This window comes from Cervus elaphus, chromosome 33 (genome assembly GCF_910594005.1).
Source record: "Cervus elaphus chromosome 33, mCerEla1.1, whole genome shotgun sequence".
Lineage (NCBI taxonomy): Eukaryota > Metazoa > Chordata > Mammalia > Artiodactyla > Cervidae > Cervus > Cervus elaphus.
Genome location: NC_057847.1, coordinates 21,359,375 through 21,603,167, shown reverse-complemented (window position 1 = coordinate 21,603,167; position 243,793 = coordinate 21,359,375). Strand labels below are relative to the sequence as shown.

Sequence of the window (243,793 nt, the reverse complement as noted above, 5' to 3'; positions counted from 1 at the left end):
TGGGATGGGAGATCCCACTAAATTAACAAGATAGAGATAGAGTAAGATAAGAATTTATTACCTGGGTCTGCCAGCCCTCTTTGGACATAAGTAGGTTTTACTCTTTAGCTTCAAATGAGAATAGCAATTTGGCAAGATAGTCACAATACTTGAAACTGGACAAAAAGGATAGGTGAATTAAGAGACTATGAATTCCCTGGGATACTGCATACATAAGTTTTTAATAGGTTTCTGTCAAAATTTTTAAGAAAATTAAGAGATTAAATTTTTTAATTAAACTGAATACACAGCACAAGAAAATATATGCCACATGTATATTTTTACTTAGCCACACATTTCACATCTTCAGATAACCTCTAGTAACTTTTTAATATCAACTTGAATATATTAAATTTAAACATTTTTATTTGCAGACAGTCTTTACAGCAACATAATTAATTCCTTCTATCTAAAATCTACAATGAATATTCTTTCAACTATAGATTTTACCCTAACATGGTGAGACTACATTTAAAATCTAAAAACAAATGCTTCTATACATGCTAATTTTTTTTAATGAACTCACATGATGATCCTCTTTTCTGAATAACATGTTTCAGAAAGGCACAGAACATTCTTCAATATTACAGGGATAATTATAAGAAGAGGATAGACTTCATCTTATGTCATCCTATTATATACTTTTTCTCTCTGAGATCATACTAAATATATCCCCCTGAGTTTAATTTCAAATCTTTGAAAAAGAGATAGTCTTAAGAAATTGGAAAGTATTTAAGTTTCAATTCAGAAAACATCATTTTCCTACATGGAAACAGTTCAAAATCACATACTAACTCCACTCTTTTAATTTTTAATATTCTAAAGAAACAATACCTGAAGGAGAAATAGTGGGCAGGAGGCAGTGTGATGACAAAGTACCTTAAAGAATATAATTACTCTTAACCTTCATAGAGTATTTTTCATTTTCCAGATCTTTACAAGACATGAAATGAAGACCATCAATTGCCCAAGAGGTAGATTATGAACCCATTTCCAAATGGGAAAATGAGCACTGAGATGCCTTACCACTATAATGGCTGTAAAAATGGTTAGCAGCAGGACAAGACTAGAAGCAAGAGGAGTTGGTTACAACTATATACACATGGCTGACCAAAATATGTCAGTGGAAGGACAGGAGTACTGTAGATCCACCTCTGCAGCTATGCTCCACCTTGCTCTGTGACACACACAGCTGATGGAAATTTCAATCTCCATTTAAAGCCGATGGCACATTTATTCTCCAATGTCAAACCCATGAGATCAACAGGAGGAATGACTATTTGCAGTGCCATCCTCAGACTCAGGTAGGCTACATTGAAACTACATAGAACATATTTTGATAAAAGGGATCAAGACAGGAAAAGCAAAATTGAAAGACATCTTGCACAATAATGAAAGTTACAATTTTAGCTCAACATTTCTATTCTTACTCTACAAAGAGATGTTTATGAGTACAATTAAAAACAGATTATCAAACAGCTGGCTTTGAAATAAAACTCACATCTGCATGTCTATGTAAGCGTTGGTTTGCATGCTCTTAAATTAGGAGGGAATAAACATGGTATAATTTGACTAGGTTTTATACAGAACACATCTCTTTCTAGAATTCAAAGATGTATCCTGATTCACTGCTAATGATTTACCAAGCTCTTCAAATACATTAGAGCACTAAAGAAAATTAGATTATTTCACAGAGCTGAGGGAATAAACATGGTATAATTTGACTAGGTTTTATACGGAACACATCTCTTTCTAGAATTCAAAGATGTATCCTGATTCACTGCTAATGATTTACCAAGCTCTTCAAATACATTAGAGCACTAAAGAAAATTAGATTATTTCACAGAGCTGTGGCATTAGCCAAAAAAAGCAATATGGCTAGACTGGCAGTACACTTGGTGGGGGAAGCTAAATGGGAGATGCAGGAAAATAAACAGCTGTATTGTTGTCCTTTAGGCTCATGAGAACGACATCCATGGGTGCCAACCCTGTACTTACTGTGTGAACAGCCAGTACATTAGGGACACGGTAACATAGATGACACACAGCATGATCCAGTTTATCCTCGTGATGGGCGGCTTGTGGTTACCTGTCACGTGGAGGTTGACACTGGAGGAGAGAATGCCACTAGGGTTTTGGGCCTGCGCCACATAGAGGCCTGCATCTGCCTCGCATACCTTCGGAATGAACACCAAGTGTCTTGTCTCCTTGTGTAAAACCTGCAAGTGCCCATCTGCAGACAATTTCTGGCCCTTCTTGTACCTGAAGCAGAGAGTCGATTTTTACAGTCAGGATCATGGTTTATTCACATCATTTCCAAGTTCTAATAAGCACTGCAATTGGGCCCATTGCTACTGCAATATGTTCTAGCGTTAGCAGAAACTCAGTAGCAACCACAAACCCAGGGGAGCTGTTTATCTTTCAAGCAGTGGTTGGCAACTGGTGGCCAAGGAAGTATTTGATGGACTCAGACTGTTTTTTAAACACTGAATTTTTTGACATTTAACAATTAGACTATTGCATATGAAAATTCAGATATCCAACTCCTCTTAACAAAACCAGGCCATCTGGTCACACTGGGCCACCATATTCTCATGGCAACAATTACCCCGAGTGGGAAATGGCACCTTCTATCTGACCTGTGTCATTCTTTCAGCTGCTATGAAACAGCAGCTTGTGACTTCTTAAGAGTCTACTGAAGCAAGACTCTTCCCCATCAGACTCATCCTGAAAGATCCCTGGAGAATACCAATGTGCCCTTTAGAAGGAGGTACAGATATAGCACTTGCTGGCAAGATGAGCTCATTTAATTTTTGTGAATTAATTTCATTAGAAGAAAATGATTTCTAATTATAAAGAGCATCCATGCAATTGGATTGTTACTGTAATGACACATTTCTAAAAGTTTCTTATGAATATGAGCACTTAGCTGCAGCATTGTATAAAGCAAATAATGTTTATTTTGCACACTCTAGATTCTTGCTTATTTATTTCTCCTCATGTTGTTCCACCCAAGAAGTGGTGACAAACCTGAATCACTTTCTATTCCCAGTGCCTGAGTGATGATTTTGCATTTTTCTGAGTGTCCTAAGACTGATTCCCTGACAGCTTGCCAGTTGTTAACTGAGAAAAATTGTTGTAAATTCAAGGGCAAGATATTTTTTTCCACAATATCACAATAGTTCTTCAACAATAAATGCTAACCAAGCCATTTTTGTGTGTGGACAAAAACAAGAAATACTTCAGACAACATTTTTATTTGGAGTGAACTAATATTTAATAATGAATTAAATAATGATATTAAATAATGAATTTACTGATATTTAAATTCATAAATATGAAATTCCTGATCTGTAAAAAAAACATGCAATTGTAAAGACAACAAAATAAGACAAAAAGCATAAATGGCTGCACTGTAATCCAAGTGCAATTTCATTTAATAATCTGAGAGACCAATGTTTTTTCATAAATTATTTAGATAACTGATCCACACTTCAAGTACCATCAAAGGGAAAACACAGTAATTGAAATTGTTATTGTCTACTGAAACATTATGATAAACAAATGCTATTTTACTTGGTTTATAAGTATAAACTTGTGCTCACATTTTAGTAACTTTGTCCTCAAAGAAATACATTTAAGGTTGAAAAGTTTCTAAATGTTTAAAAGTAACCCACATGTTAAGGAAGTTAGAACTGCTTTTATAACAAAAATGATTTAAAACCTGTATTCTGTGTTTTACTTTTACTAAAATAAATAGGCTAAAAATAATGATGTCTCTAGAGTAAAACCACATTGTTCACAGCTCAGTTATTATGCCACCTTTCAAAAAGGGGCTTATTGCCTATCATAGAAGCAACTATGAAGGCAATATTTTTATTCCATCTTCAACATTGAAGAAATTTATAAAAAGAAATCTTAGTGAAATAAACAATATTAGAAAAGTGGCGTGTGTGACTATATTGCGAGAGGGAAAAGATGAAACAGGTAAATGACAGAAAAGGGAAATAGCCAAATGCTTTTTTTTTTTTTTTTACTGAATTCAGGTTATTAAACCAAGAAAATTTCATGCTTGTGTAGAAATAAACAGTAGGAAAGAAGTTCAAGCCACAATCTTTAGAAATGTGGAATGTCAAACTGATACTAAAAAATGGTGCAACTAAGTTGTAGTGCTTTTGGACTTGGTTAAATTACTATTTTATATGGTTATTTTTTAAGAGTATTAGCCATGTGGTTACTAAAAATGAGAGCTGGGGGTTTGATGTGAGATTGAAACATGCACAGCTGCCGTGATGTAGAACATTAACCGGCTTCCCCTAAACTTTAAAGTTAGTGCACACAGAATGATTTGCTTAGAGAAGAGATTCAATTTGTTTCTGTTTAGGGCTTGTCGTTATAGGCTACCCACCATGTCAGTGTAGGCTCTGGAAATCCTGTTACTTCAACTTCCAAAGTCACTGGAGAACCTTCCATGACAGTTACGTTAGACAGGAGCCTGGAAAAATTAGGGGCCTGGCCAGCTAGGCTGACCATACTGTTCTTAGCTGGCGTACTTATAATCTCTTCTCGGGGAACCATTTGCCTCTGACAGGCCTGGCTGGGGCCTGGATGAAACCCGAGGCCCGAGAATGCATCCTGGGAAGCATGCAGCCTATTTCGGGTTTTAGTGACGTTATTATCAGCATGCATTTTCTCTGGTCTTTCTAGCAAATGTCCCTGAGCCTGGGGGTGCTGTTGTGAAGCTCTGTCATGCACTTCACTGCGCATGCTCTCTGGAAGTTGAGCCCTGATTTTGTGGAAGGCAGTACTCTTCTCCAGAAATCCTTGGGATGTTAATGGGGGCTCGGCTTGGACCTGGGGGGAAGGCTTCTCAAAATGACTTGAAAACGTTTCTCTCTTATCATTGCAAGCATCAGCAAAAGCAGCAGGTGGAGGAAAGCCAGATTCAGGGGCCTCTCCTGGACCGCTGGCCCCCGTCTGCATCCCGTGGCCGCTGAGGTGATGGCGGGGGAACGGGCTGCCACGCGCCTCCAGCTCCATGTCGGACGGAGCGAGGAGAGAATCGGGGCTTCCTGGGACTGGAGGCAGGGAGATGTCGTCGGGTGAAGCACACTCATATTCTTCTCCTGAAAGCACGTCTCCAGGCAGAAGCAGGCCTTGGACAGCACTCTCTTTGCCGGGGACCAGCTGCTTCACGCCCTGTGGAAGCTGACCCTTTCGTGCTCCGTTGACGGCCAAGATGGCTGCTGGCTGGGCCTGCTCCTTCAAAATGGAAAAGCCAAAGTTTCAAGTTAATGTTGACAAAGCCAACTGGAGAAACAACTTGAGAACAACCGCAGTGAGTGACAGCTGGGGGCCCTGGCCCCAGCCTCACAGAACTTGAAACCATTCGTCCACTGAACCTGAGCATAGACAGTCCCATGACTAAGGAATGGGTAAACTGACCTTCGGCCGCTAAGTGAGAGGTGACAGATCTTGTGAAATAGAGGAGAGAAAGCCCTGGTTCTCGTCTCTCATGATGGGGTTGGACTGGATCCATGTTTTTCAAATCATGGTCTGAGGAGTCTTCTTCCACTAGCAAATTCTGCTTTGGTTTACTTATCTGTCTGCACGTCATAGAATGTGGTTCCTAAACATCAGAAGCTTCTTTTTAGGTGATTCTCACATCCTCCAAGAATAATCCTGCTTTTTTCTCAGGAAAGCCATTCCTTTTTTTAAATTATTGTGGCAAAATATACACACAATCTAACATTTACCATTTTAACCATTTTTAAGTGTACAGTTCAGTGGCATTAGGGACATTCATGTTGTCATGCAACCATCTCCATTATCCATCTCCAGAACCTTTTCCTGTTTACAAATTCAAAGTCTGTACCAATAAAACACTAACCTCCTATTCTCCCCTTCTCAGCCCCTTCTATTTTCTGTCTCTATGAATTTGAAAACTGTAGATAACTCATATAGATAAAGCCATTTTTTAATGACTGGTTTTATTTTCTAAAAGACCCTTAGTTTTATTCTTACAATGAAAAATATCTACTGAGTACCTATTATGTACTGGCTGCTATGCTAGACACAGGAGAGATAAATGGTGAGTAAAACTAGGTAGAATCCTTCCCTCCTGGAGATGCCAGCCTAGTGGGGAAGTAGATACAAAGGGAACAATCATACATTGTGGCCTTTTGCTGGAGAACGCACCAAGACACAGTGGAGGAACACTTGCCACTTGTCTTTCTGCCCCATGTGGAACATATGTCATGCTAGGAGACTGAGGAAACCAGTGATCCATTTCACTTACTCTTTTCTAGGATTTCTCTCCACTTGTCCACATCCATCTCTGGTTTGATAAGAGGTTCAAATATCCTTTCTGGCATGGACTCAAAACAATATTGAAGCTGAAAGAGATCTCATCTATCCCAACCTGCTTGTTCTATATCCACTTCTTTCTTTGCCTTTCCACAGCATTTGGGGTGCATTTTTACTTAATTTAACAGTTACTGGTTTTTGTCCTGTTACTACCACTTGCACATAAAAAAGTTGTGTTCTGTTTTGAGTTTGAGTTCTTCATTTTAGCCCATAGTTCTATTCCTTACATATACAAGTGATTTTTGAGAAATAAATATGTTTTCAGGTTGAAGATTAAAAGCAAAACAATATGCCTTCTACTATTCTACATACATGACTTATCTTCAGAGAAAGCATAAACCCAGTTGAGAAAAAGTGGTTTCCTTCAGCCATTTAGTAGAAATTTAAATCCTGAGTCTAAAGCCAGAAGTTCTTAAAAGCTTTTCTCATTAAAAAAAATTCCTAGTGGGATAAAATATTTGTAAAGAATATGACAAACCAGATCTCATACAACTAAGCAACAATTAAAATATGGGCAAAGGATAAATAGATATTTCTCCAAAGAAGACATACAGATGGCCAATAGGCACAGGAAAAGATGCTTAACATCACTAATTATTAGAGAAATGCAAATGAAAACTACAAAGAGTTATCACTTCCCACCAGTCAGAATGGCCATTGTTAAGAAATCTACAAAAAATAAACGCTGGAGAGGATGTGGAGAAAAGGGAGTTCTCCTACACTGTTGGTGGGAATGTAAGTTGGTGCAGCTATTGTGGAGAACAGGATGGAGGTACCTCAGAAAACTAAAGATAGAATTACCATATCATCCAGCAATCCCATTCCTCAGCATATATCCAGACAAAACTCTAATTTAAAAAGGTACACACCCCCTATGTACACAGAGCACTATTCACAATAGCAAAGACACGGAAATAGCAAAGACACAGCAACAACCTAAGTGTCCATCAACAGAGGAGTGGATAAAGATGTGGTTCATATATATACACAACAGAATAGTATTCAGCTATTTAAAAAAAGAATGAAATAATGCCATCTGCAACAACATGGATGGACTTAGAAATTTTGCCATACTAAGTGAAATAAATCAGAAAGAGAAAGACAGATACAATACAGTATCACTTGTATGTGGAATCTAAAATATGACACAAATGAACTTATCTTTGAAACAGAAAGAGACTCATAGACATGGCAACTTGTGGTTGCCATGGTAGGGGGAAGTTAGGGGAGAGATGGATTGGGAGGTTGGGTTTATCAGATGTAAGCTATTATATAGAGAACAAATAAACAATAAGGTACTACTGTATATAGGAAACTATATTCCCTATCCTATGATAAACCATAATGAAAATGATACATGTATATATATGTATAACCGAATCACTTTGTTGTGCAGCAGAAATTAACACAGCATTGTAAATCAACTATACTTCAATTAAAAAGTCACTAAATAAACACATATTGCATAGGGCATGCCCCTCCTTCTTTTGGTTTTCCTACCACAGCTTAGCTCTGTCTTTCTTTCCACCTCTTCCTGAAAGTGGAGTGCTTATTTTCCTTTTCACAGTGACTTTGATCCAAAAATAGTCTAAGAATCTCCTCTACACCATTCTGAGAGCCCCTGTTTGAATACTTTTTCCTGAAAGAGTACTTTCTTGGAAAATAATTTGATACTTTATTCATGTTAAGAATAACTTCATAGGATAGCAAGCACATTTGTTAATCTTAGGATCATGCAGAGGCAGGCAACTTCTCAATGACTTCTTTGGGCAGCCTATGCAACAGGCTGAGGAGAAAAATTTGGGTAAAACTCCAGACTAATCCCCCCACTTCATACTCCCCCTAGGAAGGAACTGACTTATGAAGCTGTGGGTTTGGAAGAAGAAAGTGAGCATGGTCAGCTCTGTCTCTCTGAGGCTCTCTCTTTTGGATCTGCCTTCCACCAAGTGGGTGCATCCACATTAGTTCTAAGGCATGAACACCTCTGTATGGGAAGCCTGTGTTGTTCAGCTGTGCACCCAAGTGACTGGGAAGCCAAGTCTGTCTCATCAGAGATGAAATTTTGGGAAACCCACTAGAAACGTCCCACCCCTGACTTCCAATCCAGCTTAACTGGTTACTAATTCCTGACTCAAGTGTCTCACTTTCAGATGCTGATAGACTCATGAAGGGAATCCAAGGAAATATACATATATATATTTATATTTATATATAAATATATTTATTTATTATATTATATATAATTATTTATATATTTATGAGTATATATATAATTATATTATATATAATTATTTATATATGTATATATATATATTTACTCCCTATAATTCCTGAAGTAGAAAAATACTTTCCATTAAAAATAACAATACCAGATAATTTCTACTGACAATAAGAGAGAGTTCTCTCAAATCTTTTTCTAGAAACCTTTCAAATTATTAATGTTATCCCCCAAATGTGCTTATTTCTTGGACTTATTTACTTTCCAGGTGGAAAGTAATGGGTAGAATCATCATCTCTTTGATCTATATGCTACATTTTTATGAAAGTGATTTTATTAGTTCTTCTTTTGTTTTTATAAGAATCACACAGGACTACTGATTTGCAATTTTGATTCTCAAAATTCTCCAAGCTAGGCTTCAACAGTACGTGAATTGAGAACTTCTTGTTCAAGTGGGATTTAGAAAAGGCAGAGAAACCAGAGATCAAGTTAACATCCACTGGATCACAGAAGATGCAAGAGAATTCCAGAAAAAAACATCTACTTCTGCTTCATTGACTATATGAAAGCTTTTGACTGTGTAGATCACAACAAACTGAGGAAAATTCTTAAAGAGATGGGACTACCAGACTACCTTACTTGTCTTCTGAAAAACCTGCATGCAGGTCAAGAAGCAACACTTAGAACTGGACATGGAACAGCGGACTGGTTCCAAACTGGGAAAGGAGTACATCAAGGCTGTATATTGTCACCCAGTTTATTTAACTTATATGTAGAGTACATCATGCAAAATGCCAGGCTGGATGAATCACAAGCTGGAATCAAGACTGCAGGGAGAAATATCAGTAACCTCAGATATGCAGATGACACCACCTTTATGGCAGAAAGTGAAGAGGAACTAAAGCACCTCTTGATGAAAGTGAAAGAGGAGAGTGAAAAACCTGGCTTAAAACTCAACATTAAAAAAACTAAGATCATGGCATCTGGTCACATCACTTCATGACAAATAGATGGGGAAACAATGACAACAGTGGGAGAGTTTATTTTCTGGGGCTCCAAAATCACTGCAGATGGTGACTGCAGCCATGAAATTAAAAGATGCTTGCTCCTTGGGAGAAAAGCTGTGACAAGCCTAGACAGCATATTAAAAAGCAGAGACATTACTTTGCCAACAATGGTCTGCATAGACAAAGCTATGGTTTTTCCAATAGTCATGTATGGATGTGGCAATTGGACCATAAAGATGGCTGAACACCAAAGAATTGATGCTTTTGAACTGTGGTGTTGGAGAAGACTTCTTGAGAGTTCCTTGGATTGCAAGGAGATCAAACCAGTCAATTCTAAAGGAAATCAGTCCTGAATATTCATTGGAAGGACTGATGTTGAAGCTTAAGCTCCAATACTTTGGCCACCTGATGCAAAGAACTAACTCACTGGATAAGACCCTGATACTGGGAAAGATTGAAGGCAGGAGGAGATCAGTTCTGGGTGTTCATTGGAGAGACTGATGTTGGAGCTGAAACTCCAATACTTTGGCCACCTGATGCAAAGAGCTGACTCATTTGAAAAGACTCTGATGCTGGGAAAGATTGAGGGCAGGAGGAGAAGGGGACGACAGAGGATGAGATGGTTGGATGGCATCACCAACACAATGGACATGGGTTTGGGTGGACTCCGGGAGTTGGTGATAGACAGGGAGGCCTGGTGTACTGCGGTTCATGGGGTCACAAAGAGTCAGACACGACTGAGCGACTGAACTGAACTGAAGGCAGGAGGAGAAGGGGACAACAGAGGATGAGATGGTTGGATGGCATCACCGATGCAATGGATGTGAGTTTGAGCAAGATCTGGGGGTTGGTGATAGACAGGGAAGCCTGGTATGCTGCAGTCCATGGGGTTACAAAGAGTTGGACATGACTGAGTGACTGAACTTAACTGAACTATTGATAAAAGTGTTGAACACTGCAAAGTTTAGTACAAAGCCAGCTGTCTCCCCAGGGCAAGGCAAACTGTCTTCCAGGTTGATACTGATAAAATACTTAACACTCTTGGACACAGCTGTAACCTGACTGAATGGCTGTTCAGTTCATATTTCTCCACTTACCTTAAGAGAGTTATTGTGAATGTGTTAATCAAATGACTTCCTGAAATCCCAATAAATTTTATCTGTGGCACAAACCTAGAATTTTCTGTTAAATAATCATCTCAGAAAGCAAAATAAAGTGAGTTTAACACAAGTTTTTTTTGCATAAATCATGTTAGCTTTTGGCACTTCTGTCTTTATTCTCAAATGGAAATAAGCTTTCAGTTTTTAAGTCATTATGCAATTTTATAAAAATCCATTTTAGAATTCAATAAGCTATTGTTTCCTGCATCTACTAGTTTTCCTTTATAAGAATGGTTTTCAAACATTCACATATACCAACTATTTTTAACATTTCTCAATCATAAAGCCATGTTTTGCCATTAGTAGTAAAGAAAAGTGAAAGTGTAGTCACTCAGTTGTGTCCAACTCTTCGCAATTCCATGGACTCTAGCACACCAGGCTCCTCTGTCAATGGAGTTCTCCAGGCAAGAATACTGAAGTGGGTTGCCATTCCCTTTTTGCAGGGGATCTTCCCAACCCAGGGATCAAACCTGAGTTTCTGGCATTGTGGGCAAATTCTTTACTAGCTAAGCCACCAGGGACCCACTGCCATTAGTAGAAAGAGGTAGATAAATCCATGTATCTCAGCACAGACAGGGTATATTTGCATTAATCTGATGAGCTCTGGCAAAGTGGCTGGGAAACTGATTTACTGCATCAAAACATAGCTCATTCTCAATTTTGTCTTTGTTGATTCCTTTTTTTCTCATCTTCTAAATATATGAATGATTGTGATCTTGACTTTAAGTTCTCTAATTTTCTCTCTATACTCTTCCCTTCAAAGATCTCACCACACTTTCATACATAATGATCAATGAACTTTTACTTAATCCTCAATCTATAGCCTCATATATTATCTCTGTCAGGATTTCTGAACTTCTTTAATTTTCACTGATGGATATTATCACTTGACTTTATAATCACTACCATGTGGCAACCCACTCCAGTACTCTTGCCTGGAAAATCCCATGGACAGGGGAGCCTGGTAGGCTATAGTCCATGGGGTCGCAAAGAGTTGGACACGACTGAACAACTTCACTTCACTTCTTCACTTCACCATGTGGGCAAACAAAGTGAGCATCTTGGAAGAGAGAATATAGGGATATACTATATCCATTTAACTACATGTATAGCACCAATTGTCCAAGTCCGTAGGGTGGGGAGCCTTCTAGGTGGGAAATTTAAGCGATCACCACAAGACTTTATCTTCCCAAATATCTCCACAATAGATAACCTTCTCTTGGGACAAATCAGATTTAAGGTAAGTAGGAAGTGGATAAAGAAAGATTTTGAACACAGGGCTTGGGCTATGAAAGGCATTTCTGGGAAAGGCCTTTGGAAGGGGATTTGGGCAGTCAGGGGGCAACTTGATACCTTTGAGAATTTGGGGAGGACAGATAAGAGAGAACAGAAAGGCGGTGAAGAACACTTTAGTCCTTTCCATTTTTTTGCCAAAGCAAATGTCTGAAGAACATCTTACTCCTCCAACCAGGTGATCAGGATCAGTGGAGGAAGGCCCAGGGGCTGTCCTCAGTCACTTTGATAAAAGCATTCCCCTGAATTTTGTGCTGTGAAAGTACTTCCATGCTACTCCTTCATTAATCATTGTGTAACAGATGAATGGCAAGAGGGAAAAAATTTGGCATGCGAATCTACAGTATCATTACATAATAACTTAGTTATATTTGTATGCAGCAGTTTCTTAGAACTCCCTTTCCGTCTTATGAAAAAAAGCTACATGGCTGAAATTCAGGAGAACTGGGCTGCCAGCCAACCCAGTTCTGATACTACTTTCTGTGATTTCTGGAGGGCAAAATACTTCATCTCTTCTGGCCTCAGTTTCCTCAACTGTAAAATGAGATTCGATCAGATAATTGTTAAATTCCTTCTAGTACTAGAATTCTGTAACTGTAAATGCAAGTCTTAAATAGCTCTGTGATTTTAGGCAAGGCTCTTATACTCTGTGCCTCTGCCTAACCTTAGGGGTTTTCAGATATTCCTGTGGATTTAGCTTCAGTGCTCACCTTAGGGAATAAAACACCACCACTGATCTGTTAGCAGTACAACGGGCACTGTATTTACTGAATGGCCCAATTTCACCAGCTGCATTGTTGGAGTCAGAAAAATGAGAAGCGCTTTACTATCTCCAGGAAAAAAAATCCTGTGATGAATACATTCTTGCAATAGTTTGGTGGAATTGTTCTTTCTGACTCAAATAATGTTTTGGAGAAAAATAACATTGTGTAAGGGTATTAGAATTGAATCCAGTGACTTCCAGATATGTTTTTTATTTGGTGCTTCTGGTTATCTTCCCACATGGCATTTTAGGAACTCATTACATTGGACTTATAATGCAAATGATAGAGACAATAAGAGGGTAAATATGACTGAACTGTTTAACAGAGAAATTTACTGCCACCCTTTCACTTTGCCAGTTGTGCCAGAAGGCATATGTGAAATAAGGTCAATGAGATCTTGACAGTTGTAATCATGGATTTTCACTTTTATCCTAAATGCTGATGATCTATCATGTCTTTTAATTTATATTAAAGTAAAAGTGATTTCTCAATGAAAATAAATCTTGCTTTATTTAAAAGGAACCTGTTCCTTTGATTTCTTACTAAGAAAAGCAAGAAAAGGCATTTTTACTAAGTATAAATGAGTGTGTTTCGGTAGCAATAGCTTTTGTTTCTAATTTTAGTAGATATATGTTGTTGACCATGTAGAATCTAAAAAAAAAATCATATGATGTTGAATTTAGTATCTCTTGAAACTTAGTTAAGAAAATGTGATGCATTTAATGTTATTCTTTATTATTTCGACTAGTTGGTCTCAATCAAAGTTGATTTCCCCCCCGTGGGGACCTTGATAACTTCTATAGACAATTTTTGGCTGTCACAAGTGGTTGGAGAGTGGGTACTGCTGGCTTCTAGTCCACAGGGGCCAGAGGTGCTCCTAAACACCCTACAATGCACCTGGACAGCTCCCACAACAAAGGATTCTTAGGGTCAAAGTGTCAATAGTACTGAGGTTGAGAAAACCTGATTTAGACAATCAGAGTAACCAAAGATCATTTGATACAAGACTGAGGTCCAGCTAAGGTTTGGCAGCTGTCCTTTGCCTCAGAGATGAGCCAGGGTTTAAATGCTACAAGGCCATCCCACACAAAAACATGTTAATTTACTTAATATGGTACTTGCTGCCTGGTGGTTGTATAATTGCATGAGACCTTGACATAGATTTAACCTGCATAAAAGGACCTATAAGGAAGTTCTAAATACCATATTTAATTTAAGAAAAGATGTCTTTCTCCATGAGATGATGGCAATAAGTGGGGAGATTTTTTAGACTCTCGTGCCACAAAAGGTATATTTTATTTTATTTGGGAGCAGTTGAGAATAACGTTGACTCTGCTTGTCCCATCAGTTCCTTGGGAGAGAGACAAACACTGGCAGCAAACTTGGCAATGCATAAAATCAAGAGCTAATTATAGTCCAGGAGCTATGAATAGATAGTGAACAACTTATACTGAAAATCCATAATGATGCAATTTAAATAATGCTTCTGAAATGTATTTGCATTTTGTGAGTATTTGCAGTTTTTGCTACATGCTTAATTTATATGCCTGCATAGATTTTAAAATAATTTAACATTTCTATAAATACTTTAGTGTTTATCTTTCAGTTGCATTCTATGTTTTAGTACATATTCCTAGAAATATCATGTTAGATGTAGATTCTATGGGAACCAGATACAATCTAATTTCATGTATTAAGGTTTTCCAATGGGTAGTGTAAAACAACAAAATCATAGCTTGGTGGTATGATAAAGAGGGAGAAGTAAAATTTGAAGTTGGGATTGAAAGGTCAACAAGAAAGGCAGTTAAACATGGGAGAAACAAAAGTTTGGGGCAATAGTGTGGTGTCTGACTGACTGTCCCAATGCCACTGTGAATTGCTATGGTTCCAGTATTCAATGGGAGAGACTCTGAGGTCAAAGCACCCGTGATAGAAGAAAGACTAAGTAATGAGTAGAAAAGAAGGGAAAAGGACATTCACTGCATCCACACTGGACGATTCAGAAAGATAATAAGGCTTCAATTCATTTTTTTTCCAATGCACAATGATGCTAACCTCAAAACTAAAGCAATAAGTATCTGAGGATACATGGATTTCTTTACCTTATTCCTTCCATCATTGAATATTGTCTGCTTATTTCTTGCTGGTTCTTTTAGTAGGTCAACGCAATCATCATGGAAGTCTTCCAAATTCAGATTCAACTTTAAAACATCTCCCTGCTGTACAAAGTGAAGATTAGTGAGAGCCTGGGCCAGTAAAGTTGGCAGTCATTCAGCAAATGTATCCAACAAAAGGCTGGCGTACTCCCATGAAATGATTTATACAGTTATTTCCAGGTCTCATTCCTCTTTGATAAAAGTTCACTGCCAATAAAAATTGGCTGTTCAAAGGTCCAGCAGGAAGAAAGTTCTTGCTATAATAGGGGAATACCAGATATCTTACCTGCCTCCTGAGAAACCTGTATGCAGGTCAAGAAGCAACAGTTAGAACTGGACATGGAACAATAGACTGGTTCCAAATTGGGAAAGGAGTATGTCAAGGCTGTATATTGTCACCCTGTTTATTTAACTTATATGCAGAGTACATCATGAGGAATATCTGGCTGGATGAATCACAGCTGGAATCAAGATGGCCAGGAGAAATATCAACAACCTCAGATATGCAGATGATACCACCTTTATGGCAGAAAGTGAAGAGGAACTAAAGAGCCTCTTGATGAAAGTGAAAGGGGAGAGTGAAAAAGTTGGCTTAAAACTCAACATTCATAAAACTACGATCATGGCATCCGCTCCCATCACTTCATGGCAAATAGATGGGGAAACAATGGAAACAGTGACAGACATTATTTTCTTGGACTTCAGAATCACGGTGGACAGTGACTACAGCCATGATATTAAAAGACACTTGCTCCTTGGAAGAAAAGCTATTACCAACCTAGACAGCATATTAAAAAGCAGAGACATCATTTTGCCGACAAAGGTCCATATAGTCAAAGCTACGATTTTTCCAGTAGTCATGTATGGATGTAAGAGTTGGACTATAAAGAAGGCTGAGCACCAAAAAATTGATGCTTTTGAACTGTGGTGCTGGAGAAGACCCCTGATGGTCCCTTGAACTACAAGGAGATGAAACCAGTAAATCTTAAAAGAAATCAACCCTGAACATTCATTGGAAGGACTGATGCTGAAGCTGAAGCACCAATACTTTGGCCACCTGATGTGAAGAGCCGATTCACTGGAAAAGACCCTGATGCTGGGAGAGATTGAGGGCAAGAGGAGAAGGGGTGGCAGAGGATGAGATGGTTGGATGGCATCACTGACTCAATGGACATGAGTCTGAGCAAACTCCAGGAGATAGTGAAGGACAGGGAATCCTGGTGTGCTGTAGTTCACAGAGTTAAAAAGAGAGGGATGTGGCTTAGCTACTGAACAAGAATATGGCAACAGAAGCTACTCTATACCACCTGGAACATGGGCATTAGATAGGCCTTAAAGAAACAGGCATACTTCTCAAAGTGTACATGTTATATCAACTCAAAGGATTTGGGCAGACATTTACTGGGGAGATTCAGCTCTTACCTCCAACTCTAAAACTTACACCGGTTTATGTTATTTGATAAATTACTCTGCTTTAGTATATACTCTATACCTAATTCCAAAGTGGAATGCAAATTAGTACAACCACTATGGAGAGCAGTATGGAGGATTCTTAAAAAACTAAAAATAGAAATATCAATTGATCCAGCAATCCCACTCCTGGGCATATAACCAAAGAAAACCATAATTCAAAAAGATACATGCACCCCAACATTAATTACAGAACTATTTACAGTAGCCAAGACATGGAAGCAACCTAAATGGCCCCTGACAAGTGAATGGATAAATAAGATGTGGTACATATATGCAGTGGAATGTTAGCCACAAAAAGAATGAAATAATGCCATTCGCAGCAACATGGATGGACCTAGAGATTATCGTACTAAGTGAAGTAAACCAGACAAAGACAAATATCATATGATATCATTTATATTGGAATGTGAAAAAAAATTATACAAATGAACTTATTTACAAAACAGAAAGAGGTTTACAAACATGCAAAGCACATGTATGGTTACCGAAGGAGAAAGGGTAGTGGGGGCTATAGATTAGAAGGTTGGGATTAGCATATATACATTACTATACATAAAATCAATAGCTAACAAGGACCTGCCATATAGCACAGGGAACTATACTCAATATTTTGTAACAACCTATAAGGAAAAAGGAATACATATGTGTGTGTGTGTATGTGTGTGTATCTGAATCACTGTGCCACCTGAAAATAACATGATATTGTAAATCAACTATATTTTAATAAAAAATATAATAAAGTGACAGTTGTGGAAGGAGTATTAGATTTTGAATTATAACTAAGGTTCTACTCCAGATCCACCACTAAGTGTGAGTCCTCAAATAAAGCATTTTTACCCTCTCTGATTTTTAAAACAAAGAAAGCAACATCTACCTTATTACCATCACAAGGTTATTTGGAAAACACTGAGGTAATATTTATGAAAATCCTCTGTAAATATCAAAATTCTACACAAAGAGAAAGGATTATTATCACTATTTTAACCTTGACAGGGATTTCCAGGCCTGATTTTTTAATGAACTCCTGCAAAAGAGAGCCATAGAGTCATCCTTAAAAACAAAACCCAGACATTTATGCTCTCATAGAAACATCTGTAAAGTGTTAGCATCCTTTGACAGGGTTTTGTTTAGGCTCTAACTCCTAAGGGCAATGCTGATGCCTGTTTCTCTTGCCATAGAGGCCCTTCCTCATTTCTATATCCACCCAAATCAAACTTTTTTGAGCTACTGATTTTTTTTTTTCTGTACCAATCCTTTGGGTGTTTACTATAAATGCCAAAACCTTTTTGGAAAACCTGTTTTAGGCAAAACATATTGTTAAATGTTGTGTGGGATGCTGAACTGAACAGGGTTTCCTCATGTATAATCTAGGAGAGTGGCTGGATGATCACAGTAGATATATGTGATGATTATGGTAGGAAGGAACACTGGTGCTACAGCGGATCAGAGAGGGAGTGACACAGCTAAGAAAGGAATTGTGGAGGAGGTGATATTTGCGTTTGGCCTTGAGCGAACCATTTAGATAAGAGAGATGGAAGGTCGTGTATGTGTGAAGTACAGTAGTCTGCCTTTATGTGTAGAAGATACATTCCAAGACCCACAGCAGATGCCTGAAACTGCAGAAAATACTATGTATATGTTACTACATTTTTTTCCAGTACATACATATCCATGATAAAGTTTAATTTACAAATCAGGTAGGGTATGTGATTAATAACAATGATAATAAAATATAACAAGTATAGCAATATATTATAATAAAAGTTATGTGAATATGGTCTCTCATAATTTAAAACATAAAAAATATTTACTTTTGGAGTTTTTCATTTAATATTTTCTGATTGAGGTTGACTTCAGGTACCCAAAACTGAGGAAAGCAGAACTGTGGATATGAGGGGCGACTGTAAAATTTAGAAGCAGACCTGGCAGTGTGGGGCAGGAGGTCAGAACCAACCATGAGTGGAGAAGCACAATGGTTTGGAAAGACAATCAATTCCACAACACTGGAAATCCTTGAGTCTGACCTTCATTTGGTAAGCAAAGAAGAGTCTGTAGGGAGGTGTTTTGAATTTAAAAATGACACAAGCAGTATCATCTAGCAGGAGTCAATAAGTAGGAGGCTCCTGACTAGCAAAAGAGAATCCAATGGAAAGTTGGGAATGAGAAAGAGAGGGTACCATTCTGACTCCCGGGGGTGTGGGAGGAAGGGGGAAAGTGGAAGGAGGCAGAGAGTGGAAACAGCTTTCAGGAAGAATAGCATGAAGCAGAAAAGCTGGAAAGGGGTATCTCTTTAAGAGAGCATATTTTTTTTTTAAATTTATTTTTTTTATTTATTTATTTTTTTTGGTCATACATTGATATGAATCAGCCATAGATTTATACGTATTCCCCATCAGTGGAGCTCACTTGGAGATGTGCAACATAAATGGGAGAGATGCTGCAGATGGCAGCAAGAGTGGAAAAGAGCAATGATATTTTGGGCTGCGTTTCAAAAGTCAGGAGAAGGGACACATCCTCAGGGGTTGGGGTAAAGGTGAGGAGGAAATGAAAAATGTTGAAAAAGATAGTATAAAATGTAAGGGGCATTCATACGTTACTGGTGGCATTATAATTGCAAAACATTTATGGAAAGCAAAGAATTTTTGTGTAGGTAATAATACAAAAGAAAGAAAAAAGTTTCATATACGAAGATGTTCACTGTAGTATTTTTTGTTGTTGTTGTTCACAGGATGAATTTCTTTCTTTTTATTATTATTTTTTTTTCATTTATTTTTATTAGTTGGAGGCTAATTACTTCACAACATTGCAGTGGGTTTTGTCATACATTGACATGAATCAGCCATGGAGTATAGTATTATTTAAAATGGTAAAAATGGGAAAATGTAGATTCTCAACCAAAGGGAGAAAAAACAATTTGATTGGATGCCCACTGAATTAAAAGCTTAGCAAACTATTTTGAAGAGAATGTTACTCAAATATCTGACATGGAAATTCATACAGAAAAAATACTTGCTGAAAATAAATATAAGTCTGTTCTAAACTGCAAGAGCACCATTGTGTCTCCATACCAACAGAAATCACAGCAATAATCATGGGTGTCTTCACATTCAGTGCTCAGGGCTATCCTGTGATTAGTTTCCTCTGTTTCCTGCATTTTATGGATCAGGAAATGGAGACTCAGGGTCATTAAGAAATATACCCTTAATACATTAAATCCCCATTCACAAATACAATAATTTGGAGAGTTGGTATTCCTAGGCGGCTGTGTTTTACCCTAGAGTCTGTACTCTTAATTACCTTACCACTGTTTCAATCCTAGATAACTCGTTCTTTCATTCAGTTATGAAAAGAACACTAATGAAATCAGTTTGGAAATGACAAAGACAAAAAATACATATGTGTGTATGTACATACCTATGTACATAGGTATGTACGCATGTATATACATATATTTCTCTATTTTAACTGGATTTTACCTAGACAAATCATAAACATATTTATTTTTACCATCAATTTTATTATTCCATGAAAGATGCTAATGATTAATATTTCCACAAAGCTAAATGTTCAATGACTATAATACCCGAAGATTAGTTTTATTTTCTCTGGGGCCACAATTTGGAAGAGAATAAAATAACTTATGTTCATTATTTATGAATGAAAACATAAGGATACTGACTGAGCAACTGAACCACAATAATATAGACTTTGATTTTAATGGCACACATTTATCCATTAGGATATGATCCATGAAAATGTAAACAAGACACCTTAATTGTGCTTAACCTTCATTCTCAGCAACATTTTTCTCTACAGTGATGGGAAAGAAACAGAATTAACTATTAAAAACAACCAAGTAATTATGTTAGAAAGTTGTGAAACAAATGTGCACATAATGTCTCTTGAGAATTTGCATTAGAACATCTTTGCACTAGAAGACACTTGGTCCACACATTTTAATTTTTATCTTTTAAACATACATATTCTGGTAAGAAGAAATTACCTTCAGCTTTTCTTCAAGCTCTGTGAGAAAGCTACATAATTCAGTGATAGATTCAAGAACTTCTTTGTGTTTGGCCACTATTTTCTCAGCATATTTCTGCCCTTCTTCAAAACCTGGGGATAAGAAGGATTAAAATCATTTTTAAAGGTCAAATACTTAGCAGAAAAAAATTCCAGCCATTAATTTATCCCAGTGTCTGACACTGGGCCTATAGATAGTAAGCACTTACTAAATATTTGTTGAATAGACAAAAGCATCATTGGAAAAACCAAGTATTCTAGAAAAATGGTTACATTTGCTGTACCGTGTCCCTCTTATGTAACCTAAATAGTGTTGTTATATTAATATTCATAAAGCTCCACTCTAACCTCTTTTTTCCTTTTCAAAACATTCAGTTGTTCTTCACTACCTAGAAAGTATACAGTCAAGGCCCTCTGTGATATAGTTTCGACCTGCCTCTCTCAAAAATATATCTCCCTAATTCCCTCACATATTTAATATCTGACCAAACTAAACTAGCAACTTTTCTCTCAAAATCCCCACAACCACTGACTATGGGAATACCCATACCCCTGTTTCTGTTGGGACAAATCCTACTCACTCTTCAAGGTATACCTCCAATGTCAAGATCTTTGTGGAAATATTCTTCATCTTTCCCAACTGGATTTTCCTCTCCCTATTGGAGTAATAATACAAGTATCTATTGTGTAGTGAGTGCATCTTATTTGTCTGTGGCTAGGTACTTTTGGAGAAGGAAATGGCAACCCACTCCAGTATTCTTGCCTGGAGAATCCCACGGACGAAGGAGCCTGGTAGGCTACCGTCCATGGGGTCGCAAAGAGTCGGACACGACTGAGCGACTAACACAACACACACAGGTACTTTATATGCATTAGTTAACAAAATCTTCCTCTAGAAGGTTCTACTGCACTGTCCAAATGAGGAATCCCAGCCTCAGAAGAGACTCTTCAGGTGACCCAGACAATAATTGAAAGAGCAGAGATTTAAACTTAGACTACTGGACTCCACAGCTCAGACTAAAAAATATTATACATTGTTATGGACTGAACTGTGTCCCACCTAAAATTCATATATTGAAAACTCAACCTCCAGTATCTCAGAATGTAAGATTATTTGGAGATGAGGTCTTTAAAGGGAGATTAAGTTTAAAAAGGGGCCACTAGGGTGGGGTGCCAATTCATTATGATTGGTGTCCTTAAGAGAAGATCAGAGAACCTGGGTTGCTTGTGCACAGAGGGATGCCTATATGAAGAGGGAGCAAGAGAAGAGAAGCCTTAGTAAAAGCCAACTCATTGAGCCCCTTGATCTTAGGCTTCCAGCCTCTAGAGAGGAAATTAATTTTTGTGATTTAAGCTACCCAATATATGGTATTCTGTTATGGCAGTTTTAGAAAACACGCATTTTAGACCTTTCTCACTGCATTTACCATATTGTGACTTCTAGGCATAGACTGTAGATTCCTGAATGATGGAAATAGGTTGTATAGGTCTTTATATCAATCACAGCTCCATAATATCACCTAATGGCAGAAAGTGAAGAGAAACTAGAGAACCTCTTGATAAAGGTGAAAGAGGAGAGTGAAAAAGCTGGCTTAAAACTCAACATTCAAAAAACTAAGATCATGGCATCCGGTCACATTGCTTCATGGTAAATTGATGGGGAAAAATGGAAACAGTGGCAAACTTTATTTTCTTGAGCTCCAAAATCACTGCAGACAGTGACTGCAGCCTTGAAATTAAAAGACACTTGCTCCTTAGAAGAAAAGCTGTGACAAACTTAGGCAGCATATCAAAAAGCAGAGACATCACTTTGCTGACAAGGTTTGTATAGTCAAAGCTATGGTTTTTTCAATAGTCGTACGGATATGAGAGTTGGACCATAAAGAAGGCTGAGCATTAAAGAAGTGAAGCTTTTGAACTGTGGTGCTGGAGAAGACTCTTGAGAGCCCATTGGACAGAAAGGAGATAAAACCAGTCAATCCTAAATGAAATCAACCCTGAATATTTATTGGAAGGACTGTTGCTGAAGCTGAAGCTCCAGTACTTTGGCTACCTGATGCGAAGAACCAACTCACTGGAAAAGACCCTGATGCTGAGAAAGACTGAGGGTAGGAGGAGAAGTGGGTGACAGAGGATGAGATGGTTGGATGGCATCACTGACTCAATAGACATGAGTCTGAGGAAACTCAAGGAGATAGTGAATGACAGGGAAGCTTGGTGTGCCACAGTCCACACGGTTGCAAAGAGTCAGACATCGCTTAGCGACTGAACAAAGTACATAATAGGTACTCAAAAAAAATTTTGAGATAAATTTATTTGTATTAAATTCTAGGTTCAATAACAATGCAGGATGATATACTATTCCTAAAGTATCTTACCTGATGCAAATTCTAAAAATGCATAGCTTCCAAACTGAACAGATGAAAACTCAATGCTGTTCATTTATTGATTCAGTGATTCATTTAGTCATCAAATAATTGTTAAGCACTTAGTATGTACCATGAAGCAGTGAATTAACAAGCAAAATCCCTTTTCTCAAGGAGCTTATACTCCAGTAACGAGAGCCAGACAACCATATATAACCATCTAATATGTCAGTTGGTGATAAGGTCAGGAATACAAACAAGGCGGAAAGTGGGATTTTGTAAGACAGGAGGATAATCACAACTTCTATAGGATCTTTGTGCTGAACTTCAATAGGCACTTAAACCTAGTGATAAAATATATTTCTCTTACCCTCAAGGAGCTTATGCTCAGTTGAGAAGACTGACAAATGAAAAGGTAATTATGCTACAGTGTAAAAAATATAATTACTGAAGAAAACATAAACCGCTTCATGGGAGTGGAGTGCCTCCAAAATTTTTTAGTACACTTATACAGCAGGAATGAAACATAACATTAGTTTTCTTTAATTTTTCAATTCATATTTTATTGTTTTTATGTATTTACCATTTCATTTGGAAAATCATTAATAATTCATTCTCATTAATTTAGTATTAGCTAATGCAATAGATGGGTGTTCGAGAAAATTTTTATGGCTATCCATGGAGAGTGAGTGTTTCAGGTAACAAGAGAGACCATCCATCTGGCAGCAGCTCTGGGCGGCCAAATGAAGCACTGTTGCTCCATCTTTTGGGGCCAGGTTTGCCCTGTCACTAGGAATTACTCTTGTTAATTACCTTGTAGTTAACAGTGTCAAGGAATTCATGAAATTATTCTTCTTGCACCCTCAAGGACTGTCACCCTCAAATGGGCATTTTAAATGGGGGCCTTTTTCACATGGAAAGGCTTTTCAGACCAACAGTCATGGAGAAGAGGAAAGCACAATCCGTGAAATGATGATTTGAATTCTCCCATTTATTCCACAAGGCTTCCCAGGTGGCTCAATGGTAAAGAATCTGCCTGCAATGCAGGAGACACCAGAGACATGGGTTTGATCCCTGCATCGGGAAGATACCCTGCAGGAGGAAATGGCGACCCACTCCAGTATTTTCGCCTGGAGAATCCCATGGGCAGAGGAGCCTGGTGGGCTACAGTTCATAGGTTTGCAAAGAGTCAGACACGACTGAGCACACACGTACTATTTATCTTCAAATGAAAGGAAGATGAGGGGAAGACCTTTCAGCTCTTACTTATATCCACAAACCTTAATCCTCATAGAAACATGAGGGCTGTAGACCTCAGTCTTAGCTTTCTACCTATTTCAAGGATATGGGAGTTGTGTATGGTTTTGAGGACTCACTCTAATAGAAATTAGCTTTCATTTTTGCCTACATAAGCTGAGTACTATTCTGGTTTTAATGGGGAAGAAAGGGAAGAGAGAAGGAGGGCTTACAAATGGTCATTAAAAATCCACATGCTTTCATCTCCTGCAGCCAGGAGTTCCTTCCTCTATTCCCTATTATTCACTTTTGCTCTTATCTTGAACCTTTTCCCAGGATAGGCTGGCATAGTGAGAACCCTGAGGGCTTGCCACGCTCTGCTGTCTGCTAGGTTCACTAGAAACATGTTCAGTGGTGAATCAATGGGTATCTTAAAAGAGACGTCACCATATAAGCGCTGAGCGAGGTCACTGATCTCTTGAATCCTTTCTTCTTGCTGAGGCACTGCGGGTGTGATAAACTTTTTGAACTGCTGGTGGAGGATCTCCACTGCTGCCTTGGTCTTGCATTCTGCGGAATACTTTCCCACTCTTACAACTGTGGCACTTGCATCTTCATACCAAAAGTGACACTAAATAAAAATGGGAGAAAGCACAGAGTAAAGAGACACCATCCTCCCAAATTTCTTCATTTTGCCCACTGAAGTAATTAATGTGAACTCTTTTTAAGTCCTAAGAAAGGAAATATCACAACATGATCATATACTTTTGCACTTGGAAATTAGTATATGTGCTGCCGAAGAGAGCACTGCACTTGGAAATTAGTCAGATAAGAAAGTAGAAGTATGGAAATCAATTTGGTTTTTCTGCTTTCTTAGATTTGCCTGAAGTATAATTCCTAAGAGAAAAGTTGCAGACTTACAAGAACAGGCATTCTAAAAAAAGCATTTGGCACTAAAAAGAATGCAAATATCAGCTAAACATAAGAAAAAGCTGAAACACACAAAATCCAGCCTATTTAATTGAAATCATTAACAATATATGGATAAAGTTTTGCCCAAATAACACTCCAACAAATAAATTCTTTTAGGAATAAGATTTAGTCTGTAGATGAAGGAAATATCATTTGAAGAATAGCATTTGACCTTTTCTTGATAGAAAATAGTCATATTTTCAAAGCATAGTGGAGAATTGAGACAGTTTCTCACTAAAAATAAATAACTGTGATGAAAGAAATGTGTCTGACCAAGGCCAGAAACACTTATGCTGAGTGAGAAATAGAAACACATGACTCTGTTAGGAGTTGGCTTTAAATAAGTGCCATAGAAGTACAGCAAACCTATACATCAGATATGGAAGAATGATCATTTCAATCCTCCTAATGTGGTGTTAAATCTAAAGCTCTATTATTGCATTAGTGGGAAAGAGAGAGGTTTTGTAACTTAGAATTATGGGCTACAAAAAATGCTCAGGAACTTCAAGTGTAGAGTTTCTTTACTATGAAGTGTGCAAATAATGACTTTAACTTGCCAATTTCATATAATTTATGTATACTTTGCCATTTATCCTCTTGATAAAAATGAAATAATACCAATAAGAATTTTTATACCTGAAAAATCCAATTATCAACTGTCTTTCTAAACATTCTCAAATTCTGTGAAATAAGTCATTATTGATTATTTTAGCGGATATCCAACAGTGAATATAATTAACTTCATGATGATTAAACATCTTGAGTTGACGAGGTTATGGAGAAATGAGAATTTCTCCCATGTTTCTGGTAAGAAGAGTTAAATTAGTAAAATCTTACCAAAGAGCAATTGGACAATACAATCAAAACCATGTAACATGTATCCCTTTGGTACAGCAGTTCTGCATTAGGAAATTATCCTAAGGATATAATCATGAAAAGGAGCATGATGCATGAATTTAATGACAATAATAGCTAATGCAGTGTTGTTCTAAGCAACAGAGAAGTTAAAAAAAATTACAATACAGATAACATGACAACAAGAAGAGAATACCTCTTCTATCAACTCCTGGAGATGCTCAGTCAGGTCCAAATTCTTCCTGTAATCTGTTACAACTTTGTCAAATTCATCCACATGCTTCTGCAAATCCCTCATGGCTTCCAAAAGGATATTCTCTTTATTATTTGGATAATTTAAGAAAGAAGTTTTATTCTCAACTTTTTCCATTTTCCTTTTCAAAGCCTGGGCAAAAAAAAAACTTTTTTAATGACAATCAGTTTTTATTTACTCAGCTAGTTAGTAATTAAATATTGGGAAAACTTTGAAAAACTTTTATAGCTTCCTTCACTTAATATGTTAAAATAATAATTATTAAAACACATTTTGGAAAGAATAGGTTTCCTTTCAGATAGTTTATTGATTCAGAATTCAGCAATAATAGAGAAAATTTACTCTACAGCAGGATCTATTCAATAGTTTGAGAATGCTATGATTTTTTAAAAAAGACAAAGACCATAAAATCAAATATTTTATTGCACTCAGCTCACTGTCTCCTGAGAAAGCAATCAAATTAGCCAGCATAAGCAATAATCAGGAAAGGTATTAGGGCCTGCAGGAGCAGTGGAAGAAGCTCCTGATATAGGTGAGTGCAAGGAAAGAAAAAGGGGTGTATAAGAGGTGTGTGTGTGTGTGTGTGTGTGTGTGTGTATATAGTGGGGAGAATGGGAGCAATGAGGCTGGATAGGTTTGACAGAGATCATTCTGGAGATGCTTCAAGAGATAAATCAATAAATTATGTATTTTACATGAAGCACCCAATTGTTATAAAAACTAAAAACTATCTTTTCAGTTCTAATGGTATAAAAAAGCCTAAAAGTTAGGCATTTAGAATTGAAATGCAAAATAATTTTGCAATAATCATAGCATAATTATAGCATTATAATCATAGCATATCACACACATACAAGTATATTCTCATTACCTGTAGTTTTTCAGCATACATATCCACTTGTTGAATTTGATATTTGAGAGCTTTTAGATTTCGAGCTTTTTCATTTTTCTTAGTGTAATTAAACTTCAAATTGTTGAATTTCTTTTTTATTTCTTTGAATGATTCTTTGAGCTACAGTTCAATAAAAAGAAACCAGTGATTTCCTTAAAATGAGAACACTGATATTCATTTGCAATAAATCAAGATATCTATACTTCAAAATCTTTATAATCTTTGAAATGTATCCAGAGTGATTTTCAATAGAAAGCAAGTCTGCTAAGTGAATATATAATGTGAATTTAAACATATTCTCCAAGTATGCTGCTGCTGCTGCTAAGTCACTTCATTCGTGTCTGACTCTGTGTGACCCCATAGATGGCAGCCCACCAGGCTCCCCCATCCCTGGGATTCTCCAGGCAAGAACACTGGAGTGGGTTGCCATTTCCTTCTCCAATGCATGAAAGTGAAAAGTGAAAGTGAAGTTGCTTAGTCGTGTTCAACTCTTCCCAATCCCATGGACTGCAGCCTACCAGGCTCCTCTGTCCATGGGATTTTCCAGGCAAGAGTACTGGAGTGGGTTGCCATTGCCTTCTCCGGGTATGGGTAATTATAAATTGTTCTTAGTATTTTTTGACTTGTAATTTATAATTAGGATTACAGTTATAGAACATCCTTTGGCCTTCAAACAAGAACAATTTTGTGATAGATTTTTAACAACTCTAATTTTCTTATTTGTATTTATTTGACATTATTTTACAACTCATTCTATTCTCTCTGTGCTAATATTTGTCTCAGATCCTTCCATATTCCACTGCTCTTACAGTTATCATGATAAACTTATTAAGTCTCCCAGGAGCAGTTCATGTTGCAGAGGTCAATGGCGTGTTAACATTTAGCCCAATGAGGACATTCAGTTCAGTTCAGTTCAGTCACTCAGTCATGTCCGACTCTTTGCGACCCCATGAATCGCATTAATGAGGTAGAAAAGGAGACCCAGTATGAGAGTCAGTAGGAAAAGGGCTGTATTTGTTCAAATCCAATTAAAAATTATTTTTCACAGACAGTTCCCAGAAGGGATTTACTTCTTAGATATAAATGATTTAGATATAAATCATTAACTTCAAGAGGGCCTCAAAAATGGGATGTAGAGTGACAGTTGTTGCCCATGGTGGCTATGCTAACTTGTGCATAAACAGAGTATGTGGCTGTACACTGAAAACAGGGCATAGATGATGACTTTCTTAAAAACAAACAGTTCCGCTTTATCAGTGAAGCAAAATTCTAAGCAGTCCAGTTCAATTAACCACACGGCTTTCTGTGCCCTTCTCCAGATTCAAGAAGGATAAACATATTGACAGGCAGCTCACTCTATGTCAGCAAAGAGAAGTACAGAGAAAATATAAAGCATCTCAGATTATATGGGAGCATTTAACAGCCAAGAATGAACAATGTCATGGTTGATAAATTTGAGCTATGACAAGAAGTCAGGAAAACATTAAAATTCTTTTCAATGACAGCAAGTAAATTATTTGGGAGGGAATAAAGGTTGTGCACATGCTGGATTTTAGGCTTAAAATGCAGAAAAACTATCTGCTCGAGAAAAATGCTCATTTTCTCAATTCTTATTTCAAATTCTGCATATTATACAGACAAAACTCTGATCTTTAACACTTTCTGAAAACAACAATCAATAAAGCCCTAATTGTATACATGGAAATTATTATATTGATTCAATTTTTGCATTTGCTATACCTATACTTCTATACTATACCTATACTACACTGTATACTGTGTTGTTTATATGACAAGTGAAATTGTTGAGCATTAGCTTTAAATTACAAGCACAGAGACCACATAAAATATTCCAGTTGATAAATTAGTAATATTATAGAGAAGTGGAAAGAATTATAACTCCAAAATTTGAAAATTATTCCTCTATTAGAATTCAGAAAAAATATTTAAAAGATAACATTCAGCTGCTATGTTTACAAAATAAACAATTCATATTAAAATTTTTTGACAGTGGATGTGTTAAAATGTGTGTGTTTGATATTAGTGGGAAAGCACAAATGAGGACAATTTTATGAGGTTAAGATATGAAGAGATAGTAGTACAACAATGTGAATGCCCTAAAATCACTTATATGTACTCCTAAAATGGTTAAGATGGTAAACTTTATGTTGTGTCATTCAGTACAGTTAAAAATACAATTTTTATTTTTAATAACAATAAATAAAGTAAAAATGAAAGGAAAAATATGTACAGTCACTAACATGTATACAATACATGTATACACTAACATTTATTGGAAAACAAAGTTTTATATTCTTTTTTACTCCTTACTGTACCATAACATATATTATAGACTTCAGTCTGGACAAAAGAAGAGGGACTCTGTCATCAACCTGATAACCACTGAGTTATGCCCACTTGTTTAAATGGGAAAAAAATCAACATCTATTTGAAAACTACATGATAAATGAAGAAAGGCTGAGCCTTAACCTTTTAATTCTAAGTGATGACATTTAAAGTCTACTTTGGATTAAGAAATTTGAGGCTGATAAATGATAAGTGCAATTTTATTTCTGTTTGCCTCAGAATGTATGCACTTTCACTGAAGATGATTTATAAGGCCAAAGAATGTTCATGGTGCTGTGGGTATGTGAGATGGGATCATTTCAGACATATGACCTCCTTTGACAAACTTATTGGCACTTTTCTCTTTTGGTCCCACTGGAAATCCACTTAAATCCTGAACCTTTCCCAGCTCAAATTCAAGACTATTGCAGATACAAGTTGAAGGCAGCAAGCATGAAATACCTTCAGCAACCAGATTTTCAAAAAAAAATCTAGCCATGTCTAATTTTCTTACCTGTGCATTCTAATATGAAAACTTCCCATCTAATACCCATATAACTTGTTTATATGTATTTTTTTTTAAAAAACTGAGTGCCATGGTTGCTCAGCTATGGTATCATTGTTCATGCATGCAGCTGTTTTAAACTTTAGTTAGCTCATCAACAATTGGGAATGGTGGAGATGGCCAAGACAACTGCTCAACCAGAGCACAGAAAGAAGGAAAAACACCCAAAGTTTGGGGCAAGGAAAAGTTTACCCTATTCAAAATCTTTAAATGTTATTATAATTTGTATTGTTAAAATTTCTGAAAGTCTTAAGAAAATCAGGGGAAGGATACTTTTTAAAATGCACAGTGTGATTTTCCTATCTTTCCACTTGTCCAGCTCCTCCAGAGTTGCTGTGGAACATAGCTGTAATTAGAAAAAAAAATCATTAAGACTTAAAACTGCAGTTCTTTTGAAACTAACATAATGAGCATCTTCACCAAATTTCCCAGGGAGCAGTAAACCGCTCTCAGGGTTAGACATAAACAAAACTTCTTAGGGAAGAAGCAAAAGGGAACAAAATGGACAACAAAGAGGCTGGCTTGCTATTTTAGTCTTCACGAAGCGGCTGAGGCAACTTTGGCACAAGGATGCATTATTTGTGAGTCTGTTGTTGGCAAGGCCAATTTATGTGAGGGACATGGGACATTTTAATACTAAGACAACGTCTTTAAAACAAAATCCTTTCATTAGAACTACGGCACATGATTGGCCAGAAGCAAAAATACAAAACAAGTAGTCCATTTCTCTTAATGTCCATTTCATGAGCTTTATTTCTTGCCCACCATTTTGCCTACTCCAGAAAAAAAAAGTTTTCTGATGATCATTTTCAGTAACAGAAAGAAGGCTACAATGTTATAACTCCCCAGGGATGCTTCATTTGAAATGAAGTGGCCCCAAACTCCTAATTTAACCTGAGTGACTTGCTATAATTATTAATGGTAACTTTAGCTTTAGTTCTGGAGAGATTTCAGGACCAGACTTTCTTGGCCTCCTCCTGTTCAGCAACCACATTACTGTCTTCCTGCACTTACGACAAGTCTTGTAGAAGCAGAAAGTGGGGCAGTTTGGAAGGAGAAGACAATTGCTACATTTTAAATTGCAGGTGGCAGCACATCTTAGTAATAGCTATTCATCCACTCTGCAAGTTTTGTGTGTTCACAATATATTTACATTTTATTTTCTGAACATGATAGCCATGATTTGACAATTTCAGTTTTTTATCTTCTACAGTAAGAAGAGCAATTTTGCAGCTGTTAAACACCAAACTTCCAACAGATTTTAACCCAACGGAATGGACAGTTCAGAACAATTATAGTCTTTTCTATTGTCTTATAAATACCAACTAAATGGACTCACACTGGGGTCTGGTGATGAGCAGTTGTGATTGTGAAGTCCCTTGGGCTTTAAATTGCCCTAAACTATTAGTTTCCTAAGGACTGTGGTGTTCTATGGCTTGGGAGACAGTGGTCACATAATAATATTTGTTGAATGATAATAATTTAGTTTTTCCTTAAAATGATAAATTAATACCATCAATTTTAAAAATAGTAATTAACTGCACTATACCATAGTGCTGCCTCATCTATGCCCTCTTTTTCTGCTTCCTTTCCTGACAATTGGTGACTGTCCATAGTCATTTGTCAAAAGCAAAAACCACACAATGTCAGAGGGTTTCCCTGGTGGCTCAGTGGTAAAGAACCTGCCTGCCAATGCAGGAGATGCGGGTTTGATGCCTGGTTCTGGAAGATCCCCTGGAAAAGGAAACAGCACCCCACTCTAGTATTCTTGCCTGGAAAATCCCATGGACAGAAAACCCTGGTGGGCTACAGTCCATGGGGTCGCACAGAGTCCAACATGACTTAGCGACTAAACAACAATATAAGGAAAGGAGAACATCAAGGCTGTACACTGTCACCCTGCTTATTTAACTTATATGCAGAGTTCAGTTCAGTTCAGTTGCTCAGTCATGTCCGACTCTTTGTGACCACATGAACCACAGCACGCCAGGCCTCCCTGTTAATCACCAACTCTCAGCGTTTACCCAAACTCATATCCATTGAGTTGGTGATGCCATCTAACCATCTTATCCTCTGTCGTCCCCTTCTCCTCCTGCCTTCAATCTTTCCCAACATCAGGGTCTTTTCAAATGAGTCAGTTCTTCGCATCAAGTGGCCAAAGTCTTGGAGTTTCAGCTTCCACATCAGTCCTTCCAATGAATATTCAGAACTGATTTCCTTTAGGATGGACTGGTTGGATCTCCTTGCAGTAGGAGATATGTACTCTGCATATAAGTTAAATAAGCAGGGTGAAAATATACAGCCTTGATGTACTCCTTTTCCTATTTGGAAAAGTCTGCTGTTCCATGTCCAGTTCTAACTGTTGCTTCCTGACCTGCATACAGGTTTCTCAAGAGGCAGGTCAGGCAGGTTAGGTGTATGCAGAGTAAATCATGAGAAAAGCTAGGCTGGATGAAGCACAAGCTGGAATCAAGATTGTTGGAAGAAATGTCAATAACCTCAGATATGCAGATGACAACATTCTATGGCAGAAAGAAAAGAAGAACTAAAGAGCCTCTTGATGAAAGTGAAAGAGGAGAGTGAAAAAGTTAGCTTAAAGCTCAACATTCAGAAAACTAAGATCATGGCATCCGGTCCCATCACTTCATGGCAAATAGATGGGGCAACAGTGGAAACAGTGGCTGACTTTATTTTGTGGGCTCCAAAATCACTGCAGATGGTGACTTCAGTCATGAAATTAAAAGATGCTTACTCCTTGGAAGGAAAGTTATGACCAACCTAGACAACATATTGAAAACCAGAGACATTACTTTGCCAACAAAGGTCCATCTAGTCAAGGCTATGGTTTTACCAGTAGTCATGTACGGATGTGAGAGTTGGACTATAAAGAAAGCTGAGTGTAGAAGAATTGATGCTTTTGAGCTGTGGTATTGGAGAAGACTCTTGAGAGTCCCTTGGACTGCAAGGAGATCCAACCAGTCCATCCTAAAGGAAATCAGTCCTGGGTGTTCATTGGAAGGACTTATGTTGAAGCTGAAACTCCAATACTTTGGCCACCTGATGTGAAGAGCTGACTCATTTGAAAAGACCCTGATCTTGGAAAGATTGAAGGCAGGAAGAGAAGGAGACGACAGTGAATGAGATGGTTGGATGTCATCACTGACTCAATGGACATGAGGTTGGGTAAACTCTAGGAGTTGGTGATGGACAGGGAGGCCTGGCGTGCTGCAGTCCATGGGGTTGCAAAGAGTTGGACACAACTGAGCGACTGAACTGAAGTGAGTGTTATTCCTTGTGTATGTATCTATGGCAGCAGCATTCCTGTATTCTAACTTATTGCTGCTAATCTGCCTTATCTCCTTGGAACTAAATGACAGAAGAATAAAAGAATCTGTGTAACTGGAACAAGAAACTATGACATATGGAATACATAAAAACATACATACATATATATTAATATGTGTGTGTGTGTGTGTATGTATGTATATATATTAAATTTCTTTCCATTTCTTTCCTGATGGGTAAGATGTTGGTACACTGTAGAAATTTCAGGCTGAAGTAACATAATTACATGCAAACTTCTGTTCGCAAAATTTACTTTGAGAAAATGAGTACCAACCCAATTCTGTCATTACTATTCTTCTCTGCAAGGTAATTGTTTGTGACCCATAATGAGACTCCAGTGACAAATTTCCATTAACATAATGTAAACATAAAGGAAATTTTTTGGTCAGGCTGCAAGAAGAAAACATGTTCAATATTAACTTATTAAATTTCTAAAGAAGTGTAAAGAATAAGGAACTGATGATGTTCTGTCATGTAATAAGGCAAAGAACATCTATAATGTTTTGTGTATTAACAACTTATTTATACGGCCAGGCAAGAAAATGTATAGTGAGATTTAACATTCATGCATACAAATATATCTTTGTGTGAAATGAGTGGAAAAAACCTCCACAAAATCTGGCAGTCTGAAGGTTGTGTTCTTTAGTAGACAGTTCAAAGTCAGTGAACCTTCAAGAAGCACTTTAAATGCATTGGAAGCAAAATATTGAGTTTCAAAATCAACTTAAAAAATCAAATGCTCGGTCTACTTCTCTGAAGGGGTACCTGACTATATTTTTCATGTAAAAAATTATTGTAATATATTGATTTTAATTTTATGTAATTTTAAGCACTTGTACCAAATACTACTACTACTACTAATAAAAAATTTTAAGTATCAAATATTATTACCACTCAGAGTCTGGTTCTGACATTCACAATACAAACTAGGCCACACATATCTTTATTTTACTAATTAATATTCCCAATAGGCACCACAAAACCCAGGTTGTGCAGTCTTTGTGGTGCTGCCAACACTATAAAGTGCCTCATTTCAGCAGCTGAGGAAGGTTTCTTGCTACAGGTTACTAATGAAGAAGTGGTCAACCACAGAGTCTTCAAAAAATAAGAAATTCTGCACCATCTGAAAGCAATTCTTGTTGGTGCCTTTATTTTAAAAAACACTCTTTAAGATTAAAGGGCAATAGATGCATTCTTAGAAAAGTATAACCTTCAAAAACTGAACCAGGAAGAAATAGAAAATCTTAACAGACCCATCACAAGCATGGAAATAGAAACTGTAATCAAAAATCTTCCAACAAACAAAAGCCCAGAACCAGATGGCTTCACAGGTGAATTCTACCAAAAATTTAGAGATGAGCTAACACCTATCCTACTCAAACTCTTCCAGAAAATTGCAGAGGAAGGTAAACTCCCAAACTCATTCTATGAGGCCACTATCACCCTAATACAAAAACCAAACAAGGAATTCACAAAAAAAGAAAACTACAGGCCAATATCACTGATGAACATAGATACAAAAATCCTCAACAAAATTTTAGCAAACAGAATCCAACAACATATTAAAATGATCATACATCATGACCAAGTGGACTTTATCCCAGGGATGCAAGGATTCTTCAATATTCAGAAATCACTCTAGGTGATACACCATATTAACATATTGAAAGATAAAATCCAAATGATTATCTCGATAGATGCAGGCCTTTGAAAAATTCAACACCCATTTATAATGAAAACTCTCCAGAAAGCAGGCATAGAAGGAGCATACCTCAACATAATAAAAGCCATATATGATAAACCCACAGCAAGCATTACCCTCAAGTGCAAAAAATTGAAAGCATTTCCCCTAAAGTCAGGAACAAGAGAAGGGTGCCCACTCTCACTACTACTATTCAACATAGTTTTGGAAGTTTTAGCCACAGCAGTCAGAGAAGGAAAATAAAGAAAAGGAATCCAGATTGGAAAAGAAGAAGTAAAACTCTCACTGTTTGCAGATAAATTATCCTCTATATAGAAAACCCTAAAGACACCACCAGAAAACTACTAGAGCTAATCAGTGAATATAGTAAAGTTGCAGGATATAAAATTAATACACAGAAATCCCTTGTATCCCTATACACTAACAATGAGAGAACAAAAAGAGAAATTAAGGAAACAATCCCATTCACCATTGCAACAAAAATAATAAAATACTTAGGAATAAATTTACCTAAAGAAACAAAAGACCTATATATAGAAAACAATAAAACACTGATGAAAGAAATCAAAGATGACACAAATAGATGGAGGAATAAACCATGTTCATGGATCAGAAGAATCAATATAGTGAAAATGAGTATACTATCCAAAGCAATCTATAGATTCAATGCAATCCCTATCAAGCTACCAACGGTATTTGTCACAGAACTAGGACAAATAACTTCACAATTTGTATGGAAACACAAAAAAACCTCGAATAGCCAAAGCAATCTTAAGAAAGAAGAATGGAACTGGAGGAATCAATCTGTCTGACTTCAGACTATACTACAAAGCTACAGTCATCAAGACAGTATGGTACTGGCACAAGACAGAAATATAGATCAAGGGAACAAAATAGAAAGCCCAGAGATAAATCCATGCACCTATGGACACCTTATCTTTGACAAAGGAGACAAAAATACACAATGGAGAAAAGATAATCTTTTTAACAAGTGGTGCTGGGAAAATTGGTCAACCCATAAGAGAATGAAACTAGAACACTTTCTAACATCATATACAAAAAATAAACTCAAAATGGATTAAAGATCTAAATTTAAGACCAGAAACTATAAAACTCCTAGAGGAAAACATAGGCAGAACACTCTCTGACATAAATCAAAGCAAGATCCTCTATGGCCCACCTCCCAGAGTAAATGGAAATAAAAGCAAAAATAAATGGCACCTAAGTAAACTTAAAAACTTTTGCACAGTGAAGGAAACTAAAACCAAGGTGAAAAGACAGACTTCAGAATGGGAGAAAATAATAGCAAACAAAGCAACTGACAAAGAATTAATCTCAAAAATATACAAGCAACTCCTGAAGCTCAATTCCAGAAAAATAAATGACCCAATCAAAAAATGGGCCAAAGAACTAATTTCTTCAAAAAGACACACAGATGGTTAATAAACACATGAAAAGATGATCAACATCACTAATTATCAGAGAAATGCAAATCAAAACCACAGTGAGGTACCATCTCACACCAGTCAGAATGGCTACTATCAAAAAGTCTACAAACAATAAATGCTGGAGAGGGTGTGGAGAAAAAGGAGCCCTCTGACACTGTTGGTAGGAATGCAAACTAGTACAGCCCCTATGGAAAACAGTGTGGAGATTCCTTAAAAAACTGGGAATAGAACTGCCATATGACCCAGCAATCCCAGTGCTGGGCATACACACCAAGGAAACCAGAATTGAAAGAGACACATGTACCCCAGTGTTCATCACAGCACTGTTTATAATAGCCAGGACATGGAAGCAACCTAGATGTCCATTGGCAGATGAATGGATAAGAAAGCTGTGGTACATGTACACAATGGACTATTACTCAGCTATTAAAAAGAATGCATTTGAGTCAGTTCTAATGAGGTGGATAAAACTGGAGCCTATTATACAGAGTGAAGTAAGTTAGAAAGAAAAACACCAATACAGTATATTAACGCATATATATGGAATCTAGAAAGATGGTTATGATGACCCTATATACAAGACAGCAAAAGAGACACAGATGTACAGAACAGACTTTTGGACTCTGTGGGAGAAGGCAAGGGTGGGATGATTTGAGAGAATAGCATTGAAACATGTATATTACCATATGTGAATAGATGACCAGTCCAGGTTCAATAAATGAAGCAGGGCACTCAGAGCTGGTGCTCTGGGACAACCCAGAGGGATGGGATGGGGAGGGAGGTGGCAGCGGGGTTCTGGATGGGGGGACAAATGTACACCTGTGGCTGATTCATATTAATGTATGGCAAAAACCACCACAACATTGTAAAGTAATAGCCTCCAATTAAAATAAATTAATTAATCAATAAAGAAATTATCACAGAGGTTGGACTAAAATATTCTCATCTCAAAGTTGTATCTGTCTTATAACAAACTTTCATATAAATATTTTAATATATTAATATTTCCTGAATAAGAACCAACTGTATAGCACTGGGAACTCTCCTTAACACTCTTTAATGACCTATAGTGGAACATAATCTAAAAAAGAGTAGATATATGTATATGTGTAACTGATTCAGTTAGTAAAGTAGAAACTAACACAACATTGTAAATCAACGATACTTCAATAAAAATTAATTTTAAAAAGATTAAAGGGAAATGATCTCTGATAAAATAAAATCTTCATTTAGTACAGTTTCATAAAATAATTATAAATTGAGTACCGTTTGTAAAGGAATAACATCAAATCAGCCAGAGAGATAAATACATCATGTTTTGAATTAAGTTTTGTGAGTAGACAAATTAAAATTCTATTTTAAATATAAAGTTTGTTCAAATAAATGCTTTTGTATTCAACTGAGAAAAAAAGAAAAGAAAGGAAACAGGCCAAAACTTTTTAAGATCCTTTAAACATGAAACTGTAACTAGTGTCAAGCATGAGTTGGATGTGAAGCAGAAGCAAATGAGAAGAATCACTCTCTTAATATTTAAGATCATGTTGAAGGGATATCTGATTCCTAAATCAAACCCACACGTATCTGGTTTCTCGTTCTTGTTCTGGTACAGACAATCCCAGGCGTCCCTGCTATGACTGGAAGGGCCATCTGTCTTCCCAGCCTGCTGGCTTCCAGCACAGGGTCATGACGAGGCAGCCTGTAAATAGAACCACTGTGGGAAGGGCCTGAACCACTGTGGGGAGACCCAGGCCCACAAAGGCCACGGCGCTTCAGGAAGAGGGATGCTGAGCCGTAGGCAGCCAGGAATAACCTTTAGCTTGCTCTCTTCTGCTTTCAATAAAACAGGGCTGAACATCACAGTAAGGACAGAGTTTCAGCAAGAAAAGTTTACAAAAAAAAAAAATTTTTTTTTTTTTTTTTTTTAAGGAAGAGGAGGAAGATGTAAGTGAAGAAAGAAAACAATTTTGGGAGAAGGTAGTAAAAAAATTATTTCCATGACTCTGAATCTAAATTTTACATCCTTGGGGAGAATCAAGGTTGCTTTTCTTAACAAGATCTGGCTGAAGTGTTGCTAACTGCAGGACATGACCTGGAAGAGGCCATTCTACATAGAGGACAGGCTACACTAGGTGTTTAACTCTGAGCAAATAAAGAGTCTCTGGCCCACAGTGGCTCCTGGAACACATATTTGGAAGCAGAAACTCCACAGTCCTGTGGCACATTGCTCCACTGAAAACCTGGTGATGCTAGTATCCCTCCTGCTGAATGGGATCCAAGCGCCCTCTCCTGCTCTCTCCCCCTCTTACTTTCCTTCCAGTCCTGCTCCTTTCTTGCACTTGCCTTTGGCCAAAAAGGGCTTGACGACGACCCAGGTTGACTCAAACTTCAGTCTATGCTCTAATGTTGATAATAGTTGATACTCACTGGGCTGAAATTGTGTAACTTGGGCATAAGCAGAACAATAAAGAAGTTTTACTACTTCGTTCCCCCTCCACTCACTTTCCTCATGGGCTTGAGATTAATGGACTTAATGTCTTGCTTTAAAAAGAGATAAGTCTAGAATTATGGTACCTTCTGTCCTATTGTCAGTTCCAGTAAGGAACCAGGGCCCATGCTATCCTTTATTTTTCTTCTAAAACAAGTAAACCTTTGTATGGAAAGTTTAACTAGGGGAGGGTGGCGCTGTAGTTTAGTGTGTGTCTTAGGGAGGGAGGTGGGTAGAATTGAGAGAGAGCAGGTGGAATTAAGGAGATGTATCGAGAGAGTAACATGGAAACTTATAATACCATATGTAAAACAGACAGGCAATGGGAATTTGCTGAATGACTCAGGGAACTCAAACAGGGACTTTGTGACATTCTAGAAAGGTGGGGTGGGGAGGGATATGGGAAGGAGGTTCAGGAGGGAGGGGACATGGGTGTACCTATGACTGATTCTTGTTCATGTATGACCAAAAACCACAAAATTCTGTAAAGCTAATATCCTTCAATTAAAAAAATAAAGTGGCAAACAATAAAAAACAATTAAAAAAATGAAGATAACTTTCACCTGTTATTTCTTTTTCTCTAGAAGTTGCTTTGCCAGAGAAGCCACTTGGTTTGAGTAAATATGAAAGAAGCCACTTGACTTTAGTGATAATACTTTGTAACCTCTGAGGCAGCAAGCTTCCTACCCTGACCCTTCCTCATGAGTCAGTGGAACTTAAATAGCCTCTCAGCAGGCTGGAGCTGGCTGTACCGGGAAGGTGTCACCCTTCTGCCCTGATGAGCTATAGCCACTCAAGCAAAACTACTGCTATAAGGGTTTGGGGTGGGTGGGGAGGAGCAAGCAAAAAACCATAGTACTACATTCCAGGTTCTATACACTGACAGCATACTGACTTCAACAGTTTTGGGAGTTTAAAATATACTCTGTACTCAACCTTTCTGAGCTGTGAGGCCACTGCTTGGTAGATTAAAAGGTCAAGGGTAAAAAGAAAGTCTCCTGATTTACTGTGTGTGTATGTGCATGTGTGTGTGTGTGTCTGTGTGTGTGTGTCTGTGTGTGTGTCTGTGTGTGTTCCCACCTCGCTTATCTCATCCCTTGTAATGCAGAACTCCAGGCTGCGGGTCAGGGCCCGCTCATGGTCCTCAGCCTGGGCACGCCAGGTCAGACAGTCCCCTTCAAGCATGTCCAGCTGTTGCTGCAGGTTCTTTGCAGAAATGTTCGAGCAGTTCTGAAAATGAAAGAGAAGTGAAAATGATGAAAGGAATGGGCAAAATGGCAATGAGAACAACACGCTATTTACCTGCATTGTGATACTCATAAATGACAATAAAGAAAATAAGCTCCTGATTTATTTTACCTTAAACTTCTTTGATTTCAGAAGGATTTCAGAAGAAAGCCAGACACCAACATCCAAAGTTGTGAAAGACAAACTCTTACATTTTTAGTCTCGAAACATTCAGTTTTGAAGAGTTGCTCATCATACCCAATGCCTCAGAGACACCGTTCAATGTAAGGTATAATTTTTACTTCAAAAGGCATAAAATATGCATTAGAAACATTTGGCTTCTACACTGTAATTTTCTTGTCAACTTGAGGTTAGCCTCAGGTTCATTCTGCAAGCGCTCCCCTCTCTACTCAGTGCAGGGGCTCCAGAAGCCAAAGCCAAACGTGAATTGGAGAACAATTAACACTATTTGTGCAAAGTGAGATGTCTTCCTTGCTCTTTTCTTTTAAAAATAAATCTACTAATGAAAGAAAACTCTTTAAAAGAAAGCTCCTTCTTGGGAAAAAGAGTCTATTAATAGCAACAGAAATTTTGTATTTCTTTCAGATTAAAAAAAGTACTTTAGATTTACTGAATTCCATATAGCTTGGGAGATCAAACCAGTTAATCCGAAAGGAAGTCAACCCTGAATATTCATTGGAAGGACTGATGCTGAAGCTGAAGCTCCAACACTTTTGCCACCTCATGTGAAGAGTCGACTCATTGGAAAACCTGATTCTGGGAAAGACTGAAGGCAGGAGGAGAAGGCAATGACAGAGGACAAGATGGCATCACCGACTCAAAGCTCATGAGTTTGAGCAAAGTCCAGGAGACAGTGAAGGACAGGGAAGCCTGGGGTGTTGTAGTCCATGGGGTCACAAAGAATCGGACATGACTGAGCGACTGGACAACAGCAATATAGTTTAGTAGCATCTTAAATGAACTTTGAAATAAAATTAGCCATTACGATTTTTATTAATGTTATACATATTGGGCAGAATTAACATAATCTTTTCTTCCCTCAAATCCTCAAATTAAGAATTTGAAGAAGGAGTTTTTGTTTTTGTTTTATTTTTATATCAGAACCCAATGTGTTATTTAGGAAAATTTAATCTGGAATTATTTCCATCTCTTTTAAGCTCCTTTGGTAAGGTCAGTCCAGTGGAAAAAGCAGATCCAATGACTGGTACCCAGAGGCCTGCGTGGAGCCAAGGTGCTTGGGCTCCTCTACTCTGGGCTTTTGTGGATAAAGTAGCTTCTCTGGGATCAGATTCTTCATCTGAAGATGAGGATCCTGGGTCTGACTATCTCAAGGCTACCTTTCAGATCTAACACGCTAAAGCATTGTCCAACAGAAATACAACATGAGCCACATGAATAATTTTAAATTTTTTAGTAGTCATATTAAAAAGAAACTGGTAAAGTTAATTTTCACAAAATAGTTTGTTTAAACAAATATAAAAAACACTAGTAAGGTTTTCTTTTTCATATTAAGTCTTTGAAATCAAGTGTATATCTCACACTTAGACTAAATTTCAATTATTGCTAAATTTGTATCAGAAAAACTTGCTCTGTACTTAAATCTCATAGAGTTTAATAGATTCACATACCCAAGTCACTCCGAATATACTTAAAAGGTTTACAATTTTGGGTATCAATTTAAAATTTAAAATAAATAAAATTAAAAGTTTAGTTCCTCTTTATTTCAATGTGAAAAACAAACTGCCATTATAGATAGCAATTCTATAACTTTTAAGTTAGCATGAGAATAGATGTATTAAACAAGATTATAAAATCAGATTTCTTTCTCCTTAAAGAATTGTTTAGATGTGGTAGAAACTTACCACAAATAAGTATCCCAATGGCTTAATGTAGTTTTTAATTGAACATATATACCAGGCAGTCTGCCTGGTTTCTTTCATATTACAGCCCAACTCCCAGCCATATCAGGTAAAAATGACAGTTTCTAAGTTGCTTACAGGCTGCTGCACTGATGAGATGACATCCACCCCCAAGGAGAGAGCCAGTTTATGGAGATGGTCTATGTGCGCCTGTTTTGCCCGAGAGCGTCTGAGGAGGACCTGGGCATTGTGAGCATCATTCATTTCCTTTGTCTGTTCTGGAAACTCCAGTTCTCTTGATTTGAAGAGTCTTCCCAGCTGGAATTTAGGCCATTAACAATTAACCTGGGTTTCATATTTTTATGAGGACAGTGTTTTTTTTAAATTGAGGTATAGTTGATGTATGATATTATGTAAATGACAGTTGTACGATATAGTGATTCACAATTTTTAAAGGTTATACTACATTTATAGTTATTATAAAAATATTGGCTATATTCCCTAAATTGTATAATATGTCCTTGTAGCTTAATTTATACCTAAATGTTTGTACCTCTTAATACCCTACCTCTGTACTGCCCCTCCCCACCTCCCTCTCCCCACTGGTAACCACTAGTTCTCCATATACGTGAGTCTGATTCTTTTTTTGTTATATTCACTACTTTGTTATACATTTTAGATTCCACACGTGATATCATACACATCTTTGTCTTTCTCAAAGATAGATTTTTAAAAAATGCTTATTTCCTATAACATATTTAACTAGCTAGTCCACTGCTGACAAGTCCATCTAAAATTATTAGTATTATAGACAAATAAATGTTATAATGGTGCAAGTCAATAGAGTAAAATTAAGGGACTAACATTGCCAGTTCTATTAAAGAAGAAAGCACTGTTTGTTCATAGCCTAAAACTTTAGCAAGATGTAGGTCTGTGATTTGACTAAATTCAGAAACTATTTTCAAGGCATTTCAATACGTCTCTATTTTCTGTTGTGTGTGTATATGCTCAGTGGTATTTTCTGTTAAGAGAGGCCAATATCTATGAAGTTCTACTGACACTTCAATTATAAATTTTTTTTCTTCCCTTTTGTTGCTTATATATACCCTACCTTAAGTTACTTATGCCCTAACTTTTGTTAGGGGAACAAAAGTAATTAAGAATCAAGATATTAAAAAAGACAGATGTGTGGAATAAACAGTGAGAGTTCAAGGAATTAAGAAGAGAGAGAAATCACTCCAAGGGAGGTAGGATTGTTAGATGGAGGGACAAGGTTTAAGTGGTATAGAGGAGAGAGAAGGACCTGACAGATAAAGGCAGCCCAAGAGTCAGGGCTTGGAATAAGTAATGTAGGTGCCATCTTTGAGGGACCAAGGATAGCTCTGTTTGGCTGGTAGATTGGGGAGGATGGGGCTCAGTGCGAGAAAAGTCAGGAGCCAGATTGTGGAAAGCTTCTAGTATCAGAATAAGCAACCTGGCCTTTATTTATTGCATAATCACTTATTTTTAATTTCATAGTTTAAAACTAAGAGTCTTCCAGACACCCATGGTAAGTCTTACCTCTTCTCTGACTTGGTGGAACTGGATAATCTTATATAGGATGTCCTCGTAATCTCGGATTCTCTGTTTCTGGTTCTGATGGAAGTGAATAAGGTCCTTCAGCTGTTGAGACTTTTCTTTCACAGATGCTCCTTTGCCATTTAACTCTTCTGACTCTTTTATAATATACTGAACCTCATCATTCAGTTGCTGAAGAGTTGAAAGCAATAAAAGAAATTAAGCTTCTAGAGAGCTTTTTACTTTACAACTGACATATGAAGATCTCAATAACAAATCACTCTCTTACTTGTTAACAAACACTTATTGTGAGGCTCACCCTGCAAATCCAGGCATTGTGTGTGATGCTAGGGATATATTATTCCATCCTAATCTCAGATACATTTTTAAAAATTTAAATTAACATTAAATTTAAAATTTTTTTAAAAACACAAAAAAACTTTCAAAATTAGAGGGCAAAATGGAAAGTCATATATTTCTATGCCATAGCACAGAGTCATCTAGTCATCTGCTAAGTAAATATATTCTAGATACTCTCTGAGGCCATGACCATCTGTGATATTTAATAAAACTAGAATCAGGTGGTATGATAAGAACACCACAAGAAGACAAGTATAAAAGTACATTGGGTGAATTATCTGTCCTTTGGGATAAAAGAATGATCAGAATAAACCACCAGCTGAGCATCACAGTAGCTATGCTGCTTTAAAAGCAGTCATCCCCCCCTCAAAAAAAAAAGCAGTCATCCTAGAATCCACAAATAGCCACCACTTGTAGGGAGGGACAAATCACCTTCTTTCTACACAGCGGTGCTCAGATAGCCCTTATAGGAATCTAGATCCTGGTGGACAGTTCAAAGAGGAAGCCACTATAATTTCAGATGAGACTGGGCATGTTCAGGGTGGTATGGCCATCAACTATGATTTCAGGGTCAGATTTTATGTGAAGGATAAAAGTAATGGAAATGATTTAAGCTAAGGAGATAATTTACAGAAGAGTGATCTAGTAAGGGTATTCAAGTTGACATCAAGTGCATGGGCATCAAATATACACACATCACGGTGACAGAGCTAAAAAATCTTGATAACAGTTCCTGATTTAGAGGAATTTATACACACACACACACTTGCTCATGAGCAGCGGTATGTGCACACATGAAATGAAGATACATATGACACAGAGTATAACAAAGAAACTAACAGATAGGTTAGTAGAATTTTCTAGGAGTTTGGAGGAAAGAGTTCACTGTGGGCTACAATGGTATGTGTGCGTGTGTGTTGGGGGGTGGTTATGTATTACATCCCTTTTGTCTTGTGTGTGTGTGCACACATGTGTGCATGTGCATGCTCGACTCTTTGTGACCCCATGGACTATAGTCTGCCAGGCTCCTCTGTCCATGGAATTTTCCAAGCAAAAATACTGGAGCAGATTGTCATTTCCTACTCCCAGGGATCTTCCTGACCCTGGAATCAAACCCACGTCTCCTGCATCTCCTGAACTGGCAGGGGATTCTTTACCACTGTGCCACCAAAGAAGCCCCCAGTTTTGTCTTAAAAGAACATAAATTAGATATTCCCTAAAGGAATCTTCAAACTTCCAGTCCTGGGATTCTTTACATCCAACACTTGCAGAATAGTGACAAACAGAAACACAGGTATCTTAACTTTGCAGCAAAGAACAGAATCCAGGTAGGGGGATAAAATGACTGACAAACTTTTCCAGCAGTTGTGTCTGGCTCAGGAGTGGCAGGAAGTGGAGGTTAAGGAATGCAGACGCCATCAGGGTCTGGGAATATGACTCCTGGTTTTTTCTCTCACACCCTGAGGGCTCTCAGAGGGAGAATGGGAGAGCATAGCAAAATTCTCGGGATGGTGGCAGAAGGCTGGGGTGCCAGTGGGTAGGGACAATGACATCACAAGGGTAATTTCAGTGACAGAGGACAGCAGAACCTCTGTGTCAAAGAGGGTCTAGCCTTGCTTTGAGATCTCTGAATCAAAAACATATCTATACCTTTTAGGAAAAGATTTAGAATAAATATATAATAAATACATTAATAAGGAAATAATTTAAATTAAAATAATCTAAGGTAAGAATATATTAAGGACCTTTTGTAGCCCAAATGTTTACATATCATCAAATATAGCACACTGCATTTAAAAAGGAAGAAAAATGTGTCTGACACATGGACTTTTAGAAAAGCAATGCTTTTGTTTTTTTAAAAATTGTAATTCATCACACGGTTAAAATTAATTAGGTGAGCTTCAACTGAACAGTTTTTCATTCTTTTTCATTCACCCAAGGTCATCAATTTGCTTCTTCACCTGGAACTGAGGCTTCATTTCATTCCATTTTTTCCGTAGACCTAAAATGGTCTGGAGACTCCCTCCAAGGTCAAGTGCAGACACAGGCATAAGCGCTTCCTGAAGAAGTTTTAAGTTTTGCGTGGTCTGAAATAGACATTAGATAGTTATGCATATGTTTTCTTTGTTGCCACCAGCAAATACATCATAATCATTCCAGTGATGACATGGTGTGTCATCAAACTTTGCCACTGCCATGAAAACACTCACTACCTAGAGTGAGCTTCTGGTTCTAAACCACGAATGAACAACAGCACAAGCCCTCTTTTCACTGTGGTAAAATATGCACAACAAAAAAAAATCTACCATTTTAACCACTTTTAAATGTGCAGATAAGTGGCGTTAGTGCACTTCACTGTGCAGTCATACCACCATCCATCATCAGAACTTTGTCATCTTCCCAAGCAGAAACTCTGTCCCAGATAAACGCCAACCTCCATTCCCCCTTCCCTCAGCTCCTGATAACCTCTATTCTGCCTTCTGTCTCCCTGAATTTGACTACTTGAGGTATCTCACAAAAGTGGAATCCCAATATTTATCCTTTTGTGTTTGGCTGACCTCACCTACGTTTCCAAGTTTCCTCCATGTTACAGCATGTGTCAGAATTTCCTTTCTTTCTAAGTCTCAATAAAACCCACTGCATGTTCCCTCACCTTTCTAAGCTGCTCTTTGAATGCTGCCCACTGCTGTTTCATGGGCTTGCTTGCAGCGGCTTTAAGTTGCCAGGCTGTCCGAAGGCGGCTGAGTTCTTCCCTTTCTGCCTTCTGGCTTTCCATAGTGTTCTCCATGACGTGTACTTCATTTTTCACATTTAATATTTCGTTTTCTTTTGCCTGTGAAATTAATAACCTGTGTAATGGCTTTTCTTTTCCAAGAAATAAACATGGTTTTGCTTACAACTATTTTAGGAGGCAAAGGCTTTTTAGCCAAAGCAGAACACCGTCCTGACATCAAGAAAAGTCTGAAATGTGGTGTCCCAAGGACAAGAGAACAGAAAAAAAACAAGGATGGTCTTGGAATGCAGGAACAGAAAAAACCAGACCCTTATTGTCCTTCCCTCCCCCACGTTATAACTGTTAAAGGATTTCAGGTCCTCCTGAGCAGTATAACCTGCCTCCCTGCCTACCCCAAGGGAAGAAGGTATTTGCCTTACTCTTCCCCCCACCAGTATATGTGCCTCATCCAATCAGCAAATGACCAGCAAGACCCCTGTCCTGCTCCTAGTACCCTGAGTATAAAAATGGACTAAGAACCCATGTTCAATGTCGGTTCTCCCTTGAGCTGGCTTGCTGTTCTAACAGTGTCTCCCAATATAATAAACTTTATTCTCCTCTCCTTGTGCCTTATGTCTGGAAATTCTTTTCCAACCTGCGCATGGACCATGACATGAAAGGTCTGAGCACAGGCTGGGCACTCAGAGCCCATAATATATGCTTGGACATGAGCTTGCTAGTTGTTCACAACTCCACTGGCATTTCAATCCCCTCCTCTAAGATTTGTTTATTTCCTGGGGTTTAGAGGATGACTGAATGAGCACAAGGATATAGAAATTCTGAAGCTGAAATTATTTTAATGAATACATTTTGAAGTGGATTCCACCTTTAAACACACATTAGAATATGTCAATATCTCAGTATTAGGGGCCATGAGGGGGCAAATTGTTCCGGGTTTTTCTTTTTGTACTATCCTATTGTATACACTACAATTATTTTAACTTTTCCTTGTGAGAAGTTCCTCAAGTTATCAGATCTGAAATGTGCATCTATACAGTTGTTCTTTGGTATTCATGGGGGCAGGATAGGAGGAGGGTACTGGTTCCAGGACTTGCCCTAGACATCAAAACCAGTGAATGCTCAAGTCTCATGGTTGGCTTTCCATACCTGCAGGTTTCAACCAACTCTGGATAGCGTTCTGGTTGATCCAAAGTTGGTTGAATCCAGGAATGTGGAAGCCCTGAACATGGAGGGCCAACTGTATCTCTATATTTGTATCTCTATACCCTGGTGGCTCAGCAGTAAAGAATCTGCCTGCAATGCAGGAGATGCAGGAGACACAGTTCGATCCCTGGGTCAGGAAGATTCCCCTGGAGGAGGAAATGGCAACTCACCCAGTATCCTTGTGGGAACAATCTCATGGACAGAGGAGTCTTGTGGGCTACCGGCCATGGGATCGCAGAGAGTCAGACATAGCTGAGCACACACACACACACACACACACACACAGTATACCAGAAGCACAATATCTAAGTTCCAAGACTTCTCTTCCCAGCTTTAATATATTCTGGCTATCTGATTTAAAATCCTTTAAACAACGGTTTTAAATAATGGGAAATTCAATTAGAGGGAAAAGTATAAGAGAGACAAGGAGTAAAACCATGTACTTTTTTAATGTCCAAACATCAAAAAAGGCAGAAGAATATTTGTTTAGCAAGATAAAAATCTGCTTTGATGGCCAACTCTTCTCAGGAAATCCTTGAATTTCTAAGGAGCAACTGTACATCAATTTCTATAATGGCAATGAGAGCTGGGTATCTAAAAGTCAAAAGACTTTTTAGATTATAGTCAGAAGATAGTGTCATGAATATGTAATAAGACATTTTAAATAATAGGTAGGCCATCTTATTTTAAAATTATTTTAAATGACATTAATATTGCATAATTATATTAATGTAGACATTATAAAGTGTCATTTAATTGCAAAAAAAGCCTGCAGGTGCTAAATGTGATTTCTTCAATGAATTTGGGAATCTAGTAATAAAATGATGTATTCTATAACTATGATGAACAAGACACATATTATGAAAGATATTAGCCACAGTATTACCTAAAGTAAATCATATTTTTATCTATGCTATAAATAAAGATAGGGTATCTTTAACATATTATTAAGAAACTATTAATAAAAATGTTACATAATACATGATCTAATGGAAAATTGGAATGTGTAGCATGTCAATGACAACTATAATCTGAAGAGTGTACACTCTGAATGAGGCCCAGAAAAAAGAGCGCTATGATAGGATTTGTTGATGCCTAGCTACCAGGATTCAAGAAAAGTGCTTATGCATTTGGCAAGTATAAGTACTGTGGCCACTCAGAAAGATTAAATGCTTTGTCTAGTTAGTAAACACTAACTACTCATTCCATATACTTCTGTATAAGGTCACTGAAAAATCTGGCATCATGTGGTCTAAATAGGGCACTAGATATTCCATTCTCCATGTAGATTCACACACAATGAGTGGTCTCCTGACATCTTGCTTTTCAGATATCTTGATAACTGGCAGACAGTACTCCAGGTAACATTCTTTATTTGCCACTATAAATTACTAAACTGGTACTTTCATCAAGATGTCTACCAGATTTCTACCCTAAATTAGTTTCTCTCATTGTGATGATATTTAGATGAATTGAAAATTTTTTTCATTTCAAGCTTGAAAAATCTGAGCCTTGGCAACAATCAAGAGTAGAGCAGACAGCAGAAAGTGCCAGCTGGCCTTCTTCCTTCCTAACCACCAAACTGGTTACCACATTTCAGCACTAATGTTTGTTTAAAAGCCTAATGGTCCAAAAGATATGAAGAGAATAAAAATTGTGTTATACTTGCTTTACCAACAATTTTCTATCTCAGAATGCCACTGAACTAATAAAATTAAGAATTATGTAGACCTTAATTCTTATCAGTAAGGGGAAATTTATCATATGATAGTGGTAAGGACCTTGAGTTAAAGTGACCATGTTTATAATGTCAAGATAAAAGGCCACCAAGTTATGTAGTAAAATAAACACTATTTCTGAAAACTCTGAATGGACCTTTGACTATCAGAGAACCTAAGTTTAGACATAGATATAAAATAAAATTTTGAATGGATTCCTACTGCAGATCTTAAATGAAAATCTGGCCATATGATCTTAAACATTCTGAATAAGGAAAAAAGGACTTCTGTTTCTGAGTAGGATGGAGTAGCCAGGGGCAGAGCAGTGCTTCTACCTAGAACAACTAGAAAAGCTGGAATAAAGGCAGAAGGCATCTATGTAAAGATCAAAAGAATTAAAGAGGCCAAGACTCCAGGGAAGGATGAATCTGAGAGTTGTGAGCTCACCTGCAGCCGGGGGCTTTTCCCAATTCTGTGCACTGAGAGTAAAGCTGATCATGAAGATTTACTGGGGAACAGAGAAACCAGTAGAGCTTTTGACAGACACTGGTGGAGGTGGGGGGGTTCAAGCACACAGCTGATCTTTATCTCAGAACATTGACAAGATACCAGGGCTGAACAGGGCAGGGCAGTAGATTAGAAAACCCAAGCAGATGCTTCTGAAAAGCAGAGTGGAGGTTTTTAGCAGCCTCCCAAGACTCCTCCAGCTAGAAACCTGCCAGGCAGACAGAACTCAGAATGTACCAAGCTCCAACTTGAAAACAGCGAGAGCCCAAGGTCATCAGAATAGATGGAGCCTTGACAGAACTATAGTCCAGACTCAACTTCACCAGCTCCTGGTTGGCTGAAGTGATCTTCCGCCAATACTTACCTAGGGAAAAAACATAACACCATCTGGAATCACAATTTTTTATACATATTCACTCATCATCCCAAGACAGGATGACACAGCTAGAAACCAAGAGAAAAAGTAGACAATAGAAACAATTCCAGATCCAGATGTTAGACTTAGCTGACAAACACTTTAAAATATCCATAATTAATATGGTCATGAAAGCATAGGAAAGATGGAGAAAGAGAGGATACAAAAGAAATTTCTTCTGGCAATATAATGTAGTAAAGAAAGAACCAACTAGAAATTCCAGAACTGAAAAATATAATTTCTCAAAAGGAAGACAGTACAAAAAAGGCTAGACCAAGAAAAGTGCAGTTTGCAAATATGTAAATTCCTTTTAAGTGCAAATTAGAGAGGTATACAGTGAAGAGATACACATAACAATATACTAAAAAAAAGTAAAAATCTTAAAGATAGATATAGATAGATAATATACGTTCTAAATCTTCCAAGTAAATAATAATATTGTTCATAGTAAAGCACAAATATAAGAACATAGGTAAAATACTCAACAGGTCTTCACTGATGCTTAAGGATAGTGTTAGATGAATTAGAATTATTTACTGCATATTTTGTTTCCATACAGATTTAAGAAGAATGGTCTTTAAACAACAAAGTTTGAAACAATTAAGATAAAGAAGAAATTGTAGCTCAAAGTAGATGAGAATAGTTAGAGACTGTTTCAAATGAATTTGGGCTCCAGATTGAGATTCATCACATGTCAGAGTTCTGAGAAAACTGCAGATGTCAGCCATCTCTGCAAATCTACAGAAAATGGGAGAAGGGCCAGAAAATTAGAGAAAGAAAAATGCCCTGATTTTCAGATGGGGGAAAGGCTGGACTATGTGATTTACTGATCAATAAGCTTCATACTGAAAACCAGGGCAATAAAATCATTACTGATCAAGCAGATTGTGAGTACTTTGGAAAAAACCCTTAGATCACCAGGAGTCAACCTAGTTTTTTGCCAAATTATATTACACAATTGATAGGATACTAGGTAGATAGACCTTCCTTTCAGCAGCAACTTCCAATAGAGACTTGAGGAGAAGGTTGTGAAATGCTGGTTAAAATAAAGTACTATGAGGAGTGTCAATGATAGTTTCAAAGACTGGTTTGTCAGCTGATTGCTTAATGGAATGGAGTATCAACCTGTCCCTCAGACACTTTTTATTAAAGATCTAATTGCAGCCATGGGAGGCTTACTTATTAAAATATGAAATTAAGCCCAGGAGAGACGGCTAATGTAGTAGATAGCAGGCACAAAATTAGTTTAACAAGATGCAATCATGAGTTAAAACTAACAAAGTGATACAAAGTAGGAATAAATATAAAAGCTCACATTTGTATGTAACAGATAAATAGGCGACAAGGATATAAAATGGGAGAGACCCATCTTGGCAGGAATTGCAATAAAAATGTAATACAATTACAGTTTTCTTCCATCACAAGCTTAAATATGAACCAATAAAGTAAAATTATTGCTAAAAGCACTATTATAATCTTAGTTCTTATCAGTAAAGAATGATATCCAGTTTGTGTTAAAGTGGTACTGTACTTTTTGTTTACATTTTATGAATGATTTTGATAAGTCACGGACCATTCTGAGAGGAAGGATTAGGATGAAGAAAGAAATAAAGCTACCTCTTAAATGATACAAAGTATTTATATCTAGTTAGCTGGAAAAGACTCAAATTAGACTTTGCAACTGTTTTCCAGGTTTGAAAATTTTTGAGTGTAAGAGGGATGAAATATGAATATATTTTTCTTCCCTGTGGATCTATAGAGGGTTAGAATCAGATATGAAGAGAGATTCAACTTAACATTAAAAAAAAAAGAAACAAACCTTTCTAGAAGTTGGAATTTTCTAACAATAAAACAAACAGTTTAATAGGAAGACACTTGAGGTATTGAAGGAGAGGTGGATTAACCATCTTTTAAGAATAAAGAGTTCTATAGTGAATGGGCCTGAAGTTGATATAAGTATTCTAGTATACTTTACAGACCTAACTTAACAGCTAAAATTAGGGTACATTTCGAAGTACAATGGGGCTTAACTATGAAAATCTGGTATTATAAGAAATTCTTCAAAATGAAGATTCATCCTAGATGTTATCTTCAGCCTCTGGAAATCTTGTAAGAATCTTTTTGCATGCTCTCAACATAACTCAGAACTTTGGGGTGAACCTCTGAGGACTCTGTGTAATAATAATAATGTTGCATTCAGATTATTGTCATTCTTTCTTCTTAACAGATATAATAGCCTTCATATGATAAACTCACAAGGGGTCTAGGACCAAAGAAGCTCAAAAATGCTGGGCTTCAGGACTGTTCGCAGGTGATTGAAGCTAAAAAGAACTTCTTAAACCAGTCTGGCTGAATGACAGCTGAAATTTTGAATTTATGAACTTGACTTTGACAAGTAATCCTTGAAGAAGGTGTGACTCATTTAATGTCATTCTTACCATATTTATTAAATTAAGGAACTCGAGCCCAAGGTCGTGCGTTAAAAAACTCCTCTTTAAAAATAGCTGCCACTGCTTCTCCACTGAGTCAGACCAATGCTTGGCTTCAGCACCGCCCTCTTCCTTTCGTAGGATATCAGTTTGGTAAAACTCTTTTAGGCCCTGACATTGCTTCTCTACCTGAAAAAAAGAGAGAGAATATAAATGAAAGTTAAGAACACTTAAAAACATTTTTAAAGGGAAAAATACTAGATTCCAGTGAAAGCCTCTATAAAAATTTACTTGGAACCTACATTTCAGAATTCTTTAAATAATTATTAAATACTGTCAACTTACTGAAAAGACACAAATCTATTTAGGTTGTTGAAAGACCAGACTGACTACCACTGGGTGGTAAATTGAGCTGACAAGTTTATTATTCGGGAGACCTAGTTACTGTAGCCAAAATCATATTTATGTACTGTACATGTGTATGCTTTGCAACTGGGGACAATTTATGTCAAAGACCAATGTGGTTTCATTTTAGAGCTGAGTTTTATAATTCAGAAGAAAGGTAAACATATAAAATCAAGGATTACAAATCAAAAGGAAATGTAAATCAGTGAAAAATTATTCATAATCAGTAAATCACGACTTGCTTCTTCTCAGTGATAAGCCAGAACAAAAGAGTACTAATAATTATGAATTTTCTATACATGTATTAATATTAAACTGTCTCCATGAGAAAATGTTATTGAGGTTACTTCATCTCCCTAGAATTATATTTTCTCATTGGCTAACCAATGTAAGCAGTGCTAGATTATTTTAAATCAGTCTCTTTGGACAGAATTTATATAAAGTCAAAGGTGCCTGTAGAACTATAGATTAACAAGAAACTGGGTATTATAGAAGTAGTAGAAAAATTTTGACACAATTTTTTAAGCATTTTGAATAATACTTAATAGCCAATGGGCTTCCCTGGCGGCTCAGATAGTAAAGAATCTGCCTGCAATGCAGGAGACCTGGGTTTGATCCCTGGGATGGGAAGATCTCCTGGAGAAGGGTATAGCTACCCATTCCAGTATTCTGGCCTGGAGAATTCTATGGACGGAGGAGCCTAGTGGGCTACAGTCAATAGGATTGCAAAGAGTCTAACATGACTGAGCAACTTTCACTTTCTTTCAGTTTAACAGCCAATAGGACAAGACTCAAAGAGTTCATAACTACTGAAAGCCATCTGAAGAAGTTAAGAAATTTCAGGCAGTGGTTAGTCACTATATTTTAAAGATTTTAACATCGTTCCTAATTTGGTGAGCGCTGCAAAGGGCACTCACAGAAGTTCTCTCCTCTTTCCCCATATTCCATTTATTCATGCCTCTGTTTTGCTCTTGCTTATTTCCTCAGCCCAGAATGATCTTTTCTCAGTTTTCAACTCCTACTTATCCTTCATGAGATAGTTAAAAGGCTACCTCCTCCAGGGTTTCTCCTAAGATTTCATACTAAGAACTAAGCATCTATCTCCTTGGGCTTCCAGAGATAATTCTGGGAGAAAGTGAACCATAAGAAAATTATTATAACACGAAGACAAGTATGCACACAATGTTCTGGGCACGCTGAGGAGGGATCACCAACTCTATCTAAAGAAACTGGGAAGCACAATGGAAGTAACGCTTGATCTGCGTCTTTTAGAATTGTCCAGGGTGACACGGAGCAGGAGAAGGGGGCTCCAGATGGAAGGAATAATGAGTGTGAAGGCACAAGTGTGAAACACGGGCTGGTTAAGAGCGGGATAAACGATCTTGGTGTGGGTGAAGTCCAGATAGCACATGCTGAGTGTTAAGAAGCAAGCATGATCATTGGGTTGGGATAAAGCCAGCCAGCAGGTTTCAACACGTTTGGTACTCTACTCAACATGATGTGACACATTCTCGTTATCTTGAAACAACTGATAGCTCTCACAGTGACTCAGAATCAGCATGACAACCATCAGTACATCAGTGGCATTGTGCGCTACAGGCCGGGGTGCCAATCTGATGGGCTGTCAGTTATATGAAATTCTCAAAACCTAAACTTTAAGTCATCCTCCTTTCTTAACTGCTCAAAAAAAAACCTCCTTGAATGTAAGTAAGCATGATGTCATTACAGGAATTCCCTTGAATATGGACTAGTTTCTTTTAAGTGAATTAATAATCAGCTTTAATACATTATTTGAGAGTAAAAGTCATAATTTGGGTCACAAATTACATTTGTCATATTGCCTGAATTTTAGGAGGTAACATGATCAGATTTGCTTTAGAATGATCATTTTTTGAAAGGCATGAAGGGGAGAATTACAGAAGGCAGAGAGAACAGGCAGATACAATTTCTTTAACCTCAGCAAGGATGATGAGGCCCTGCACTGAGGAGGTGATGGTACAAAGATGGGAATTCAGAAACCTCTTAGGTTGTCTCTAAAGACAGATATGGGATAGCATGGTCTTCAAAATATGGAAAAACAAAAGGGAGGAGACTGGGGATTAAACCTCAGCTCTGATGTTTACTATCTGTTTTGTCTAACTTCCTAGAACTTCAGTTTCTCTCATTTGTAAAGTGAGGATAATAGTGAATACATATAGGGATATTATAAGGATGAAACAAAATCAGGAATTGATACAAAATAAGTGCTCATTAACAGAGGGATTAGAACAGACTTTGAACTTCTACACAGGACTTCTGAAAGATGATGGGGTCATTCATCCAATGCCAAAATAAAGGAGGAAACACGTTTGAAGAAAAGATAACCAGTTGTGTTTTGGTGAGTTTTAAGGAGGTTACAGAATACCAGTAGGTAGGTAGTATAATTGGAAGCTGAAAATATTGGCCTGGAGCTCAAAAGAGTTGGGGCTGAAGAACCAATTGTGGGTTACTGATGCATTGAAAACCAAAGGTGTGTTGGTTGGGGGTGATTTTTGTAGGGAGAGTGTATAGAATGTACAAAGAGAGCGCAGGCAAGAACTCTTGTGACCCACCACACTTCAGGAATGGAGAACTGAATCAGGAAAAGGAAGTAACAGATAAAGAAGCAAACAGGATGATTGCCCCAGTTACGTGAAATATCCAAATAAGGCAAATCTATAAGGACAGAAAGCAGATTGGTGCTTGCCTGAGGCTGGGGGATGGGCAACCAGGACTGACAAAAAGTATCCATAGGCTCTTTTTGGGGTGGTGGAAACATACCAAAACTGGACTGCACTGATGTTTGCACAATTTTATGAATAAACAGTAAAAATCACTACATCCTAAAATAGGCAAATTTTATGGTATGTAAATCATACCTCAATAAATCTGTTTTTCTTTATAAAGTCAAAGGAGGTAAGTATGAGTAACTGGGTTAAACAAATATGGCAGAGAGATTAAGTGGAATAAAGACTGAAAAGACACCATTTCATCTGTCAACTAGCAAGTAACAAGCTCATAAGAGTGTTTTCAATGGAGTGAAGAGTTGGTAAAAGGCAAGACTGAAACAAGGATAAACTGAGTGGCAGTGGGATGAGGATTGCAGAGGATCAACAAGAAGAGGAAAGAAGCGTCATCTTCCCATCCCCAGAGTCCAGATGTGAAAGGAAAGAAAACGATAGAGTGGCAGCCTTAGTGAGGGCAAGACTATCTTGGGGAGACCGGTAGATGAAAACGAAGGAAGAAATATAAGAAGCAAATTTTCAAAATTCAAGAATGGATGCTGAAGCTACATTCTGAAGGATTCAGGAGCAGACAAGGAGGTAATGATGGCTGGTTTTGAGGGGACATACACGGAAACCCCACTTTGTTGGTGACAGTGGAGGAAGGATGAAAATGTCAGTGGGTTTGGAAGCTGATAGAAGACAGGGCAATTTGGCTCAATGGACTCATTTTTTTTTTCAGTCACATACAAGGTAAGGGTGCAGATTTAGGAACAGAAACTGTGGTAAGAAGTTTGAGAATCGCTACTAAATGGGCAGCAACTAGAGAGCATATGGTGGGGAGGGGGGTGCTCAGGTGAGGAAAAGACCCTTGAATTTGTAACAGCACCAATTAGCACAATTGTATGATTTCCACAGGAGTGTCTGGGAGTTTGGAAAGAGAAGCAGAGTAAACAGTGTTGGATTGATCTAGAATTGTGAAGTGGCAGAGTGAGGGTGGAAGCCAGGGAAGTGAGGGTATGGGGAGTGTAATGGAACTGAATAAGCTGGCGAGGAGAGAAGGAAAGCCCATGGGAGGAGGAGGCTGGACAGACTGAAAGCTCTGCCAGAGGAGGACAGGAGCCTCTGCCAGGTGAGCTAACAGAGCGAAAGCTGGGCAGATGAGAGGACAGGAGGTCCTTCTGTGGAAGTGCTATCTGTAAAGCTGAGGTGTCAGCCCTGATCACCAAGTCCCTGGTCCCAGAGGCCAGAGTGGCCAGTGGAAGTAAGCGCTGAGCTAGAAACTAAGAAGGCACATTTTTGGCAATGAAGATGCAGAGCAAGTACTTCTTTGTACCTTCTCCACCATGTCAAGTTTGGAGAAAATGTTCATCAACAGAACAACCTGTCAGTTGGAGTACTTCTGCCAAACCCTGACAGTTCAAGGTTAAGAAAAATTTAAAAAAAATTAAAATCCAGGATAAAGAAAGATGTGGAAAAGGAGACAGCAGTTCCCTGAGATTTCCAAGGCCTGGGCACGGCCTTCCTTCAGCTGGTGAGAACTCAGACTACTGTAGAAACGAGAGTAGATAGAGGCGAAGAGGGCAGATGGGATCATGGTGGTGCGAGGTGAGGATGAGTGTGGTGAGAGGACTGGAGGAGAAGGCTACTTGATTTTGGTGACTTTACCCCTGAGTAGATTTTGCAGAGCTCTACCTGCACCCTTCTCCCTGAGAGGAGAATGCACATGGGTGCTCCCCTGGTGGCCCAGGGACAAAGAATCTGCCTGCCAACCAAAAGACGTGGGTTTGATCCCTGTGTCGGGAAGATTCCCCGGGGGAGGAAATGGAAACCCGGTCCAGTACTCTTGACTGGGGAAATCCCATGGACAGAGGAACCTGGCGGACTGCAGTCCATGGGGTCACAAAGAGTTGGACGCAACTGAGCAATTGAGCATGGGTGGACTGGGACCAGAGTTAAGAGGGGGGACTCCAGCACGTTTCCATTACTGATGTCACCTTCGAGAAGCTGGGACCTTTGAGAGACAGAATGCTAGTCTACCAGAGGGAATTTTACAGATTGTTTAGTACAAACCAGTCAAAATAATGCTTCCTAAGAAGCTCTCAGAGGAAACTTATTAAGAAGCATTAAACAAGACAGATCTGAGACCAGACTCAACAGACCATAATTTCCAATTCATTGTACTTTAAATAAATCACACATATTGCTTAGGTATTTTGAAGAGACTTACTTTAAAATAGAAAATGACTGATTTTTAAATAATTTTGTTTTATGTTTAGATTATTATAAATTATTGCAGCCCATAGTAAAAAGTGTTTCAACACAGCCTCTTTGTCATGCTGCCAAAGAGGTCAGTCCATAGGTACTGTACCTCCTCCGATGACTTCAGAAATGCCACGTAAGTTTGCAGGACTTGTGACCTGGAGTTGATGCTTTGGCCAAGTATGTTTAATTCTTCCTCTAGCCATTTAGCTTTAGAAGAAAGTGATGCCAATTCATCAAGTTCAAAATCATGTTTCTCTGTCAAGAGTTTTGCAGCTGCTTCTAATTCATGTGACGTCTCCTGCGAAAGCCGGGCGCAGGCGGTCAGCAGTTGACAGGGGAATCGTGAACACTCACATTCCATTACCTTTGGTTCAGCCATCTATTACAATTATTAATTGAACTTGTACCCAAACTCTCCTCAATAAAAAAGGAATATATTTCAAAATTCAAGAAAAGGCACCACTACACAAAAACCATCTCAAATTACTCTTTCAGTCTATTAGCTATACTTCTTATTTAGAACATTCTTTTTTTGTGTGTGTAGAGATAGAAGGAAGTTTGTTTAGTGTGAAAGGTTATAAAACAGACATGTTTAAAATAATTAAAATAATTATACATGATAATTGCTTTATGAAATTTACCAACAGCTCTAGAAAGTACTTAAATTAATTTTATTATATGAGATGATAAGTTTATAGACATTGTTTACTCATTTTTTAATTAAAAAAAATTCCATATTAATTATTCAGTCTCCTTAAAATTTCCATTTATAAGAGTTTTTTAAAAATTAATTTATTTATTTTAATTGGAGGCTAATTACTTTATAATATTGTAGTGGCTTTGCCATACACTGACATGCATCAGTCATGAGTGTACATGTGTCCCCCATCCTGAACCCCCTCCCACTTTCCTCCCCATCCCATCCCTCAGGGTTATTCCAGTGCACCGGCCCTGAGCACCCTTCTCATGCATTGAACCTGGACTGGCGATCTGTTTCACATATGCTAATATACATGTTTCACTGCTGTTCTCTCACATCATCCCACTTGCCTTCTCCCACAGAGTCCAAAAGTCTGTTCTTTACATCTGTGTCTCTTTTGCTGTCTCACATATAGGGTCATCGTTACCACGTTTCTAAATTCCATATATATGCGTGTAGGCAATACGGTACAGATGAGGTCTGAAAAACCTAAAGAGTCAGTAAAGTTGACTTGCCTAGGGTGGCTCTCGTATATTTTCTCTTGAGTGTAATTTCTGGCACATGAAATTTAACCACTGATTCAATGGATGGGTAGGTAAGCACTACATACATGATTGCCACAGACAGAGCCATGTTGTGAGACCAGGCTAGGATTCAAGCAAACATGAAAGACAAGCTACACCCTCATTTACAACAAGCAGGGGCTGCTCTTGCGCTTGCATTTCATACACTTCCCAAATACTCCACTAACCGAAGGTAACTTTAATTTACAAGCGCTGCTCCCACAGAATACTCTGGGAAAAAGGAAACGGAGGAGTTTCTCCCCATGAAATGTCCTCCTTTTCTCTCAAATTTTTAAAATAAAAAAATGAAATTGACTTCAGGCATGTATTTCATTTTAGACGTTTTAGATAATGAATTTTAAAAGTTTTTTTTTTTTTTTAAATAATGAATTAAAAGCAGCCCCTTAAATATTGGTTCATCTGTGAGTTTCAGGTGGGGATGCTATTTGTGAAGGAGACTCTTGGATAAAATAGGAGATTGGGATTGATGTATACACTTTTATATACACTACCATATATAAAAGAGATAATCAACAAGGACCTATGTATACACAGGGAACGCTACTCAATATTCTGTAATAACCTATATGAGAAAAGAATCTGAAAAAGAATGTGAACATACACACACATATGTATAGCACTTTGCTGTATAGCAAAAACTAACACAAAATTGTAAATCAATAATACCCCAACATAAAATAAAAATTAAATTAAAAAAAAAAGAAATGATGGAATAGTGAGGCCATTTTCCTGCAGACATGGGTACTTGCTCCACCTTCCTAACAGGTCCCAGCAGGTGGGGACTTTGTGTGAACCCAAGTGCCATGCAAAAGGGGTGAAAGGGTGCTAGAGAAAATTCCAGATAGAAGAGGGGGCATCTTCTGTCTCTAAACATTGGGTGTGCAAACAAGATTTTTTTTTTTACCTCCTGGAATCTACATTAGTGCATGCTGCTTTTGGTAATTTTCTTTTGCAATTTACTCTACCAGAAAATCACAAATAGCCTTAGAGAAGCACAATCCCTGCCTCCTCTGGAACCCCCAGAAGAAGCTGCAAGGAAAGAGGGCCAAATGAGTGTCTAATACCAGCCCATAATGCTGAGATTCTATGAGCTCAAACACCCTAAGAAATGCACATATAAGTAATTTAGATGCACTTACTAGTAGGAGTTTTTAAGTCATTATTTGCCATAATACTAATTTAGAATTGCAGACCTTAAGGGAGCTAGGATTAAGTTTTATAGCTACTGAAAAGAAATTATATTTACAAAATCATAACTATAATAATAACTCTCATTTTATTTACCTTAGCTTGTTTATCTAGTTCCAGATATTTGCTCAAAATCTTCTCTGATTCAGAAAGGCTGGAACCGATATCCATTGCATTGAAAAGTACTGTGCTGATTTTCTGAATGGACATTTCAACCTTCAGAAATAAAGAATATATTGCAGCCTTAGCAATAAATATTGGCATATATGCATGCATACGTGTAGGAAAGATAGATATTGCTCTCTACTTTCCCATTACACTTTAATATATATCAATTTAACCTAAAAATAGTCTAAAATATTTCAGAATTTTATATTTAATAATGCTGCTCTTCATATGAGGTAGTATTACTGACCCACCAAGAAAGGATACACATTTATAGATATTTCTCTTATTAATAGCAATGAGATATCAGCAACAATACACATTCTCTAAAAATTTATTGTCTATATTACCTAGAAAGGATAATGCACTTGTCAACACATCAACAGAGATGAACTTTTCTGGTTCACTAAATCACAATCATGCATTATATGCTGAATGGAGCCCAATTTACAGGTACATTTTGAAGCAGAGGTTCAGCACAAGTATTATATCACTCTATGGATTACTTTATTTAGGGCTGAGGGCCTCCAGGGCAGCACCACTTGCTATATATGTGATAAGAAAACACAGGAGCATGCTCAGGAGACTTAATTGATGAATGTGGGCGACTTCAATACACAAGGATAAATGAATATAGTGACCTGTAAAGGGTTCTATTCAATTCAAGTTACTGCCTTACTCTGACTAGAGTCCATACTTCCCAGAGTCAAATTGGCTCTGACTTCACAGTAGCAAGACAATTAACAATAGCCATTTGAGTTTCTACTGTTTTCTCCACCACTACCACATTAGCTTGAATCTCAGGCTCCAGGGAATGCAACACTACAGCTGCCGCCATATTTGTAATCTCCCTGGACCCGAGCATCAGAACAAGGCTCACATTCCCATCTCTGGATCAATAACAGGTGAGGAGGCAATATAGATAGAGACTTGATTATTTAATGACCTCTCCTGTGAAGTCTATTAATTCCATTTGTGTAAGTCAGATATGTAAGTCCATTGAGGCAAATGAAAAAAAAATAATCATTGAAAATTTGAGACCCAGCCTTTGCAACAGGGTTCATTAGCATTATTGTCACTGAGATACTACTAGGTTTTGCTATAATTCCATCCACAGATCAGTAATTTTTGTTTAGTCAAATAGTAGCTGCCTGGTTTCATTCCTTTTTGAAAATAGGAAATAAAATTCTTCAAACCATTGTATTCACTTTGGAGAAAGGATTTTACGTGTCTGGTTTTATTCAGAGTGGCCTTGGCACGTTGCACTGTCTTAGTTCAATAAATTATGATAATGGCAATTTATTCCTGGAACCTGTAAAAATCATCTTTTTTTTTTTTGGTATCAGCCTGCTGTTCTTTTTTAAAAAAGATTTATTTATTTGTTTTTGGCTGCACTGGGTCTTCACTGCTATGCGGGCTTTTCTCTAGCTGCCATGAGCGGGGGCTACTCTCTAGTTGCAGTGTGCAGGCTTCTCACTAAAGTGGCTTCTCTTGCTGTGGGGATGGGTTCCGGGCCACGTGGGCTCAGTAGTCGTGGCTCCTGGGCTCTAGAGCACAGGCTCAATAGTTGTGGTGCACAGGGCTTAGTTGCTCCGCGGCAGAAAGGATCTTCCCAGACCAGGGATTGAACCTGTGTCTCCTATACTGGCGGGTGGATTCTTTACCACTGAGCCACCAGGGAAGCATTATCCACTCTTCTTCTATTGCATGGTGCCATGTCAATCAAAGCATGCATATGCGAGCCATGCACAGAACCGTGTAAATCAAGGAGAACACAGTCCCAATTGTGCACCTGGTTCAATTAACACAGTTCAGACAGTTCTGTGCAAAGTGAGAACTGCCTTTGTGTAAACATGTTCAAGGCTGGGAGGCAGGAAGGATGATGCTTCTAGTTTTGGCAACCTAGGGCAGGGATGGTTGACGAGTAGTAGTGAATTACAACTTCGTTCTGTTTGAATATAACGCCTAACATGGGATGAAGGGAATCCTAAGGATGCCCTGTCCTCCCACCATGCCCACATGCTGTCATCACCATACCATCATCTGTCACCACCAGGTAAGGAGCCGCATCTAAATAGCATTACACCTTAAGGAGGACACACTTTATGAAATTACCTCTCTTAGGTGGCCCTCCACTGAGGCTGTTAATTGCTGTCTCTTAAGAGCAAATTCCTTGTGCGCTGAACACTGTTCAGTCAGATGTTCTACCCGTCTTCTGATGCAGCCCATGATCTCACGGACACCGGTCACCCGGGAGCTGAATGGAACAACCAGCTGTTAGTTCACTCCACCCTTAGAGAGAAGCCCCAGGAACAGGGAACACTGGAAGATGAGTCTTCTGTAAGTATGACATGATGGAAGTTATTAAGCTTCAGGCTTCAGGATAATAGGAGCTAAGGAGCTATAGTCCTGGTACAGAACAGAGCAAAACCAAATGATGTTCTTTTGTTTAAGCCAGTCCTGAGGGAAAAGATGAATTATGCGTTTTTGCAACCAGGTCTAATCTTCTTTCCTAAAGACTCACTTTTTAATATTTCTCTAAGATGTTTTGAGAGCCCTATGGCAAAAAGCACAGTATGTCTGCCAAGAGTTTTCCTGGGGGTTTATTTGAAAGCTTCATTTATCTAAAGATGATCTTTGAATAGAAATGTGTATCAGCCAATTAACAAAACACTGACGGATCCAATAGGGTAAAATATTCATGTGACATTAGGTCCTAGTTCTGAAGGATTATGAATACGCAAGGCTGCAATCATTAGGTGAACACCAAACCATCGCAAATAATAAGGAATCTGATGTACATGTTCATAAAAAGAAACCAAGCCTCATATTATAAGTTTGTACCTGTTAATTATACACAGGTATAATTTTCGCACAAGGGCTGGCCTTGGGAGAAAAAGTGGCGTGACAGTTCACAAACTGAAAATGCCTTTAAAACAGCAAACGAACTTTGAGTTGGACCCCCTTTGCTATGGTCTAAAGACACACCAGCAAGTTTCCAAAGCGTTTCCAACATAGGCTTACCAGCAATGCAAGACAGTGGAAGGACACAGCTGATGCAATGAGCACTTTCACGGCATTCAACCTATCGCTGAGACACAGCCTCTCCTAATGAGTAAGAAGCTGAAATCTTTAATTTCCCACCAGCCATCTCCTTCCAATACTCATAAAGATGAGCTGATAACTCTTACATTTAATTACCCAGAGCTTAAAAAGATCTTGGAACGAGATACAGAATTCAGTAGTTTTACCTCAAATAATTAATTTATGGCTTTGTAAAAATGAATTTAATTAGTAATGAAATGAGGGCAGGATCCCAAATGCCTGAGAGGGAAAGCGACTTCACAGGAATGACAATGAGGCTGCCAAAGAGTCGAGGGTTCATCAGGCAGCTCGAGAATCTTGTCGAAGGTACATGGGATTCAAGTGAGTCCTGTGGGACCCCCAAAGGCCCAGAGAAGCTTGATTTTGGAGAAATCCGATTCCTGACACATAGTGTTTCACAACATCAAAACTTGTTCCACATTTTAATAACTCAGAGACAGTAAAGAGTATAATCAAGAAATCAGGAGAGTTTAGGAAATAATTCTTCATATCCACGAATTTTGTAAAAGTAGTGTATTGGTAATAGTAATCATATTTTGACTACATTTTAGACTTCGTATGCTAAACAGGTAATTAACATCCCAATTGTCCTATATGTTATAGTTTTCTGTAAAACAGGCAAATTTGGAATGAGAAAGATAAAAAAGAAAAGGTGAGTAAGTATTGTGGAAAGAAGGTACAGAGAATACAGAAGGTAAAGCTTGTCAAAGTAAATGGGTAAGCATTTTCTAAAAATAATCCATTTATGGTGACAAGGCACCATTTTTAATGTTTTAAGTAATCTCTTCTAATTCTCATAGCTACCTGGTAATCTGGCTATAACTGTTATCTCTATTTTGCAGATGAGCAAAGTGAGGTACAGAAATGCTCAGCAATTTACCCAGGTCACATTTATTAAATGGCAAGGCTGGGATTTGAACCTATTCATCTAATCTGAGTCCACATTTTTTACCACCTCATTGTAATAATTTTTCTGGGTCCCTGACATACGATGGCGGGGAGGGGGCGGTATATTCTTCTAAAATTTCACTTTCCCTTGAACTGACTGTTGATGGAAGCAGGATAAGCCTGGCAGGCATGCTCTTTTGAAATTGGCAGTCTTCGCCAGATAATTCAATGTCTGTCGGTAGTTTGCAAAGTGACCACTAGAGGGGCCTGATATCTTATTCAGATTCACATCTTGAAGGTCCCTCTGGCACAGAGAATGGAAACAGGAAACAAAAGCAAATCAAGCATTTCTTCTGTAAAAATACTGCTTTTTAGCAACTCACAATTTTAATTTAGATGAATCATAACGAGCCAAATAGAATGTCTCTCTCTCTCTCTCTGTCTTTGGATGGATCATTCATTTTTATTTTTCAGTGACCTAGGAAATCATTCTCATTTAGTGGTGATTTATACCTTATCTTGTGTATCTATTGCATTATAAATTAAGGGAAAAGACAATATTCTTTTCATTCATTTATCCTCTGCAACCTTGAATACAAAGCCTTGTAAGAATTAAATCAATGCATATTTTCAAATTAAATAAAATACACTTTGATCAATATTTAAGGGAAGAGGAGACACAGATTTAAGGAACAAAAATATATGCACAGATAGTTACTGTATTAAAAATGTCACGAGTAACAGTTTCCAACAGTTTTTAAACAAGGGGACGTTGCCCTTTGCCTAGTTATAGAAGTTATAGGCTATCCAAAAACTGCCCAATTTCTTCTTTGATGGTTTAGGATTCATAGTTAGGCTCACTGATACTTCTCTCCTCTGTTTCAAGTCTTATAGGGACAGACTGAATTGCCTGTCCCGTGTGCATACCCTTCTCATTTGTGGCTTAGACCTCTTTCTTAGTGTAAGTTCTCAATCATTTTGCTCATGATAGCCAGCTCCTATTTTCTGCTGTGTTCTCAGCTAGGTCATCTCTGTCAAGTGAGGCATTAACCCCTTCCCTCTGAATGGAACCTTTATCTGTTACACTCCCAACCCCGCGTCTGTTTCCTCTCCTTTCCTCCTTGATGAAAACCTAATCTACAGATTATAACCACCCTATTCCACCATTTTCAGCTGGACACTTGAAAAATTGATGCCAGATATTTTCTTTTGAAGATTCCAGACATTTCTTTTGAACATTCCAAAACCTTTTAAAACATGTATTGCCTTTATATTGCCAATTTCCTCAGAGTCTGAAATGCAGATTGTTTGATCAAAGGAAAAATATGACCTCAAACTCTGCCAGCAACTCTTACATGAACTGAAAGTAAATTAATAGAATTCCATTAGCCACCCAGTATTACTTCACAGTAGTGTTAAACAGATGATGGGGCAAGAACTATGGGCGGACAATAGAAATTTGGTAGAATCAAGTTCCCCTGGCATTTTATTTTGACTCTGAGGACACACTGCTCATGTGCTGCCTGATGGGGTGGGAGAGAAGCAACCAGCGGACCTGCTTTCTAAGCCTAACAATCTGTGGCTCTGTAATTTACATTGGAAATACTGCTTGATCTTCAGGCACTCTATGAATAGATTAAATGTTTCCTGCCTGTAGTACGAACACGGGGTATACTGGATTATTCTTGATATCGATTTTGACTTCTTCAAGCATCACAGAGGCTCAGGAATGATAGACTGTGAAGGCTTCTTTAGACATTTGTTAGAAACTTCACCATGGAAGTATTTTCTCCCCTATTCATTAAGCCAGGAGAGGTGAGGGAAGGGGAAAGAAAAATTATTTTTCCCCCTAGAGAGCACAGACATATTGACTTCTGGCTCAAAAACAGACTGTTATATTTCCTATATGGAAGCAGTTGCCCTACACCTTTGCATTTGTTACAAACTGAGGCTGAGGAAAGGGAGTAAATCCCAATGCTAATACGTTTTAATGATTCTTTCCCAAGAGCAGCAAGTTGCTTTCAGACCTTTCATAAATTACTACTGGCAGTCCATCTGGATTAGGAGCTGAACCAGATGGTAAGCACTTGACAGCTTACTCTATCTCATCAGAAGGAATCAGTTGATCATATTTTTCTTATTGTCTATGGACAAGTTATACTTTGAAAATGGGAAAAAAATGATCTTCCTTATCTCTAGCTTGCTACTTCTCTTGACAGGAACGCTTCATGTTTAACATCTTTATTTTGCAGTAAACAACCACCTCTCTAGTTTTCATCCCTACTTTGAAAACATGACATTCCAACTGAGGAAGTGAAATGCATGTTTTCACAATAATTTTTTTTTTCTGACTTAAGTTGTACACATTTTGAATCACTGCCCACTACACGGACACCACACCCACACACATCTCTCATACACACAAGACAATAAAGAAACATAAGTAGTAAGTGGGGCTGAAGCTACAGGGTTCCTGGGTTCAGACCCATGCAGAGATGCTCACAAGTTTCATTCCTATGAAGACAGAGACCAAAGCATGCACTCTGTGAAGGGCAGAAATCAGTAAAAGCGATGGGGTTTTCCCTCCTTACAAAAGGAGACTGAAAATCACTGCAGCTAGCTGCTGTGGGAATCAGACAGAGCAGGGCAGTCAGGAAGCCCCCACGCCTCCCCAACCTGGTTTTCTGGCTGCACCTCTGAGAGCCACAGTATCTCCACGTGAGCTTGGGTGACCCTGATCAAACAGCAGAAGATAGCTTCTGGACTGGAGACCCTGTAGGTCCAGGTGGAAGTCAATGCAAAGCTGCTCAGGAGGAAAGAGAAAAGAGCAGAGAAGAAAGCAAGGACGATAAAGCTGAACAACAAACACTTTCCATCTAGAGGACAATCTACAATTTCAAAACACATGAGGAAAAGGAATCCCAAGGAAAAACACCCAACAATCAAAAGCTAAATGTACTCTGTCTGAAATGAAAACAAGTAGAGCAATCAGATGTTTCATTCCACCAGAGAGATAAAGGAAAAACCAATACCCATAATAAAGAAACAAAAAACTCTGAAACAAGAACAGTCAGAAATAAAACTAGATTGGATAGGAAAAAAAGGAGTTAGAAATCCTACGAGTGAAAATAATACAGTTATGAAAACAATCGGAAGAATTCATTGTTGAAAACAAAGGGAAAATTAACAAGAGAAAAATGAATAGGATTCATTTTTGAGGGAATGCAATGCAAAGTGATCAAGGAATGAAAAACAGTAAAGTTAAGAGACAGACTGAGAGGCTCAAAAGATTCTTCTACTGGGAGTTACTGGAAGAAGGAAAAGAGAGAAAAACAGAAAATTTATAATTAAAGAGATAATTGTGGAACATTTTCCATAATTGATGACATATATCCTCAGGTAAAAGGGGCACAGTAATAGCTAAACAAATACTCTCATTTGAGATAATTTGGAAGATAGAAACAAACATTTTAATGTATTTCCTTCCAAAAAGTTTTTCCCTCTGCAGTCCTTTCCACCCTTCTCCCCTCCAAAGTTACTACAGTGTGGTTTGGATCCTACTTTACCCTTTCAACATTATATTGTGAGGATACTCTGTCTTCAAATATTTCTCAAAAACACTCTTTTGATATTGGATTAGAATATTCCACACTGTGCTTGCCCTTAAACTATTCAAACATTTCCATATTTTCTGGACATATTTAGGTGGTTTTCAGGTTTGCACTATTATAAACAGCAGCATGATTAGCATTTTATTCATAAATATGTCCACGCACATCTCTCCCGTGTTCTTTTCTCTCTACGCCCTCTCATTGGAAAGACTCTCCTTCAGTGGTCCAAGCACAGATTTCTGCCCCTTTAGTCAGCCTTCCTCTGTAGATGCTGCAGTTCCAAACCTTTTTACTGTGGGATCATCACTATTTCAGAACACAGCATTATCAATTAATAAATTCATGCTGTAATGAGTGACTCCTAGATATTTTTTAAGAACCTAATCTAATCAGTCATAGATTTAATGGAAAGGGTAAACTTTTAGTGCCTTCCATACTAAGAGTTTCAAAATTATAAAAGTCTTAACAATGGTAACAGGTCCAGATTGCAGTTACGACATTTACTCAACCTCTAAAGAGAACAACTTAATATAGATTTGAAAATATTTGGAAAGTGGCTGAGTTAACCCTGTCGTAAGAATTCAACTTTGCAATTTCCCAACTTTCAGTATCTGACATTTACCATCTAAATATATCATCAGACTTAAAAAAAAATTCTTTCAAGCTCTTAAATGCTTAGCAGAATTCCTACAACATGTGATCTTGGATGACTCTGTGATACAAAGGGATTCTGGTTTCGTTTCTCTGTTGTTGTTGTTTTTAGTTTGTTGGTGGGTAGGGATTTATTTTTGTGTGTTTTCCACTTAAGATCTTTTACAATACTTTTTCCCTGACATAAGCTTTGCTTTATGCCACATCAGCCCCTTAACATTTCAAATCAAGTCACCTAATAGGTAAATGTTGAGATGAGGGACAAAAAAGAGGTTTCCTTATGGTTGACCTTAAGGGCTGACCTCAAGCTGATGTCATGGTCTGGATTGAAGAGATGATGTTATCACAAGTAAAAATTAAGGAGTGAGTCAGAAGACCACAGAGTGAAAAGTGAAACTATGGGATAAAGCCAACAAATATAAGGGAATTAAAAAAGCATTGTGTGGTGGATATTGATTCTTGGCTGGAAGACGTAGACCCTACACTCAGCTTAGATTATCAAATCCAACAATGGTGCTTTCAAGTCTCACTCTTTCACTTGACCCATCCTGACCACAGGAGCTTGGGACAGTGTCTCTCTTCTCTGGAGAGGTCCCCAAGGCTTCCTCAGGCCTAAGAACACTCCCTTCACGTCTTATTCCCTGACTGCCCATTAATAAGGTTCTGGAGACTTGGGAACAGATTTATGTATGTTTGACTGTCCTTGAAGTCCAGTGCTCATATGTCATATGAGATGCTTATATATGTATGTTCAATAATGTTTTAAATAAACCGAAAGAAAGAAAAACTTCACAGGGAAGGTGAGATTTGAGTTGAAACTAGAAGGTAGATGAAGCACATTTTAAATGCACTAGAATTAAAAAAAAAAAAATCCACCTTCCCTAAGTGGCCAGGCTTGTTGCTAGTGACTGAAGTTGAAAGCAAGGAGACAGGTAACAACCTAACACAGTGGTTCAGACCTGCGCTCTCTCTACCCCTTCTATAGTGTGACAGATGGTAGGACAGGTTATATGAATCTCTCTGAGGCAGCTTCCTCAGAGAGGAAAACACAGGACAATGATAATAGAAGTACCTGTGTAATAGGGTGGTTTGAGGATAAAATTTGTTAATGTAGATAAAGCACACAAACATTGCCTTTATCGCCAGTGAGCATTTGGGCATAGTCTAACTCCCACTTAACTCTTTGATCTTATCTTAGGCCTTTTCCCCTTGTCACCCTCTCCTCCAGCAAAACTGTACTTATTTCTGCTACAGTTTTGCTGCTATTTTGCAGGGCCGTTCATCTCCTAGCTATTTGCATGATAGCTCTTTCTTTTCAGGGAATCCTTCCCTGACTACAGTGTCTAAAATGGTCCCCTCCCACAGTCACTCTTTATCCCATTCCATTTTTTATTTTTCTCATAGTATGCATTGCTGTGTAAGAGCATTTCATCTATTGATTGGTCAGTTGACTATTTCTTCCCACCAGAATATAAACAGCATGAAGGCAGGAACTTCATCTACTGCATTAGATACTTGGGAGCATCTGATTTACAAAAGACAATAATATTTGGGCAATGACAAAATGAGTGACTGAATGAACCATGGTCTCTCCAAACTTCATTATCATTCACAGTATCAATCAGGGTAAGTAGTGGCTGTCAACATGAATGAAAATCTTGGAAAGAGGAAAATCCTAACTTATTCCTGTTTTTATTTCTCTGTAAAAAATAAACATATGGAGAATTAACATTAAATAAATAACAATAAATGTTAGAGCAAGAGGGCAATACTGAAGGTTATACCAAAGTGTTTAGTCAGGATGAGGTTTATAAGTTTCAATTCACCACAACAAAATAGAATGAAAACTGAAACAGTCTTTTATGCAGAAATAGAAATTGGGTCAATACAGAAGCAAGTTTACTTGTAAATCTTAAGTTAATTTTAGCAAACAGGAAAAGCTAAATGAATACTTTATAAGGTAGCCTGGTCTTACTGGGTGCTTCCATGTTTTTGAGTCCTATATCTTTCTGAATTATGGTTTTATCTGGATATATGCCCAGAAGTAGGATTTCTGGATTATATGGCAACTCAATTTTTAGTTTTCTTAAGAAAACTCCACACTGTCTCCATAGTGGCTGTTGGTGGGAAATTACCTTCCCACCAACATTGTAGAAGGTTTCCCTTTTCTCCACTCCCTCTCTAGCATTTGTCATTTGTAGACTTTTAAAATGAAGGCCATTCAGACTGGTGTGAGGCAGTGCTTCACTGCAGTTTTGGTTTGCATTTCTCTAACAATTAGTGATGTTGAGCATCTCTGCCTGTGCCTTCTGGCCATCTGTCTTTCTTCTTTGGAGAAACACCTCTCTAGATCTGCAGCCCATTTTTTCAATTGCGGTTAGATTTTTTGTTGTTGTTATTGTTGCATTATATGAGCTATTGTATATTTTGAAAATTAAGCCCTTGGTTGGTCTCATCATTTGCAAGTATTTTCTCCCAGTCCATATTTTCTCTCATGTTTTTTATGGTTTCCTTGTTTTAGAGTTCTGAGCTGAGAGCTCACTGAGAAAAAAAAAGGAGGTTCCCAGTTTTTGTCCAATTATGGAAAACTTCATCCTCATACAGCATTTCCGACCAGCACTTCCAATCACTACAGCTTCCTGTGGCTTAATAAATGCAGAATTCTGCTTGGGAGCAGGGCACCTCTGGGCCATCTTTAAACTCAGTGCTCAGAGATGATGCCAAGTGAGACCTAAGAGGAGGTGAAGAGGACAGAATCCAGAACTTTCAACCTCTCTGTAAGTCTGGTGTGACCATTATCAGATCCCATCATAGGTAACTTGCATCACAGCTATTAATACATGCAAATGAATGCACTCAAACGCCTTTTATATTAAAGTGACTTTAGGTTGTGTGACAGATATCACACCCTGAAAAGATAATGAACAATTTAACAATGACTCAGAATTAGTACTTGAATGCAGGGAGAAAATAGAAATGCAAGGAAACATGTAAATAATCACCATTGATTCTGTGAGGCTGCCCCAGCTTCAAAGGTATTTGATTCCAGGATAGAAAAACAGTGTTGATCTGTTCCTAATAAGAGAGCAATTACAGAAAAAATGATGACAAAATTCTCAGATTTACTGGGAAGCTTTATCACAGATAAATGTGAACTTCTGAAGTTCTGTTTTATTAACTAACAGGAGAAAAAATAGATCTAAGGGTCTCTGAAATTCCTGAGTGCCCCAGTACTAGATTTTGCCTTTTATTTCCTCAAGATAAGTATTTATCTGCCCTATTTCTAATATAACCATCCCCAGTTAGTGAAAATGAATATGATTTGATGAAGTTGACTCCACTGTAGTCATCTGAAACAATCATGTAACTCTTAGTATTTTGCTTTTAAAACTCTTTGTATAGAAGGTAAATAAATAAATGAGCCAGTTGTTTATTGGGTGCTCCCTGTGGACCAAGAGTGGTGCTGCTGCATATGGTTTAAAACAAAACGAAACAAAACAAAAAACACCTCTTTATAAAATGGATGTCTTCATTTTTACTGATGAGGAAAACTGAGGGTCATTTAGAGAAGTTAAGAAGTTTAAAAGTCATGGCATTGTTTTGGCTCTCAGCTCTCAGAATGCATGAAATAAAACTCCTTTGATACTAAGTTCTAAGCTTCTTATCCATGCCAGTTTTCAAGTGCCTGATAGCAGGAACTTTAGTGTTTTGTGTCCTAGTAGTGTGGCAGACCGTCAGAAGTCTAGGAAGCCATTGGGATGCTCAGCAACACATACTTTTCTCTGTGGGAACTCATGTTTATTTCCTTGCCATTATTCTAAGCTACAGTTTCAATCCAGCCATGGCTGCAGCTGGAAATTTCCTTTTTAGGTTCTGATTTTCTCCCATGGTGGTGACCCAGGTCATTGAACAGATAAACCATCACATGAGGAAGGGAAGCGAGTCCCAAGTGAAATGCATGGGACTGAGGTCAGTAACTGTGTGGCTCTGGTTTGCAACTGAGATCCTAATGTATTTCAATTCAGCTTCTAATGGATTTCCAGAATGTCTTTTGCCAAGTATTAATTGCTCTTTACCTTCAGTTCCTCCTGCAAAATGGAAATAGTATTGATTTGTAAAGTATCGTGAAATTTCAGGGCAACCAACACCTTGTAATTACTATGAAAACTCATGTATCTAGGATGTTGACAGAAACTATACTGCTTACTATTTTTTAATCCAGTTACTTAACTATTATTTTTCTTTTTTTTTCCAATTATTTTTATTAGTTGGAGGCTAATTACTTTACAATATTGTAGTGGTTTTTGCCATACATTGACATGAATCAGCCATGGATTTACATGTATTCCCCATCCTGAACCCCCCTCCCACCTCCCTCCCCATCCCATCCCTCTGGGTCATCCCAGTGCTCTGAGAACTTGTCTCATGCATCCAACCTGGACTGGTGGTGATCTGTTTCACACTTGATGATATATATGTTTTGATGCTGTTCTCTCAGATCATCCCACCCTCGCCTTCTCCCATAGAGTCCAAAAGTCTGTTCTAGACATCTGTGTCTCTTTTTCTGTCTTGCATATAGGGTTATCGTTACCATCTTTCTAAATTTGATATATATGCGTTAGTATACTGTATTGGTGTTTTTCTTTCTGGCTTACTTCACTCTGTATAATGGGCTCCAGTTTCACCCACCTCATTAGAACTGATTCAAATGAATTCTTTTTAATGGCTGAGTAATATTCTATTGTGTATATGTACCACAGCTTTCTTATCCATTCGTCTGCTAATGGGCATCTAGGTTGTGTCCATGTCCTGGCTATTATAAACAGGGCTGCAATGAACATTGGGGTACATGTGTCTCTTTAAGATCTGGTTTCCTTGGTGTGTATGCCCAGGAGTGGGATTGCTGGGTCATATGGCAGTTCTATTTCCAGTTTTTTAAGGAATCTCCACACTGTTCTTCATAGTGGCTGTTCTAGTTTGCATTCCCACCAACAGTGTAAGAGGGTTCCCTTTTCTCCACGCCCTCTCCAGCATTTATTGTTTGTAGACTTTTGGATAGCAGCCATCCTGACTGGTGTGTAATGGTACCTCATTGTGATTTTGATTTGCATTTCTCTGATAATGAGTGATGTTGAGCATCTTTTCATGTGTTTGTTAGCCATCTGTATGTCTTCTTTGGAGAAATGTCTGTTTAGATCTTTGGCCCATTTTTTGATTGGGTCATTTATTTTTCTGGAATTGAGCTTCAGGAGTTGCTTGTATATTTTTGAGATTAATCCTTTGTCTGTTGCTTCGTTTGCTATTATTTTCTCCCAATCTGAAGTTTGTCTTTTCACCTTGCTTACAGTTTCCTTTGTTGTGCAAAAGCTTGTAAGTTTCATTAGGTCCCATTTGTTTATTTTTGCTTTTATTTCCAATATTCTGGGAGGTGGGTCATAGAGGATCCTGCTGTGATTTATGTCGGAGAGTGTTTTGCCTATGTTCTCCTCTAGGAGTTTTATAGTTTCTGGTCTTACATTTAGATTGTTAATCCATTTTGAGTCTATTTTTGTGTATGGTATTAGAGAGTGTTCTAGTTTCATTCTTTTACAAGTGGTTGACCAGTTTTCCCAGCACCACTTGTTGAAGAGGTTGTCTTTTTTCCATTGTATATTCTTGCCTCCTTTGTTGAAAATAAGATTTCCATAAGTACATGGATTTATGTCTGGGCTTTCTATTTTGTTCCATTGATCTATATTTCTGTCTTTGTGCCAGTACCATACTGTCTTGATGACTGTGGCTTTGTAGTATAGTCTGAAGTCAGGCAGATTGATTCTTCCACTTCCATTCTTCTTTCTCAAGATTGCTTTGACTGTTGGAGGTTTTTTATATTTCCATACAAATTGTGAAGTTATTTTTTCTAGTTCTGTGAAGAATACTGTTGGTAGCTTGATAGGAATTGCATTGAATCTATTTGCTTTGGGTAGTATAGTCATTTTCACAATATTGATTCTTCTAAGCCATGAACACGGTATATTTCTCCATCTGTTTGTGTCCTCTTTGATTTCTTTCATCAGTGTTTTATAGTTTTCTATGTATAGGTCTTTTGTTTCTTTAGGTAGATATACTCCTAAGTATTTTATTCTTTTTGTTGCAATGGTGGATGGTATTGTTTCCTTAATTTCACTTTCTGTTTTCTCATTGTTAGTGTATAGGAATGCAAGGGATTTCTGTGTGTTAATTTTATATCCTGCAACTTTACTATATTCATTGATTAGCTCTAGTAATTTTCTGGAAGAGTCTTTAGGGTTTTCTATGTAGAGGATCATGTCATCTGCAAACAGTGAGAGTTTCACTTCTTCTTTTCCTATCAGGGTTCCTTTTATTTCTTTTTCTGTTCTGATTGCTGTGGCCAAAACTTCCAACACTATGTTGAATAGTAGTGGTGAGAGTGGGCACCCTTGTCTTGTTCCTGACTTTAGGGGAAATGCTTTCAATTTTTCACCATTGAGGGTAATGTTTGCTGTGGGTTTGTCATATATAGCTTTTATTATGTTGAGGTATTTTCCTTCTATTCCTGCTTTCTGGAGAGTTTTTATCATAAATGAGTGTTGAATTTTGTCAAAGGCTTTCTCTGCATCTATTGAGATAATCATATGGTTTTTATCTTTCAATTTGTAAATGTGGTGTATTACATTGATTGATTTGAGGATATTAAAGAATTCTTGCATTCCTGGGATAAAGCCCACTTGGTCATGGTGTATGATTTTTTTTAATATGTTGTTGGATTCTGTTTGCTAAAATTTTGTTAAGGATTTTTGCATCTATGTTCATCAGTGATATTGGCCTGTAGTTTTCTTTTTTTGTGGCATCTTTGTCTGGTTTTGGAATTAGAGTGATGGTGGCCTCATAGAATGTGTTTGGAAGTTTACCTTCTTCTGCAATTTTCTGGAAGAGTTTGAGTAAGATAGATGTTAGCTCTTCTCTAAATTTTTGGTAGAATTCAGCTGTGAAACCATCTGGTCCTGGGCTTTTGTTTGCTTGAAGATTTCTGATTACAGTTTTGATTTCCTTGCTTGTGATGGATCTGTTAAGATCTTCTATTTCTTCCTGGTTCAGTTTTGGAAAGATACTTTTCTAAGAATTTGTCCATTTCTTCCAAGTTGTCCATTTTATTGGCATAGAGCTGCTGGTAGTAGTCTCTTATGATCCTTTATATTTCAGTGTTGTCTTTGTGATCTCTCCAGTTTCATTTCTAATTTTGTTGATTTGGTTCTTCTCCCTTTGTTTCTTAATGAGTCATGCTAACAGTTTGTCAATTTTATTTATTTTTTCAAAATACCAGCTTTTAGCTTTGTTGATTTTTGCTATGGTCTCTTTTGTTTCTTTTGCATTTATTTCTGCCCAATTTTTAAGATTTCTTTCCTTCTATTAACCCTGGCGTTCTTCATTTCTTCCTTCTTTAGTTGCTTTAGGTGTAGAGTTAGGTTATTTATTTGACTTTTTTCTTGTTTCTTGAGGTAAGCCTGTAATGCTATGAACCTTCCCCTTAGCACTGCTTTTACAGTGTCCCATAGGTTTTGTGTTGTTGTGTGTTCATTTTCATTTGTTTCTATGCATATTTTGATTTCTTTTTTTATTTCTTCTATGATTTGTTGATTATTCAGAAGTGTGTTATTTAGCCTCCATATGTTTGAATTTTTAATAGTTTTTTTTTCCTATAATTGAGATCTAATCTTACTGCATTGTGGTCAGAAAAGATGACTGGAATGATTTCAATTTTTTTGAATTTACCAAGGTTAGATTTATGGCCCAGGATGTGATCTATTCTGGAGAAGGTTCCATGTGCACTTGAGAAAAAGGTGAATTTGATTGTTTTGGGGTGAAATGTCCTATAGATATCAATTAGGTCTAGCTGGTCCACTGTGTCATTTAAAGTTTGTGCTTCCTTGTTAATTTTCTGTTTAGTTGATCTATCCATAGTTGTGAGTGGGGTATTAAATTCTCCCACTATCAGTTACTTAACTATTAAATTCTAAAGTTTCTTAAAATGGTCACTAACTATTACTTCTATTAAGATTCAGTCTGTAGTCTAAAGAAAAGAACTATAGATGCCCCTTTGAAAAACTATATATATATATACATATATATATATATATACTAGCACGAGCAAGGAAGGCAAAAAGACTGACACTAGCTAAGTAAATAAAAATAAACATGTTGATGCTGTTCTCTTGAAACATCCCACCCTCGCCTTCTCCCACAGAGTCCAAAAGTCTGTTCTGTACATCTGTGTCTCTTTTTCTGTTTTGCATATAGGGTTATCATTACTTATCTAGGGTGAAACAGATCACCAGCCCAGGTTGGATGCATGAGACAAGTGCTCGGGCCTGGTGCACTGGGAAGACCCAGAGGGAGCGGGTAGAGAGGGAGGTGGGAGGGGGGATCGGGATGGGGAATACATGTAAATCCATGGCTAATTCAAGTCAATGTATGACAAAAACCACTACAATGTTGTAAAGTAATTAGCCTCCAACTAATAAAAATAAATGAAAAAAAAAAAAAAACATGTTGACCATTACAAAATGGATGGCCAGAAAAAGTCACTAGAACACTGCAGGTAGAATGTAATACAAAACAGAAGCACTTCTCTATATTTAAGTATAGAAAATAAAGCATCACTGATTAGAACAAACAGGATCAAGTTTGAAAAAGTTATAGTGAAAGTCGCTCAGTTGTGTCTGACTCTGCGACTCCATGGACTATACAGTCCATGGAATTCTCCAGGCCAGAATACAGGAGTGAGTAGCTGTTCCCTTCTCTAGTAGTAATAAATTGTGACCAGTTTTCCTATGCCAGGACTTAAGTAACAAAACTGAACACCGAACTTCAGTTTTTGATCAGCGAGCAGGGACTGGATTTACTCTCATGCCTTAAGTTAGAAAAATAGGCAAAGCAAATGAAACAATGGTTCTCAGACATTGAAGGACAAGTATCACAGGGCAGTGATCCTTGAGAGAAGGGAAATGAATTGGGTGAGCCTTACATCTGCCTCAGCCTACTGCCTGGGAGATAAGTTCCAGACCAAAGCTCAGGGAAATGGAATCAAACAGAGTCCAAAGGACTTACTGATTTGAGGAGACAGAGATCAGACTTCAGGGAAGCCAAGGCACCTAGAATCTCCGGGACAGCATACCAGTGACAGTCTTCAGATCTAGGGAGGGGTCTTTAGCTGCCTCCTGAGCCACCCCTACAAGAAAGGAAACTGCCCAAGATCGGGGAAAGCAACCCAAGTAGAGAACAGCCTGAACAGAGAAATAATCTGTCTGCACTCTGAAAAGTGCTTGCTAAACTGACATGGGACCATGCCCTAATTACAACTGGAGGCCTCACCATTTGCTCCATCATCACATGACTCAGATCAATGTCCAACAGGTACCTCGAGTTCAGATACAACAAGTCTAGGCATTCCACAGGATACCTTCTGTCAGGTCCAAGAAACTTATGCATTCGGGAAGGCCTTGAGCAGAGGAGGGGAGAAAGGAGCTCTCATACCCACAGGGGCCAGACCTGAGTATCTTTGTGCTCCTGGAGCCAGATGGACACACCATGATACACGGCTTGGAGCCAAAGTAAGGAAACTTAGCAACTACAGCTTCTGTTAGTTTTTTTTTTTTTTATAGGTGAGAAGCATTTATCGTTCTCACAGCCTCAGCTTTTTAGCTCTGGCTGGAAGATCTTGGATTATTTCTGATCTTGGCTTTGCATGGTCCTATAACAACCATCACAAGCCCTGGTTAAATATATCTGTCTGAACTCAGACTATCTTCTCTTTTTATGGCCACACCGTGTGGCATGTGGAACTTCCCTAACCAGGGGTCAGACCCATGCCCCCAGCACAGAGTCTTAATGACTGGACCACCAGGGAAGTCCTCAGAGTATCTTTTGAAAAGAAAATACCCTAAACCCAAACTTACCAAATCAACATCTAAAATAGAGCAGAACGAGGCTTTAAAACAGAAACAAAATAAAATTTTACCACCTTTGACCTTTTTCATTGTCCCTCAAACTGAATGTCCTTGAGTTTCAAGGGGATTGTGGATATGGAAGATAAAAACCATGCTAATCCCATCTGCATAAATCTTTGTGTCTCTCTATGTCAAAATGTAAGCCCTGCCATCATTCTTCCTAGCCAGTATCCATTCCATCATCTGCTCTTTCTGTCAGCTCCCTTTTGTCTTCCAATCTCTATTCTTGATCATACATTCTTCCTACATTCTCTTTCTGTTCTTAAGGTCCTTCTCTCTCCTCATTCCCTGAGCTTACAATGATATACTAAACTCACAATGATACACTCACTGAATGTGCTCATAAAAACAACCCACCCTAACACATTGGTTAACAGCAAGAGGTCTAGGACGTATTAGACCATTAATTTGGATCCATGCATTTGGACTCAAATTCTGGCTCTGCCACTAATTAACCAGCTGCATGATTGCCAAGTTACTTAATCTTTCTGTGTCTCAGTTGCTTGTAAAAGAGAACAAGATGAGGGTGGAATGTTTCGAGAGAATAGCATCGAAACATGTATATTATCTAGGGTGAAACAGATCACCAGCCCAGGTTGGATGCATGAGACAAGTGCTCGGGCCTGGTGCATTGGGAAGACCCAGAGGAATCGGGTGGAGAGGGAGGTGGGAGGGGGGATCGGGATGGGGAATACATGTAAATCCATGGCTGATTCATGTCAATGTATGACAAAAACCACTACAATGTTGTAAAGTAATTAGCCTCCAACTAATAAAAATAAATGAAAAATTTAAAAAATAAAAAAAGAAGAAAAAAAAAAGAGAACATTAATAGTATACTGTATACTTTGTAGAGTTGCTGTGAGGATTAATGAGATAGCACTTCTAAAGCTGTTGAGATAGTGCTGGGCACGTGGTGGGCTCTCAACTATTTTAAATGTCATTACTATTAGTTAATAATAATGTTATCTTTTAATTAGGGTTTTTCTTGTTGATCCATCAAGGTCAGAAGTGAAAGGGAATTCTAGAACTTTACTTTTTCTAGAAAGGGACAGGGTAGACCTAAGACTTATGAATTAAAAGCAAGGAAGAAATCCCACGGAGATGCTAGGACATGAAAAGTGTACAGAAGGAAAGCTCCGTCTCTTCTTTTGTTCCTTTCCTTCCTCCCTCCTCAGAAACTCATAGAAAGAAAGCGTTAGCACCTTCAGGTCCTCAGGTTAGAATATAGCCTCACTTCTGGAAGAGCAATGCTATGTTCAGAACTACTGTTGACCAAAATTCAACAGATCCTTCTAAGCCATGTCACAATGCAGCAAAACATCAGAAGTAAGAAAAATAATCAACTTTTTTTTTTTTTTTTAACAGCCTGCAGAAACTGTGAAAAAGCCTGTTACACTGAGGAAGAAATAGACTTCACTTACCTGCAGGAAGCTAGTTGGCTGATCAAGGCTTGTCCTTTCTGCAAAGCATCAGCTGTGCAGTCTTTAATTTCTCTGTGTAATTCCTCATGTCTCGCCGCCAAGACAGGCAGACTTAAACCCTCTGATTTAAGGAGCTTAAGGTAAGCTTCAACTCTTCCAAGTACATCAAATGCCTGCCAAAGAAAACATACTTTCATTTTCTGCCCGTCTAGTGTAAAGTCTACATCAATGTGTACACAAAATACTAGAGATTAAATCAGCCCGCTCAATTTATTCATTTGATCATAACCAAAAACAACAATCCGAGTCTTAGAAAACAGCATATAGCTTTTAGGCTCCATTTAGGGAAACTGATCATAGTTTAGTTCAGCACAGATAAATGTCAACACTGTAAAATTTACCAAAATGATTTACATTGAAAATGTAGCTACACAAACAGTTACAACTGTATAAAATCTGGAGAACCAGGTTTAATTTTGCACATTCTGTACTGAATAAAATGAACAAATGAGATGTTTTCAAAATATTATGCAGACTTCATAACTTGAATATCTCTGTAATATTCTTTTTAAAAATTCCCAATAAATTGCACTTTGGACCTGAAACGCCAGGGGGAAGTATTCAAGAAATTTGGGGGCTTTTGACACTTGCCTTTCTGAGTATAAGATCTTCTGCCTACTCTACCCAAGGCATCTGTCTACAGAGATTGAGATTTGGTTCTGAAGCAGGGCAAAGACTAAGACAAGATAATATTTAGCTTCTGACATGCATAACAGGATTATCCAGGAAAAAAGAAAAACATCACCTTGCGAACCAAGATATTGTCTTGAGAGGGGATTTTTGAATTCCTTTATTTTTTTCCTTTGTTATTATAGCAGATCAGCAACCAAGTATGGGAGATTAAGCTTACAGAGTTAACACAGAGTGAATGAACACACAGAGGAATTATGCTTTGGGCCATGAAGGCCTAGCTGGCACTAAGAAGGAGGAGTATATGATGTACAAACAGTGAAAGAGGACTATGACAACATGAGAAAAAAAGAGATCAGAGTGCTGTGGTCTTCACAAGTCTCCATCTGTGAACTTGGGCCTGGAGAGCGAGAGATGAGTTGGGTAAGGTGAAGAGCTGGTGAAGAACAAGGGAGCTTTTGCACACTGTCCTTTCACTCTGCTGAAAAATGTCACTTTACAGGGTGCTCCACATCACTTTGAAGAAGACTCCTATTCCAGTAAGCTTGACTGGGCCACGGTGAGCAAGGGCCTAGCCTTCCTGGGTTGTTACACTGGAAGCCAGAAAGCTCGGCTGGGGGCAACCAGGTGAACAAGGAAGATCCCGTGGAAGACTTGTGAGAAATGAGAGCAATGGTCTCATGAGTCAACTACCACTGAGACCCGAGAGAGACCGGAGAGGGGAGCAGGGCTGGGTTAATGCTGAGGGGACACAGCTGAAGCCACATGTAGCAACTGCAGCCATGGAGCTGTGTAACAGCACCTAGGTCTCTGCATCTGGTCACCACCAAAGGGAGTTTTAAAATTTTATTGAAGTAGAGTTGATTTACAATATTGTATCAATTTCTGACATACAACAAGATTATTCAAATACACATACACACAGGGTTTATCACAGGATATTGAATATAGTTTCCTGTGATATACAGTAAGACCTTGTTGTTTAACCATTCTATATATAATGGTTTGCACCCCAAACTCCCAATCCTTCCCTCCTTTACCACCATTTTCCCCCTGGCAACCACAAGGCTGTTTTCTATGTTTGTGAGTCTGTTTCTGTTTTATAGATATGTTCATTTGTGTCATAGTTTAGATTCCACATATAAGTGATAACATATGGTATTTGTCTTTCTAACTTACTTCACTTAGTATGATTATCTCTAGGTTCATCCACGTTGTTGTAAATGGCATTATTTCATTCTTTTTATGACTGAGTAGTATTTCATTGTGTGTGTGTGTGTGTGTGTGTATACGCATACATATATATATACATGGGGCTTCCCAGGTGGCACTAGTGGTAAAGAACTCGCCTGCTAATGCAGGAGGCATGAGGAATGCGGATTTGATTCCTGGGTGAGGAAGATCCGCTGGAGGAGGGCATGGCAACCCACTCCAGTATTCTCGCTTGGAGAATCCCATGGACAGAGGACCCTGGCAGGCTACAGTCCATAGGGTTGCAAAGAACTATATAAGACTAAAGCGACTTAGTGTACATGCACACATACATATACAAATACAAATACACACACACACACACACCACATCTTCTTTATCCATCATCTGTTGATGGATGTTTAGGCTGTTTCCATGTCTTGGCTACTGTAAATAGTGCTGCTGTGAACATCTGGGTGCATGTATCTCTTTGAATTACAGTCTTGTCTAGATATATGCCCAGGAATGAGATTACTGGATCATATGGCAATTCTATTTTTAGTTTTTTGAGGAACCTCCATACTGTTTTGCATAGTGACTGCCCCTATTTACATTCCCACCAACAGTGTAGGAGGGTTCCCTTTTCTCCACACCAAAGAGATTGAATTTTAATGGCAGAATTGGAACTGAACAAAATTTGAATTAGCAAATGAAATCTCTCAAATACTCTCATACGACTTACATGTTGATATTCTTACATGTTTTTTCCAGAATAGAATATCAGCACTAGCGGTAAGGAATTTGCCTGCCAAAGCAGGAGATGCAAGAGACACAGGTTTGATCCCTGGTTTGGGAAGGTCCTCTGGAGTAGGAAATGGCAACCCACTCCAGTATTCTTGCCTGGAAAATTCAGTGGGTAGAGGAGCCTGGAGGGCTATAGTCCATAGGGTCACAAAGAGGCAGACATGACTGAGCACACATATATACATTCTATTTTCTGACCAAGGTCCTCATGTCTTCTGAATTTGCTCTTTGCATTTACTGAGAGTGTACAAAGCAAATTCATTCCTGTTTATTTAGTAGATGATAGGAAGTAATACAAATAATCACTATAGTTTAATGAGAACTATGTATTTCTTCTCTATTTTGTGTTTCACAATTACTTTTCAGTCAGTCAACAAATATTTTTGAATGTCTGCTGAGTTCTAGGCATATTGTTTTGAACAGCCATGCGAGGGAACAAGAGATTTTCCTTCTTATGTGACAGAGGAAAATGTGTCTCAGAGAAGTTAAATAAATTTCACAAAGTCATACTTGTACCAGGTACAAACTTAGTATTTGTACTCAATCTGTCTGGCCCTGAGGCCTCTGCTCTTAAATCCTGGACCATGGTGCCATGCAGAAAAGGATTTCTATGGGAGGCATATGAGAGAGGGGCATTTCCAAGAAGATCATTAATCTTGGGTGGAAAAGTAGAATTTAAAAATTTACTTTCTGCAAATAGTGTCTACTGTTCCTTCTTACATATGAGAAAAGATACAGAGAAAGATTGAGCAATTTCTCTTATGTTTATAGGACTGTAAAAGAAAGATAGCTTTACTAAAGAAACTCTGAACCTGAAGAACTCTCCTTTATCTGATCCTTTTTCTTTCCTGCAATCAGCAACAGAGCCAAATGTCTTGAGTTCCTGATGTTAGATTTGAATTGCTCTCTCAATCTTTCCATAACATTGAAACACCACTAATGTAATAACCCCTGTTTCTGGAATTTTGTTTTGTATTTTTAATTTTATTGCATATTTTGAATAAAGTGGAGTCTCTTGTTAATCAAGGGTTAGTTTTAAAGTCAGTGCCTAAAGCAAAAATCTGGTGTAGTCAAAATTATCATGAACTCCCTTAAATCATGCTTAAAGTTTAATGTATGCTTGCTTCCCTGGTGGCTCAGAGGTTAAGCATCCACCTGCAATGCAGGAGACCTGGGTTCAACCCCTGGGTTGGGAAGATCCCCTGGAGGAGGGCATGGCAACCCACTCCAGTATTCTTGCCTGGATAAGCCCCATGGATTGAGGAGCCTGGCAGCATACAGTCCAGGGGGTCACAAAGAGTTGGACATGACTGAGCGACTGAGCACTCTAAGCACACACATTGTAATACATCCTTACACTGAGGACTAAGAGGCACTGAGCCAAACCAAAGGGAGAAATAAGAGACATCTATACTTAGATATCAGGACAGTCGCATCATTCTTTAAGATAATTCTCAAGTTCTTACTGAGAATGGGGAAAGGATAGATGAGACTTCAAAAGTGCCTTTTCTTGCCTACAAGTTGAACTCCATTCTATCTTAAAATTAAGCCATTATAATCTTAACATATCCCATGTTTGTCGTTGTGCTGAGGATTAAAGGAAAATATTAAAGTAACGAGGGGTTGATGGCAGAAGTGTAGTAAGTACTTGAAAAATATTTGCTGGTTCTTTAAATCTTGATTGATCAGACACATCTTTGAAAAATCACTAAGAAGAGCATAGCCACCTGCTGCCTTTATTCACCCTGGCTGACTTTCTCTCCTCCTGGCCCCACTGAACAGCTGTTACTCTCAGATCCTTGGCCTCTGGTCTCATCTTCACGGGAGTTAGATGCTAAAGCCACTGGTACATTAAATGCATGTGTGACATGACTCCACCCCATTCCTCAAGGTTATCATAAAAGGATCATTTCCTAATGGCACAGAAATAAATTGCAGAGCTAAGCATTCACTCAAAGGAGGAGGTGGTAGATCAAGGACCAGGATAATCCATTTGTTGTTGTTGTTCAACTTTGAATTAAAATAGCCACATTTTCTCTCAAAGCACTTTCTCAGAAAGATCAAAGTGTCAGGAAAGTACTTATGAATTGCTCTGTGTATCACACTTCACAGAACCATAGCAGTAGAAAGGAGGTGAGTGATTTTTTTTTCCTTCATGAGCCCAACAAATAAATTTACAAAAACCTCCTATATGCTGTATAAGAGAGTTTATTCCTTATCCTTAGTCCTAAATTAACCCTAATGGGGATAATCTATAAACACAGATACAGTTAAATTTCTTAATTTTAGGAGGAGAAGTCTTTCAAGATAATACATCTGTAATTGTCTGAATTATATACAAAGCTCGTTTCTCTTATTCCCATGTAGAAAATGATCTAAGTGTCATTGTTCTCACTTAATCTACCCCCAGAATAGAACCGAGTGCTTGTGTATTTACTAGATCTGTAAGGAACCTGATATACTGGATCCAGTCTGGAAAGAATCTCTCCATTGCACACATTGTACAGAACGGATTATTTCTGGCAAGAACAGTGTGACCTCCACATAAATGCCTTTGGAATGAATATTTCACATTTAGTTTTTCTTTCCTTCACATCTTCCTTTTGATTCAAACCTTTTGTGTGATGGTCAGATAGAAGTTTATGAGTAGCTTAGAATAAACAAAGATAAAATAGGCACAAAGGTAATTTCTCCCTCTGGGTTCTAGTTCTTTTTGACTATTTTACTTGGTACCACTCAGTTCTAAAGAAGACAAGGAGGAGACGAATCATCTCTTTTGGCCCAGGCTTGGGAAAGAGTAAGGAGTTGCTTGGGATGTGCTCTAAGGTGCTAATAAATATCTTTCCTTTTTCCCTTTTTAAGCACAGGATCCAAAGCAGGCTGCACCAAATCAAACAGAGATGATATCAAGACTTGGCACATTGTAGTCTTTTAAAAATATCTATGAGATTAATTATGTTGAGCAGGAACCATGAATCATCAGCATAATTCTTATATCATGCTGTTTCACAAAGATGTTTAATATTGTTTACTTCTTGACTAATCTGAAGATAATCAACATTAAAACAAACAAAACAAAATAAACACTTGCAGAACCCTGAACATTTCGTTTCATGAATCCAAAGGCTGGAGAATGAGTTTAGTTAGAACCTATATACAAAATTTAGTTTCTGATCAGAACACTGAATTCCACTTGATCTGCAGAGATTCAATTTTCCTCTGCATTTAGTTTTTTTTAAAAAGCCCAAAAGCTTCAGCATCTTTTCTTAAATATCACCTGAGATAACTTCTGGTGGGTCCCAGTTTGGCAAGCTGATTCCTAAGTCAAGCCTTGTGCAAGCTTTCAAATGCCATGGAGGCCGGGGCAACAAGGTGATGTAATTGTCAGTTCCCCATATTTGCTGCCTCCTGCTGTTGCTCTGGCTTATTCCTTGCTCTTCAAGTTTGTTGCTGCTGGACAAGGAACTTTACGTATTGACCATTTCTTACTTTTTCTGAGATGAGTCCATCTTAGAGATGTATAAACTAGACCCCAAAGTAGAACCTTAGCAAACTAGTCCATTCATAATTTATGGTTTTCTTTTTATCTAAATTGACCTAAATGGTTTTAGGATGATCTTGAGAATATTAACATTGAATACATCCATTTGTAATGTGCAAAGCACTTATTTTTTTCACTTATTCAACAAATATTTATTGAAATCTATGGAGCATGTACTCGGCTATAAGCTGCGGGCATGAAACTGAACAAAAGCACTTGAGGCCGTGTTAGAGTGGTGAGTGCAGTGTTAAACGCACATACAAGGACAAATAATGACGAGCACATAGTGAGTGCCTGGCTGCTCTGTGCACTAGTCACGTGTGAACTCATTTAGATAAAGCAAAGGCTCTTCTGAGATACATATAATTCTTATTTCTATTTTACAGATTAGAAAGCCAGATGCACAGAAAAGTTAAGTAACTGCCCGAGGTCACAGAGCTAACAAATATCTGAGACTAGATTTACACCCAGGCAGCCTGGCTCCAGAATCCATTATATCCTTTTACAAAAGTGTCATCTTAGCAAATGTTTCTAAATATTCTCTTAATACCCAACAATTTCATTTATTTATTTATACTCCAAGTCTCCCCTGCAAAGATTCTCTACATTTATCACTGATATTAAAAACTTTCATTACTGAATATTCCCTGAAGTAGATCAGAATTGTTAGACCATTTTAGAAAAGAGTAAAATCAAGTTCAAAATGTAAATTGATTCATCACATGGTCAATTGTTTATTCATTTATTCAATAAACTGTTTTGTACACTAGGTGGCATACAAAAATGATTAAGACAATCTGTCTCTAAGGAGCACAGAGAAATACTATGGGAATAATAAGAAATAAGCAATTAATGCTGCCCGAAGACCTCTCAGAGGAGGTGATATAGGTGATGGCAAGTCTTTTTCTACATCACTACCCTCCTTCTCAGATATGACACAGAGACTGAACTTGAAATTTGTGTTCCTGTGTATTCTAGTCGCATGAAAGCTTTTAAGTTACAAATGGTTTCTCAAACTCCTGCTATCACTGCAGCTTCTTCCGACTACTATTTGGGGCCCCTGGATCAGACATCCTCACTATGAGGATTAGGAGAATATGTTGCCTCACCAATTTAGGGACAATGCCCCTTGTCAGCTCGGAAGCAGTTATGGAATGAGAACAATGCCCCTTTTCCCTAGGCAACATAATTCTCCTAAAAGAAAAGGGGGGAATGAGAGTGTAACAGGCAGGAAGACCAGGGGTCTCCAAACGGAGGAAAGAGGCTGCAAGTGCCAGACATTTTCATCTCTCTTAAGCAGCAGGAGGAAACAAACCAGCGATATTTTTTCTTCTCTATACAAATTTAAAAGGAGGTTTCTCTTAAAGTGCTGTGTTGCCATGACACCTGGTTTCACCTGAAGCTAACTACTCTCAAACCTTGAGTTAACCAATACATTTCTTTTTCTTATGGAAATGTTGTCTTCAGCTATGACTATCTTCAAGTTGGTTCTGCCAAATGGCCCAACCTACTTACTCAGATTGTGAGTGACTATATAACAATAATGTATCCTGCCTGAGGACAGTCTTTGGATTAAACCCTGTGGCTAATTCTGTTATCTTAAAACATAAATTATGGGAGTAGGTCTGGTCTTTACAAGGATGTATCCTGCCTGAGGACAATCTTTGGATTAAACCTTCTGGCCAACTCTGTTATCTTAAAATGTAAATTATGGGAGTAGGTCTGGTGTGGTCTTTACAACCTCCAGACATTCTTTGGATTCATTGGAGAGTATATAACTCCATTGCTAATACTAGCAAAGGGGTACTCTTTGCCCCCTTCTGATGCCTATGTCAGAAGCTTTCTCTATCTCCTTTATACTTTAATAAAACTTTATTACACACACACACAAAAAAAATAAATAAAATAATGAAGCTTTTCTCTTTCATAATGATCTAATCTCAACTAACTTGGATCAAAATAATCTCTTATGAACAATGTAATATAGTTAGTTCGCCTTGAAGCTCCACATTTTCTAAGATTCTACTGCTTTTAATCATTCAAATAATTATTGAGCATCTACTACCCAGAAGACGCTGTTCCAGGTGTCCTGGTGAGCACAAAACTGACATGTTTCCTACCCTGAAGGAAGTTTAATTTAGCAAAGGGAAGTAAATCTATCCAGAAATCTGTAATACTAGCAACAATATATTTACTGCCAATGGAGGAGATCAACAGTCTAAAATTATGCATACATTCATGCCTTAGAAGTCAGTTGATAGCAGCACTGTGAAAGATACTCATGGGTGAGTGACAACAAAATCAAATGTCTTGATTATAAGACTATTAAATATAGACTGAGTTGTGGGCTTTCATGAAAAATGTTGAGATGTTAAAGGTGTTCCTTGATTTTGATTAAATTTTCTATTTTAGATAGATATTTAATAATCGTATGTTAATTGTTTTTCAGTCACCCAGGGGTGTCCAACTCTTTGTGACCCCATGGACTGCAGCATGCCAGGCCTCCCTCTCCCCCACGAGGGAGCATAAGATAGAAACTTCATAGCATGCTATTCAAGACCTGTTAACCCTTGTCTCTTCTACTCCTTGCTTCTCATTACGCTCAGCTTATACCCTACACTCTGGGCAAAACAAATTACCTTAGGCTCCCCAAACATGGCAGAGTGCTATACTATGTAGCCTTCCCCAAATCCCTTCATGGCTAGTCTTCCAAATCTAGCTCACAGGTAGCGCCTCTGGAGAAGCCTCGCTTGACACTTTCCCTGGGTCAGGTTAAGGATCTCTTCTCTGTCCCCTGGGGCCCTAGGGTTACTCCATCGTGGCGTCGCCCACAGCACACAACACTTCTGTTTCCTTGTCTCTCCTCCAAGTGAGGCTGACTGGGTCTTGAAGGCAAGGATTTTATTTCTCACTGCTTTAGCTCAAGTATCCATATACTGCATGACAACCAATGGGTATACAGGGTACATAACGTATTAGCTGAATGCAAATGTGAAAGAAGGGAGGGAGTAAAAGGAAGCTGCTTTTCTAAGAGAAATGGAAGTTGTTCTGAAAGTAAGAAATCAGAGGTTGCTAAGAATTATGAAAATGAACGCAATTATACTATACTTGATGTCTAATGACAATTAGCTTAAGTCCTTGAATTCATTTCTATCACTTCAGCAAATTTCTCCTGAATAATATATTTTGGATTTTCTACTTGGACACATTCCTTCTTTTAATCTGTACCACACTGGACCATTTTAATTAATTGTTTCTCACCTCTGGCCTAAAACATATCTATTTTGAAAAAGGTAGAACAGTGTGTATATAAATTTTTAAAAAATAGCCAAACTCAGAGCTTAATTATTTGGCTTCTGTCTGAAACAATAATGCTGCTACAGGCATTACCGTTTTGTATTGCTGTAAATATCTTAAAACAGCAACATCATTTTTTTTTTTTTAAGATATCAACTATTCAGCAGTGATGGAAGAAGCAGGAGAAGCTGTGAAAATTACTACATCTCAAAATGTTTCTAGTGTGTTCCTCCAGCCACCCCAACTTTTGCTTCACCTGTGCCTTGAGGCTGATGACCCAAGAACCAGACTATGTGGCTTTGGCCTCAGTCTCTCCTGCTTTCTTTATCCAATGAAATCATATGCTTGGGAATGGAAAGCATAGGAATGAAACTCTGTGACCCATCAGTCATGTTTTACAGCTTTAGGGTCAATCATCATTGTCATATAAATACAGGCTTATGTTATTCCACTCTTGAAAAATGTATATTTATCTCTTTTTGGTTCAAACCACATTCCCTAACAATGATGAACAGATCTTGAGTGATCAATACATATTAACCACAGCTTCTTTTGTGAACATGCCAGAAATATAATCTGGCATGTTATTTCATGATAGGTAATCATGAAAGATGAAAATTTGAAGAGATCAAGATGAATTATAATAATAAGTGTTATGTTTATATTTCATGCCATGTCCTCATAACTCTTAGCAACATCTGGTAACCAGAGAAACTCTTCTCCAATCAGCTATCATCCAGTGTTGACAATCAACCTATACTTGTATTTGTTGTTGGTTGATTTAGCAAATAGCCTCACCAAGTGCAGTAGATAATTCTAAAATGATAACGGAGTATCTCTGGTTCTTGAGTTACATGACCCAGTCTTCATTTGAATCTGGTTATGAAAAACATCAGTAGTGTTCGTAAAATTTCAGGATACAAATTGATACACATAAATCCGTTGCTTTTCTATACATTAATGGTGAACTATCAGAAAGAGAAAATAAGAAAACAATCCCATTTAAAACTGTATCAAAAAGAATAAAATATAATACTTAGGAATAAACTTAATCAAGGAGGTGAAAGACTGTAAAACATAAGACTGAAAACTGTAAAAATTGATGAAGGAAACTGAAGATGCTACAAAGAAATGGAAAGACATAATGTCTTCTTAGGTTGGAAGAATTACTATTATTAAAATATCCATACTACCCAGAGTAAACTACAGATTTAATGCAGTCAAAATACTCATGACATTTTTCATAGAACTAGACAAATACTCCTAAGATTTATGTGAAACCACAAAGACACTGAATGGCCAAAGCAATCTTGAGAAAAAAAAAAGAATAAAGCTGGAAATATCATGCTCCCTGACTTTAGACTATGTATTACAAAGCTACAGTAATCAAAATAGCATGGTACTAGCACAAAAACAGATAGATAGAACAATGGAACAGAACAGGGAGCCCAGAAATAAACACACCAAAGTCAGTTAATCTACAACAATGGAGGTAAGAATATACAGTGGATAAAAGATAGTCTCTTCATTAAGTAGGGCTGGGAAAACTAAACAGCTACATATAAAGGAATGAGCTTAGAACATTGCCTCATACCATATACGAAAATAAGCCCCAAATGGATTAAAGATGACCTAAATGTATCACCTGAAACTTTAAAATTGCTGGAAGAGAATATAAGCAGAACACTCTTTGACATAAATCATGGCTATATATATATATATTTGGATTGGTCTCCTAAGACAAAGGAAACAAAAGCAAAAAAAAAAAAAAAAAAATTGGGACCTGCTCCTGCTGCTGCTAAGTCGCTTCAGTCATGTCCGACTGTGTTACCCCATAGACAGCAGCTCACCAGGCTCCTCCATCCCTGGGATTCTCCAGGCAAGAATACCAGAGTAGGTTGCCATTTCCTTCTCCAATGCATGAAAGTGAAAAGTGAAAGTGAAGTCGCTCAGTCGTGTCCGACTCTTCACAACCCCATGGACTGCAGCCTACCGGGCTCCTCCATCCATGGGATTTTCCAGGCAAGAGTACTGGAGTGGGGTGCCATTGCCTTCTCCAAATTGGGACTTAATTAAACTTAAAAACTTTTACACAGCAAAGGAGACCATTGACAAAATAAAAAGACAACTTACTGAATGAGAGAAAATATTTAGGAATTATATGATTGATAAGAGGTTAATATATAATACGTATAAACAACTGATATGTCAATATCAAAAACTGACTATAAATGGGCAAAAGACCTGAATCTACATTTTTTTTCTGAAGAGGGCATGCAGATGGCTAACAGACACATGAAAAGATGCTCAACATCACTAATCATGAGAAACGAAAATCAAAACTGCAATGAGATATCACCTCACGCCTGTTAGAATGGCCATCATAAAAAAGGTCACAAATAACAAATATTGGTGAGGACACAGAGAGAAGGGAACCCTTGTGCACTGTTGGTGGGAAAGTAAACTGGTGCAACCACTATGAAAATCCGTATGGAGAGTCTTCAGAAAAACTAAAAATAGAACTATCATATGATCTAGCAATCCCACTGGGCATATAGTCAAAGAAAATGAAGACATTATTTTGAAAACCCTATGTTCACAGCAGCATTATTTACAATAGCCAAGATACAGAAGCAATCTAAATGTCCATAAACAGCTGAATGAAACAAGAAGATGTGGTGTGTAAATATACATATTATATACTCAGTCATTAAAAAGAATGAAATTATGCATTTACATCAATGTGGATGGCCCCAGAGAGTACTATCCTTAGTAAAATAAGTAAGTGAAAGATAAATTCTCTGTATTATCACTTATATGTGAAATTTAAAATATTAAGCAAAGGAATGTATACAACAAAACAGAAAGAGACTCACAGACACAGAGGAAAAAAACCAGTGGTTACCAGTGGAGAGACAGAGGGGGATGGATAGGACAAGATATGAGATTAAGAGATACAAGCTACCATGTATAAAACAGATAAGCAACAAAGATATATTGTATAGCACAGGGAAATAAAGCCATGTTTTGTAATGTTTAAATGTAGCATAATCTAAAAAAATATTGAATCATTGTGTTGCATACTTGAAAATAACATAACATTGCTATAACAGTGGCTCAGTGGTAGAATGTGCCTGCAATGCAGAAGATGCAGGTTTGATCCCTGGGTTGGGAAGATTCCCTGGAGAAGGGAATGGCAACCTACTGCGGTATTCTTGCCTGGGAAACCCCACGGAGAGAGGAGCCTGGTAAGCTACAGTCTATGGATTGGGTTGCAAAAGAGTCGGGCACGACTTAGCAACTAAACAAGGATAATTTTTTAAAAAGAAAAAGAAAGGCACCAGTAGCCACACTACTGCTATGGGCCTGTGTGCCAGCATTGCCACCTATTGCTCATTCCAGGCCCAAACCATCACACCTCAAACCAAAGACCGGAGACATTCTCTAGGTAAGAAACACTCTGGAGCCTTGGGTAATCACTGACCCCTTGCAGGATTAAAAGGAAATCAATGTCACTCCTGAAGCTACAGAGAAAAGGTAATGGGGCATTCTTACTAATGTGGACAACTAGGTGGTGATTATACTTAACTGAATTTCACAAATTGGAGTTACGTTGGCTTACAGACTTTTTGTATGCTTCATTCTCTGCTATATCCCCAGCATTTAGAACAGTGCATGTCACACAGTAGCTGCTCAATAAATATTTATTAAATAAATGAATCCCTAAAGAAAAAGGGTAATTGTTCTCATAAATTTGCCACACTACCGATTTAGCAACTTCAATTTTCAAAAATGCTGTAACTTTCCTCTAGTAAATAAGAATATCCCTAGATATGGGTAGAATTGGCAGAGAGGGACAGATGACAAGAGGAGGAAAGAAGAGGAAAAGAGGGGGTGTCCTGATGATTACCACACAATATACCAGATACACACTATAAAACCTGGATGAAGAAAGAATAAATATGACATGGAAAACTTACTAAGAATAGTCCATTCTGCAGATGAGATTATGACTTTCATTCCTTTTCAACAAAATTCAAAAAAGTTAAAGGTTATTTTAAAAATTGTGTATTTTGCTTTTTACTGAGCAAAAACACTCAAGCTGTCACATTCACTAACTGATATACTACCTATGGCACTAACATTTTTTTACACTGGTAGTTGACATAGAAGTTAAAGAATATTGGTTTAGCTTTAACAAACTTGGAACAAGAGGTTGCTTGCTAAAAAGTGATTTTACTTGTCAAGCATGAAACTGGTTTTCTAGGTAAAGTGAAAAGTGAAAGTGAAAGTTGCTCAGTCCTGTCTGACTCTTTGCAAACCCAAGGACTACACAATCCATCAAATTCTCCAGGCCAGAATACTAGAGTGGGTAGCTGTTCCCTTCTCCAGGGGATCTTCCCAACCCAGGGACTGAACCCAGGTCTCCCGCATTGCAGGCGGATTCTTTACCAGCTGAGCCAACCAGGGAGGCCCAAGTTCCTTCTTCTTCTTTTCCTGTTTTTTAACGCCCTGATGTCCTCTTTTTTTCACAGTGCCAATATCCAGATTTGCATATGTGGGGCAAATCCCCACTGCTTCTATCCATCTTACTGTGTGTCAGGGATGCCTGACTCTGGCCCCTCTTTACCTAGGCTATTCTCAGTGTTGGATTTGCAGCCTCCAGGGTTGAGGAAATGTCCTCCCCTGAGACAAAAAGCAGGGCTGCTTACTGTTTGGTACAAAACAGGAAAGTTTAGGATTCTTCCCCTGCAGTGATGCCCTCATTCAGAGGGCCCCATCTGCATTGCCCCTGGAGGAGAAACTGGGATTTGGGGAACTGATATGACCTCGGACATTCTGGTTACTGCTTTTGCTTTGAGGAGTAAAGTCTTTCAAAACCGGGTCAGAACTCACGAGTCTTCTGTGAGCATCCATGAACTGCGGCAAGTAAACATGTGAGCCAGAAAGTTGTGCAAAAAGCCTCAGACTCCTCCCGGCTGTCGGCAGCATGGCTTCATTAAGGATGTGGACAACCACAACCAAAAGACCCCGGCGCACTCAAGGCACAGTGAAGTGAGTTTTCAGAAGGAAAGCTCAATGCTTCAGAGATAAATGGATGACGTAAACTGAAAATATAACTTTGATAGTGAAAACAAAACCTTCAGACTAGAAAAAAATATTTAAGGGATTTGAAAATTATAATAATGTCTTAAATCCAGTGCTTTATTTTAACTAGGGTTATTTATGAGTGCTATGCCCAAAACAGGGTAAAGTAGTAAGAATTTTATAAAATTCAGAGACTCTACAATATAAATCAGAAAGAAAGGTACCATTTGCAAGTCTTGAGGAGAGCTTCTTTCTTTAATTTAAATGGATTTACTCACTATATTATTTCATCTTAGTAGCTTGGGCCTAGCACATGCCTGTGCTCAGGGGTGTAGAATCTTTGTGACCCTATAGCCAGGCTCCTCTGTCCAGGGATTTTCCAGGCAAGAATACTGGAGTGGGTTGCTGTTTCCTACTCCAGGGTATCTTCCCAACCTAGGGATCGAACCCACGTCTCTTTTGCCTCTTGCATGGGCAGGCGGATTATTTATCACTGTGCCACCTGGGAAGCTCATGCATTATTTAATCATTTATTACTTATTAATAATATGGCAAATAATTCATTTCAAGAATCATGATTTAAACGTTCACTTTCTAAATTCTAGGTTCTATTTTTGCTGAGGTAAAAGTTTCCATCATCTTTCAAACTCAATTCTTAGATTTGGAGTTGGAAATTATCTTCCTGATGCTTTGAGAAGGGAGAATGAATTCTACACCTTTCTAAGTACCACTTGGCTATAGAGAATTCTATAGTATGGATAAACTTAGTATGGATAAGTCCTGATTGAACTAATTATAACTTGAATGCTGTGGCATTCAAATGATGAAACGGGATCTAGAAGTCAAGTCTTTGGGGTTAAGAAATAGGATTTGTTAGGATTTGACCTGAATTACTATATAAGCTTGAGAAAGTAACCACTCTATTCTTCAATTATTTAAAAATCACTATTGCAAAAGATATCATTCCTTCTTATTCAAGATCCAGGAATAAGGTAAGATGAAAAATTTCCCTGTCAAGTTATTGATAATGAGAGCAGAGAAAGCAAGAGCAAGAGATTAAGAATGAGACAGACAGAAACTCTACTTTTTGCAGGACTATAAAGTACAGGGCTTGTGCTGAAACTTCGTTTCATTATAGCCCAATGTTCTATAATTCTTTTCCTTAGAAACAGCATTAATTAACTGGCAGATGACCAACTCATTTTGGAGAATAAGAGTATAATTTGTAGAATAAGAAATTTAAAAATCTCTTATTCAAAAACAGGACTGTTGAAAAGAAGTTAAACCAGCACTTATCATTTACTTAGCTCAACAGCTCCAGAAAATACGTCTGTTTCTTCTCTTAAAGAAATCCAAAGCAACAAGTAATTTGACAAATATTTCTTTAACATGTTATCCCTACCATAATCCTAAGCACCTCTATTTTGGAACTTTACTGTTCATGCTTTCTATGTTTCCTACTAGTAAACAAACTTAAAATTAAGTAACAATTTTCATATCTACCAGGACATTGTATTCAGACTGTTGATGTCATGCCCTTAAATCACAATATATCTAGCTTTTGGGGGTTCCCCATTCATTTCCTGTCATACTGACCAGTTTTAAAAACAACAGTGAAATTTAAGGTATTAATTTCAATAAGGCAATTTGAAGGTATATGTTCAATGGAGAAAGGCAGAAAATTTTTCAAAAAATATTGCCATCCTCAGATACTCAAGTGACATGAGCACATGAACATTACCACTCAGAGCCACCAGCTACAATCAATTTTAAATGAATCAAACAAGAGAAATGGTATTTCTTCCACTCTGAAGGCCTGGAAAGAATCTAAGACAATATTTTCCTTTGGCTGATTTACAAAGGAGCAGAGGATAAATTAGGACTTTGGGATTAACATATACACACTATTATATTTAAAACAGATAACCAATAAGGACCTATTGTATAGCATAGGTAATTATACTCAGTATTTTTCAATAACCTGTAAGGGAAAAGAATCTGAAAAAAAAAAGATACATATATGTATGTATAACTGAATCACTTTGTTGTACAACTGAAAGGAACACAGCGCTGTAAACCAACTATACTCCAATCTAAGACAAACCAAGGCAAGGCAGTCAAGCAGACTCTTTGATTTACATACCAAAAGCCTGCAATATTTGTGTATCATTACGTAATAAATGAAAGAGGATTTTAAAGAGGGGAAGACTTTTTGTTAAAAGTTTCAGGGGTTTATTTTTTTAACCTTGATATAGTTTATAATTCCCTTCGCCCAGGAGAAACGCTGCCATGTTGGCACATAGGTGTCCACTTCAAACAGACCGATGAGAGTACTATGATAAAATTCTCCCCGATCTTTTTAAGTGACACGTTACCTGTCAAAGCACAGAGTCTCTTAGTTTTAGTCATGGGGGGAATATATTTTAAAAGCTCCTTTTTGCTGCTGTCAACTCTGAAACTCTATGTGGACCCGAGACTTCTGTGAGGTGCGCCGGCCTGCTGACCTAACAGGTCTCATACTGGTTGGCTCTGATGACCTGAGAAGACCAACTTCACCTCACACTCACCTTGTTCGCGCTGTTAAAAAACTCATTTGCCTTTTTTAACCAGCCTTTCCTTTCCGCCATGAGCTGACCAAACTCCTCTTGAAGCTGATTCAGTTTCTGGTTAGAGAGCTGTAGGTGTTCGTTCTCCACATACTGCTTGGAGAGGAGAAGCCCCAGCGCCTCCCTCTTCAGCGTCTCGACCACCGCATTCCATTCCTACAAGAGATCACTCTTCAGTTGCTTTCACACATAAAATAAATGGCAATCTTGGGTAAGGCCCAGAGGACAGCAAGTTGTGTTGAATATATAAGAAACCTGTCATTATTTTCAGATCATAAAGCAGTAAATGCTGCATTCTAGGTTTGAGTGCCACGACATGGTAGGTTAAAAAGAAACACAGAAAAGAAGCTAAAAAAAAAAAAGAGGGTTGTTGATAGTAGAAAGGGGAAGGTCAACTGAGATGTGTGCTTGATGGAGGGTCTGGTGGTGCTGAATTCAGGACACCTGCCATTTCCCTTAACACCATCTGAAAATATACCCAAAATATGGTTATTTTTTTTTGGTATACCAGCATTTTTCAATCTCTAACTCATTTTTGCCTTTTATTCACTTAAGTAGTATAAGGACGTCTCTCTCCTACAATTCAGTCTCATTGGCAATGTAGGCAAACATGCACAAGAAAGGAAGGGAAATCTCATCATTTATGGTTATTGTTTGTGCATCTGCCTACACTTAGAACTGAAATCAAGATCTGTTCTTTTCCACAAAGTTATTAGCTGTTATTGTGCAGTACTCTCTCCTTCCCGACCCTGGCTTCACCTTCTCAGTGTTTCATGATCAATGATTTATAAACATTTCAAAAAGGGAAAAGAGGCAGTTTTTTACTTTCTACTGCATGAGGGTGAAAAACACTAAAGGTTAAAACAGTAAACAGAGAAGAAAGAAAATAAAGAATTGAAGTACACCAAAATATTAACATTCAATTTATTTGAAGGGAAATTCAAATTTCTTGCAAAAGAACTGAAGTCATATCTAGTTTCATAGAATAATGCTTATCTCCAACATAGGAGTCTCGTCAGTGAATTTTCTGGTACCCATGTCAGCTGAGACTGAGCTGTAAACATAGGCTGTTACCTAAGGCATCAAAAATTAGCACTGAATTTTACAAACCACAGTCTGACTCTATCCTGGCTAGCTCCGCAGTGCAAAATGTCCCGTTAATAAATTACACTTGTTATATTATATTGTATAAAACATAATTTTAGTGCAATTTACCACTATTATTTTCATTCATTTCACACAACAGCTAAATACTGTGTACCTGGGACCATGCTAGGAATATAAAGAAAAAATAAAATGCAGCTTTTTCTTTAACAATACATAAACTGCTGTTTTATGTAATTTTACATATACTTACATTATTAAATATATTAAATATATGCTGGTTCTACAAACACACAAATATACATACACAAAATTGTAGTATTTCAAATCATGGTGGATGTTGAAAATAGAAATTGTGCATATTATTTTATGGACTCCATAGAATCTTTTCTAATAACGGTGCAAAAGAAAAATATTTTGATCAATGGATGCAAGAATAAGTACTGCAAATTAACAGAGTGGCAATTTTTGGACTACCAGTTATAAGCTATTGTTTGTAATAATAACCCTCACAAATGTAGGTTACATGCTATTATTTTCCTAGTATTTAAACAGGCTTAAAGGAGTATGTTATTCAAGGCTACGTATCCAATAAGTGGCAGAACTAGGACTATTCATAGGTCTGCATACAATGCTACATTCCAGGGAATTGAGAGTAAGGAGACTTCAGAATCTCCAAATTTCTCAGTGAGTACAAAAGGACCACTCCTAAGCATGAAGATGGGCTACATGAGTTCTCAAGACTCTTCTTCTTTTAAGAGCTATTTGTCCCCACTTAAGGACTGCTAATATGTGCCATGATGTTATTTTGTAAAGCACTGTAAATATCCCTACCACTTAAAAACCATTACCTTAACCTTATTGGGAAAAGCAAATATTTCTAAAGCAGCATAATTTCTGAACACATAATAGGCACTCACTAAATATTAGTCCCATTTTTCTTCCCATCAATTTTGTCATGGTTCATTAATGCCCTAAAAATTTTCATTATGATGTTTCCTGGTTCCAAAATAACAACAGTACAGGCTTTCTCCAAATGTTATTGGTCAGTGTTGTGTATTGGCCAATAACATGAGGTAAACAAAATAAAGCAGGTTTCTTTACTGTAACACTTCTTGGTGCTTTTACAATGCTAGCTTGCATTGCCCATCAACAGAAAATTGGATTAAAGATTTACTGAGCATGGCCGCGCCCATCAGAACAAGACCCAGTTTCTCCCTCAGCCAGTCTCTCCTATCAGGAAGCTTCCATAAACCTTTTATCCTTGTCCATTAGAGGGCAGCCAAAATGAAAACCACAATCACAGAAAATTAACCAATCTGATCACATGGACCACAGCCTTGTCTAACTCAATGAAATTATGAGCCATGCCGTGGAGGGCCACCCAAGATGGATGGGCCATGGTGGAGAGTTCTAACAAAACGTGGTCCACTGGAGAAGGGAATGGCAAACCACTTCAGTATTATTGCCTTGAGAACCCCATGAACAGTAATGAAGAGGCAAAAAGATAGGACACTGAAAGATGAACTCCCCAGGTCGGTAGGGGCCCAATATGCTACTGGAGATCAGTGGAGAAATAACTTCAGAAAGAAGGTAGAGACAGACTCAAAGCAAAAAAAAACCCAGTTGTGGGTATGACTGGTGATGGAAGTAAAATCTGATGCTGTAAAGAGCAATATTGCATAGGAACCTGGAATGTTATGTCCATGAATCAAGGAAAATTGGAAGTGGTCAAACAGGAGATGGCAAGAGTGAACACTGACATTTTAGGAATCAGCGAACTAAAATGAACTGGAATGGGTGAATTAAACTCAGATGACTATTATATCTACTACTGTGGGCAAGAATCCCTTAGAAGAAATGCAGTAGCCATGATAGTCAACAAAAGAGTCTGAAATGCAGTACTTGGATGCAATCTCAAAAATGACATAATGATCTCTGCTCATTTCCAAGGCAAACCATTCAATATCACAGTAATCCAAGTCTAGGCCCTGACCAGTAATGCTGAAGAAGCTGAAGTTGAATGGTTATATGAAGACCTACAAGACCTTCTAGAACTAACACCCAAAAAAGATGTCATTTTCATTATAGGGGACTGGAATGCAAAAGTAGGAAGTCAAGAAACACCTGTAGTAACAGGCAAATTTGGCCTTGGAGTACAGAATGAAGCAGGACAAAGGCTAATAGAGTTCTGCCAAGAGAACACACTGGTCAGAGCAAACACCCTCTTCCAACAACACAAGAGAAGATTCTACACATGGACATCACCAGATGGTCAACACCGAAATCAGACTGATTATGTTCTTTGCAGCCAAAGAGGGAGAAGCTCTATACAGTCAGCAAAAACAAGACTGGGAGCTAACTGTGGCTCAAATCATGAACTCCTTATTGCCAAATTCAGACTTAAATTGAAGACAGTAGGGAAAACCACTAGACCATTCAAATATGATCTAAATCAAATCCCTTACAATTATACAATAAGGGTTAGTCACTCAGTCGTGCCCAACTCTTTGCGACTCCATAGACTTCAGCCATCTAGGCTCCTCTGTCCATGGGATTTTCCAGGCAAGAATGCTGGAGTGGGTTGACATTTCCTTCTCCAGGGGATCTTCCCAACCCAGGGACTGAACCCAGGTCTCCTGTACTGCAGGCAGATTCTTTACTGACGGAGCAACAAGGAAAGGGATTATACAGTGGAAGTGACAAATAGATTCAAGAGATTAGATCTGATAGACAGTGCCTGGAGAGCTATGGATGGATGTTTGTGGCATTGTACAGGAGGCAGGGAACAAGACCATCCCCAAGAAAAAGAAATGCAAAAAAGCAAAATGGCTGTCTGAGGAGGCCTTACAAATAGCTGTGAATAGAAGTGAAAAGCAAAGGAGAAAAGGAAACATATACCCATTTGAATGCAGAGTTCCAAAGAATACCAAGGAGAGAAAAGAAAGCCTTCCTCAGTGATCAATGCAAAGACATAGAAGAAAACAATAAAATGGGAAAGACTAGAGATCTCTTCAAGAAAATTAAAAATACCGAGGGAACATTTCATCAAAGATGGACTCAGTAAAGGACAGAAATTGTATGAACCTAACAGAAGCAGAAGATATTAAGAAGAGGTGGCAAGAATACACAGAAGAACTATACAAAAAAGGTCTTCATGACTCAGATAATCACGATGGTGTGATCACTCACCTAGAGCCAAACATTCTGGAATGCGAAGTCAAGTGGGCCTTAGGAAGCATCACTACGAACAAAGATAGTGGAGGTGATGGAGTTCCAGTTGAGCTATTTCAAATCCTAAAAGATGATGCTGTGAAAGTGCTGCATTCAATATGCCAGCAAATTTGGAAAACTCAGCAGTGGCCACAGGACTGGAAAAGGTCAGTTTTCATTCCAGTCCTTAAGAAAGGTGATGCCAAAGAATGCTCAAACTACTGCACAATTGCACTCATCTCACATGCTAGCAAAGTAATGCTCAAAATTCTCCAAGCCAGGCTTCAACATTATGTGAACTGTGAACTTCCCGATGTTCAAACTGGTTTTAGAAAAGGTAGAGGAACCAGAGATGAAATTGCCAACATTTGTTGGATCATCGAAAAAGCAGGAGAGTTCCAGAAAAACATCTACTTCTGCTTTATTGACTATGCCAAAGCCTTTGACTGTGTGGATCACAACAAACTGTGGAAAATTCTTAGAGTTGGGAATACCAGACCACCTTACCTCCTTCCTGAGAAATCTGTATGCAGGTCAGGAAGCAACAGTTAGAACTGGACATGGAACAACAGACTGGTTCCAAATTGGGAAAGGAGTACATCAAGGCTGTGCATTGTCACCCTGCTTATTTAACTTATATGCAGAGTACATCCTGAGAAATGCTAGACTGGATGAAGCACACCTGGAATCAAGACTGCCGGGAGACATATCAATAACCTCAGATATGCAGATGACACCAGACTTATGGCAGAAAGCAAAGAACTAAAGAGTCTCTAGATGAAAGTGAAAGAAAACAGTGAAAAAGTTGGCTTAAAACTCATTCATAAAACTAGTATCATGGGATCTGGTTCCATCACTTCATGGCAAATAGATGGGGAAACAATGGAAACAGTGACAGACTTTATTTTTTGGGGCTCCAAAATCACTGCTGATGGTGACTGCAGCTATGAAATTAAAAGATGTTTGCTCCTTGGAAGAAAAGTTATAACCAACCTAGAGAGTATATGAAAAAACAGAGACATTATTTTTCCAACAAAGATCTATCTAGTCAAAGCTGTGGTTTTTCCAGTAGTCATGTATGGATGTGAGAGTTGGACCATAAAGAAAGCTGAGCACTGAAGAATCAATGCTTTTGAGCTGTGGTGTTGGAGAAGACTCTTGAGAGTCTCTTGGACTGCAAAGAGATCCAACCAGTCCATCCTGGAGGAAATCAGTCCTGAATATTCATTGGAAGGACTGATGATGAAGCTGAAGCTCCAATACTTTCGCCACCTGATGTGAAGAACTGAATCACTGGAAAAGAACCTGATGCTGGGAAAGACTGAAGATGGGAGGAGAAGGGGACGGCAGAGGATGAGATGGTTGGATGGCATCACTGACTCAATGGACATGAGTTTGAGTAAGCTCTGGGAGTTGGTGATGGACACGGAAGCCTGGCATACTTCAGTCCATGGGTTTGCAAACAGCTGGACCTGACTGAGAAACTGAACTGAACTGAACATGCATTGAGGGCCCTAGAGTAAAAGGTGGTGTGAAACACTTTCAGTGGTCGATGCTCCAGCTGGAACAAGGTTGAGAAACATTGTAGGTGTGGCTAAAAGCAGCTGAACCAGCTATGGGTTCACTTGCTTTCATAAATCTTTGTTTCCTTTTTTGTTTTTCCCTAATTCCTCCTGCTACTAAATAATCCCATTTCCTATCTTTGGACCCATTCTTTCATTTTCTGTCTGTTAAGATCTATAGGACATTCATCCTCAATGAGCTCAAGTAAGAAATTCTTAATATATGAAGATATAATTCTTTCAAAAAATTGGCATTGACTAAAATCTTCTGTCCTCATTAGACCACTTAATGAATATGGAGGAGCTGATGGAGGCCCAGAGAACAAGAGGGAAGGAAAGTGGAGAGGAAGTTAGGATATGAAGAGATAGGTAATAGCCATTACATGCTCAGCCTGGTGTTGGTATCTTAACTGTCTGCAAGAGAGTAGGTTTGATTCTTCTTGCTGTATGCTAATACTGTGCTAAATGCTTTACATGCTGTATCTGTGTAATCTCCGCCATACCCCAACAAGGTAGAAACTATTATTACCACCATTTAACAGATGGAGTAACCGAGGCTCAGAAGGATTAAGACAACACTAGTAAGTGAAAGAAGGAAAGAAAGAAAGTCGCTCAGTCATGTCTGACTTTTTGTGACCCCATGGACTATACAGTCCTTGGAATTCTTCGGGCTAGAATACGGGAGTGGGTAGGCTTTCCCTTCTCCAGAGGATCTTCCCAACCCAAGGACTGAAGCCAGGTCTCCTGCATTGCAGGCGATTGCTTACCAGCTGAGCCACCAGGGAAGAAGCCCAGTAAGTGAAAGAGCCAGGACTTAAATTCAGCTAGCTTGACTCTAGAACCTGCTTTCTTAACCAGTATCCAGGCCTCAGCTCTGCAGAGAGGTGACAAGCAGTGCTTTTGACACCACAAAAAGATTAAATACATTAACGTAGAATTTCAGAGGTGAAACCTCCATAAGGTCTGGATAAGGCCTTGAAACTGATACAGTCCTTATATGACCCTGGGATCTTCTGATTTGCAATCAGAAAGCTTATTATTTCTAAATAAATAAATATATAACTGAGAATTTACAGTCAAACTCAAGCTATATTTTGCTTAGCAACTGAACCAAAATAATAAAGCTCTTCTCTATGAATAAGAAGAGAAATACCTGTTCTCTAACAGAGTTCATAAATCTGCCTTTAGTATAAATTTTGCAAACAACATTGAAGAGAGCTTCTGGAGCAGAGCCAAGCCTTTGAAAACCCACTTTAACTTTGTGCTTCATAATGTGTGGGCTCTGACCTTCCAAGAAAACTGTAAAGGACCATTTTGTGCCTTCTATCTTTTCTTATTCGCTATCCCCAGTCTTCTTAATTACATTTTCACATGAACTCAATAGCAGTAAATGAAGCCAGGTTCACTCAATATTTCTATTCAATCTTCTCAGAAAATTGGTTCTGTTTTCTTTGGGCAATCTATAGGCAGTTTCCTATGTGCTTCCATGCCATTCTGATAATGTATTTCCCCAGCCATTTTTCTTCTTCTTCTTTTTTTTTTTTTTTTCCCCAAGACAAAACTTTCCCGAGTCATCTGAATCCATCACACTATTTTAAAACTTAGTTATCCCTGTGCGTTTAGGCTGGAGGAGCCCAGTGGAGAATACTGTCGTCCATTTTCTCTAAGCTGGTGCTGCCTGCCTGATAAGTGTTAAACTTCTGACTGGGTTTCAGTCACTTTGCAATAAAATATTTCCAGTACTTGTCCCCACCAGCAGAAAGTCAAAGCCTGCCATTTCCTTGGCTTTTGTTTGACAGATGGACGTGCATATCTGTGTGGCACTGTGCGTTCCTGGGTTCAGGGTGTCTCCACAGGTCACTCCATTATTTTCCTTTTTCACTCACAGTAGTAACCCTTTTAAACTGTACCTTTCAGTATTCCATTTGCTGAGGAAATTGAGCTTCTCCTGGATCTCTTGATTGAAAGGGTACTTTTAAGAGGATTAGTGCTGATAGACAAGAAAGCAAAAATGATTTCTTCTCCCCGCTCTTTTAACAGTCCCGGGTTAGCTTTTCAAATAAAATTACGGATTTGTATAAAAACTATCCAGCCAACTTTAAAAGTAAAATATTAGCCACTCCAATGGAACAGAAACAATATACTCACAATATGTTTAGTAAGCTATTATTCACATGAAAGCTTCCCTGATGAAGTGGATGGGGTGAGTTTAAATGACCCAACACCATGTGGTAAATTACTTTCATAAATTTGGCTTCAGAATGTAACTTTCAAGTGGGAGAAGAGGGACAAGAAACAATAGGGAGCATACCTGTAAACGACTAAGAAACTACCAGTTGTGGAGACGACTGGCCCATATCACACGCGTCTGGCAGAAGCATGTGCCCAGCTCATGTGTAGCTGCCGCAGCAGGGCCACCTCAGAGGACATCTCATTAGACACAGCTCATTTCTCATTCAGTCTCTACAGTCCCATTTGGTTCAGCATCGACTGACATCAAATCACAGAATTTTACATGATTGCATTAACAGATGGTACAAACAAAATAAACCTGGCAATTTTAATCAGAGAATATTTGAAAGTCTGTTTTGAGCTGGAAATTTTTTTGGAAGAAATGCTTATGCTTTTGGAGAGCGGCAGTGAGCCCTTGAAAAGCTGAAAGTCTCTGATCGTGCTGAGCTGGATTGCAAACAGGGTCAAAGTTTCTTCTCATGCCCCTTTCCCGGGCATCTGTAGCTGGCCTATACAAAAGCAAGGGTCATCTTGCTCTTGGATGAGTATCGAGTTCAGTGTCCACAGACCATCTGAACTCTGCCCTCACTGTGGTACACTTCAGCAAAGACACAGACAGATTGCAAACAGGGGAAAGCTGTGATTTTGTGTATCCCCCTAGAGATAAAAAGAAGTACGGTGTTTCACCTCCCAGCCGTAAGGCAGAAATCATAGCTATTGATTCAAGGAGAGACTGCGGGTAAGAGAGGAGAAATGGAAATACACTTTTTATTCCAAACTTAGTAAGTGGTCTCTAGCAGAGCATTTTGCTTTCCTGAGTCTTACGTCCCTGCTGTGCAAAAACAGCCACCACCGTTTCATATATGTCTCTGCTTCTCTAGTGAATCATCTGTAAATTCAATGAATTCAATGGTGAATTGGCTGTGCTTCAAATTCCTGGATTTCAGGTGCTATTAAATTTTGGGTTTTCAGCTATATTTTCCTTAATTACTTTACCAGGATTAGGACTGACAGTCTACAGCAGAAATGACAAATGTCATCAAAGTCATCTTTGAATAATAGTTGCTGCTTTCTTTTTTCTCAGTCCATTCAAATATTTCAAAAGATGCAAGAGAAAAAAACACATTGCTTGGAAGTTTCTTGTTTCCTTTATTCTGTTCAGTGCTTGGCCACCAAGTGGAGCCTGTGGTTCAGCTACACAGATCAGGGTGCTTGTTGCTAAGACTGAAGCAAAAGGATGTGTGGCAGAATAAATTTTTTAAATCAAATAAAATCAAAACAAATTACACTCATAAGCAAAATCTTCAAAATAACATTTGGAGCAGAAAGACATTTATTTCTTCTTCCTTGGTTCAACACAGTTTTTAGATAAAAATTTAATTACACGGGAAGTCGGGAAGAAATTGTCCCAAGATTTGTGTTGTCTGAGAATCATTATTTTTTCTTGAGTGTCTTGTCCTTGTTTTTCTTAGATTTTTGTTCCTCTTAATCACATTTTCTTCAAGTTGATTAAGTAAGGAGCAGAGCTAGATTGGGAGGTATTGATATTTCCATTTTTTAAATCAAAATTAATAAAGTCTAGCTGGCCAAATTGTTTTCATCTAACATAATTTGTCTATAATCAGAGTATGCCACTGGCTGACGAGGTGATCTCAGTTTATATTACTGTCTTCAAAAGACTTACTTTTTAATTTTCTAGAGAATCTGTTGGAGATATCTTCAGGATCTCAACATACAATTCAACTATGGGGAGAATTATTAGGTTTTGATGTTCGCTTCTTATGAAGATATTTCTAAATCGGATAGATTAAGTTGGGAAGGGGGAATCCATACATTTTACCCACAAGGAACATCACATATAGATTAGAAAGAACAATGGCTCTTAGTTGCTATGAACAAGATCAATATAAGAAAACCAATTACATTCCTATATAGCAACAATAGACAATTATCTTTTCTAATAGAGATTCCATTTATAAAAGCAATAAAAATTATGAGGCAGTTATTTGTTCAAATATGTATTTGGCAGGCCTGTTCTATGCCAAGAATTTTTCTAAATACTTCATCCAGGCCAGTGAATTAAGTAGTGGGGTAAGAGGGGAGCTCCAATGTTTGTGACGGTGGCGGTGTAACATGTGTTTTATTTTGTCTATAACCAATAAACATGATAAATCAGGGCCTTGTCTAGTTAGTCTGAAGACGATCATACTGTGGAATAAAGACACAAAGCGCAGGTTAGGGGCCTGACAGGTGCTGTGGAGAGCAGGAGCTGTGTGCAATGTTAAATACGGTGGTCAGGGTAGGCCTTTTCAAGTAGTGAGACTGTGCAAAGACAGGCAGGAAGTGAGGGGATGAGCCAAGAGAGTCTCTGGAGAAACAATTTTCCAGGTGGAGGGCGCAGCTGGAGGTTTTCAGGTGTGAGTCTTCCTGCTGGGGTGGAGAAATAGCAAGGAGGCAGGGTGATAGCGCTGAGCACCCCACGGAGGAAGCAGGAAGAGAAGCACAGTGGGTGCTGACTGGGGGTCCACAGGCAGGCGCTTGTAAACACTGAAGTCTTTTACTCAGAGAAAAGTTGAAGCTGTTGGAAGGCTTGGCGCTTAGGATCTGATTTAATTAAAAATAAAAGCATAGGGATCTCATTTGAGAATACTTTGCAGGTGGAGGGGTGCAAGGAGGCATGCACAGTGATTCTTGAGGAAGCTCCTACAACTAGCCGGGCAAAGATGGAAGTGGGTCATTCCCCAGGACTACAGTGGAGATCATGAGAAATGATAGGCTATTCTAGATCTGCTTGGACGACATGACCCAGGTGATTTCCTGTGAGTGAGAAGAAGAAACAATACTCTTCTGACCTGAGTGACTGAAAGGACTGAATTGCCCTTAAGTGTGATGTACAAAGCTAGACAGAAGACATTTTTGAGTGTGAAGAAGAAAAATTCAGTTTATGACATCCTCTGGATCCTCTCTGGAAAGAATGTGCTTAAGCTCCTGAAGTCAGTACTCACCACTGACCTTTAGACACACATGTACACACATGCACATGGATACACACTCACATAAACTCACATTCCACTAACAAATACTCTCACAGTTTCCTCTCAAATATATCCTAAGCCTTTTAGACCAGAACAGTCTATTCAAAAGGATTGTGAAAAAACAGAGCTATCAAGTTGCCTATAAGCAAAAGAAGATCCCAAACCTAAAAAAGCAACAAGAAGCTAAACACTCAGAAGCTTCAAATACATTTTTAAATGTGCAGATGTGTGGGTAACATACACAGCGAGTGGTTCTTCTTGTTCTCGGAATCCAGAAGCAAAGTGAGTGCAAAACTCAGCTACCATAAAGGTTAAGTGATGCCATACCTCAATCCCAGACAGCAGGAATGGCACAAAGAAATGGTGCAAAACCCTTGACGGATACAACCCATTCAGTTTTCAAAAGTCCTGCATAGTGACAGATAACAAGCAACAGGACTTTTTGTGATCAAACGGTGTTCATACCAATATAATTTCCCTTTACTGTTTCCCTTTACTTTGCAGATAATTCATCCAGGGTGACAGGTGCATAACCCTTTCTGATTATTCCCTAAAAGTCCCCTTGTGAGTTTTTCCTCTAAGTCTTTCTCAGTCTGGGTTCCCAGTTACTTACTGAACACGGTGGTTTAGTCACTAAGTCGTGTCTGTCTCTTGCAACCCATGGACTGTGGCCCGCCAGGCTTCTCTGTCCATGGGATTCTCCAAGCAAGAATACTGGAGTGGATTGCCATTTCCCTCTCCAGAGGAATCCTCCTGATCCAGGAATCTAACCCTGGTCTCCTGCATTACAGACAGACTCTTCACCAACTGAGCTATGAGGGAAGCCCAAATGTCATGATAGGTACTGAACAAATGGATGAATGAACACATGGATGAATGAGTGAATGAATTAATGAATGAAAGCAATTTAGTTTTGGAACAAATATAACTTTCTTTTCCCAGAACCTTGTCTACCCCTCAGAGATATTGGATGTAAACTGTGAATATTTTATGGAATTATAAACAGGTTCTGAGAAAAACTCAAATCTAAAAGAATTATTTGTTATCAGACACATGTTCTTATATTAATCATATAAGAATAAAAAATCTTTAAGTCTCTTTATCACTTAGATATGGAGTCTAAAAACATCAAACTTGTAGAAATAGAGTAGAATAGTGATCGCCAGGGGCTGGGGAGGAGGAAATAAGGAGACAATGGTAAGAGAGAACAAACTTCCATCTATAAGATGAATAAGTTCTGAGAATCTAATGTAAAACATGATGACTACAGTTAACACTGTACTACACAACTGAAATTTGCTAAGAGTACATTAAACTATATAATTAAAATTTACATACACACAATGATAAATATGTGAGGTGATGGATGTGTTAATTAACTAGATGGGGGAATCCTCTCACAATGTTACATACGTGTAAGACATTGTTATGATAAACACTGTAAATATCTTACAATTTTGTGTCAGTTATATCTCAATAAAATTGAGCTCCACAGGAACTTCTAAAAAGAAGACTGGAGTTGAGAAAAGGCATAAGAGTTGGAGATCTTTCAAAAGGTCCAGAAATCATTAAGATAAAACCTATATTATCATTGTGGGATTAGATAACTTCATACCAGCAAAATATGAAATACAAAAAGAGCCACATTTTAAGCATTATATGTAAAGAGAATGGAAGAAGAGATGGCATGGAGAAAGGTTTAGAAGGAACCACCAGATGGGAGAACCAGAGAAGGCGGTGTCTCAGGCACGAAGGGCACAGAGTGCTCCAAGCCATCTGTTCCTTGAGAAAGAACAGCTTTTCCTAATGCATGCAAAGGATTAGTGGGTGGGGAGGTCAAGGGGAGCAGAAGATGAAGCAGTTGTATTCATTTTCTAGGGTTCTTGTAACAAAGTACAGTTGACCTTTGAACAGGATGGATTTGAACTACAAGGATCTGCTTATACACAGATTACTTTTCAGTACACATACTACTACGTTTATGGTCTGTGGTTGGTTGACTCTGTGGATGTGGTATCCATGGATATGGAGGGCTGATTGAGAGACTCGAGCATCCATAGATTTTGGTATCTGCAGGGGTGTCTTGGAAGAACCAGTCCTCCACGGATACTGAAGGACATGTGTACAAAAAACTCAGTGAATTGAACAACAGAAACTTAGCCTCTCACAGTCCTGGAGGTTAGTCTGGGATCAAGTCTGAAATCAAGGTGTCAACAGTATTGGTTCCTTCTCAGGGCTGTGAGGATATAATCTGTTTCAGGCATCTCTCTTGGCCATGTAGATGCTTATCTTCTCCTTTTGTCCCTTCTTATCATCTTCTCTTTATGCATGTCTGCCTGTGTTCAAATTTCCCCTTTTGATAAGTCATATTGAATTAGGGCCCACTCTAATAACCTCATCTTAACTAATTACATAGGCAATAACTCTATTTCCAAATAAAATCACATTCTGAGAGACCAGGGGTTAGGACTGCAATGTGTAAATGTTGGTGGACCTGATGCAACCTATCAGAATAGTCACAAAAAGGTAGAATAATGTCATAAATGTTGAGCAGCAATGGTTGTTTTATATTTTGTGAGAGAGTAAAATGTAATTGAAACAAGAGAAGGGGTGACTGAATATGAGGTATTAAGAATGAAGAGAGATACAAAATGAAAAGGTGGGAAAGGTGGGGTTTAGAAGAATGGATAAAGGCTTACATTTGGAAAAGAGGAATGAGAAAAACATTTGGAGAAGAGAAGTGGAATAAGAGACAAAAAGAACAGGGAAGAAAAGAGTTAAGAGGTTTCACTTTGTATGACTAAGTGACTGTGAAGTTAGGTAAAGGCTGGATGAGAATTTTAAAAGAGACTGAAAGATTCAAGCTGGTTGTTATGGGGACAAAGCAGGGAATTAACAGTGAATAACTGCTGTTAATAATGGTAAAGAAACTGCCTGTAATGCAGGAGACCTGGGTTTGATCCCTGGGTCAGGAAGATCCCCTGGAGAAGGGAATGGCTACCCACTCCAGTATTCTTGCCTGGAAAATTCCATGGACAGTGAAGCCTGGCAGATTACAGTCCAGTGGGTATCAAAGAGTCAAACACGACTGAGTGACTAACTTTCACTTTCCCACTTTCAAAGAAGAGAGTTTATAAGGCTGAATGATAATAGATCATTTACTTTTTAAATAGATCTAATCCAGAAAAAGTGTACTAACTGTTTCATCTTCTTTGAGAAGCAAGAATATGGGTGATTCTTCTTTGAGAAGAAGAGAAAATGGGTGACTGAATTTACTCACAAATAGCCTTTTTCCACCCTAAATGGTATAAAGAGGGAAGCCAGAGGGATCGGGTGGAGAGGGAGGTGGGAGGGGGGATCGGGATGGGGAATACTTGTAAATCCATGGCTGATTCATGTCAGTGTATGACAAAAACCACTACAATATTGTAAAGTAATTAGCCTCCAACTAATAAAAATAAATGAAAAATAAATTTAAAAAAATAAAAAAAATAAAAAAATTACTTGCCACACACATGCAAAAAAAAAAAAAAAAGGGAAGCCAAACAAAACAGTGAAAGGAAAGCAGAGTAGGATGAGAGCACTTTGGGTAAAGCCATAAAAACAAGTGTGGCCACAGGAGTGCAAAGTTGAAGTGAAGGCCTTTGGAGTAAAGAATGTCACAGAAATCTAAGGTCACTGAACTGAATGTCACCAAAGGGATGCTAAATTAGCACAGAAAGATTGTAACATTTAATGTGTGACTGTATTAAGACATGCTTCCCTGATAGCTCCAGTAGTAAAGAATCTGCCTGCCAATGCAGGAGACGCAGGTTCAATCCCTGGGTAAAGAAGATCCCTGGAGAAGGAAATGGTAACCCAATCCAGCATTCTTGCCTGGGAAATCCCATGGACAGAGGAGCTAGGTGGGCTTATAGCCCATACGGTTGCAAAAGAGTCGGACACGACTGAGCAACTAAACAACAACATATTAAGACATAATAACATGGCTTTTCAGGTGTCCACCTCAAATAGATTCAACTTCACTATTATTACTATGATAGTAATATTAACTTGAGTTAGAATAGTAACTTTACGAAGTCATGCTTTGTGGAAATTTTTATTTAAGGGCTAACAAATGACAAGAAGGAGGAGGGCAAGGAGAAGGAGGAGAAGAAAAGGAAAAAGAAAAAGAATATATAGGAAGAATGTTTATAAAAGTCATAACCAAAAAAAACAAAAAATTCTAAGCATTTAAACTTAATGAGCTGGTAAAGGTTTCATAAGAAGGTGACAGCCGGTAGGTCTGAACCTAGTGATCATAGAGTACAATATTCTTTATTTGCTTTCTTAATTCATCCCCTTAGATGGGCATAAACATTTCTGAGAAACTTTCTCAGTTAAATTTCCCTTGGAAATGAAAGTACACAGTTCACTAAGCTTTAAATTAACCCATAAGTTAAGGCTCAAGTATGGTTACAAAGTGAAAAATCCCATCATTTTATAGATTTTCCCAATGCTTGCAGGCAAATTCAATACTATTTATACATATTTTTGCCTGCTAGTAATTAAATTGTTTCTAATTTATGTTCTGTGAAAAATGACATCTGCTTTTAATTGGGAAGTTCATTAAAAAATCAGACAAGTAAAACAAATTATTCACTAAAATGAAGACAGAGGAATTGAAATGCACTAATGCAGGTGTCTCTACTGTTTGGAGATTCAGTTAATTTCTGCCGTGAGACATTTCAGATTCAGACTCCATTTTATTTTTTAAATTAGATGAAACATTATAAAAGTAACAAATACTTCTTCAATTTGTAGACTTTCCTTATAATCATCACAGATGATGTCAGCTAATTAACTGAAACAATATATATTTAGGTGGTTATACCATTTCTTTTGCATACCTTCAGTAAAGGAATTTGGGGATGTAATAGAAGTTCAAATAGAATAGTCAGCTTCTTTATTGAGGTTAATAAATACTACAGTGAGAAGAAACTAGCTAACAATGATTGTGAAATACTTTGAAACTATTTGGACAACCTGGGAACTATAAATATACAAACTCTAGATATTTCTACACACTTCCTGAACCACCTAAGAGACCTACAAGTAGCTCCTTTTGTACAAAATAGTTCAGTAAAGTGCTATTTCTGTGGAAATATTTCTATTTTTAAAAAGGAACAATCGAATTTTAAATACTTCTCTTTTGATCTTCAATTACCTGAGTGATAAATGCAAGCAACAAAAATAAATCAACTTTTAAGCTCAGAAATCATGTCCACACACCTAAAGAAACACAAAGATTTATTTAGACTTACATCTTTCAAGGTCTTACAATGACCCAATATTTCACCTCCATCACTTAAACTCGCTTTCATTCTACTGCAGTTCTCTCCTTGTCACCCAAAGGGTAGTACAGAGGCTGATAGCATCAATATTACATTGAAATTTGTTAGAAATGCAGATACTCAAGTCTCAGCCCAGATCTCATGAATGACAATATGCATTTTAACATCCCTGGGTAATTCATGAATACACTTTAGTTTTAGTTTTAGCTCTGGTCTAAAATACAGTGAAAGAAAGTCTTTTTACCATTAGATAGATGAATAAGAGACAAATGATTATGGATGGGGAAATTAACAGATTATATGACCTTATATATAGAAAATTTTAAGGGGTTCTAAGAAAAACTATTAGAGCTATTTCAGGGTACAATATTAACACACAAATCAGTGTCCCTCTATAGACTATAAATGAATAATTTGAAAAGGAAATGAAGAAAAACTTTCATTTATAATAGGATCAAAAAGAATAAAACACTTCAGAATAAATTTAAGGGGGTTCAAGATCCATATGCTGAAAATGATTAGAAAAAAAAAAAAAAACTACTGAAAAAGTTAAGAAGACCTAAATAAGTGGAAAGGTATCCTGTGATCATAGATCAGAAAACCTAATGTTGCTAAAAAGACAATACTCTCAAAGTCATCTACAAATTCCTATCAGAATCTCAATGGCCTCTTTTTTAAGAATGGCAAAGTATATTCTAACATGTAGAACAGCAAGAGACCCCTGAATAACCATAAAAATCTTTGAAAAGAACAAAGTTAGAGAACTCAGTCTCAAATCTCACTACAAAAACTACAGTAATCAAAACAGTGTGGCACTGGCATAAGGACAGACATACAGATCAATGAAATAGAAGTGAGAGTTCAGAACTAAACCTATGCATTTGTGGTCAGTTAGAAGGCAATGGCACCCCACTCCAGTCCTCTTGCCTGGAAAATCCCATGGACAGAGGAGCCTGGTAGGCTACAGTCCATGGGGTCGCTAAGAGTTGGACATGACTGAGCAACTTCACTTTCACTTTTCACTTTCATGCATTGGAGAAGGAAATGGCAACCCACTCCAGTGTTCTTGCCTGGAGAATCCCAGGGACGGGGGAGCCTGGTGGGCTGCCATCTATGGGGTCACACAGAGTCAGACACGACTGAAGTGACTTAGCAGCAGCAGCAGCAGTCTCAATAAGGGTGCCAAGACTATTCAATGGGGAAAGAATAGTCTCTTCAACAAATTGTGCTGGAATAATGATATCTGCATGTAAAGAATGACCCTTTCTTTACATCATACATATAAATTAGCTCAAAATGGAGCAAAACCTAAATGTAAGCGCTAAAGCCACAAAATTATTAGAAAAAAACACACAGGAATAAATCTTCATGACCTTGGATCTGTCAATGGTTTCACAGCTTTGACATCAAAAGCAAAAGCAACAAAATTAAAAATAAACTGGACTTTCTCAAAATTAAAAACTTTTGTTCATCAAAGCACACTACAGGCAAAGGGAATGAATAGACATTTCTTCAAAGAAGATATTCAAATGGTCATGAAAAGATCTTCAACATCACGAGTTTTTAGCTATTTGTTGTTTAGTCACCAAGTCACTTCCAGCTCTTTTGAGACCCCACGGACTGTAGCCTGCCCAGGTCCTTTGTCCATGGGATTTCCCAGGTAAGAATACTGGAGTGGGTTGCCATTCCCTTCTCTAGAGGATCTTCCCAACCCAGGGATTGAACCCATGTCTCCTGCATTATCAGGCAAATTCTTTACCACTGAACCACCTATTGGCTATTAGGGAAATACAAATAAAAATACCACTATTGGATAGTACTTCACATACACATACTAGGATGTCTAGGAAAAAAAATTTTTTTAATATAAGAACAAGATCATAAACTAAGTTTTGGCAAGGATGCAAAGTTAAAAGCATTGTACATGGTGGGAACTGTACATGTGTTCCCACTGATAATGGGAACAAAAAATGGTGCAGCTGCTATGCAAAATAGTATAGTGATTCCTCAACAAATTAAGTATAGTATATTTATACAGTAGAATATGATTCTGTCATAAAAAGTAATAATGTATCATTACAGGCTACAATATGGATGAACCTTGAAAACATAATAAAGAAATCAGACAAAAAAAGGCCATTTGTATGATTCCATTTATGACATATCCAGAATAAGTAAGTCCATGGAAAGTTGATTAAGGATCATCAGGGGCAAGGGGAGAGAGGAATAAATTGTTTAATGGGTGTATGGTGTTCCTTTTTAGGGCCATAGAAGTATTCTGTAGCTAGATAATGGGACAGTTAAACAACACTGTGAATTTACTAAATGTCACTAGAGGTAAGATTTTAGGTTATAATTACAATCTTTTTTTATTAAGCCTCTATTATGTTGTACTTGTGTGAGGCATCATGCTAAGTACTAGTGTATGAGAATACAACTAATACTCAATAATACAACAACTGCATGAATTAGGTACAATTATTATCCTCTTTCACAAAAGGGGGAACTTAGGTTCACATGTAGAAGAAATTTGCCCCCAGAGTATATCAGAAGTAAGCAGAAATGCTAGGATTTAACTCTAGGCCCTGCGAGTGTACCATTCACTCCAGTGCCATATTTTGAGATACTATGCATTGCTGCCTCAATACAGTATATGCTGTATCTACACAGTTTAGTAATAAGCAGTCATTAAGAAGCATACTTGAAATATGCATTTGAATAGAGGAATGCTTATGAGATAATGTTAATTGAAAAAAACCACACTGCAAAACAACAGATACACAATTTTGCATATAGACACACACAGATACATATACAAGTTTGGAATACTCAAGTTTTTTTATATGTTTTGTATTGCCTTGTTGTTTACATTTACATACATGCACTATGAGTGATTTTAATTTTCTCTAGTTTTCAGTTCTGAAGCTCAGTCCCTCAGTCGTGTCCGACTCTGCGACCCCATGAACCGCAGCACGCCAGGTCTCCCTGTCCATCACCAACTCCCGGAGTCCACCCAAACTCAAGTCCACTGAGTTGGTGATGTCGTTCAATCATCTTATCCTCTGTCGTCCCTTTCTCCTCCTGCCCTCAATCTTTCCCAGCATCAGGGTCTTTTCCAATGAGTCACCTCTTCACATCAAGTGGCCAAAGTATTGGAGTTTCAGCTTCAACATCAGTCCTTCCAGTGAACACCCAGGACTGATCTCCTTTAGGATGGACTGGTTTTAGGTATTTCTAATTTTTCCAAAATGAGAGTATATTATGTGGTCAGAAAAATAAAACAATAAACATATTTTTAAGGAGCCACATTCTTGAGGTGGTTCTATTGATGACAATTATGTGTTTAAATTATTCAAATAACCTTGCAAGAGACTCTGCTTTACTTTCTTATCTCATAGTTACAAATATTTTGTAGCTTTAAGCTTGACTTTTTCCTCTGAATAAACTTTCTGTGGGACTTAAGCACTGATATATTTTTTAAAATCTCCAAATAATATTATTTGAAGGAACTTGAGGCCAAGATCACAAATCCAATTTATGAAATCACTCAGCAACAGCTGGAAAATATTTTCAATGACTTGGAAAATTGGATTAGATGATGAATCATGGAAGACAGTTTTAATCTTGAAGTTCAGAAATGTGAATTCTACTATATTAAAACATTGAAGATGATGCTTCTTTATACCATTTTCAGTTTGTTTTCCTTATAAACTTCAAAGGTTATTTGGTAATCAAGGACTTTATCAATAATATATAGTCATCTATGAAAATTAAGGGTTTCCCAGTGGCTCAGTGGTAAAGAAGCTGACTGCCAATGCAGGAGATGCAGGTTTGGTCCCTGGGTCAGGAAGATTCTCTGGAGAAGGAAATATCAATCTGCTCCAGTATTCTTGCCAGGATAATCCCATGTACAGAGGAATTTGGTGGGCTACCATCCATGAGGTCACAAAGAGACACGACTTAGCGACTGAGTATGCATACATGAAAATTAATGAGAATATGAACATACATGAAATATATGGGAAAATTCTCTAAGTCAGTGTCTCAAACTTGAGACTTTGCATGTCTAATGATTTCCAGATGCTGCTGTCTAGTAACCACACCCTCAATAAGGCTTTATGTGGTCTCCTTTAAGCCTTTAAAATAGTCATTCATAATTTCCCTTTCAAAAGATATTATATCCCACCTACAGTTACTCTCATTCAAACTTCAGTTGTTTCTTGAGACATTTTTGCCTTCAGCATCACGTCCTTCCATTCTTATCATTCAGATTTTTTCCAAGGTAATCTAAATGAGTTAAGCTACTACTCCACTTACATTGTATCTCATTGCTTATCTGGTCTTGAACCCAAATGCATACAGGGGAAAGGTATATAATGTAAACAACTGAAGCAAAAGCGGCAGAGGAAGTCAGTGAGGAACGGTGGGGACTAAGCAAGCTGAAGCACACACTCCTTTCCAAAGGAAATAGCTATTGCTGGGCTCCAGCCAAGAGTTGCTATGTCTATGTGAACAGATGAACTTGACATTACCAGGTCTTCCATTTTTTAAAAGGAGCAGGAAATCTGGATTTTATTTTTGATAAAAACATCATTATCTTAAGATTGGTAGTGAATTTTTAAAAATCCTGACCCCCCCAAACAAACTACATAAAATCTCCAGGCATGAATCCAGATGTCAGTATTTTTTCAAAGCCCTTGTGTAAAGTAATTCTAATGTGTACCAACTGCAAAGGGCCTGAACTGAAGCAAGAGTGGACCCTATAAAATTTGGGGATTATAGTCCACCATGGTGGTATAAAAATGACTTTAAATTGAAGATAGCTAAACATTTAGCAGCAGCAGAAAGAAGTATTACCTAAACTTAAATGAAACCTCCTACACAGCTTCCCATGACCCCTTCCCAGGCAGTTTTCTGACTGAAAGGAGACTGACACGGCGCTAAGTAACTATGAGTTCAGCTGCCACAAACCCTCCCTCAGGACACCCCTAGCCAGGAAGAAGACAGACTGCTCATCTACCATCAAGAAGCCAAATAAAATCTTCCATATTCTCCCACTGAAGCCCTAAAAACTTTTCTTTTGAAAAATTGATCTTCGTAAAACTTTACTTTGGGCTATTTCAAGAGTTTTCCATTACTGGAACCTCCCATGTACACCATGTTAAAATAAACCTTGTCTTTACCCCTGTTAATCTGTATATTTTCAGCCAATTTGCAGGGCCCTAAACACTGGACCCAAATTGGAAAAGGTTTCCTCCCAACAGAATTAAATGTTGGTTGCTGAAGGCAGTTCTTAGATAAACATTATTTCTGATGTACAGAAGAAGGAATGATTATGTCTTCTCAAAGGAAACAATAACGAAGTGTTTGTTAATATATTATTTTAATAGCCCCTATAAACAACTCTGAGCTCCAGACTTTGAATTCAAGCCTTGGTGCACCAAACTGACACAGGATAAAATCTAAGAGTATTTAAGGTTCTTAACCAAAGGGTGGTTTATAATCATCCATGCCTGCTATTTCTTTACCTGTTCCATATGTAAAAGGAAAATATTTTTCATGTTTAAAGGAAGTATAATTTAATACTCATAGTTAAAATTACTCACAGTTAAAAGTTGTATTAAATTTTTTTTGAGTTCATTTCTTTCAGTACAGTATAAATAAAGTTTATTAAAATATTTGAAAGTTGTCATATTTTGTATTTGAATGCATTCCAGGAAGCAATGAGAGAGGAATTTTCAATGTTTATTTAAAAGGAACATACTGAGTAGACTAAAAGCAATACAGAACAACTCACTGCTGTTCGTCTTAGCTGTCGGAACAGAAACACCTACTTTCCTCTGTGTTACCAGATTATCTATATGTGGTTCATTAATGAGTCCTCAGCTTCAGGCCTTATGTCTATGTTAAATCTCCTTTGAAAGAAACATTCCCCCTTCTTATCCTTATACCCATATTCCAATAAAATAAAATAAAATAAAATCCAAGTGTAATATTCTGCTTCCTGTGTAAGGACATAAAAAATTGGATTCTTCCTCTAAGAATGAGGAATGTCATTGTTAAAAAACCACAGATATAAATATTTGGATGTTTACACCATGGATGGGAGAGGAAACATTTTTGGAGGCATTTTCACAAATACTTTCTGATTGAATTATTCATGGTTCCTCCTTACAGGTGGGGAAGGTGAGCTTGAGAGAGGTCAAGTGTACCCAAGACTGCATAGTGAGTGACAGCAGGAATTCAAACGTGTTTTTTCCTATGTAAATGCAATCTTTATTTTTAGAAAACACGCTAGCACAGGTGGGAAGAGTTAGTAAAGATGGCTAAGGAAAATGTTTGACCAGCAAAGGTCTCTAGGTCCTTTCAAAAACCTGGGCGTTGTAAACAGGACCAGCATTGTGGGTAAGTGACCTGTGCCACACGGCATTTGTTTAGAAGGCCCCATGCTTGGTTTAATACGCTGCTGCTGGTCTATTGAAATTTCAGTAACTTTTTGAGAAAAGCTTCCATATTTCCATTTTAAACTGGATCCTACAAATTATGTAGCTTTTCCTTTCTGCAAAGGCTGACAAAGCAAAGGTAAAGTTTATAGAGAAGAACCTTCCTTGAGGGGTTAGTTCTCAGTGTCAGGGCCACGTGGCTTTCTGGAGTAGAGTAAGGTCAGATGCCTTAGACAGGAGATAGGCCAGGGGACAGCTTTCTGGGTGTGATGCCTTCTGTCCCCACCTGCCTGGTCATTGTTTGTCAATGTACCTTTTCAGGAAAGAAAATCAGAGTCCCAGCCCAGTACCAGCCAGAGGAGATAAACAGGAAAGGACCGGACTCTGACCAGGCGGACAGCTCACGTATAAAAGAGAAGCAACCCGACTCTTTCTTAGCATGCCCTCTTCAACCCTCCCTCAGGTGAGCTGGGAAGAATATGGGAAATGGGTCTTTGGAACAAAGCAGGGTTCAGGGTCCAACCAGTGGGAGGTCCTCCTAGGAGTCCCCTCCTTTGTGTGTGTCTAGGATCAAGGAGCAAACCACAAATGGTAGAGCCCTAAAACTAACAACAAGCTCTCAGAGGCATCTCCTTGTACCTTGAAGCCAATTCACCCAGAAAAGGCCAAGCTGGCTTTCACCCCTCCCATGCCTTACCAAGTGAAGTTGCTGATATCCCAAGGGAATGTTAACTCATAGGGGAAGGTAACACCTGATGCACAAAATACATACTGAAATACGTAAGTGTGAGAACTGAGAGTCAATGCACTGGACAGACCAAAAATTTAATATATGAAGAAAGCACACATTAGGATATAAAGAAGGACATGCGATAGATGAAGCAGGAAAAAAATGATGACGCAGAATCAGTGTGAGGGATTGGGTATGAAAAACCTAATAGCTGAAGTGGAGAAGTCAGCAGAAAAGTTGACCAGCAAGGAGCTCAGTAGAAGAGTCAGTGGACTAGAAGGTCAAGTATTGTAAGGAATGAAGAAATGGAAGGCAACCAACATTATGAAGGGAAGAATTAAGACATCAGTATCTATGTTTCAGGACTTTCCAAAGTTATGCTGCATCTAGAAATTATCATAGTGAAGATCACAAAGGATTATGTAAGTTAGATGCAACCAGTGTTGTGGAAAGAAACACAAGAAATCTATGCCTTAATAGAATTCATGCAGATTGAAAACATGTAACTCTGTATACATTTTAAGAATGGGAATATGTCTAAAGACATAGACTGTTAGAGTAGATGCCTATGAGAATGGGGATATGAGGAAGATAAAGATTAAGGGAAAATAATAAATCAAGAAGCCAACCCTGAGATCTAGGATGAACTAGAGTTTGTGTAACTTTATGCTGTTGGTGATGGACAGGGAGGCCTGGCGTGCTGCGATTCATGGGGTTCCAAAGAGTTGGACATGACTGAGCGACTGAACTGAACTGAACTGATGCTGAGGACCAAACACTTAAAAATAAATACAGAAAGATAAGGATGGCTAGGTAGGCAAAAAGAGGCTAAGTCACTATTAAAGTCACTAGATAAAAAAATAAAAAATAATAAAAAAAATAAAAATTAAAAAAAAAAAAGTCACTAGAGAATCACAGAAAGTCACTAAAAGGAGGTTTCTTTCTTCTGGAAAGAGGGTTTAAAAAGCAGACATGAATCAAACACCCTTTTTAAACGCCAGACACTGTCCTAGGTGCTAGGAATACCAAGATGACTAAGATACTATCTCCACGTTTAAGAAATGTTGCCGTTTTTTCAGTCTAGTCCATCATTTCAACCATCTCTGAAAAGGTGTTTTTCATGTTACTTTAAATTTAATAAGCATAATAGTTACTGTAATCTAAATCCTGTCTCTTTTATGAAACTAAAACTTAAAAGGAGTTTTAAGGTTATCAAGGAGCACTTTCTGTGGCCTCAGAATACTCGTCCATTTTTCATCCAGTGAAGTTTACTTCTCTGTAACGACCATGCCCTGTTAGCACGTCTTCTCTAGGGAATGGCTGTGGGTAAGGATGGCCTCTGAAACAGTTGTCCTGGGTCTACTGTCTCTGGACTGAACATTGCCCAGACCTTTAACTCTCATCACAGACAAACTTGTCTATCACTGGTTTCCCTTATTCTACCTTATTTAGGAATGATCACCCTCACCTAAACGACCATTACTCCATTCATCTGCTCAGATCCCTTCCTTCTGAAAGGCCATCCTGGATCACCCTGGGACAGAGTGTCACTCCCTCTTCTGCGTTTACACTGACAGGGTTTTTTTCAACCCACGTGACACAGTGACCTCTGCTGTCTTGAACAACCAGTTATCTTGCCTTTGGATTATCTAATGTCACATACTGATGACAACTGTCATCAATTTTTATCAACAAGTTATGTATGAGCTCTCATCTCTAAATAGATATTCAATGTCTGAAAATCTTTAAAGATGCCATTGAGATCAGGGGTTCCAAAGGCCAGCCCATAGTTGAAGGAAAATCTTACAACATGTGGAATGCTTCGTAGGAAGTAATAAAACAGGAATTCCCAGAAAACATTATTTTTTTTAGAAAATAACTTTATTTGCAAGGATGCTTAAGAAAAAGAGGTTTCTCTGCCTCAGTTTCCAAAACCAGTTTGGCTCAGAAACTACTTACTGAGTATATGGAGTAATACTCAGCTTCTGTAACAGATCTATAACTAGCTCCTGGGTGACTCAGGACCCTGAAAAGAAGTAGTCAACTTGTCTGAAACAAGGAGGAGCTTATATTCTGAAAGTCCATTTGTAGTAGCGTGAGAGCAGTGAATACTTTAAATCAGTATCAAGATTTAAGAACTTTCTGTTATTAATATCTTGGGTAGTTGATAGTTGTAGGTACAGCTAAGTCATAAAGCTCTGGAAAACAATGGGCCAACACTACTAGGCAATGGTTGAACATAAGGACGTCAAAGCAAATACATTTTTATATGTTTGGGAGGATGGGTTTGGAGGATGGGTTGGGAGGATGGGTGGGAGGGGAAGCAGCAGGTTGTGTTTACCTAGGACAGGTTTTTAAAAAATCAAAATGGAGCACCAGAAAACTTGGAAAATCTTTATAGATTCTCACATGTACAAATAAGTCAACTTCCAAACAACAAGACACAATGGCAAGAAGAACACTGCTAGAGGTTGTTCTGCTCCTCCTGCTCTCTACACTTGATGGTTCCATTTTACACATCTAAGCACCTCCAAGTGGTTGCCTGAGTGGTAGCAATTACTTTTTGCAAAACTAAGAACATGAAACAAGTTAAGTAAAATACGAATGCAAACAGCAAGCAAACTATACAAACGAGTTTTTACTACACCACTGTATTACCTATAGAAGTGTATTCAAGAGAAGTCCATGCAGTTTTCAGTTATTTTTTTTAATGAGTCTCTTACCTTTGCTTTTATTATCAGTTCTTCATGCTTACGAATAAGTTCCTCATTGTCTGAAAGAGATGTACCTAGACCTTGTTCCTCTAAATCTCTTATAGTTTTCTGAAACCAACAAGTGACCTAGGTAAGAAGCAACAAAGAGAGGTCAAATTTCAGATATTAGAATGAATGAATCAAAATTCTCCACATTTTCAAAATGTAAACTACTTCAATTTCTTTTTATACAAACTCATGTGTTTCATTAATATGATCAGGTTTTTTCTTCATTTCAATCTTTTCATTTTATTTTTCTTCATTTCAGTCTCTACATGCTTAAGAGAAAAAACAAAATAATACCCCCAAATTATAAAAACAACATATCATTTCACTGGATCACATAGCATGAAGAAAATAATTCAAATTCAAAATCTCCTAACAAACAAGAACCAAAATAGATCCCACACAATCTATAAACCATGCATTCTTTTAGAATATAAATCTTCTTTTCTGTATAAGATGATCAATCTGAGTATAGTTACATAGTTATGTGAAGATATTAAATAGCATGTGTAGAACTATATTTCTACTATTAGAAGACAATGTACAAATACTTAGTTTGCTACAACTCCTGAATATCTATATCCAAAAAAAATGAATGGAGAAGCTACTAAAATTCCATAGACCTTATAAATGGCTAAGGACATAACTTACAATCATTTAGACTTGATTTGCAATATGCACCTTACACAATGTTAAAACAACAAATAATAAAAGACATAAAAGAAGCTGCGTTTTTAAAGAAAGATCATATAAGTTGACATGAGACTGATAAAAAAAATTCCCTGATAACTCAGTTGGTAAAGAATCCACCTGCAACGCAGGAGACCCCAGTTTGATTCCTGGGTTGGGAAGATCTGCTGGAGAAGGGATAGGCAACATAAACCAGTCAATCCTAGAGGAAATAAGTCCTGAATATTCATTGGAAGGACTGATGCTGAGGCTGAAGCTTCAATACTTTGGCCACCTGATGTGAAGAACTGATTCATTGTAAAAGACTCTGATGATGGGAAAGATTGAAGGCAGGAGAAGGGGACAACACAGGATGAGATGTTTGGATGGCATTACCGACTCAACAGACATGAGTTTGAGCAAACTCTGGGAGTTGGTGAAGGACAGGGAAGCCTGGTGTGCTGCAGTCCATGGGGTCACAAAGAGTTGGATACGACTGAGCGACTGAACTGAACTGAGACCGATACCATGTGGCCCCAGGATACAGATTCTTTATCCCAATTAAAGGAGAGTTGGATTTTTACTCTCAAATCTTATACAGCATTATTCTTATGATCACATCATAGCTACTGATTCCTAAGAACCCACTACATGCTAGACAGTTTGCTAGTTGTTTTCTGGGTATCATCTTTTTTTCTCTTAACAACTCCGTAAAAAGTATGATACTATATTGACCTTGCAGAGATGAACAGAGGTTAAGCAACTTGTCCAGGGCCAATAGTAAATGGCAGAGCTAGGATTTGTCCCCAAACCTATATTATTCCAACGTCCATGCTCTTTCCACTGTGCCCTGTTGCTATCCTCAGGTAAAAGAAAGTCTTTGGTCATCAGGGGAAACTACTTCACATTTGAAAAATGAATCCCAGCAGCCCACTCAAAGTGGTGGGCATTGTCCAGAATATATACTGTGTCTTTCTTCAGCCTAGTTTGTGTTGGCTGCAGCAGCCTCAGGATTTCTCTGTATTTTTATAACATGGAGAAATGTGGCCAGGGAGAAGGCTAGGTTAGTCCTAAAGTCCTGCAGGTCCACACAATAAACATATACCACCCCCCCCCTCGCCCCGCCACACACACACACACACACACTACACAGAAGTCAAATTAGGGATTACCTAGAATAATACCCTCCATTACTGTTACAGGGCTGATAACATCACACGGCCAGATCTATACTTGGTATAGACCTATACCAAGTATAGAGATGCTTGGTATAAGTGTTGGTTGTCTATACCAAGACTTAGCATTTTCCAGCATGGAATAAGAAGTCAAGTGGGCAGCAAGACGGTTTCTCCAGCTTTCTGCTAATTGGAGATTTTTGTTAACCCCAGCATTTTAGGCTAGTGTCAGCACAGAGAAAAGACTAATAGTGACCCTGAAGCAGTTTTCATGTGAAGTCTGCCTCATTCTCTTCAGAATATTTGGTATTCCGTGCATAATACACCCATTAGCCAGTGCCCATATCTAAAGTACCGTGTTTATGTATTTACAACTATCTGAAGGTGGTTTGTCTTTCCGGCATCCCAGAAGTTAGACCTAAATGATATGTATTACATGCATATTAGAACCCATGGAGAATATTTTATCAAGAGCTACAAAATTTGTACATTAATTTATTAAATTGCATTAAAAATCTCACAAAAGATGCTATAGGCCTGCACAAAAACAAAAAAGGGATGATTTAAGGGTTTCATCAAAGAAAAATGGCTCATGAATATAGCTAACTTTCAGAAATCCTTTATTTTATTAAGTGCCAGGAGTGAGCTTCATCTATTTTTATCTAAAGTAGTAGGAACTCAGAAATCTCAAGAATGCTTTAATAGGGAAAGTTAATATAGAATCTGAGTGAAGAAAACATGGGGACAAACAGGTGCTCACTAATCTCTAAAAACAGGTGAGAAGTCTGATCCCTCAGATAATCCTGTTCGATTTTGTGAGTCAAAGATTTGTCATTTAACACATGTCAGCAGTGATGAATGCCAGGAAGGAGTTAGTTATTTTGATTTTTTAAGGTATCTTCTGACATCATCCCCTAGATTTGGCAAATACTATTTTAACCTCCAAAGGCTACTACTCTTTTGGGCATGGCCATACATATTTCCTATAAGAGAATGTAGTTCAAGATCTACAGTGGTATTTTATATATCCTGGTCATACACCTGCCTAATAAAGCATACTGAGTCTCTAAAGCTATACATTTTTTACTACCTAAATGCACCCTGGGAAGAAACTTGAAAACAAAGTGGCATAACTCTCAGAAGAAAATGGTTCATCATGGGGGTGTTAAATCTCATCATGAGGCAGTCACACACATGACTAGCATCTTAGATCAGATTTACTTTATGTGCTGTGGGATGCACACAGAATAGACTGAGTCTTTCTGATGTAAAAGCAAGACATCCTAAATAACCAAGAGCATGTCAACCATAATGTAAATCAGTCGTATCCTGTGAGTAGCTACTGCAGACAGCTGCATAGATACTCCAAGAACAATTTTTATAAGCATTAGATTATATCAGCAGTTATCCCAAAGCCTGGGTGATAAGGACAATAAATGATGCGTCAGGACATTCTTTAGAACATGGTCCCTGCAAAAGGATAAAAAACACGAGTTAAGAGCTGGAAACATGTGGAAAGAAAGAAAGAACAAAAATTCAGAGTGTGCACACTGGAAATTGGTTCTGGGTGATGATGGACTAAGGGGGAAAATGAGAATATTGTTTCTTTCTCTTCCTGGTTCTTACCTTTTAGATTGATCTAAGTGATGTGTTTGTGGTCATCTCACCTGTCTGACATGAGATTCTAAGTACTTGGTGCTCAGAGGATGTAGAATTAAGGTGGAGAAGAAATGGGGCAGATTTTTTTGCAGAGGGGAAGTGGAGATTGGAAAGAAACACCTACCAGAGGGTGAAGGAAGACAGAGTGAAAAGGAAGGGACATCAACAAAGATGCACAGAAAGAGCAATCAGGGATGTTCAGTAAAAACCAAGGGGTGCCTTGGAAGTTAAATAGAGATGCCAGGAAAACTCAGTCAAATGGTGCAGACCTGCATTGCCCTAAACAAGTAGCTACTAACCACACATGGCTTTTGAGTACTTGGAATGTGACAAACTCAAATTGGGATATGCTCTAAGTATAAAATGCACAAATGATTTCATACACTTAGTATAAAAAATAATGAAAATATATTGTTCAGAATGTTAATATTGATTCAATGCTGAAATACTATTTTAGATACATTGGATTAAACAAAATGTGTTCTTGCTTTTCACTTTTTTATGTGTGTGTGTGCATGCTCAGTCACTTCAGTCGTGTCCAACTCTTTGTGACCCCAAGGAATGTAGCCCGGCAGGCTCCTCTCTCCATGGGATTCTCCAGGCAAGAATACTGGTGTGGGGTGCCATGCCCTCCTCCAGGAGGTCTTGCTGACCCAGGGATCAAACCTATGTCTCCTGTGTTTCCTGCATTGCGGGTGGATGCCTTATCATTGTGTCACCTGAGAAGCCCATTTTTACGTGACTTTTTACTTTTTTCCACTTTTCAATGTGGCTAAGAGAATTAAAAATCACATTTATGGCTTATATTGTATTTCTTATTGGATAGTTCTATAATTTAAGGATATTCAGAATATCCTTAATCTGTTAAATGTAGATCTAAGGACGAAGTATTAAGGACAATTTAAAATAGCAGAATCAAGAGAACAGTGGGATGAGATACTGGTTGGTAAACATGAATGGGTCACTGAGTAGGGGTGAGACAGTAAAACTAATGACTCTCTTGAAGAAGTTTATTGGCTAAGGAAAGGGGGCTCAGACAACAGCTTTGAGGAAACCAGAGGTAGCATAACAGACGGGTTCTTCCCAACTTTTTTTTATTTGATTAGATGAGATGTAAGCATTTCAGTCTGGGGAACTGAAGATGCGTTAAGGAGAACTGAGGCAGGAATGTACCAGAAAGAGTGGGGAGTTTGGAAGAGAACACTACTGAACTTATCAGCTTTGGGCAAGGAAAGGCTAGTTTTGGCAATACTGAATAACCCAGTCTCACCTTGACCCCTGCTGGGAGATAAGACTGAGGAAAGAGAGTGAACAGGGCCTTCCCAGATCAGAGTCAGGTACTACTCCAGGCAGGTCTCAGATTATCTCCACAATCTTTACACCTCCTACAAAGGAGACAGCTGCTTTCTCAATAGATATGGAAACTGAGACCCAGTCAGGGTAAGAAATTCATTCAAGGTCACACAGGCAACAAGAGGAGATTCCCACAGGGTGAGGCAGAGAGGCTGTGGTCACAGTGTTCTTCCCTTCACCACGTCTGTCTGGAGAACCGAAGAACTCCAGGGAAGAGGAATGGTTCTTATTAGGCTATGTTTATGAGTGTTCTTAAGAGAAAACCAAAATGCAACACTGCAGTCACAGAGTTTAATTCTAACGTGGAAGTAAGTCCTGTGAATAATCACGGGGGCTCAGTGGAAATGCTGTGTAAGAGAGGAGAACGGACATGAGGGCCAGGCCTGCCAGAAACACTGCCTCAGAGGTAGAGGCCAATGAGGATAATTGAGAATTCCAGTTCCCAACAGCACGCTCCAAAGTCAGGACTGAAACACTGGGAACAAAAGCAATAGAAAAATGCTCTGTCAAGGACAAACAACTCAGGTGGCAAGAAAGTGAACTTTTGCCACACTCAAAGCTAGGCATCACGTGACCATAAACTTTCCCGGTCTCTTTTTCTGCAGTTGGTTCTACAATCCGAAGTCAGATCTTATTTTTTTGATCTTTGTTTAAAACTATGCTGGAGGAGCCAAGCTAGCAATAAGCAATTCAAACATCTTAACAGAAATGCTTAAGGGAAGATGAAAATATCTCCAAAGTCCTTTCATTTTCTTTTCCACTTGCAGAACAGTTTTTGTCAAATAACAAGTTACTATTAGAAACAAAAAAACTGATAAAGGAGGGAAAAGGCATCAGTTATGTATCTTCTTCAACTCAAGATGTTCTGATAGTCTTTCAATTATCAAAAAAAAGTGGTTTCAATTATGGTTGATGGCCACAGGTGACAGTTCTAATGTCTGGTTTGATTCTGAAGACATGTTAGTATTATAACAACCATTTTAGCTCCCATAGGTTTTGTTCTTTTCCTTTTTTATAGTAGGGAAACCAGTTGCTATTATTTTGTATTAGGCAATCTCATCAAAAGTGCTCTGTATTTAGCTAGGCAATAACCAGACTTCAAATATCCATTAGCTCCACTAGGAGATAATACATATTAGTGGGGGCTTCCCTTGTGGCTCAAATGGTAAAGAATCCACCTGCAATGCGAGAGACCTGGATTCCATCGCTGGGTCAGGAAGACACCCTGAAGAAGGAAATGGCATGAAATTTTTGTCTCTGATGTTTGTACTTGAGGCTCAGAAGCAGGGAAAGAATGAATTTCCTGCCCAAAAAGTGGCTTGAGATGTATTCTGGGACTGATCTAATTATTCATTTATTATTGGGACTTCATTTCAAGATTCTAGGAGGACAAAGCTCACAATCTTCTTATGTGGAACTTGGAAGCCCTCCATGAATTACTGAAGTCAACTGGAAAGCATTACTATCTCCTCAGTTCAGTTCAGTTCAGTTCAGTCGCTCAGACGTGTCTGACTCTTTGCAACCCCATGAATCGCAGCACGCCAGGCCTCCCTGTCCATCACCAACTCCCGGAGTTTACTCAAACCCATATCCATCGAATTGGTGATGCCATCCAGTCATCTCATCCTCTGTCGCCCCCTTCTCCTCCTGCCCCCAATCCCTCCCAGCATCAGGCTCTTTTCCAATGAGTCAACTCTTCGCATGAGGTGGCCAAAGTACTGGAGTTTCAGCTTCAGCATCAGTCCTTCCAATGAACACCCAGGATTGATCTCCTTCAGGATGGACTGGTTGGATCTCAATGCAGTCGAAGGGACTCTCAAGAGTCTTCTCCAACACCACAGTTCAAAAGCATCAATTTTTCGGTGCTCAGCTTTCTTCACCGTCCAACTCTCACATCCATACATGACCACTGGAAAAACCATAGACTTCACTAGATGGACCTTTGTTGGCAAAGTAATGTCTCTGCTTTTTATTTTATTTTTATTTATTTATTTTTTTTTGACTGAACAACAGCTTTATTCTTTTTTTTTTTAAAATTTATTTATTTATTTATTTTTTCAGTGGGTTTTGTCATACATTGACATGAATCAGCAATAGATTTACACGTATTCCCCATCCCGATCCCCCCTCCCACCTCCCTCTCCACCCGATTCCTCTGGGTCTTCCCATGTCTCTGCTTTTTAATATGCTATCTAGGTTGGTCATAACTTTCCTTCCAAGGAGTAAGCGTCTTTTAATTTCATGGCTGCAATCAGCATCTGCAGTGATTTTGGAGCCTCCCAAAATAAAGTCTGACACTGTTTCCACTGTTGCCCCATCTATTTGCCATGAAGTGATAGGACGAGATGCCATGACCTTAGTTTTCTGAATGTTGAGTTTTAAGCCAACTTTTTCACTCTCCTCTTTCACTTTCATCAAGAGGCTTTTTAGTTCCTCTTCACTCTCTGCCATAAGGGTGGTGTCATCTACATATCTGAGGTTATTGATATTTCTCCCAGAAATCTTGATTCCAGCTTGTGCTTCTTCCAGCCTAGTGTTTCTCAAGATGTACTCTGCATATAAGTTAAATAAGCAGGGTGACAATATACAGCCTTGATGTACTCCTTTTCCTATTTGGAACCAGTCTGTTGTTCCATGTCCAGTTCTAACTTTTGCTTCCTGACCTGCATACAGGTTTCTCAAGAGGCAGGTCAGGTGGTCTGGTATTTCCATCTCTTTCAGAATTTTCTACAGTTTGTTGTGATCCACACAGTCATAGGCTTTGGCATAGTCAATAAAGCAGAAGTAGATGTTTTTCTGGAACTCTCTTGCTTTTGTGATGATCCAGCAGATGTTGGCAATTTGATCTCTGGTTCCTCTGCCTTTTCTAAAACCAGCTTGAACATCTGGAAGTTCATGGTTCACATATTGCTGAAGCCTGGCTTGGAGAATTTTAAGCATTACTTTGCTAGCATGTGAGATGAGTGCAATTGTGCAGTAGTTTGAGCATTCTTTGGCATTGCCTTTCTTTGGGATTGGAATGAAAACTGACCTTTTCCAGTCCTGTGGCCACTGCCGAGTTTCCCAAATTTGCTGACATGTTGAGTACAGCACTTTCACAGCATCATCTTTTAGGATTTGAAATAGCTCAACTGGAACTCCATCACCTCCACTAGCTTTGTTCGTAGTGATGCTTTCTAAGGCACACTTGACTTCACATTCCAGGATGTCTGACTCTAGGTTAGGATCACACCATCGTGATTATCTGGGCCATGAAGGCCTTTTTTGTACTGTAGTTCTGTGTATTCTTGCCACCTCTTAATAATCTGCTTCTGTTAGGTCCATACCGTTTCTGTCCTTTATCAAACCCATCTTTGCATGAAATGTTCGCTTGGTATCTCTAATTTTCTTGAAGTGATCTCTAGTCTTTCCCATTCTGTTATTTTCCTCTATTTCTTTGCAGTGATCGCTAAGGAAGGCTTTCTTATCTCTCCTGGCTATTCTTTGGAACTCTGCATTCAAATGGGAATATCTTTCCTTTTCTCCTTTGCTTTTCACAGCTATTTGTAAGGCCTCCTCAGACAATCATTTTGCCTTTTTGCATTTCTTTTCCCTGGGGATGGTCTTTATCCCTGCCTCCTGTACAATGTCATGAACCTCTGTCTGTAGTTCATCAGGCACTCTGTCTATCAGATCTAGTCCCTTAAATCTATTTCTCACACTGTATAATCGTAAGGGATTTGATTTAGGTCATACCTTAATGGTCTAGTGGTTTTCCCTACTTTCTTCAGTTTAAGTCTGAACTTGGCAATAAGGAGTTCATGATCTGAGCCACAGTCAGCTCCCAGTCTTGTTTTTGCTGACTGTATAGAGCTTCTGCGCGGTGGCCAAGAGGAGCAACCCAACCTCCAAGGAGCGGCAGCTTCATGGGCGCAGGAGGGCCAAGAGGAGCTACTCCACATTCAAGGTCAGGAGGGGCGGCCGTGAGAAGATCCCCCTTGTCCAAGGTAAGGAGCAGCGTCTGTGCTTTGCTGGAGCAGCCGTGAAGAGATACCCCACGTCCAAGGTAAGAGAAACCCAAGTAAGTCGGTAGGTGTTGCAAGAGGGCATCAGAGGGCAGACACACTAAAATCATAATCACAGAAAACTAGTCAATCTGATCACAGGACCACAGCCTTGTCTAACTCAATGAAACTAAGCCATGCCGTGTGGGGCCACCCAAGATGGTCGGGTCATGGTGGAGAGGTCTGACAGAATGTGGTTCCCTGGAGAAGGGAATGGCAAACCACTTCATATTCTTGCCTTGAGAACCCCATGAACAGTGTGAAAAGGCAAAGTGATAGGATACTGAAAGAGGAACTCCCCAGGTCGGTAGATGCCCAATATGCTACTGGAGATCAGTGGAGAAATAACTCCAGAGAGAATGAAGGGATGGCGCCAAAGCAAAAACAGTACCCAGTTGTGGATGTGACTGGTGATAAAAGCAAGGTCTGATGCTGTAAAGAGCAATATTGCATAGGAACCTGAAATGTTAGGTCCATGAATCAAGGCAAATTGGAAGTGGTCAAACAGGAGATGGCAAGATGAATGTCGACATTCTAGGAATCAGTGAACTAAAATGGATTGGAATGGGTGAATTTAACTCAGATGACCATTATATCTACTACTGTGGGCAAGAATCCCTTAGAAGAAATGGAGTAGCCATCATGGTCAACAAAAGAGTCCGAAAAGCAGTACTTGGATGCAATCTCAAAAATGACAGAATGATCTCTGTTCGTTTCCAAGGCAAACCATTCAATATCACGGTAATCCAAGCCTGTGTCTCAAACAGTAACGCTGAAGAAGCTGAAGTTGAACGGTTCTATAAAGACCTACAAGACCTTTTAGAACTGACATCCAAAAAAGATGAACTTTTCATTATAGGAGACTGGAATGCAAAAGTAGGAAGTCAAAAAACACCTGGAGTAACAGGCAAATTTGGCCTTGGAGTACGGAATGAAGCAGGGCAAAGGCTAATAGAGTCTTACCAAGAGAATGCACTGGTCATAGCAAACACCCTCTTACAACAACACAAGAGAAGACTCTACACATGGACATTACCAGATGGTCAACACCGACATCAGATTGATTATATTCTTTGCAGTATCTCCTCAACAAATTATCAAATCCCAGTATTCTCTATGATGGGCAATAGGAAAGCTAAAATATGTTGTTTGTCTTGAGGCAAAATTTCTGTTACTTCAACAGCTTCTCAGATAATCTATCTCCCTGTCTGGAACCATAATTTTATGTATTTAATTATTCTGATTTGTGCTAACATATCTGTCTTCTGATTATTTTGACTTATGTTAATGTATAATTTCCCTTGTCATATCAATATTTCAAGAAAAATGACATTAAGGACTTCTTTTCCCAAGATTGCCCTCAACTCTTTTTTGTGTTTAGGCAGTTTCTTAACCTCCCTACTTAAACAGTGGAAACTACTTAGTCCAACAAATAAAATCAATACAATGGTAGTTTCTGGACTAAATTCGATTTCTAGCATTAACTCTGAGCCATTAAGAAGAATCCTACCAGCAGCGGAAGGAAATCTTTTTTTCAAGAAAGGAAACAGAGACCCAGCCCAATGTCCGAGTAATGTACATCTCTGCCTAAGATATCTAGGGTGTGATTTTCCCAGTACAATTTAGTTTCCACCCTAAATGATCTGGAGCCATTTGCTGTATATGTGCACATGAGAAAGAGAAAGAGAGAGAAAGAGAGAGAGAAGGGAGAAAAACACAGGTCTGTTTGGGAGTGAGACCAAAGTTTGACATTTTCATATTATCATCCCAGATCCTAGGTCATGCAGCTGATGGAGTTCACACTGAAGTTCTGGCCAAAACACTGGCCTGTCGGGAAAAAATGAGAGTCAGAAACTATCATACAAACAGATAAACAACTATTACATTTTAAAGTGTGTTTTATCCTTTTAAAGTGTGCCGCTTGGTTTGTTTGCTTATGAGTCACCCTATAAAAAGCATTAATAGTAATTGGGCTTCTTTGTTTATCTCTGGGAACCATGTAAATGAGGATGGAGGAGAGACTGAGTTCTACTCCCTGCCCAGTGTGGGGTGGCAGTGGTGTTAAGAAAAGGAAAGCCGTAGTTTCCAGCACCAGAGGCAGGGGGAAAATGAGCTCAGGGCGGTGGAAAGAAACAGGCACACAGCTCAAGGAGCGGCCGCCAACTTGGTTATACGATCTAAAGATGCATGCAGTGGGGGCAATGCAGAGCTTTTTCTAGGTAGCATACACAGGAAACAGCTATATCAGCAGTCTTATCACGGGTGAGAATGTAATTTAGTCAGTGCATGTCACCCAGCCCTCTTACCAACCTTAAGTAATGGGGCCTAATTAAAACGCTGTGAAGCCATCAGTCCAACTGAATGGAATATTGAAGAGAAAAACTAAGTTTAATGAAAATGTAATCAATTACAACAGGTATAAATGAGCTAAAGAAATCGTTAAAGAGTGGAGAAAGGAGAGGAAAATTGATTTTTAACCTAATTTTACAAAGTTGAGCTTTTGAATAAAATAGTCTGGATACTAAGCCATGAAATGGCATTTACTCCCCCTCCATATAATTTTAGAAAGCTAAGATTATTGAATGATTTAGAAAACTGGTATGGGATCTGACTAATTTGTAGGATTTTTATGTGCTGGTGATTATCCAGTAAAGCTCAGAAAGTAATCATCAAAAGATGTAGTGAAATGGTGAACATGCAGACATTTATTGAGACCTGACATATGTCAAGCTGTGCTCTAAGAATTTTTACATATATAATCTTGTTTATTTTTATAAAAAATTTATGAATAGATATTGTTATTATTCCCAATTTATAGAAAAGGAAACTGAGGCACAGAGACTGAGTAACTTGCCCAAAGTCATATCATAAGTAAATGTGAAGTTTGGGATTGCTATCCACACCATCTGTACCAGAGTCCCTCTGTTAGTACATTTGACATGCAATGTCATTGAAAGTAATGGTGGGAACATGCATTCTAATTAGGAAGGGGTTCTATTGCTTTAAAAATCACATGTTTTTCCTACAAACACTAAGATATTTTGCATAACTTAGAGTGAACTCTAGAAATAGTGTATGTGCTAAAAATGAAATTCTGGGATAAATTTTAATCTATGAGTGTTTGGAAAGTCACGGATATCTGTTACTGGACCAAACTATCAGATACCAGTATCCATTAATAAATTAATTCAACCCTTATTTTGGTCTTATGTCACCCAATGACAAGAAGCTATGTTCACAGTGGGGAAGTGGATAAACTAGGAGTTCGGGATTAATGTATACACACTGCTATATATGAAATAGGTAAACAAGGCCCTACTTGCTTAGCACAGGAGAATACATTTAATATCTTTTAACAATCTATAATGGAAAGGGCTTCCTAGGTGGCACAGTGGTGAAGAATCTGACTGCCAATGCAGGAGATGCAAGAGATGCAGATTTAATCCCTGGACTGGGAAGATCCCGTGGAGTAGGAAATGGCAACCCATTCCAGTATTCTTGCCTGGAAAATTCCATGGACAGGGAAGTCTGGAGGTCTACAGTCCATGGGGGTCAGTCACAAAGAGTTGGACACAACTGAATGACTGAGCATACACACATAATGGAAAATAATTTGAAAAAGAATGTATATAGATATACACACACATACATAGACACATATATATATATAAAACTGAATCACTTGCTGTACACTTGAGACTAACACAACACTGTAAATTAACTATACTTCAATTATAAAAATTAAGCTAAATTCAAAGATCTTTTAAAACCCTCACTGTGTTGTAGTCACTAAGCTAGGCACTTTTTTGTTGCTTCATATTAATTTAAGCTGGTCAACCATTCAAGCTCTAAATCCTGGTTAGAAGGTAGTATCATTTAAAGGTGAATATACATGTATGTGCACACATCTGTTGGAGAAGGAAGTGGCAACCCACTCCAGTACTCTTGCCTGGAGAATCCCAGGGACGGAGGAGCCTGCTAGGCTGCTGTCCATAGGGTTGTACAGAGTCGGACACGACTGAGGCGACTTAGCATGCATGCATGCATTGGAGAAGGAAATGGCAGCCCACTCCAGTGTTCTTGCCTGGAGAATCCCAGGGACGGGGGAGCCTGGTGGGCTGCCGTCTATGGGGTTGCACAGAGTCGGATTCGACTAAAGCGACTTAGCGGCAGCGGCACACACATCTGTGGACACACAAGCAGGGTTTTAAAGTTGCCCAGCAGGTACAAGACTTGTGCCCTGATGCTGTGCTTACATGGTCATTGCAGATATCATTTTAATTGCCTATTGACAAAGAATATGATTATGATATACATGGTACTCAAATTTAAAAAACTTCCAAATATGAATTCTATTACCCACTTTTCTTCCCACAAAGATGGGTATCTTGTAAGCTATATGTGATCTGGGTAGTAAAAAGATTATCTGCCCTTATGTCTTATTTAATTCTCCTAGATGTCCTTGATATTGTCTTGTACAAAAAGACCGTGAATAACTTAGTTTTAATTTATTTGTTTGTCTCACTTATTCCTGATTGGAGCAATTGAGAAAAATTACATTCATAAATCTTATTGCCAAGATAATTAATCATGCACGAAATACTCCAAGCTGCTTCTGATTCTCATTAATGAAGCAGATTATCTGCAAAATAAGATGCTGCTGGAGTTGGAAAAAAAGGTCAGCTACTCATCTTTAAATGTAAAACAAGTACACATTTTTACATCTGAAAAACAAAGAGAGGACATGCTATGATTATGCTTTTCAGGCTACCACATCCCAATTAAGATAGAAAAGTATGTGGTCTTCATCTGCTTTTTTTTCTGAAACTGATGTAAATTTTAAGTTGCCATCATTGTGGTCACCTAATTTCTTTTCCAAAGGAAATTAGCTGAACTATTACGGTTCAAAAGCATTAGGTTATAAGCACTTAGAAACAGAGGAGTATTAAATGCATCTTTTAAATGGCTCTTATGAGAGAAGATGCATTAGCTATTCAGACATCCACACTGTTATTCATCAGTAATCTTTGCTCTAATTCTCCATTTAATGTTCCTTCTTCTTACATGGTTAAAATGATTGACAAAGATATTTTATTAATGGAAGGTTTCACAGCTCCTGTGTTCCCTAAAAAAAAAGTACAGAACTGACAAAATTATCTTTACCCTACAATAAAGCATGTGTCTCTGTGGTTCCACAGTGTTCCAGGCTTTATGGGGTAGTTCATCTGGGAACATGACAATCACAGAACTCAAATTACTAGCAGGAACATGACAATCATAGAATTCAAATTACTAACAGAATCACATTCAGTTTGGTGTCACCGCTGCTAATCTTCCTCAGTATATCTTCAACAAAACTTTAACATAGAACATTCAGGAAAAACTTGAAAACTTAGGTAAGATAATTATGCTTCTATCTACCTGGATTTAAAAATCTTTCCTTGTTCACATAATTATCAACATAGTAAATCTTACTTATTATTTATAATAGTGAAAAGCTGAAGAGACTCTACTTCCACATCAGTAAGATTATTTAAATTGTGCTACATTCAGAGAGTGAATGAACTACAACATGAGGATTATCTATGGTATTTTTGACACAAGACTATGTCTATGACATGTTTAATTTGAGTATTAGGCAGTAAGACAACAAGATAACATGCATAGGTTATTAGTTTTTGCATGCTTGCTTTGCTATTTCTTTAATAAATGTACGCGTGCCTGCGACTATTCTCAGGCTTATAAAAGTCTAAAACACAGCAGAAGTCAAACGCTAATTTGAAATTATTTGTATGGGTAGTAATTTATAGTTTTAACTCATTAATAGATAAACATTAAATCATAAGCAGAAAAAATACAATTCTATCTTTGTTTTGAATTGCTAATTAGGTTTCCATTAAACAAGTATGGCTAAGAATATAAAAGTGACTTATTTGATGATACCTTGTGAAAGGAAAATAAATAATGAATTTAGCCTTTAATAAAAGACTAATCTTTCTGATAATAAAGCAAATAAAATAAAGTTTATTTTCCAATAAACTGTGGAAAATTCTGGAAGAGATGGGAATACCAGACCACCTGACCTGCCTCTTGAGAAACCTGTATGCAGGTCAGGAAGCAAAAGTTAGAACTGGACTTGGAACAACAGACTGGTTCCAAATAGGAAAAGGAGTACGTCAAGGCTGTATATTGTCACCCTGCTTATTTAACTTATATGCAGAGTACATCATGAAAAACACTAGGCTGGAAGAAGCACAAGCTGGAATCAAGATTTCTGGGAGAAATATCAATAACCTCAGATATGCAGATGATACCACCCTTATGGCAGAAAGTGAAGAGGAACTAAAAAGCCTCTTGATGAAAGTGAAAGAGGAGAGTGAAAAGGTTGGCTTAAAGCTTAACATTCAGAAAACTAAGATCATGGCATCTGGTCCCATCACTTCATGGCAAATAGATGGGGAGACAGTGGAAACAGTGTCAGACTTTATTTTGGGGGCTCCAAAATCACTGCAGATGATGACTGCAGCCATGAAATCAAAAGACGCTTACTCCTTGAAAGGAAAGTTATGACCAACCTAGATAGCATATTAAAAAGCAGAGACATTACTTTGCCAACAAAGGTCCGTCTAGTCAAGGCTATGGTTTTTCCAGTGGTCATGTATGGATGTGAGAGTTGGATTGTGAAGAAAGCTGAGTGCCAAAAAATTGATGCTTTTGAACTGTGGTGTTGGAGAAGACTCTTTAGGGTCCCTTGGACTGCAAGGAGATCCAACCAGTCCAGTCCTGGGTGTTCATTGGAAGGATTGATGCTGAAGCTGAAACTACAGTACTTTGGCCACCTCATGCAAAGAGTTGACTCATTGGAAAAGAGCCTGATGCTGGGAGTGATTGGGGGCAGGAGGAGAAGGGGGCAACAGAGGATGAGATGGCTGGATCACATCACCGACTCGATGCGCATGAGTTTGAGTAAACTCCAGGAGTTTGTGATGGACAGGGAGGCCTGGTGTGCTGCGATTCATGGGGTCACAAAGAGTCAGACATGACTGAGCGACTGAACTGAACTGAACTGAGTCTTTCTAAGAGCAAAGATGAGTAGGATTGGGGGAGTATGTAATGCACTGTTCTTTTCAGACATGGTGATAAAAAAAGCTAATACTAATATTGCATTTTCCATATACCAGGTACTGTTCTAAGCACTTGACATACAATAACTTGTTTGATGATTCTAATAACACTGTGGTGTAGGTACTATTACCTCACATTTTACAGAAGGCTCATTTGATGGGTTGAAATGAGAAAAGACACTTGATGGGTTTCCCTGATGAGAAAACTCAGGGAGGTTAAATAATTATACAGGTACTCAACTGGTAAACGGCTGAGTCAGGATTCAAATGCAGTCAACAAGCTCCAATACTTTGGCCACCTGATGCAAAGAACTGACTCACTGGAAAAGACCCTGATGCTAGGAAAGATTGAAGGTGGGAGGAGAAGGAGACGGCAAAGGATGAGATGGGTTGCATGGCATCACCAACTTTATGGACATGAGTTTTAGTAAGCTCCGGGAGTTGGTGATGGGCAGGGAAGCCTGGCATGCTGCAGTCCATGGGGTCACAAAGAGTCGGACATGACTGAGTGACTGAACTGAACTGAACAAGCTGGCCCCAGGATCTGTGATCATAAAAGCACAGAGAAGCAACAGTGACCATTATTAAATACTTGAGCTGCTGCTACTGGTATTTATGAAAGAAAACATAACATGGGCTGTTTTAAGACAAAGAGTCTTAAATTTTATATGTAAGGAAAGGATTAATTTATTTATTGATAAACTTTAAAGATTTACTTTTTGGTCTCATGATCTTTTTGTTTCTTTTGGACGCACACAACACATGGGGTCTTAGCTCCCTGACCATGGATCAAACCCATAATCCCTGTAGTAGAAGCACAGAGTTTTAACCACTGGACTGCCAGGAAAGTCCCTCATGACATTTTTTTAAAAATTCTTATTGAAATATAGTTGATTTACAATGCTGTGTAAGTTTCAGATATACAGCAATATATACATATACACACAGAGACATATTCAGTTATAAATATATATATATGCGTACACATTAGATATTTTTCCTTTACAGATTATTACAATACAGTGAATACAGTTCCTTGTGCTATACAGGAGGTCCTTACTGGTTATCTCTTTTACATATAGTAGTGTGTATATTTTAATCCCAAACCCCTAATTTATCCCTCCCCTACTCTCCCCTTTGGTAACCATAAGTTTGCTATCTGTATGTCTATTTGTGTTTTGTAGACAGGTTCATTAATATCATTTTTTAAGATTCTAAATATAGTGATATCATATGATATTTATCCTTCTCTGTCTGACTTACCTCAGACATGTATAATAATCTTTAGGTCCATCCACAGTGCTGCAAATGACATGATTTCATTCTTTCTACGGCTGAGTAATATTCTACTGTTTATACATACCACATCTTTATCCATTCATTTTTTGATGGACATTTAGGTTGCTTCCATGTCTTGGCTATTGTAAATAGTGCTGCTATGAACATTATGAACAAAACCATCCCAAAGAAAAAGAACTGCATTAAGGCAAAGTGGTTGTCTGAGGAGGCTTTACACACAGCTGAGGAAAGAAGAGAAGCAAAAAGCAAGGGAGAAAGGGAAGATATACAAACTGAAGGTAGAGTTCCAGAGAATAGCAAGGAGAGATAAAAAGGTCTTCTTAAATAAAGAATGCAAAGAAATAGAGGAAAAAAATAGAATGGGAAACACTAGAGATCTTCAAGAAAATTGGAGAATCAAGGGAACATTTCATGGAAGGATGGGCAGGATAAAGGACAGAAACAGTAAGGATCTAACAGAAGCAGAAGAGATTAAAAAGAGGTGGCAAGAATACACAGAAGAACTATACAAAACAAGGTCAATGACCCAGATAGCCACAACGGTGTGGTCATTCACCTACAGCCTGACATCCTGGAGTCAGAAGTCAAGTGGGCCTTAGGAAGCATTACTACAAACAAGGCTAGTAGAGATAATGGAATTCCAGCTAAGCTATTTCAAACTCTAAAAGATCATGAATTTAAAGTGCTGCACTCAATATGTCAGTGAATTTGGAAAATTCAGCAGAGGTCACAGGACTGGAAAAGGTCAGTTTTCATTCCATTTCCTAAGAAGGGAAGAGCCAAAGAATGTACAAACTACCGCACAACTGTGCTCATTTCACATGCTAGTAAGGTTATGCTCAAAATCCTTCAAGCCAGGCTTCAGCAGTACGTGAATGAGAACTTCCAGATGTACAAGTGGGGTTTAGAAAAGGCAGAGGAACCAGAGATCAAATTGCCAACATTCTTTGGATCATAGGAAAAGCAAGGGAATTTCAGAAAAACATCTACTCTGCTTCATTGGCTACGCTAAAGCCTTTGACTGTGTGGATCACAACAAACTGTGGAATATTCTTGAAGAGATGGGAATATCAGACTACCTTACCTGTCTCCTGAGAAACCTGTATGCAGGTCAAGAAGCAACAGTTAGAACCAAACATGGAACAATGGACTGGTTCAAAATTGGGAAAGGAGTACAACAAGTCTGTAAAATGTCACCCTGCTTAGTTAACTTACACGCAGAGTACATCATGTGAAAATGCAGCCAGGATGAATCACCAGTAGGAATCAAGATTGCCAGGGGAAATATCAACAACCTCAGATAGGCAGATGATAACACTCTAATGGCAGAAAGTGAAGAGGACCTAAAGAGCCTCTTGATGAGGTGAAAGAGGAGAGTGAAAAAACTGGATTGAAACTCTACATGAAAAAAACTAAGATCATAGCATCCAGTCCTATTGTTTCATGGCAAATAGATGGGGAAACAGTGGAAGCAGTAACAGATGTTATTTTCTTGGATTCTAAAATCATGGCAAATGGTGACTTCAGCCACAAAATTAAAAGATGCTTGCTCCTTTGAAGTAAAGCTATGACAAACCTAGACAGCATATTGAAAAGCAGAGACATCATTTTGCCCACAAAGGTCCATATAGTCAAATCTATGATTTTTCCAGTGGTCTTGTACGGATGTGAGAGCTGGACCATAAAGAAGGATGAGCACTGAAGAATGGATGCCTTTAAATTGTGGTGCTGGAGAAGATTCTTAAGAGTGCCTTGGACATCAAGGAAATCAAACCAATTCGTTTGAAAGGAAAATCAACCCTGAATATTCATTGGAAGTACTGATGCTGAAGTTGAAGCTCCAATATTTTGGTCACCTGATGCAAAGAACTGACTCTTTGGGAAAGACTCTGATGCTGGGAAAGACTGAAGGCAAAAGGAGAAGGGGGCAGCAGAGGATGAGATGGTTAGATAGCTTCAAGGACTCAGTAGACATGAATCTGGGCAAGCTCCAGGAGATGGTGAAGGACAGGGAAACCTGGCATATGGCAGTCCATAGGGTCACAAAGACTTATTGGCAGAACAACATCACGAACACTGGGGTGCATATATCTTTTCAAATCATAGACTGTTCCAGATACACTCCCAGAAGTGGGATTGCTAGATCACATGATAACTCTGCTTTTAGTTTTTTAAGGACCCTCCATATTGTTCCCCATGGTGGTTGAACCAATTTACACTCCCACCAACAGTGTAGGAGGGTTCCCTTTTCTCCATATCCTCTCCTCTCCAGTATTTACTATTTATAGACTCTTTGGTGACAATCACTGTGATTTGTTTGAGGTGATACCTCACTGTTGTTTTGATCTGCATTTTTCTAATAATTAGCAATGCTGAGCAAGAACGTTTTCATGTGCCTGTTGGCCAGATTTATGTCTTCTTTGGAGAAATATCTATTTAGATCTTCAGCCCATTTTCCGATTGGGTTGTTTTCTTGTTTTGATTTTGTTTTTGTTTTTTTTGATACTGAGCTGTATGAGTTGTCTGTATATTTTGGAAATAGACCAGGTTTACTGAAAATAAAATTTATCCTTAAGATAATTACTAAATTGATTTTGGTTCTAGACTATTAAGAGTCAAGTCTAAATGAAAGCCTGGTTCTTGTAACCACAGCTGTGAATTCTTAAAGCCTTACTATACCTATGGTTTCATTTTTTTCTGACTTTATTTTTCTGGGCTCCCAAATCACTGCAGATGGTGACTGCAGTCATGAAATTAAAAGATGCTTACTCCTTGGAAGGAAAGTTATGACCAACCTAGACAGCATATTAAAAAGGAGAGACATTACTTGGCCAACAAAGGTCCGTCTAGTCAAAGCTATGGTTTTTCCAGTAGTCATGTATGGATGTGAGAGTTGGACTATAAAGAAAGCTGAGCACCGAAGAATTGATGCTTTTGAGCTGTGGTGTTGGAGAAGACTCTTGAGAGTCCCTTGGACTGCAAGGAAGATCCAACCCATCCATCCTGAAGGAGATCAGTCCTGGGTGTTCATTAGAAGGACTGATGCTGAAGCTGAAACTCCAATAGTTTGGCCACCTGATGCAAAAAGCTGACTCATTGGAAAAGACCCTGACACTTGGAGGGATTGGGGGCAGGAGGAGAAGGGGACGACAGAGGATGAGATGGTTGGATGGCATCACAGACTCAATGGACATGAGTTTGGGTGAACTCCGGGAGTTGGTGATGGATAGGAAGGCCTGGCATGCTGCGGTTCAAGGGGTCACAAAGAGTCAGACACGACTGAGCAACTGAACTGATACCTATGGAAGCCTCTAAAAACTAAACAGTTTTAAGAGACTTAGACACATATAACAACAGCAATGCTAAACCCAGGGGAATGAATAGGAATGAAATGAGAAAAAATTCATAAGTTGTAAGGTATATCTAAGAACAGCGATGATAAGAAAACTAGTATTTATTAAGCATCTTTTAAAATGGTAGGCATTGTGCTCCATGCTTTACACATGTTATTGATTTTAATCCTTAGAACAAGTCTGTGAATTGTTATTATTTCCAATTTAAAGATTAGACTTGTTAAAACAACAATGAGATACTGCTATGCTCCTATCACAGTGGCCAAAGTCCAAGACCCTTTAGCATCAAGTGCTGACAGGATGTGGAACAACAGCAACTCTCGTTGAAAGTGGTACAGCCACTTTGGAAGGCAGTTTGGCTATTTCTTATAAACATACTCTTAGCATATATCATCCAGCAACTGTGTTCCTTGTTATTTACCCAAATGAATTAAAAACTTATGTCCATACAAAAACCTGCACATGGAATACTAATTACAGCTTTATTCATAATGGTCAAAACTTAGAAGCGACCAAGTTGTCCTTCAGTAGGTGACTGACAATGGGATATTATTCAGTGCTAAAAAGAAATGAGTTGTCGTCATGAAAAAAATGGATAAATCTTAAATGCATATTAATATGCAAAAGGAGACAATCTGAAATGGTTACACATTACACAATTTCAGTAATATGACATTCTGGAAAAGGCAAAACTACGGAGACAGTAAAAAGATCCATTTTTGCCAAGGATTAGGCAGAGTGGAATGAATAGGTGGAACGCAGATGATTCTTAGGGCAGCAGAATATTTTGTGTACTAAATGGTTGATATATGTCATTACATACTCTTCCAAACCCATAGAATGTACTGCACCCAGAGTAAACCCTAGTGAATACTATGGACTTGGGGTGATAATAATGTGTCAGTGTAGGTTCATCAATTAAAACAAATGTACCACTGTGTTGGGGGATGTTGATAGTGGGAGAGGTGGTGCATGTGTGGGAACAGAGGATATCATGTACTTTCTGTTCAATTTTGCTATGAATCTAAAACTTCTCTAATAAATAAATTTTATTTTAAAAAGCACTCCCTCAAAAAGAACACACTTTCCCCCAAATATGAAGCAATGTAAGTTAGAGAACTCACCAAATCAAAAACCTTCTGTAATCTCTTACTTTAGTTATTATCAAGACATCTTTATGCTTTTTGGGGTTGGCATGGTATCTAGATTTCCCTTAAGCACATGACTAGATTAGATAGTTCATTTTGAATCTTCATGTGGTTATTTATTTTTTACTGCAGAGGATAAGTGGATGATTATTGTCATAGTCTCAAAGCAGAAAGGCAAAATTACTACCTTAAAAATAAATAAAACTTACAGTAGCTGCTTTTTCATTCTTGGGAAACTGTTCTGTGTTTTGAAAGCCTCTTTGCAGATAGACTGTCTCTGGATAAGAGAGGTTGTAGTTTAAAAGGGATAAACTACTCTACATGATAAAGTTAGAGGAGCTTTTAATGTATTCTTGGAAGCACTAGAGGTAGGGGTTAGGCATTATGAATTCAATAGAAAGAAAATAGGAAGTTTATTTTTAAGTGAACGGCATCTCTGGGAACATGGCTTCAGGTCAGGATTAGGGCAGAAAGAGAAGGACAAAGAGAAAGAGAGGGGTAGAGTGTTATGGAATGGGGAGGTCAAGGAACTCTGGAAACGGTTGTCTGATAAACAACTGTATGTTTTTTCTTGTCCTGAGCATTAATTCTCCTTTGCTGTGCCAGAAAGTGAAAGTGAAAGTGTCAATCGCTGAGTTGTGCCCAACTCTGTGCGACCCCGTGGACTGGAGCCCACCAGGCTTCTCCACCCTTGGGATTTTCCAGGCAAGAATATTGGAGTGGGTTACCATTTCCTTCTCCAGGGGATCTTCCTGACCCAGGGATTGAACCAGGGTCTCCTGCATTGTGGACAAACCCTTTACTGTCTGAGCCACCAGGAAATCCCTTGCTGTACCAGAATTCTCAGTTAAAGACTACTGCATTAAAAAAAAGAATTCTGGATAATGAGCATGTAAAGGTGTGGTGGGGGAAGAACTAAACTGGGGAAGGGCTGTGGCTTAGCAGGCAAAGCACAGCAGAAGCAGGACAGCAAACGGTAGCCAAGGAAAAAGGGATGAAAGTGGAGATGGGCTGAGACATGTATAGTGACTTAGAGGAGGAGGTGACAAAATGCAAGATGACTATGTGTCTGGCGGTGTCTGCATTTGGGTGTCTGTCCAATGACACCTCCTCAGAGAGGCCTTCTATGATTCCTTCTCTGATTAAAAGTAGATCAACAAAAGGCAAAATTCACTGCCCTAGTTAATCTTCTTTATAGCACTTGTCATTGTTCATTTGTTTATTATTGTACCCCTGGAAGGGGAAATGGCCACCCACTTCAGTATTCTAGAAGGCAAATCTCATGGACAGAGGGGCCTGGAGGGCTACAGTCCACGGGGTCACAAAGAGTCAGACATGACTTAGCAACTGAACAATAACAACAAAAAGCACTAGAACCATGGTTCTCATCTGGGGGTAATTTTGCCCCCCAGGGGACATTTAGCAATGTCTGGAGACCTTTTTGGTTGTTACAATTAGAGTATATTCTACTGGCATCTGATAGATAGAAGGCCAGGAATGTTGCTCACCACACTAGAGTGCCCAGGACAGCCTCCCAAAGGAATTACCTAGCACCAACTGTCAGTAGTGCTGAGGTTATTGACAGATAAGCATTAGAAAATGCTTAGGATTAGAAGGGAAATTCCTCAGGAAATGTATTGAAGGAAAATCACTAGAGGAAAAAGACTTTATCTTGTATGTTGTGTATCCCCAGTACTTATAGTAGGACCTGGTATACAGTAGGTGCGCCTGGCAGACTACAGTCCATGGGGTCGCAAAGAGTCAGACATGACTGAACGACTAAGCACAGCAGTACCGCAAACAGTGGGTACTCAGTAAGTATTACCTGAAAGGTTAGTTGTCATTTAAATCCTCATTTTTCCAGCTTGAAAGAACCAGCTCTCCTGGACTCATATTTGTTATGTCAATCTCTCCAGTTTAGACTGGAGCAATAATATAAAGTATGCATCTTTCTTATGCATCTAGACCAGGATACCTACTTCCACATCATTTCTCCCTAAAAATTCCTTCCACTTAATCTGTATGGGTTAAAGCATGGGACTGGGGCAGTTATAAACATAGCAATAAATATCCAACCTATTTGACCTGGGGTTTTGCAAAATGTTCTATCCACTCTTACTCTCAAGTGATTGGGACACAAGGAACGTACAGCAAACACAGTGACAAATGACCAGCGCTGGGCCGATAGTCTGGGTAATGAGCTCTGACAAGCCTGTGCTCATCAACCTCCCACTCCAAACCCCTCTAACCACTGAGCATCCAACCATAGGCCAAGGTTATATTTCTTCCTTGGTATCGGACTGCTCCTCTAAGAACATTATCTCTATTTTAGGCTGATAGACTTTCACTGGCATTAGCAACAATCTAGTACAATTCAGCACCATTGCACATCTCCAACATTCAAGAAAATCACAATGAACGTTTCCCAATTTCAAAAAAAAATGTATCTAAAAGTAGTGACCTGGATGGAAACAAGAAAGCAAATCCAACAATAGGACCTAGTCATTTTCAAAACTGCCAGTGGATATCCTCCCATTTAAAAAAATGAGGATTACAATGATTGCGGGGAACACATGTAAATCCATGGCTGATTCATGTCAATGTATGGCAAAAACCACTACAATATTGTAAAGTAATTAGCCTCCAACTAATAAAAATAAATGAAAAAAAAATTTTAAAGAATTAAAAAAAAAAAAAATGAGGATTACAATGAAAAGAAATAAAATCTTTGTTTTTATATTACTTGCTTGGGAAAGCAACATGGTACTTTGGACCAAAGACCAAAGGATTTGACCATGACAGTGATCATCCACATAACAAGCCAATCTCACTAGCCAAGGTCAGGATGCCATCAGTGCCCCTTGAGGTTACCTGACTTTCCTGTTGGTCCCACTGATACATCCGCAGAACCTGACTCAGTTCCTGCTGCTGTTGCTTCAGGTACTTGTCTAGTTGCCGCCTCCTGTCTTGGAGAAGTTCAAGAAGACTGTCGATCTTCAGGCAGCTGTTTTGAGCTCCCTGAATCATCTCAGCATTTACATTAGGTCCATCACACTTGATTTTTTCTATGAAGTCAGTGAGTTGTTGACTTTTGTTTAAAAGGGCTAGAGATCGTTCTAAGAGTTCTAGAGAAACAAACAAACAAACAACAGTGATATGAGCAAGCTCTTATATAGTAATAGTTGGACTTTTCATATCATTTAAAATATATGTAAACCTCTATTACAAATAAGGGATTCAAATACGTAAACATAAAATGTCTCTGATTGAACTGGTCAGATATCTCAGCCTAACAATTGCTATGATGCCAACTGCCGAGTGGTAGGAGGCTGAAGTTTTCAGCATTAGCATAAATCAGTACAGGGAGTGGAAAGACTCTGAGATTTGAGCACTGGTTGAGTTCGTTTTTAGTGGTATGATGCTGGTTAAAGCGCCTCCTCTCCTTCGCACACTCTACATCCTGAGGTGACTGGACTAAATCTGAGGTTTCAAAGCCAGTGCCTTCAGTGACCAAACAAGAGCTCAGTGGCTGTGCTGGCCAGGTGCCCAGATGCCAGAGACTACGGCAAAGTGGAAAATATGTGCTTAGACTCACAGGATCAGCCGTCACTAGTGTCAATCAACTGCGGACATGAGAGAATATGGGTTCAGAGTTGATGGGGTTTCCAAATGTTAGAGAGTTATAAATATGGATTTTTTGGTAAAAGTTTCTGATTTTTAAATGTTTTATAATTTGTATTTTTAAATTGAAAAGAATACTGAAGGATAAACAGAACATGGCTCTCTGGCAAATGGGCCACCAACTTGTGCCCTCTGGAGTAAATAGCATTTTGGGTTTGGGCAACATCTTGTCGAAATGGCAGCTTAAGCCTGAAAATTAAAGGGCCATCGAGGGAGAGAGTGTAGAAAAGGGAGCTGAGAGTAGCACTGCAAGAGCAACCTCACTTTGGGATCAACTGGAAGAGCAACTGGGAAACTATCCACTCTCCACAGTCAGAAACCCAGCAGACAAGCATGACATATCCCTCACCCTAATTTCATCTCTATTGAGACCTGTCAATTTCACTTTCTATCTCCTGCATCTGTCTATTTTTCTCTATCCCCAGTACAGAAAGCATCATCTGTTCCCTGAACTTGTGTGTACATGTGCTCAGTCGAGTCTGACTCTTTGCGACCCCATCGACTGTAGCCTGCCAGGCTCCTCTGTCCATAGGATTCTCCAGGCAAGAACACTGGAGTGGGTTGCCATTTCCTCCTCCAGGGGATCTTCCTGACCCAGGGAGGAAGATCCTGTGTTTCCTGCCTTAGGAGGCAGATTCTTTAACACTGTGCCACCTGGGAAGCCCATATCCACAACAGAAAGTATCATCTGTTCCCTGAATTTGTGTAGTCATCTCTTAGTTGCATCTCCTCTTCAATCCATATATTAGCCAGAAAGATTGCTTCTAAGCACAGTATGTCTCTCTCTCTCTCTCTCTCTCTCACACACACACACACACACACACACACACACCCCATCCCAATGGCTTCCCATTGTCTTTGAATTAAGGACAGACCCCTTAACATGATTTCAGTTCTGGCAGTCTGGTCCTTATCTTCCTTTCAGATGGTCTCAATCTCTTTATCTTCATCCATATCTTCCTAATCTCACACACAGTTGACTCCCTGTTGCCCCAGGAGTTTTCACTACATTCTTGGCCAGGTACACCATTCTCCTCATCCCTTACTTCTTTACGTTTACTCTATGCATACTTCAAGTCTTAGTCAATGCTCAATTTCTCAAAGGAGAAATCAGACTAGAACACATCTTCCTATTCAGTGTTCCCATAACACAATGTTCCTCTCGTTCACAGCTCTTATCACAGCTAGAGTTCTATATTTATATGTCAGGTTAGTTGACTAATGTCTGTTTTTGTCACAAGGCTCCAATGCAATATGAGGACAGGGGTCATGACTGTATCCTTAGCACTAGAGTAGTGACTGGCACAGGGAGATGTTCAATAATTTTTGTAGAAAGCTTGCCTGAAAGTGACGTCGCTCAGTTGTGTTCAACTCTTTGCAACCCCATGGACTATAGCCTACCAGGCTCCTCCGTCTATGGGATTTTCCAGGCAAGAGTACTGGAGTGGGTTGTCATTTCCTTCTCCAGGAGATCTTACTGACCCAGGGACTGAACCTGGGTCTCCCGCATTGTAGGCAGATGCTTTTACCGTCTGAGCCACCAGAGAAGTCACTGAAATCAAACGTATTAAAAAGGGGGAAGAATTATGAAAACTAAAGATGCCAGAGATCAGCAGTCCTTCAGAGAGATAAAAAAGAGATGTTGGGAAGACTTGGGGTTTTGAGATGGGTAAGTAATAGAAACAAAAGCCACGTTACCAGGTTGAGAAGTGGGAAATAATGATGAAGTGAAGTCAAAAAGAAAGGACAATCTTTGAAACATTTGTGGCTAAAAGAAAAATAAGGATAAACCATCAGCAGAGTTGAAGACATGGCCTTTTATTTTCAGATGGGAGAACAGTGAAGGGTACCCAGAGAGTAAGTATGTAACACTATCAGAGAGGGACTGTGCGTGCGAAGTCACTTCAGTCGTGTCGCCTCTGTGCAACCCCACGGACTGTAGCCCACCAGGCTCCTCTGTCCCTGGGATTCTCCAGGCAAGAATACTGGAGTGGATTGTCATTTCCTACTCCAGGGAATCTTCCTGACCTGCGGATCAAACTGGGTCTCTTTGTCTGCTGCATTGGCAGGCAAATTCTTTACCCAAGTGTCATTTGGGAAACCCAGAAATGGACTGCTGCTGCTGCTGCTGAGTCGCTGTAGTCGTGTCCGACTCTGTGTGATCCCTTAGACAGCAGCCCATCAGGCTCCCCTGTCCCTGGGATTCTCCAGGCAAGAACACTGGAGTGGGTTGCCATTTCCTTCTCCAATGCATGAAAGTGAAAAGTGAAAGAGAAGCCGCTCAGTCGTGTCTGACTTGCAGCGACCCCAGGGACTGCAGCCTACCAGGCTCCTCTGTCCCTGGGATTTTTCCAGGCAAGAGTACTGGAGTGGGGTGCCAATGAAGCCACATATTCTAGTCAGTAGCTCTGGGTTCTTCTCACTGCACTGTGGCTCTCTACTTTAGCATTCTAGCATCTGGCCGTTAACGACGCAGCAATGACTGTGGTGGTTGGGCCAACTGACTCTTCACTGACACCTTTTTTTGAGAGCTAAAGAGAAACTGATGTATTCTGAGATTAAAAGGAAAGGATTTGAAACAGTTTATGCTACATGACCTAGATTTGTCCAATAAAGTATTAGACAATGTTATCTGCTCAGAGCAAGAAAGGCGGGGTTAGGTACACTGGGCAATGTGACTGAGAACTAATAACACAAAGTAACAAACAACAAAAACAACCATATTCTTGAAGCAGGACGAGGAATAAGATAAACCACGTAGAAGAAGAAATCTCAAGGAGCGGATTAAAACTAAAGTATATCTCTCACATGGAGAAGTGGAAGCAAACATGAAAAAATGGGAGAAGCAGGGACAGAAAAGAAAAAAAAACATATCTGTCTAGAAAAAAATTGTTATGCAGAAGGGAAAGAAAGAACTCAAAAATGAGGTGGAAACAGGTTATAGAAGTCCTTGCCTATCAAACTGAAGAGTTTTGATTTGTAGAGTCTTAATGTAATCAATAGTACATCTGATTCTCTATGTATAGGTACGCATATTTCCTTTACACTGAGGAGTGTGAATGATACTGTGAACAGTTACACACATCCAGGAAGTACAGGCAGGTGTGGGGTTTGCACACATGCCATATGCTTTTCTTCCTTCCATTAACTAGCTCTTACCTACCAGACTTTTCAAATAAGAGAGGGAAGCAGAGCTTTCCAGGCTCAGGGTATTGTAGACTGACAGTAGGTCAGGCCAACCTGTTCTAATCACCACAAAATACACATAACTACCCACAATTTTCATTTGCATCTTTTTCTGGTTTTCTGTTTCAATTTCTGCCAAAACAGTATAACCACGACCATGGTACCGCAGGCATGGAGCCTCCTGAGCCCAGGTCAACTTGCAAAATGCACCTAGACCATGGTCAGTCTGTCACCTTCTACCACTGAGGCCCCTGAAGTGGATAAATTGTTCTCTATGTTTTCTCTGTCAGTTCCTTTGGTTCTTCCTCTGTCAGTTTCTTACACCTTAACATTTTTTAAAAGTTTATGCGGAGAGTTCTGACAAAATGTGGTCCACTGGAGAAGGGAATGGCAAACCACTTCAGTATTCTTGCCTTGAGAACCCCACAGACAGTATGAAAAGGCAAAAAGATAGGACACTGAAGATGAACTCACCAGGTCAGTAGGTGCCCAATATGCTACTGGAGATCAGTGGAGAAATAACTTCAAAAGAATGAAGGGACAGAGCCAAAGCAAAAACAACACACAGTTGCGGATATGACTGGTGATGGAAGCAAGGTCCAATGCTGTAAAGAGCAATATTGCATAGGAACCTGGAATGTTAGGTCCATGAATCAAGGAAAATTGGAAGTGGTCAAACAGGAGATGGCAAGAGTGAATGTCAACACTCTAGGAATCAGCGAACTAAAATGGACTGGAATGGGTGAATTTAACTGAGATGACCATTGTGTCTACTACTGTGGGCAGGAATCCCTTAAAAGAAATGGAGTAGCCACCATAGTCAACAAAAGAGTCCGAAAGGCAGTACTTGGATGCAATCTCAAAAATGACAGAATGATCTCTGTTCATTTCCAAGGCAAACCATTCAATATCACGGTAATCCAAGTCTATGCCCTGATCAGTAATGCTGAAGAAGCTGAAGTTGAACAGTTCTATGAAGGCCTGCAAGACCTTTTAGAACTAACATCCAAAAAAGATGTCCTTTTCATTATAGGGGACTGGAATGCAAAAGTAGGAAGTCAAGAAACACCTGGAGTAACAGGCAGATTTTGCCTTGGAGTACAGAATGAAGCAGGGCAAAGGCTAATAGAGTTTTTCCAAGAGAACTCACTGGTCATAGCAAACACCCTCTTCCAACAACACAAGAGATGACTCTACACATGGACATCACCAGATGGCCAACACTGAAATCAGATTGATTATTTTCTTTGCAGCCAAAGATGGAGAAGCTGTATACAGTCAGCAAAAACAAGACCAGGAGCTGACTGTGGCTCAGATCATGAACTCCTTATTGGCAAATTCAGACTTAAATTGAAGAAAGTGGGGGAAAACACTAGACCATTCAGGTATGACCTAAATCCAATCCCTTATGATTATACAGTGGAAATGAGAAATATATTTAAGGAACTAGATCTGATAGACAGAGTGCCTGAAGAACTATTGACAGAAGTTTGTGACATTGTACAGGAGACAGGGAACAAGACCATCCCCAAGAAAAAGAAATTCTAAAGTAAAATGGCTGTCTGAGGAGGCCTTACAAATAGCTGTGAAAAGAAGAGACGTGAAAAGCAAAGGAGAAAAGGAAAGATATACCCATTTGAATGCAGAGTTCCAAAGAATAGCAAGGAGAGATAAGAAAGCCTTACTCAGTGATCAATGCAAAGAAATAGAGGAAAACAATAGAATGGGAAAGACTAGAGATCTCTTCAAGAAAATTAGAGATACCAAGGAAACACTTCATGCAAAGATGGGTTCGATAAAGGACAGAAATGGTATGGACCTAACAGAAACAGAAGATATTAAGAAGAGTAGCAAGAATACACAGAAGAACTGTACAAAAAAATATCTTCATGATTATCTTCATCAGATAACCATGATGGTGTGATCACTCACCTAGGGCTAGACAACCTGGAATGTGAAGTCAAGTGGGCCTTAGGAAGCATCACTACAAACAAAGATAGTGGAGGTGATGGAGTTCCAGTTGAGCTATTTCAAATCCTAAAAGATGATGCTGTGAAAGTGCTGCACTCAAATATGCCAGGAAATTTGGAAAACTTAGCAGTGGCCACAGGACTGGAAAAGGTCAGTTTTCATTCCAATCGCTAAGAAATACAATGCCAAAGAATGCTCAAACTACTGCACAATTGCACTCATCTCACATGCTAGCAAAGTAATGCTCAAAATTCTCCAAGTCAGGCTTCAACAATATGTGAACCGTGAACTTCCAGATGTTTAAGCTGGTTTTAGAAAAGGCAGAGGAACCAGAAATCAAATTGCCAACATCCGCTGGATCATCGAAAAAGCAAGAGAGTTCCAGAAAAACATCTATTTCTGCTTTATTGACTATGCCAAAGCCTTCAGCTATATGGATCCCAATAAACTGTGGAAGATTCTGAAAGAGATGGGATTACCAGACTACCTGACCTGCCTCTTGAGAAATCTGTATGCAGGTCAGGAAGCAAAAGTTAGAACTGGACATGGAACAACAAACTGGTTCCAAATAGGGAAAGGAATATGCCAAGGCTGTATATTGTCACCCTGCTTATTTATCTTATATGCAGAGTACATCATGAGAGACGCTGGGCTGGATGAAGCACAAGCTGGAATCAAGATTGCCGGGAGAAATATCAATAACCTCAGATTTGCAGATTACACTACCCTTTGGCAGGAAGTGAAGAACTAAAGAGCCTCTTGATGAAAGTGAAAGAGGAGAGTGAAAAAGTTGGCTTAAAGCTCAACATTCAGAAAACTAAGATCATGGCATCCGGTTTCATCACTTCATGGCAAATAGATGGGGAAACAATGGAAACTTGGCTGACTTTATTTTTTTGGCCCCAAAATCACTGCAGATGGTGATTGCAGCCATGAAATTAAAAGACGCTTGCTCCTTGGAAGGAAAGTTATGACCAACCTAGACAGCATATTAAAAAGCAGAGACATTACTTTGCCAACAAAGGTCCGTCTAGTCAAGGCTATGGTTTTTCCAGTAGTCATGTATGGATGTGAGAGTTGACTATAAAGAAAGCTGAGCGCCGAAGAATTGATGCTTTTGAACTGTGGTGTTGGAGAAGACTCTTGAGAGAGTCCCTTGGACTGCAAGGAGATCCAACCAGTCCATCCTAAAGGAGATCAGTCCTGGGTGTTCATTGGAAGGACTGATGTTGAAGCTGAAACTCCAATACTTTGGCCACCTGATGTGAAGAGCTGACTCATTTGAAAAGACCCTGATGCTGAGAAAGGTTGAGGGCAGGAGGAGAAGGGGACGACAGAGGATGAGATGGCTGGATGGCACCACTGACTCAACGGACATGAGTTTGAGTAAACTCCAGGAGGTGGTGATGGACAGGGAGGCTTGGCGTGCTGCAGTCCATGGGGTTGCAAAGAGTCAGATACAACTGAGTGACTGAACTGAACTGAACTATGTATTTCTAGTTATTTATTCTAACATTTGATCACACAAAGTGATGTATTTTCCTCAAGGGTAAACTGTCTAGATATATCATGACCTTCAAAAAATAAAATCTCTATAGTGCACTTAAAGACTGTGTTTTTCTGTGTATACAAACCCTACTTACCACACAATACCCTGTGATGTGAGCCTTCTAGATATTGAATAAATTTTTGTTTGTTTTGGTTAATTGGCACTATATCTAAAAAAGCAATATTAAAGTAATTATTATACTAAAATACCTAATTATGAAATATAAATAACAAAGTCAAGATGGATCAATGAGGGGTATACACAAGTTAAATTGAATTTAAAGCTTGTTAAAATTCAAATGAGCAATTTTTAAAAAGCATCAACATCACATTTTGACATTGACTACATGGGTGATATTTCTTTCAAATGTATTTTTAAATATTCCAAATGTTACACAATGTGATAGTGTTTCTTAAATTTATTCAATGAATATTTTTAAATTATACAAATGTAGAGAAAATACTGAATAGTATAATAGACCACAAAGTACCTATATCTCAGACATTTAAAATATATGTAGAAATTTAAGATAAAGGAAGTCATAATATGATTGTTCCTGTAAGGAAGCTTTTTAGGCATTATGTCCATTATAAAAAGGCCATTGGAAAACTGGAGGGTGGAATTGTGATTCTTGAGAGCTTAGAAAAAGTTTTCTCCTTCTTAATGTCCCTGTAGTACTTTATTGCTCATTTTTTAAAAATTCTTTTATTACTGGAGGATAATTGCTTTACAATATTGTGGTTTCTATCATACACCAACATGAATCAGCCAAGGTATACATACGTCCCCTCCCTCCTGAACCCCTCTTTCACCTCCCATCCCATCCCTGCCCTCTAGATTGTCACAGAGCACGGGTTAAGTTCCCTGGGTCACCTAGCATATTCCCACTTGCTATGTATTTAACATATGGTAATGTACGTTTCCATGCTACTCTCTCATTTCATCCTACCCTCTCTGTTCCCCACTGTGTCCACAAGTCTGTTCTCTATGTCTGTATCTCCAGTGCTGCCTGCAAATGGGTTCATCAGTACCATCTTTCTAGATTCCATACATATGCATTAATATTTGTCTTTCTCCTTTTTAAAAAGCATCAGGGTCACATTTTGACATTTTGTGTCTAAGAGCTGGTTAATGAAAGGTATCAAAGCATAAGGAATATGTGGAAACCCTGCCACCTGCCCATACTTTCTGTGTGTGTGTGTGTGTGTGTGTAACCACTTACAGTATCATAGTAAGCTCTTCAATGTAAAGGTAATGTTTGTCTTTCTCTTTCTGGCTTATTTCACTCTGTATAATAGGCTCTAGTTTCATCTGGTTCATTAGGACTGATTCAAATGTGTTCTTTTTTATAGCTGGATAATATCCCATTGTATATGTGTAGCGCAATTTCTTTATCCATTCATCTGTCAGTGGACCTCTAGGTTGCTTTCATGTCCTAGCTATTGTAAAAGGTGATGCCATGAACACGGGTCCATGCATCTTCTTTCAATTATGATTTTCTCAGGGTATACACCCAGCAGTGGGATTGTTGGGCCACATGGTAGTTCTAGTCCTAGTGTTTTAAGGAATTTCCATGCTGTTCTTCATAGTGGCTGTATCAATTTACATTCTTACCAACAGTTATTGCTCACTTTTACATCATGCTCCTGAGTCTTAAATTGGGATTATATACAAATAATACTCAATAAACATACTTTGAGTTGGATCTTATTCTAAACCCTGGAGATTCTGAGATGTACTCATTCCACTCCTCCAGAATCATATAATCTGGTAATGTAGACAAATAGGGAAATAAAAAATTATTACTACACAATATGCTGGGTGGTAAATCAGAAGAACTCATAGGAAACAAAATTCACCAATAAATGTATGCACCCCCCATTAACCTGTAGGCTCCCTGATGACAAAGGCCAGGCACTCTTCAATACACAGGCCTCTGGGTTTCTCACCTGGCATGGGTTCAGAAAATATTGGCTTAATTATGTGTTGTTGAGTTGAGAGCAACCAGACTGGTAAGCCATCTGGAAATTATTTGTTGAAAGACTTAAACTAACTAGGCATGTTTCACCCAAATGAAAGATTACATAGGACATTTAGTCTTCAACTATTTCAAAGACTGTCACATAGTGTAGGGAATGAACTTATTCTGTAATTTTCCAGAGGGTAAAATCTTCCATGCATTCATCCTGGTTCTAATGTCTGAAATGTTACAAAATAAGTCTCCAACATGCAACACATCCTTGGCATTGCTGAATAAGAAAAAAGTATAGGTTTTGAAGTAAATTTAAATACAGTGAATATTAGAGGTAGGTTTGATTGTAGTTTTTCCAGTCATATTTAACTATTGTTCCTAATAGTTACATTTTGTGCTACTCATTAATCAACATCTCAGAATCTTATGATAATTCCTAACTATAATTATGTTCTTATTTGGTTGCAAGTCATGTCTGACTCTTTTGCCACCCCTTGGACAGTAGCCCATCAGGCTCCTCTGTCCATGGGATTACCCAGGCAAGAATACTAGAGTGGGCTGCCATTTCCTTCTCCAGGGGATCTTCCCAATCCAGGGATAGAGCTTGGACCTCTGACATTTTCAGGAGGATTCCTTACCACTGAGCTACCAGGGAAGTCCTATTATAATTTAGTATTTATTTATTATATTATAATATTATAATTATACATTACAGTCTAGCTGTAATTTATTTTCCTAAATTTAAAGGTAATAGATATTGATGTGATCTGAATGTGCGTCCTTCCTAAAATTCATATACTGAAATCCTAATGCTCAATGTGATAATATTAGGAAATGGGACTTTTGGGAGGTGAATAGGTCCTGAGGATGACGCTCTCATGAATGGGATTAGTGTCCTTATAAAAGAGATCTCATGGAGCTCCCCAACCCCTTATGCCATGTGAGGACACAATGAGGAGTCTGTAACCCAGAAGAAGGCCCTTACTCAACCATACCATCACCCTGATCTCAGACATCCAGCCTCCAGAACTGTGAGGAATAAAATTCTGCTGTTGATAAGCTGCCTAATCCATGGTATTTTGTTACTGCATCCTAAATGAACTAAGAAGATACAATGTCCTTAACTGAAAATGAGAGTTTTGCTCTTGAATATGCATTTCAAATCAGCTAATCTTAATTATATCCCACTGAATTAGTTGATTAATAAACTTCACCAACTCCCATTTTATGAAAACAAAGCCCTTGAAGCTACCTTGGGGATATGAAGTGGGAGCCAGATATCCTGACGAGAGCCTCCTACAATCTTAGTGCTTCAAGTGTTACACAGAGGAACACAAAAATGTCATGATAAACATGCCCCCAGAATGGAAGACTATTTTGTCATCACAAAAGTAAAGTATGATTCTTATCTTTGGCTAGCACTGTTACCCATTTTTCCAGAGTAAGAGGAGGTCTGGTGGACTCCCCTGGAAGGCAGGGCATCCGTCCCACCATCAGCTGGAGGCCAACGCCTTGCAGCCTAAGCCCTCCAAACACAGCAGCTTGTGCCCTGTGACAAATGGCTCACTGAGCCACAGATCCTAGTAACTCAAAGAGCTAACACTAACAACGGCATTAGTGGCACTAACAAGGGCACTTCCTCTTCCAGCTTCATCCCAGATGCTTATGGAAAAGTCCCTCCACTTTCACCACAGCCCCTCCCCCTCCAGTCTCTCTGGAAAATGCTGTCACGTGATGGCCTTAGTACCAAACCTCTTCACCAAGAGCATCCATCAGTGTCACGTTTTCAGAGGTACAATTGCTGCATTATGGTCACGTTGGTGGGATGAAGATTGAATTGAGGCCACAGAACCCATCTCAGTGGCCAATACTCAATTCACTTTCCAGCCTAAGAGGAATTTTGGGTGATTCTGTTTACCCAATTTAGGCTCAGCTAGACTGCTGCTATATAAAAATGGGCACGCCACTGCTCTAACACTGATACTTTTGATGCTATTTATAACCCCCGTTAGTGACAGGTCCTATAGAACAATAACTGTTGGAACTATATGCATATATGTGGTTGGATCTCAAAAAGTTTACACAGGAAAGATTGAGTCCTTTAATCTTTGAGTTTTAGAAAAATAATGATCTTTTTTTTTCCATTTATTTATATTAGTTAAAGGCTAATTACTTTACAATACTGTAGTGGTTTTTGCCATACATTGATAAGGCTCCTTTGGAGGGTGTTAAAAATACAAAATTTATTTGTGGTTTTAAAAACACCTTCTGTCACTATCCAGCATGATCAGGTTTATGAAGCTAAAAGGGGAGTTGCTATTGCTGTTTAGTCGCTAAGTTGTGTCTGACTCTTTTGCAGCCCCATGGACTGCAGCCTGCCACCTCTATCCATGGGGTTACAATGAGACAAATGAGTTCAGGAAGCTATCCACTTGTACTCAGATCTACTTGGCAGTAATAATTAGAAAAGAATCCATTAGGAAGAAAAGAAGTGATTGTTCCTATTTATTATCTAATCTGCTTTCACAGTAAAAGATTACAGTAAACAGCTATTCTTCCACAAATTCCTTCCTTACTACAGTGCTGGCCCAGTCCAAATTCTGGTGGGAAAGGTCTAACACACAAACTGTTGGTTAACAACTAGGCTGTCTTTATAGTTGTTTCAGGGGGAGTTGAAAATAATTTTATAGAGTGTTTTCTTAGACTTTCATCTGGAAAAAGTTCACTATTTCTTTTAACCACCATAGTGAAAGGAAATTTCCTTATCAAGAGCTGTTATTAAAAAGGTGATCTTCATTTACTGACTCTTAGAAGGAACAGTCACTGAATTCAACCATTTATTTAACCTGGAAAGATTTCATGAAGCTCCACCCAGGGCTGGCACCTCACTAGATGCTGAGGATACAGGGATGAGCAGGGTGGCACTGGCGCCTCCTCAGGAACTAAGATCCAGCAGACTGAATAACTGAACTTCCCAGAGGCTCTTCTACCATCCTTTAGCATCATTTACAACTAGTTCTTTCTTGTAGAAGATGACCAAAAATAAAGCTTTATTTACCCTTACTTGGAACAAGTTGAGGTATTCATAAGCAGATAAATTAAAAATATGCTCTCATGCATGAGCATTCTCATGTTAGTATCCTGAGAACTTTTAAAAGCTTATGTGAAAGGACTTCCCTGATGGTCCAGTGGCTAAGACTCAGCGCTCCCAATGCAGGGGGCCCATGTTCCATTCCTGGCAAGGGAACTCTACCCCACATGTCACAACCGAGTTCACATGCCACAGCTAAAGATCCTGCATGCTGCAACAAAGATCAAAAATCCCACAGGCCGCAGTTAAGACTCGGTGCACCCAAAACGAATAAATAAATATTAAGGGAAAAAAAGCTTATGTGAGGAAGACAGGTAGTTCTTGCCTTTGGTATGATGTTCATGAAGTTGAAGGAGTGACTTCAAGGACTCGGCACTCTCAAACTCCTGAGTGTTCTGGAGGAACTCTTCTGCTTGGTCTATTTTAATGGCAAACTACAACAGAAATAACAAGGGAAACACATTTGAAAAGATAAAAACCGAAGTGCCACATTTAGTTATATGTAAACGTTTTCCATGAATTATTGGCCTAGCCGATTGTGTATGTGTTTCTGGGATGATGTGTGTGTTTGTGTGAGCATGTGCTGGCTCACATGTTTGTATGAGGTTTGTGTGCCCATGTAGTCAATTTGCAAAGTGCCGAGATAAGAACTTTCCTCTGTCTGCTTTGCATTTCTTTCATACCTGGAAATACATGTGTATGCTGAAATAAACCCATCTGGTTACAGTTCTAATGTCTATTGAAATTTTCAAGTAAAATTATTGTGTCCCATGTAACAAATACAGCTGCTGTCAACATTCTAAAGCAGTTTCTCAAAGAACAACCACAATGTTTGTTAAAAGAAACCTACAAAAGTTTGTGTAGCCAGTAACCTACATAGTTATTAGTAAATTTAACTTAAAAATCCACTTAAAGAGGTTGAAATACATAGTTGATTCTTTTCTCGATAATTAGATGTAGAATTAAAAAATGTTAAGTCTCAGAACATAGCCTAATCCCATCTCTACACTTGATTTTAGGGCTGAGAAATTATGTCTAATCCTATTTCTTATACAAAGCAAAATACATATATTATTGTACAGAAAGTGGTCCAAATAGAAACATACCAAAGGGTTATATTTGTGAGAAGGAATAGGATTAGAGACAGATGAGGAATGGCAAGCGTTTAGCTTTTAAATCTATAATTTGTAATTTTGTTTGAATTTTTTTATCAATAATTTTATGTACCTTTATTCAAATAAAAATGAAATTAGATGCAATAAAAAAGAAAAGTGGAAAATGTCTCTTCTACTTCAAGGAAAAAACAGGGAATGGCTACTTGACACCCTAAATGGTAAGGAACATGACCAACCTCTCTTTTTGTATTTCTCCATAGAGGAAGTATGAAAGGGAGATGCTCAAAGTGATGTCAAGATTCTCAGGGGAATAAGCAAATTTTAGAAAACAGCAAAACACACTCGGTAATGCTAGTACAGTATATGTGTGTGTGTGTGTGCGCGCACTCAGTAGCTCTGTCGTGTTTGACTCTTTGGGACCCCATGGACTATAGCCCATGAGGCTCCTCTGTCCGTGGGATTTCCCAGGCAAGAATACTGGAGTGGGTTGCCATTTCCTCCTCCAGGGAATCTTCCTGACCCAGGAATGGAACCCACGTCTCTTGCATCTCCTGCATTGGCAGGTGGATTCTTGTACCACTGCCTCACCTGGGAAGCCCATAGTATATCCACAGTAGTAGACAAATAACTCTTTCACTTCAGCATAAAAGTTCAAAGGAAACTATCACCATTTATGAGAGCATTCAAATCAATACATTCACTTTTGGATGATGTATAGAATAAACTCATAAAAGAGAAGTATCAGTGAGAAAGACACAAAAGTCTATCACAGTGCCTGTCATCTTTTTCAAGTTTTATCCAAACTCTCATCTTTGGATTTCGTGATATCTAATATTTTTATGTGACAATTTAAAGATCTACCGTGTTTGATTATTACAGCAATATAAAATCCAGTTATAAACGGCATGGAAAGATGAGAGAGCAATTGCTAAGCACACCCTCTTCTGAAATACAGAGAAGGCTTTCACCATCCTGTTAGAACCAGCAGATAGACATCCACTGTCAACTGGGGACAGTGTTCCTAAACTGAAGAACAGTGTTTTAGAAGAGAATAACCTATATGATAGTTAAGCCTGTGAGTCTGAAGTCATCTTGTACTAACCATCAACCACGCAGTAACAAGTCATTTTGCATTTCTAAAGAACTGCATGCACATAGTTCACTAAGGGGATCCTATCTATACATTGTTTACATCTCTAAATCATTCTATTTCTAACAGTTCATTATAAGGATATTCTTTGAAGAGAAATTTCAAAGGAAAAACAAAACCCTGAGGGGTGATTTGGCTTTTCCTATAGATCATTACAAGAAATTTTGGAGCCGCCATGTAACTTATATCTATATTTCAACTTGTTGTTTGACATACTTTTTAAAAAGACAACCCAATAAAGAAACAGTGCTTTACTCAGAAAATCTTCCCTAATGTTCTAATATTAACCTTTATCTCAGGGATATTTTCTTTTCCCTACTTTTCTTCTTTTTACAGTCAGTATAGGATGGAAGTGGCAACAGGGGGACACTTTTCAAAGACCCTATTCTTAGTTTTGCTTATACAAGGGGCAGGGAAAATCATGTAGGAGTTTTCCATCAGCTAAGTATGAAATGGTTCACAAAATTGGAAGGAGGATAATATAAGAAACTTCATTTTTTCACTAGGAATCAGAGTACTGGGCTGAATTATGGGTTGACTTAGGAAGTATAATTCCTTTTATTTTATGTAATATATGGAAGTCATTTCTCATCATATAGAAAATCAGCTAGTATTAATGCTCCTACACAGTGAGAAACAAATATTAGACTTCATGTTTGAAAAAAGATAACTTCCTGTGCTCAGGCAACCTGAATTTCAAGGGCAGTTAATACTTATACCTCACCTACTAAGACAAAATGAATCAGATGTAGCTATAATCTGACCCCTGTAGGTGTATTTCACCTGGTTTATTTCTTTTCAGGAAAGAAAATTGTCCATGGGACTTTTTCCCGAAATAATCTGTGCGTTGGACTTCATTGTTCAAACTGTGAAAAACAAACCTTGAAAGTTACAATAAGGTTTTTGCTCCTCCTTTTAACTTTTAAACGGGTTCATGATACATGAGATTGCCTACCTCAATTTTAGTGTTCTTTTACTAATCTTTTTTCTTTCATTATTTTGGATTTAAGTCCTGAATTTTCAGTTTGGAAATATCATATTTTTCAAAGCTAGGGCTTTGTCATAATGAAGCAGTGCCCTCACATCAAAATGAATGAACTGCCACCTGACAGAAGTTAGAAGTGACATTTCCAGTAACTACCTTACACTAAATAGAACACCTCCTTTGAGACTGTTCTTTGAGTCTCACATTTTGAAATTGGGTTCTTCAAAAAACTGCAGAATTCAAGAAAAATCATGACCTTCTTAGGTCCAGGACTTTTTCCTTCCATATATTTCAACGAGCTCAAACTACAGAAATTCAACTACATGCCTTAGAGAGTGTACTCTATCACATGCTATGCTGACAAGTCAAACATTCTATGGACTATTATTCTGCAGTTGCCTTATCATAAGAAGCAGAAGAAACTGCGTCCTCCAACTGTTAGTTAACAGGAACATGTTAGAACAGCATTTCCTAGTAATCCTATAATCAGAGGTAATTGTTTGATTTAGTAATTCTATCATTATAATCTAAAGAGAGAAATATATCAAAATGGCTTATGGGTAAAAATTCCCATTTTTACTTAATATTTGCCAATTTTAATTAATCGCACTTATCTTTTGTTTGAAGGTAGACATTCAAAATACTAAAACTTTTATTTTGACAATCAAAGTTTAAATGTATATAACTTGGTTATTCTGCTGTTTAAAAAAAAAATCTGATCTCAATGTCTATTCAGAAAGAAAGGATTTTTAGGAGTGTCATCCATTTACTCTGAAGTGGAGAAGGGAAACTCTTTTTAACAAACCTCCAAGGCATTTTCAAAAAATTCCGAGGTCAATCTGAGAAGCTCCCTCCTTCTCTCAAGCATGGAGACCAGGGCTGCCCATGCTTCGCCCAGAGTTTCGGCCATGGCGTCATAGACCAGCCTCTGATCATTGTTCTCTTCAGCAGTCCTGTCTGCTTCTTGCAGGAGTTCCCAGACTCGATCTTCCAAAGCCTACGGCCAGGAAAAAAAAGGCAGAGTGTCACTCCATGTAAGAACTTGGGATCATATTTTAAACACCTAGATTTTTGAAATTATATGTCGTTTAGGAAGGTCTAGAAGAGAATTTATAAACACAAATTGTTGTGCAGGCAGGAAGTAAAGCATCCAGGAGACAGCAGTTGAGACTGTGGTAAACTGGGGAGCATGGCCAGGCTAAAGTCATCCACATTTGAATGTTGTTGAAACACCATAGAGATTTATAAAAAAAAAAAAAAAAAGCATGATTACATACACAGGGGCACAGAATACTATGTCAACTTCACATTACATAAAAAGAGAACTAATTGAAACACTTCTAGAAAGGAGTAATCATGAAAAAAAATTGTGAGAAATGAACCCAGTAAAACTTTTTATTCGAAATAGTTGTTACTGTTAACAAGCTTGTGAAGCTTAATGTAAATGTTAAGAGTAAGTTCTTGAAAGTGAACAGTCATAATGTAAAACTTAGAATATCTGTAACCAACACTGCATACTGCTTGAACAAAATGTGGAAGATGAAGGGCAACATGTGCTTTCATAATTGTCTCATTTGGGGACAGGAGGAGGATCCCACAGGTACTACTCTATTCTTGATATTGGCACCAAAATCAAGGCACAATTTTAAAATATAGTACATTAACAATAACATGAATAGATTCTGAAATGTCAACATAAAAGGAAACTAAACATGTGATGATGCAAAATACAACAAAGAAAATGAAGTAAATAAGAATACATTTATTATGACACACAAAACAAAATGATAGGAATATAATCAAATATCAGTTAACACTCAAAACATGAATGAGTTAATTTTTTCGATTAAAAGGCAAACAGTATCAGATTAAGGGGAAAAAATTCGACTAATTTATATTTGCTGGAGTCATCCCTCAACTAAAAAGATATAAAATCTTAAAGAGATGAGATATACTAGCAGAGACAAAAATAAAGGAGAATTAGCAATGTTAATCTCAGACAAATTAGAAATTTAAAAAAAAATCATTGTGATTAAAAAACAGTGCTTTATATTGATAAATTACACAATTCGCAGGGGAAATAAGGCACTCATGATGTTTATATTTATGACATTGAAATATTTAAAGTAGGTATGTGCGTGCATGCTAAGTCACCTCAGTCATGTCCAACTCTCTGACACCCTATGAACTATAGCCCGCCAGGCTCCTCTGTCTCTGGGATTCTCCAGGCAAGAATACCAGAGTGGGTGGCCCTGACCTTCTCCAGGGGGTATTCTTGACCCAGGGATTGGATCCACGTTTTTTAACTCTCCTGCACTGGCAGGTGGGTTCTTCACCACTGGTGCCACCTACACCCAGTCAGACCAAAATGCAATACAAGTAGAAATAAACAACAAAAGACCAGATGATAAAAGAAATCTCTTAGAAATTTTAAGAAAACACTTTAAAGAAAAATTCCTAGATCAAATAAAGAAAAAACTATAAATACAGGTTACTTAGAAGAAAAAAATAACAATGAGGCTACTATGTTTAAAACTTAAGATACACAGATATTTTATGCTTAGATGAAATTCATAGCATTAGACAACTTCATTTTTGAAAAAAAAAATACATTAAACATTCAAGTCTAAAATATAGAAAAAGACTCATAAATTAAGACAAAAATTAAAGGGGATTAACTTATTCAATATAAAATCAGAAATTAACAAATGAGAGATAAATATAAGAATCGATTTTTTTAAAGGTTGAGTCATTGAAAACCCAAATGAAATATAAAAACATCTGACAGGTGGGATCAAGATGGCAGAGTGGGAAGATCCTGAGCTCATGTCCTCCCACAGACAAACCAACACTACAACTACATATAGAACAACACATTCTGAGAAATATCTGAAGACTAGTATAATGGCTCTCCCAAAATTAAGGAAAATTTTGAAAACTACATCAAGATGGAGAGAAGTGGCAGAGGTGTAAAGTAGTCAGTATACATACCACCAGCGCAGGGACCCACAAGTGGGAAGGGATACCACAAATTCGAACGTCCTAAGGAGCAAGGGGTTCGAGCCCCATGTTGGGCACCTCAGCCTTTGGTACCAGCACTGGTAGGACAAGGCTCCCTTAACTGACTTTAAAAACCAGCAGGGCTCATGTAGAGCTAGAGCACTATACTAAACTGAGACTCTTAAGAGGCTTGTACACTAACTTACTCACTTGAGTCTCAGTGCAGAGGCAAAAGTTTGAAAAGTGTCTGTTGCTCTAGCCAGCCTGCCAAAGTTGTCCAGCACATGCAGTCTATTAAGACATAGAAGATGAAGAAAAGCTATGACCAATCTAGACAGCATATTAAAAAGCAGAGACATTACTTTGCCAACAAAGGTCCATCTATTCAAAGCTATGGTTTTTCCAGTAGTTATGTATGGATGTGAGAGTTGGGCCATGAAGAAAGCTGAGTGCCAAAGAATTGATGCTTTGGAACTGTGGTGTTGGAGAAGACTTCATGAGAGTTCCTTGGACTACAAGGAGATCAAACCAGTCAATCCCAAAGGAAATCAGTTCTGAATATTCACTGGACGGACTGATGCTGAAGTTGAAGCTCCAATACTTTGGCCACCTGATGAGAAGAACTGACTTAGTGGAAGAGACCCTGATGCTGGGAAAGATTGAAGGTGGGAAGAGAAGAGGACAACAGAGGATTAGATGATCAGATGGCATCACCGACTTGATGGACATGGGTTTGAACAAGCTCCGGGAATTGGTGAAGGACAGGGAGGCCTGGCGTGCTGCAGTCCATGGGCTCACAAAGAGTTAGACATGACTGAGTGACTGAACTGAACTGATGCTCCCACTCAAGATCATACCTTCAAGATTGAGAGAAGTAACTGCTTTGTCTAACCCATAGAAACAAACACAGAAAACCAAACAAAAAAGAGGAGTTTGTTCCAAATGAAAAACAAGATAAAACCCATGGTTTTACCCTGATGAAAAAAATCCTAATGAAATGGAGATAAGTATTAGGTTGATACACAAGTAATTGTGGTTCCAGACCATGAATTTTAAATCATTTTAACTAGCCTCAAACACATCTTTACTAATCAAAATAGGAACCATTACAATCAACACATTGTTGCTGATGAGAAATAAGTTTGTTTACTCCTGTAGCGTAAATATCCATGCTTCAGGATTCGATGAACTCTTGGAAAGCATTTTCTGCCTCCTGCTGATTGTGGAAGCATTTTCCCTGCAAAAAGTTGTTGAGATGCTTGAAGAAGTGGTAGCTGGTAGACAAGAGGTCAGGTGAATATGGCGGATGAGGCACAACTTTGTAGCCCAAATCGTTCAACTTTTGAAGCTTTGGTTGTGTGATGCACAGAAGAATTGGGCCCTTTCTGTTGACCAACACTAGCTGCAGGCATTGCGTTTCTCAGTGCATCTCACCAATTTGCTGGGCATATTTCTCAGATGTAACAGGTTTTGCAGGAAAGCTGTAGTGAATCATGCTGTCAGCAGACCACCAAGCTGAACACCAGGTCTTTTTCGGTGTAAGCCTGGTTTTAGGAAGTGCTTTGGAGCTTCTTCTCGGTCCATCCGGAGCTGGACATTGCAGGTTGTCACATAAAATTCACTTTTCAACGCACATCACAATCTGATCAAAAAATGCTTTGTTGTTGTTGTGTAGAATAAGAAAAGACACTTCAAAACAACAAATTTTTTGATTTTCGATCAGCTCATGAGGTAACTACTTACCAAGCTTTTTCAACTTTCCAATTTGCTTCAAATGCTGAATTAGCACAAAATGGTCAACACTGAGATCTTCAGCAACTTCTCATGTAGTTGTAAGAGGATCAGCTTCAATGATTGCTCTTAATTCGACACTGTCACTTTCTGATGGCCAGCCACTGCACTTCTCATCTTCAAGGCTATTGTCTCCTTTGCAAAACTTCTTAAATCACCACCACACTGTATGTTCATTATCAGTTCCTGCATCAAATGCGTTGTTGATTTTGCGAGAGTTGTCTCTGCTGCTTTACAACCCATTTTGAACTTGAATAAAAAAATCACTCAAATTTGCTTTTTGTGTAGTATCATTTTTATAGTCTAAAATAAATAGCAAGTAATAAGTCATCAGCAAAACAAACAAACAAAGGGAGAAATGAGCATTTAAAATGATGTATAACATAACCACATTTAAGAATGTATTCCAGTATCAAAGGGCAAAGTTCAACAATGTAAAACTGCAATTACTTTTGCACCAACCTAACAATTGCCTGATAAAAAGTACAAAGTGAAACTGTTAGTTGCTCAGTCATGTCTGACTCCTTGTGACCCCAGGGACTGTAACCTGCCTGACTCCTCAATCCATGGAATTCTCCAGGCAAGAATACTGGAGTGAGTTGCCATTGCCTTCTCCAGGGGATCTTCCCAACTCAGGGATAGAACCCCACGTCTCCATGTCTCCTCCATTGGCAGGCAGATCTTTTAATGTCTGAGCCACTGGAGAAGCCCAAACAGTCCAAAGCAACAGTCATAATGTCACACACCAAACTCAGAAGAATGGAGGAACACAATAAGAATTTCAACAAAGCTAAAAAATATAAAGAAGAACCAATCAATATAAAACTGACATAAAAAAAGAGCTAAAGAATACAATAACTGAAATAATATACTGGAGGGAATAAACTACAGATTAGATGATGCAGAACAACACATACACAATCTGAAAGACAAAATAGTGGAAATCAGAACAATAATGATAGTTTATGAAAGCTCTGGGACAAATTGAGATTATAAACATTTGCATTACAGGGGTCCCAGGACAAAGAGAGAAAGAGGCATGTTGTTGCAAATGGCTACATTTCATTCTCTTTTGTGGGTGAGTAATATTCCATTGTAAATATACACCACATCTTCTTTATCCACCCATATGTTGATGGACACTTAGGCTGATTTCAATTCTTGACTATTGTAAATAGTGCTGCAAATAAACATTGGGGTTGCTTGTTACCCTGGCATAGCCAGGTAGATTCACAAATGTAAAATAATTTGTTATGCATTAAACATTCAAGGTTCCCTCATACTTAATAAAGAAAGACAATAAAATTCATAATGCAACAAAGAGCTGGATAATTTCATACTTAATTCAAAACTTCCCTCAGGTAGAGTGGGTTGAACATGCCAATGAACTAACTCTTCAGAGACATCCATTGAACACTTGCCCACTCAACTCTCTTTGGTATTTAGGCTAACCACACATATGATTGTCTAAATTGCCAGGACAGTTAGATCAAATGTGTGTACTTTCTTAGTTTCCTCCTCATATGACAAGGCTGGCTAATTTTATATTGTCCATGTTTTTTCCATTTTATATATTTACCATTAAAATGGAATAACTTGGGAGGAGCCAAGATGGCAGAGGAATAGGACGGGAAGACCACTTTCTCCCCTACAAATTCATCGAAAGAACAATTGTACGCAGAGCAAACTTCACAAAATAACTTCTGATCGCTAGCTGAGGTCATCAGGCGCCCAGAAAAGCAACCCATTGTCTTCGAAAGGAGGTAGGACAAAATATAAAAGATAAAAAGAGAGACAAAAGAGCTAGGGACGGAGACCCATCCCAGGAAGGGAGTCTTAATAGAGGAAGTTTCCAAACACCAGGAAACCCTGGCACTGGCGGGTCTGGGGGAAGTTTTTGAATCTCAGAGGGCAACCTAACTGGGAGGGGAAAAATAAATAAAACCCACAGATTAGGTGCCTAAAAGCAACTCCCAGCAGAAAAGTACCCCAGATGCCCGCATCCGCCACCAGCAAGTGGGGGTGGAACGGAGAGGAGCCAGCGGCATTGCTTAGGGTAAGGACCGGGCCTGAGTGCCCTGAGGGCAATCGGAGGGAGCTTTTGTGAGTTACCAACTTAAACTGTGGGATAGCAAGAGAGAGAGAGAGATAATTAACCGGCCTGAACACACTGCCGGCCATTCGCAGAACAAAGGGACCGAGCAAGTCCAGAGAAGAGCTCGCAGGCTGCAGACCGGCCCAGCCCCGCCGGAGGCAGGAGGCAGGGGGGAGGGAAAGGGGCAGGCTCGGCCCCAAGGTCCGCATCCCCTACCAAACTGCAAACAGGCCTCCAGTTTCTAACCAAAGACCTCCTGAGATTCTGAATGGTCGACATCCGCCGGGAGGGTCGCGGCGAGACACAGGGCACAGGCACCCAACCGGCGCGGGCGGGGACTGGGGCTGGGGACGCGGAGGGCAGGAGGCGCACGCACCCGATTGGTGCGGACGGAAACTGAGACTGGGACCGCACAGGGGAGAAGGCGCGCCACACCCGGGGAGAGTGCGCCCGTCAAGCTCCTGGATGCCTCAGCCGCTCCGATGGGTAAGGCACAAAACACAGGCGTGGCTTTTTGTTCTGCGCTTTTGTGGAACACCCGAGGGCTGGAACCACGCGCAGCATAGGGCACGCTCCATATAGAGCAGCCGGGAGCCTGAGCAGCATAGACGGGAAAGCAGTGCCAGCCCCTCCCCGCAGAGCGACGGAACTAGCAACCGGAACAAGAGACCACCTCGGCCCGCCTGGGTCAGGGCGGAAATGAGGCACTGAAGAGACCGGCAAACAGAAGCCAAATAAACAAAGGGAACGGCTTCAGAAGGGACCGGTGCAACAGATTAAAATCCCTCTAGGTAACACCGACTACACCGGAAGGGGCCTGTAGATATTGAGAAGTGTAAGCTGGAACGAGGAGCTACCTGAAACTGAACCGAACCCACACTGACCGCAACAGCTCCAGAGAAATTCCTCGATATCTTTTTACTTTTTTTTTTCTTTTTAATTAAAAAAATTTTTTTTCTCTTTTCTTTTTTATTTTTTCTCTTTTGTTTTCTTTTAAAATTCCCTATTACTCCCCCATTACACCTTAACTTTCATTTTCATAGATTTTTATGATTTTTTAATTAGGAAAAAATTTTTTTCTTTTTTCTTTTCTCTTTTTTTCCCCTCTTATTTCCTTTTAAAGTCCCCTATTACTCCTCTACTACTCCTTAATTTTCATTTTCATTTCACTATAACCTTGCAAAAAAAAAAAAAAAAAAGAAGCCCTATTTTTAAACTGAACTTCATATATATTTCTAAAATTTTTTGTGTTTTTGTTTTTAATATTGTATTTTTAAGAGTCTAACCTCTACTCTAGATTTTTAATCTTTGTTTTTCAGTATGTGATATAAATTTTGGACATTTAAGAATCCAATATTCAGTTCCCATTTTTATTCAGGAATGTGTTGATTACTCTCTCCCAATTTTGACTCTCCGTTTTCTACCTCAGAACACCTCTATTTCCTCCTTTCCCCTTCTCTTCCCAATCCAATTCTGTGAATCTTTGTGGGTGTCTGGGCTACGGAGAACACTTTGGGAACAGACAACTGCGTAGATCTGTCTCTCTCCTCTTGAGTCCCCCTTTTTCTCCCCTGCTCATCTCTATCTCCCTCCTCTCTCTCCTCTTTTTCATGTAACTCTGTGAACCTCTCTGGGTGTCCCTCACGGCGGAGAATCTTTTCACCATTAACCTAGAAGTTTTATTATCAGTGCTGTATAGTTGGAGAAGTCTTGAGACTACTGGAAGAATAAAACCGAAATCCAGAGGCAGGAGACTTAAGCCCAAAACCTGAGAACACCAGAAAACTCCTGACTACATGGAACATTAAGTAATAAGAGACTGTCCAAAATCCTCCATATCTACACTGAAACCAACCACCACCCAAGAGCCAGTAAGTTTCAGAGCAAGACATACCACGCAAATTCTCCAGCAACGCAGGAACATAGGCCTGAGCATCAACATACAGGCTGCCCAAAGTCATACCTAACACATAGACCCAACTCAAAACTCATTACTGGGCACTCCATTGCTCTCCAGAGAGAAGAAATCTAGTTCCACGCACCAGAACACTGACGCAAGCTTCCCTAACCAGGAAACCTTGACAAGCCAATCATCCAACCCCACCCACTGGGTAAAACCTCCACAATAAAAAGGAACCACAGACCTCCAGAATACAGAAAGCCCACTCCAGACACAGCAATCTAAACAAGATGAAAAGGCAGAGAAATACCCTACAGGTAAAGGAACATGAAAAATGCCCACCAAGTCAAACAAAAGAGGAGGAGATAGGGAATCTACCTGAAAAAGAATTTAGAATAATGATAATAAAAATGATCCAAAATCTTGAAAACAAAATGGAGTTACAGATAAATAGCCTGGAGACAAATATTGAGAAGATGCAAGAAATGTTTAATAAAGACCTAGAAGAAATAAAGAAGAGTCAATTAAAAATGAATAATGCAATAAATGAGATCAAAAACACTCTGGAGGGAACAAAGAGTAGAATAATGGAGACAGAAGATAGGATAAGTGAGGTAGAAGATAAAATGGTGGAAATAAATGAAGCAGAGAGGAAAAAACAAAGAAGAATCAAAAGAAATGAGGACCACCTCAGGGACCTCTGGGACAATGTGAAATGCCCCACCCAACATTCGAATCATAGGAGTCCCAGAAGAAGACAAAAAGAAAGGCCATGAGAAAATACTCAAGGCGATAATAGCTGAAAACTTCCCTAAAATGTGGAAGGAAATAGCCACCCAAGTCCAAGAAACCCAGAGAGTCCCAAACAGGATAAACCCAAGGCAAAACACCCCAAGACACATATTAATCAAATTAACAAAGATCAAACACAAAGAACAGATATTAAAAGCAGCAAGGGAGAAACAACAAATAATACGCAAAGAGAGTCCCATAAGGATAACAGCTGATCTATCAGTAGAAACCCTCCAGGCCAGAAGGAAATGGCAGGGCATACTTAGAGTAATGAAAGAGAATAACCTACAACTTAGATTACTGTATCCAGCAAGGATCTCATTCAGATATGAAGGAGAATTCAAAAGCTTTACAGACAAGCAAAAGCTGAGAGAATTCAGCACCACCAAACCAGCTCTTCAACAAATGCTAAAGGATCTTCTCTAGACAGGAAATGCAGAAAGGTTGTATAAACGTGAACCCAAAACAACAAAGTAAATGGCAATGGGACCACACCTATCAATAATTACCTTAAATGTAAATGGGTTGAATGCCCCAACCAAAAGACAAAGATTGGCTGAATGGATACAAAAACAAGACCCCTATATATGCTGTCTACAAGAGACCCACCTCAAAACAAGAGACATATACAGACTAAAAGTGAAGGGTTGGAAAAAAATATTTCACGCAAACGGAGACCAAAAGAAAGCAGGAGTCGCAATACTCATATCAGATAAAATAGACTTTCAAATAAAGGATGTGAAAAGAGACAAAGAAGGACACTACATAATGATCAAAGGTTTAATCCAAGAAGAAGATATAACAATTATAAATATATATTCACCCAACATAGGAGCACCGCAATATGTAAGGCAAACGCTAACGAGTATGAAAGAGGAAATTAATAGTAACACAATAATAGGGGGAGACTCTAATACCCCACTCAAAACTATGGCTAGATCAACTAAACAGAAAATTAACAAGGAAACACAAACCTTAAATGACACAATGGACCAGCTAGACCTAATTGATATCTATAGGACATTTCACCCCAAAACAATCAAATTCACCTTTTCCTCAAGTGTACATGGAATCTTCTCCAGAATAGATCACATCCTGGGCCATAAATCTAGTCTTGGAAAATTCAAAAAAATTGAAATCATTCCAGTCATCTTTTCTGATCACAATGCAGTAAGATTAGATCTCAATTACAGGAAAAAAAAATTGTTAAAAATTCAAACATATGGAGGCTAGATAACACGTTTCTGAATAACCAACAAATCAAAGAAGAAATAAAAAAAGAAATCAAAATATGCATAGAAATGAATGAAAATGAAAACACAACAACCCAAAACCTATGGGACACTGTAAAAGCAGTGCTAAGGGGAAGGTTCATAGCATTACAGGCTTACATCAAGAAACAAGAAAAAAGTCAAATAAATAACCTAATTGTACACCTAAAGAAATTAGAGAAGGAAGAAATGAAGAACCCCAGGGTTAGTAGAAGGAAAGAAATCTTAAAAATTGGGCAGAAATAAATGCAAAAGAAACTAAAGAGACCATAGCAAAAATCAACAAAGCTAAAAGCTGGTTTTTTGAAAAAATAAACGAAATTGACAAACCATTAGCAAGACTCATTAAGAAACAAAGAGAGAAGAACCAAATTAACAAAATTAGAAATGAAAATGGAGAGATCACAACAGACAACACTGAAATACAAAGGATCATAAGAGACTACTACCAGCAGCTCTATGCCAATAAAATGGACAACTTGGAAGAAATGGACAAATTCTTAGAAAAGTATAACTTTCCAAAACTGAACCAGGAAGAAATAGAAGATCTTAACAGACCCATCACAGGCAAGGAAATCGAAACTGTAATCAAAAATCTTCCAGCAAACAAAAGCCCAGGACCAGATGGCTTCACAGCTGAATTCTACCAAAAATTTAGAGAAGAGCTAACACCTACCTTACTCAAACTCTTCCAGAAAATTGCAGAAGAAGATAAACTTCCAAACTCATTCTATGAGGCCACCATCACCCTAATTCCAAAACCAGACAAAGATGCCACAAAAAAAAGAAAACTACAGGCCAATATCACTGATGAACAGAGATGCAAAAATCCTTAACAAAATTCTAGAAAACAGAACCCAACAACATATTAAAAAGATCATACATCATGACCAAGTGGGCTTTACCCCAGGAATGCAAGGATTCTTTAATATCCACAAATCAATCAATGTAATACACCACATTAACAAATTGAAAGATAAAAACCATATGATTATCTCAATAGATGCAGAAAAAGCCTTTGAGAAAATTCAACACCCATTTATGATTAAAACTCTCCAGAAAGCAGGAACAGAAGGAACATACGTCAACATAATAAGAGCTATATATGACAAACCCACAGCAAACATTACCCTCAATGGTGAAAAATTGAAAGCATTTCCCCTAAAGTCAGGAACAAGACAAGGGTGCCCACTCTCACCACTACTATTCAGCGTAGTTTTGGAAGTTTTGGCCACAGCGATCAGAGCAGAAAAAGAAGTAAAAGGAATCCAGATAGGAAAAGAAGTGAAACTCTCGCTGTTTGCAGATGACATGATCCTCTACATAGAAAACCCTAAAGACTCTACCAGAAAATTACTAGAGCTAATCAACGAATATAGTAAAGTTGCAGGATATAAAATTAACACACAGAAATCCCTTAATTTCCTATACACTAACAATGAGAAAACAGAAAGAGAAATTAAGGAAACAATACCATCCACCATTGCAACAAAAAGAATAAAATACTTAGGAGTATATCTACCTAAAGAAACAAAAGACCTATACATAGAAAACTATAAAACACTGATGAAAGAAATCAAAGAGGACACAAACAGATGGAGAAACATACCGTGTTCATGGATTGGAAGAATCAATATTGTCAAAATGGCTATTCTACCCAAAGCAATCTATAGATTCAATGCAATCCCTATCAAGCTACCAACGGTATTTTTCACAGAACTAGACCAAAGAATTTCACAATTTGTATGGAAATACAAAAAACCTCAAATAGCCAAAGTAATCTTGAGAAAGAAGAATGGAACTGGAGGAATCAACCTGCCTGACTTCAGACTCTACTACAAAGCCACAGTCATCAAGACAGTATGGTACTGGCACAAAGACAGAAATATAGATCAATGAAACAGAACAGAAAGCCCAGAGATAAATCCATGTACCTATGGACACCTTATCTTTGACAAAGGAGGCAAGGATATACAATGGAAAAAAGACAACCTCTTTAACAAGTGGTGCTGGGATAACTGGTCAACCACTTGTAAAAGAATGAAACTAAAACACTTTCTAACACCATACACAAAAATAAACTCAAAATGGATTAAAGATCTAAATGTAAGACCAGAAACTATAAAACTCCTAGAGGAGAACATAGGCAAAACACTCTCCAACATGAATCACAGCAGCCATGAATCCTCTATGACCCACCTCCCAAAATATTGGAAATAAAAGCAAAAATAAACAAATGAGACCTAATGAAACTTAAAAGCTTTTGCACAACAAAGGAAACTATAAGCAAGGTGAAAAGACAGCCTTCAGTTGGGAGAAAATAATAGCAAACAAAGAAACAGACAAAGGATTAATCTCAAAAATATACAAGCAACTCCTGCAGCTCAATTCCAGAAAAATAAAAGACCCAATCAAAAAATGGGCCAAAGAACTAAACAGACATTTCTCCAAAGAAGACATACAGATGGCTAACAAACACATGAAAAGATGCTCAGCATCACTCATTATCAGAGAAATGCAAATCAAAACCACAATGAGGTACCATTACACGCCAGTCAGGATGGCTGCTATCCAAAAGTCTACAAGCAATAAATGCTGGAGAAGGTGTGGAGAAAAGGGAACCCTCTGACACTGTTGGTGGGAATGCAAACTAGTACAGCCACTATGGAGAACAATGTGGAGATTTCTTAAAAATCTGGAATTAGAACTGCCATATGACCCAGCAATACCACTTCTGGGCATACACACCGAGGAAACCAGATCTGAAAGAGACACGTGCACCCCAATGTTCATCGCAGCACTGTTTGTAATAGCCAGGACATGGAAGCAACCTAGATGCCCATCAGCAGATGAATGGATAAGGAAGCTGTGGTATATATACACCATGGACTATTACTCAGCCATTAAAAAGAATTCATTTGAATCAGTTCTAATGAGATGGATGAAACTGGAACCCATTATACAGAGTGAAGTAAGCCCTAAGGATAAAGAACATTACAGCATACTAACACATATATATGGAATTTAGAAAGATGGTAATGATAACCCTATATGCAAAACAGAAAAAGAGACACAGAAATACAGAACAGACTTTTGAACTCTGTGGGAGAAGGTGAGGGCGGGATGTTTCGAAAAAACAGCATGTATACTATCTATGGTGAAACAGATCACCAGTCCAGGTGGGATGCATGAGACAAGTGCTCCGGCCTGGTGCACTGGGAAGACCCAGAGGAATCGGGTGGAGAGGGAGGTGGGAGGGGGGATCAGGATGGGGAATACGTGTAAATCTATGGCTGATTCATATCAATGTATGACAAAACCCACTGAAATGTTGTGAAGTAATTAGCCTCCAACTAATAAAAAAATAAAATAAAATAAAATAAAACAAAAAAACACACACACACACACACAAAAAAAGAACAGCATCGAAACATGTATATTATCTATAGTGAAACAGATCACCAGCCCAGGTTGGATGCATGAGACAAGTGCTCGGGCCTGGTGCACTGGGAAGACCCAGAGGAATTGGGTGGGGAGGGAGGTGGGAGGGGGGGTCAGGATGGGGAATACATGTAACTCCATGGCTGATTCATGTCAATGTATGACAAAACCCACTACAATATTGTAAAGTAATTAGCCTCCAACTAATAAAAATAAATGGAAAAAAAAAAACCCACTCTAAAATAAATAAATAAATAAAATAAAATGGAATAACTTGGCCTCAATTTCTACTTATGATGGCTCAAGACTTAAATTAGAAGTTTTAAATTCTAAGATACTGCAATCATCTGACAAAGACTCTACAAAGAACTGAGAGCAGAAAAACATGACAATCCCATGACAGAGATGCAGAAGGGAATAAGAAATAGTGAACAATAAACTAATTCTAGAACAAAGCAAGTGAACACTTAGACTTTCAATGATATTTCTCAGGTTTGACAAGAAGGTGGTAAGATGAATCTGAAAGTTGGCTACTTCTCTATCAAATAGGGTTGCCTTTGGAAGTATATTTAGCCTTATTATATACATATAGGTTTCTCTTAATACTGTTCTTTTCCCACTGACATGACATCTTATAAACAAATAACACAGGAGTTTTGGGGACAGGCAGCTTGAAGGGCTACAGATCTGGTTTTCTATATTTCCTTGGGATTTTCCCATGACCTCCAGTATGAACTGCAAAATGTTTGATTCACTGTAATCCCAAGGCTGGAACATTCTTGCAGAACCTTTGGGGTTTAATTTGGTAAAAATTACACTTGGGATTTTTCCAAGGAAGCCAGTTGACATTCGCCTTGAAGATTGGCAGAAAACTATCTGCTCCAAATTCTCTTGGAATTCAGATCACTCTTGGAGTGCTGGGATCAAGGCCAGGTACAGTTCAATGTTCCCCTATCAAACACCATCTGAAATAATGGAGGAGACAGGGATTTCAACAGAGTGAACTAGGTAGGATTCATAGAATAGAGACATTTCTAAACCAATGTAAAATCTAAGATAATAACCAGTTGGGGTTTATTTCTGGGAGATTCCTGGAATGGAGGCTGATCTGCACACAAAGCAAAATTCACCATGCAGGTGTTTGATGTATAGTACTTGGATCTCTGTGATACTTCTTCCCCAACTTTGGTAAAAGTGTTAGGAATTCCACTCAGTTCTTACTGTTCTATTTTAATGCTGAGTCCTCAAAATGACTACCTCTTTCTTCCCTCAAGGAATAGGATCTATCAGTTCAGTAGCCTGAAACACAAAGGCAAGTAAAGTTCTATTGGAGAGGGCTAGAGGTCATACTACCGATGTATGTTAATCATGATGATTTCAAATCTGTGAAACAGACACAAGAGATCTAAGTTTTATCTCACTCGTATTTACAGCTCCAGTAGCAGTCATGTTAAGGCATTTCTAATTGTCACCATGTGTTTGTGTGATTTATGGGGGAGGAGTGCGGAGAAGAATTGTCCCCCCAAATGAAAATCTTACTGAGAAACACTGAACGCCTTACACAAATGTTGGTGGTAGAATGTGTGAGAGGTCTAAGAGGTTTCATTTACTTTCTCTTGAAAATCATTTCACTTTATTTCACAGGCTGTTAGAGAGTTTAGAAGCCACTTATTCCAATTTGACATCAGCCTTAGGAACTGTCTAACAAAACTGCAACACAGACTCGTTCTAGACCAACAGGGCTCCTTCAGTTTAGGAGCAAAACCTTCCATACTTTTTGGAAAAAACTTTTCTTAGATGGTCCCAAATTTTGCCTCCTCATTTCCCAGAGTGCCACAGATCCCAGATTTCCCATAGTTGTCAAGAAAACCCTTGACAATGCCCTGCAAGTCTATGTCTCTCACTCCTTATATACACTTGAAGAATTCTTTTAAAACTTTCATAGGATTAATGTATCATGGAAATTAATACCAGGTAACCTTGAGGGATATAACTTTGAACACCTGAAGTGAGCCCACCTTCACCCCATCTCTTCAAATGGCCTCTCTCAACTGTGGGAGACACAAGATCAATCCCTAGGTCAGAAAGATCCCCTGGAGAAGGAAATGGCAACCCACTCCTGTATTCTTGCCTGGGAAATCCCATGGACTGAGGAGTCTGGTGGACTCCAGCGAATTGGATAGCAAACAGTCAGACACGACTGGGTGGTTACACATGCAGTTGCTGTTGGCTATAGATGGACTTCTTACCTAATTGAAGAGAAGATGCTCCTCCAGGTTGAAGACTATCAAAAACCGTAAAGTCAAAAGATAAATTAGTATCTGAAAACACACCTAAAGGGGAAGAAATCTCATTTTTGCATGTCTTATTATTTGTGCAGTAATAATACTGCAGTACAGATAATAAAATTGGTAGAGTGTTTTACGGTTTAAATGTTTATATATCATTCCCACAGCACTTAAAACATCCTCAGTCAACAGGAATCTGTAGAAAGTTATTTCACTTGAATAGAAAGAGGCTCTTTATCCTCCATTACAGCTAAAATCAGTCACTTGTTCAAACACAATACAATCATACTTTCAACAACTCCTAGGATTCAGAGTAGATAATACCTAATGGAACCTGATGTTATTCAAGAGCATATTTACTCATCCACGTTCTCAACCATTCATCAAGAATTTTTCAAGCATCTCTTAATCAAATGGTACAAACTGTGGTAATATATCTGAAAATTGAGGAGGGAAGCATCTAATTTGGATAGTGTTGTTTTCCTTTCTTTGATACTTCAGCTTTTTCTTAATCCTCATCTACTTCTCAACTCACTTCTGAATAGCTTCTATTCCCACCATGCCAGTGAAATATTCTTGCATAGATCCACAATGACCTCACATTTATCAATGCTAAATAATCCTCATTTAATCACTTGTTTGTGATTAATACTGCTATGTGCTCCTTAAAAATTTTTTTCTTCCATCAACTACAAGTATACTTTGATTTTCCTTCTGTGCTTTGGTACTCTTATACAGGCTCACTTTCTCTGCCTAATTTTTAAATGTCTAGGTGTCTGTTGGGTTTCCCTGCTGGCTGCCTGCAATGCAGCCAGAATCTGCCTGCAATGCCGGAGACCCAGGTTCAATCCCTGGGTTGGGAAGATCCCCTGGAGGCGGGAATGGCAACCCACTCCAGTATTCTTGCCTTGAGAATTCCGTGGACAGAGGAGCCTGGTGGGCTATCGTCCATGGGGTTGCAAAGAGTTGGACACAACTGAGTGACTAACACTCTAACTGTCACTCACCGGGGTCTGTTAGGGGAGGTCATTGAAGGGACCTGACCTGGTGGTTGACCTGCAAGCTGGATCCAGGCAATTAGAGGCTCTTCACTCCCTCCTCTATGTTTAGTAGGTTTACATTCCTGGCTTCCAGAAGTTGCCCCCACAGACACAGCCTTGAGATAGTGATGTGGTGTTGAGACTATCTGGATGGAACACATGACTGAACGCAGTGAAAGAATCTATACGAATGTTTAAGATTTAGCAGACAGGGCCAGAGAGGCTGTCTTGTGGCTGCCCAGGACAAGCCTCCTAAATAAGTTCCCTTGGTTGTTAAACCCACCACCTGCCATCTGGACTGGTCCACCTCTTTGTTTCTCCCTGCCCTCCACACAGGGGATCGGCTTCCGATCACATCCAGGTAGCTTCCTAGGTTGTGGAGCCACAATCCTCCAGGAAATCACAGTTTTTGCTCATTTCTTCTCACTCAACAAGTAGGTGTCAGGGGTAGGACGAGGGAGATTATAATAAAATCATTTGTGTGACTTTTTTCAAACTATACTCAACTTCTTCACAAAATTTTAATGTGGTCTCAAGGGCAAGTGACCCCAAAGTCTGAATGGACTATCACAATGAGCCACTAGTACTGATTAGATTGTGTTTCTACAGAATCCATGAGGGAAGGAGGGGAAGAGAAAAAGAAAATTATTATTTAACACTTCTTTCCAAGTGAGTGCATAAGTTCTTATTACTACAATCACTGTCTATGTAATTCGTTTCTCCTGATTTTTAAACTGTATTGAAAAATTGAACCCAAACACCCAACAACGCTCTCATGTTCAAGACATCTAAAACTGATCATGCCATCTTCTCCACCAAATCTCCCACTCACCTGCCTTTCAGGAGCAGAAACATGGAAGACAACTTTTACTCCTCTCTCCCCCATATCTCCTTCAATTCCAAGATCTAATTAGTCAATAGTCTATATTTCATTCAAACTTTCTCCTTCCTCTGTTTCCACTCCCCCACCCACCGCCTTACCCTGATTTAGTCTCTCACTTCTCACATGGATTCCTACAACAGCCTCTCGACTTGTCTTCCTGCCTCCCATCCCACCCTTACCCAATTCATTCTCTGCCCTGATGCCATGTAGGTCTTTCTAAATAAGAAATACGATCACTTCCTTTAGCAACTTACCAATCTTCCAGTGGTTTTCAAATGATTTCAAGATACAAATGCAAAGTGTTAAGCACAGCAAATAAGACCCTCAGCGCCTGATTCTCTCTCTGATCTTCTCTCTGCTCTCTCCCTCACGCTGCTCTCCAGCCTCTGACATTCCTGTGGTTCCCTAACTTTCCCACAGCCTAACCTCCCACTCTCAGCCTGGAACACTTTTCCTTGTTGCCGTCCCCTCTTCTCTCTCCCTCCTGTGACTCACCACGCTTGAGAAATTCTTCATCGTCCTTTCACACACTGTTTAGTTTTGACTCTTTCAGCAATCCTTTCCTCACCCTCAGCCTCCATGAATCTGAGGTATTTATCCCTTTAAAGTGCTTTCCACTATTATAGCAATTATTATAGTGAATTAATTTTTTTACTTTTCTGATTATCAAAAATGTCATTTCATATTAAGAATGAGTAAAAATATTTTAAAAATCATTAAAAAAAATAACCTATAATCCCACTTCCCAGAGATAACCACCATTAATATTCTTATGGTTTTCCCTACACACACACACACACACACACACACACATAAAATCATATAGTATAGATCAGAGATCAGAAAACTACGGCCCACGGTCCAAATCCAGCCTGCCATCTGTTTTCACACGGTCTGCAAGCTAAGAACAGGCTTCATATTTTTTAAATGGTTGAAAATGAAAAATTTAAAACTACTATTGATATTTCCTGCCAGATGAAAACTATACAAAATTCAAATTTCAATGTCCATAAATAAATTTTTATTGACAACCATGCCCAATTGTTTATGCACTGTCTGTGGCTGTTTTCACATTAAAATAGCAGAGTTTTAATAGTTTCAACTCTCAAATTCATATGACCCACAAAGCCTAAAATGTTAACCAATGTGACATATTACTGGAAAATGTTTGCTCACCTCTAATGTAGAAAGTTATGTGCTGTTTTTCTGCTTAACATTACGAGTTCTTTCAATATTTTCTATAATTATTATGTTTTGTTGTTTTTGTTGTTCAGTTGCTCAGTTGTGTCCAACCCTGTGATCCCATGGACTGCAGCACGTCAGGCTTCGCTGTCCTTCACCATCTCCTCGAGTTTGCTCAAACTCATGTCCATTGAGTTGGTGATATCATCCAACCATTTCATCCTCTGTCTTTCCCTTCTCCTCCTGCCTTCAATTTTACCCATCATCAGGGTCTTTTCTAATGAGTCAGCTCTTTCCATCAGGTAGCCAAAGTAATGGAGCAAAGAATTACTATGTTTAGGGGTTGTCTAATACCCATTAGTGGGGTGCCATAACTTAAGTATCCTCCTATTGTTAAACATTAAACCTTGCCTCCATTTTTTAACATTTAAAAAATATCAGGCTGAGTCAATTCCAACATTCTTCATTTCATTTGACTTCTTCATCCTTTCATATAAATCTTTGTGGCTCTTTTTTATTTCCCCAAAATAAATTCCTAAGAGTGGAATGATTGGCTTAAAGGTTATCCCACTTTTTCAATGCTCTTGATTCAATTGCTAAAGTTGTTCTCTAGAAGGTTTGTACCAACTGACTAGCACCATTACAATATATAACGACTGTCTTTCTATATATCTTACTTCCCACTAACCCTTGAGGACAGGACTTTTTAAACTCCCAGTATACGGCAGAGTACAAGACTTCTAGGAAGCACACAGTGGATGTATGAGGAGTGTGTAGCCAGGCCCATTTCCAGTATAGTAGAGCAGTGTTTCTCAATCGTGAGAACTCAGAACTCAAAAAAACAGGTTGGTGGACTCCCAGTTTGAAAAATCACTTAAAAAAAAAAAAGCCAAACTACTTCTTTAGAGACACCGCATGAAAAATACAAGTGTAAGCTCTGAAGTTTAGCTACTTAAATATCTTAAGATCATCCCATTAAAAACCTGTAATAATTTAGGTTCACAGGCTCTCTGAGAATGTATCTCTAAATTCCTAGTGATCTGAGAAGCACGATTTGAGAAACAACGTGACAGAGGAGATAGGATGGTGAGTGGGGCCTTGGGGGAGGCACCTACCTGTCAAATGTGTAGCTGCAGTGACAGCAAACTGCCCAGAGATGCTCCCTGCTGACAAGCTGTGTGGTCAATACCTTCCAACCAACAAGAAACCACTTTGGCCCACTCAGTCTTGTGGTGGTACCACTTGGGGAAGGTAAAATGTGGGGAAAGCTTCAAGTGGGGAAAAACCATAGGATTGAACCAGAAAGATTGGGAGAGTATGTTTAAAAAGGGGAGAGATGTGCTGGATAACAAAACATCTGGATATTAGGAAACCTCAAGAACAGAGGCGGATGTGGTAGGGTTAACAGAGTCCAGAGATGAAGTCATCCCAGAGTTTGATGCAGGAAGGTTGAAGGTTAAGGACAGGGTAATGGATGGTGTGAAGCTCCTAGGAAGCATCAACAACACATCAAACTGATATGTTTCACAAACATAAAGAGTACTTGATATTATTCTTGTGGAATCACAATAGCTATGAAGTATATGCTGCCAGGAAACATAAGTGAAAAGTTCAGCAATTATTCTGATAATTTGATTGATGCATTTAGTAATCTGGAAAATGAGATGAAGATTTTTTTTGCTCAGGGCTTGCTTCTGGAATAATTATTTCAACTATCTATTTTAACATTTCTTGATGAAATTTAAAAATTTACTTCTCACAGGAGGAAACAAGTTTTGCTCATGAAGAAAATTTTGAGGTACTATCCTGCCTTTCAGGCTCAAAGATGATGTTTTTCTCATCAACAAAAACTCATAAAATTGAGGTGTTATTACACTGGTGGTGATGTACTGGCCACAGTATACAATAAGAATGCTTCATTTGTGATGCAAGGTATGCAGTATGACATAGTGAATTAAGACACAGAAGCTGTGGTCCACATTTTAGATTCACTTTAGCAGCTCTGCACATTTTATAAGCTAATTTTTCTCATTAAGTCTTGGCCTATTGTAAAATAGGAACAATAATACCATCTACTTTATAAGGTTTTATGAAGATTGAACAAAGTAACACATGGAAGCTCTTAGTAAAGTGCCTGGTATATAGTAAGCATTCAATAAATGTTTGAAATGAGTCTGAAATCCATGTTTAAGATTGGAATGTTGCATTCTGGGATTTGTAGTTCCTGTTGGCTGAAGGCTATATTCAATAAATGTGAGCTATTATTTTAATTACATTACTAGTATAAGAAGTGAAAGTGAAGTCACTTAGTCGTGTCCGACTCTTAGCAACCCCATGAACTGCAGCTTACCAGGTTCCTCCATCCATGGGATTTTCCAGGCTACAGTACTGGAGTGGGTTGCCAGTTCCTTCTCCAGGGGATCTTCCTGACCCAGGAGAAGGAACTGGCAACCCACTCCAGTACTCTAGCCTGGAAAATCTCATGGATAGAGGAACCTGGTAGGCTGTAATTATTTTAATTACATTACTAGCATAATTATTGCATATTTATAAAAATATTGGATGGAGAACACATTGAGGTCCTTGCAGGAATAGACAAAATGACTTCAAACCTTTAATAGAAAATGATTTTTTAATTACATTACTAGCATAATTATTGCACATTTATAAAAACATTGGATGGAGAACACATTGAGGTCCTTGCAGGAATGGACAAAATGACTTCAAACCTTTAATAGAAAATGATTTCCAATTAGAAGTGCCTACATGAACGCCAGTCTATAGCCTTCACTAATAATTTCAGAACTAATAAAAGTCCAAAATACATTAATAAGATATTTAAATCTGAGTCAAAATAACAGTAAGCTACTTCCAAGGAACAACTATGTTAGAAAGAATTGTTTTTAGAACATTTTAGAAAGAATTGCTCCTCCAGAAAAATTCTTAATTGATTATTTTGTCCTTAAATTTTACACTAGTTCACTATGGTGAAATGGCTATTTTTTTAATGTATGAAAATAATTGTATCACATATACAGATGAGGTGGGCAGTACCTCAAATATTTTGCTTCTTAAAATTGAGTATAGAAATGTACCAAACCTGACAAAGGTCTATGTTTAGTAAAGTTCAAGTGAGCATTTCGGACTTCATGGTAAATCATATTATCTCATCAAACTGAGTCTGAAATCTGTGTTTAAGAATGGAATGTTGTATTCTGGGATTTGTAGTTCCTACTGGCTGAGGGCTATATGAATGACTAGGAAGACATCAACATATTCCTTTTTAAGCCTCTGTGAGGCATGCCTCACTAAAATGAAGTAAACATATGTGAAATTAAACATGTTCTGTGATTATCACAACCACATTTCCAATGCTGATATAAAATGCATTCTAAATCAAAGTTTATAGTGGTCTCCTGCTATTTCTTCTAACGCAAAGAATTGTCCTCACCAGTTTGTTTCAAAACTCATCGTACAATTCATACTAATGACTAATTTGTTAAGAATTGCCATTTGCTGATGGGTGAATTATGTTTATATACAAATATAACAGTCTTTGAATTAATAAATATTATAGTTTACTGTCAATCTGATTCTAATTCTACTGCCAAGCATTTTTGTTATTAGATCACATTTCAGAGTCAGGATTAAGACATCACCTGAAATTTCTTGCTTACGAATGAGATCTGAATATCAATTTTCTAATGTTTTCTTGAAAACACACCACATGCTCTCTATCAGGTAATCTAAAATACATCCTAAGTATCAGTTCAGTTCAGCTCAGTCACTCAGTTGTGTCCGGCTCTTTGTGACCCCATGAATCACAGCACGCCAGGCCTTCCTGTCCATCACCAACTCCCAGAGTTTACTCAAACTCTTGTCCATCGAGTCAGTGATGCCATCCAGCTATCTCATCCTCTCGTCCCCTTCTCCCCCTGCCCCCAATCCCTCCCAGCATCTAAGTATAGAAGAGCATAAAATCTAGTTTTAAAAGCTGAAGAATTTCTTTTGGCTTCTTGAGAGTGCGAAATTACCAAACATACAAAAATTCAGAGAATATTTTAGGATAGTCTATTTAAACCAAAAATAGAACAAGACAAGTTAACCCCAAAGTGGGATGTATTTAGAGATTGCTTACATATAGGATTTATCTATGGAAAAAAATATAACAATAAGAAAAAAGTAATATTGCAATGAATGATAATTATATATATAATATATTATATATATATATACATATAATAATGCACAGCACACTGCACTCTATAAAGAACTTTTGTTACCAGAGACAACAGATAATAATACAAGAGGAATGGGATGTTTGTTTCCCATCCTTACCCTGATTCAATACAGTATATGTTTCTTAATACAAGATACTTCCCTGGGATACTCTGCACTTTCCTATCTTCCAGATGAGGCAACACCTCATTTCCCTCCTCTCTGTAACCCCAGAGAAAATACACTTCCACCAGCCACAAGGAAACCCACCAGCTATCAACTACCCAGTATCGCCATTACTGAGCCTCGCTCTTAGGCAGCTCCAAGGCTGCCCTTGAAGGATCTCTGCCTGAAATAAATCTCTGTGGCCTTCTTCTCTGTCTCCCTTATATCAATTCCTTGGCCAGAATTCTGCCCCAATTTCCCTGAACAAAGTCCAGCTTGTTTATCTGAGTTTCTTTTTTTTTTGCACCTGTTGGCCACTTGTATGTCTTTATTATAGAAATGTCTATTCAGATCCTCTACTTATTTTTTTTCCATTTATTTTTATTAGTTGGAGGTTAATTACTTTACAGTATTGTAGTGGTTTTTGCCATACATTGACCTGAATCAGCCATGGATTTACATGTGTTCCCCATCCTGAACCCCCCTCCCACCTCCCTCCCCACCCCATCCCTCTGGGTCATCCCAGTGCACCAGCCCTGAGCACTTGTCTCATGCATCCAACCTGGGCTGGCGATCTGTTTCACACTTGATAGTATACTTGTTTCAATACTATTCTCTCAGAACACATTACTTGAGATATCACTTAATTGTAACTTGTTATTTGCATTTACATGTATGGGGTAAAGCGGAAGAGAAAAAAGAAGTTAAACAATGTGAATGCACCTTTGTTCAATGTTATTAGCTTCTAAATCCTTTATAAGATGTCAGTATATGGCAAAGAAGTCCCCAAGAGGAAATCAGTGGGGGTTTTCATATGAAACTGTCCAAATAGTATTCAATGACCACTCTGTAGGATACTGCAGATGTCTACAGCCATCTAAGGGATTAACTAGATGACTTCTAAGGCCCCATCAAATTCTATGGTTTTGTAATACAGTAATTCATTAATTCACTCAGCATTTATTGAGTACTTAGAAGGTAAAAGAAGCAGCTGAAACCTAGAAACTTTGATTGTGACATGTTTAACTTTGTTTTCTACCATATTTCAATATTAAAGTTGGTGTTTTAAGAGGCTCATACTAGCCAAGTCCTTATTGAAATACAAAAATAAAAGCACTGTCTATACTATTGAAGAAATCTATTTTTTCTCAGTGATATGACATAATTTGGTTTTTCCATTGAAGACTTCACCTTTTCTTCCTTTTCTTAGACACACACACTCAGGTGAAAATGAAGCTGATTTGGCAGGTACGTTGATTTTTTCTTTTTGCAAAAACAATATCCCTTTTCTTCTCATCAACAGAACCCTTATTTTATGTGAGAAACCCACAATATGTGATTTTAGGAAGGGCCGACCCTGCTCCCTCACCCACTGATGAGCAAAGGCACTAACCCATCCTAGTTATGAATTGGTTGATAGGCTCGAGGATGAAAATGTGATTGATTCAGGGATGAAAGATGATTCAGGCCTGGAAAAAGCTGATTCTTCCAGAGTCCTTCCTGTGGGAGCTATCTGGAAAACCTTTCACCAGAATCACTAAGCTTAGGATATGAGCCTAACGTAACTGATTGGCCATCCTACCAGCGATGTGTGAGAATTTTCCCAAGAGACAGAGAGACAAAGCTTTGACAACATCACTATATTCCTGATGTAGCCATGACTGATCCTCCTACTTACACAAGTAAACACATTCAGAGATTTAGTTCATATTTTTCATGGGTTTGCCATACTGAACTTACTTAATGAATGTATGAAACACATTAAAATCACCTCCATCTTTGAACTGAGGGTTAGCTAAAGAACTGTATATGCTAAACAGCATCATTTAGCCACTTTAAAAACCTTGTTACTATGTGGCATTTAGAAAAATTTTACGAATGAACCTACCTGCAGGGCAAGAATAGAGACACAGACATAGGAATGGATTTGTGGACACGGTGGGAGAAGAAGAGGGTGGACAAATTGAGACAGTAGCATTGAAAACATATACATTATCGCATGTAAAATAGACAGCTAGTGGGGAAGTTGCTGGGTAACACAGGGAGTTAAAGGTGCTCTGTTAACAACCTAGAAGGGTGGGATGGAGTGAGGAGTGGGAGGGAGATTCAAGAGGGAGGGGACACATGCATACTTGGGGCTGATTCATGCTGCTATATGGCAGAAACCAACACAACACTATAAAGCAATTATCCTCCAATTAAAAATAAATTTTAAAACACTAGAATGAGGTACCACTTCACATGGGTCAGAATGGCTGTCACTGAAAAGTCTACAAATAACAAATGCCGGAGAGAGAGTGGAGAAAAAGGAATCCTCCTACACTGTGGTGGGAGGGATATAAATGGTACGACCCTGAAAGAGAGCAGTATGGAGGTTCCTTAAAAAACTAAAAATAGAGTTATCGTATGATCCAGCAATCCCACTCCTGGGCATATAGCTGGAGAAAACTACAATTTGAAAAGATACATGTACCCTAATGCTCATTTACAACACTATTTATATTAATAATAGTGAAGACATGGAAGCAATCTAGATGTCCATCAACAGATGAATTAATAAAGAAGTGTGGGGTATTTATACACAATAGAATACTACTCAGCCATAGAAAAGAATGCAGTAATGCCATGTGCGCCAACATGGGAGAGCCTAGTGATTATGATACTAAGTGAAATAAGTCAAATACTATATGACATTACTTATATGTGGAATCTAAAATATGACACAGATGAACTTATTTACAAAACAGAAACAGACTCGCAGACATATAAAACAAATTTATGGTTACCAAAGGGAAAGGGGGTGGGGGAGGGATAAATCAGGAGTTTGGGATTATCAGACACAGACCACTATACACAGAATACATAAACAACAAGGTCCCACTGTATAACATAGGGAACTATATTAAATATCCTGTAATAAATCATAATGTTAAAGAATCAAAAACCAGTTAAAAAACATATTACTCCGGAATATGGTTTTTGAACAGAGTGAAGTATCAGTCACTGAAGATCAGTTCTTTACCCCCAACACCCACTTTCTGATTGCTTCTTCAGTCCCTCCCCACACCCACAATGTCTAAATAAAATGGTTTTACTTTAAATCATTGGAGGTCAGGAATAAGACAAATTTTTAAAGTCTGACAAGTATCTTGGTTTCGACATCTATAATGGAATGTTAACTAACGATTGTACACACTGTCTCTATGTACCAAGAAAGATGATAAAATATTTCACAACATTTCAAAACACTTCTGAAATAAACATCATGGGATAACTATCAAGACCAGTGTTAAATGATTTCTCCTATCTCTATTATTCAATATATGTCTGGATTAACTGTCATTATTACCTCCACCTGTCATCACTTAGCTTATCTGTCACAATCACACCCTAATGATAAATGACTTGGAAAGAGTCCCAAGGAATACATTTTCTTAGTTTAGTCCATGAAGTCTAAGTGTGGCAGTGTTCACAAAGTGACTAACATCACCTCCTATTTCTGTTATCTACTTTACAGCAGATATTTTATCAAAATGGCTGAGTCCTGATTTAAAAAAAAAATTAGTAGAGTTGCTGAAAAGTCTGAGTAAATATCTGGGCTTTAGGTTATCTATTTCATTGACTTTAATAAGTGAGTAATTTTAGTGTGTTGGTCAAAGATACATAACATACTGCTAGACATCTCCTTTGCTAACATTAGGGTTCAGCAATTATTCATCAGACATTTGTGGAGCGCCTATCGCGAGGCTGACTTTGAGATATTTTCCAAGGTTACAAAGAGACATAGGACATGGCATCTTGAACAATGCGGGCTGGTGTGATGGATGTATTCTCATAGCATTTGGTAGACTTGTCCTGGGGACTGGCCAGTTCTGAGCCCTTTGCAAAGACCTATGCATCCGAATCCTCCCATATCTTCCCCCTACTGAGCGATGCCAGCAAACCTCGGGCAGTGAACTGGCTGCACCAGCGCCACCTGGGGGAGATCTGGGAGAATGCAGGTTCCCGGGCCCCACTTCTGACTCAACCGATTTGGAGTGAAAAAACTGGAGAATCTATGTTTCTTTTAAAGAAAAACTTCCCACTTGAGTATGATATACACCCACGTTTTGGAAGCACTTTTCTACATATCCATTCTTCTGGGGATGGAAAAACAGGACAGCTATTCAAAGCTCATCAATTCCCAAAATACTTCTGTCACTAGATTTATCAGGAAGCCTGATAATTTCTCTTTTATTGTACTAATAGTTCTTTTAACTTTGGGCATAGGCTACCCTCCACCTAAAGCTGCTGCTGCTGCTAAGTTGCTTCAGTCATGTCCGACTCTGTGCGACCCTATAGACAGCAGCCCACCAGGCTCCGCCGTCCCTGGGATTCTCCAGGCAAGAACACTGGAGTGGGTTGCCATTTCCTTCTCCAATGCATTAAGGTGAAAAGTGAAAGTGAAGTCGCTCAGTCGTGTCTGACTCTTCAAGACCCCATGGACTGCAGCGTACCAGGCTCCTCCATCCATGGGATTTTCCAGGCAAGAGTACTGGAGTGGGTGCCATTGCCTTCTCTGCTACCTAAAGCATAGCAACGATTAGTCATCAACCATAAGATAAAGAGAAACCTCCTCCCTGTGGCATACCTGGTTCTCCATGATCAGACCACTGCCTACCCGTCCATTCCTATTTGTCTCAGAACCTATTTCTCAATTCCTTTCTCCCCTGCCATAGCCCAGTGATGAAAAATTATTTACTGTTCTCCTAATGGTTCCAAATAGGAAAAGGAGTACGTCAAGGCTGTATATTGTCACCCCGCTTATGTAACTTATATGCAGAGTACATCATGAGAAACGCTGGGCTGGAAGAAGCACAAGCTGGAATCAAGATTGCCGGGAGAAATATCAATAACCTCAGATATGCAGATGACACCACCCTTATGGCAGAGAGTGAAGAGGAACTAAAAAGCCTCTTGATGAAAGTGAAAGAAGAGAGTGAAAAAGTTGGCTTAAAACTCAACATTCAGAAAACTAAGATCATGGCATCTGGTCCCATCACCTCATGGGAAATAGATGGGGAGACAGTGGAAACAGTGTCAGACTTCAGTTTTTGGGGCTCCAAAATCACTGCAGATGGTGATTGCAGCCATGAAATTAAAAGATGCTTACTCCTTGGAAGGAAAGTTATGACCCTAGATAGCATATTAAAAAGCAGAGATATTACTTTGCCAACAAAGGTCCGTCTGGTCAAGGCTATGGTTTTTCCAGTGGTCATGTATGGATGTGAGAGTTGGACTCTGAAGAAAGCTGAGCACCGAAAGATTGATGCTTTTGAACTGTGGTGTTGGAGAAGACTCTTGAGAGTCCCTTGGACTGCAAGGAGATCCAACCAGTCCATCCTAAAGGAGATCAGTCCTGGGTGTTCATTGAAAGGACTGATGTTGAATCTGAAACTCCAATACTTTGGCCACCTCATGTGAAGAGCTGACTCATTGGAAAAGACCCTGATGCTGGGAGTGATTGGGGGCAGGAGGAGAAGGGGACAACAGAGGATGAGATGGCTGGATCACATCACTGACTCGATGGGCATGAGTCTGAGTAAACTCCGGGAGTTGGTGATGGACAGGGAGGCCTGGCGTGCTGCGGTTCATGGGGTCGCAAAGAGTTGGACACAGCTGAGCGACTGGACTGAACTAATGCTCCACATTGGCTCAGCTCTGAGCCCTTGGCACTGCTCAGCTATGTACCCATACCTCTTACACCTGGAAAATAATCTTATAAAGGACGCCCTGATTCCTTCCTATACTCTCCTTTTCCCTTATAACTATATTTTATACAGATTTCTGCTGAAGTTTCTCTAAACTTACTGGACTTAGTTGTTAAAATGCCCATCTTTTGAGGTCTGAAACTGAACTTTAAGTAGTTACCTCCTTCCCTCAAAAAGAAAAAGTGAGCGAGAAGGCAAGAGTGAGATAGAGAGTGTGGAGGACAGAGGGAGAGAGAGAGACTGCAATGTTAATGGAAGAATGTTAACAGTGAGTAAATCTCGGTGAAGGATTTCTGTAGGACTGAAGTTTTTCAAAAGGAAAAGTTAAATGCCTTAAGTGGCCTATCTTTGTGTAAGTTTTGGAGTATAAGAACCATCACACTCATCTTTTATTGCCCATATCTAATTTTCATTAACTACTGAATGAATCAGTGAGTAAGAGGGAAGGACACATTAATATCTTGATCTCTTTTGATGCATGAGTTAAATTTTACCTCATAAGAAATAGTTTGAATTCCAGCTGAGGTTGGAGGGTCAGAAACAGAGGAGGTTGGACTTTCTAAGCTGTTGAGACTGTCTGTTTCTAAAGGGTAGAAGGTGCTAGCAACAGTAAGTTGGGGTGACCTGTCCCCCAGACAAACCTGAGTGCAAAATGTGTCCCCTATGTCAGGCCCCATGCTTATAGAATTCTTTTTTTTTCCCCCTAGTAGGGGCTGAGAAAGAGTTGCCCAGCCATAAAAATGCATCTGTCTATTCATTTAGAATTTCAATTTTTACACAGCAGAAATACTTGAAGGTTACAATGATCAAAATTTTAATTTTATTCAAACATTCTGAATTTAATAATTACTTACAACAAAAATAAGTGCCTGCCAGCAACCTACAAGTTCAACTTTCTCCTCATCTTACTTTATTTCTATAGAAATAATAATTGACCTTTGCAAAAAAAATTAATAATGACTCTAGTTCTATCTTTTGATGGTGTTAGCTGTGTTAAGGAGACACATCATTCCCTGTAAACCGCAGGGCCCATTCTACAAATGAGCTTCCAGTTCTACTCAGGTCCTAATTTTGGAGCAAGTTGTTTTATCAGGGTGTTTCTGGGGAGTTAGAAACACAGGGGCCCTCATCTCATGAGTCTTCTCTGAGCCCTTCTTTACATCCTCATTCCCTGTCACCTGCTTCTGGGCATAATAAAGCCCCCCTTTCACCCCGTGTGTTCTTTAAATCAGAAGAAACTGGCATGTGGGTTACACAAAGTATCATAAAGAAATATAAGTTAGACACCATCTGAGGTGAAAAAAAATTTTTAGAAACACTTGTTTTACAAAGTCTAGAGAAAACGATCAATTTCTTATCCTTACTTTAGAACAAAAACAAAAACATATTCTCAGATATTAGAAGTCCATTCTCAGGTTAAAGAAGGCTCAGGGCAGTAACCAAATAAAATACTTAGTTGACAGTAGAGTAATAACATATTTTGGTTTCCTTTAGTCTTTTCTTTTTTTTTAAAGCTAGTTGTTAAAGAGAACAAAATGGAATGCCCAGTTTACAGTGTAAGCAGCCTTTGTGTTGACAACGAGATATGGAGCTTCTAAGATGAACAATCCATGAAAAATAGTTTGCCTCAGGACTCTGTCAAGGCCAGCTTAATTTAAGTTTTCCTCTCCCACTTGGTTAGTCATTAAACTCAGCAAAGCATTTTGGAATTGGATCTGAGAAAAAGATACTCTGGCCAACATCATAAAGCTGGTTATTTAAAGAGATGCTAAAAGGTTCCAAAGGAATAGGAAACCAGGGCTATTCTGTGATACTTGAAAAATGCACTCTATCTTTTTAAGCGTAGCTCTGAAATCACTGGTTTTAAGTACAGCATATTTTATGGACATTATACCACCTCAACTGCCATGCAGCACACAGAAAGGATTATGGATTTTCTCTTCAGTGGAGCATTAAATGGTCCCCTAAATAGCAATTTTCTAAAAGAGCAAATATATGTGGCGTATCCTGCATATGTTTTCCTGACACTGCTGGGTCCATCCGTAATATAGACTGTAGGATACAGGTAACAGTTTCTAGTTCACAGGGAAAAAAAATCTTAGTTTTACCACTGAAATGAAGGCAGTTAATTGAGGATACTTACAAGCAAAGAATGAAATTTTTTGAAACTTTCAAGAATAGTAGATTTTTAAGTTTATTACCTTTGTCAGTCTCTTGTTAGTAATATCAAGGATTAGTTTTGTCCTTTGCTGCTCTTTCTAACTAGAATACTTAACACTCCATTTCCACAACCTGTTAGGCTTCAAGTCCCAATTCCAATATTGCCCCCTCCATTGAAATCCTTTTATTTACCCCAGCCAAAAGCAATTCCCCCATTCCCCAGACTCCTTCGTCACTTCGTTTTCACTTTTCTAATTTGGATATTGCATTTCACTCTATAGTACAACTGTGAAAGAGCAAGTTTTAAATTCTATAGATTATCAGCTGGATGAGAGCAAGAACTTTTTATAGATTTTTTTGGTAAATTTATATATTTTAATCAGAGGCTAATTATTTTACAATATTGTAGTGATTTTTGCCATACATTCACATGAATCAGCCATGGGTGTTCTACAGGATAGTACAATATTTTTTTTCAACTTTTTCAAGTTGATGCTACCGCAAAAGGTAAATAGCAAAAAAAGTAAAATCAGTGCCTCAAAATTCATATCCTGAAAAAGTTGCAAATTAAAAAGCCAACACAATCAGAAGTTTCGTATGCCATTATAGTGATTCCTGGGCTTCTCATAAAGTAGCCTTGTGTGTTTAGAAGAGTCAGATACTATATACAGTCTATAAACAGTCATTAAGTCTATAAACAGTCTATATCATTAAGACCTTAGTAAAGGATATTTGCTTACCAATACTCATGAATTTGCAGTAAAGAAGGGAGGTTAGGTACTTTCCAATGACACCTCAGCTCCACACAGTCAGGTACTGGCTAATGATACAGAAAGCCAACTCAAAGAACAAATTCAAGCTGGAAAATCTGCTTATAAAGTGTAATTATTGCGCAGATACTGCTAACATGGTAAATGTTTTACCACATGTGCAAGGTAAATACTAAGGTGATATGAAGGAAGAACTCCTTGTTTTCTGCTAGATTGTTGATAAACACACTAGCTCTGAAATGTAGAAAATTAAATTGGACTCCACTGTCAATAATATATTTTGAAGTGTAAGTTTTGGGGGGAAATGTGTTCTGATGGCACAACTGAAATGATAAGAAAGTATCCTGGACTCACACTAAGGAGCTTTGCTAGATTGGAAATCAACATTATGCTTCCTTCATCAAGAAAATCCTATCGTGGAAAAGAAACTACAACTGCACTAAACAGTGTGCTTATTGACACAATGAAGACTTTAAAAGCCATTAAAAAAAAAAAAAGGTCCAGTTTCCAGGGCTTCCCTGCTGGCTCAGTGGTAAAGAATCCACCTGTCAATGCATGAGGCGTGGGTTTGACACTTGATCCGGGAAGATCCCGTATGTCTTGGAACAACTAAGCCCATGCCCCACAACTATTGAGCCCACGCTCTAGAGTCCAGGAACTGCAACTACTGAAGCCCACACACCCTAGAACCTCTGCTCTTCAACAAGAAAAGCCATGGCAATGAGAAGCCCGCGTACTGTAATTAAGAGTGTAACCCTGTTCCCTCAACTAGAGAAAAACCCAAACAGCAACAAAGACCCAGCACAGTCAAAATAAATAAATGAAACTTAACTAAAAAAAAAAAATCCAGTTCCCGTTAGATTATGTTTCCAGAAGCCAGACCATGTCCTATTTCCTTTAGCCTCCCACAGCTCCAAGGTCAGAAACTTGTGCTTCGTCAGTGTTAACAATTATTTGTTCATTCAAAACTATAACTGTGTCTACAGAGCCAATGTCACACAGCTTAAATGGCTCTATCTACTTGCCATTTTAAGATTAAAGTCTTCTTGGATCCCAGTACTTCATACACATCCAAATACTTAATACATATCCCAAATATTTCTATCATCAGGGTGAGTCTCCCTAGCGACTTTAGGAATTGATAAAACATATTTGTGATCTATACCACTGATGACTGAGGTATATTTACATTCAGAAAAATAAATGACTCTCATAGCCTTGATTTTATACGTGCAGAACATTAATGGTAAGAGGGAGGTATTCATTATAAAGACCTATCAACACTGAGACTTCACTCGTGTATACCCAGATTACTCAATATCATACTTTTCTTGTGTCAGAAATTCTAATTTAACTACATAACACTTCTAGTAGTGTTCAGGTAGACAAAGCTACTCAAAACTATTACATGTTTTCTTTATTTTCTTTACTTCATACCTTGTTTTATATCAAAAGTAAAGTGATTATCTACTATAGGAGACTACAATTTAATAACTGCAACACACTCATCAGAAGACCTAAAATAAAACAGTAATGCAACGCTAAATGCTGGTGAGGATGCAGAGAAACTGAATCTCTCAGCATTGCTGGTGAGAACATAAAATGTCACAGCCACTCTGGAAAACAATCTGGTACTTTCAAATAAAAATAAACGTAGAATTACCATAAGACTCAGTACTCATCCCAGTGAATTGAAAACTTATATCCATAACAAAGACTGTACACGAATATTTATAGTAGCTTTATTTGTAATATCCAAAACCTGGACACAACTATTATGTGCCTGAATGGGTGAATGATTAAACAAACTGGTACATTCATACGATCTAATGCTACCTAGCAATAAAGGATAAGCTATGCTACATATAACTTAGATGGATCTTGAGAGTTTTATGAATGAAAAAGGCCAATTGCAAAAAGTCAAAACAGTATGCTTCCATTTATACAAATAAAATTCTTGGATAATGAAATTTACAGTGATGGAAGCAGATCTGTGGTTACCAGGGTTTAGGGGTTGTGCCTGGAAGAAGATACAGCAGAGGGAGATCTCTGTGATAAAGGAATTCTTTGATTGCATAAGTGGTTATACTAAGTCTACACATGTGATAAAATGATATAGTATCTACTTTGCAAATACAATGTATCAATATCAAGTTCCTGGTTTTATATTATAATTGACTATGTTCTAACCATTGGAGGAAACTGGATGAAGGATATCCAGGTCCTTTTTGAACTAACCTTGCAACCTCCTGTGAATCTAAAATTATTTCTAAAACTAGTTAAAATTGAAAATACATAAAAATAAAATTTTATAAATACGTGAAATTGTATGGAACTTCATGACAGTAAGCATATACTAGACTCTCCCAGGCATCTGGGTCTATATGGTTGCTCCATATTTGATTTTTAACGTTACTTGTATGTTACCAGTCTTCCTCTACTAGATTATAAATTTCAGAAGGGCAATGACTATTGTTAACTTTGTCCACTGCTTAATCCCAAGATCAATGCTTGCATACTTGATGTATTCTGTCAAAATCTGTTGAGTGAGACAAGCAAAACAGTAGATCTATTGCTTTAGCATGTATAGGTTGTAACTTATGGTAACAGATGAGAAGATATGCCCAGTCTCAGACCCCGATCATGAGAATTGCAGTAACCCATATCAAAACATCTTTTTATCTCCTTAACTGTCCACTTGACCCTGTGTTTCATTTACTCAAGTAAGTACAGGCACACAGTTACTCTAACTGTCCCTTATGTAAGTTCTCAAAAAATGCCTTGTTAGCCTTTAACTATATAACTTGAAACTTTAAAGCACAAAACAATATTAAAAATATAAAATTATATCTTTTAAATAATAATTAATATTGACTTTAAAAAGTTGAAATAACATAGTTCAAATACATCAGTACAGTTCTTAGTCTCTCTCACAGAAGGCTAGATAAGACATGAAAAATAACTTGGTGTTACTTTATTATTATAAGTAACTTTATTATAATATAATTACAACATTATATTATAATAATCCTTTATGATCACTTGGCATCCAAAGAACTCCATAGAAAGCATTTGCACGTCTCAATACAAGCTGTATTTTGTTCTCCTACTCTAATCATATGAGGATCTTTAGAACTAAAATCTAAAAATATAATTTTACCTAATTTTGTCCTTAGCCCTGTATATGTGAGTTGTGTGATGTTCCCCAGCAGGTGTCCCCTGGCCAATGCACACTGCCTTCACCAGGGGCCCTAAGGTTCTGCATACCAGAATCTTCCATGTTGGCAGTGGACGAGACTTAGGTCTCTCCTTGCCGTCCGGGAGCAAGGCAGCCTCACTGCTGGCTGTGATGTGACAGCACTTTTCATGAAATCAAGGGTACACTTCCAGACAGGACAAGGCCTGAGTGCTCAGCTTGCGCCAGGAGACCTCAGGATACAGTGCAGTGGAAAGATCATGACAAACTGGGTTTTAATCAGAGTGGGAGTCCCAGCTCAGCCCGTATCCGCCCTGAGCAAGTCATCAAAGCTCTCTGAAAACAGACTGGTGGCTGCCAGAGGCAGTGTGCTTTTCTCATAATATTGTCATAAGGATAAAATGAGATGATGCATGGAAAGTGTTTAGGGCAGTGCTTGGCCACTGTTCTTCCATAAAGGTTAGTAGCTGTTAGTCATCAGTCATTACTAATGACTGCCAAAATGTAAGATAATGGTAAGATCATAAATGAGTTGGAAATCACATACTTCTTTTCACGGGTACTTTATGCCTTTACTTCCCTATCAACATAGGTTATACCCTCCTTTATAAACCATTATAAATTTACTTCTTAAATTTAATTTTTAGTTTACACACACAGTATGGAAACAAAATGGCTTTCTGGCTTAAAATATTTTCTGATGCAAGGAAAAAGGAACAGGCCACACCTAATTCCAGCTGTGAAAACCTGACTGCACACGTCTGTTTGATGATGCTATCGTCCTGCCCTGTTTGTAAGGGCCGCCCCTCATCCAAACTGGCACACATAACGGAACTTGATGTCTGGTTGGCCTCCAGTTTGAAACAGAAGCTGCAGCTAATGGACTGCTGAAAACCGTGAGGGCCACAGTTGTTCAGGGTGGAAACAGCCTCGAACTGAAAGCTGATCACGGCCCTCATTCAGTTAAGAATTTTTCAGGGCAACTCTAACTTTCAGTGTTTCCTGTGCTAAACCCAAATTAGTAAAATATCAGATGGTTCTATTGTTGCTAGGAAATGTCAGTAACATAAGCCATGACAGAAAAAGATGAAACTAAGAAAAGTAACTTGGAAAACTCTGGCGTTGCATTGAATCAGTCAATTTAGATTCAATAAAATAAGCAGACTTTTTTTTTTTTGGTCAAACCAGAGTCATTTACTAAAGGCCCATAAAAGGTCCATTTTAGTATAAAATTTGCTCACAAAGGAAATGCCAGAGCAACATTTCCCTTTCAAAGTTACAACTTAGTTCCTTTATAATTAAACGTAAATAGAGTCAGATATTTTCTTCTCCTCAATTTACTGCAAAGCAATTTTTGTACAAAAAAGATTTTTGTAGAGACCCAATAAAAGATTATATTTTAAAACAGATTTTAAATGCACCCAAAGAACTCTACAACATTATTTTTCATAAATGCATTTTCTTAATTTTTTTCTTCTTGAGTATTTGCATATAAATGACTTCTATGTCTGCTTTGTGAAATGAAGTAAATAATATAATTAATCTACAGGTGCACGGATTAGATTATTAGTGGGGGTTTCTGTTATTTGAGGCATGTGTTGATACCCCTGGATTTGTTTAGATTTTACTACCTTCCCCTCAGATCTGTAGCTTTTTATGTGACTGAGAAAAAGAATCCTGGAGTCTTATCAAGAATGTCATTGTGTGTTTTACTGGAGCATTTTAATTCTACCATGCTTAAATAAAATGCCAAAATAACAACAAAGAGAATGACACATTCCCTAAGATTTGATGAAAGCTAAAACATTGGGAAGTTTTTGTACCAAACAGAAGGATAAATAAATACAAGTACTGAACTAACATTTGTTCTCAGGATGAAGCCAAAGCAGAGGAAAGACAGAGCTACTTCTGTCTTAAAGAGTTTGCTGTCTTCCCTGCTCCAGAAATGAAACTTCTCACACCTGTTACTCCCACAGCCCCGTATTTCAAGGTTGACCTTAGATTCTACCTTCTCCCTAGAACCACTCCAGCTAAGTCAATTTCTCTTGTCATCTGAACTTGCCCATACTACTTTCACTATCGTCAGTTTTCACCTGGGGACTTAATCATCCAGTGCCTTGATGATGTTATATCACTGTTATTTAATGGCTTCACTGGTCTCCTACAGTTACTTCCCCCTGTGCTGTTATACAAGTTTCTAGAGGCCAAGGATGTCTCTTTCATTTCTTTTGTGTCTCCCCACCCTGAAATGCCAAACACAGGGCCAGGCACGTAGAAGACAGGGAGTCTAGTCCAGCGGAGCCGAGTCATCCTGATGCTACCACAACTGGACTCCTGAAAATCTTAAAAGACCCATGGCTGTAACATTGATGAGAAATTACAGAGTGGTCCTTTTAGGTCAGTGGAGGCATGATATCCTTATAACTCCAGCATACCAATTACAGAGGGCTTCCAAGGTGGCACAAGTGATAAAGAACCTGCTTGCCAATGCAGGACACATAAGAGACATGGGTTTGATCTCTGGGTGGGGAAGATCCCCTGGGGGAGGGCATGGCAACCCATTCCAGTATTCTTGCCTGGAGAATTCCATAGACAGAGGAGGCAGGTGGACTAGGGTCCATAGGGTCGCAAAGAAGTGACCTCACTTACTCATTCACTCTCACTGACTCACTCACCCACCCACCCACTCACTTGCACACACCTTACTAGGTAGGTATTATTATTTACAGGGAAAGAAACTGGGACAAAGAGAGGGCAAGGAACTCTTCCAGAGTCACACACCTAAGCAGCAACTCTGGGATTCACATCTAGGCAGGCAGAGCTTCATGCTCACATGCAAGGTATATTACCTCTCATAAAATTTACTGCTCAGAATTATTTTAAGGATTAAACAAATTAATAATTTAAAAATATTTAGTAATACTTGATATGAAATATTAAAATTTTAAAAGTGGTTGACATGTAGTAAGTACTCTATAAAAAACCCACTGTATTATGTTTATATATATATCATAATTTGGCTCCAAACCTCTTACAACTAATTTAGACAGAAATGATCTAGATGATAACTTAATATATGCTGACACAATCTCTATCCAGAGGAGGCTGAAACTCTAAGGAGAAATATATATGTATGTTAAAAAAAATAAAACAACCCAGCTAAGCAAACCAATTTTTTTTTAATGGAAGAAACTATTTTTATTCTGTTAGCTCCAAATCCTATTGTAATTTACTTGAAATGAGTCAGAAGTTCAGATGATTGCATAGGGAAGCAAATAAATTAACAAAAACTTTTTATAATTAAAAAGTGTCTAGAACATCATTAATTTATTCTTATTTCTGATTTACCTTAAATCCCTGCATCAATATTATTAATTCTAAATGAAGGCCATGTAAAAATAATAGGCCATTCTCATAGCTCTCTGTGTTTGTTTTTTTTTTTCTCTCATTGGTTTTATTTCTTTCTTTTTTTTTTCATTTATTTTTATTAGTTGGAGGCTAATTACTTTACAATATTGTAGTGGGTTTTGTCATACATTGACATGAATCAGCCATGGATTTACATGTATTCCCCATCCCGATCCCCCCTCCCACCTCCCTCTCTACCCGATCCCTCTGGGTCTTCCCAGTGCACCAGGCCCAAGAACTTGTCTCATGCATCCAACCTGGGCTGGTGATCTGTTTCACCATAGATAATATACATATTTCGATGCTGTTCTCTCGAAACATCCCAACCTCGCCTTCACGCCAGTCAGGATGGCTGCTATCCAAAAGGCTGCTATTTATACAAGCAATAAATGCTGGAGAGGGTGTGGAGAAAAGGGAACCCTCTTACACTGTTGGTGGGAATGCAAACTAGTACAGCCACTATGGAGAACAGTGTGGAGATTTCTTAAAAAACTGGAATTAGAACTGCCATATGACCCAGCAATACCACTTCTGGGCATACACACCGAGGAAACCAGATCTGAGAGAGACACATGCACCCCAATGTTCATCGCAGCACTGTTTATAATAGCCAGGACATGGAAGCAACCTAGATGCCCAGCAGCAGACGAATGGATGAGAAAGCTGTGGTACATATACACCATGGAATATTACTCAGCCATTAAAAAGAATGCATTTAAATCAGTTCCAATGAGATGGATGAAACTGGAGCCCATTATACAGAGTGAAGTAAGCCAGAAAGATAAAGAACATTACAGCATACTAACACATATATATGGAATTTAGAAAGATGGTAATCATAACCCTATAGGCAAGACAGAAAAAGAGACACAGATGTACAGAACAGACTTTTGGACTCTGTGGGAGAAAGCAAACCAATTTTAAAAGTGAGGCTAACTGATGAAGAAAAGCCCATTGGAGTTGTGGGCTCTCTTATCACATAGAGCTAACAGGCACCCAAGACGATTCCAGTGTAAATGCTCATAAACAACATTTTGAACACATCTATCCAGCCCACACTTGAACGAGTACCATAGTAGGGTGTGAGACAATACTTACATAAAGACGTGCTGATTGAGAAGCTCAGTGGAAACCAGTGGAGACAGATGGGCCCAAGGTGGAGTTGGAGCCCAGGGGTTAGAGGACAGTGACTTAGCTTTCCAAAATAAAGATACCAGTAATTCACTTGGAAACATCCTCCAGCTCATTCCTCAGTTAAAAGAGCAATAATGACACAGACCAGAAAAACCAATAGTATGAGTAATTTATCAGTTCCACCATGTTCTCTCAGAAGCCCAAATGTTCCGTACATTAATAATTAAGTCTTAAAAACTTCCAACTGTTGTAAGAAGAGTACAGTATACAAATAATAAACCATCACTATTTTCTTTACCACAGTCCTTCTTTACAAGTTTTTTTTTTTCCCCTACATAGAGGTGAATGGTCCCTGAATTTATGTAATGGATACATGTATTCATTCATTCACTCATTCATTTATTCACTCACTCCACAAACATTTATTGAATATATAATCTACGCACAGTGCTAGGGCTAAGTGGAAACATGTTCACAGTCTAATGAAGACAAAAATGAAACAGAAGGTTTTCCATGAATCGGGTACTATAGTAGAGGTAGGCAGGCGACAAGTTATTGCAGAGGGGCCTCAGAAGAGGATGTGGTCAACAGCACAAAAGGGGAGCATTCCAGATAGGTTTCAGAGAGCAATACTAACTTCCTCATTCTCAAATTTCAAGGCACACTCCTCAGACACTCTGCTGCTTCCAACAGTATCCAATACTGTCTTGAAATTTCCATTTGCCCAAATTTTCGTGATGAGACCCTGATTATTTTGCCCCTAATCTTTCCTGGCTGGTCCTTTTCCTATTCCATTGGATGGTACCTCTGCTCAAGCCTTTTAATGTGGCTGTTTTATTCTTCCAGTTTGGGCCAGAGCTTCTTATTCCTTATTGTGTATCAGAATTACTGCAAAATCTTTTAAAAATGTACAGGTGTCCCAGCATACCCTAGACTTGGGTTTTGGGGCCTGCATATACGAGCCATATGCTTTTTTCTTTTTTTTTTAAGATTCTTATGCCAGTCAGGATGAGAACCACCTACTTAAGCCTGCCTACCTTTAACTGCCCCATGTAGAGACTGTTCATTTCTGTATCATTCCCTCTCTCTGACTTTCTGAACTGCCTCAGTTTGGGGCCTGGAAATAGTCATCAGACTGAGAACCTTGGAGCGTGAACTACTCATATATAATGTACTTATAAATGAATTAAGCAATGCAAAGAAAAATTCTTTGTTGGTCCAAGTTTTATAAATATGTTAATGAAAAGTATATCCTTGCTCTATATTCATCACTCAAGTAACAAAATACACAATCTTTAATGATCTGTTAACCAACATTAAGCAAAATTAACCAAGGCATGTTAACAGAGCCTTTCAGTTATCTTCAGAATCTGAATTGCATTTGGTATCCTATGTTATTGGGCTTCCCTGGTGGCTCAGACGGTAAAGTGTCTGCCTGCAGTGCGGGAGACCCAGGTTCAATCCCTGGGTTGGGAAGATCCCCTGGAGAAGGAAATGGCAACCCACTCCAGTACTCTTGCCTGGAAAATTCCATGAACTGAGGAGACTGGTGGGCTACAGTCCATGGGGTCGGACATGACTGAGCAACTTCACTTTCACTTTCCTATGTTATTAGCACCACTAAGCAACGAAACATAAGTCCACTGAGCAATATTTGAGCAATGAAAATAATTATAAATACATATGAAATTATTAATGAAATATGCAATAACACTTCCAGAACTCACAACCGGACAATTCGCCATTTAATTACTGCCTTCTACCATCAATCTTTCAAAATAGATTAATATAAAGCTTTCATTTCATCCTTTCAAAATGCTTATGTAATTTGTTTTAAAGAAATTACTCCTTCAGGTAAAATCAATTCCAATAGCTAAAACACACATGCAATGTTACCGAATCAAACTTTGGTCCACTGTCTCGCAAGAAATAAAGTCATTCTACTGACACTTGGTTGTGGTGAAGGAAAGTGCAGTGCTCAGCAGAGACGAAGCGGCTAATGCTCAAAACACAGAACTCCTAGAAGGGCTTCTGGGAAGAGTGTTTAGAGGCAAAGTGAGGGAGGGGAGCTCATGGTGCTTGTGCACAGTACTCTGGCTGGTTGATGGTGAAGGGACAGAGGCGGTGACACAGGTGTTTAACATTCTCAATCTTCCGGCTCCAGCCAATGTGGGGGCCACGTGCTCATCAGGCAGTTAGCTTCTTCCATCTGGTAGAGTTTTAGTAGCTGTAAAATTACTCAGGAATGTGAATCAGATTGTCATCTATGTCCTTCATGGAGGAACTAAAGATTCTGTGACTGCTATATGGATGATTTGCTGTTTAAACTTTTCCTGTTCTCCTGACCCAACTGCTACTTTTTGTCATTACTATATATTGACATTCTTGCAATCATTAACTCTTGAGCCAACCTTCTGTGACTCTGGGGAGGCCTGGGAAACTAAAGCTTTTCTACAAACAGGAGGCAGGTGGAGGACATGGTAGAGTCTGTCCTGGGAAAGCCCCATAACGCCTCTTGCTCAGTATACAATACTTGACTGTCTTTTTCTTCTTGGAATAGAACTGCCTGCTGAGAATACTAGCTCTATTCTGCTCTTCAAGGCTGTCTTTCCTGCTGATACTGGGTGGGAATCTGAATAACTCTGAAGTTCATTTAATAGTTCCTACTTTGGCACTCGGTGGCTTCCCAGTTGGAGCAGTGATAAAGAATCTGCCTGCCACTGCAGGAGACACAGAAGACCTGAGTTTGATCCCTGGGTCAGTAAGATCCCCTGGAGTAGGAAATGGCAACCCACTCCAGTCTTCTTGCCTGGAAAATTCCATGGATAGAGGAGCCTGGCAGCCTACAGTCCATGGGTTCACAAAGAGTTGGACACAACTGAGCATCACCACCATCACCCACTGTGGCATTCACACTAATCAATATCCTCTAATTCATCTTCGAATTAATAAAAGTAACATTTTTGCCTTCTTAAAAAAATGAAAATAAAAACACAAGTGCAAACACAATTACACACCTACACTTTTAAAAATATTATACTGGGAAAAATATTTCTACTCCTGTGACAGTATCTAATAATACTGCTCATTAATCACCCTCAAAAATAATTTGCTTTTAGAAATATTTTGGCATTCTTTTCTTTCATTTTGTACCTGAAAGAAATCTCATCTCATAATTATTCTTTCAGACTCTTCCATTCATCAGTTTGGTTATAGGCAGACTTCTCCTGAGCTAAAAAATATTTTCATTCCCAGAAGATTTCATCTTCTTTAGTATCTAAATCTTTACTGTCTAATATGGTAGCCACTAGTCATTTGAAATGTGGCTAGTTCAAATTGTGATGTGCTATAAATATAATGTAAATGCTAGATTTTAAAGATTTAATGAAGAAACTTTAAATATCTCATTAATAGTTTTATGATATGTTGAATAATTTAGACATATTAGAATAAATTAGATGTATTACTAAATTAACTTCACTTTTAAAATCTTTTATTATTGGATGAGTTTTGGTAATTTATGGCTTTCAATGAATTGGTTCATTTCATCTAAATTGTTGAACTGATGTGCATGGAGTTATTCTTAGTATTCCTACATTATATTTTTAATGTTTGTGAGGTTTAGAGTGATGTCCCTTCTTTCATGCCTGATACTGGTAATTTTTATCTTCTTTTTTTTAACCTTTCTCAGTCTGGCTAGAGGTTTATCAATTTCACTGACTTTTTCAAAGAAACATTCATTTCTCTGTTATTTTTCTGTTGTCAATTTCATTAATTTCTGCTCTTTATTTTTTGCTTCAGTCTGCTTGCCTCAGTTTTTAATTTTTTCTTATTTTTCCTGTTTAAGGTAAAAACTTAGATTGTTGGTTTGAAACATTTATCATTTTCTAAAGTAAGCATTTAATACTCTAAAATCTACATGAGGCTACTAGGAAATTTACAGTTACATATATGTCTGATAAATGGTGCTGGAATAATTGGATCCTCATGTGTAAAAGAATTAAACTGAATCTGTATCTTACACCACTTAAAAAAGTTAACTGAAAAGAGATTAAAGACTTAAATATAAGACTTGAAACCATGAAATTCCTAGAAAACATAGGAACAAAGCTCCCTGACATATGACTTGGTAATAATTTTGGGGAGTATAAAATCTAAAGCAAAAAAAAAAAAAAAAAATCTAAAGCATAAGCAACAAGATTAAAAATGAACAAGTGGGACCAAATCAAACTAAAAAGCTGCTGCACAACAAAAGAGATCATCAACAAAGTGAAAAGATAATCTATGGAATGAGAAAATAATATTTTCAAATCATATATCTGATAAAGGGTTAATAGCCAAAATGAACAGAAACTCTTAGAATTCAATAGCAAAAACAAAAGAAAAGAAATTAAAAATGGGCAAAGGATCTGAATTGACACTTCTCAAAAGAAAATATATTGAAAGGTCGACAGGTATATGAAAAGATGCTCACTAGTCATTAGTGAAATACAAATTAAAACCACAATGAGATATCACTTCACACCTGATAGAATGACCTTCATCAAAAAGTCAGGAGATAATAATGCTGACGTGGATGTGGAGATAAGGGAACCTTCGTGCAGTGCTGGTAGGATTGAAAAATTGGTACATCCACTATGGAAAACAGAATGGAAGGTCCTCAAAATGTTGAAAATAGAACTCATGAATGACACATTTCTGGGACTATAACCAAAGGAAGTGAAAACAGTAACTCAAAAGATATCTGCAGGCCTCCATGTTCATAACAGCATTATTTACAATAGCCAAGACATAGAAGCAACACAAGTGTCCATCAACAGATGAATGGATAAAGAAATTGTGTATGTGCACACAATGGAATAGTATTCAGTCATAAAAAACCAAATTCTACCATTTGCAACAACATGAACAAATCTTGAAGGCATTATGCTAAGTGAAATAAGTCAGACAGAGAAAGACAAATACTGTATGATCTCATTCACATGTGGAATCTAAAAAACAAACCAAAGCTGAGTTCATGGATACAGAGAACAGATCAATGGTTATCAGAGGCAGAAGGTGTGGAGAGGGGGGAACTGGTGGTTCAAAAGTACAAATTTGTAGTTGTAAGATGTAATATACAATCGAATGTCTATAGCTTACACTGCTGCATAGTATAGGGGGAAGTTAAAAGAGTCCGTTCTCATCACAATAATTTTTTCCCCTTCTCTTTTCTTTTTTTTTTCTTATTGTACCTTTATGAGAAGATAGATGTTAGTTGACCTATGGTGGTGATCATTTTACAATATATATAAGTCAAACTATCATGCTATAAGGCTTAAATTTATACAGTGATGTATGCCAATTATCTTTTAATAAAACTGGGAAAATAAATTACATGAGATTACATTTGTGGTTCATATTATATATTTCTATTTATTGCTACTCTAAGAAGTGCTTTCTGTCTAACACATTAGTAAAAGTTTAATAGCTTATGTGAACACTGAATCAAAAATCTCAGGCTTTCAGAAAGCAGTCAGCAATAGCCTTCAGTGGTTTGGGTTCCTCTAGTTCCAATTACATAAATACTTGGGATATATTTTGAGCTGAAACTTAAAGTAAAAAAAATGTCCTGTGAAACTGAATCTGACAGCTCATGGTTCTTTAGAGTTCCTTCTCTACTCATAGAGTAATTAGGATTTCTTTAAGAAAATCAGACAGCCATCTATCTAACGTGAGATATCAAGCTGAAACATGAGGCTGCTCTCTCACCTTCATCTTCTCATTTCACTGGCTTGACAGATGCCTGCAATATGTACCACAGATGCCCTCTTACTGGTCCTCTAGCCTGAAACCTGGGGCTTTAATTTCCTTCACACCACTGTATCTGCAGTACCAAGCAGTGGGGAGAACAGAGGGAAGAAAAAAGGAATGTGAATCCATGACAAGTTTGGGGACCACAGGACTGGAAAAGGTCAGTTTTCATTCCAATCCCAAAGAAAGGCAATGACAAAGAATGTTCAAACTACCACATAATTGTACTCATCTCATGTACTAGCAAAGCAATGCTCAACATTCTCCAAGCTAGGGTCCAACATTACGTGAACCGAGAACTTCCAGATTTTCCAGCTGGATTTAAAAAAGGCAGAGGAGCCAGAGATCAAATTGCTAACATCCGTTGGATCATACAAAAAGCAAGAGAATTCCAGAAAAACATCTACTTCTGCTTTATTGACTATGCCAAAGCCATTGACTGTGTGAATCACAACAAACTAGAAAATTCTTAAAGAGATGGGAATACCAGACCACCTTAATCTGCCTCCTAAGAAATCTACATGTGAGTCAAAAAGCAACATTTAGAACCAGACATGGAACAATGGAAAGGTTCCAAACTGGGAAAGGAGTATGTCAAGGCCGTACACTGTCACCTTGCTTTATTTAACTTACATCCAGAGTACACCAAGCAAAATGCCAGGCTGGATGAAGCACAAGCTGGAATCAAGCTTGCTGGGAAAAATATCAACAACCTCAGACATGCAGATGACAACCACTCATGGCAGAAAGCGAAGAAGAACTAAAGAGCCTGTTCATGAAAGTGAAAGAGAGGATTGAAAAAGCTGGCTTAAAACTCAACATTCAAAAAACTAACATCATGGCATCTGGTCCCATCACTTCATGGAATATAGATGGGGAAACAATGGAAACAGTGACAGACTTTATTTTCTTGGGCTCCAAAATTACTGTGGATGGGGACTGCAGCCATAAAATTAAAAGATGCCTGCTCCTTGGAAGAAAAGCTATGATCAACCAAGACAACATATTAAAAAGCAGAGGCATAACTTTGCTGAAAAGGTCCATCTAGTCAAAGCTATGGTTTTTCCAATACTCAGCTGAGCACTGAAGAATTGAAGCTTTTGAACTGTGGTGTTGGAGAAGACTCTTGAGAGTCCCTTGGACTGCAAGGAGATCCAACCAGTCCATCCTAAAGGAGATCAGGCCTGGGTGTTCATTGGAAGGACTGATGCTGAAGCTGAAACTCCAATACTTTGGCCACCTCATGTGAAGAGCTGACTCATTGGAAAAGACCCTGATGCCGGGAAAGATTGAGGGCAGGAGAAGGGGACAACAGAGGATGAGATGGTTGGATGGCATCATCGACTCGATGGACATGAGTTTGAGCAAGCTCCGGGAGTTGGTGATGGACAGGGAGGCCTGGCCTGCTGTGGTCCATGGGGTCGCAAAGAGTCGGACACGACTGAGTGACTAAACTGGGGACCACAGTTCCTTGGTTAGAGATAAGATCCCTTCTCTCAGAGATTTAGACACCTGCCTACTGCCTCCATCTTTACCAACACTTGGGAATTGCCTGGGTTGGAGCAGAGAGAATAGGAAAACACAAGGCAAAAAAAAAAAAAAAATCAAGGTATTTCTTCCCTTTCTAACTTACAGAAGACCTCTTTCTAGGTCTCAGATCTGAAAGAGAAGACTTTTCTGAAAAATTTTCTGTTCGTTTTCTGATGCATTCTTCAGGGTGTAAATTTGCTTTTGACCTGAGCTGAGTAATATTGAAGAGAGGGGAACAAAGCAACAACATTGCTGGCTTGGTGATCTTTGGAACTCTCGACACTTTCCCTAATCTACGTGCTAGTCCTCATTTTCAGCATCCTCAGCACACATGCATTCTGCCAGGTTTACAGCTGCATTTAATGGAGACAGGGTGGAGGGCATTTAGTCCATCTTTCCTGGAAGTAGAGTGAGTATCCAATTTTAAGACTTTAAAAAAAAAAAAAAAAAAAGACAAAAATTCTAATCTCAGTCAAGTCCCTGAACTTCAAATATGTGTTAGGCGGGAGATGACGGGCACAGGTATTAATCATTTGAAGGACAGGTCTAACCACAGAATCAGAAGTTCACCGTATTCTCCTGAGGAGTGATAGCTAGACTTGTCATGAGAATGACAGAGCCATGTTACTTGAAAACATCTTGAGTTTTATGCATTTGTACTTGAAGTAAATCTAAAATAAGGCTGTTGTTTAGACAAGATGCATTATGGCTAAGGCTAATCAGGTAGGAGTGTAGTAGACTTAAATAAACAAAACAAAATTCCCTCATTCTTGATTAAGTCTGTTTTTTCTGGAGCAGAAGTATCTGTTGTCATCTGAATAGAATACAAAAGGTATATTTTTATTCCGACATTTAATCTAACTCGATGTATGCTGAAGATTGGGAGTGGCGGTGAGTAGATTCTGTGCTATCATCTAACCTTGGCCACCCCTCACTTAAATATCTTGAGCTGTCAGAATTCTGCCTTTTCAGTCCAAATCTTAGACCAAAACCCTTTTTTACATAACTAGTAAGCACTATGTGTTCTACTTTCTGTAGAAACTTTTTGTTTGTAGATTTATATTTTAAAGGATGACTAAAAAAAAATGCTAGTTATGGTCCTGACTTTTGACCCAATTTTCAAATAGGAATATGTTGGCGACAATGTAAAGCCCAACCAGCACTAGTTTAAACACTCAAGAGTTTGTCCATGTCATGGCAATACTATACTTAGGGCTCAAGATACTCTCCTACAGTATAAAAGAAACATAAATAATCTTATACTTCATTCCCCCATTGTTGGACATTTTTTTGTTTCCAGTTAAGTTATTCTATCAAAAACATGTGAAAAGATGCTTAATATAATAACAAAGCAGCTTCATATCTGTATCTTTACTAGTGTTTTCATTTCCAAGGATTGATTCCCAGAGGTGAGGTTGCTGAGTCTCAGGATGTGAGCATTTTACATTTTAATGCTTGCAAGTTTCCAAAATACTTTTAATAATCCAGATTCTCACCAACAGTATAGAATGCTGCTGTCCTCACATTCTCACCATTACCAGATGTTACCAATATTTTAACTTATAATGGTGGATAGACAGAGAAGGGGGCAGCAGAGGATGAGATGGTTAGATAGCATCACCAACTCAATGGACATGAATTTGAGCAAACTCTGGGATATAGTGGAGGATAGAAGAGTCCATGAGGTTGCAAAGTCAGACACAACTTAGCAACTGAACAACAGGCAATGAATGATTTACTTTTTATCATTATCTAGTTTAATTTCTTAGAGCATTATTGATGTTGAACATCTTTTTACATGCTTACTGGCAGCTTGTCTCTCCTCTTTGAATAGTCTAGTATTTATATTTGATTTATTTGTCTCTCTTATCAATATAAAGGAGTATAATAACCCTTTTGTTGTCATATAAATTGCAAGTATTTTCCCTCTAGTTCATTGTTTGTCCTTTAAATTGGTCAATGATGTCTGGAAAACTCATACTCACCTACAAAACAGCTCATATATCACTTTCTTTGTCAAGCTTCCCCTAGTTTTCCTGGAAAAATTAGTCACTCCTTCCACTATATACCCATAATATTTTGCACACATCCCTGTGTGCTGAGTTATAACTAAAGACTTTTTCCTCCTGATCAAGAATATCAAATTCAAGTCAAAGAGACGAGCATTATAACAGATATCTTTGAATCTGCTTTCATTTTTCTAAAAGTAGATCACTCACAAACTTCAAAGTTTCCTTTTTACTTATCATTAGTATTATCATACCATCTTTCATTTTAGAGAATCCCAGCTCTACTTCTCAACTGTCTCCCCATGAAAACTCTTCTTTTCTTCTGCCTGTCTGTTTTCATTCATGAGGATGCCAGCATCGCTGCTGCCCTCGTTTCCAGTTATCTATTGCTATGTGACAAACCACTGCACATCCTGAAGACCTAAAACAACAATTATTTATTTTGCTCACAGTTAATTCTCAGGCTGGGCTAAGTGGGTAATACTTGTCCCCATTCTGTACAGGTCCGGTTGGCAGTCCAGCCAGGTCTGGAGAATCAATTTCCAGATGGCTCACTCACATGACTGGCCAGCCAGAGCTGCTGCTGGGACACCCAGTTTGTCTCCACATGGGCCTCTCTATAATGCTCCTTGACTTACTCAACAGGTTAGGTTCCAGGAGTGACTATTTGGAATTACAGGAAGTCAAAGTAAAAGTCTCTTGAGACTGGACCGGAAACTGGCACCGCACCATCATCACCTATGCTATATTCATTTGCTCAAAGCAGCCAGAGTCCACTCGGTTTTAAGGGAATGAACTTAGACCCCACTTCTCAATGGGAGGCATGCTGAAGACACCATGGTCACCTTTAATCTGCCATATCTTCCCAAACATTGGGTCCTTCCAGGGTTGTCAAATCAGCATTTGCTATACCCGAGCCCTGCTCTGTTCCCTGCAGAAGTGTGGAAAAGCTTCAATTCCTTCCGACTCTATGTCGCTTGGTGTCCCAGCCACAGAGAAATACGATGAGCATTTCATATTTCCCAGGGACCGTTCAGCTTCTGCCAAGGAGCCCAACCTTGACTGCTAAACCAAGACACGGGTAAGATAGAGAGTATCCTTGCCAAATTTTTTACCCTTCAGTCACTGTGCTGACAAAAAATGTCTCCTTATAGAATTCCTTCCCCTCTAGCAAATCAACTCGAATCAACACTTCATTAAGTACGGACATATTCTATAGACAAACCAGTTTGGGCTACTTATCCCAGATCTTAATGGGCCTTTACTTCAGGTCTGAGAAGCCTATTGGCACGGACTCTTCAGCCTCTTAGGCCAAATTATCTCATAAAAACAATATTTTATAAGATTGCCTATGGCACTTTCAAAATCTAAAGAATGCTATATAAATTCTGTTTCACCCCACAGCTCCATATTGTGCGCTGGAATTGAATGTCTGGGAAGAGAAATACCCTGTACACTACTAGGAAAGTGCTATGTCAGCCAGGGAAAATCACTAGGACGTCTTGCTGTTTCTTAGTTGTGAGAATACTAGTTTCGTTTTTTAAATAGAGGAAAAGCCCTCTATTCTCAAAAGCATAAAAGAGAAACCACACTGCCCACTGGTTCCCACTCCCCCAAGAACCTTGCACTGTTTCCATATTGTCTCCATGACCTTCGTCAAAATGATCAGCAAACTATGACAGGTACTTTACATGTACAGAACACTACGACACAGATTCCTTTGAACCACAGATCAACTAAGTGCTGGAATTTGGAAGGTGACAATTAATTTCACCTCTCTCCCCCCAAGATTCCAAATCAGTTGAGAAATAGACATCTAAATCCATATATATGGATCAAAACATCTGCTATTGTTACTGGCAATGCTGGGCTGGAGGACAGGTTTGATTTGACTTTCTACTTTTTCTTCTTTAAAACCTAGTCCTTGGGACCTGCCTCTGGAGAGAACTGGGACTGAAGTATAGACATGTATTTGGCTGCTCTGTGTAGGCCAGACTGTGGCCTGTTCTGCCATGCAGGGACATCTGGCCAAATCAGCAGAAGCAGAAAGAACAGAGAACCTGCAGCCACAGGCAGTCATGGTCTGCAGAGAGAGCCCTTGAGGCTGGCTTCCCCATGCTGGCCACTCCCCTAGTCTCATCAGCTGGTAACACAGTGCCCCTCACTCCTATAGGCAGAGGAGACATGGCTGAAAGCATCTTTTCCAACATTTCTGAAAGGGAAGAATTTCCTAACTTGTGAGTCTTACAGGAAAACAGAAAGGAGAGAAAATAAGTCTCCTATACGAAGTAAACATTTAGGGTAAATCATTGCTATGACACAGATCTTGTAAAATATGTTAGTCCTCTTCCAACCCTGTCCTAAAGCATTCTATCACATTCACAACACACATGCTAAAATTTTTTTCAACATGTAAATATATATAATTCAAGTTACACAGTCTTACTTTATTAAAATACATGATTAAAGACCATCATGAACAAAGTGAAATGATAATCTACAGAATGGGAGAAAATATCTGCAAATCCTATAATGAGGGTTTTATAGAAATTTATATCCAGAATATGCAAAGAATTCTTGTAACTCAATAACAACAACAACAACAAAAAACACCACCCCAGCTAAAAAGCAGGCAAAGACATTTCTCCAAAGAAGGTGTATGACTGTCCAGTAAGCACATGAGAAGATGTTTAACATCATTAGTCATTAGAGAAATACAAATCAAAACAACCCTGAGATACCACTTCATCAAACAGGATGACTATAATTAAACACACTCAAGTACACACACAGAAAATAACAAGGTTAGCAATGATGTGAAGAAACTGGAACGCATTGTACATGGCTGGTGGGAATGTAATATGGCACAGCCACTGTGAAAAACATTTTGGTGTTTTCTCAAAGGGTTAGCATAGAAAAGCCTGATGACCAAGCAATTCCACTCCAAAAGAACTGGAAGCAGGTATTCAAACAGATACTTGTACACCACTGTTCACTGTAGCGTTATTTACAACATCTGAAAAGTGGAAATAACCCAAGTGTCCATGGTCAGGTGAACGAACAAGTAAAATGTGGCATATCCATATATTTAAATATTATTCATTCATAAAAAGGAATGAAATTCTGACACCTGCTACAACATGAATGAATCTTGCAAACATTATATGGTAGATGAAGTAAGCCAGACACAAAGGGATAAATATTATATGATTCTATTTACATGAAATACCTAAAATAGACAAATTCTTAAGGGCAGAACGTAGATTAGAGAGGTTAACCAGGGAAGGGGGTGGGAATCTTTGCTTAATAGGTACAGAGTTTCTCTTTGGGGTGATGAAAACTCGGGTGGGAAGTTGATAGCTGCAATGTCTGCACCAACATTGTGAACACAGTTAATGCCACCGAATTGTACATTTAAATATAGCTGACAGATGAATGGATAAAGATGTGGTATATATACCCAGTGAATATTACTTAGCCATTAAAAAGAACAAAATTGGGTCATCTGGAGACATGGATGGACACGGATATCTTACAGAGTGAAGTCAGTCAGAAAGAGAAAACCAAAGAGCATATGTTAATGCATATATGTGGAAATCTGGAAAAATGGTCCAGATGAACCTATTTGCAGGGCAGGAAAAGAGACACAGACATAGGGAACAAATGGGTGGACGTGGTGGGGAGGAAGTGGGAGGTGGGATGAATTGGGAGCCTGGGACTGACATATATACAGTGCCATGTAGTAAAATAGCTAGCTATGGGGGGTGGGGACAGTGGGAGGGAGGTCCAGATGGAAGGGACATATGTATACTCATAGCCAATTCACTCTGTTGTACAGCAGAAAACAACACAATATTGTAAAGCAACTATATCCCAATAAAAAAATAATAAATAAATAAATGCATGTAGTACTTATTACCTTTTGTCTTCTAATTATAATAGCATTCTTGTCTTATTTCTTTTACTAAACTATAAGTTTTTTAATGTCTTTATGTTTCACTTTCTCTTTTCATCCATGCTAAATACATCATAGGTCCTTGATGAATGATAAATTTTAAAAAATGAAAAAAATGATTGAAATTGCAAATTCATATATTTACCACAAAATTTTTTTAATGATTCATTCATACTAAATATAATTTTACATATTTTATAGCAGTTTATAGGAGAAAAATCACACTATTCTTTATTTAAGAAATAAGTTTTACTAGGACTACTATAACTAATATATTTTGACTACTCATTTTTAACTAAGTAAAGAAAAATAGGACAAAAATAAACATTTACTGGGTCAGAGATGAAGTTGGAGTCAGGAAGTCAATAGATTTATGAGTCAAGTCAGAGGTGAACTTTTCAGTATTTTATATTTTAAAGGGTCATTCTTCACTGAATGCTAATATCATATATTGAAAACAAATACAGGAGCCAGGGTCCAGAGGTTTTCTTGGCTCTTATAGTTGTAGTTGGGCTTTCCTGGTGGCTCAGATGGTAAAGAATCCACCTGCCAGTGCAGGAGACGTGGGTTCGATCCCTGGGTCAGGAAGATGCCCTGGAGAAGGAAATGGCAACCCACTCCAGTATTTCCCTGGGAAATCCTACAGACAGAGGAGCTAGTGGGCTACAGTCCATAGGGTCACAAAAGAGACATGACTGAGCGACTAAACAACAACATAGTTGTAATTCCTTTGCACAGTAGCAATGCAGTTAGTAGTAAGACAGATGATAAGGGGCAGAATGTTTTCAGAAACATTGCTAAGGCATTTCTGACCCTTCTTTCCTCCTTGAAGCACCTGAGGATGTGGTGCTGACAGGGGCCACAGACAGATCTTTGTTACCTGCTTACACTTCGCTCTTTCCTTTGCTGAATTCCTTCTTTCTCATTAAAATAATCATCGAGTGTGGTTTGAGAATCTAGATGCCTTTAGGGAATGAATGTCTTCTCCACATGTTTATGTTTTCCCCCACTGAAAACAGGGAAATATTTCTCTCTGGACACTCCATAGAAATGGTTAAGTACTCTGTTGAAAGGAAAATAAGGTCTCTGGGGTGTAGACATTACCAACATTAGAAACACTCTAACAAATTCTGTGTCACCAGAATTTTCCCCTTTACTCTAAATTATTAGGATTTGAGATAATTTTAATGGAAGGCAGAAAATAGTTTCCCTATAAAATTAAATACTCAAATTTCTCTGGTATATTAATTATCAACAGAATAATTATATTACTTTTTCTTTTCAAGGCAGCAAGCACTTCTGTAAATCATTGCATTTCCCGCTCCGCCCCGCCCCCCCCCCCCCCCCCGATTTCCTTTGTAGGTGTTTGAAGGTATCAATTACTATCATAATTTTTCAAATAAATTACCTGAGACCACAGAGGCTAACTACTGTGTCCAAAGCAGAGTGGACTCAGCACAGAACTCCCACACCCTCCCAACACTCCTAATAGTACATTCTTCTTTATAATTAGAACAAATCTCAGGGCCCTGTGCATAGGGAAAACACTGGCGTGAACATTAAATATTAAATATTATTGGCTTATCGAACTGCTAATGTTCCTATCATTCAAAGAGCTCATATTAAAAATAACGCAGTACAACAATTTCCTGCTACAGGTTAAGATTGTACCTACCCTAACAACATAATAACTGGTAAATTAAGTTACTCCAGCCATTTACAATATGGAATTCACATTCCTCTTATTTAAAAAAGTCTTTTGTCAGCAAATATGAAACAGACTTCAGACTCCTTGATTTTTTTTTTAACCAAGATGATGGTACTACTAAAAATTTCTTGGGGGTAAGTGGCTGGTTTGTTGGGTTAGGAGAGGGTATGGGAGATGGCCACCAAGAGGTCATGGCTAGAGCTCTGCATGAAGTCAAAAGGTCTTTCTACTTAAGACCTCAGGTTCTTAGCCACAAGCAGAGAGGGAGAATGGTTCCACTATTCCATTGCCCATCAAGACAAGATCCACAATAGACATGAACCTTTGATCCAACCTCTCCCAATCATCTTTACAGACAAAAGCCTAAGGTCCAGAAGACTGGCATTAAAGGACGAGACTTTACAACTGAGAATCACAAGCACCTTTTACACATGAATCCCATGAATAGAAAACCCTCTTCCACCTGTGCTCCTGCATAGATTCAGGCGTGCAAATTTGAGCACAGTTGTCAAGGAGAGATGAACTGCTCTGCTTCAGAAAGAATTCTCCCTGGAATTGGAGGTCTGGATAGGAATAGGGCTGGGGGAAAAGAGGTAGCCCAAGAGACCCAGACTGCTCTGAGCTTCCCCACCACCCATAGCTCATCAGCGGACCTGAAAGTGCTGGCTGGGCATGGATTGCTAGCAGGACCTGGGGAAGACATTCAGTTTCTGAGTTAACTGCAGGTATGTATGAAGGGGTTGAGGACACAGGAGACCTTGAGAAAGTAAACCTCTATGGACAAGCGAGAAGTGTAGGCAAGTGTTGCATTTCCACAATTCATAAAATTGAGCTTTTTCTGTAGCAGCAAAACCTTGAATTGTTAGCCAAACTAAACCAGCTATTGGCATGTGTGTATGTGCTTATTCACTCGGTCATGTTCGACTCTGCCACACCATGGACGGTAGCCCACCAGGCTCCACTGTCCATGGGGTTCTCCAGGCGAGAATACTGGAGTGGGTGGCCATTACCTTCTCCAGGAGATCTTCCCAACCCAGGGATCGAACCAACGTCTCCTGCATTACAGGCAGATTCTTTACCATCTGAGCCACCAGGGAAGCAAAATTAGCACTAAAACATAGGTCTTTTGATCCCTGGTTCAATGACTGCTTACATCAGCATGTGTTTTTTAAGATATACGAAGGACTTCCTGGTCACCAGGGATTTCTACCTTGAAGAACAAGGAGCTATCTACACAGGAGAATAAATTCTGGACTCTAATACCCTCCTGCTCCAGTACTAACTCTTCAATTTCTCAGTCTGATTTATCCTTTTACTTTTACTACTGCAGATGGTACTTGTCAGATGCCTATCAGCCCTGCCTCTAAATCTAGAATGCAAGTGTAAATTCCAGCCTAGATGTTCAAAGAAGCAAGTAATATTAAAGTACTAATGACACAGAATACCCAGTCATTGTAGATTCTGAATCCGGCCTCTTTGATTTTAGTAATGACACTCATTTGCCTACGAGGGTCATTACTCACAGGGTTCGCTGCTGCACAGGGTTCCATTCTCAGAAGGAGAAACCACTTGGGGTTTAATGTTTTACCTATTACTGTCTTGAAGTTCTTAACAATTTTATCTCTGACTTCGTGTTCCGTAAGTAAGGTTCAATGGGGCAACAGAGGAAGCGCTGAGGGATGGGAGCCTCACTCAGCATGTGGTCCGTCCCTCCGGGGAGAGAAACTTTGTTATCCCGTCTGCTCCCCTGCCCCTGCTGAATGACCTCTGTCCTCTGCCCTGGCACGTGTCAGGGCACAGCTCAGAAAGGTTGGGGTCAGGTTCACACCCTGTACACTGAGCTGGGGCTGAGCCCCCCGTGTCTGTGGGGGCTGCACTGACCCCAACGTATTCCCCTGCCCGAAGGAGCCAGACATTAAATAACAGATTTTAAAAACACCGTCACAGGTCAAGGAAAAGCTTCTTCCTGCTTTTCACTTTGTGCTGGACCCCACAAACTGTATTTCTGTCTCTGAGTAGATATCTTATCTGGCAATCTCAAACCAACATTGTTTTTAGATTCTTAACTAAATAGTCACAACATATACACAATAATAACTCTTCATTAAAACTATTCCGTGGTTTCAAGAACTCAATAATAAGTATAAAATCAGATCTTTTCAATAGTTCAAGGGGGAAAAACCCTCTATATTCTTTTTGCCAGCAGGTATCATTAACAATACAAGTTTGGATCTATTGTTGTAGCTTGACAGTACATTGCATGAAATGGAAATGATGGAATTTTTTTTCATGAAGGCAGCCAGGAAAAAAGAAAATACTTATTTATCCACAGTGAAAATATTATCACTCCATATTTTCCATCAAATTAGGGACAGTTTAAAAAAAAGCCTTGTTACTCTTCTCCAGTGTTGGTGTTTGCTCAAATATAGTGTTTTTCCATTATCTATCTGGTATGACGTTAAAATAGCCATAGGTCAGTGACATAAGGGAGAGTCAAGGGGAAGTGTAAGAAATAGCTTTTAATTTCTTCTTAATTTTGTATCTGCTTCATATTTTAATATCTTACCTTGAGTTTGGCCAAAAGAAGTTCATGATCGTGAAGAAGTTTTTTGGTTTCATCTTGATTGCTTCCAATTTCTAGAAGATTGGGCTGTGATTCAGCCAACTGAAGTTGTACCCATTTGCCACACTAAAAATAAAAATGAAATAAAATGCACTTTCAGTTCCCCTTATTCCTTCCCTTTAGCCCTTCTCCTTCTCCTTTTCTTTTTCTTTTTTTCAAAGTTTCCAGTTACATTGTGAAGAGTTTAACCTTTTTACAGAGATAGGTCTTACTTAAATTGAAACAGTTCTAACTAGATCCATGCCCCGGCTTTTCTATTTTTTACTCATAGGATAAATTCTTTTCTCTTAGCATATTAGATTTAAATTAAAAATTCCCAAATAAGGAACATTTACAATAGGTTATGTATTATTGAATAGTACAAAATTATAGAATAATTCACACAATTTTACATTCTCTTGCTCAAAAAAAACCAACTTCTATAAACATAGTGATTTGAGCAAGTAAGGTGTGAACTTCACCAAAGGGAAAGGTTTCACAAATGTAATTTATGCTAACCAGTGTCTTTAACCTTGCTGAACTGATCAGAAAGAATAAACAGCAGATGAAGCAAGTGATTCTTAGTTTATTTCAAAGTTAAAACATAATATTTTTCAAATTTTATTGTTGAATATTCAATAAAGTACGTACAAAAATATCAGTGAAATCAGATGTGTGACAACTGCCATTTGAATGCAGTCAACTTGTTTTCCACATGAAGGACCCTTTCAGTGTCCTGCCCCAAGATATAATTCATCACTGCATTTCCTAAGGAATTGCTTTTTTAAGAAGCAATATCGATTAAGGAAGAGGAAGCACTGCCGGGCACATGCACTTGGCTAAGTGAATTGCTGAGGAGAAATGAGAAATCTACATGTCTATTCTAGATCATTAGTAACCTGAGACTTTAGAAACGAGAAGCCCACATAAATCAGACACAAGCACTTCTATTAAGACACACTTTCCATTTTGAACAGCTTGGAGTTTATTTCAAACAGCACAGCAGTGAACTTAGGGAGCTGAGGAGGCAGAATGGAGGGAACTTTCTTAAAGAGTTTTAGTTAAGAGTTTCCAGTATAATTTCAGAGTTGTTTTTTTCCTTACTGTCAATTTAGCACTGATTCTTTTATCATTCATTCTATATGCATTCTTCCTCATCCTACTCAAATAAATGTTTCATATTTGAGGGAAAGAAAAGTGAATAAAAACAAAAACAACAGTAATTTTTCCTCTTTTTCCCTCACTGCTGATATTTGCAGTTACTCAGAGCATCATAAAATGACATGCAAATTTTCAATTCTGCTACTTTTGCTTCTGGCTTTTTTCCACGTCCGTCCATTGCCTTTGAAAAGAATAGAGGTCAAGGGACTCAGCAGAGGCCCTGTTATTGTGAGACCAAGTCTCGAGAGCCCTGGGCAAGCGGCCTTGGTAGGAACACTTTGCATTCCATGCTTTCAGTGCTTCTAGACTGAATCATTTTGTTCAATGTCAAGTACTGCTTTCCTGTTTCAAATTTTCACAGTAACATAAAATTTGCAGTAATTAAGTGAAATTAAGCAGGCTTTATTGCCCATGTTTCTTACAAAAGGCCAGAAAATTCATTTGGTTAAGCCTGGCGGGGTCTTGAAGGTAACTGGCTGGTGAGCACTGATTCCCTTCACTAAACCCTGAATTCTTGAGGTGGTGAGTTGTCTAAATCTAAGCAAAAGGCTTCAGGAATTTTCATAGGACATATTCATAGGGAATAAAACCATGCATACATTCTTCAACCTAAAGATGTGTGCTCATCTTTGCAAATGGGCAAACTGTTTGACATAAAACATGCAGAACCCTTTAAGTCCCAAGTGGCTTCAATTTCCTGTGGTTAAGGGCAAGTTAGACACATACCCTTCGCATCTTCCCTGGTAGGGTCTCCATTCTCTCACCAGTGTGACAAGGATTTTCTAGTGCCTTCACCAGGTCAAAACCAGAGCTGCAGAGGGCAAGTGTCACTGTCTCTTGTTAGGAGTTCCCTGTGCTCCGTCACACTGAAAACAACGCCACCCCTTATCCGCTGGGACCCTCCTCTTCCCGCCTTCATCACATCCACTCTCAAAAATCACAGATATTTCACAGGTCCACTGGACTCTTAAGCCTAGCAATCACAAACCTGTGGTCACAAATGCTTTGTCTTTAAAAACCAAACTGAAAGTATACGGTAGGGTTTGTTATTGCTTTTCTGAAAAGTCAAGCTGCTGTAGATGTTTTATAACTAATCGAAAGAGAAACTCTAGCAACTGGCTGAAACTTAGCAAAGGGTCCTCTCAGTTGCCAATTTAAAGAAGCATTAAGATGTACTTGCTGGGTTATTTTCTATATGCCATGTACTGCTGATGGTGCGGAATGTTTTTTAGGATTGTCAGCACAGAGCAAGAAGCCTACAGCCACACAGAAAAAAGGGAAGTTGTCTGCTTACCTTTATGACAGCTATAACGATTTTGGAGTCCCCAGCCTGCACAGCTACTGAACTGACTGTCGTCGTAGAAGACTCCACACCAGGACTCTCTTGGCTGGACATGGTACGTTAGAACCAGTTTACGCGTTGGACAGCCTCTGTGCAGATAGATGTGTGGCTGCTGCTCATTTCAGAAGGCACCACTGGGGTTACTTGGATTCATTCAGGGAAACAGCTCCGCTCGCACTGATTACTCTGCCAAAAGGAAAGAACAGGAGGTTAAAAATAGACAACCTCATTGAGTTTATCATGAGAGAGAGAGAGAGGAAAGAACGAGAGAGAATCGCCACACCCCTAGTATGGTAATACTGAGCGCCTGTTATTTTGGCCATTATCTTAAACGCAGAGGGCAGCTTCTAGCTCTCTGCCTATCAGCTGATGTTTGATAGCAAATGGAAAAAGAATTACATCCTGACAACCCAAGATACTTTAGCCATTGAATCTATACAGTGATGGTGAACTTTGAAACCAGCCAGTCATTAACCTGAGTATCAATCTTTTCAAGATTTTTTTAAAGTCTTCTTCATGCAAAGGAAACTCCGGAAAATGTACTTTAAAAACAAGTTCTGGTATTTATTCTGGGACTAAGCCACAAAATTGTTTGAAATACATTTTTGGATTAATCTGCTTTTCTAAAACCGTCTCTTGTCAAATGAAGTTTTTGTGAAATGGCCACATTTTTCTCAGAGCCTCGGATTTCTTAGGGACTTTTAAAAATATTTCAATGAGCACTTATCAATAGATAACCAACGTGTCAGATTTCTTTGCAACTATCTACTCCACTGAACAGTATTTTCAAGTTCAGATCTCATGACTACTAGGAAGTAATTCATTTTCCAATTACTTTTAATTGTAGCAGGGGCATGACTTGTATTTTTGATTAAAGGTTAACATTATGTCTATTTTGCTACTCTTCTTTTAAAAAGAATAACATTGTACTTAAGATTTGGTTTTTATTTCCGACCCCCACCCCCCACCACGCCTGGGGCAGGGAAATTATAGATGGCTTAAATCAGAGCCTAAGATCGACAGATTAATCCTATTGCTAGAAACTCAGTGTGTGTCATAAGTTGTCTGTGGTATTAAACAGCAGCTGTTGGATTCCCTGTCAAGGAACAGCTGAAAATAACACTGCAGCTTAGGTCAGAGGTCAGATGCAAACACATCAGAGATACTGACTCTGGAGCTGCTGAAGCCATTGGAAATCTTTGGGCTGAAGCCAGAGTGGAGGATATAGCAACAAACAGAGTTAAATGAGCCCATTCGCTGGTTAAACCCTTAACTCAATTTAAAAGCATGGTCAGGCTCAGGTTCAATATTAAGAAGGCTGAGTCAGCACCAAAACTTTGTTCATGAAGATATTCTTGAATCAAAGGGGAAATAGTGTTTTTACATATATTTTGGTTTTGGCAATTATTTTTGCTTCCCAGAGCATTTCCTGGCTGTTCTGCCGTTATGTGGCCATGACCCAGTTGCCTGCTGGTCAGCAAAAGGAAACCACCTGGGCCCCAGTTCCTGGGCTCCAGAACTTCAGCAGAGGCCATATGGGGAGCCTTTGGGGCAAGCTCAGGAGAGCAGATGCCAAGAGACACCGTGATGCAGGAAGTACTGTAAATGGTTTCATCCTATGGCAGGGATGAAGAGCTTGCAGAGAACCATCCTGACCTCTCTGTAGCGGCTGCCTCAGTATTCAAGGCAGGCTCCTTCGGCTTGAGCAAACAGTTGGTCCAAACAAACCAAAACAAATTGAGCGAAACCAGTTTTCACCTAATTGCCCTCAAGAAAAGCCGAGAGTTGACAAGCGTGTCACGTAATCTCCACACCCTAAACTAAAATGCCCAGAGGAGCCTTGCTTAAGCCTTTGTGTACACGGCAAACCAGAACAGCAAACAGTGCACCCAAAGTACACAGCGCACCTTCCCCCAGAGTCAATCTACTGTTAGAAACTCAGCGTGTGTCAGAGGTTGCTTAAAGGCCCTCAGGAGGCAAGGGGAAACAGGTTACATAGGCAATGGTTAGAAGAGTGCTCATGTTCCCAGAGCCCCACTTCAGGTGGATGACTGTGTAATGGGTGTGGAGGGCAGTGTGGGCTGTGTGGGGTCACAGGCCCATGGGAAGGGAAAAGGAAGAGATAGGTGAGGAGGAGAGAGAACTAGGATGAAAGTCTGATTAACTCCAAGGCTTAAGGGCAAAAGGAATTAGAAATATGTAAGCCCTTGTTAAAAGATTAATCCAGCTATTCAGCAGCAAAGGTGGTATCTTTCATTGTACAGATGACCTTTCTTTCTAAGCAGACCCAAAGTGGTGCATAGAAAATATTTTCTGCATTGGTGGACATGAACAATAATGCAAACTGCATGCGTGAATTTAAGTGGTTTCTAACAAATGTCCTTTGATCTAAATTCTTGGCTTTAACGTCTTCAGAAGACTTGAATCACTTTTTTCTCCCCTTCCCTTGCTTTCTATTTCTTTCCTCTTCAACTTCTTAGTCCTTCTTCCTTGGAAGCTCTGTTGTTTAGATCTCTCCATCTACATCTTGCTCATTTAGAAACTTGGTCTAGGTCTCTTCATCTAGCATAATATTTCATTATAAGCTGCATTATTAACCCTGGGAAATAGTTTGGAAAATACTAAGTATAAAATATACTGTACTAAAGAAATTGCTACCCTATAATTAGATGGGTTTTTTTTCAAAGCTTTTGAGCTACAGTTTGTTTATACTCTGCCTCCCCTATCATCACCAAAAAAGCAGGATAAAACAAAACAAAACAAAAAACCTTACAGGCATTCTCATATTCTTTGAAGTTTACAGAGGATCTTGCCAAGGTTATTATGTCTTCTCTGTTTATCCCTCTGGGAAATGCCTGGTTTTTTTTTCATACCAGCTGAATTTTAGTGAAAAATCCTCCATGGGGAATCAAAAAGCTATAACTGGATTCTGTAGAGTTGCAAATAGCACATCCACCACCCCCCCCCCAATTTTTCTTTTATTGTAGTAAAATACACATAACAAAATTTACCATCTTAACTATTTTTAGTGTACAGTTCAGCGATATTAAACACATTAATAATGTTGTGCAACCTTCACCAACATCTATCTCCATAATTCTTTTAATCTTATAAAAAACAAAACTCTATACGCATTAGACAATAATTCCATCTCCTACCCCACCCCAAAACCTCTGGCAACCACCATTCTACTTTCTTTCTCTATGATTTTGACTACGCTAAGTATCTTATAGCAGTTGTTCTTTGTGATTGATTAATTTTACTTGGAGAAGGAAATGGCAACCCACTCCAGTATTCCTGCCTGGAGAATCCCATAGACAGAAGAGCCTGGCTGACTACTATAGTCCATTGGGTCACAAGAGTCAGACACGACTGAGCGACTAAACCTCCACCAATTTTACTTAGCATAATGTACTCAAGGTTCATCCATGCTGTGCTGGTGGTGGTGGTGTAGGCGCTAAGTCATGTCCAACTCTTGTGACCGCGTGGACTGTAGCCCGCCAGGCTCTTCTGTCCACGAGATTCTTCAGGCAAGGATACTGGAGTGGGTTGCCATTTCCTTCTCCAGGGCATCCATGCTGTAGCATATGTCATATTTTCTCTTAAGGGCTAAATCATATTCTCTTGAATATATATTCCATGTTTTGCTCATGCATTCAGTCACTTGAGTGGCTTCTACATTTTAGCTCTTGTGAATAATGCTACTATGAACATGGGTGTACAAATTATTGCTTTGAGACCCTGCTTTCTAATTATCTGGGGTGTATACACAAATGTAAAATTGCTAGATCACATGGCAATTCTGTTTTTAATTTTTTGGAGAAATACCACACTATTCTCTACAATGACCAATAGCACACTTTAATGAAATATAGGTAACTGATAGTATAAAAACTTTGTCATATGATCATTTTTCAGCTCTATGAGAATGCCATTCAAACGATGCATTTTCTTTGCTGGAGTATATGTGGAGTCTGCTCATTCTGAGCGTTTGTCTTAATGCTATTATTGATTAAACTGTATTTAAGTTTATAAAGACAAATTAGACTTAATTTGAATAACACAGAATAAGTCTATTTATCCAGATTAAAAATGTAAGGCATAATTTTCTCTATTGTTATTATCAGAAAATAATAATAGTTACCATTTAATTATAGCTAGTTATGTGCCAGGAATGGGATGAGTACTTTGCATTTAATCCACATAATTTAATGGCTGCAAAAACTTATTTTAAACACACATGCACATATCCACAGTCAGTGATTCACTGATTCCAGCCACCTCAGGCCCAACTTTTTCTACCTGGGTTTAAAAGTTGTCTATGGTCTTGTCCTCCTACCTACCTAATAACGTATACCATTACGCCCAGGCCTCAGAGATCATCTTTGTTCTCCACGTTAACTCACTTGTTCTACCCAGAAATATCATCCTCTTCTTCCCTTCATCTATATGAATTCCTCCCATTTCTTAAGACCAAGATAAACTATCAATTCCTTTTAAAAGTTGAAATGCCTACATATTATTCCCCTTCCCTCAAATGTAATCATAATTAAAATCTAATAATGTCATGCTTGTATTATAAACTTGAATTGTTTTGTAATTATTTCACTCCACTGGTATTATTTCTTAATTGGATTTAAGGCTCTTTACATAAAGGAATTATGTCTTAACTTTTTTTTCAAGATCTTTGCAGACCACCTCAGAGTTATTGTAGAGATTAAAAAGATTTCCTTTACACAAAGCACTTAGAAGAGAACTTGATATTTAGCAAATACTATATATGTGTGTGTTTGTATACACACATATATAACTATATATATGAAGGAGAGTACTAGGCACAGAGGGGCTTACCTGGTGGTTCAGATGGTAAAGAATCTGCCTGCAATGTGGGTGACCTGGGTTGGATCCCTAGGTTGGGAAGATCCGCTGGAGGAGGGTACAGCAACCCACTCCAGTATTCTTGCCTGAAGAATCCCCATGGGCAGAGGACCCTGGCAGGCTACAGTCCATGGGGTCGCAAAGAGTCAGACACAACTGAGCAAGTAAGTACACAAGTGTGCGCACGTGCACACACACACACAGCACAGAATTGGTGCTTATAATATTGGCTGACTGATCGAATCACATTTTGATACAATTCATTCACTCAGTATTTACTCATTCAACCAATAGTTATGAGCATTTGCTACATATCAGGCACTAACATTAGGAACATGGCAGCTAGCAAACAGAGGTCTCCATTCTCAAAATGGTAACATTACAGTGAAAAAAGACCATAAACAATGAAAAACATAGCCAAGATAGAAATCTACAATGATAAAAGTTAAGGGAAAACAACTGGTAGTGGTTCATCAGACTGAATCACAAAAGGTTTCATTTAGAACTTGCCAGAGAAATCAGGGGATACTTTCAGGGTATTTCTATTGGGATACAGAAATTAACAGGAAGAATAAATTGATAGTAATTCCAAAACAACAAGTAAACCATTCAAAATGGCAAAGGCAATGGGTTAGGGGCTCTGAAGCCAGACTGCCTTTACCCCTCTGTGCCTTAGCTTCCTCACTGCAAATTGGAGATAATGGGACTACCAAGGTCAAATAAGTCTGTTGGGAGGATTTAGTAACATTTGAAAAACACTTTATGCTTGGCACATCAGTGGTGTTCTGGTAGTTATGCATGGTCATTTCTAAGACAACGTCTGTTAAGGGATTTCTTAAATCTAGTAACTTCCACAAAATTTGAAATAAGTTTTTAAATTAAGTTGAATTATAACCTGCCTCTTGAGAAACCTGTATGTATGCAGGTCAGGAAGCAACAGTTAAACTGGACATGGAACAACAGACTGGTTCCAAATAGGAAAAGGAGTACGTCAAGGCTGTATATTGTCACCCTGCTTATTTATATGCAGAGTACATCATGAGAAACGCTGGGCTGGAGGAAGCACAAGCTGGAATCACGATTTCTGGGAGAAATACCAATAACCTCAAATATGCAGATGACACCACCCTTATGGCAGGGAGTGAAGAAAACTAAAGAGCCTCTTGATGAAAGAGAAAGAGGAGAGTGAAAAAGTTGGCTTAAAGCTCAACATGCAGAAACCTAAGATCATGGCATCCAGTCCCATCACTTCATGGCAAATAGATGGGGAAACAATGGAAGCAGTGGCAGACTTTATTTTTCTGGGCTCCAAAATCACTGCAGATGGTGATTGCAGCCATGAAATTAAAAGACGCTTGCTCCTTGGAAGGAAAGTTAGGACCAACCTAGACAGCTTATTAAAAAGCAGAGACATTACTTTGTCAACAAAGGTCCATCTAGTCAAGGCTATGGTTTTTCCAGTGGTCAAACATGGATGTGAGCGTTGGACTGTAAAGAAAGCTGAATGCCGAAAAATTGATGCTTTTGAACTGTGGTGTTGGAGAAGACTCTTGAGAGTCCCTTGGACTGCAAGGAGATCCAACCAGTCCATCCTAAAGGAGATCAGTCCTGGGTGTTCATTGGAAGGACTGATGTTGAAGCTGAAACTCCAATACTTTGGCCACTTGATGTGAAGAGCTGACTCATTTGAGAAGACCATGATGCTGGGAAAGACTGAGGGCAGGAGGAGAAGGGGACGACAGAGGATGAGATGGTTGGATGGCATCACTGACTTGATGGACATGGGTTTGGGTGAACTCCGGGAGTTGGTGATGGACAGGGAGGCCTGGTGTGCTGCGGTTCATGGGGTCACAAAGAGTCGGACATGACTGAGCGACTGAACTGACCTGATAACATGGTAGGCAACTCAAATGGATTAAATACCTGAGAAAGACACAAAATGTGCATTACCAGGGAGGAAATATGTCAGTATAATCAAATGGTAAAAAAATTTCAGTGAGTCAGCATTTCTAGAATACTATCTTTAATCATTCACTTTCAACAAAATCTTCTCTAACTCATTATTTGTATTATGTAATAGTCTCTTTGGCACCTCTCATTTATTTCTTAGATTATAAGCACTGTCATTAAATTAATATCCATAAGTAAATAAAAGCATGCTTTTAAAAAAGCTTCCATTCTAGCTGTCAACTTATTCTTCTATGTAGATACTCACTTGTTGATTCAGTGAGTATGATTAAATAGCTCGTAGCTGTCAGGCACTGTTCCAGATGCCAGACACACAGCAGTAAGTGAAACAAAGTTCATCCACTGATGCAGCTTGCCTTCTGATGGGGGAGACACAACCAGTTAGAACACAAACAAAAATACATATACAATTATGTTCGGATGTAATAAGTGTTATGAAGAAAAATAAGGCAGTAAGAAGGTGAGAGTGAATAGGGGGAGAGGGATACTAAATACTTTAGGAAGGAGTCAGGAAAACTTCTGAAGACCTGAGATTTGAGTAGAGACAAGAATTAAGCCTAAAAGAGCATGGCATGAAGATATCTCAGCAAAGAACACTCCAGGTATCTGGCCACGCTTGTTAGAGCTGAAAAACTTTCAGTAGGTCCATGTGGCTGGAGCTAAGTGAGAACTGAGGGAAGAGGACACTGATAGAACGTGAGATCTGCCAAGGAAGGGTCTGGTTTGCTTGGGATAATCAGGTTTTATGCCTGTTTCCCTGGCATAATTACTCTTTGGCCCCTTCCATTCTCTGAAGAGTTCTGTTTGGATTATAAACTGTGTGGTAACCCTGTTCTTACACCCAGGTAAGGACTTTGGATTTCAGTCTGAGATAGGACATTATTGCAAGGTTTTCATCTAAAGAATGGCATTGTTTGACTTAACACTTCTTTAATGTCATTAAAAAAACTCTTCCTAGAGAGTGTAGGAGTCAAGAGTGAAAGCAGAGATAGGATGAATTACGTAGCACCCAAAACACAAACGCCAATACAACGCCCCTTTGGGATGTTTCTTTATAGACACTTATGATTTACTTAAGAAACATCATGACTCTTTTTTAACAGTTTTACACTCTGTGTACATTGATTGCCATAGATTTCCTAACCATTAACATGTTTAATGACATAATGCTTAGCCTCTCCATATGACCTGGAAGAATAATTATAAACAAGCAACTTTAATATCCAGTAAAATTTCCTTCTGTAAGTATTAAGAAAAACAAAGCAAAACAAAATTTGGGAAAGTTCAAAAACTTGAACTCGATCAAAGATCAAAGATGGCTGCATTTACTGTAACTTTAAGGCATGGTTTACCAAAATAGTGTGTGAAATGATAGCAATATCTGTTCAATTATCATGTACACATTTTCCTAAAATTCTCCATCTAGAACAATGTATTGGAGAAGGAAATGGCAACCCACTCCAATATTCTTGCCGGGAGAACCCCATGGACAGTGGAGCCTAGTTGGCTACAGTCCATGAGGTTGCAGAGAGTCAGACATGACTTAGCAACTGAAGCAACAGAACAATGTATGATCTGCAAAACTGTCAAATATTTGTATAGAGTGCAGTCAAAATAATCAGCAAATACATGGCTATTACTGATCTGGCAAAACTTTTTTTCTCAATGGGAGACACTATGGTACTTCAAGCCAGAAAAGTTTTTTTGTTTTTTTTTAATCAGTGAAAAGTTTTTATGTGCAAAGTTTATTTTAAAAATTTAAACTAATAAGGTTTTCTACCTACATTGAGCTGTGCACCCAGGCTTCAACATAGCAGAGTTTCTTTAATTCTTACTAACATAATGAAGAGCCCAGAGAGTTACCCTTCAGAAGGGAGGGTGAGTAAATGAGAAGACAGCAGTCTTAGTCATCTTGATTTTGGAAAATTACACTTCTTGTGTTTTTGTCCTCACTGTTGCTTAACTCCAGTTGAGGCTGAGAATTTCCAGCCCAGAGTAATCCCCGGGGAAGCCTAAAGAGCAGCAGTTCTTCCAGATCTTGGGAATCCAGCAGTGACCCTGAGAGTGAGCTGTAACTTCTCCATGCAGCTATAACTCTGTCAAGGAAGGAAAAATAAGAAAATGCAAAATTCAAGGACATAAAAATCAGATACCCTAAACAGAATGGCAGTATCCATGGATTCAAAGCAGGAAGTATGCAGAGTTAAAAAGAGAACATTTAAAAAAATGTTTTAAGGAAGACTAAAATATAAAGAAATGTATATATATATATATATATATATATGTATTATACATAATACACATATGTGTTCATATGTTATCTGTAACAATACTCTTTTTCAGTTGTATGAGGTGATGTTTCATCATATATTGACAGTTTATTGGTTATCAGTTTAATGACAAAGTCTTCCCTGGTAGCTCAGACCATAAAGTCTGCCTGTGATGTGGGAGACCTGGGTTTGATTCCTGGGTCAGGAAGATCCCCTTGAGAAGAAAACCCACTCCAGTATCCTTGCCTGAAAAATTTCATGGTCAGAGGAGCCTACATGGACAGAGGCGGGCTACAGGCTATGAGGTCAGAAAGAGTTGGACACAACTGAGTGACTAACACTTTCACTTTCACTAATGACAAAGTCATTGTTAACAGAATTCCCCTGTAGATTATATTTTTAAAAGTTCAGTTGCCCGGGTTTCTAAAAATTTACTGTATGGTTTTTAAGATCTGTATCCTCATTCCAAGTAAGAATGCCTCACACCAGGGCTCAGACAGAAATCCATCACTATCGTTATGTTGGTTTCTGTTACTACATCATTCAATGCAGTCCTAGAAGCCACATGAAAGGCGATGGTTGCTGAGAATGTCCGGAAGGATAAAGCAGTTACCAACACCTGCAGGAAAAAAGATATTCATATACTCAGGCTTTCAGGAAAAACAGGAAGCAAGATGAGAGAAACTCACAGAAACCTGGAAATCAAACATGGAAACAAAAGGAGTAGGTTATTTGCGCCCCGCCCGCCACAGCTCACACCACCCTGAGCAAAGCGGTTTCCTATCACAAATTCCACCCTCACAAAGGGCAGATTTCAAAAGCAACTTATGTAGTCTAAATTCTGCTGGGGGGAGTTGAAGGCCTCACCATTAAGGCTTCTTGAGTACCTACGGTGCACAGGCCCTGATTTTTTTACAAGCCGCATCCTCATTAGCTCCCTTTAGATTTTAAAACGTATAACCAGTTCATCTGGTTGGACCTCTCAACAACCTCGTGCAGTCGGCCCTCCATATCTGAAGATTTTATATAAGGGACTTAAGCATCTGCAGATTTGGGTATCTGCAGGAGGTCCGGAAGCAATCCTGTGTGGATAAAAAAAGGATGATTGTACTCCAGTCAGGGCAGGACTGTTAATTCTGCCATATGTGTTGGAGAATTGAGGCAAGAGAAGTTAAGCGGCTTATTCAAGTTCAAGAAGCAAGTGAGTCTAGAACTCACTTCCCTCTTACTCTCTTGCTCCAATACAACAGGGAGTAAGTTCTATCCTAATGTTAGATAAAAAATTATACAGATGTCCATACAAACCTGTCACTCAGCTAGTCCACAAAGGTTGAGCATTTCTTGGACAGAGTTCTCTGAGTCAGAATACCAAGCAGCCTTAAAAGGCAACAACAGAAGTACAAAGTAACATCTCCATCCTCAGCTTTCTCAGTTAGAAAACTAAAGATAAAATACACACATGAAGCAATTTGGCCAGAAAGTCATATAACACAGGAAATACACCAAACTAAAATGTCCTGGAAACAACAAAATCCCTTTTAAAGAATTTTCCAAATCAAGGTGAAAAAGCATTAGAACATTTTCTGAACAGATGTAAATTAATGTGATAATAAAACTGATTTGAGTTTCTGTCAAAGTTCTTTTTTTTGTTGTTGTTGTTAAAATGTAATCACATTATTAAGGATTGGTCACATAGAAGAATGGAAATCAATTCTTCTAGTAACATATATTGTAAGATTGTTCAATAATTTGTATAGCCATTTATATGAATTATGCATTGATATTCATCTTTCTTGGACCTAAAACATGAAATAAAGTATCTGCTTTCCAACGGGTCTGTTTAAAATCTATTTTGTGTACTTTCAGCTTCTCAGATTCCTAATTCTGTTTTATTCATTTTTCCATACTTTACACAGGTAAATGTAAATAATTAAAATAAGATGTGATTTCCTTGGATTTTCTTTTTCCACATATTTCACTGATACTTAAGAAAAAAAATTTTATGGGGAGAGGAAATAGCTGTATTTAGTATTCATTTTTAACTTTACCAGTATGCCGAATATTCAGTCTATCTTTACTTGCTATTTCATTGGATTATGTTAGAAAGATAGAAAATTTAATACAGATTTAAAATAAAGGCATATAAGACCACGTTTAAACATACGGTGACTCTCGGAATATCTGAATCCACTCACTTTGGCCTTTACATGAGTTTTTAAGAACATATTTTAATAATTTCCAACCTTCTTGAATCTACCACACTCTGGTTTAATCGGTGAAATTACTAACCTACCACTTCCTTCTTGCCAATGATATATCATGGAGTAAATTGTGTTAATAGGTTTTAAAAAGTGCCTTGGAGAAAATATTTAAAATTTCTGTGGAGATGCTTAAAGATACTTTGAGTTATCACAAATTTTAGGCTTGGAGATATTACTACTGTAATTGTTTTTTCCAGGCTTACTGAGATATATTTGACATATAATACTGTGTAAATTTAAGAATTGCAGTGTGTTAATTTAACGTACTTATATATTACAAAATAATTACCATGATACCAAAAGCTAGCACCTCTATCACATCAGATCAGTACCATTTCTCTTTTGTTTTGAGAATATTCAAGATTTACTTTTTAGGAAATTTTCAAGTATATAATATTGTTAACCATCATTACCAAGCTGTGCATTAGATCCCCAGAATGTATTCGTCTTCTAAGTGGAGGTTTGTACAATTTAACCAATTGTTGCAATTTTTCAGTCGCTGGTAACTATCATCTATTCCATGTTTCTATGAATTTGGATATTTTTTTTTAGATTCCACATATAAGTGATATCACACAGTATTTGTCTTACTCTGACTTATTTCACTTAACATGATACCCTCAAGGTCTATCTATGTTGTTGCAAATGAAAGGATTTCCTTCTTTCTCATGGTTGAGTAATATTAACACACACACACACACATGGGCTTCCTAGGTGGTGCTAGTGGTAAAGAACCTGCCTGTCAGTGCAAGAGACATAGGAGATGTGTGTTCAATCCCTGGGTCAGGAAAATCCCAGGGAGGAGGGCATGGCAACCTACTCCAGCATTCTTATCTGGAGAATCCCAAGGACAGAGGAGCCTGGCAGGCTAGTCTGTAGGGTCACAAAGAGTCAGACACGACTGAAGTGACTTAGCACACACACACACACGCATATGTGTGTGTGTACATATCTGTATACCTCATCTCCTTTATTCATTCATCCATTGACAGACACGTATGTTGTTCTCAGATTTTGGCTATTACGCATAGTAAGACAATAAATGTGGGAGTAAAGATCTCTTTGAGATCCTGGTTTTTATTTCCTTTAGTTTTATATCCAGAAGTAGGATTGTTGAGTCATTTGGTAGTTCTATTTTTAATTTTTTGAGGAGCCTCCATACTATCTTTCTTTAGCTGCATTACTTACATTTCCACCAATGGTGCACAAGGACTTGCTTTTCTGCAAATCCTTGCTAACACTTGCTCTCTCTTGCCTTTTTGATGATGGCTGTTCTAACAGGTGAGAGGTGATATTTCACTGTGGTTTTGTGTTGCATTTCCCTGATAATTAGAGATGCTAAGCACATTTTCATGTACCTGTTGGCCATCTGTATGTCTTCTTTGGAAAAATGTCTATTCAGTTTCACTATTTTTTAATTGGGTTAGTTTTTGTCTTGCTATTGAATTGTATGAGTTCTTTATGTACTTTGTGTACTAATCACTTATCAGATATATGCTTTGCATATAATTTCTCCCATTTCATAGGCTGTCTTTTTATTTTGTTGGTTGCTTGATTTGCTGTGCAGAAACTTTTCGTTTTGATGTCATCCCACTTAATTTTTGCTTTTTTTTTATGGTGCCATTATCTAAAAATCATTGCCAAGACCAATGTCAAGGTCTTGTTTTCTTAGTATTTTTATGGTTTTAGGTCTTATGTTTAACTCTTTAGTCCATTTTGAGTTAATTTTTGTGAGGGGTATATGGTAGGAGTGTAACTTCATTTTTATGCCTATAGTTATCACAATATCAACTATTAAGGAGACTATCTATCCTTCCCCACTGAATCTTCTTAGCTTCCTTGTCACATATGTGTTGATCATATATGGGACAGTTTATTTCTGGGTTCTCAACTCAGTTCCATTGGTCTACTGTTTGATGACTATAGCTTTATAGTATAGTCTGAAATGAGGAAATGTGATGCCTCTGGGTTTGTTCTTTCTCAGGATTGCTTTGGTTATTCAGGGTCTTATGGAGTTATACAAATTTTAGATTTGTTCTACTTCTGTGAAATAAGCCATTAAAGTTTTGATAGAGATTGCATTACATCTAGTGAGGGCTTTGGGTATTATGGGCATTTTAACAATGTTAATTCTTCCAATACATGAACACAAGATATATTTCCGCTTGTTTGTATCTCAATTTCATTCAGTCTTATGTTTTCAGTGTAACCAAAATCTTTCACTTTGGTTAAATTTACTATTATTTTTGATGTAATTGTAAATGGAATTATTTTTTCATATGTTTTGTTGTTCATGTATAGAAATGGGATTTCTGTATGCCAATTTTATATCACGCAAATTTACTAAATTTGTTATTTCTAAATTTTTTTTGTGGAGTTATTGTAACTTTCTGTGCATGAAATCATGTCATCTGCAACAGAGACATTACTTCTTCCTTTCCAATTGAAATCTTTTTTCTTTTTCCATCATCTTGCCTGATTGCTGTGGTTAGACTTCCAGTACTGTTGAATAAAAGCGGTGAGACTCGGCACTCTGGCCTTGATTTTGAACTTAACAGAGAAGTTTTCAATATTTCATCACGGAGTATCATGCTGTGTTCCCCAAGTGGTGCCAGTGGTGAAGAATCTGCTTACCAATTACAGATTATGTTAGCTGTGGGATTGTTATATATGGTCTTTATTATGTTGAGGTATATTCCATCTATAGTCAAGTTCCTAAAAGTTTTTATCATGAAAGGATGTTGTATTTTGTCAAATGCTTTTTATGCATCTATTGAGAAATCATATGATTTTTATATTTCATTTTATCAATGTGGTGTATTGCATTTACTGATTTGCGTAAGTTGAGATGTTTGCATTCCAGAGATAAACCCTGCTTGATCATGATATATGATCCTTTTAATGTGCTCTTGAATTCAGTTTGTCAATATTTTACTGAGAAATTTTTCACTTATACTTACACTTTTTATACTTCATGCTGGGCTGGATGAAGCACAAGCTGGAATCAAGATTGCTGGGAGAAATATCAATAACCTCAGATAAGCAGATGACACCACCCTTATGGCAGAAAGCAAAGAGGAACTAAAGAGCCTCTTGATGAAAGTAAAAGAGGAGAGTGAAAAAGCTGCCTTAAAATTCAACATTCAAAAAACAAAGATCATGGCATCTGGTCTCATCACTTCATGGCAAATAAACGGGGAAACAGTGGCAGACTTTATTTTTTGGGGCTCCAAAATCACTGCAGATGGTGACTGCAGCCATGAAATTGAAAGATGCTTGCTCCTTGGAAGAAAAGCTATGCCAAACCTAGACAGCATATTAAAAAGCATATTAAAGACCTTTGTCAACAAGTTCCGTATAGTCAAAGCTATGCTTCTTCCATTTGTTAAGTATGGATGTTAGAATTGGACCATAAAGAAAGCTGAGTGCTGGAGAATTGATGCTTTTGAACTGTGGTGTTGGAGAAGACTCTGACAGTTCCTTGGACTGCAAGGAGATCCAACCAGTCCATCCTAAAGGAAATCAGTCCTGAATATTCATTGGAAGGACTGATGCTGAAGCCGAACTCCAATACTTTGGACACCAGATGAGAAGAACCAACTCACTGGAAAAGACCCTGATTTGGGGAAAGACTGAAGGCGGGAGGAGAAGGGGACAACAGAGGATGAGATAGTCGGAAGGCATCACCAATGCAGTGGATATGAGTTTGAGTAGGCTCTGGGAGTTGGGGACAGACAGGAAAGCCTGGCATGCTGTAGTGGTGTAAGAGTTGGCTTATAAAGAAAGTTGGCTTACATCCATACACGACTACTGGGTAAACCATAGCTTTGACTAGACAGACCTCTGTTGGTAAAGTAATGTCTCTGCTTTTTAATATGCTGTCTAGGTTGGTCATAGCTTTCCTTTCAAGAAGAAAGCGTCTTTTAATTTCATGGCTGCAGTCACCATCTGCAGTGATTTTGGAGTTCAAAAAAATAAAGTCTGTCACTGTTTCTACCATTTCCCCATCTACTTGCCATGAAGTGATGAGATTGGATTCCATGATCTTTGTTTTCTGAATGTTGAGTTTTTAAGCCAACTTTTTCACTCTCCTCTTTTACCCTCATCAAGAGGCTCTTTAGTTCTTCACTTTCTGGCATAAGGGTGGTGTCATCTGCGTATCTGAGGTTATTGATATTTCTCCTGGCAATCTTGATTCCAGCTTGTGCTTTATCCAGCCCAGCATTTCGCATGATGGACTCTGCATATAAGTTAAATAAGCAGGGTGACAATATACAGCCTTGACGTACTGCTTTCCCGATTTGGAACCAGTATGTTTTTTTTCCCCCAGTATGTTTTTTTATGTCCAGTTCTAACTTTTGCTTCTTGCAATGAACATAGTGGTGTATATATCTTTTCAAATCAGTGTCTTCATGTTCTTCAGATAAATGCCCAGCGGTGGAATAAGTGGACCATATGATAGTTCTATTATTAATTTTTTTAAAGGATCTCCATACTATTTTCCATGGAAAACAGTGTATGAGGATTCTCTTCTTCACATCCTCTCCAACATTTGTTATTTCTTATAGCTACCCTAAGATGTGAAGTGATATCTCATCGTGGTTTTGATTTGCCTTTCCCTAATAATTAGTGATGCTTGCTATCTGTATGCCTTCTTTGAAAAAAAAAGTGTCTATTCAGATCTTCTATCCATTTTTTAATCAGGTTTTTTTTTGTTGTTGTTGTTGAGTTCTATGAATTCTTTACATATTGTCGATATTAACCCCTTCTCCTATTCAGTAGGCTGCCTTATTTAATTAGGATGATGGTTTCCTTCTCTGTGTAGAAATTTTTACTTTAATATAGTACCATTTGTTTATTTCTGTTTCTCTTGTCTTTGGAGTCAGAGCCACAAAACATCACTAAGCCTGATGTCAATGAGGTTATCGTCTAAGTTTTTCTTCTAGGAATTTAATGATTTAAGTACTACATTCAAATCTTTAATCCACTTTAACTTTTGTATATGGTGTAAGACAGGCTTCTAGTTTTTATTCTTTTGCATGTAGCTGTCCAGTTTCCCAAAACTATTTGTTGAAAAGACCGAACTTTCTTCATCGTATGCTCTTTGCTCCTTTGTCATAAACTATGCATATATGTGTTTCTTTGGGGTTCTCAATTCTGCTCCATTGAGCTGTCTGTTTTTGTGCCAGTACCACACTATTTTGATTACTATAGCTAAATAGTAAAATTTGAAATCAGGGAGCATAATACCTAGTGTTATTCTTTCTCAAGATTTTTTGGCCATTTGGCATCTTTTGTTGTTCCATACAAATTTTAGAATTATTTATTCTAGTTCTGTGAAATATGTTCTTGGAATTTTGATAGGGATTGTATTTAATTTACAGATTTACTTTGAGTAGAATGTACATTTTAATAATATCAATTCGTTCAATCCAGGAACATGAAATCTCTCCATTTATTTTGGTCTTCTTCAATTTCTGTTATCAATGTTGTATTGTTTTCAGTGTTCAGGTCTTTCAGCTCCTTGGTTAAATGTATTCTTAAGTATTTTATTCTTTTTGATGCAACTGTAAATGGAACTGTTTCTCTTTCTGATAGTTGTAACTTCTGTTCTGTATTTTCTGACTCTTGAGCATCCCTTGCACTGCAAGGACTAGTCAATCCTAAAGAAAATCAACCCTGAATAGTCACTGGAAGGACTGGTGTTGAAGCTGAAGCTTCAAAACTTTGACCACCTGATGTGAAGAGCCAACTCACTGCAAAAGACTCTGAAGCTGGGAAAGACTGAATGCAAAAAGAGAAGGGGACAGCAGAGAATGAGATTAGATAGCACCACCAACCCAATGGACATGAATTTGAGCAAATTCCAGGAGATAGTGGAGGACACAGGAGCATGGTGCGCTGCAGTCCATAGAGTCGCAGAGTCAGACATGATTAAGCAACTGAACAACAATATTCTCTATCTATGTTGTAGTTCTGTGTTCATCCACTCTTCTCTTGAGTTCAGGGAGTCTCTTTATGACCATTACTTTGACTCTTTTATCAGGTAGATTGCTTATTTCCATTTCATTTAGGTCTTTATCTGAGCTTTTGTCTTGTTCTTTCTATTGGATAATATTCCTCTGTATTTTCATTTTACCTAAATGTGTGTTTGCTCCTTGGATTTAGGTAAATCAGCAATCTCTCCCAGTCTTGAAGGAGTGGCTTAATCTAGAAGATGTCCTGAGGGTTTAGAGGTGCAATCCTACTTACACCAGAGCCAGGTGCAGGGCATCCTCTATGTGGGCTCTATGTGCCTTCCTGTTGTTGTGAAGACACAGCTACTGGTGTGAGGCCCTGGTGAGTGAGGCTGGACCTCAGACAAGCTGCAGGGTCCAGCCATTGCTCCTGCACACGATGGTGGGCAAGGCTACTGTCTGGCTGGCTGCGAGGCCCAGCTGAGGTGCAGGGGTGGGTGGTGCCCTCAGTGTGGCATGCCCTCTGGCACTAACAGGTTAGAGAGAGAACTTTAATATTTTGCCAGCCAGTGCTGACATTACATAACCCGGGGTCACAAAAAATGGCTCCCACCAGTGTCTCAGTCCAAAGGGAGCATCCCAACTGGTTCTTTCCTCTCTGGCAGATGCTTCAAGATCAGTAAGTGAATCCCTTTTATCTATGATCTATGTACTCTTCCACCTGATGGGTTTTTGCTGGTTTTCAGGTTGAGTGAGTCTGCAGGTATGTCATTTAAGAATGAGTTTTCCATTCCCTGTAGTTTGACAGTTTTCCTAAACATATTCCCTATTGACTTTCAAATCCAAAGTTATTTGGGGGGGCTCATTTCTCCTACACAGAATTTAGAGGTTCTGCTGCACCAGCCTGCCCCCTCCCTATTTTCAGGGAAATAAGAGATTGGACAGGGCTTCCTTGGTAGCTCAGCTGGTGAAGAATCTGCCTGCAATGCAGGAAAC

General features: G+C 38.4%; 1 protein-coding gene across 7 annotated transcripts; it reads right to left on the bottom strand.

Annotated features, from left to right (window-relative positions):
- Window positions 1-1,745: 1,745 nt before the first annotated feature.
- CCDC141 (coiled-coil domain containing 141) lies at window positions 1,746-225,881 on the bottom strand. Of its 7 annotated transcripts, XM_043894542.1 has the most exons (25): window positions 225,747-225,762; window positions 225,416-225,649; window positions 222,925-223,047; window positions 165,685-165,876; window positions 161,955-162,063; window positions 149,051-149,304; window positions 124,321-124,437; window positions 97,907-98,101; window positions 80,729-80,901; window positions 63,158-63,299; window positions 60,974-61,093; window positions 58,512-58,703; window positions 53,004-53,183; window positions 46,642-46,821; window positions 45,950-46,075; window positions 43,632-43,820; window positions 42,210-42,389; window positions 40,045-40,194; window positions 27,053-27,193; window positions 26,125-26,313; window positions 24,549-24,732; window positions 20,480-20,592; window positions 14,950-15,066; window positions 4,448-5,301; window positions 1,746-2,301 (listed from the first exon to the last, which is right to left on the bottom strand). In XM_043894542.1, the coding sequence occupies exons 2-25, from the start codon at window positions 225,515-225,517 to the stop codon at window positions 2,034-2,036; spliced, it is 4,590 nt and encodes a 1,529-aa protein (XP_043750477.1). In that variant the 5' UTR covers window positions 225,518-225,649; window positions 225,747-225,762; the 3' UTR covers window positions 1,746-2,033. The 7 variants fall into 7 exon arrangements, with proteins under 7 accessions (XP_043750477.1, XP_043750478.1, XP_043750476.1 ...); XM_043894543.1 differs by having other exon boundaries at window positions 14,950-15,063; window positions 225,416-225,875; XM_043894541.1 differs by having other exon boundaries at window positions 225,416-225,874.
- Between the last annotated feature and the right edge of the window lie 17,912 nt (window positions 225,882-243,793).

What these genes read in the sequence shown, in the direction of transcription:
- CCDC141 (XM_043894541.1), bottom strand. Translation starts at nt 225,517, where the DNA reads ATGTCCAGCCAAGAGAGTCCTGGTGTGGAGTCTTCTACGACGACAGTC. An exon ending in TTTTTGAAAATGCCTTGGAG is followed by an intron (nt 162,064 to 165,684) that starts GTTTGTTAAAAA and finishes TTTCTGTTGTAG; the next exon opens with TTTGCCATTAAAATAGACCA. An exon ending in TCCAGGAGTTGATAGAAGAG is followed by an intron (nt 24,733 to 26,124) that starts GTATTCTCTTCT and finishes ATTTTTATTTAG; the next exon opens with TGTCACTTTTGGTATGAAGA.